Genomic DNA, 247,792 nt, shown 5'->3' with positions numbered 1-247,792 from the left:
CGATGTCTCACAGTTCCAGAGGCTAGTCACGGTCAAGGTGCTGGCAGATTTGGTGCCTAGTGTGGACCAACTTCTTGTTTCCCAGAAGGCCATATCCTTGCTCTGTCCTCACATGTTGAAGAGAAAGCCCTGGGCTCCATCCCCGTATAAAGGCACCATACTGACCGTCGGGGTGCCCCCTCATGATGTCACCCAAACCTAATTACCTCTCAAAGGCCCTGTCTCCAGATACTTGCACATAGAGAACTGAATGTCAGCATATGAATCTGAGGGAGGACAGTGAGATGGATGGCATCACCAACTCGATGGACATGAGTTTGAGCAAACTCCATAGGGAAGGAGTGCTGCAGTCCTGGGGGTCACAAAGAGTCAGACATGACTCAGCGGCCGAACACCACCACCAAGCATTCAGTCCACGCAGCGTACCTAATGACCCCCTGTTCTGCTACGCCTGGTCATGGCCCTGTGCTTGTCACATTGAGGACTGTTAGGATATCTTGAATCTTCTCAAGTCCTTGTTACTCAGGCCTCTGCCACTGACAGAGCCAGCCTTTTGTCCCCACCACCTCCAGCTCCATGGAGCCAGCCCAGGGAAGCCCTCTAGGGCCCCAGCTTCACCAGAGAAGAAAGCAAGAGAGTTAGGCTGAAACCAGGGTGCTGGCTAAATCCTGTCTTGTGGACCAGTATTTTGTAGGGGATGTCAGTGTGGTCTGTGGGTTTCCAGATGGGATGCAGCAGTGATTGGTGACCTAAGATAAAGATCAGGAGAGATTGATAGCCAGGAGACAGCCTCTTAGGGATGGGCAAGACCCTGGGAGGAGGATGTTGGCTGCTAGCAAACATCCTGGCCGTCAGCTTCCCAAGTCTCCTCCCTGCTACCAGAAGGGTGTCCATCTCACTGTGGTCATTGTGAGCCTGGTGCCACAGGCTAACAAACAGCTGACCTCGAGATTAAGTTGATGCCGGCCAGGGAGCACTGGGGATCCTACATCTGCGGTGCTGGCAGCAGTTAGCAGATGGACAGGCCTCCTTTAAGAAACAGTTCATGGAAGTGATTACTGTTTCCGAAAAGATTCTTTCCTATTTCAGTACATTCATGTGGTCCAAAAAATAAGGAAAGGCTTTGAGCCAAACTCCCACTCAGTTCCCCCAAACCACTGAGCACCTCCCACCCCAATCCCTGGTAGCGACAAGTGTTTCCAATTTAAAAGATGAGGAAACAAAAGCCCCTGCAGTTTTATTACCAAAACAGAGTGTACTTTCCTGAGTTCTGTTCCCTTTGACCTTGGTGGTTGACCCCAGCCCTCTACCCCCAGCCGTCCTCTGTAGTGAGGCAGGGCCTCCCAGCCCACCCCGTTTTCCACGGGACTCTGATGTCCTGTGTGTTAGAGCTGTTCGTTTGCACCTCCCCTACTAGAATGTACGCCCCTCAAAGGTGGGCTCTTGTCTCTCCTGCTGAGTTCTGTGTCCCAGCTGCTATGAACAGTGTGCATGGTATGTATCAGTAAATAACTATGGAATGAGTGAGCGGTTGAGACCAATGGTCATCATTCTACCAGTCGTTCATAGCTTCTGCTCCCGAGGGCCCCATGCTCAGTCAGTGTTTTGGGTAATGGCATTGGGAACTGCCGGTAGAGAGGGACCAGGTAATGGAGAGGAGAGTTGAGATAGGAGCTGCTTCAAGTCAAGGGAGGACTCTCGGTGGGAAGGACCCTTGCGAGACGCCAAGGAGTGGAGACTAAGAGATGGCCTCTCTTGGTCCTGCCGTTGCCTCCACCAGGTTCCCTCAGGGAAGTGAATGAGGGAACTGGGAAGGGGTGGTTAGCCTGGTGGGGCGGGTCTAGACCACAAGGTGGTCCTGACAGCGTGGGTCACAATCCATCTCTGTGATGTATAGAGCCTTCTTTGGAAGGTCAGCATCTGCATCCATAAAAGGATGCCAATAACTCCTGCCTCCGGAGGTGTTTGAGGGTTAACTGAGGATTGATGAAGACCACGGAAGAGTCGGTAAACACAGGCTGCTGTCACCACTGGGGCTTTTGCAGAGGCAATGGGAACTGAAGTAGATGCAGTTAGCTAGGAGAGGTTTGGTGGTGCTGGGATGCAGAGACCAAAGTCCATGGTGCTCGAGTCCTGGCAGAAGCTCTCAAAGGTGGGGCCACAGATGGCTGCTGGGGACAGAACCTGATGGCCTGTCCCCCCCGCCCTCGCAGTGCACCCCATGGACTGTAGCACGCCAGGCTCCTCTGTCCATGGGATTCTCCAGGCAGGAATACAGGTGTAGGTTGCCTTTCCCTTCATCAGGGGATCGTCCCAACCCAGGGATTGAACCCAGGTCTCCTGCACTGCAAATTCTTTACCGTCTGTGCCACCAGGAAAACCCACATCTAGAGGCCACCACTGGATAAAGTAGGGGTAGGGGAAGCAGTGGAATCTGGAAAGTGAAGCTTCCCTTACAATGAGGGGTTTGAAGGCACCAGAGAACAAATGTGTGATTGGTGGGACCAGAAGTGCGGGGGACACAGCCTGGAACTCACGCCCCCCCCAGAGTCAGGGCCATGGAGAGACCCCGAAGGCACAGTGGCAGGAGTTGGCACTTGGCCAGGACTGGGATGAGGACCTCTGACCGTTCGGGCCTGGCCAAGAGTTGGGGTCCTAGAGGAACTTCATGCTTCCCATGAGACATGGGAGCTTTGGCCTTTCTCAGGAGCTAACCTGAGAAGGCAATGGCAACCCACTCCAGTATTCTTGCTTGGCAAATCCCATGGACAGAGGAGCCTGGTAGGCTGCAGTCCATGGGGTTGCTAAGAGTCGGACACGACTGAGTGTCTTTACTTTCATTTTTCACTTTCACGTATTGGAGAAGGCAATGGCAACCCACTCCAGTGTTCTTGCCTGGAGAATCCCAGGGACGGGGGAGCCTGATGGGCTGTCATCTCTGGGGTTGCACAGAGTCGGACACTACTGAAGTCACTTAGCAGCAGCAGCAACCTGACTTTTTTTTTCAACACTGATATCAGCCTGGCCTCCTGAGAGCACCTAGGATGGGGCCACACCTCTAAGAGGGCAGATTGAAGGTTATCTCCTGTATTGGTGATAACAAATGCCTTTGACAGACCCAGGGAGTAAAGGCACAGCTGACATAATCTGGAGAAGGAAATGGCAACCCACTCCAGTATTCTTGCCTGGAAAATCCATGGATGGAGGAGCCTGGTAGGCTACAGTCCATGGGGTCACAAACAGTCGGACACGACTGAGTGACTTCACTGGCATAAGAAGAGGAGGTACTGGTCAATTTGTACTTTATTCATTTTTTTGGTAAGAGTTCGGCTTTTTATATCAAACATGTTACAAAAGAGGTTTAGTCAAAAGCCCAAAGCCCATGTCATGATCAGACTCCTCAGGCCCCTCTTTCTCAGCTGTCTTCTCAGATGTTGGGGGCAGCAGGAACTCCTGCAGCTGCAGCCCCAGGCACTGGGCAAGCTCACCAACCCCTGCCCTGCACATGAGGTTCAGAGTGTCGACACTGGCCAGAGCCTTGGCAAACCATCCTGGCCAGAAAGGGTCAATGTTTACACCAGCCGCTTAATGAGGGCATTGCTCCTCCATGACCGTCACCTCATTGTGCAGGGTGAGGGCCAAGTTAGATGCAGGCGAGCTTCAAGATGGAGGCCACGATACAAGCAAACGTGAGGCAGGCACTGCTGGGCAGGTGCTGGGTACTGGGTGAAGTGAGGGCCTCACTGCAGCACGACCCAAGCTTCCTCCGAGGGACTCCGCACCTTAGTGGCAGCTGAGAAAGGGAGCCAGGTAAGTTTCTCAAGGACGGGATCCACGGACTCTTCAGGCTCAGATGATATTCAAAATATCTACCAACTATTTAGAAATATGGTAACAATAACCCTGTGTACGAGACAGCAAAAGAGACACTGATGTATAGAACAGTCTTATGGACTCTGTGGGAGAGGGAGAGGGTGGGAAGATTTGGGAGAATGGCATTGAAACATGTAAAACATCATGTATGAAACGAGTTGCCAGTCCAGGTTCGATGCACAATACTGGATGCTTGGGGCTGGTGCACTGGGACGACCCAGAGGGATGGTATGGGGAGGGAGGAGGGAGGAGGGTTCAGGATGGGGAACACATGTATACCTGTGGTGGATTCATTTTGATATTTGGCAAAACTAATACAATTATGTAAAGTTTAAAAATAAAAATTAAAAAAAAAAGTTAAAACTAGAGGAAAAAAGGAGAAATAATTCATGACATATATTAATGGCACACTACAGAAAAGTTTAATGAATGTATTCCATTATTATATATATAATTATACACAATTCATAAATACGAGTCACATATATACTCATAATTATATGTAATTATGGATAAATTTCCAAAACATAATATGAGTGTTGAATGAAATGAAAATTGCAAAAGACATGTATGTTATTATATCATGTATATAAATAAAACATCTAACAAAAAAAAAAAAAAATATCTACCAACTAGGCCTGGCTCAGGCACTGACAAGTGGAGCTACCAGACCAGGGCTTGGCGATGCTACTGGTGGTCCATGATGCTTCTGCCTCTCCTGTGGCAACAGAGAGGAGCAGCTCCATCCTCTGCTGGCCTGCGTGGGGCCTGGTTGTTGCAGTTGTGGCTTGGACACTCAGCGTGCCTCTTCCTGCTTGGGTCCTGAGGTGGGAGGGACAAAGAACCTTCTCATACCCCATCCCTCAACCCTTATGAACTGGCAGTGAAACTGGAGGTCAGGAGATAGCTGCAAGCCAGAGCACCCATTGCAGAAGGTCACTGCCTTGGCCCTGGGCAACCTGGGAGTGAAGTTTTCCTCTAGCCACCCAGACCCGAGCACTTGACATTGGGCCCCCTTTCCAAGCCTCCAAGTGGCTCCTCAGCTGGCCATAGACCTCACTAATCTCACTCTGGCTGGCAGGCAGAGGGTAGCTGCACACCATAGATGGCAACATGCGTGGCCTGGGAGGTAAGCCTTTCTTGCTAGGAAAGAGCTTATTCAAACTGAGGCAAGGTAGGATTTGATCCGCTGAGTGCTGAGCCAGCTTTTCTGGAACTTCTTTTGTGTGTCCAGCAGGTACAGCTGCTCCACCGGGAAGTGGCTCCCACTCAGATGCTGGCCTGGGCACTTCTGGGTGTTTTCTGTTGAAATTCCCTCTTTTTTTCTTTTTTTTTTTTTTTGCTGAGTTCCCCCAGCCTCTACCTGCCTCTTTTCCACCAACTGGCCCCCTGCCTGGACTCTAGGAAGTGTCAACCAACCCATCCATTGTTTAAAGTAGACGATGACATTACAAGATTAGAAGGAATCCCTGGGGCCAAGGTCTGTGCCAAACTAGCAAGTGATACGGTAATACCACCTGGCATTGCAAGTTACTTGGCACAGGTTGGCAGCCCATGGCAGCAGACTCTCCCTGTCAGGCCCCTCCCTGAGCCACAGTGCTCAGGGTGACAATCGTTTCCTTTCAAGTCACCCATTCCATCCCAGCCCCACCCCATTGAGCTGCTCTGGGTTCCTGTGGTCCCAGAGGCCTCAGAGTCCAGGCCAGGGCAGGCTTTGGTCCTGGCCATCCCCTCTGCCTGTCTTCAGGCCTTCCTCACTCCCTCACTTCAGGAGAGTCTTTGCACAAATGTTGCTCTCAGACCTTCCCTGCTCTCCTTCCCTGTTTCTCACAGCGCTTGTCAAACTGACATCATCATGTTTGTAACGTCAAACTCTTTTTTTTTTGAACTGTTTTTTGCTGCTATTTTTGCTGTGCCTACCACAGCACCTGACCCACTTTTGCTGCCAGTTAAATGATTGTTCGTGAGTGAATGAATGAACACCTCTGTTTCTCTCTCAACGTGCATGAAGAGAGAGAGCTCCACACTCACTCCAGGCTTGGGGGCTCTGTGGGAGGGAGTCTTGGGGCCTGGTTTCTTGATTCCCCATGTGAGCCTGAATGTGTCATTTAGTGCCTGCTTCTTCCCTGATAGTTGGTAAAGAATCTACCTGCAATGCAGGAGACCCCGGTTCGATTCCTAGGTCGGGAAGATCCACTGGAGAAGGAATAGGCTACCCACTCCAGTGTTCTTGGACTTCCCTTGTGGCTCAACTGGTAAAGAATCCGCTTGCAATGCGGGAGACCTGGGTTCAGTCCCTGGGTTGGAAAGACCCCCTGGAGAAGGGAAAGACTACCCACTCCAGTATTCTAGCCTGGAGAATTCAGGGTCACAAAGAGTCGGACACAACTTGAGCAACTTTCACTTTCTTCCTAGTTGTAAGAATAGTGTATGAGAACACCCTTATCATGGAGATGTAAAGAAAGCCCCAAATGGAAGGTAAACTGGGTTTGAATCCTGGATTCACCACTTGCCAGCTGTGGCCTTGGGCAACATACCTAACCTCTCTCTGCTTCAGTTTCCTCATCTGTGAAACAGGATTAAAACAGCTTCCTTGAATCAGTCAAAGTTCTTGATTGCAAACAATAGAACTGACCCAGAAGCTTACTAAAGGGTTATTGAGGAGGCTCAGCAGGAGGATGGAAAGCCTAAAACAGCTGACCAGGTCACAAGGAAGACTATGCTCGGGAGTATGCCACCAGCATCGCCAGCACTGGCCCTGGGGCTGCAGACCCTGCTGGCCTTCCTTGAAGAGACAGACTCCTAGCAGTACCTTTGATTGGTGGATCAGAGGCACTGCTCTGCTCCACCGCTCTGCTCCACCTGGTCAGCAAGTAGAGGGGCTGGCCCAGCATCACACAGTGGGGAGCTCGCTGAGCTATCGGGGAAGAGATGCCACTGCCCACCACATTACATGCAGAGGGTTGTCCTAGGGATTAGCAGTTAATCCAGAACCCTGTACGCAGCTGGTGGGAAACTGGTGGAGTCCACTGGAGTTAGTGCATGCTTATCCTATGACTCACTGATGCCAAGCGAGTGTGCATGTCCTCTGGAAGACAGGGACAAAAAACATTAATAGCAGTGCTATGCATAATCACCAAAAACTGGGTATAGCCAGATGCCCATCAAAAAGGGAATACATGGGCCCTTCCTGGCAGTCCAGTGGTTAAGACTCCACACTTCCAACGCAGGGAGCACAAGTTCCATCCCTTGTCAAGGAATTAAGATCACACATGCATCATGGCCAAAAAACCAAAACATAAAAAAACGGAAGCAGTATTGCAACAAATTCAATAGAGATTTAAAAATTGGTCCACATTAAAAAAAAAATTTAAAAAGGGACTACATGAATAAATAAGTACCCTGGAATACTACAAAACCACAAGAAAGAACTACAACTACGTATAACAATGTGGAGATATCTAAGAAACACAACGCCAGGCATAAAAAGCCAGGCCGAAAACCATGTAGGTTGTATGGGTTCATTTATTGCCACTTCAAACACAGGCAAAATGGTTTTAGAAGCTAGGACAGTGGGTGTCGGTCTAGAAAGACAGAGAAGAAGGGGCTGGGGTGGGGTTCCTGATGCTGAGAATGCTCATTTTCTTCAACTGGGTGCTGGTTTCACAGTGTATTCTTTGTGAAGCTTCACTGAAGTTCCTCATTTATGATTTTTTTTTTTTTCTCTAGGCTTGATATATTTCTATTTAAAAAATAACATACAGGGCTTCCCTGGTGGCTCAGTGGTAGAGTCCACATGCCAATGCAGGAGATATGGGTTAGATCCCCAATGCAGGAGGATTCCACATGCTGAAGAGCAACTAAACCCATGTGCAACTACTGAGGCTGTGCTCTAGAGCCTGGGATCTGTAACTACTGAACTCACACACCCTAGAGCCCATGGTATGAAGAGAAGCCATGGCAATGAGAAATCAGTGCACTGCAATTAGAGTAGACCCTGATCCCTGAAATGAGAGGGGAAAAAAGTCCACACTGCAACAAAGACCCAACACAACCAAAAAATAATATTATTAAAAATGGTGTTAGAAAGTGTTCTGGTTTCATTCTTTTACAAGTGGTTGACCAGTTTTCCCAGCACCACTTGTTAAAGAGATTGTCTTTTTTCCATTGTAAATTCTTGCCTCCTTTGTCAAAGATAAGGTGTCCATAGGTGTGTGGATTTGTGGATTTATCTCTGGATTTATCCATTGATCTATATTTCTTTCTTTGTGCCAGTACCATACTGTCTTGATGACTGCAGCTTTGTAGTATAGCCTGAAGTCAGGCAGGTTGATTCCTCCAGGTCCATTCTTCTTTCTCAAGATTGCTTATCTATTCGAGGTTTTTTTTGTATTTTCATACAAATTGTGAAATTGTTTGTTCTAGTTCTGTGAAAAATACTGTTGGTAGCTTGATAGGGATTGCATTAAATCTATAGATTGCTTTAAGTAGTATACTCATTTTCACTATATTGATTCTTCAAATCCATGAACATGGTATATTTCTCCATCTATTTGTGTCCTCTTTGATTTCTTTCATCAGTGTTTTATAGTTTTCTACATATAGGTCTTTTGTTTCTTTAGGCAGATTTATTCCTAAGTATTTTATTCTTTTCGTTGCAGTGGTGAATGGGATTGTTACCTTAATTTCTCTTTCTATTTTCTCATTGTTAGTGTATAGGAATGCAAGGGATTTCTGTGTGTTAATTTTGTATCCTGCAACTTTACTATATTCATTGATTAGCTCTAGTAATTTTCTGGTGGAGTCTTTAGGGTTTTCTATGTAGAGGATCATGTCATCTGCAAACAGTGAGAGTTTTACTTCTTCTTTTCCAATCTCTAACACCATACACAAAAATAAACTCAAAATGGATTAAAGATCTAAATGTAAGACCAGAAACTATAAAACTCCTAGAGGAAAACATAGGTAAAACACTCTCTGACATAAATCACAGCAGGATCCTCCATGACCCACCTCCCAGAGTAATGGAAATAAAAGCAAAAATAAACAAATGGGACCTAATTAAACTTAAAAGCTTTTGCACAATGAAGGAAACTATAAGCAAGGTGAAAAGACAGCCTTCAGAATGGGAGAAAATAATAGCAAATGAAGCAACTGACAAAGAATTAATTTCAAAAATATACAAGCAACTCCTGCAGCTCAATTCCAGAAAAATAAATGACCCAATAATAAAATGGGCCAAAGAACTAAACAGACATTTATCCAAAGAAGACATACAGATGGCTAACAAACACATGAAAAGATGCTCAACATCACTCATTATCAGAGAAATGCAAATCAAAACCACTATGAGGTACCATTTCACGCCACTCAGCTCAGAATGGCTGCTATCCAAAAGTCTACAAACAGTAAATGCTGGAGAGGGTGTGGAGAAAAGTGAACCCTCTTACACTGTTGGTGGGAATGCAAACTAGTACAGCCACTATGGAGAACAGTGTGGAGATTCCTTAAAAAACTGGAAATAGAACTGCCATATGACCCAGCAATCCCACTGCTGGGCATACACCCTGAGGAAACCAGAATTGAAAGAGACACGTGTACCCCAATGTTCATCGCAGCACTGTTTATAATAGCCAGGACATGGAAGCAACCTAGATGTCCATCAGCAGACAAATGGATAAGAAAGCTGTGATACATATACACAATGGAGTATCACTCAACCATTAAAAAGAATGCATTTGAATTAGTTCTAGTGAGGTGGATCAAACTGGAGCCTATTATACAGAGTGAAGTAAGCCAGAAAGAAAAACACCAATGCAGTATACTAATGCATATATATGGAATTTAGAAAGATGGTGTAACGATGACCCTATATGCGAGATAACGAAAGAGACACAAATGTAAAGAACAGTGTTTTGGACTCTGTGGGAGAAGGCAAGGGTGGGATGATTTGAGAGAATAGCATTGAAACATGTATATTATCATATGTGAAACAGATCACCAGTCCAGGTTTGATGCATGAGACAAGGTGCTCAGGCCTGGTGCGCTGGGATGACCCTGAGGAATGGGATGGGGAAGGAGGTGGGAGGGGTGTTCAGGATGGGGAACACATGTACACCCATGGCTGATTCATGTGAATGTTTGGAAAAACCCACTACAATATTGTAATTAGCCTCCAATTAAAATAAATAAAATTTTTAAAATGGTAACATACAGGTTTAAAAAAAAAAGAATTTGTCCCCAGGAAGCACTGAGGATAGTGCCCATGGTATGAGCTGAATAAATGTTAGGTCATTGTTGTTAGCATCGTCCTAGTCACCAGTTGGTCTTTCTCCCACCTACCACACCGTCCTCTAGACTAGAAGAGACCCCTGTGTTTTCAACTCTCAAATCCATCTGTAGACAGAGCTGGTGCCACAAGTTTAGGGGTTTTGAGCTCGTTTGTAGGTGGTGGGTAAAGACCTCCTGGATCAGTGCCACCCAGTCACTCATCAGGGAATCAGCCACTTCGTGCAGAGGCCGGGAGGCCAGAGAGAGTGAGAACTGGGCACACCAAGGGCCTGCAGGTAGCTGAGGACAGGAGTGGAGCTGAGATCTGGGTGGTGATGGAGAGCTGGGGCCTCAGAGACGGGGAATAGGTTGGAGGTCATCCTGAGGACAGCAGGAAACCTGGGAGGGAGTGGGTGCGTGTGTGCGCATGTGTGTGTGTGCGTGTGTGCACGTGTGTGCGTGTGTGCGTGTGTGTGCGTGTGTTGGGCACGGGGGAGGTTTATGTGTCCCGTTTTGCTCTGGCTTCAGTGAGGAGAATGAATAAATGAAAAAGGAGACCTGATCACAAAGAGCAGAGGGCAAGAGGGAGGGATTATGAAAGGGCATGAGAAAACTCTTGAAGTGACAGATATGTTTATTATATTAATTGTGGAGATGGTTACATGAACGTACATGTGTTGCAACTTATGGACTTCTGTTATTATTATTATTGACTGGGCCATGTGGCATGTGGGATCTTAGTTCCCTGTTCAGTTCAGTTCAGTCTCTCAGTCGTGTCCTACTCTTTGCGACCCATGAATTTCAGCACACCAGGCCTCCCTGTCCATCACCAACTCCCGGAGTCCACTCAGACTCACGTCCATCGAGTCAGTGATGCCATCCAGCCATCTCATCCTCTGTCGTCCCCTTCTCCTCCTGCCCCCAGTCCCTCCCAGCATCAGAGTCTTTTCCAATGAGTCAACTCTTCGCATGAGGTGGCCAAAGTACTGGAGTTTCAGCTTTAGCATCATTCCTTCCAAAGAAATCCCAGGGCTGATCTCCTTCAGAATGGACTGGTTGGATCTCCTTGCAGTCCAAAGGACTCTCAAGAGTCTTCTCCAACACCACAGTTCAAAAGCATCAATTCTTCGGCGCTCAGCCTCCTTCACAGTCCAACCCTCACATCCATACATGACCACTGGAAAAACCATAGCCTTGACTACACGGACCTTTGTTGACAGTAATGTCTCTGCTTTTTAATATGCTATCTAGGTTGGTCATAACTTTCCTTCCAAGGAGTAAGCGTCTTTTAATTTCATGGCTGCAGTCACCATCTGCAGTGATTTTGGAACCCCCCAAAATAAAGTCTGACACTGTTTCCACTGTTTCCCCATCTAATTCCCATGAAGTGATGGGACCGGATGCCATGATCTTAGTTTTCTGAATGTTAAACTTTCAGCCAGCTTTTTCACTCTCCTCTTTCACTTTCATCAAGAGACTTTTTAGTTCCTCTTCACTTTTTGCCATAAGAGTGGTGTCATCTGCATATCTGAAGTTATTGATATTTCTCCTGGCAATCTTGATTCCAGCTTGTGCTTCCTCTGGCCCAGCGTTTCTCATGATGTACTCTGCGTATAAGTTAAATAAGCAGGCTGACAATATCCTGCCTTGATGTACTCCTTTTCCTATTTGGAACCAGTTCTGTTATTCCATGTCCAGTTCTAACTATTGTTTCCTGACCTGTATACAGGTTTCTCAAGAGGCAGGTCAGGTGGTCTGGGATTCCCATCTCTTTCAGAATTTTCCACAGTTTATTGTGATCCACACAGTCAAAGGCTTTGGTGTAGTCAATAAAGCAGAAATAGATGTTTTTCTGGAACTCTCTTGCTTTTTCAATGATCCAGCAGATCTTGGCAATTTGATCTCTGGTTCCTCTGCCTTTTCTAAAACCAGCTTGAACATCTGGTAGTTCACGGTTCGCATATTGCTGAAGCCTGGCTTGGAGAATTTTGAGCATAACTTTACTAGTGTGTGAGATGAGTGCAATTGTGCGGTAGTTTGAGCATTGTTTGGCATTGCCTTTCTTTGGGATTGGAATGAAAACTGACCTTTTCCAGTCCTGTGGTCACTACTGAGTTTTCCAAATGTGCTGGCATGTTGAGTGCAGCACTTTCACAGCACCATCTTTCAGGATTTGAAATAGCTCAACTGGAATTCCATCACCTCCACTAGCTTTGTTCGTAGCGATGCTTTCTAAGGCCCACTTGACTTCACATTCCAAGATGTCTGGCTCTAGGTGAGTGATCACACTATTGTGATTATCTGGGTCGTGAAGATCTTTTTTTGTACAGTTCTTCTGTGTATTCTTGCCACCTCTTCTTAATACCTTCTGCTTCTGGTAGGTCCATACCATTTCTGTCCTTTATTGAGCCCATCTTTGCATGAAATGTCAGAGATCTCTAGTCTTTCCCATTCTGTTGCTTTCCTCTATTTCTTTGCACTGATCACTGAGGAAGGCTTTCTTATCTCTCCTTGCTATTCTTTCGGCCTCTGCATTCAGATGCTTATATCTTTCCTTTTCTCCTTTGCTTTTTGCTTCTCTTCTTTTCACAGCTATTTGTAAGGCCTCCTCAGACAGCCATTTTGCTTTTTTGCATTTCTTTTTCTTGGGGATGGTCTTGATCCCTGTCTCCTGTACAATGTCATGAACCTCCGTCCATAGTTCATCAGGCACTCTATCTATCAGATCTAGTCCCTTAAATCTATTTGTCACTTCCACTGTATAATTGTAAGGGATTTGATTTAGGTCATACCTGAATGGTCTAGTGGTTTTCCCTACTTTCTTCAACTTGTCTGAATTTGGCAATAAGGAGTTCATGATCTAAGCCACAGTCGGCTCCCAGTCTTGTTTTTGCTGACTGTATAGAGCTTCTCCATCTTTGGCTGCAAAGAATATAATCAGTCTGATTTTGGTGTTGACCACCTGGTGATATCATGTGTAGAGTCTTCTCTTGCTTTGTTGGAAGAGGGTGTTTGCTATAACCAGTGCATTTTCTTGGCAAAACTCTATTAGCCTTTGCCCTGCTTCATTCCATATTCCAAGGCCAAATTTGCCTGTTACCCCTGTTTCTTGACTTTCTACTTTTGCATTTCAGTCCCCTATAATGAAAAGGACATCTTTTTTGGGTGTTAGTTCTAAAAGGTCTTGTAGGTCTTCATAGAACCGTTCAGCTTCTTCAGCATTACTGGTTGGGGCATAGATTTGGATTACTGTGGTATTGAATGGTTTTAGTTCCCTGACTAGGGATCAAATCCACACTCTCCACTGGAAGAGTGGACTCTTAAGCACTGGACCATCAGGGAAGTCCAGAACTTGCAGACTTTATACATAGTTTGTTGTATGGCAGGTATACCTCAATAAACTGTTTTTAAGGAAAATCCAACTCTGCTAGACTAGAATTCTAATAAAATTCTTATCCTTATTTTACAGATGAGGAAAATGAGCCTCTTTGGGATTAAATTACTTGCTGAGGGTCGCTCAGCTCTTAAAGGCTGGATCCAGAGTGTGAATAGACCAGGTGTGCCCGAATTCAAAACCTGTGCCTTTTAATCCCAAAGGAGTCTGAGTGGCAGGCCAAGGGGCCAGGAGTGAGAGCCCCCAGGTCTGAATACAGCCCACCTATGGAACCCCAGAGCCAGCCCCTGCTTAAATAGAGTTCCCCAAGAGCCCCCTCAGTGGGGAGGTAGGCAGACGCCCAGCCCCACAGTTTTCAGAGCAGCCCCACGTCTCCTGGGAGAGTGGGCACAACATGGCAATGGCGGGTTCTGGAGCTGACTGGTACCCCTTGGGAGGGCTGACTTAAAATTTCAGGAATTTCACAAATCAGTTGCTAAGCATAGCCATTATTTTTTCCCCATAAATCAGAATGTAAACCAGACATACAGAACAATCCACATAACCCCAAACAAGTTTTAATTTTCCTCTGCTAAAAGTTATTACCCAGGAGGTATTTAATAAGCATTTGTTGAATTGAAAAATAGAGAAATTTTAAAACTCTGAATTTTAGTAATTTTTGACTTACTCACTTACTGGACCAAAAAAAAAAGGAGAAGGAAAAAAGGCTAGTAGAGAAGAGTATCTTCAGATAGGCCTCTATCATTTCCACTTTGATGCTCTCTGGTTATCATCAGGACAACCAGAGTAACCTAGAGCTGCTTCAGCAGAAATGTCAGCTCCCAGTGACTACTTGATACTTTGGTGACCTAATGGTCCTCAATCCATTCAACACGGGAATTCTGCCATAGAATTCCCACAGTCTGAAGAGAGAAAGAATATTAGAAGTTTGCTACAGAGTTAAAGTAAATTAAAGGAAAGCAAAGAAGTGTTTGTGCAACCAAACAGCCAAAGGAATTCTTTAGAGTCAGTATTTCCAGATAGCAGGAAAACATAGCCATGATCAAAAATTAAATTATATATGTTTACGATTAACTCAAATATGTAAAATACAAAGGTCATAATACTCAAAACTCGTGACCTCCTAATTATGTTCCCAGTTCTTTTTTTTTTTTTTTCCCCAGAGTTTGGAAATCTGTAGTAAAGATGGAAGGGTCTGGGTTGTAACAGATGATAAATATGGCTGTAGAGGGAGTGACTGGATGAAATACTTGCCCAGGTTGGAGTCCCTAGACATGACAGCAGCAGTGATGGGAAGCCAGTATTAGCTGCCAGTATTAGCTGCCTGTGTTCCCACTTCTGTGTGTGATTGGCTACATGGTGGCTCACCCTGCCTGTGCCCCCTGGTTCACATCCCCCAGCATGCCCAGCGTCTTGGATCAGCTGAACATCGTGAATGGCATCCTTTTCATTCTTTTCCAGTGAGGCCCCACTTGGACATCAGCCTGTACTTTCTTGGACTTTTTAAACTTTACTAGTTGGCATGGCTCGGATTGAGAAGTATATCCTGTGGGAAGGAGTTTCTCGTGAATCCTTCCATAAATACTCTGCATAATTGGGCAAACACAGATCTGTAATCTTTTTCCCCTTAAGGCACAAAATTGTAGCAAACCATGCATGTAGATATTATTCTCCTGCACTGAATCTGCCTTGGCGATCATTTCATGTCAGTATGTAAAGAGCTAGTGTAAAGAACTCGCCTGCCAATGCAGGAGATGTAAGAGACATGGGTTCGATCCCTGAGTGAGGAAGATCCCCGGAAGAAGGGAATGGCAACCCACTCCAACATTCTTGCCTGGAGAATTCCATGGACAGAGGAGGCTGGCGAGCTACAGTCCATGGGGTTGCAAAGAGTTAGACACAACTGAAGTGACTTAGCACACACGTGTGTGATTAGCTACATTTTATTTAGCACTTCTCTGTTATGTTCCCACTTCTGACCAGTATTCATGCTCTTTCAGTTCTGTGCACCATCATGTCTATTAGGTAGAGACCATCTCTTCCCAACTCCTCTTCCTGTGGTAGCTTGAATTTGGACAGGAGGGATTATTTACACCCTAGAGATGGGAAGGGGCTTCCCTTGTGGCTCAGCTGGTAAAGAATCTGCCTGCAATGCAAGAGACCTGGGTTCAGTCCCTGGGTTGGCAAGATCCCCTGGAGAAGGAAAAGGCTACACACTCCAGTATTCTGGCCTGGAGAATTCCATGGACTGTGTAGAGATGGGAAGAAGCTGCTGCTGCTGCTGCTGCTGCTAAGTCACTTCAGTCGTGTCTGACTCTGTGCAACCCCGTAGACAGCAGCCCACCAGGCTCCCCTGTCCCTGGGATTCTCCAGGCAAGAACACTGGAGTGGGTTGCCATTTCCTTCTCCAATGCATGAAAGTGAAAAGTGAAAGTGAAGTCGCTCAGTTGTATCCGACTCTTAGCGACCCCATGGACTGCAGCCTACCAGGCTCCTCCATCCATGGGATTTTCCAGGCAAGAGTACTGGGGAAGAAGCTAAATCAACACAAACCCTTCAAGCTCCCCACATCCCCCTCACCTGTGGAATGTTAAACATTTAATCATCACATCACTAAGCCCTAGGGTCTTGGGCAGGAGGCTCAGGTCTGGGGTTGAAGGGAGAGGCAAGCCCAGACAGAGGCTGGAAGCCCCGGGCTGCCTGTAAAGAGAGCCCAGCCGCCTGACCTTTCGTGTATTTCCTCACTTAATCTCACCACAACCCCAAGAGGTAAAGTGCTATTACTGCCTGCAGAGAAGTTTCTTGCCCAACTAATAAGTGTCATGTCTAGTCAAAACTACGGTTTTTCCAGTAGTCATGTACGGATGTGAGAGTTGGACCATAATGAGAGTTGAATGCTGAAGAATTGATGCTTTCGAACTATGGTGCTGGAGAAGACTCTTAAGAGTCCCTTGGACTGCAAGGAGATCAAACCAGTCAATCCTAAAGGAAAGTAGTCCTGACTATTCATTGGAAGGACTGATGCTGAAGCTGAAGCTCCAATACTTTGGCCACCTGATATGAAGAGCTGATTCATTGGTGCTGGAAAAGATTGAGAGCAGGAGGAGAAGGGGGCAACAGAGGATGAGATGGTTGGGTGGCATCATAAACTCAATGGACATGAGTTTAAGCAAACTCTGGGAGACAGAAAAGGACAGGGAAGCCTGGCATGCTGCATCCGTGGGGTTGCAAAGATTCAGAAATGATTGAGTGACTGAACAACAATAAGTGTCACAGCCCAGTTACAAAGCCTAATCCTCAGCTGTCGCTGTCCACACAGCCCACCCCCTGCAAGCATCAGTGTTGGACGCAGGGTCTGGGCTGACCCTTTCCTGAAACCTCCAGCTAGGTGCAGGCAGGAGCCTGGTGGAGGCTCCTGTGACCTCTAAGCCCATGGCCCACTTCTCCTGTGGATAGCCTGTCTTGGGGGCCGTGTTTTGTGCAGATCTAAGTACCAGGGAGAGGACAGACCCGTTTCCCATGACTAAGGCCAAGGTCAGGTTGACTTCTTTCAGAAACAGCTTGGGCCTCGATGTGGGGGTGGGTGGGGCAGGGCCTTGTGGTGGAGGCCCCACAGCCTCCTGAGGGCGCTGAAGAGGAGAAATTCCAGAATGCTGAAGCCTGAGGGGCCTCTCAGATCCTCCTCTTCACGTGTGAGGAAAGTGAAGACTTGGGACTGGAAAGGTCCCTGGGGCTGAGAAGGGGCTGACTGTCCAGTGTCTGGGGCTTCAGAGAAGGAAGTTCAAGAGAAGGTCTCAGGCTGCCAGAGCAAGAGGAGGAAGCCCTGGGTGGCTAGACAGGTTGGAGCAGGTCTCCCAGGGGCCGTGAAGGTTATGGGTGGGAAGGATGCCTGCGACTTTCCCTCTCGTGCTGGGTGTGTGTGGGAGTGGGGAGGGAGGCTGTGGTGCAGGGCTGGGGGTGAGCAGTGGGTGAGCCTCAGGTGAACTGCGTGGGGAGTGGACGGGGGCTGGACTGGAAGAGGCTGGGGGCAGGGCTGAGGGAGGCCTCAGGACACTGCTGAGTGTACTGGGTTCAAAGATGTCCCCGCAAGAGATATGTCCAAGCTCCAATGTCTGGAACCTGTTCAGATCAGATCAGATCAGTTGCTCATTCGTGTCCGACTCTTTGCGAACCCATGAATCGCAGAACACCAGGCCTCCCTGTCCATCACCAACCCCTGGAGTTCACTCAGACTCATGTCCACCGAGTCAGTGATGCCATCCAGCCATCTCATCCTCTGGCGTCCCCTTCTCCTCCCACCCCCAATCCCTCCCAGCATCAGAGTCTTTTCCAATGAGTCAACTCTTCGCGTGAGGTGGCCAAAGTACTGGGAATCTGTTAATGTGACCTTATTTGGAAAAAAGGGGATGTGATGTAATTATATGGGCTTCCCTCATGGTTCAGATGGTAAGGAATCTGTCTGCAGTACAGGAGATGCCGGTTCGATCCCTGGGTCAGGAAGATCCCTTGGAGTAGGAAATGGCAACCCACTCCAGTATTCCTGCCTGGAGAATTCCGTGGACAGAGGAGCCTGGCGGGCTGTGTCCCATAGGGTCGAGAAGAGGCAGACTTGACTGAAGCAACTTAGTACACATGACGTAATTAAGTTAGTTATTTACATGAGATTATTTTGGATTATTCAGATGAGCCCTAAACCCAATGACAAGTGTCCTTATAGGAGATACGCAGAGTTGAGGGCCTTGTGAGCCCAGGCAGAGACCGGAGTGAGGCAGCCACAGGCCATAGTCCGCCTGGAAGCACCAGAGGCTGGACAAGCCACTGAAGCACCCTCCCGAGCCTTCGGAGGGGGCACTGCTGCCGCTGCGATTTCAGGCTGGTCGCTCTCCAGATCTGTGAGTAATACATGACTGTTGTTTCCAGCCACCCAGTTTGTGGAGATTTGTTACAGAAGCCCTAGGAAACCATCAGTGCGGGGTGAAAACGGGCAGTTCCAGAGGTTCACCCACTGCACAGGGAAAGGAGACTCACACATCGGCAGGTGGAAGGCGGTGGGTTCAGGCTGGGGGCGAGGAAGGGAGGCCTGCAGAAGGGGACGGATGGAAAAGACTGTGGGTGGGAAGCGGGCAGAAGCTTGGTGCTCTCAGAGTGGACGGGAGAGGAGGGAACTCAGGAAAAAGGCACTTTCAGGAGATGGAAGGGCCTGAAAAGAGATGCGAGCGGGCTGGCCAAGAGGGCAGAAGGGGAAACCCCCCTGGAGCTGAGCGTCTCTAGAGGAGGAGGCTGACGTGCCCAAAGGAGAGGCATGGCCAGAGGAGGCATGGGCCACGCCAAGTGGGCCAAAGACGAGCCCTGCACAGACATCACCACGGGGTGAGTCGTTACTGAGGCCTCCTGTGGGCCGGACGTCAGTAAACACCACGCACAGCTTTCCTTGAGTAACTCTCACAACAGCTCTACAAGAGGCTTTTCCCATTTTACAGACAAGGAAGTTAAAGGTCAGGGTTAAGTAAGCACCCAAGATAGTTGCCCAGCTTATGTCAGACCCTGACTGGAAGCCATGTATCTGCCCGTAAAGCTGACCTCCTTGGGAGCACTCTGCCCTGCCCTGGGGTGGCTTCTGGGGGCAGCCTGTGGCCAGCATGTGGAGGATGGGGATGCAGAGGGAGCCCTAAGCTGGGAGCCTGCCTCCCTGCCCTCCTGGGCCTCCCTGCCTCTCATCCCTGCCTCAGGGACCTCTGTGCCTCCCCCTAGGTTCCCAGTCCATCCTGTCCCTTCCACGCCTGGGACCCCGCTGGGCTCCACAACAACAACAGGCTCTTTCCCACTTCCGGTCTTGCCCAGACAGTCTGCTCCAAAAGCTGCTCTTTGTCCCCCCGCCTTTTTTTTTCCAAAAAATGTGTTTTTAATCAATTTTATAATAAAACCCAAACTGAATTCTTGCAAACAACAGAAACAAGAAATAATAAAAGAAAAAAAATTCTCAGCTCCAAGAAGTGCTGACTCCAGCACCATTCTCCCCAGCCCAAGCTACACTCTGGTTCCCTCCCCTCTCACCCCCAAAACCCAACCTCCTCCAACCCCAGCCTCCAACCTATCCATAGTTGGAAAAACCCAAAGGAACTTTTTGGCCAACCCAATACTTTGTTTAAATGGCACTCTATGGACACTCTGGCCTTTTTTTCTTTTTGTAACAATGAATTCTGCAATAAACTTCCTCCTCCACATCTTTTAAGTTCTGGTTGTTTTTCCCCTGGGTTTGAGATAAATTCTGCCAAAGCAGAGTCACTGGGTCAAAGGGGATATGCATGTGAATTGTTAGTTTGATTCTTTGCCACCTCCATGTACTGAAGCACACCAGGCTCCTCTGTCCTTCTCTATCTCCCAGAGGTTGCACAAATTCATGTCTGTTAAGTTGGTGATGCTATCTAACCATCTCATCTTCTGCTACCCATTTCTCCTTTTGCTATCAATCTTCCCCGGCATCAGGGTCTTTTCCAATGAGTTTTTTCTTTGCGTTTGGTGGCCAAATTGTGAATAGGTCTTGGCCATTTTGCTCTCTCAGATGGTCAGAGCATTTCCGAAGAGCTCCAGAAGGGTATGAAAATGTGAGTTCCCCACACCCTGGCCAACTCTAGATGCTATCGATAATCTAAACCTTCGCCAGTATCATGGGCGAAAAATGACATCTCACTGTTTTGAAATTGTATTTCCTGGATACAACTAAGGTAGATGAGCTTTTCGTATGACAGCTGGCCTTTTTTATTTCCTCTTCAGTGAGTTTTGCCAGTTTTCAACTGTGGTGTCTTTGTTTTTAAAGATCAACTTGTAGGAACTTTTTTGAACATTATTGACATGAATTCTTTGTTGTATTTGTTGCAAATATTATAGTCCAGTGTAACAATTGTCTTTTACCATACAAGTTTGTATATACTTGAATTATTTTTAACTCTATTACAAGATATAATGATGATATAATGAACTCTCAGTGTAGCTACTTTTAAGCTCCAGTAGTGATTAAGATAAAGGTAATAGATTTTCCCCCAGTATGAAGTTTTCCTGTTGACATTGCTTGTGGTGGTTTTTGCATTGCAGAGATTTTTTTTGCTTCTGTGGAGTCAAATTCCTGTCTTTCCTTTTGTGGCTTCTAAGCTTTATATAATATATACTTAGAAAAGTCTTCTACTCCACAATTATTAATAAAACAGCTTCTTCTAGTCCTTCTAAAACATGATTTATTATTTTGTAAAAGGTGGCATAGTATTTTTTTTCACATGGAGAACCATAATTTATTTAATCAATCCTCAACTACTGAACATTATTTCTGTTTTCCCCCTCTTCTTTTTTCCTGGCTGCACCTCTCCTGGGTCGGTGGGGTGGGAATCTTTCCCAAACCGGAATTAAACCTGCGCCCCCTGTGGTGGAAGTGTGGAGTTTTAACCACTGGACAGCCAGGGAAGTCCTCGCCTATTTTATATTTTTACTTATTTTTGCCTGCCTCAGGTCTTAAGTTGCTGTGCACAGGCTCTCAAGTTGTGGCACGAAAGCTTAGTTGCCCCAAGGCATGTGGGATCTAGTTCCCAGACCAGGGATGGAACTGTAGTTGTCCCCTGCATTGGAAGGTGGATTCTTAATCACTAGACCACTAGGGAAGTGAGTGAGTGAGTGGTCGCTCAGTCGTGTCTGACTCTTTGCAACCCCGTGGACTGTGGCCCACCAGACTCCTCCGTCCGTGGGATTCTCCAGGTAAGAATACTGGAGTGGGTTGCCATTCCCTTCTCCAGGGGATCTTCCCAACCCAGGGATTGAACCCAGGTCTCCCTCATTGCAGTCAGACGCTTTAACCTCTGAGCCACCAGGGAAGACCACTGCGGAAGTCCCACCCCTATTTTAAATCATGTTGTATTGAGCCACCAGCCCTGACTTTCCTCACCTCACCTGGATTATTTCAAAGCAAACCCCAAACATCAAATCATTTCATTCATAAACATAAAAGTTGAAACATTTCTATATCATAAAATCTATTAATCCTCTGCTCTTCCTGTCTTATACTTCTAATTTTCTTTATATTTTGAATAGCCAGCTTATTCATGTGGTTCAACATTGAAAAGGACCCAAGGACATATTGAAACCTTTGTTCCCACCCTGTCCTTTAGGGGCTCAGGGCCCACCTGCAAGACAATCTAAAGAGCCATCGTATACATTATGTGAAAATGAATCATGTGCTGTTCCCCTTTTAGGATACAACTGATAAACTACTTGAACAATAGTCTGCACCCAGCTTTCATTAGTTAACAACACGTCTTTTTGTTTTCTTTTTAAAGATGGCATGCCATATTTAATTGGTAGCATTGTTACTTTCATCAGAGAAGGCAATGGCACCCCACTCCAGTACTTTTGCCTGGAGAATCCCATGGACGGAGGAGCCTGGTAGGCTGCAGTCCATGGGGTCGAGAAGAGTCGGACACGACTGAGCGACTTCACTTTCACTTTTCACTTTCATGCATTGGAGAAGGAAATGGCAACCCACTCCAGTGTTCTTGCCTGGAGAATCCCAGGGACGGGGAAGCCTGGTGGGCTGCCGTCTCTGGGGTCCCACAGAGTCGGACACGACTGAAGTGACTTAGCAGCAGCAGCAGCACTGTTACTTTCATAAGGGAGAGACATAATGTTACATAAAATAACTGTGTGTCTTACAATCTAGACTATCTTAGAATCAATTGAATAGCATATATTTCTTCCCTCCTTCCCTTTTATTTTTCTTCATATATATATATACACACACTCAAGCAGTAGCCACAGGACTGGAAAAGGTCAGTTTTCATTCCAATCCCAAAGAAAGGCAATACCAAAGAATGCTCAAACTACTGCACAATTGCACTCATCTCACATGCTAGTAAAGTAATGCTCAAAATTCTCCAAGCCAGGCTTCAGCAATATGCGAACCGTGAACTTCCTGATGTTCAAGCTGTTTTTAGAAAAGGAAGAGAAACCAGAGATCAAATTGCCAACATCCGCTGGATCATTGAAAAAGCAAGAGAGTTCCAGAAAAACATCTATTTCTGCTTTATTGACTATGCCAAAGCCTTTGACTGTGTGGATCACAATAAACTGTGGAAAATTCTGAAAGAGATGGGAATACCAGACCACCTGACCTGCCTCTTGAGAAACCTATATGCAGGTCAGGAAGCAACAGTTAGAACTGGACATGGAACAACAGACTGGTTCCAAATAGGAAAAGGAGTACGTCAAGGCTGTATATTGTCACCCTGTTTATTTAACTTATATGAAGAGTACATCATGAGAAATGCTGGACTGGAAGAAACACAAGCTGGAATCAAGATTGCCGGGAGAAATACCAATAACCTCAGATATGCAAATGACACCACCCTTATGGCAGAAAGTGAAGAGGAATTCAAAAGCCTCTTGATGAAAGTGAAAGTGGAGAGTGAAAAAGTTGGCTTAAAGCTCAACATTCAGAAAACGAAGTTCATGGCATCCGGTCCCACCACTTCATGGGAAATAGATGGGGAAACAGTGGAAACAGTGTCAGACTTTATTTTTCTGGGCTCCAAAATCACTACAGATGGTGACTGCAGCCATGAAATTAAAAGACGCTTACTCCCTGGAAGGAAAGTTATGACCAACCTGGACAGCATATTCAAAAGCAGAGACATTACTTTGCCAACAAAGGTTTGTCTAGTCAAGGCTATGGTTTTTCCTGTGGTCACGTATGGATGTGAGAGTTGGACTGTGAAGGAGGCTGAGCACCGAAGAATTGATGCTTTTGAACTGTGGTATTGGAGAAGACTCTTGAGAGTCCCTTGGACTGCAAGGAGATCCAACCAGTCCATTCTGAAGGAGATCAGCCCTGGGATTTCTTTGGAAGGAATGATGCTAAAGCTGAAACTCCAGTACTTTGGCCACCTCATGCGAAGAGTTGACTCATTGGAAAAGACTCTGATGTTGGGAGGGATTGGGGGCAGGAGGAGAAGGGGACGAGAGAGGATGAGATGGCTGGATGGCATCACTGACTCAATAGACATGAGTTTGGTGAACTCGGGGAGTTGGTGATGGACAGGGAGGCCTGGCGTGCTGCGATTCATAGGGTCGCAAAGAGTCGGACATGACTGAGCGACTGATCTGATCTAATCTGATATATATGTATATGTATATTTTATTGAGTTGCTTCCCTGATGGCTCAGACAGTACAAGCTGCCTGCCTTGCAGGAGACCCAGGTTCAATCCCTGGGTCAGGAAGATCCCCTGGAGAAAGGAATGGCAAAACTCTAATATTCTTGCCTAGAGAATTCCATGGACAGAGGAGCCTAGCAGGCTACAGTTAATGGGGTCACAAAGAGTCAGACGTGACTGAGCAATTAATACTCACACACTCACAGTTGACTTACAACGTTTCAGGTGCACAGCAAGGTAATTCAGTTATACATACACACATATACTATTTGTGAGATTATTTTCCATTATAGGTGATTACAGGATGTTGACTACAGTTCCCTGTGCTATACAGTAAACCTCTGTTGCTCTTAACAACATGCCTTGAATTTGGTTCTGTAGATAGCATCCTAGTTCTTTCTTATATGTAGGTATTACTTTCTGTTACATATAGCTACATATTACATTTCGTTACATATAGCTATATAGTACATTTCAATGCAAGGACTTACAAGAAGAATTCAATTAGCCCATCTCTACTGGTGGAGTTGAGGTCCTTCCCAGCTACAGTCACTGCTGCAGTGAAAAGCCTTATACAGTCCCCATGTTGCTTGTGTGTGAGCATATCTGTAGGATTCGTTTCCAGGAGTGGAAGTGCTGAGTCAAAGGGGACCTGTGTTTAGATGTTGAATAAATATTACCAAATTGCCTCTATCGAGTTGAGTCAGTTTATACATCAGCCAGCAGTGCCGAGGTGTGGCTGTGTCTGTGTGTGGGTGCTTGTTCTCTTCCCACCCTTGCCAATATATGGTGTTTCCAAGCTTTATGCTTGCTGTTCTGATAAGTGTAGAATAGTATCTTTGGAAGTAATCTTTACTTTTTATTTAGTTATTTATTTTTTTAACCATGCCACAAGATATGTGGGATCGTAGTTCCCTAACCAGGGATCGAACCCTTGCTCCCTGCAGTGGAAGCCCTGGAGGCCTAACCACTGGACCACCACTGAATTCCCCTGGAGATACTCTTTTTAATGAGTTATTGAGCATCTCTTTACATCTTTAAGGGCCCATTGAAATTTTCCCCTTTCCATTACCATTAACTGTTTCTTTATATTCTTTGCCTATTTTCCTCCATTTGAATCATTGATGGTTCATTTAAAAAGGATTTGTGGGAGACTTCTCTGGTGTTCCAGTGGCTAAGACTCCTTGTTCCAAATGCAGGGGGCTGGGGCTCCATCCCTGGTCAGGGAATTAGATCTTGTATGCAACAACTAAGAGATCCCAGGTGTCACATAAGATCCAGCACAGCCAGATAAATTCATTAAATAATTTTTTTTAACCACTAAAAAAATTATTTGTGGGGGCTCTTCACATATTAGAGAAATCTACCCTTTGCCTATGTTATGAGTTGCAGTTTTCCCCTCAGGTTTCAAGTTTTCCTTGGACTTTGCTTGTGGTGGTTTTTTGCAGAAAAAAAATTTTTTTGGTAGTCAAATTTATCAATCTTTTCTTTTGAGGCTTCAGGTTTTGTATAATATTATAAAGGACTTCCCTACTCCAGGATTAAAAAAAAAATTCTCCCATGGTTTCATTCAGTAGTTATAAAATATGATTTGTTTTTCATGATGGGATAATAGTTCATCATATGGGAAGACCATAATTTACTCAACCGATCACCAATAGCTGAATATTTGGGCTATTTCTGATTTTTTCTGAACTATAAATAAAGCTGCAGTAAAATACTTTTCCATAAATATTCTATTACACTAGGCTAAATTCCTGAAAGTGACCTTCATTTCCATCCCCAAACTGCCCTCCAGAAAGTCAGGCTGCCCTTCTGCCATAGTGGCTTCTGTACTGCTCTCAAAATGCTCACAGAGCCTTCGGTCAGAGAGGCAAGGACCCAGGATGGAAGATGCTCTCCATATGGCCTCATTGAGTCTTTCTTTGGCTTGTCAGCCACAGAGAAGATTATGTCAAATATGCTAGAGGAGGAGCTCAGGCATCATTAGACTGGAAGGAGAGGAGGAAACCCCAGAGTAGCGGCAAGAAGGACTTCCCTTGTGATCCAGGCGCTAAGACTCCACGCTTCCAATGTAGTGGGCCCACGGTTCAATCCCTGGTCAGGTAACTAGATCCCACATGCTGCAACTATAAAGATCTGATCTCTTTGACTTCCCTGGTGGCTCAGTGGTAAAGATTCTGCCCGCCAGTGCAGGAGACATGGGTTCAATCCCTGATCCCAGAGGATCCCACAAGCCTTGGAGCAACTAAGTCCGTGTAACCACAATTACTGAGCCTGTGCTCTAGAGCCTGGGAGCCACAGCTACTGAGCCCATCCATTGCAACTACTGAAGCATGCACGCCTAGAGCTTTTGCTCTGCAATGAAGAGAAGCCACAGCAATGAGAAGCCCGAGCACCACAACTATAGAGTAGCCCCCGCTTGCTGCAACAGGAGAAAAGCCCATGCAGCAACAAAGACCCAGCACAACCAAAACTAAAGATAAATAAATAAAATTAAATATATAAAAAATATATTTATATATAAATATGTATATAATTATATACACACACACACACACACACACACAAGATCTGATCCCACATGCTGCAACTAAGATGTGGTACAGCCAAAAAAAAAAAAAAAAGCTGCTAGAGTCTTACTCAGAGCAGACTTATTATTTTACATACAATTCTATTCTCCAATAAACCTGTGATTCTGTTTTAAGACCACAGAAACAAATTAGAAAGGGGAAGCGAGGCTGCTACTTACAGCATCCTAGCCCACTGTGCCGTTTCTAAAGGAAGAGCAAGTGCAAGTGAGTCAAAAAGCAACCACTTTGGGCCATGCGGTGCAGGGCTAAACTCCCACAGATTCAGGTAATGGATGAGGAAGTCGATTAGATTGGGCGGTCTCTAAATTTGCTTGTAAATCTGAGATTCTGGAAGGTGTCTTGAACCTTGTGGTTGCCCCCTCCGCAAAAACGCCCTGGTCCTAATTCCTGTATTTTCTGAATATGCTTTGCTATGTGGCAAAGAGGAATTAAAACCGCAGATGAAATTAAAATGGGGTAATCAGCTAACCTTAAAATAGGGAGAAACCTTGGATTATTGGAGTGGACAAAATGTAATCACAAGGAGCCTCTAGAGTAGATGCAGGAGGGGAAAAAAAGGATTGATGTCAGAGTGATACAACGACAGAAAGACTGGATGGGCCACTGCTGACTTTGAAAATGGTAGGGGGCCACAAGCCAAGGAATGCGGATACCCAGAAGAGGTTCTGTAGAACATCCAGAAGGAAACCCTGTGGACACCCTTGAATATACATAGCCTGATGAGATCCATTTTGGACTTCACTTACAAAACTAAAATAAGAAGCGCGTTGTTTTAAATTTGTGTTAATTTGTTACAACACCCATAAAGAAAAAGTGCAAATAGCATCTGATACTGCCCAGTAAAAAGATGCCCAGGGAAGAGGAGTGCCTTGGCCCTGGACGCTCAGCCTCTAAGGAAGCAGCATACCCTGACTCTGGTCTGGCTTTTTTCTTTTTTGCTAGGTCCTGCAGCTTCTCTTCCTTCCTAATGATGAGCCCCCGGTATCACGAATGTTAAATTGTGTGCTGCAGAGATTCAGTTATCTGGAACGGCCATCTCCATGGGGATGCCCGGTTTGTTTTTTCAATGAGTGGGGCTCCCCCTCCCCTCGCCCCAATTCGAAGGGTGGGCCTCTGTGCCCTTCCCCCAGGGGCAGATGCTGTCCAGATGTGGGCGGGGGCGGGGCCCTGGGGCTGCGGCCACGGCGGGACTGTTTGGGGAGCAGGGGAGGGGCAGTGGTTGTGGAAGCTGGAGACCTGGGGAACCAAAGAGCAATTCCAGGGCCGGCGGGCGGGCCGTCGCTGGAGCAGCTCCCCTCGGGGTGCTTCGAGGAGGCTGCGGGCAGGCAGGGGAGGAGTCCCGGCGGAGCTGCGGGCCGGCAGGGGTTAACCCGGGAGTAGTGGTCGGGTCAGGTTACTTCCCTTTAAAAAGAAGGGGAAAGGAGGAGTCAGGCACTGGTGGGCAGTGTCTGTGGCTGGTCCGGGTCGTCCATCGGGGGAGGAGGCTCGCAGCCGGCCAGGGTCGGGCGCCTGGCAGCCGCAGGCAAGTCGAGCGGGGTGCAGAGGGGACCGGGTGCGCGGAGGGGCCGCGGGGCGCAGCCGGGCTGAGGCAGGGACCCCGATGCAAGCGCGCTCAAGACTCCGACGTCCCTGCCGACGCCCCCTTCCCAGACCGGCACACTGAGGTCCAAGGCGAGCGAAGGAGAGAGACCCCTCTAGGATCGCGCCGCCAGGATGGTCCCGCAGCGGGCCTGTCAACCGGTCGGGGAGCGGGAGGTCCCGCCCTGGAGAGGTGGCTCCCAGGGTGGCGAGCGCGGCTGCTGGCGCCTCTGGGGGTGGACCGACGGAGAGACACCACTGGTGCAGCGGACTCAGCCCTGCTGGGGTCCCGGGCCAGGTGGGGTGGGGACAAAGCGTGGTGGCGAGCGTGGTGACTGGTGGTGACTGTGAGACTCAACCGCTCAGACTCGCAGTGGCTGGGGCGGAGCCAAAGATGCGCGAGGTCCTGGCTAAGGCTTGGGGGTCTGTCTACAGAGCCCCCAGAGCGGGAGCGGGGCCGGGGTCAAGACTCCAGCAGGAGATCCCCTTAGCTAGCCTTGGACGTCTTGCTTCCCTCCAGAGCCCTCCACCCGACTACTATTTTAAAGGGAATTCCTATTTTTAGTGAAAGTTGCTCAGTCGATGTCCGACTCTTTGCGACCTCATGGACTATACAGTCTGTGGAATTCTCCAGGCCAGAATATACTGGAGCAGGTAGACTTTCCCTTGTCCAGGGGGTCTTCCAAACCCTGGGATCGAACCCAGGTCTCCTGCATTGCAGGCAGATTCTTTATCAGCTAACCCACTCCCCTGCTCCTTACAACACCACCACTGGGATGAGGGTTTTCCTGATGTGGGAACAGAGTGCTTGCTCCAGCCCTACCCCGAAGCCGAGATGATCAGTGTTCCTACTGCTATAGGCATTTGCTCTGGTGAGGGGCTTCCAAGTAGAGCCAGTAGGGTCCTAACCCTGCACCTCCCCACCCCTCCAGCAGTGCGGTGAGTGGGGGTGCCCAGGTGGGTCATGCCTTGGGTTTTGTGACTTGAATCCTCCTCCTCCTCCCTTCATCCCAGCTCAGGGCAAAGTGCTAGTTACTGGAATCAGTGGGACAGTCAGGCAGTGTGGCTGGCTGGTCAGAGCGCAGTTCTCAGTCAGACCTGAGGTCTGAAGCTGGCTTAGTCCCTGAGTCTCTCAATGACCTGGACATCTCTGGGCCCTGCTTTGCTGCTGCTGCTGCTGCTGCTAAATCATTTTAGTTGTGTCCGACTCTGTGCGACCCCATAGACGGCAGCCCACCAGGCTCCCCCATCCCTGGGATTCTCTAGGCAAGAATACTGGAGTGGGTTGCCATTTCCTTCTCCAATGCATGAAAGTGAAAAGTCAAAGTGAAGCCACTCAGTCGTTTCAGTCGTGTCCGACTCTGTGCGACCCCATGGCCTGCAGCCTACCAGGCTCCTCCATCCATGGGATTTCCCAGGCAAGAGTACTGGAGTGGGGTGCCATTGCCTTCTCCAGAGCCCTGCTTTATTCACCTGTAAAAGAGGAGTGTGGGCCTTCCCAGGTGGAGCTAGTGATAAAGAATCTGTCTGCCAATGCAGGAGACAGCAAGAGACAAGAGTTTGATCCCTGGGTCAGGAAGATCCCCTGGAGTAGGTAATGGTAACCCACTCCAGTATTCTTGCCTGGAGAATTCCACAAAGGAGCCTGGAGGGCTACAGAACATGGAGTCGCAAAGACTCGGACACTACTGAATGACGCAGCACACACAGGCACACACACATACAAACACACACAGTGTGTCTGAAAGAGGAGTCTTGGAGCAGATGGGCCTTCCAGTTGACTGTGATTGAAGAGTTGGCTGCAGACATGTGAGGTGGGGGAGGGGAACAATGGGGGCGCAGCCAAGAGGAAGTGGGAATGGGCCTCGGATCTGCCAAAGATCCCCTCCCCACACACTGGGGGCAGGGGAGGTGGGGAAAGCAGGGTGACTTGCCCAACTCTGGCAGTAGGCTGGCATCCTCCCCTAGCCCACCTCCCTAAAGAGCCCTAGAGTCTAAGCCTAGACTATGAGTGAAAGGAAGCTTAACCCAGAGAGCTGCTGCCACTTCACAGATGGAGAAACAGGCTCAGCTGTGTGAGGCAGCCCAGCGCCTGCCCCGTGATTCCCCGCCTCCCGAGTCTGCTAGAGAGTGGGGCATCAGCTCCCCACTTCCACCACCCTTAGGCCAAGTTTTCCAGCCCCTTTGCTTCAGGAGTTTTATTGCTAAGCTTTCTTTCTGAAAAGAAAGGTTGGGGTCCCCAAGTGGGAAGGCAGCAGTCTCCCCAGTATTGGAGTTGGGCCTAGTTCCTGGGCCTCTGCCTTTGATGGAAGACCAGGACCCCACGCTGGGGACTCTTTCAGAATCTGGGAAGGACGGTATGGATGGCGCGCCAGCCGCTCACATGGAGCCCCCTGAGAGCCTTCCTTCACACAGGCCACCAGCCATCACCTCCAGCCTGGGCCCAGGCCTAGGTGTCTGTCATCAGAGGCGCGGCCGTGTTTCTCAGCTGCACCTGGAGGCTTACCAGGGTCCCCCACAGCGGCCTGAGTCTGGGAGCACTGCCCTCCCCTTCTGATAAGAAGTTCCACTTCCTAGAGCCCCCGCAGCTCCCGGTCCTGGTCTAGGGCCAGGGAGTTGCTGGCCCCCTTGTAGAGCCCCCAAGCTGACTTCACCAGATTCCCAGTCTCCTTGCAGCAGCCACTCCCGCCATGTCCCTTAGAGTGCCTATAAAATTCAGAAGAAGGGACACACAGTTCCCCTAAAAGATGATCAGATCTTTCTTCCTGCCTGGCCTTCTTTAAATTGCTGTCCTGTGCTGTCACCTCCTGAGGTCTCTTGAAAGATGTATGTCTCCTCCTGAGGTCTTTTAACCCTCTGGGGCACTGCACAGTAGGAAATGTAGGGGCTGTATGAGAGGATGCTTTCGGGAGGCGTGTATAATCCAGCAATAGAATCTGCCACAACTGTCTGTGTGACCTTGGGCAAGTCACTTAACTTTGTGCTGTGGTTTCCTCAAGAGCCAGTGGTGGTGATTATCCTGATGGTGATTGTCTGAGTTCGGTCACACAGAAGGCAATTTTCCAGGCAGGATCTGCAGCCCAGAAAGGCCCTTCCAAGGCTGGTGTCCTTCCACCCACTCCCCACGGTCCCCATCTCTCCTTTGCTCCTGAGTGCCTTGGATTGGCTTCCAGAGGTCAAAACAGGAGCTGACTTCCTATGGGGGCTTTCTGCGGTTCTCACAGGATGGACAAGGTCCAAAGCTCCCAGAGGAAGCACCCTGGGGGGCTGGCCTGGGCCCAGGCTCCTGCAGCTGTGGGTGGAGACCTCAGAAGCCTGGGAGAAAGCCAGGAGCCTCAGGGGCCAGAAAGTGCCGGCGCTGGGGCCCCAGCCTCATTCCTGCTCTTCACTGTCTGCTCCTTCAGAGCAGACAGATGCCTTCGGTTTTTCCATCGCTCCCAGCCTGCCCAGCCCTGCAGCTAAAGGCGGGGGAGGTGCTGAGTAAGCCTGAGCAACAGCTTACCCCCAGGGCCCGGTAGTCTGGGAGGGAGCCTGGGCTGCATAGTTGCCAGACTTCTGGTCCTGGGTTTCCCCACCACAGTCCCTCCCAGGCTCCTGGTGTTTTCATGTTTGAATAGAAAGTAACTTGCACTCCCAAACCTGAGATAAAGCTTTGTCTCCTATATGAGTGGCTATGCCTCAAATATTCTCTAACATGAGCATTGTTAGCCTTTTTTTTTTTAATTTATAAGTTTTGTTCTCTGGACCAAAGCATAATCAGGTTAGAAATATATAAACCCACAGGTAGAAAGGCAGCTTTGGTTGAGACGGGGGCTGGGGACTCAGCTTCTTCCCCATCCAGAGATAAATAGTAAAAGGAATGCACACATCTGCTCATTGGCAGAAAGCTTCCATTCCAAAGACCCTTTGCACATGTCGCCTCCCCAGAATCCTACGGGGTGGAGCAGTGATTCCCAAAGTGAGCGCAGCCGAACAAGATGATTTTGTTGGCTATCTAGATGAAAAATTTTCATTTATTTATTCATTTTTAATAATTCTATTTATCTTTGGCTGTGCTGGGTCTTCGTTGCTGTGTGGACTTTTCTCTAGTTGCAGCAAGTGGGGGCTACTCTCTAGTCGCAGTTTGTGAGCTTCTCATTGCGGTGGCTCCTCTTGTTGTGGAGAACCGGCTCTAGGACACAAGGGCTTCAGGAGCTGCAGAGCCTGGGCCCTAGAGCACAGCTCAGTAGTTGTGGCATGGGGGCTTAGATGCTCTGTGGCATGTGGGAGTCTTCCCAGATCAGGGATCAAACCTGTGTCTCCTGCATTTGGCAAGTGGATTCTTTACCACTGACCCACCGGGAAAGCCCCTTTATTTATTTTTTAATTTTTATTTTATAAGTCATTTTCCTTTTACAAAGCAACCTTATCCGTGGTACTTTGTTACGATGGCCTGAGCTGACTAGTACATCAACTTTATTTTTATTTATTTCTTTTAGTATTTATTTGGCTTTGCCGGGTCCCAGCTGTGGCACACGGGATCTTCAGTCTTTGTTGCGCCATGTGAGGTCTTCAGTTATGGCCTGCGAACTCTTAGTTGCAGCATACGGGCTCTAGTTCCCCGACCAGGAATGCAATCCAGGCCCCCTACACTGGGAGCATGGAGTCTTAGCCACTAGACCAGCAGGAAAGTCCCGAATTGTCTTATTGTTGCATCTGTTCCATGAGCATGTGTTACCTGTCTGCTGTGTACCAGGTGCTTGCCTGGTGTAGAGGATTCTACCCTCATGGCACTGAGTCTTGGGGGTGCTGCGAGGGCTTCCCTGGAGTAGCATCACTGAAGTGAGCTTCCTGGATGAGTGGGTGGCAGGTGAGGGAAAGACACAAGCTTTCCAGGCCCAAAGAGCAGCTTGGGGTGGGAGTGAAGGGTGGAGGAGGGAAGAGATGATGGGCTCGAGAAACCAAAAGAGGCCAGTGGGGCAGAACAACAGGGGGCAAAGGCTTGAGATGAGACCAGAGACTCACTGGAGGCTATATCATACTGGACCTATAGGCCGTTGCAAGGAGTGTGGACCTTGTCGTTCATTCAGCCAACACTGGGCTTCTCCCCTGTGCTAGGCATGGCGCAGTCTACAAGTCATGGCTCCCTTGAGGTGCCTCGGTCTAGTGAGAAGCTTTTGAACAACATAGATGGCCTTTTCTTAAGTTCTGTGACAGAAGTGTGAGCCAGAGGCCAGGGAAACATCAGGGGAAAGGAGCTGCCTCTGCTTGAGAAGGCAGTGACATTTGACCTGGGTTTTGAAGGATGAATAGGAGTTTGACAGGAAAGAGAGGAAAGGCATTCTCAGCAGTGAAAGCAGGTACAGAGATATGAAAAAGTCCAGGGAGTTTGGGAGAAATGCCAACAACTGCAGTCACGCTGGGCACCGGAAAGAGGAGAGGCCAGAAGGTCAAGTCCACAGATTTTCAGGCTTGAGCCAGAGGTGAGCTTTCGTCCTCTAAGCAGTGAGGGGAGGGACACCAGGTGCCAGCAGGAGAGGAAGGTCTCTCTGCCAGGTTGTGTGGGCAGGTTGGGTGACAGGAGAGGAGAGCGAGGTTATTGCTACCCAGTGGGCTGTGGCCGTGGCCATGCGTGGGCTGTGGTGGGGGCTGGGAGAGAGATCTCTTTTTATTATCAAAGAAGGTGGGGGCTGTGGAGCTTGCCCCTCTCTGTGTCCCCAGACTGGGCCGGCACAATGCCCAGAAAAGGGACCTCTCATTCCAGGGCAATAGGCTGCCTGCTGCGCCAACTTTGAAGACCAGAGGCCCTTTCCAAAAGAGTAAGGATTCCAGCCAGCTGGGCCCATGGGCTGTGTCCAAAGCAAACAGGAAAAGGCCATGGTGGGCCAGGCAGGGCCTCTTTCTTTGTTTGGAGTCGGGAACAGGCCAAGCAGGCTTGTGTGTCTCTCTGCTGCAAAGGTGGGAGCAAGCTGCAGGCCCTACAGAGTAAAACTTGTTGTGGGGGGAATACATGGCCCCTGGGTGCCAGCCTTCAAGGGCACAAGAAAGATGGTTTTTCTTGGCAAATTCTAGCCCTGATGGAGTGAGACGGGGAGCACACACTTCTCTCTCTCGATCATCCTCAGGGGCCTCTGTTCCCTTGGTCACAGTGACCAAGCTGGAGCCCTCCCCCGGGGACTTGGTTTCCCCACTCTTGCTCCTTGGTCATTAGCCCAGGCCTAATAGAGGTGGCTGCAGGTCACTGCAATGGAAAGTCCACACTGCCCAGACCAGGGCCCCGGGGGCATGTCTCCAGAGAGAAGGAGGGAAGTGCTGACTGCTCAGAGCACCTCGAGCCCAAACATGGGCACCCGGGATTCCCCTGAAGACTCTATCCTGTACTCAGACCCAGGCCAGATGACAGGTGGCAGTCATTCAGTCTCCCAGGGATGCCTGGATGAATTAACCTATGAATATATTCAATCCACTCACACATTTGTTTACCAAGTCTCCAGGCAAGCTCAGGGATGGCCAGCCCAAGCCAGGGCAGGGAGTGGCAGAGGAGCAAGGTCCTCAAGGAGCTGATGAAGAAGGCAGACTCAAGCCCTGAGATGCATCTGGCCCGAGCAAGAGTCTTGCCTGTATGCCATGGTTGGAGAAGGGCTCAGAGAAGGAGCAGACCATTCTCCCAGGGCAAGGTGGGAGTGGAGGCAGGGGTGGAGATGGGCTACAGAGACTCCAATAAGGAGTGACTCCTGAGTCGAATCACTCATTCATCCATGCACCAGTCCCTGCCTGTGTGCATTCACTTCAGTTCAGTTTAGTTGAGTCGGTGATGCCATCCAGCCGTCTCATCCTCTATAGTCCCCTTCTCCTCCCGCCTAAAATCTTTCCCAGCATCAGGGTCTTTTCCAATGAGTCAGTTCTTTACATCAGGTGGCCAACGTATTGGAGTTTCAGTTTCAGCATCAGTCCTTCCAGTGAACACCCAGGACTGATCTACTTTAGGATGGACTGGTTGGATCTCCTTGCAGTCCAAGGGACTCTCAGGAGTCTTCTCCAACACCACAGTTCAAAAGCAACAATTCTTTGGTGCTCAGCTTTCTTTATAGTCCAACTCTCACATCCATACATGACTACTGGAAAAACCATAGCCTTGACTAGACGGACCTTTGTTGGCAAAGTAATGTCTCTGCTTTTTAATATACTGTCTAGGTTGGTCATAACTTTTCTTTCAAGGAATAAGCGTCTTTTAAGTTCACGGCTGCAGTCACGATCTACAGTGATTTTGGAGGCCCCCCAAAAATAAAGTCTGTCACGGTTTCCACTGTTTCCCCATCTATTTGCCATGAAGTGATGGGACCAGATGCCATGATCTTAGTTTTCTGAATGCTGAGCTTTAAGCCAACTTTTTCACTCTCTTCTTTCACTTTCATTAAGAGGCTCTTAAGTTATTCTTTGCTTTCTGCCATAAGGGTGGTGTCATCTGCATATCTGAGGTTATTGATATTTCTCCTGGCAATCTTGATTCCAGCTTGTGCTTCATCCCACCCAGAGTTTCTCATGATGTACTCTGCATAACAGTTAAATAAGCAGGGTGACAATATGTAGCCTTGACATACTCCTTTCCCGATTTGGAACCAGTCTGTTCCATGTTCAGTTCTAACTGTTGCTTACTGACCTGCACACAAATTTCTCAAGAGTCAGGTCAGGTGGTCTGGTATTCCCATCTCTTTCAGAATTTTCCATAGTTTGTGGTGATCCACCCAGTCAAAGGCTTTGGCATAGTCAATAAAGCAGAAATAGATGTTTTTCTGGAACTCTCTTGCTTTTTCCATGATCCAACAGATGTTGGCAATTTGATCTCTGGTTGCTCTGCCTTTTCTAAAACCAGCTTGAACATCTGGAAGTTCACAGTTCACATACTGTTGAAGCCTGGCTTGGATAATTTTGAGTATTACTTTGCTAGTGTGTGAGATGAGTGCAATTGTGTGGTAGTTTGAACATTCTTTTGCATTGCCTTTCTTTGGGATTGGAATGAAACTGACCTTTTCCAGTCCTGTGGCCACTGCTGAGTTTTCCAAATTTGCTGGCATGTTGAGTGCAGCACTTTCACAGCATCATCTTTCAGGATTTGAAATAGCTCAACTGGAATTCCATCACCTCCACTAGTGATGCTTCCTAAGGCCCACTCTACTTCACATTCCAGGATGTCTGGCTCTAGGTGAGTGATCATACCATCGTGATTATCTTTGTCATGAAGATCTTTTTTATACAGTTCTTCTGTGTATTCTTGCTACCTCTTCTTAATATCTTTTGCTTCTGTTAGGTCCATACCATTTCTGTCCTTTATTGAGCCCATCTTTGCATGAAATGTCCCCTTGGTATCTCTAATTTTCTTGAAGAAATATCTAGTCTTTCCTATTTTATTGTTTTCCTCTATTTCTTTGCACTGATCACTGAGGAAGGCTTTCTTATCTCTCCTTGCTATTCTTTGGAACTCTGAATTCAAATGGGTTTATCTTCCCTTTTCTCCTTTGCTTTTCTCTTTTCTTTTCACAGCTATTTGTAAGGCCTTCTCAGACAGCCATTTTGCTTTTTTGCATTTCTTTTTCTTGTGGATGGTCTTGATCCCTGTCTCCTGTACAATGTCACGAACCTCTGTCCATAGTTCTTTAGGCACTCTATCATATCTAATCCCTTGAATCTATTTCTCACTTCTACTGTATAATCGTAAGGGATTTGATTTAGGTTATACCTGAATGGTCTAGTGGTTTTCCCTACTTTCTTCAGTTTAAGTCTGAATTTGGCAATAAGGAGTTCATGATCTGGGCCACAGTCAGCTCTCAGTCTTGTTTTTGCTGACTGAATAAACCTTCTCCATCTTTGGATGCAAAGAATGTAATCAATCTGACTTTGGTATTGACCATCTGGTGATGTCCATGTGTAGAGTCTTCTCTTGTGTTGTTGGAAGAGGGTGTTTGCTATGACCAGTACGTTCCCTTGGCAAAACTCCGTTAGCCTGTGATCTGCTTTGTTTTGTACTCCAGGGCCAAATTTGCCTGTTACCCCAGGTGTTTCTTGACTTCCCACTTTTGCATTCTCTAGTCCCCTATAATGAAAAGGATATCTTTTGGGGGTGTTAATTCTAGAAGGTCTTGTAGGTCTTCATAGAACCATTCAACTTCAGCTTCTTCAGCATTACTGGTCAGGGCATAGACTTGGATTACCGTGATATTGAATGGTTTACCTTGGAAACAAAGAGAGATCATTCTGTCATTTTTGAGATTGCATCCAAGTATTGCATTTTGGACTTTTTTGTTGACTGTGATGGCTACTCTATTTCTTCTAAGGGATTCTTGCCCACAGTAGTAGATATCATCTGAGTTAAATGGTCATCTAGTAGTAGATGGTCATCTGAGTTAAATTTGCCCATTTCAGTCTATTTTAGTTTGCTGATTCCTAAAATGTCGACATTCACCCTTGCCATCTCGTTTGACCACTTCCAATTTGCTTTGATTCATGGCCCTAACATTCCAGATTCCTATGCAATATTGCTCTTTGCAGCATAGGACTTTGCTTCTATCACCAGTCACATCCACAACTGGGTGTTGTCTTTGCTTTGGCTTTGTCTCTTCATTCTTTCTGGAGTTATTTCTCCACTGATTTCCAGTAGCATATTGGGCACCTACCGACCTGGGGAGTTCATCTTTAAGTGTTCTATCTTTTTGCCTTTTCATACCATTCAGGGGGTTCTTAAGGCATTCACTTAACAAATATTTATTGAAGACATCCCTGGTGGTCCAGTGGTGAAGAATCCACCTGCCAATGCAGGGTACATGGGTTTGGCCCCTGGTCTGGGAAGATCCCACATGCCATGGAGCAACTAAGCCCATGTGCTGTGACTACTTAGCCCACGGTCTAGAGCCCGTGCTCCACAATGAGAGAAGCCAACTAGAGAGCAGCTCCTTCTCCCTGCAGCTAGAGAAAGCCTGCCTGCAGCAATGAAGACCCAGGGCAGCCAAAAATAAATAAATAAAAAATTAAAACTATACATTAAAAAAAAACCCAAATATGTGTTGAGTGACTACTACATGCCCGATACCATCAGTGAGCAGAAGCAGCCATGGACGGCTCTCATGGGGGTCTGTTGGTGGTGGGGGTAGGGGAAGCACTCAGGTCATCACCACACAGATCAAATGGAAAACTATGCCAAATTATAGGGCTTTGAAGAGAGGTTTGTGGTTCTCAGGAGCTTGACCTGGTCAGGGAAGCCAGGACATCTTCTCTGAGAAAGACTTGAAGAATAAATAAGGAGTAACCAGAGCAAGAGTAGGAGGAAGATGATCCAAGCAGAGAGAGTTGCACGTGCAAAGGTCCTGTGGTAGATGGCCTGGATGAAGGCCAGACTGGCTAGAGTTCCACAGCAGAGAGGAGTGTGGTAAGAATGAGGTCAGGCAGTCAGCCAGCTGACAGCACTTGACTTGCCGGTATCAGAAGATTTGGTCTGAATTCCGAGAGCAAAAGGATACTTTTAAGCAATGGTGCAAAATGATTCAACTTATGTAGCAAACTGGTTTTATTGTTGTTGTTGTTGAGTCAACAAGTCGTGTCTGACTCTTGGCAACCCCATGGACTGCAGCACACGAGGCTTCCCTGTCCTTCACTATCTCCCGGAGCTTACTCAAACTCATGTGCATTGAGTCAGGGATGCCATCCAATCATCTTATCCTTTGTCATTCCCTTCTCCTTCTGCTTTCAATCTTTCCTGGCATTAGGGTCTTTTCCAGTGAGTTGGCTCTTTGCATCAGGTGGCCAAAGTACTGGAGCTTCAGCTTCAGCATCAGTCCTTCCAATGAATATTCAGGGTTTGAGGAGCCCAAATGTTAGCAAGGAGTCCATGAGGGTCTAGAAGTGCCCACATAAACAGTGAGAATGGCTTTGACTCAGGACATGGTGAGACTGGGGGGCAGGGTGAGTTGAATGTTGGGGTGAGGATCAGGCAGTGTTGAAGTCTGAGAAACTGGGCTGGTGGATGGGAGGGGTGACAATGAACTTCGTATTCCTGTAAGAACATATTATATTGAGTATGATAAGTAATATCTTCATTTTTCCCAGGGATAGAATGGTTGACTTCTGGGGAAAAAGAACAAAGGACTTTCAGGTTCTACTATAATGCGTGTGCTCAGTCACTCAGTTATGTCCGAGTGACTCCTCGGACTTTGTGACTCCTCAGACTGCAGCCCGCCAGGCTCCTCTGTCCATGGGATTTCCCAGGCAGGAATACTGGAGTGGGTTGCCATTTCCTCCTCCAAGGGGTCTTCCTGACCCAGGGTTTGAACTCATGTCCCTTGCATCTCCTGCATTGGCAGGAGGATTCTTTACCACTGAGCCACCTGGGAAGCCCTCTACTATAGTAGATGGTGTTTAATATGTTTTCTCATTAAATCTGTTCAACAAACCTGAGAAATAAATTCTAACATGTGTGTATGAAGAAAGGGGTCTCAGAAAGGTAAAATTACCTGCCCAAGGTCATGGCTGGGAAAAGGTTAAGCCTCCACCAGCCTCCTCTCTTTAAAAAAAAAAAAAAAAAGGCAAAACAACTTCATTTCATTCCACTCAGTGTGCTGATAATTGAGGGGAAAGTTTTTGGCAAGAAGGGAAAGGGAGGGGACCTGGAAGAACTCCTTGCTCTGGAAGAATGCAAGGGAGGCTGGGGCCATGGCTCTGGGGTGCCCTGGGCCCCCGTCCAACCACAGGGGTGACTAACTTGCTCTTGACCCGAGCCGGAAGCCGATTCTCCCTTTCTCTCTACCTCCCACCTCCTGCCCCGGGGAAGTCCTCCTAATCTCCTGGATCTAACCTCCATCCTCTTGTTTCTGTGCTACTGTCTCAGCTCACAGGTGCATCCAAGCCACCTGGCTGCTACCTCTCCCCGCTGGCTGCCTGCCTGCCCTTCAGCCCTTGGTGGGGCTCCCAGGCGGCCTGTAACTGGATACCAGACACTGCTTCGTCCCTTCAGGCACCCCCCCAGCCTCTGAGCCGCACTCCACGCATCCTGTTTCTGGATCTGCTCTTGGAAACCTGGATAGAGCGTGTTTCCACTCAGCCCAGTGACCTTCGCCTGTCTGAGCCCTGGTTAATTTTTGCCCAATCTTTGCAGGCTCTGGGGCCCCTCCCCTTTGGGGATATAAGCCTGGTCTGAGGCTGCCCTGTTCCCTGCCCGTTCCTGAGCCTCCCCGAGCTCCCTCCCCATTCTCACCATGGCCAAAGGATTCTACATTTCCAAGGCCCTGGGCATCCTGGCCATTCTCCTGGGCGTGGCGGCCGTGGCCACCATCATCGCTCTGTCTGTGGTGTACGCCCAGGAGAAGAACAAGAATGCCGAGCGTGGCACTGCGGCCCCCACGAGCCCCACAGGCCCGACAACCACCTCGGCCACCACCTTGGACCAGAGCAAGCCGTGGAACCGATACCGCCTCCCCACGACCCTCTTGCCCGACTCCTATAGGGTGACGCTGAGGCCCTACCTCACTCCCAACAATAACGGCCTGTATATCTTCACGGGCTCAAGCACTGTCCGCTTCACCTGCAAGGAGCCCACGGACGTCATCATCATCCACAGCAAGAAGCTCAACTACACCCAGCACAGTGGGCACTTGGCGGCCCTGAAGGGTGTGGGGGACACCCAGGCCCCCGAAATCGACAGGACCGAGCTGGTGTTGCTCACAGAGTACCTGGTGGTCCACCTCAAGAGCTCCCTGGAAGCAGGCAAGACATACGAGATGGAGACCACCTTTCAGGGGGAGCTGGCCGATGACCTGGCGGGCTTCTACCGCAGCGAGTACATGGACGGCAACGTCAAAAAGTGAGTCAGGTGGGCCTGCCGGGTGGGGGCAGGTCCTAGACGCCGAGGCAGAGCGGGATCCTGGGGGCCAAGGAAGGGCTTGGATTCGGGGCCTTTGAATGTTCCAAAGCCCTTGGCTGGCCCATTGCTCCATCCAAAGTTCCCAAGACAATCCGCCGTTTCCCCGAGCCCCACCCCACTCAATCGGCAGTCAGGGATAAACAATGAAAGCCACCTTGGACAGATAAGAGAATAGGCTCTGAGGAGAGAAATGTGCCAGTGTCTCCCGGCTAATACAGGATGGGGGCAGCCAGGACTTTGACCCTGAGTCCAGAAGGAGCTCTGATCGCCCATGTCAGCTGGCCTGTCGGCCTCGAGGTGGCCTGGGAGAGGAAAGGGGGGGTGGGGGTAAGGGGACAGGGATGAGGCCGGGCAGCATCTGTGAGCCCGCCCCCCTGCACATCCAGCCACAGTCTGCAGCCCCCACCCTGCACACCCCGCGGGCACAGAAACTCTGTGGGCACACCCTCTAACCCCCTGCTCTGGGCAGGGTCCTGGCCACCACACAGATGCAGTCAACAGATGCCCGGAAGTCCTTCCCCTGCTTTGACGAGCCTGCCATGAAGGCCACATTTAACATCACCCTCATCCACCCCAAGGATCTCACAGCCCTGTCCAACATGCCACCCAAAGGTGAGCAGGTCTGGCTGAGGCCTCACAGCCTGGGCCTGGGAAAGCAGACCCTCCCCGCCAGGGCTGGGGCGCAGGGGAAGGGGAGGAGGCACACCTCCACAAGCCTGCATGCTCCCTGCCCAGGTCCCAGTGTCCCGTTTGACGGAGATTCCAACTGGAGCGTCACTGAGTTTGAAACCACGCCGGTAATGTCCACGTACCTCCTGGCCTACATCGTGAGCGAGTTCACGAGTGTGGAGTCAGTGGCTCCCAATGATGTCCAGGTATGAGGCCCAAGCTCACCTCACCTTCCCCAGGGTTGGTCCTGGCCTGGGAGACATTCCTGTTTATCCTCATCCTGGTCCCAGCCCCTAGGCAGTGTGTGAACCCCAGCTCTGAGTCATCTTGGGCAGCTGTCTTTAGTTCTCTGAGCCTCAGTCTCTGCATCTGAAAAGTGGGATCCTCCTCATTAACAGGGGCTTCCCCAGTGGCTCAGCGGTAAAGAATCTGCCTGCACTGCAGGAGCCACAGGAGGCACAGGTTCAGTCCCTAGGTAAGGAAGATCCCCTGGAGAAGGAAATGGCAACCCGCTCCAGTACTCTTGCCTGGAGAATCCCCATGGACAGAGGAGCCTGGCGGGCTACAGTCCATGGGGTTGCAGAGAGTCAGACATGACGGAAGCAAATTAGCATGCACGCACCCCTCATGAAGGGAGTTCCCGATTCCTGGGTGCCAGACAGAGAGTGGCCATGGCTCATTCCCCGCAGGCCCCTCCCTATGACTCCAAGAGAGACACCTCCCAGTCCACACACTCCCGGCTGACCAAGCTTCCCAGTTTAACCTGGTTGGTCACCAGCCTGCCAGACTCTGGGACTGGCCCACCTGCACCGGACCCAGGAAGAACCCCTGACCTCTCCTATCCTCTTTGCAGATCCGGATCTGGGCTCGGCCAAAAGCAACTGCAGACAACCATGGCCTTTACGCCCTGAATGTGACAGGTCCCATCCTGAACTTCTTTGCCAATCATTACAATACAGCCTACCCACTCCCCAAATCTGGTGAGTGAGGGGCCTCGTGTTGGGGGAAAGTGAATGGGTCTCCCTTCTCATTCCCGGAGGCCATCCTGCCAACTGCCTGGCCTCCCCAGACCAGATTGCCCTGCCCGACTTCAACGCCGGTGCCATGGAGAACTGGGGGCTGGTGACCTACCGGGAGAACGCGCTGCTCTATGACCCTCAGTCTTCCTCCAGCAGCAACAAAGAGCGAGTAGTCACTGTGATTGCTCATGAGCTGGCCCACCAGGTATCCTCCCATCATGGGGAGTGCAGACCAAGAACATGGGGGGCTCCGGGAGGAGATGGCACAAGTCATGGCTCTGTCCTCAGAAGCTGAGAAGGGAGGGGGGATTCCACCTGGCCAGGGGGTTTGGGGAGGAGTCAGGATGAAGTCGGTAAAGCCTCCAGCTCAAGCTGGCATGTGGGGAGCACTCGGCGAAGGGTAGCCCTGAACATCGTTAGTGACCGCGAGGTCCGAGTGATTTGCTGGGCTGACCCCTCTCCCCTACAGTGGTTTGGGAACCTGGTGACCCTGGCCTGGTGGAATGACCTGTGGCTGAACGAGGGCTTTGCCTCCTATGTGGAGTACCTGGGAGCTGACTATGCAGAGCCCACCTGGAATCTGGTGAGCCCCCTGCCTGGGGACCACTGGGGTCTGGGATGGGGGATGACCTGGGTCACCCCCTCTGAGGCCAGTCCCCTGATTGGCTGTTGGGGGTTTGCAGAAAGACCTCATGGTGCCGAATGACGTGTACCGTGTGATGGCCGTGGACGCGCTGGTCACCTCTCACCCACTGACCACCCCTGCCAACGAGGTCAACACCCCTGCCCAGATCAGCGAGATGTTCGATACCATCTCCTACAGCAAGGTGCTGCCCAGTCCCCATGCTGGTCCTTAGACAGTCGGGGGGTGGGTGGGGAGGGCAGTGGGAGTTCAGCCCCCCAGGGCTCGGTGAGCACCCACCCAGCCCGATGGGAACACAGGGTCCCTCAGCTGGGTCAACACAGCCTCCTGAGCTCCCTCCCCTCCACAGGGAGCCTCGGTCATCCGGATGCTCTCGAATTTCCTGACTGAGGACCTGTTCAAGAAGGGCCTGGCGGTGAGGATCCTTGGCCAGTCACGGGTGGGGGGTGTCTCCTCTGAGCCCTGGCCTCACGGAGGCTGTGGCCGAGCCTGGGGCCACAGCTCAGCCCTCACCGAGCTCTGTCTTTCTGCAGTCCTACTTGCAGACCTTTGCCTATCAGAACACCACCTACCTGAACCTGTGGGAGCACCTGCAGATGGTCAGTAGCAACCAGCCCTCCTGAAGATGTTCTGTGGGGGTCCTGAGATGCTGAAAGCCCCAGGGCCGGCAGCACCCCCGTGGGAGCGAAGGTGCCCAGCTCCCCTGCTTACCCCACACCCCAGGCAGGACATCTGGAGCCTGGCCTGCTTACTGGCTGCTCCTCTCTAAAGTGGGTGCAGCGATGACTCCTTGAAGGAGGTGTAGCCAGAGCTTGGGTCATGAGCCTGGCAGGTGGCCCCCCACTGGCACCTTGCACTATAGTGAAGTCTATGAGGGGAGCCGGGGAGCACCCTCCTCTGAGTGTTGAGGAAACGGGCTCTCACGTTTCCCAAGACCAAGCCATCATCTCCCTGGAATTTTGGAGCCAGTCATTCACCAGCTCAGCGCTCCTGGCTGCCCTGTGCCCCACCCAGCCCCTCTCAGGCACCACTTTGCACACACTAGCACCCTCAGCACGCTCTCTGACCCTCCCGTCCAGCCCCACCTCACATTCCTGTCCACTTAGACCCCGAGGGGCCCTGTCTGGGGCAGACCCTCTGACCACTCCCACCCTCCCGCCTGGCCCTCCCCGCCTCTCCTGAGGCTGGCGTCTGCACCCTCTCCATCACCCTCCATCATCTCCCACCCCTTCTCTGTGGCCCTGGTCAGCCTGGCTGACCCCTCCATGTGCCCACACGCCATGACCAGCCTGACCTGGGAGGGAAGACACCAGGCCTTGTCACAGCATCACAGGTGGGCTCCTGGGTCCTCCTGGCTGATCTCCAGCCCAACATCCCTCTGTTGTGAGCCTGGTCCCCACCCCCACCGCCCCCAGCCTCAGTCCCTCTCCTCTGCTTCCACTGTCTGCCTTGCCCGACCTCAGCTTCCCATTCCTTTCCTCCTCCACACCGACACCCCTTCAAGCTGCATCTCCCCCTCCCTCTCCCCCAAACCCCCTCTCTCTGCATCCCCCCAGAGATCCTCTCTCTCTCAGCTTGCACCTTCTGATAGCATCTTCTGCCCTCTACCTATGCTCTTCTTAGTTTTTTATTTTCTCCGTTATTAACAAATGTGGTTGTTTTTTTTGTTATTATGAAAGCAATAGGCACATGTGAGAAAAGATTTAAGACAATAACAACCATCCTAAGCCCATCCCCAGACCCCCATCCGCATGTGTTTCCTTCACATCGCCCACAGCCCTCTGCTTCTCTCTGCCTGTGACTTGGGGACACTGGTTTTCCTTTATCTCTGTCTCCTCCTCTTGCCTGTCTTCCCAGATTTGTTCAGGCTGAGCCATGGGGCATCCTGGGTGCCCCGCCCTGACACACACCCACCTCAGGCTTGATCACAGAATGTGGGGTTTGGGGGGAGCATGCAGATTTCCTTAACACAGAATGAACCAGAGGCTGGAAAGCTCTTGGCTCGTCCAGCGCTGGGCAGCTGAGAGGAGGGCGAGGCAGTCTGGGAGCCCAGCCACAACCTCACGGCCCAGTGCTCCTCCACTACCTCCCAGCAAAGTGGCACCCTAAGAAGAGGGCAGGGGTGCAGGGGAGAATGGTGGGGGGGGGAGGGTGGCCATCCACTCATGGCTGCACCATCGCCCTCTGCCCAAGGCTGTGGAAAATCAGTTGTCCATCAGGCTGCCAGACACCGTGAGTGCCATCATGGACCGCTGGACCCTACAGATGGGCTTCCCTGTCATCACCGTGGATACTAACACAGGGACCATCTCCCAGAAGCACTTCCTCCTTGATCCCAACTCCACCGTCACCCGCCCCTCACAGTTCAAGTGAGCAGATGGGGTCACAGAGACAGGCGTCCCAGGGAGGTTCTTAGGGGTGGTTGCCATGAGGTCCTCTGACCATAGCAGGGCCTGGCCCACTGTGGCCCCTGCCAGAGTGGTGGGTGTCAGTCCAGCTCCTGGGCCAGGAGGAGGGAGGCGTTTAGTGCCAGAGTCAGGCAGAAACTGGGAGCCTGGGCAGGACTGTTTTTCACTGGCAGTGGCCAAGAGCTGCCATTTCTCAGCCCTGGCCTCTGGGATTTCTTGTTGCAGCTATCTGTGGATTGTTCCCATCTCATCCATCAGAAATGGCCAGCCGCAAGAACACTACTGGCTTCGGGGCGAAGAGAGAAGTAATCCGGCCCTCCCCTAGGGGACAGTAACCCCCAGGCCATCCTGCCAGCTCCTGGCCCTGTTCTGGGGTTTTGGCAGCCCTCATCCTTGGGGGTGTCTGTCATCCTTTCATTCAACAAATGGAGCCACTTCTTTGGTTCTAATTTCTACTCGGTTGCTGCCCAGCTGTGTGACCCCAGTCAAGTTACCATCTGTCATTGTTCTCCATTTCCCCATCTGTAAAATGGGGACAACATCTACCCCCATTGAGTTGTATGACAATTAAGGGAGAGGATTCCCATGAAATGTTCACGACAGTGCCTGGCGCGCAGAATGTGCGGTCCTGCTCAGCCAGGCACCGAGGGAACCAAGGTCAGGGCAGGCCATCCCCTGCCTAAGCCAAGGCTGCAGATGAGGGAAGGGAGACAAGCCATTCGCACTTTCTGGAGCTGTGCTGAGTGCTCTATCAGAGGCGTTTATGGCCTCTGGGGCAGGTGGGCAGAGGTCAGAGAATAAGGAGGCTTTCACTTCATGGAGAGGTGAAGAAAGGCTTCCTGGAGGAGGTGAATTGAGTCAGAGGACTAGCAGGTGTTCACCGGGCTGATGGCAGCAGAGAGACGCCGTCCAGGCAGAGTCAATAGCAAGTGCGAGGCTTGAGGTAGGAGAGAACATGGGGACTGAGCTTGGCTGAGACAGAGGAGCAGTCCCTGCCAGCTGCAGGAGACAATGTCCTCGGGCCAGGAGGAGCCAAAGTGATTGAGTCTGATCTGCAGGTATGGAAGGAGCCCCTCCGGCTGCCTGCTGGGAGGAAGGCTGGAGGTAGACCTGAGAGGAGGGGGCGTGGAGCCCCCAGGAAGAGATAAGCAGCGCTGGGAGGCTAACTGTATGGGAGGCGCTTCCTGGGTGTGATGGAAAGATGGGAGGAGGAGGGTCTGGAGACTGAGCAGCGGCCTGGGAAGCTGAGTCTGAGCTGGAGGGGGTGTTGCTGATGGAGTTGTCCCATTGGGTGTCACTGGCCTGGCCACTGAGGTTCACAGATGGCAATTGGTCTGTCTAAGGTCACCCGCCTGAGTTTGTCCGGGCAGTCCCACCCTTCTTCTCCGCCCCTCACCTTGGTGTGGGCCCAGTGGCCTGAGGGCCAGCTGCTGCCAGGCTGCTCAGGAGGCGGTTCTGCCAAGGCCTGGGGACGGGAGGACCCAGGTCAGGTCAGCCCAGGGCCTTCTGAGCAGCCTCTCCCAGCTCTGGTCTCTCCCCACAGACCAGAATGAACTCTTCAAAGCCGCAGCAGACGACTGGGTCCTGCTGAACATCAACGTGACGGGCTATTACCAGGTGAACTACGACGAGAACAACTGGAAGAAGATTCAGAATCAGCTGATGTCAAGGCGGGAGGTGGGTGCCTGCCGGCCCATGCTGTCCCCTGCCCAAGGCCCAGTCCCAGGATGGCAGCCCAGACTGCAGGGCCTGCCCCATGGCCCGCCCAAGGTCACATGCTCTGTTGCCCCTTCTAGAACATCCCTGTCATCAACCGGGCACAGGTCATCTACGACAGCTTCAACCTGGCCAGGTGAGTGCCCGCCCTTCTCCCTCAGGCCCCTCAGCTCAGCCACCGAGGCCCGGTGACTTGGCAAGTGTGACTCCATAGTGAGAGCCCTGCTCCCTCATGTGGTCCTCATCGTGTGCCAGGAATGGGGTGCGGGCTTCCTGTGCTTCGGGACGCCCCTCCCTTGGCCCCAGACAGTATCACCATTCAGCCCAGAGTTTCCAGAGAAGAATCAGAGTCTCAGAGTTTAAGCATCTTACCTGAGGTCATACAGTAACTCATGACAGCCAGATACAGATCTGTCCAACTCTGGAACTCCAGTGTGCTCCACCACACCCAGATTTTTCAGAGGGCTACCTGTGGGTCAGGCTTCTGAGGTGGTGCTAGTAGTAAAGAACCCACCTGCCATGCAGGAAACTTAAGAGACTTGGGTTCGATACCTGGCTCAGGAATATCCCCGGGAGGAGGGCATCGCCTAGGGAATCCCATGGACAGAGGAGCCTGGCAGGCTACAGTCCATTGGCTCGCACAGAGTTGAACACAACTGAAGCGACTAAGCACGCGTGCGTGCCCCTGTCTCTCTCTTTAGTCACTCAGTCGTGTCCGACTCTTGTAACCCCATGGGCTATAGCCCGCCAGACTCCTCTGTCCATGGGATTCTCCAGGCAAGAATACTGGAGTGGATTGCTGTTTACTTCTCTAGGGGATCTTCCCAACCCAGGGATCGAACCAATGTCTCCTGCACTGCAGGCAGATTCTTTACCCTTTACCAACTGAGCTAGGGGAGTCAGGCTAAAAAACCTGGGAAGGACATGACAGGAGAGAGGCAGGCATAGATAAACAGAGATTTATTGAGCAGCTGCTGTGTGTGTAAGCACCGGCAGATGCTAAGTTCTGTGATGTCACCCATAGACATGGACATTTATGAACAGATGGCCTGAGAAGGTGGAGGGAGGAAATCTCAGAGGGCCAAGCAAATGAGAAAAGAGGTGGGCAGAGCAGAGAGCAAAGGCCTCTTGTCTTTTTGAATCTCAGATCTGTCTCTTAAGGTCTGTGTGGTCTTCGGCAAGGCATGTCACCTCTCTGAGCCTCAGTTTCCTCATCTGTAAGATGGGGATAATGAGCAAGGGAATGTGACTGGCAGTGGGTGCGCGTCTCCTCCCTCTCCCCCTAGTTCCACTCCACCCGAGGTGAAGGCTACAGCTGGTCCATTTGGGCCTCTGGGACCTCAGGCTCTAGGAGGGGGCTGGGACTCCCACAGAGAGCCCGGGTTGTGTGGGGGTGCTTACTTGAGCCCCTCTATCTGTCCCCAGTGCCCACATGGTCCCTGTCACCCTGGCGCTGAACAACACCCTCTTCCTGAAAAATGAGATGGAGTACATGCCCTGGCAGGCCGCCGTGAGCAGCCTGAACTACTTCAAGCTCATGTTCGACCGCACAGAGGTCTATGGCCCCATGCAGGTACGTCTCGAGGGGCATGCCAGCGTCCAGTTCCCCAGTGCCTGAAATGACGCCACGAGGCAGTGAGTAGAAATATTGCCTGGAGTGGTGAAGTGCCGCACCTGGTCCTTGGTGGTGGTGAGAGAGCAGGAGGGATGGAAGGGTGAAGGGAGCAGGGACTGAGAAGGTGAGCAAGTTGGGCATGGCAAGAAACGGAAAGACTTCTAGCAAAGTTTGCTAAATCTGGAAGTTAGCACTATCAGAAGGCAACAGAAAAAGCCACAGTACAGGAAGGGGATGGGATTGGGGGCAAAGACTTCAACCTGTTGCGTGGCCTCCGGCAATCCTCTTCAGCCCAAAAGAATCCTCTGTGAAAAGAGCGGGCCTCTGCTTGCCTAGCAGATGTCAACAGTTTGGAAGCTTGAGGGGAAGGTAGAGGGAGGGGATGGGGGGTTGGGGGTGGGATCAGAGGCAGAGGCGAACTGCTTGCTCTGTATCCATAACTGAATGCAGAGGGATGTTCACTGCAGTGTGGTTTATAAAAGACAAGAAAACCAAAAACACTTAAATGTCCAACAGTTGGGGATTGGTTAAGTAAGCTAGAATATCCATTTGATGGAATATTATGTAGTCATTGGGCTTCCCTGGTGGCTCAGTGATAAAGAATGCTCCTATAATGCGAGAGACGCAGGTTCCATCCCTGGGTCAGGAAGATCCCCCGGGAAAGGGAATGGCAATCCACTCCTGTATTCTTTTTTTTCCATTTATTTATTTATTTATTTTAATTGGAGGATAATTTCTTTACAATATTGTGATGTTTTTTGCCATACATCAATATGAGTCGGCCTTAGGCATACACCAAAGGATTCTCCAGTATTCTTGCTTGGAGAATTCCATGGACAGAGGAGCCTGGCGGGCTACAGTCCGTGGGGTCTCAAAGAATAGGACAAGACTGAGCAACTAACACTTTCTTAACACTTTGGGGTGGTTAGTATTTTCTGCTTATGCTTTACGGAGTTTTCTAAGTTCCCCACAGTAAAGGCAGAATACTTACAATCGGGCGGTGGGGGATGGTGGCCCTAAAACAATATTAGGAAATAGTGACTCTTGGACATGGACCGTCAGAACTGGTGGAGGCTTTGAGGAGAAAGAACCTCAGATCAGTCAGCTGAGACCTGGGTTAGTGCCACCCCTTGGAGTGCTATCTGGCCTTGGGTTACTCCCTTAGCCTCTGGCCTCTTGCTTCTGTAACCATTAACCCTTGCTACGCTTGCTCACTCACGTCAGAGGCTCCGTGGGGCTCCAGGTGGGTCAGTCTTGAGTCTCCTCTTTGATTTTTTTTTTAATATTTATTTACTTACTTACTTACTTGGTTGTGCTAGGTCTTAGTTTTTAGTATATATTTACTTACTTACTCACTTATTTGGCTGTGTTGGGTCTTGGCTGCAGCACACGGGATCTTCGTTGCACCATGGTGGATTTTCCCTTGTGGCACTGGGCTTAATTGCCCCAAGGCATGCAGGATCTTAATTCCCTGGCCAGGGATCCAACCCGAGCCCCCTGCATTGTGAGGCAAATTCTTAATCACTGGATCAGGGAAGCCCCATGAGTCTCCTCTTTGAAGCTGTTCATGTTCTCTTTCCCTAGAATTACCTCAAGAACCAGGTTGAACCCATCTTCCTATATTTTGAAAATCTCACCAAAAACTGGACTGAGATCCCGGAAAACCTGATGGACCAGTGAGTATGACCTGTCTTGGGTCTTGGCCCAGACACCCTGACCTGGGAAGTCTAGAGCAAGTTCCCACAGCAGCCTCCTCCGAACTTCCCAATTCCTGGCTAGACCAGGGCCACCAGTCAGGGAGGAAACCGCCCCCTCCCTGACCCCACCCAGGAGTGGGGGGCCCTGCCCCAAGGCTCCATGTGGCCTGTGAACCCGTCTGGCCTCTTTGTGTGAAGGACCAAACTGAACCTCCCTAGTCCCTTCACTGGCATGGTCATGCAGATTCTAGGTGTTAAAGGTGGGGCTGGGGTCTGTGCCAGCCCTCCCTGGGCTGCACAAGGCAAGAAGCAAAGCACCCAAAGGGTAGGTGGGCTGTGGCCTTAGAGCCCCACACCTGCTGCCCTACCTGGAGTTATATGCCAGCAGGTGGGCTACAGTCCACAGGGTAGCAAAGAATCAGACACAAAGAGTCAGACACGACTGAAGTGACTGAGCGTAAGTACGAGCACAGGGAGAGTCTTTGCTGGAGCCAGGGCCAGGCATGCTGACAGAGTGTCATTACCCCTGGTGCAGATACAGCGAGATTAACGCCATCAGCACTGCCTGCTCCAATGGGTTGCCTAAGTGTGAGGAGCTGGCCAAAACACTTTTCAACCAGTGGATGAATAACCCTAACGTTAACCCGTGAGTGTGTCCCCTGCTTGTTCCCTGATCTTTATCTGTCCCTCAAGCTCACAGCCCTATCCTCATCGGACCCTCGTCCCCCACCCTCTTGCTGCTTCTCCACCTCTGACACCCCCAACTCCATGCCAGGATCGACCCCAACCTGCGGTCCACCATCTACTGCAACGCCATCGCCCAGGGTGGCCAGGAAGAGTGGGACTTTGCTTGGAATCAGTTACAACAAGCAGAGCTGGTTAATGAAGCTGACAAACTCCGCTCAGCGCTGGCCTGCACCAACCACGTCTGGCTCCTGAACAGGTGAGGACCAGAGCTGGATGGGGCTGGATGAGTTCCCCTCCCACCGGAGACCAGGGTCCCAACGTGGGGGATAAAGAACCAGCCAGCCATCCACACTATCCTTCGTGGGATCCTTCCTAGCCCGTGCAGTAGGCCAGTGTGTTTCCCATTTTACAGATGAGGACACAGAGGCTCAGAGAAGCAAAACAACTCACTCGAAGTCCAGAAGCTTTACTAAGTAAAAAAAAAAAGCAACAACCAAGATTTGAGTCTGGATCTGGGTCCACATCCTGTGCTTTTAACTGCTGCATTTCTCCTGGCCTTTACCTCTCTCTCAAGGGTCTTGGCACTGGCTTCCCTGGTGGCTCAGTGGTAAAGAATCCACCTGTGATGCAGGACACCTGGATTCAATCCCTGGATCAGGAAGATCCCCTGGAGGAGGAAATGGCAAACCACTCCAGTATTCTTGCCTGGGAAATCCCATGGACAGAGGAGCCTGGTGGGCTACAGTCCATGGGGTCGCAAAAGAGTCAGACACGACTTAGCGACTAAACAACAACAAGAGTCCTGCTGCAGATGGACTTGAGTCCTGGACATCCAGCTGGGCACCCCCAAACCCTTGGATGAGGGCTCCTGGCTCCCACTGTGTGCCTCATTGCCATCTCCTGGACTTCAGTAAAGAAGAGCCACCCTCAATGTCAAAGACAGGAGTGGCCACTCTACCTGATATAGGAATCACCCCTTCCTTCCTTCATTCATCACTAGATATTTATCAGACACCTGGTCTATGCCAAGTATGACACCTGGCATAGCCAGTGACCCTGCTTAGGGGACTCAGGGTCCCATCTATAAGAGGGAGGTAGGACCAAGGAGGCTTCAGCCCACAGCATTCTGAAGGGATGTTGAGAAGATGCAGGAGAGGAATGCAGGAAAGGACGAAGGATGAGTGTGTGGGGGGTGGGGGCAAGCAGGGTCCTTTTACTCACTGCACAGCATGCTGAAGGGATATTGAGAGGATGCAGGGGAGGATGCAGGATGAGTGTGTGTGGGGGTGGGGGGTGGATAGGCTCCTTTCACTCACCGCACATCATGCTGACCTCACAGGTACCTGAGTTACACCCTGAACCCCGACCTCATCCGGAAGCAGGACGCCACCTCCACCATTACCAGCATTGCCAGCAATGTCATCGGGCAGTCTCTGGCCTGGGACTTCATCCGGAGCAACTGGAAGAAACTCTTTGAGGAGTGAGTCTGCCAAGAGTGTGTTAGGGGAAGCGCCCACCAAGGCTGGGTCCCCTAGGGGTAGGAGTGGGTCCCCTGTGTGCACCAGACCCCGCAGGCTCAGGAGTAGAGAGCAGACACTGCATTGGAGTGGTCCAAAGAGAACCCAGGGGCTTCCCCGGTGGTCCAGGGTTCAGACTCTGTGCTTCCAATGAAGGGGGCTCAGGTTCAATCCCTGGTCAGGGAACTAAGGTTCCACATGCCTCGCAGTGCACCCCCCCCAAAAAAAAATGCCACGAAAAACAGACAAAACAGAAAACCAGATGAATCCAGCTTGAGGTCTGTAGGGGCAGGAATTGAAAGACAAGGCGGTGGGGTACGGCTGTGCCTTTTCCCACTTGGGGGAAGAAAGTCTACCTGGAGGGAGTGTTCTCTGAAGAGATGGGAACAAGGACATGTGGCCAAGCCTGGGTTTAGGTCCCTGGTGGTGTCTCCTTGGGCGTGTCACTGCCTTGCATCTATGAGACGGGGATGGTCACAGCGTGTCGCCTGCCAGTCACTGGACATTGCTTCCCCGCCCTGCTCATGGCTCCTCTCTCTCCTCCCGTCCTGCAGTTATGGTGGTGGTTCCTTTTCCTTCTCCAACCTCATCCAGGGTGTGACCCGAAGATTCTCCACTGAGTTTGAGCTCCAGCAGGTAAGAAGCCTGGGACCCTGGGGCTCATGCCCCAGAGGCCCACCCCCAGTCTCAGGGGGCAGCCGCCACTCAGCTCCCACCGAAAGGCAGGGGGTGTTCATAAGGCAGTGGGGCTCCATGTGGTCAGGCCTTCTTCATGTACAGAGGAAGCTGGGTATCCAGACTTCTTAAATGTCACAGTTCAATCGCAGTTATTCATCTTGGAATTTTTTATTAGCAAAAGGTAAAGAGAGTAATATAATGAACCTCCAGGTACCCATTATTCAGATTGAATAATTATCAACTTTTGCCGACACTTTTTTTTTAGGGGAAGACAGTTTTCAAGCAAATCACTGATATTATATAATTTCACTTATAAACACTTTAGTCATATCTAAAATAAAGAAAAATTTTAAAACATAATCCATCATTAGCAAACCCAAGAAAACGAACAATTCCTTACTATCATCCTATACCCAGGCCATTTTCAAATTCTCTCTCTTTTTTTTTTGGCCATGCCTTGGCAGCTGGCAGGATCTTAGTTCCCCAACCAGGGATTGAACCCATGGCCCCTGCTTTAATTAAGAGCGCAGAGTCTTAACCATTGGACTGTCAGGGAAGTCCCTTTTACACATTTTTGAGTCAATCTCTGTTTTCACTTCTCTTGAATGTATTCCTAGGAGTGGAATTGCTAGGTCATTTGATAACTATGTTTTTTGAGAAAACACCAAAATGTTTTCTAAAGCAACTGCATCAATTTACATTCCCATCAGCAATGTATGAAGGTTCCAATTTCTTTATGTTTTGGGGAAAATTGTTATTTTCCTTTTTTGTTTTAAAAAAAGTTTTACATCCCGTAAAGTGTATCTCATGGTTATGAGTTTCATTTCTCTGATGACTCATGATGTTGAGCATCTTTTCATGTGCTTTTTGGCCATTTGTATATCTTCTTTGGAGAAATATATTCAAATCCTTCATTCAGTTTTTCATTAGTGTATTTGCCTTTTTATTGTGAGTTATAAAAGCTCTTTATATATTCTAGATACCAGGCCCTTATTAGACACATGATTTGCAAGTATTTTCTCCGATTTTGTGAAATTGTCCTTTCGCTCTCTTTACAATGTCTTTGACACACAGGAGCTTTTTTATTTTGATGAAGTCTAACTTACTACTTTTCTTCTGTCGCTTGTGCTTTATGCGTCATATATAAGAAACAATTACCAACCTGAAGTTCCATCTATGCTTCTTACTAAGATTCTTCTCATCTTAGCTCTTACATTTAGGAGTGATCAGTTTGACTTGATTTTTGTGTATGGTGTAAGGCAGAGGTCCAACTTCACTCTTTTGCATGTGGCTATCCAGTTGTCCCAGTCCCATTTATTTAAAGGACTATTCTTTTTTGTAATATTAGTCATTAAAAAAAATTGTCATTGGAGTACAGTTGATTTACAATGTTGTCTTAGTTTCAGGTGTACAGCAGAGTGAATCAGTTATACATTTACATATATTCATTCTTTTTCAGATTCTTTTCTCATACAGGTTATCACAGAATATTGAGTGGTGTTCTCTGTGTTATATAGTACTGGTTATCTAGCTTATATATAGTGGTAAATTCTAAGTTTCTGATTTATCTCTCTCCACCCCCCATGTTTCCCCTTTGGTAACCATAAATTTGTTTTCCATATCTATAAGTCTTTTTCTGTTTTGTAAATAAGTTCCTTTATATCATTTTAAAAATTAGATTCCACGTATAAGTGATAATATATATTTGTCTTTGTTTGTCTGATTTACTTCACTTATTATGATAATCCCTAGGTCCATCCATATTGCTGCAAATGGCATTATTTTGTTATTTTTTATGGCTGAGTAATATTCCATTATATACATGGACCATGTCTTCTTTAACCATTCCTCTGTTGATAAAATGACTGTTCTTTCACCTATTGAATGATCTTGACACCAGAAAATCAATTGACTATAAACGTTAGGGTCTATTTCTGGACTCTCAATTTTATTTCACTAATCTGTTTATATTTAGGTTAACACAGTGGTGTCTTAATTATCATAGATTTGTAGTGAGTTTTGAAATTTGGGTTGTAAGCCCTCCAACTTTGTTCTTTTTCAAAGTCATTTCACTATTCTGAGTCTTTGCATTTCTTTATGAATTTCTTTACGAATCAGCTTGCCAATTTCTGCAAAAAAGGACAGTTGAAATTTAGATAGGGATTGCACTGAATCTGTGGATCAATTTGGGGAGCATTTCCATGGTAGTAATATTAAATCTACCAATTCATTAACACAGATTTATTTAAGTCTTTTTTCCCCTTTTATTTAGGTCTCAATTTTTCTCAACAATATTTTGTAGTTTTCCACATACCAGTCTTGCACTTCTTTTGTCAAATTTATTCCTAAGTATTTTATTCTTTTTGATGCTATGGTTAATGGAACTGTTTTCTTAATTTCATTTTCAGATTTTTCACAGCTAGTGTATAGAAATACAATTAATTTTTGTATATTGATCTTGTATCCTGCAAACTTGTTGAACTCAAGTTTTAATAGTTTTAAAAAAAAAATAGTTTTTTTCCCTTTCAATTCCTTGGGGTTTTCTGCGTATAAAATTGGGTCATCTGTAAATAGAGATAGTTTACTTCTTCCTTTCTGGATGCTTTTAATTTCATTTTTCTTGCCTAATTGCCATTGCTACAACCTCCAGTACTAATACATATTTTAATCTTTTAAAAAAAAAAACAACACTTATTTGCTCAAGCAGTCAGGTCATGTGTGCTATAGAAATGGCCACATTTTGAATTTTTTTGGCTGCTTGCTCCCTTTTGGTGCCTGTTTAATTTGTCCTTCTCTCCTCCCTTGATTGGATTAAGATTGTATTTCAATTAAAAAGAAAGGATCAGCTCAATGAAGAACCTCACAATGAAGTCCACATACACATAGGAGCCTGGTTGGCCCTTGGGGCTGTCATTTTTGGCCTCTGCCAGTGAGAGGGAAGGACTCCCTACGCCCGGGGGCTCTAACATGGCCGGGAGGGGTAGAGGACCTGGTAGCCCTCTCGGGGATGTTAGAGACTCAGCCTGAGGCTCAAAAGCATCCTTTTCCTGGCAGCTGGAGGAGTTCAAGGAGAACAACATGGACGTCGGCTTCGGCTCAGGAACACGGGCTCTGGAGCAAGCCCTGGAGAAGACTAAAGCCAACATCAACTGGGTGAAGGAGAACAAGGAGGTGGTGCTAAACTGGTTCAAAGAGCACAGCTAAACAGTCTCTGGTCCTTACATTCACCTGGTCCCTATGTGAGACGCCCACGTGCCTCTGTCCCAGGGACCCATGGCAGGGCCCTTGTTTCTGAAGCCTGAGGCACCAGCGTCCTCCCCTTGGGGACAGAGTCTCTGGCCCATGTTCACTCCACTCTTCCCAGGGGACCACTCCAGTTTCTGATGCCCAGATTGTCCAAGTGCCTCCCAGCTCCTGCCCCTCATGCCAATGGCACCCCAGGCTTGGCATGGCTCCTGTCACCCAAGGCTCTGGGTCTGATCTCAGGGAGTCCAGCTCCAGGGTCAGATGAGAAGCCCTCAGTGGATGATGGATGGCCTTGGGGGGCTGCCCTGTGCCGTCTCCTATCCTCCCCTAAAGACCCTGGAACTGAAAAGTCTACAGAGCACCAGATCTGTATATTTTTTTCTAAGATAAAATATAAATAAAAGATTTCTAGATGAGCTTCCAGACTCATTACTGAACTTGAGCAGAATGGGTCTGCACACAGGCCAAGGGCATGTCCGGCCACCTTGCCAGGATCCCAGGGTGACATATCAGTTTTTTAAAATTAATTTTTACAATTTTGGCTGCACTGGGTCTTTGTTGTGGCACACGGGCTTTCTCTAGTGGTAGCATGCAGGCTCTCTAGTTGCTCTGTATGTAGGATCTTAGTTCCCCAAGCAGAGATCAACCCTGTGTTCCCTGCATTGGAAAGTGGATTTTTAACCACTGGACTATCAGGGAAATCCTTCAATTTTTAAACTGGTTGTTTTCAAGAGTAGCCTACAGAATAAGACAGGTGCCCACCAGATCACCTAGGGCAGCCAATGATCAGGGCCAACTCCGAGGAGAAGGTCTGGGATCAAGAGGGCTCCTCGGACCACACTGGCCTTGGTGGAAATGTCTTGCCAAAGGAGGTCCAGCTGAGTGCCCAAGGCTGCTGGGGGCGGGGGGGGGGGGGGCCGGGGGAGGCATAGAGGGTAGGAACATACAGCCCAGGCACCTCAGGGGTCACCTTCAGTTGCCATCACCTGTGAGCTGCTCCAGGCAGTGTTTCTCCACCCCTAGGCTTTGGTTTCCTCATCTGCGTATAAAGACATTTTATATCATAGGGTTGGCTTCCCAGGTGGCGCAGTGGTAAAGAATCCGCCTGTCAATGCAGGAGATACGGATTCAATCTCTGGGTCGGGCAGATGCCCTGGAGAAGGAAATGGCAACCCACTCCAGTATTCTTGCCTGGAGAATTTCATGGATAGAGGATCCTGGTGGGCTACAGTCCATGGGGTCACAAAGAATCAGAATGATTGAGAGACTGAGCGTGCATTCATGCATGTCATACGGTTGGTGTGTGGATCTAAGGAAAGTCACGTACTTAGGGCACAGTCTGACACTTAAGGAGAGCTGTCTCCTGCTCAAGGCCCCGTTGGTCCTTTTCCCTCCTAGCCTCTTATGAGAAGCTCGCGCCAGCAGGCCCGGGTCCACGAAGGCTCCCCTGAGCTCCGTTGCCTTCCGCATATCAAAGGGTGGGGTGGGGCCAGGGGGCGGGGCCAGCCTTGGTTGTGGGTCCCTCCACCAACCAGGAGGCTCCCCTCAGCCCAGCCCCTCTGGACCAGCCCTTCCTGTCGCCAGGGCTCAGTGGCTGCGGCTGGCACTTGACCTTCTGGGGTCCCCGCTGGAGAAGGGACCAGACCTGCCATCTAGGGTCGCTGGGGGAGAGCTGGCCCCCGGGTAGAATAGTCAGCAGGGACTGTAGTCTCCGAGCCTGGCACTCGGCTAAGCGTTTATGCGCATTATCTCATTTGGTTCTCAACAGGGAGATAAGGACCATCTTTATCTCGGTTTTGAGATAAGGAAACTGTGGAGCAGGAATATTAAAGACTCAGGCTCTAATGCGGAGGCTGTTTGCTATGATCAGTGCGTTCTCTTGATAAAACTCTATTAGCCTTTGCCCTGCTTCATTCCGTACTCCAAGGCCTAATTTGCCTGTTACCCCAGGTGTTTCTTGACTTCCTACTTTTGCATTCCAGTCCCCTATAATGAAAAGGACATCTTTTTTGGGTGTTAGTTCTAAAAGGTCTTGTAGGTCTTCATAGAACCTTTCAACTTCAGCTTCTTCAGCATTACTGGTTGGGGCATAGACTTGGATTACTGTGATATTGAATGGCTTGCCTTGGAAACGAACAGAGATCATTCTGTTGTTTTTGAGATTGCATCCAAGTACTGCATTTCAGACTCTTTTGTTGACCATGATGGCTACTCTAGTTCTTCTAAGAGATTCCTGCCCACAGTAGTAGATATAATGGTCATCTGAGTTAAATTCACCCATTCCAGTCCATTTTAGTTCGCTGATTCCTAGAATGTCGACGTGCACTGTTGCCATCTCCTGTTTGACCACTTCCATTTGCCTTGATTCATGGACCTGACATTCCAGGTTCCTATCCAATACTGCTCATTACAGCATCGGACCTTGCTTCTATCACCAGTCACATCCACAACTGGGTATTGTTTTTGCTTTGGCTCCATCCCTTCATTCTTTCTGGAGTTATTTCTCCACTGATCTCCAGTAGCATATTGGGCACCTACTGACCTGGGGAGTTCCTCTTTCACTATCCTATCATTTTGCCTTTTCATACTGTTCATGGGGTTCTCAAGGCAAGAGTACTGAAGTGGTTTGCCATTTCCTTCTCCAGTGACCACATTCTGTCAGACCGCTCCACCATGACCCGCCCGTCTTGGGTGGCCCCACATGGCATGGCTTAGTTTCATTGAGTTAGACAAGGCTGTGGTCCTTGTGATTAGATTGACGAGTTTTCTGTGATTATGGTTTCAGTGTGTCTGCCCTCTGATACCCTCTTGCAACACCTACCATCTTGCTTGGGTTTCTTACCTTGGACATGGGGTATCTCTTCACAGCTGCTCCAGCAAAACACAGCTGCTGCTCCTTAACTTGGACGAGGGGTATCTAATGTGGAAGCGATCCTCCATTTGGGGATGTGGTAGTTACCTGCTCGTCACCTGACCGCTCACAGCACTGGCGTTCACAACACCTGTGTGGCTGGAGGAACTATGTCCGGAGGGACAGGCAGAGCCAGAGACCTGTTTGCAGGTGGTAGGCAGAACAGGAGGTGACTAGAAGTCCAGTTGCTGTCTCAGTCCAGAGCTTTGTCTACAGGTGGATCCACCTCTCCTAGCCAGCGGGTGATGGCAAGTCCTTAAGATGAGCCAGAAGCAGCAGGGGGTGGTGCCCTCTCTCAACTCCCCACCCTCCAGGAGACTCCTCAGGAGGCATGTCCTCTGCACTGCAGGGTCACTGAAAGGCCTAGGAGAGGTACTCAGCAAATGTTCTGTCTCCTGTGGATGGTGCCTGGGTCCCCAGGAAGGTATGGGTAGGCCAGTCATCCCAGAGAGGGGACCAGCCTCCCCTGCAAGGCACTTCGTAGAGGTGCAGCCAAGAGCAGCCCTGCCTGGGATGGAGCCATAAATGGAGGCAAGGGGCTGATGATCCTAAGAGGCAGGGCTGAGCCTGCACTCCCAAAGGGTAAGGACAGGGGTGGAGGGTTGACCTAACCCCCCTGGACCCTGCTTCCCCAACTCCAGCAGCAACTAGGAAGTGTTCCAGGCAATTCCAGCTGGGGTGACAGCAGCCTTTTGCCTCTGTATCTCCCACAGGAACATCTCTTGAAGGGAGTTGGGAGAACAGGGTTACCAACTTCTAGAAGACACTCAGCTCTGGCTGCTGCTGGTGGGAGCGCCACTCCAGCCCCTGACAATGTCATTAGTGACTGGGCCAGGAAGTACTTCTCTCTGTCCCTATAAAGACTATGCCCAGATAGGTGGGAGCCAAAGGAAGGAGACGGGCGGTTATTCAGCTCCACCTTCTGTGCAGGTGCTGTGAGACTGTGTAGCCAAGACCTTGGGTCTTCTCAAGAAGGAAAGAGCACTGGACAGGGAGTCAGGGGCTTGAAGTTCCAACCCAGCTGAAGGGCTGGATAGAGTTCTCCTCTCTCTGGACCTGTTTTCATAAAAATGAAAGAGCAAAAAATATCCATTGCTCCTGGACCTGCGTGGGCCTCAGCCCCAGGTTCCGGCTTGATGCACTGAATCACACTCTCAGGGTGGGACCCTGGAACCAGATGACTCAACCTGTTATCAGGTGAGGGGACCACTGGACTGGAGCATCTCTGGGGTCACGTAACCCTATTCAGGTATTCCATATTGAGCTTTTGTTGTTGTTCAGTTGCTAAGTTGTGTCCAACTCATTGTGACCCCATGGACTGTAGCTCGCCAGGCTCCTCTGTCCACGGGATTCTCTAGGTAAGAATACTAGAGTGCGTTGCCATTTACTTTTCTAAGGGATATTCCCAACCCAGGGACCACAGCTTCTGCATTGATAAGCAGATTCTTTCCCACTGAGCCACCTGGGAAGCACTGAGCAATTACCATGCGCCAAGCCTAAGAACCCTGAGGGGTAGGGTTTATAACTGTCTCCACAGCTGAGGAGGCAGAGGCTCAGGGAGGTTTTGAAGCTTGCCCACGGTTAAACAGTTAAGAGTTGAATGAATGTGCACCCAGGGCAGTGGCATCCTGTGTCCATCTCCTTGCTGTATGCAACCTCGGCTGAGGTTTCCTCCTCCTCTGAGGGGGCTGGCAGCTCCTACAGAGGGCCCTGGGGTAAGAAACAGAACCCACTTCTGAAAGGTTGGGGGACTGGTCACCTAAACCAGTTCCTCTTTTGAGATGGGAAAGCTGAGGCACAGAGGAGTGACTTGCCTGGGGTCAAAGGGCGTATCAGCAGACAGCGGGTCAGATGGGAGGCCCTGCGTGTGGGAACCCACGCTCTGGTCTTCCTCCTGCCCCCTCTCTCGCACTGCACCATTAGAACGGCCCCCAGCCTGGCTCCATTACCATGAGGCTGCCATAAAGACCAAGGGAGGCTCTGATTAGGCTGTCTCATGGCAGCCCTAGTGAAATAATACATGATGCTGAGGAAGATTTAAGGCAAAAGGAGAAGGGGGTGGCAGAGCATGGGATGGTTGGATGGCAACATTCAGTGGACATGAATCTGAGCAAATTCCGGGAGACGGTGAAGGACAGGGAACCTGGCATGCTGTAGCCCATGGAGCTGCAAAGAGCTGGACACAACTGAGCGACTGAACAACAGCACATGGAGCCACGCACAAGCACCTTTTGGGAAACAATGTCACTAACTGTGAAAGAGCCCTGTGGGTCAGCAGGAATGCACCCAGGAGAATGGGAAAGGGCCGCGGTAGTGGGGTTGAGGCAAAGGGACAGGCCCAAGCGTTAACCCAGCTTGCCCTGCGGGCCAGGTGGAGCCCCTGCAGGATAATAACTGTCAAATTGGCAATTGAGGGCCTACATCAACCTCAGTAGGCCTGGATTCCCGGTGGGGAAAAGCAGCATGACTTACTTGTTCCTTGCCCTACGGAAACATTTCTCCTTTTCCAGAAGCAATAAAAACCCAGTGGACAGAGGAAAAACAGACCAAACCAATTTTTTTTTTTTAATGAAGTACAAAATCTAAGCATATAGATTTCTTCTCACTCCCACCCCACCCACCCCCCACCCCCAGTCCACTCCCCTACCAGTCCCAGCCTGGCCAGCCACTGTGGTCAAGTAACCACCATCTTACTGCCACTCAGGCTGTGCCCTGCAGAGCACTGGACATTCTAGGGGATGTCGAGGAGTGGAGGGACTGCCCCAGCCCCGACTTCAGCCAGGGAGGTGACCTGGCTTTAAACACTGCTTCTATGAAAGACATCACTTGGAAAAGGGATCCTTGATAAAAGAAAGCCTGAATACTACTGAAGTAGCCGATGAGGTGGGCAGCCTACACTACAGACCTGATTCCTGGCTGAAAAGGGGGGTGGCCTTTACTACTGGCAGCCAAGGCCATTAGTAGAACATGCCCAGGTGCGTCTCCACCAAATCTTCTTGCCAAAATTCAGGGCAGCCGCTGAGCGGAAGGCCTGAGTTCTGGGGAGGGCTTTCATCACTGAGCTGGAGGGCAGGGCCTGGTCCCTGGTCCTCCGAGTTGGGCAGCACCTCTGCAGTGTGGCTCCAGCATCCCCACTGGGTCTGAGGCTGGAGTCGCTGGCAGGCTGGGCGGGGCAAGAGAGGAGGGGTTTCTGGCAACAGACAGGACTCCGGAGACACAGAGATACCCTGAGGGAGAGAAGAGCAGCAGGTTAGTGGGCCACTGCCTCAGGCCCTGAAATCCCGAACCTGAAGGTTGCCCATAGTGTGGCTGGCAGCTGCTGAACGGCCCCCAGGCCATAGATGCACTGAAGCAGTGGTTAAGGGTACAGGCTCTGGAGATACACTGCTGCTGCTACTGCTGCTAAGTCACTTCAGTCGGCTCCGACTCTGTGCGACCCCACAGACGGCAGCCCACCAGGCTCCCCCGTCCCTGGGATTCTCCAGGCAAGAACACTAGAGTGGGTTGCCATTTCCTTCTCCAATGCATGAAAGTGAAAAGTGAAAGTGAAGTCGCTCAGTCGTGTCCAACTCTAGCAAACACATGGACTGCAGCCTACCAGGCTCCTCCGTCCATGGGATTTTCCAGGGAAGAGTACTGGAGTGGGGTGCCATTGCATTCTCCAGGAGATACACTGTCAGGGTTCAAATCCCAGCTCAGCTTCTCACTAGCTGTGAGAACTCGTGCATAACCTCTTTTAGTCTCAGTTTTTTCCTCTAAAAAAAGGTGATGATGACAACAAAACCCACTTCATAGGGTTGCTGGAGGGCTGATGAGTTAATACACATTAAGTACTAAGAATGGGGTTGGGCACACAGTAGCATTCAGTAAATCTCCTTTATCAATATGCTCTTTTATGGAAGCTTGAGGAAAACATGAAGGTCATCAGTTTCAAGCCCATCTACTTAGGAAGCCCCTCCCCCTAGGGCAGCCAGGCCTCCCCTCCATTCTCACTGTCCCCCACCTCCCGGCAATACGGAGCACCAGGAGGGAATTTCCTGAAGGCCCCTGCTACCTTCCACCCTGTAGTCTGAAAGCAAGTCTTAAGATCCCGCCTCGTCCACATGGCTGTGAAGGCGTTTAGGTAGAGGTGGGGGTGGACTTAACTTTCCAGGGCCCCACCCGTCTCCCCAAGGAGGTTAGGGTCCTCTTCATCCCTCCGCTTCAGCTTCTCTCCATCCCTAGTCAGGATTAGGTAATCCGGGATCTAAAAGGCATGAGATTCTCGGGAGACCAGAGCTTACTCACCCCCTCCGTTTCCAATCGAAGCCTGGGGACCACTCCGAGGGAAGTGGCAAGAGCCTGAGCGCGCACCTGGTACACTGCAGCCAGCTCCAGAGACGCGGGGGGCGATGTCCAGGGCGTGGGCTGGTTCCGGGGCTCTGGGGGTGTCTGCATTCCACAACAGGCTTGAGGAGACGTCCAAAGGGCCGCATCAGGGGCTCTTCCTTGAGAGAGCTGCGGGGGAGACTGCATCCCGGGGCAGTAAGGGGGTGTCAGCCAGGGTCCCATGTCGGGGACCCTGCTCCCCAGGCGCTCGGGGGCCGCTAGGGCCTCGGGGCAAACGGGCGGGGACCTGCAGGACACCGCGGCACCGGCAGCCGAGCCGGAGCAGCAGCATCCTTGCCTCTGCGCCTCCGCGGGGCCGCCGTCGGGGCACAGCGCGCAGCCCCGAGGGGGCGCCGCGTCACTGCGCTGCAGGCGCCGGCGCTGCAGGCTGTCCTCGCTGAGGCCCAGCACGGCCGACAGGTGTCCGATATAGCGGATGGCCAAGCGCAGCGTCTCGATCTTGGTCAGGCTCTGGCCGGCGGGCGCCACGGATGGAGGCAGAAAGCGGCGCAGCTCGTGGAGGGCGCGGGCGAGCGTGCGCATGCGCAGCTTCTCGCGCTCGCTGGCGCTCTGCCGCTGCCCGCCTGCAGGCCGGGTGCGCGCTCGGCTGGGCGCCGTCGAGGCGGCTTCTGCGGCGCCGCGGGCTGCGGGCGCGGGCTGCGAGGGCCTGCGGGCGCGGTCGCAGGGGCATGAGCCCGACGAGTCCGAGGAGGAGGAGGCCGGGGACGTAGAATCCGAGTGGCCAACCCAGCCCCAGCCCTGAGGGAAGATCCAGTGGTCTTGGCCGAGGAGGCTCTGCAGAGGAGGGGACTGGGCCATGGCCGGGGCTGACTGCGGGCTCCTCGAGGCAGGCCGGGCCGGCCACCTCCAGGACTGAGCTTTTATTCAGACCGAAGGTGCGAGGTGGACCCCCGCCAGGTTGCGGAGAGGTGTCAAAACCCACAGAGCCCAGGGAAGGTCTGGGCAGGGGGGCCCTGGGAAAGCGGGCCCATTTGCGGAGGTGTGGATTCTGACTCCTCTGGGGGGTTCTAATGGAGGTCCCTGCTGCCGGGGGAAGTGTGGGAGGAACAATTCGCATCTGGATGGAGCCGCGAAGCTTCTCACCGTGTTCCCACCCACCCCGCCTCGTCCACTGCTCCGGTGTGTGCCCGGACCCTGACAGTGGTGTGCAGTGGCACCGTCTGGGGGCGGCCAGGCAGTCCCTCAATGACTCATGGACCCCTGCAAAGAGTGGCCGCCTCCCTCATCACCACCCTCTGGGAGGCTGTGCCCAGTAACTCCTACCCAAGTGCCTAAAATTGTGCGGGGTAAGGCGTCAAGACAAACGCTGCGGGACTTGCTCACAGTGATGGCGGGAGAGGGGGTTAAGGAGAGGAGCGGAGGTACAGGCGGACCCTAGGGTTCCCATAACCTGCACTTGCTACTTCGCCTAGTGATACCGAGGTCATCTCACTGTCCACAGTTTCTTTCCCTGAAAAATAGGACAGAGCCAGCAGCCCGGAGAAGAGACATGGAGTGTAGTGGGTGATGAAAATGAGGGAGGGTGGGCCCCCAGGCAGGCCTGAATCAGATCCTCCTTATTTGCTGTGTGACCTTGGGGAGTTCATTTAACTCCTCTGAGGCTCATCCTCATGACAATAATAACATAAAATACCTACCACCTAGGATGATTGCTGGTGCTAAATGGAACCGTCTATGGGACCACTTAGTAGAAGCCTGGCAAGTGGGCTAAATGTTTGCTACTATCATTTTCTAAAGAAAGTATCAATATTTATGTCTCAAGATGCTTGTGGGTATTAATCATTTAATTCATATTTGTTTAGCAACTAGTGAATGTCAGGCATGCCAGAGTGAACAAGATAGTTGTCTCTGCTCTCGTGGAATTTCAGTCTTACGGGGAGATATGTCAACATATAATTAGCAGCCCCACTGCTAGCTCGCTGTCTGTCCTTGGGCAGCTCTGAGCCTGAGCTCTTAAAACGGGAGTAATAATTATAGTATCTGCTCACAGGACTATTTTTACAGTCTTATAGTATAACCTTTGACCCAGTAAAGTTTAAAAGTGCCCACTCCTCAGCAATAATTGCAGTTTAAAGGAGGCGTCAGTGTTCTTCATATCTTCAGAAAAAAGGCTGAAATCCAAAGCTAAAGGCCAAGTGAGGAGCAGGAATGGTTGAGGTCTGGCCACAGAGGCAGAGAGGTCACAGCTGGGCCTTGAACCATGATTAGAACCTGCGTAGGGAGAGAGGCAGACAGGTAGAGAGCATTCTGAATATGGAAGCTGCATAAGCAGAGGCCTGGCAGGGGGACTTCCCAACGTGCTTCCGTGTGCCAAGATGATGTGAAGAGCACAAGCCTACCTTGACTGGGGCTAGGCTAAGAAGGTGGATTTTACTCCTAAGGCAAGGGGGAGCCAAGTGACTTTTGAGCAGAAGTGTGACAAAAAAAAAAACAAAACTCAGCATTCAATAACTAAAAGTTAACTATGTTTCAAGAGTGGGTTAACCCGCACCAGCCTAAAGTTATAAATGGCCTTGTGGTATTTTTGAGACTGTTTAAAAATTAACTTTTAGTTACATTAATTATATAACAGTACGTTCTCTTTATAAGAAATGGAAACATAGAGCTGGAGTTCCTGTAATGGCTCCCCAGGGGTCATGTGTCCTTCCAGGCTTGGTCCCTGTGCTCTCCCAGAAACATTTGTATCCTTAGAAAGCACGTGGTATAAATGAGATAACATTATGGCAAGTTGTCTGTAATTTGCTTTTTCTCATTCAGCAGTGTATCTGAGAGCCTTCCATGTCAGGACCTGTTTAGCTGATGCATAGTCATCTGTTTAAATCTTACTGTGTAATTTTAACTGGAGAAAAAAAATAATGGTAGGAGGTGCAGATGAACCTTCAATGATGAAATTATATCACTTTCTCCTCAGAACTTAATTCTTTAAATATTGGAGAAAATATGTCCAAGTTACTACTCTATGATGAAATAATAACTGACATCGAATAAGACTGGTCAGGGCACCTGTTTTTAGTTTACTATAAATAATAAGGGCACACATATTTAATTTGTCCATCACACAAAAAGAAGGTGGAATCAATCAACAATGGCCTTGATTTCAAACAGGAAAGAAGCAATTATGTAATATTTAATGATTTAAAAGGGTTTAAACCAAGGTTAAAAAAAATAATAATCCTGGGTACCTCCCTGGTGGTCCAGTGGTTATGACCCCTTGTTTCCAAGGCAGGGGGCATGAGTTCAATCCCTGGTTGAGGAGCTAAGATCTCACATGCTGCATGGCACAGCCAAATAATTTTAAAAATAATAATCCTTTTTTCTAAGGGGAGGGAGACTTAGAAAATAGTCAATCCTACCTACACTTTTAAGGATTGTGGATGTCCTGGAATGTGAAGTCAAGTGGGCCTTAGAAAGCATCACTAGGAACAAAGCTAGTGGAGGTGATAGAATTCCAGTTGAGCTTTTCCAAATCCTGAAAGATGATGCTGTGAAAGTGCTGCACTCAATATGCCAGCAAATTTGGAAAACTCAGCAGTGGCCACAGGACCAGAAAAGGTCAGTTCTCATTCCAATCCCAAAGAAAGGCAATGCCAAAGAATGCTCAAACTACCGCACAGTTGTACTCATTTCACACATTAGTAAAGTAATGCTTAAAATTCTCCAAGCCAGGCTTCAGCAATACGTAAACCATGAACTTCCAGATGTTCAAGCTGGTTTTAGAAAAGGCAGAGGGGCCAGAGATCAAATTGCCAACATCCCCTGGATCATGGAAAAAGCAAGAGAGTTCCAGAAAAACATCTATGTCTGCTTTATTGACTATGCCAAAGCCTTTGACTGTGTGGATCACAATAAACTGTGGAAAATTCTGAAAGAGATGGGAATACCAGACCACCTGACCTGCCTCTTGAGAAACCTATATGCAGGTCAGGAAGCAACAGTTAGAACTGGACACGGAACAACAGACTGGTTCCAAATAGGAAAAGGAGTCTGTCAAGGTTGTATATTGTCAGCCTGCTTATTTAACTTATATGCAGAGTACATCATGAGAAACGCTGGACTGGAAGAAACACAAGCTGGAATCAAGACTGCCGGGAGAAATATTAATAACCTCAGATATGCAGATGACACCACCCTTATGGCAGAAAGTGAAGAGGAACTCAAAAGCTTCTTGATGAAAGTGAAAGTGGAGAGTGAAAAAGTTGGCTTAAAGCTCAACATTCAGAAAACAAAGATCATGGCATCTGGTCCCATCACTTCATGGGAAATAGATGGGGAAACAGGGGAAACAGTGTCACACTTTATTTTTGGGGGCTCCAAAATCACTGCAGATGGTGACTGCAGCCATGAAATTAAAAGACGCTTACTCCTTGGAAGGAAAGTTATGTCCAACCTAGATAGCATATTGAAAAGCAGAGATATTACTTTGCCAACAAAGGTCCGTCTAGTCAAGGCTATGGTTTTTCCTGTGGTCATGTATGGATGTGAGAATTGGACTGTGAAGAAGGCTGAGCACCTAAGAATTGATGCTTTTGAACTGTGGTGTTGGAGAAGACTCTTGAGAGTCCCTTGGACTGCAAGGAGATCCAACCAGTCCATTCTGAAGGAGATCAGCCCTGGGATTTCTTTGGAAGGAATGATGCTAAAGCTGAAACTCCAGTACTTTGGCCACCTCATGCAAAGAGTTGACTCGTTGGAAAAGACTCTGATGCTGGGAGGGATTGGGGGCAGGAGGAGAAGGGGACGAGAGAGAATGAGATAGCTGGATGGCATCACTGACTCGATGGATGTGAGTCTGAGTGAACTCCAGGAGTTAGTGATGGACAGGGAAGCCTGGCGTTGCTGCAATTCATGTGGTCACAGAGTCGGACGCGACTGAACGACTGAATTGAACTGACACTTTTAAGGATTAAAATAATGGCAAATCATTATTTATCCAAGGCTGCACAATACTTTAAAGATCTTGACATATACTATAGGAAATTTATGTAGATGTAACTCACAGTTATAAACAGGATTCATCAGGTTTCATGTATATTGATCTGGATTCTGGAGTGTCAAATTGAGGTGCTGTTGATATTGAGTGCTCCAACTCACCTCTTTTCACTGCAATATAGTATTCATAGCATGCTCACACCATAGTCAGTCTCTCTTTAATGCACCTTTGGCGTGTTTTTAGTTTTTGCCAAAGAGTGCTGCTTTGTGCACAGGCAACTAGGTATGGAGTAGTGGAGTGGCCTTGTGATTCCCAGGAGGGAACAAGCCGGAGAGATCTCCTGTGAAAGCACTTGGTGAATTAGGGGAATTCACCATTGGCGGAGCCCTGCGTACTGTCCTTTCCTCTCTAGGATAGCCTGGCTTCCTTCTGTCTTAGTTTGGGTTAGTCCTAGAGCCCAGGCCTCAGGCTGACTGTGGGATGGCAGAGCACAAGTTCTGGGAGGTGAGGCCCTGGAGCTGGTCTGTTGTGGCCCCTGGCTCTTCACTGGGCCCCTCAGCCAGGCTCCGGGAGCCCAGGGGCACACTGCTGGCCCCACTCAGCATTGGGAGGCAGTGTGGTTTAATGATTAGGAGCCTGGACTATAGAATCAGATAGACCTGGGTTTAGAGTCCAGGCTTCATCCTTTCTCAGCAGTCAGAACTTGAGCAACTTAACCTCAGTTTTCTTGTCTATTAAGTGGGGATTCTCATTTCCAGGGCAATTGTTAGTGCAAAAGCAAGATACCGCATGTCTGGGGACTTTCCTAGAGATCCAGTGGTTAGGACACTGTGCTTCAAACATCACAGGCATGGGTTCAGTCCCTGGTCGGGGAAGTAGGATCCAGCATGCCACCTGGTGTGGCCAAAAAATAAATAAAAAATAATAAATTTGTTTAAAAAATAAATCTATTCAGTCACTCAGTCGTGTCTGACTCTTTGTGATCCCCTGGACTGCAGGGTACCAGGCTTTCCTGTCCTTCACCATCTCCCAGAGTTTGCTCAAATTCAAATCCTTTGAGTCAGCAATGCCGTCCAACCATCTCATCCTCTGCCGTCCCCTTCTCCTCTTGCCCTCAATCTTTCCCAGCATCAGGGTCTTTTCCAATGAGTCAGCTCTTCGCATGGGGTAGCCAGAGTATTGAAGCTTCAGCTTAAGCATCAGTCCTTCCAATGAATATTCAGGACTGTTTTCCTTTAGGATTGACTGGTTTGATCTCCTTGCAGTCCAAGAGACTCTCAAGAGTCTTCTCCAACACTACACTTCAAAAGCATCAATTCTTCGACACTCAGCCTTCTTTATGGTCCAACTCACGTCTGTAAATGACTACTGGGAAAACCATAGCTTCGGTTATACGGACCTTTGTGGGCAAAGCGATGCCTCTGCTTTTTAATATGCTGTCCAGTACTCTTGCCTGGAAAATCCCATGGACGGAGGAGCCTGCTAGGCTACAGTCCATGGGGTTGCAAAGAGTCAGACACAACCTAGCAACTTCACTTCCCTTCACTAGGTTTGTCATAGCTTTTCTTCCAAGGAATCACTGTCTTTTAATTCCATGGCTGCAATCACTGTCTGCAGTGATTTTGGAGCCCAAGAAAATAGTCTCTCACTGTTTTCATTTTTTCCCCATCTATTTGCCGTGAAGTGACAGGACTCCTTAAAAGGAAAAGATAATGTATGTCATCACCACCATGTCATAGAGCCTTTGTTTATAAGTCTTTCTTATAGCAAGTTCGGGGCAGCAGAATGAAGTGGGTTAAGGACAAGATTGCATTGTGGTAAGATGGCTGACAGCTTCATCCGTGACCCCAGAAGATGGTTCCTTCCTCCCTCACTCTAGCACCAGGCCTTGGGCATCCTGCCCTAACCCCCTCCTCCAACTTCAGCCTGTCTTCTCCATGGACCCAGCATGGGGTTTGTTCTCAGCAGGGCACTCCAGCTCCTGGCCCGTGGCAGGGCTCACCAGTGCTCCAGGGCGGAGGCAATGGAAGAGTTCTAGCTGTTGGAACTGGAGTTGGAGCTTGGTTGGAGCCAACCAAGGCCAGAAAGCGGAGAATCTGAATCAGCTTCTCCTGGTGGACTGGGTCCTGGCCCAGGTGCTTTTCCCACTTGCTCTCTGGCCCTGAGACTCAAGCATTCCTCCTCGTGTGCTTGAAGCAGCCCCAGGTGCTGCATGAACAAGTGAGGTCTGGCCCCCATCCCCCAGGGGCTTCCAGCTGGGCAGTCTCCATTTCTCATTCATTTGACTTGCCTGGTGAAAGGAGGGACATCTATGGCTGTGTGCTGTTAGATAAGGTGATTAACTTTTGAGCCTCAGCATGATAGTGACACCAGTTTCACCCCCTTCCTTCCTATGATAGGAGGAGGTGGTCTCTAGATCAGGGAACCATGGTCAGTAGAATGTTCACTAGTGTGGCAGACTCTTCTGGTTGTCCACACAGTGTCTGTTATTGCCTCTATTCTTCTTTCTTCTTTAATAACAGGGCTCTGTATTACGGAACGTGATGTGCCCAACTGAAAACTACATTTCCTAGCCTCACTCGCAGATGGAATCATCAATGAAATGTTAGGAGAAATATTGTATGGGGTTTCTAGGAAAGCTTTTTAAAGCAGAGAGGTACACTCCTCTGACTCTTACTCTCTTATATTGTCATCCTGGAAAACTTAAGTGATGGCTGGAGCTTCAGCAGCTTTTTTGTGACCCTCAAGCAATCTCAAGGACAAAAGTCACATCTAAGGAAAGCCTTCCTCAGTGATCAGTGCAAAGAAATAGAGGAAAACAATAGAATGGGGAAAGCTAGAGATGTTTTCAAGAAAATTAGAGCTACCAAGGGAACATTTCATGCAAAGATGGACACAATAAAGGACAGAAATGGTATGGACCTAACAGAAGCAGAAGATATTAAGAGGAGGTGGCAAGAATACACAGAAGAATTATATAAAAAAGATTGTCATGACCCAGATAACCACGATAGTGTGATCACTCACCTAGAGTCAGACATCCTGGAATTCGAAATCAAGTGGGCCTTAGGAAACATCACCATGAGCAAAGCTAGTGGAGGTGATGGAATTCCAGTTGAGCTATTTCAAATCCTAAAAGATGATGCTGTGGAAGTGCTGCACCCAATATGCCAGCAAATTTGGAAAACTCAGCAGTGGCAAAGGTCAGTGGAAAAGGTCAGTTTTCATTCCAATCCCAAAGAAAGGCAATGCCAAAGAATGCTCAAACTACTGCACAATTGCACTCATCTTACACGCTAAAGTAATGCTCAAAATTCTCCAAGCCAGGCTTCAGCAATATGTGAACTGTGAACTTCCAGATATTCAAGCTGGTTTAAGAAAAGGCAGAGGAACCAGAGATCAAATTGCCAACATCTGTTGGATCATCAAAAAAGCAAGAGAGTTCCAGAAAAACATCTACTTCTGCTTTACTGACTACACCAAAGCCTTTAACTGTGTGGATCACAACAATCTGTGGGAAATTCTTCATGAGATGGGAATACCAGACCACCTGACTTGCCTCCTAAGAAATCTGTATGCAGGTCAAGAAGCAACAATTAGAACTGGACATGGAACAACAGACTGGTTCCAAATCAAGAAAGGAGTAAGTCAAGGCTACATATTGTCACCCTGCTTATTTAACATATGCAGAGTGCATCATGCAAAATGCTGGGCTGGATGAAGCACAAGCTGGAATCAAGATTGCCAGGAAAAATATCAGTAACCTTAGATATGCAGATGACACCATCATGTCTAGAAGAAGAACTAAAGAACCTCTTGATGAAAGTGAAAGAGGAGAGTGAAAAAGTTAGCTCAAAACTCAACATTCAGAAAACTAAGATCATGGTATCCAGTCCCATCACTTCATGGCAAATACATAGGGAAACAATGGAAACAGTGACAGACTTTTTTTTTTTTTTGGCTCCAAAATCACTGCAGATGGTGACTGCAGCTATGAAATTAAAAGACATTTGCTCCTTGGAAGGAAAGTTATGACCAACCTAGATAGCATATTCAAAAGCAGAGACATTACTTTGCCAACAAAGGTCCATCTAGTCCAGGCTATGGTTTTTCCAGTAGTCATGTATGGATGTGAGAGTTGGACTATAAAGAAAGCTGAGAGTCAAAGAATTGATGCTTTTGGAGTGTGGTGTTGAAGACCCTTGAGAGTCCCTTGGACTGCAAGGAGATCCAACCAGTCCATCGTAAAGGAAATCTGTCCCGAATATTCATTGGAAGGACTGATGCTGAAGCTGAAACTCTAATACTCGGGCCACCTGATGCGAAGAACTGAGTCATTTGAAGAGACCTTGATGCTGGGAAAGATAAAGGCAGGAGGGGATGACAATTCAAAGATTGAAGAAGGGGATGACAGAGGATGAGATGGTTGGATGGCATCACCGACTCAATGGACGTGAGTTTGAGTAAGCTCTGGGAGTTGGTGATGGACAGGGAAGCCTGGCGTGCTGCAGTCCATGGGGGTCACAAAGAGTCGGACACGCCTGAGCGACTGAAACTGAACTGGAAGAGATTCTGTTAGGCTGGAATGACTCATGAGATCTAATTACTAAGAAGGTAGAATCAACAGAGCCCTGTGTACCCTCCTTCTAAGTTCAGGGTCAGGAGGCATCGTGTAACCAGCAGCAACTGTGGGACAGGCATGGTGGTCATTGCCTTCCAGGCACCAACGGTACGAAAAATGTGATTCCGTTCCCGTTTTCAAGAAAAAGGGGATCTTTAATCAAGGAGACTGAGATGGTTAGATAGCATCGCGAACTCAATGGACATGAATCTGAGCAAACTCTGGGAGATAGTGAAGGAAAGGGAAGGGAAGGGAAGCCTGGCATGCGGCTGTCCATAGGGTCACAAAGAGTCAGATATGACTTAGTGACTGAACAACGACAACAGATCAAGGAGGCAGTGGGCTCTTATTGCCTGTGTGGGGTAAGTGGCCAAACCTGGGGGCCACAGTTTATGAGGGCATGGGACAAACCTGGCTTAGGGGAGGGGGTTAGTGAGGGGACGTGACGCTGGCTCACCAGAGAAATAGCTGAAGGACTCAGGAATGTTTCATGCAAAAAGGAAAAGACACAGGAATGTGAGCGTCATCTCCAGGTGCTGGGGAAATACTCCAGGGAGAGTCTGAAGGAGATCACAGGGGCTGTCTTGTGGGGGAGTGAGTGGCCTATTCCTGGAGGTAATCAAGAAGAGGCCAGATGAAGGCACTTCCCTGGTGGTCCAGTGGCTAAAACTCTATGCTCCCAAAGCAGGGGGCGCAGGTTCAATCTCTGGTCGGGGAAGTAGATCCCATATGATGCAACTAAGAGTTCACATACCACAGCTGAAGACCCTGTGTGCCGCAACTAAGACCTGGTGCAGCCAAATAAGTAAATTATATATGTGTGTGCGTGTGCATGTGTGTATTCTTAAAGAGGCTGGAAGAGTACACATAGGAGCTGGAGGGGATGGCTGCTGCTGCTTCTGCCAACACTGACCTAAAGTACCATAAAACGAGGTGCTTGGACCTGATGATCCCTGAGGACCTTTGAGAGCTGAGGGCAAGAATCAGCAGCTGTCCCCTCAGGGCCCTGGGCAGTCTCGGCCTGGGAGCCACGGGAGACCTGGCTTCAGGACACCTTGGGCAGGGGGAGGGCAGAACGAGGCCCCACAAGCGTTTCAGCACTTGTGACACTCCTACCCCTGCTCTTCTCTGTGCCTGCGGCTTGGGCTCAGCTGGGCCTGCTCTCGGGCCGGAACCACAAGGCCCTGAGTCAGCTTTGCTCACTTGTGTAGCACCAGTCAGCTGGGCACAGAGGGGCGGGCCACGTTCCCGTCAATACTCAGATTATGAGTGTTAGTCGTTCAGTCGTGTCTGACTCTTTGTGACCCCACTGACTGCAGCCTGCCAGGCTCCTCTGTGCAGGCGATTCTCCAGGCAAGAATACTGGAGTGGGTTCCCATGCCCTCCTCCAGGTGATCTTCCTGACCCAGGGATCGAACCTGCGTCTCTTATGTCTGCTGCATTGGCAGGCGGGTTCCTTACCACTAGCGGCACCTGAGGCCCCTGTCCATCATCCCCTGATTGATGCCCCAGACCCCGGTCAGAGGAGAAGCGCAGAGAGGCCCAGGTTGGAGTCAGAGTGTGCTTTTAGCTCCGGCCCTGCGAGGGAGGGCAGGCCGTTCCTCTGGTCAGCCTGTGCTCACTCAGTGGCTCAGAACAGACCTCAACGTTTCTTTAACCCCAGCCCTGCTCCCAGAAGTTCTCCACCTGCTCCTTCCTCCTGGGCAGGCGGTGCAGGGCCCTGGGGAACAGGCCTGGGTCCTGGAGCTGGTTGCAGGGCTAGCCTCTGCCCCACAGGTCTTCTTTCCTCCTGCGTCCCTTCCCGGCCCCGGGGTGGTTGGGTGGTGGGAACGTGGGTGTGTGGGGCAGGGAGACGGGCCACTGGGGGCTGCAGGGCCGCCGTGTGGTATTCTCATTACCAGCCAGCGCGAGGGCCAGCCCGGCCTCCCCCTTGGCCACGGTGGCTGCCTTCACACCTCCTGTTGCCTGTTGACACAAGGCCGCCTCCTCCAGGGCAGAAGGTGTCGACTTGGGAACCAGGGTGTGCAGGGGCCTCCAAAACAGCCCGGCAGCAGGTCCCCTTAGAAACCCCAGAAAGCACTTCGGGGTAGGGGCGGGAGGCTGCAGGCCCCCCTTGTGGGAGGCTCAGGGTAAAGGCAGAGCCTGTGTCCCTGTGTTGGTGGGGGTGGTGCGGTGATACCCAGGGGCCTGCATGTGCCCCTTGCTCACTCCAGGAGCCCTGAGTATCCAGCCCAGAACCCTGGACACTCTCCTCCCGTGGCTCCAGGGATGGGCGTGTGACTCTGGGCATAGCCAGGGAAGCCCAATGACCAGGCCCTGCCAGGCAGAGCACCATCAGTGTCACTGGGGGTGCCCAGAGGCTGACAGCCATCTGGGAAGGGCATGGAGCAGCCCTGGGCACTGTACTCACCCTGACTGGGCCTCAGACGGGCCCGGCTCTGAGCACTTCCACACCCCACGGTGCCCAGCATTGCCCACATAAGTCTGTTCAGCGCTCAAACCCCAGGCCTGACAGCCTGCTATTCCCTGTCTTGCTGAGTGGGGAAATTGGGCCCAGAGAGGCCCCTTCCTTTGCTTTAGGGCCCCCCAGAACCAGAATTCAAACCCATAAAGGCCATGCACACCCCCATGAGGAAACATCATTCCTGACCAGGGGGCTGAGACTCGGGGTGGCGGGGGTTGGGGGAGGTGGTGGAGTCTCTGCTGCTCTCTGGGAGCTGAGAGTTTGAGGAGGAGAAAGACAAGTTGGCTCCAAGATTCTGTGGGGGCCTGATGTGCTGGGAGGCCATGGGCGACAGAGAGGTGCTACCTGGCCAGGTGATCAGGGCGGGTCCTGGGAGGAAGGGAGGGCCCTGAAATTGTGGATTTTCTCCAAGTTGGGGTGGGGTCTTCCTGGCTGAGGGGAAAGGTGTGAGCCTGTCTGGAAGCAGGGACTCAGGGGTAATTGGGGCGATGCCAAGCCGTCTGGAGCCCTGGGACAGAGGTGGGGAGGGTGGGAGGGGTGTGGACAAGAAAGTGGGAGCTGGGTGGGGTTGGAAAGTCCTGCTGAGTGAGGAGTTTGGACTCTTGAGGAGGCAGTGAGATCCCACAGAAATTCTGAGGAGGGGGAAGTGTCGGAAGGTAAAGAGATGGAGGTAGGAAACAGGAGACTGCGGTCACATCAGGGCAAAGGCTGTCTAAATAGGGTACAGGCAGGGGCCCTGGGAGTGGGCCAAGGATACCATAGGAGGTAATGTGGGAAAAGATGGATGGGGGTGCATGCGAGAGGCTGGGGCCACAGGCATCCAGGGAGTGCCCAGCAGGCTGAGGGCAGGGAGGTGCACGCCATGTTCTTCCTCCAACAAGAAGGGTAGGCCAAGGAGGCTGGTGTGGAAGGGCCTGCAGAGGCCCCAGGGTGGCCTGGTCCAGCTCCTGGGGCAACAAGTCTCAGCAGAGACAGCTCAAGCCTAGGGCCAGCCACGCCTGGGCTCAGTGCCCACCTTTTAGCCTCAGTCTCCTCATCTATGAAGTGGGTGTCCTTGCTGGGAGGATTAGATATAGCATCATATGTTCATCATGGGGGACTCCAAGAGTATTGCCTGCCTGTCCTGCTGGAGAGGAGAGGCCATCTGTGGTCTTGCAGCTCTTGGGAGGGACAAAGTGGGAGAAGGAGAGGCACTAACTTGTTCAGGCTCTGCAAGGGGAGAGCCAGCCGCCCCAGCCTGATTACCGAAAGCCTTAGGGGGGCCTGGGTCCACCATCTCTGCTACCGGAGTGCAAACAACAGAGGCAAGCGGGTTGCGAAGTCTTTTCTTCCTTCCCTCCCTTCCTTTTCTTTCTTTTCTAATTTATCAAACCAATAATAATCATTACACAGAAGTAAGACTTGGGCTTCCCTGGTGGCTCAGTGGTAAAGAACTTGCCTGCCAATTTAGGAGGCAAGGGTTCAATCCCTGGGTCAGGAAGGTCCCCTGGAGAAGGAAATGGCAACCCAGTCCAGTATTCTTGCCTGGAGAATCCCATGGAAAGAGGAGCCTGGTGGGCTACAGTCCATGGGGTCTCAAAGAGTCAGACATGACTTAGCTACTAAACATCAAAAAAGTATAGACAATCAAAATGAAGGGAATTTTAAAGCCCCCACTTCCATCCACCCAGAGAGGACCAGGGTCACACTTAGTCTATATCTCTGCATCCTAACCTTTTCTAAGCATCCCTACAAACACAGAACATGGAGATGGAAGCATTAAGGGAGCATACTGAGTTCTTTGGGCTTCCCAAGTAGCACAGTGGTAAAGAACCCACCTGCCAATGCAGGAGACCCAAGAGATGTGGGTTCAATCCCTGGGTGGGAAGATCCCCTGGAGTAGGAAATGGCAACTCACTCCAGGATTCTTGCCTGGAGAATTCCATGGACAGAGGAGCCTGGTGGCCTATAGTCCATGGGGTCACATAGAGTTGGACACAACCGAGCACATACACGCACTGAGTTCTTTTGCCCATTGTTTTTGAAGCTTCTGGTAATAGATATTCTCTCTTTTAAAACAGCTTTATTGAGATGTAATTCACATGCCATACATTCACCTGTTTAAACTGTAGAATTCAGTAGTTTCTGTATATTACATTTAAAATTCCTTTAAATTGCAGTAAATATATTTGGTATAACATAAGATTTGCCATCTTAACCATTGTTAAGTATGCAGTTTGGTGGCATTAATTGCGCTCAGTGGCATTAATTGCATTTGCAATGTTGTTCAACCATCACCATTTCTATTTCCAAAACTTTTTCATCATCTCAAGCAGAAACTGAACCCATTAAGCAAAAACTCCCCTTTCCCACCAGCCCCTCAGCCCCTGGTCACCTCTCATCTGCTTCCTGTCTCTATAAATTTATCTGTTTTAGGTATCTCGTGTAAGTATAACCATACAGTATTGTCCTTTGGTGTGTCTGGCTTATTTCACAATGTCATCAAGGTTCATCCACAGGGTAGCACGTGCCCAAGCTTCATTCCTTCTTACGGTCAAATAACAGCCCATTTACGTTCATACCACATTTTGTTCACTCATCACTTGATAGACATTTGGGCTATTTCCACCTTTCAGGTGTCATGAACAATGCTGTTATGAACGTTGGCAGACATCTATTTTAGCCTCTGCTTTCAGTTCCTTTGGCTGTATAAAGTGTATGTTGTTTTGTGACCAACTTCTCTCGCTAATGTATTCATAACTCTCAAAAAAATTGGAGTATAATTGCTTTACTATGTTGTGTTAGTTTCTGCGGTACAACGAAGTGAGTAGGCACATATATACAGATACCCCTCCCTCGTGGGCCGCCCTCCGGCCCCCTCATCCCACCCATCCAGGTCATCACAGAGCGCTGAGCTGGGCTTCCTGTGCTACACAGTGTATGAATAACCTTTTCCAGATCACTAGATTTATTTCTGCAATGAGATTTTAAAGTACTCCCTGGTGTGACAGTAACTGTTTAGGTGACACATTTTCTAGTATATACGGAGATGCCTCGAAATTTTGCACATAGGTATATATCCGTATACCTATGCTTTTAAACTATGGAGAAGGCGATGGCACCCCACTCCAGTACTCTTGCCTGGAAAATCCCATGAATGAAGGAGCCTAGGGGGCTGCAGTCCATGGGGTCTTGAAGAGTCAGACACGACTGAGCGACTTCACTTTCACTTTTCACTTGCATGCATTGGAGAAGGAAATGGCAACCCACTCCAGTGTTCTTGCCTGGAGAATCCCAGGGACGGGGAGCCTGGTGGGCTGCCGTCTATGGGGTCGCACAGAGTCGGACACAACTGAAGTGACTTAGCAGCAGCATACTTTTAAACTGCACGTGTCACCTGTGAATGCAAACTCCTTGTAAAAATTTTAAACCTTGTAGATATGATTAACATCTCTTTATATCAGCCCTCAGAACCCAGCCCTGCCCCACCCGCACACCAGATAAGTCCTAGATCTTAGCTTTGGTGAGTATGCATTTATGCACACACATGCTGTGGATCCTTACAAAATGCACAGCAGGGGTTTGGTTTTTAGATTTTTGTTCTTTTTTGCTTTTGCTTATATCAATCAAGTCACACGGAAGGGGTTTTTCTGAGGTTTGTATCTGTCAGGAGCAAGGCTTCACTTGCACCTTTAATCTTTTCTTATCAGGATGAATTCCCCATCAGGGAAATCGCTGGGCAAAGGGCATGCTGAGGCTGTTCTGAAGCCTGAGGCCAGCCTGGGGGAGGGCCAGCGGGGTGGGGGCAGAGGCGGGGGTTGTCAAGGCCAACCTGGTTGTGGGAGGCAAGCAGCAGGTGTCAGCACTCCTGGGGGCCTCCGCCAGACGGGCCGCCCATGCTGGGTGCTGACTGTGCACTCCCAGGGCCTGGGGTGAGGCATGATCTCCAAGGGTGAAGAAACTTCCTGGGCTCTGCCGAGGGCTAGACTTGGCTTTCTCTTGGTGGGTTTATCCTACCCTCAGTAGGCCCATAATCAGTACTGACCATGTAAGACCCTTCTTCTGTTTATAATCTGGTCAATTTAAGCCCTGGATTCCCACGTGGTGCTAGCAGTAGAGATGCAAGGGCTATCCCTGGGTTGGGAAGATCCCCTGGAGGAGGGCCTGGCAACCCACTCCAGTATTCTTGCCTTAAAAATCCCATGGATTGAGGAGTTTGGAGGGCTACAGTCCATAGGGTTGCAAAGAGACCTGACTGAAGCGACTTGGCATGCATGCATGCAACTTAAGCTTTATCCTTGCCCCCTACATGTTTTCCACTCTGTTCAGGGCTGTTTCCCAGTCTCTGACAAAGGATCCTATGCTCAGAAGCTCTTCACTTCCCCAGACCCTACCCAGACATTCCAGCCCACTCCCAGGAGCCCCCATTCTGCTCTATATTAGGTCTGAAGTTAGATACCCCAGGAGAAGGGAGGTGATGTGCTCCTTCCCCAGCCCTTGGGAAGGACAGCCTGGAGCTGACTGAGGCCCGGAGCCACCCAGTGACTTGGCTGGAGCCTCGCCATTGTCCTGGCTCCTCACTGTTCTGTTCAGTCAGCCAGGGCAGGCATGGGGTTAGAAGAAGCCAGAAACCTGTGTATCCTGCCCGGAGGAAGCACCATCCTGTGCTTTCTGCAGGTACTGGTGCTGGATGTGCCCAAAGTTGGCCGCTGAGTTCGGCCTGTAAATCCTTAGGGGGAGCTGGCGAGCCTAGAGTTTTGGTCAGCTCATGGTCTGATTGCTTTCAACCTCTGCTTCCAGGGGTATGTAGGGAAGGGAGGGAGACCTGAGCCCGTCTGCCTTCTTTTCATTCCTCTGGGTTCCATCTTGCTTTACCTTTCTGCACACAGGTGTATGTTTTTCCCAGTGGACAGATAAGCTAATTGGGGTCCAGAGAGAACAAATGGACTGTCTGGGGTCACATAGCCCATCACACTGGCACGAAGTCAGCCTCACCCATTTCTTAAGCCAGCCTCAGCGTCTCTGACATATCTACTTAGCTTCCAGTGCCCACCACCTCCACCCAGCACTGGCCCTGGCCCCAGAAAAATAAAGTCCTCTGACAATGGCAGGAGGTCCGCCCAGCCCAGATCCCAAGATCCCAGGTAGCTAGGCAGCGCCCTCTGCTGTCTGTGGCTGGGAATGCAAGGACACTGGACACCCAGGGGCAGCTCTCTGGCCTGAGACCATGTTTTGCAACCAAGGCATGCAGTCTCCCAGGACATCTCAGCAGGTAGTTGGGAGTCCTTGCTCCATTTTACAGCTATACTGACTGAGGGGCCATGTGACAAGTTTCCCTGTATTCACATGTCTGCATCTTTGCTTTGGGCTGGTTCAGCTACTTACGTCACCCTTTTCATGCCTGATTTCCCCATGTTTCACTATAAGGCTCAGACCCTTCTCCACTTACCCAGATGAAGTGAAGAAGCATAGATGTGACACCTCTAAGGGGAGAGACATGATCTACTTTCCCTGCCTTCTCAGCCTGGCCCGGTTCCCAGAACTGGCACTTCCTCCCCAGCCTTACCAGGAATCTGACAGATCTCTCTCCTTTCTTCCCACCCCCTCCCTCCTCATCACCCCTCTGCCTCCTTCCTGTGACTTTCACTGGCTGTGCATTCCAGCTGATCCACGACCAAGATAATCAGATTATCATGGGTCCAGAATAATCTATTCCATATGGCTTGCCAAGCCAGTGGCTCCGGGAGCTAAAGGTGTGAGGGGAGGGTGGTGATCTCAGTTGGAAGGGGCTTCCTGGGAGCCTTGGGGGCCTTCACTGGGAGCTGATGGGGAAGGAGGGAGGTGGAGGGGAAGCTGGGAGCCTTCCTGCTGGGCCCTCTGATGGCTCTGGGCTCCAGGAGGCTGCAGCCCCACCTCCAACACAGGCACGGCCTCATCTGTCCATGACACAGTGGAGTGTAGGCTCCATGGTGGAGGCTGGGCACTCCCCATGCCTCTTCCACTCTCCGGATTGGAAGGGGCTCACTGTAGCGCACGGCTTCTCAAAAGTGGCTGAGCTTCATCGTTCTCAGGACATTTCACTTTACATACCCGGAATCTCCTCCAGGGATTCTGGCTCAAACAGGTCCAGGGTGGATCTGGAAATGCTTTACATTTTTAACATGTCAACAGATCCAGGTGACTTGTAGTGAGGTTTCAGGGGGCCTTGAGGACTAGGGGGCATCGCCCCCTCTTCCTGCACCCTCACTCTTGAGGCAGCCCTGCAGGAGGAAAGGAGCCACTGGAGGTTTCCAGAGGAGACGGGGGAGCTGGTGGGAGGACAGGACACTCGCTTTGGTCCCAAACAGCACCAGACGGACCCCGCTCTGCGCCTCCTGGCCATGTGACATAGGACCACCCCCTGCGCCTCCATTTCCTTAACTACCAGGTGAAGCAGTGACATCCACATCACAGCACGCTTGTGAGCTGGGATCCGGCGGAGGCCAGGCCCCAAGTGACAGCAGGGACACGCATGAGGCGCTGCTGGAAGTATGGTCTGTGCAGGATGATTTGATACCCTTGCAACATCAGCACAGCAGGTATGATTCATGGGAGAGGTGGAGACTGAGTTATCCAAGTGACACAGGTGGTACGTGGCAGAAGAGGGATTCGATTCTAAGCGAGGGGTGTCCTAAGCTGCCTGAAGATGGGGCTTCATGAACAACAATCACTCTCCTTGAAAGGGCCTTTCTCTCAGACCGGTGCAGAGGTGTGGCGGGAAGATCCCCGGCAGCAGGGAACACCCAAATTAGGAGCCTCCCAGGAGGTGTCCCTGCTGATGCTAAACAGGCTGGCGGTAGGAGAGCCGCTTCCTTCTCCTGGGGCCTCTGGCTCCGGCGGGGTCGGGATTAGGGGCTGCGAGGGGAAGACTGACATTGCACCTTTGATTAGCACTCTCCTGTCAGTGGGGCTGGCTGGGGAAATGAGGGCACTGAGGCTGGGAGGTGGGAGGGGGCAGCGCCCAGGATCCAGGGTCGACCTGAGGCAGCCGGCTGGCTCCTAAAAGGAAGGCTGAGACCCAGGCCCCAGCCCAAGGGGGTGCTGCCCTCTCCTGCCTGCCCCCACCCTGGCCGAGGACCCCCTGAACTCTCACCTCCGCTCAGTGGGGCTGCCCCAAGGCCTCATTTCCCAGCCTTACACGTTGGCAGGCGAAGGCAGGCTCGGGCCGGGGGAGCAGGAGCCACTGGTTCTGGCACTTGTCAAAACACAGGCCCCAGAGGTGTGAAGGCCTTAGCCCAGCGGGAGGGCGTGTGGGCCCTGCTGCCCGGAGAACTCATTAACTGGGGCAGCTCCCTAATGAACCCACCGGAGGGGCTGGCGATAAGAAGATCAAAGGTGCGAGAGGCATGGGGGCCCCAGGGAAGAGGGAGGCTAGCTGATGGGAGCCCGGAGAGCCCAGGCTCCAGCTTGGGGGTCCCTCCTTCGTCCCTGCTTGGCTTCATCAGGCCCATAGCCTTGCACACACTGGGCCTTGAGGGGTCACAGGAGAGGGAGGGATTCCAGCTGGCACCTCCAATTTGTCAGCCTTGGAGCTAAAGATGCAAAGACTGGAGTTGGGGGCAGAACCCTCCCAACCACCCCGCCTCTCTCATGCCATTTTATTGTGAGTTCTTGGCCTCCATGGACACCCATGAATCCTTTTAACCCTCTCTCAACCCTGACACCAGAGATCTTCCCATCACATGCCATGCATGGTGTCCGTCTCTTGCTCCATAGCTTTCAGTGGTTCCCACGTAAGTGAGCAATTAATGTTAACTGTTGGCTCTCAGATTTGAGCATCCTCAGGGGCCAGAGCTGTGTTTTTAGGATCAACAGCCTACCTCCCATGCACATATGGCCCTTTGTTTAAAGAATGTCTAGTTGATTTTGTACTTAACAAAAATTTACTTTAAGAGCATTGTTGCCCACAAACCAGTCATGGTGGTTTCCCCTGAACTAGGAATTGGAGACCTCAGAGGCATAAGAGTAAAGAAATTTGATATGCCCTCTGTACTCATTCAACTTTTAATCACGTGCATATATTAGATTTTCAAATAAATAATAATATAACAATACAAGAAAAGGGTGGCTGATTTTCTAGGAGCTTTTGGTCATTCTGAAAGTGAAAGTATTAGGCACTCAATCGTGTCTGATTCTGTGTGACCCCATGGACTATAGCCCACTTGGCTCCTATATCCATGGGATCTCCAGGCAAGAATACTGGATCGGGTAGCCATTCCCTTTTCTAGGATATCTTCCCAACCCAGGGATCAAACCCTGGGTCTCCTGCATTGCAAGTGGATTCTTTACCGTCTGAGCCACCAGGGAAGCCTGGTCATTCTGAGTTTTCTCAGTTATCAGCTACAAAGTGGAAATCAGAATTGTATGGGAATTGGAGGAATTTGTTGACATTCAAAGGTTGGCAACAGCATGCCCAGAGCCCCGTGGAATCCCATCCCTCCTGCCTGACCAGCTTTGACTCTGCACCTCCTCGTACTTGAATGTACAACCTGTTTCCACTGTTTGTTAGCTCCAGTCAAGTGTGATTAAAGGGGGGTCTAATGCCAGATTCTTGGCTTGGATCTAGAACTCCATCCATTGTCCAGGATCCAGACAGGGCAGACCATATTGACAGCTGCGTGCCTGGGAGGGTCCTCGTAGGCCAGGCTGTCCTAGGGAGCCAATGGGCCCTGAGGCATGTGTCCATGGGATGGACTCTAGCCCTTCTCTCCAGGGGTGGGTTGGCACTGTCTCTCCTATATGTGATCATGGGCATAAGCATCTGGGGCTGCTGAGACAGACTGCAGAGTAGGGGGTAAAGAGAGGCCAAGGGCAGTAGAAGAGAAAGGAGACAAGGGGAGAGGGGTGGTAGTGAGCAAAGATGCTCAGGAAGAAGGTACCAAGTCACTTGGCTTTCTTTGCTACAAACCAGCTCACCCATGAGTCTCACAGAACTGGAAGCCTGGGGGACGCAAGATAGCAGACCTCTGAAAGAAACCCTAGACACCACTTCTTTGGAAGACATGAGACCAAACTCCAAACACTTCACAGTTCAGCTGGAGAGCAGACCTCCATGCATGAAGGAGCTATTGTGATAACATGTAAACTCAGACCCAAAGGGTCAGGCAGGCGATTGCAGACACTCTGAGCTTTGCCATGTGGACAATCATGTTGTCCATAAATGTAGACAGTTTTATTTCTTCCTTTCCAATCCATATGCCTTTTATTTCTCTTTCCTTATTCCAAAGGTGAGACCCCCACCTCCCAACATTGACAAGGTGTGGGTAGAAGCCAACATCCTCGCCTTGCTCTGAGTATTGAAGGAAATCTTTCAGTCTTTCCCTATTTAGTATGCTGTGAGCTGTAGGTTCCCTGAGGATGCGTTCATCAGACTGAGAAAGTTCTCCTTTAGCCTAAATTTGCTGAGAATTTTTATCATGATGGGGTGTTTGTTTGTTGTTGTTGTTGTTTTTTGCCATGCTGTGGCTTGTGGGATCTTATTTCCTGACCAGGGATAGAACCTGGGGCCCCTGCAGTAAGAGCGCTGAGTCCTAACCACTGGACCACCAGGGAATTACTCTGAATTTTCTGAAGTGCTTTTTCTGTGTCATTGTCACTCACATTTCATTAGCAAAGCCCGTTATTCCTGCCCCAAAGTGGTGGGATACCAGCTAAAGGCCAGAGGTGGCAGCTGTGGCAACAGGCCAAGCCCTTGACCCTGCCAGGCTGAGGGTGTCCTGGAGGGCAGCAGGGCTCCTCTCCTCCAGCTCAGATGGTTCACCAGCCTGCCCAGATTCTGCCAGCTTTCTGGATTTACCCCGGATAGCTTCGTCTCTCCCACTCACCACCACCAGGGAAGGGTACCCCCAGGACCAGTCTGCCCTGGAGGAGGAACATGGAGTCAGGGCCCCATGCCCTCCTGGCCTCTACAGGAGTCCAGGGACCTGCTGCCACAGCATGCCTGTGTTAGTCACTCAGTCGTGTCCGACTCTTTGCGACCCCGTGGACTGTATGAACCTGCCAGGCTCCTCTGTCCATGGACTTCTCCAGGAAAGAATACTGGAGTGGGTTGCCGTTTCCTTCTCCCCCATTATACAAACTGGAAACGAAGGTTCAAGAAAACTTTTTTTTTAAGCATTTATTTAATTCTGGCTTGCTGCATCTTGGTTGCTGCGTGGGCTCTTCTCTAGTTGCGGGTAAGCGAGGGCTACTCTTTGGTTGTGGTGCATGGGCTTCTCATTGCGGTGGCTTCTCTTGTTGCAGAGCTCCGGCTCTAGGGTGCGCGGGGGCTTCAGAAGTTGCCGCTCCTGGGCTCTATCTAGGGCACAGGCTCAATAAATGTGGTGCACTGAACTTAGTTACTCCGAGGTGTGTGGGATCTTCCTGGACCAGGGATCGAATCCATGTCTCCTGCATTGGCAGGAAGATTCTTTACCACTGAGCCACCAGGAAAACCCTCAATAAAACAAGAATTTGCATAAGGTTTCCGACAGGTGAAGGCAGCCCCAAAACTAAGTACCAGAATTTGCAGTTCCCTGACCTGGCTTCCCTTAGCCTGCTGAGCTGGTCCAACACCCTGGACAGCGCCTGCCACTGGCACAAGCAGAAGGCCGGAGTGTCCGGGTCAGGTGTCCATGCGAGGGCCCAGGTGGGGCCAACCTGGCGCAGCCAACAGGCCGACACCTTCGCCCCCCGCAACCCCCACCCCGACGTTGGTTCAAAGGGTCAAGCCCCGCCCCCGATAGGCCCCCGAGCCCCCTTTGAAGTGCTGATGCGGCCTGGAAGAGGCCACTTCACACTTCGGGGCTCGGGGATAAAGCGGTCGCCGGCCGCCAGCCCCCAGACACGCCGCCGCTGCCATGGCCCAGCCCCTGTGCCCTCCGCTCTCTGAGTCCTGGATGCTCACGGCAGGCTGGGGCCCAGCTCAGCCGCCGCCGGCCGCCGACGCGGACTGCGGTTGCTCCCCCGCTTCGTCCCCGGACTCCTGGGGCAGCGTCCCGGCCTGCAGCCCCGTGCCGAGCCCCGGGAGCCCGGCCACCCGCGTCGCCCTCCGCGCCCGGGCAGCTGGGAGGCGAGGCGCGCGGGTAGGCCGCCTGGGCGCCGGGCAGCGGCAGAGCGCCAGCGAGCGCGAGAAGCTGCGCATGCGCACGCTCGCCCGCGCCCTCCACGAGCTGCGCCGCTTCCTGCCTCCGTCTGTGGCGCCCGCCGGCCAGAGCCTGACCAAGATCGAGACGCTGCGCCTGGCCATCCGCTACATCGGACACCTGTCGGCCGTGCTGGGCCTCAGCGAGGATAGCCTGCAGCACCGGCGCCGGCAACGCGGCGACGCGGCGCCCCCTCGGGGCTGCGCGCTGTGCCCCGACGGCGGCCCCGCGGAGGCGCAGACGCGAGGCTGCTGCTCCGGCTCGGCCGCCGGCGCCGCGGTGTCCTGGGGGTCCCCGCCCGCCTGCTCCGGAGCCCTGGCAGCGCCCGAGCTGCGCGACCCTCCGGTGCTATACGACCGCGGGGCGGCGTGCCCGCAAGGACCGGCGATGGAGCCGAGCCCCTCATCCCCGGTTAGTATCGCCCTCCTTCGCGCGGAACTCCCTCCCGGCTCAGCGCCGTCGTGGGGTGGCACTACCTGCCGTCTCATATCCCCACCTCACACTCCGGGGATGAGCCCCCCGTGGGGCTCCCCCACCGGCGGCCCGGCCTCGCCTGCTCGCTCTCTGGAGCGACACGGTTGGCGTGCGCAGGGCGCCTGAGCGGCGAGGGAAGGGAGGGGGACACTGGGGACCCCCCTGAGAGCGGAGCTCGCGAGCGCGGACACCCACGCTCGGCGGCCTCACGCTGAGGACCACGCTGTCCCCTGTCTCCTCCAGCTCTTTCCCGGCGACGTACTGGCCCTGCTGGAGACCTCGATGCCCCTCTTGCCCCTGGAGTGGCCGCCGGCCTGAGAAGTTGAAGTGACGGCGGACATCTGGCGCCCAGTTCTGTGAGCACCGACGCCTTTTTGGCCTCCGCGCCTTCGAAGCGGTCCCTCTCCAGACTCCCTTTCCTGAAAGAGGGCACCGAAGATACCGGCATGGGCATCGCTGGAAGTGAGAGCCGGTCCCCACCTAGGACGGACTTCCGCAACCCCTCCCGCGATGGAGGGGCTCAGAGGGTAGACACTTGGGAGACAGGCAGGAGCTCTGCCTACTATGTATTTATTTATTTGTGAATAAACTCTGTGCTGGTGTCAGTTGGCAAGTTCTTCCTCCACAGGGTCACAAAGCTTCCCTCCCCTCCTCCAAAGGACGTCAGGGATTTGGGAGTCCCCGAAGTACACAGCCTCAGACCCCTTCCTCCTTGCCCCCAGCCCCGTCTTAGCACCCCCTTATTCCCGATGGGCCCACCTGAAGGGGGCGGGGCTTCATTTGAGGAAAGCGGCCGCAAGCTGAGTCTGTCCACCTTTTCTTTGAACCTGGATAAAACCAAGTATCTCTGTAGAAAATGCGTTTCCATTAGTGCATACTTACTGTGCACCGGGTCTTTACACATTTTATTCCTAAGTAGTTATTTTGCAGAAGGATAAACCAAGGATCAGCACTCAAACCCAGGTATGACTTCCAGAATCTGAGCTCTCGGCCCTGGTTGGGTTTTGCCTGCTCCGCTCTTTCTAGGGTCTGACAGGAAGCCAGCTCCGAGGGCTCACTGCATGTGTCTACTGCCCTTGTGCTGGAGCATCAAGGCCTGGACCCTGGCATTCTCCCATCTCCCTTCACTCTGGTTTCTCTCCCATGTTTAGGGACATAACACAGGTGGATCAGTCCCAGTTTTAAATAGCTGTGACCTCCCAGAGGCCTGGCTCAGGCAAGATGAGAGGTCCATCGATTGTATCCAGATCCACAGAACTGACCTGGATCTAGGCTTGGATTCAGATTAGGGAAATGCTGTATGCGGGAAGGGGAAACCTGGGTTCAGTCAGGGGGTCTGGTGAGCAGTCAAGCCTGGGGGTTGGTGAGGTGGGGTAAGGGGTCTCTCAGCCATCTATGAATGCTTCCCCCCTGCCCCCCTCAAGCATCTTTGAAATACTAACCTTGGCATTTAAAAAAAATACCTTTATTGAGATATAATTTATACCATGAAATGCATTCTTTTCAAGTACATAATTCAATGGTTTTAGTATATTCATAGTTAGGTAACCATCACCACTGTCTTATTTTGGGTCATTTTTACTACCCCTCAAAAGAGACCCTGTAACCATTTAGCAGTGATTCCCTGTTACTCCATCCCCCTTTTCTCCACCCCAGCCCACTCATCTGTTTTCTTCTAGCTCTACAGATTTGCCTATTCTGGACTTTCATATGAATGAAAGCATATTTTCTCGTGTATCAGTACTTCATTTATATTTATTGCTCAGTAATATTCCATTGCATGGGTGTAGCACAGTTTATGTATTTATAGGTTGATATTGATTTGTTTTGAAACTACTTCAGAGATCATTCCCAATGCTCTGGCCCAGGCCAGGAGGGGCAGTAACTCGGAGTGGGCTGGGGGTCACAGTGTGTAATTCAGGAGTCCTGGCGCACCCTGGCCAGCATTTGGTTGTAGAGAGTGGGATCCAAAAGCGGAGGCCCCGCAGGGGGCGGGACCTCACACCTTCACTGATCCGCCCCTTGCCCGCGCCTCCGCCCCCAACTCTCTCTTCCCTCCCAGGGCCCTAAGGAGCTGAGCGGGAAGTCTTCTCCAGGACCCTGCCCAGTTTAGAAAAATCTATTTGCATGGTAAAGGCCCCGTGGTTTAGGACGGGGAATTAAAGTTATTAGCAAGTCTTTTCATAGATAAGTGGGGCTCATCGGCCAGCCCCCTCCCCTGGGGTGCGCCTCCCCTCGCTCTCCGAGCCTAGGAGCGGCCCACTGTTTATTAGCACCTGGGTGTGAATTTCCATTAACACGTCCCCGCTAATAAGAGGGCTGGAGATGGGAAGGGGCGCCTCCCACCCCTCCCGCGCCCCACCCCCTTCCTGGGGGGCACCCACCGGGAGGAGGGCCGAGAGCGGCTCCCAGGTAGGTGAGCCCTGGGCGAGGGCGCGCTGTCAGTTCTCTGCTAACCTGTTGAGCTAAGCCGTTAGCGGGGCCGTGTGGAGGATGGAAGTTGAGGACGATCAGGGGCCGCGTTGAGACTGGGCCCCGGGTGTGACTCTGGGGCCGGTGTGCTTCACCGCGGGCGCATCGCCTTTGCGACAGCTGAGCAGGGACAGAGGGTGCTGGGTGGCACGTCCCCTCACCGTGGGGGGCTGGTCCGGAGCGGGCTGCGCGCAGGCCTGCTGGAAGTGGGGTGGGGGTGGGCGTGGGCGTGGTGGGGAGGGCGGAGGATGGCATCAGCGGCTGATCCTGCCCGGCTCTGGTCGCTGCTGGCCGCCTTCGCAGCCCCCAGGGGTCAGAACCGTCATGGTGGAGAAGCACATATATACGGAGCAACCGGACGAGTCGGGGCTGTGTTTAAGGCTTTAACTTCACCAACTGGGGGCGCTTCCCTGGCTGGCCAGTAGTTAAGACTCCAGGCTTCCAATGCGGGTCCCATCCGGGGTCAGGAACCAAGATAGAATTCCACATGCCCTGAGGAAAGGTCAAAAGGTTAAAGGAGAATGCTATTTATATATATATTGCTAAAAAATAAAATGTTAAAGAAAATAAATTCAACAACTAATTTCAAGTCATTTAAACCTCAGATGCACAGGTGAGGTGGGCAGGTGGTGGGGCACCTGTAGCTCTTTTACAGATGAGGACACTGGAGCTCAGAAAAAGAACAAGGAGATTTTCACAAAGCTAGTATACCTGGTTCGGAGAAGGTGATGGCACCCCACTCCAGTACTCTTGCCTGGAAAATCCCATGGATGGAGGAGCCTGGTAGGCTGCAGTCCATGTGTTTGCTAGAGTTGGACACGACTGAGCGACTTCACTTTCACTTTTCACTTTCATGCATTGGAGAAGGAAAGGGCAACCCACTCCAGTGTTCTTGCCTGGAGAATCCCAGGGACGGGGCAGCCTGGTGGGCTGCCGTCTGTGGGGTCGCACAGAGTCGGACACGACTGAAGCGGCTTAGCAGCAGCAGCAGCAAATCCACCGGCCAAGGCAGGAGATGCAAGAGACACGGGCTGGGAAAAATCCCCTGGAGAAGGACATGGCAACCCACTCCAGTATCTTTGCCTGGAGAATCCCATGGACAGAGGAGCCTGGCAGGGTATAGTCCATGGGGTCTCAAAAGTCGGACACGACTGAACGACTAAACAACGACAAAGTATACCTGTTTATTGGGTGGCGACATTGGTGAGCGGTACTCAACAGTTCTGGTCTTTGCTGTAGCCCGTCAAGCAAGTAGTATGTGTGTGTGTTGAGGGGTCTGAAATACAGCTCCTAAAGCACATGGGCCACCGGTGCCATCACCGGCAGGGACCTGCCGCTGCCTGCTGACCACATGTATTGCTCCTGTGAGAGAGCCGTATTTTGTAGATGCTGATGCTGGACGGGTCAGTGTTTTCAGGAGGGGCAGCTAAGCGATCAGTTGACACTGAAGACATTGCTTCAAGGACACACCACATGGGTCACCAGATGAACCCAGGGCTGGAGGGGAGGGCTGGTGGTCTGTATCAGCAGAGGGCAGACTGTCCCAGGAGCCGGGCTGGAAAGCTGGGCTCAAACTTGGTCAAGTGGGTGGTGTGCCTGGTTGGAGGGCCATGCTGTGCTAAATGAACCAGCCCATCTGAGGGGCGGGGCACATGGATGCCCCAGGATTCTGAAACACCCCCGCTTGGAAAACCAGGCTGGCCCAGGGCTCAGGAGGGAAGCCAATCCTAACTGCAAGGCCCGGATTGTCCCAGGGTGAGGCCAGGCCCACTTTGTCCACTCTCCTCCTCTGCCCCCTCCCCATCCAGGTACAAACCCTGCCTTTGCACAACCCTGAGGGTGAGTGCCTCCTAAACTCTGTGCCCTGGACACTCACCTGCGTCCTAATGCTCCCCAAGAAAACCCAGTGTTCTTGGTGCTTCTCAGGGGCCCTCTCTCCCAGAGGGCAGGGACCTCTTTGGGGGCCACTGGCACAGCCCCAGTAGTGCCCCAGCTCCATGGGAGTGGGGCTAGAGCCCTGGATTCCCCAGCCTTGTGCCACCTGAGCCTCTTCTGCCCACCTTCTGGTACTTTGCCAGCCCTGGTTCCCTCTCCCTTATCCCTCTGTGGGTCCAGTATGTAAGGTTCCCTGTGAATGCCCCAACCCCCATTGCTCTCCCCACCCACACTAGGAAGTGAGGAGGTGCCTGGTGTTGGCAGCATGTGACTTTAGAAAGGGTGGACAGGGCACCTCCATTGTCTTGGCCTGCTCAGCACCCCTCCTACTCTTGTCCCTTGCAGCCTGTCATTTTCTTTTCTCCAGACAGCTCTCCCTTCCTTAGTTTGGGTGGCCTCCATGCCCCTCTAGGGATGGGCACGTGTGCAAGTTTAAATGGTCATCACAGTGAGTGGTTCAGGGACGTGACCACATACAGGCCAGTGAGGAGCAGGCTCAGGACTTTGCTGGAACCACTGAAAAAGGGACAGTCACCGTGGGTGCTGTTAGTGGTCTTTTTGCCACCCAAGCAGAAGGGCCTACCTAAAAAAGGGAATCAAAACTGGGGGGTGGGGACTTCCCTGGAGGTCCAGTAGCTAAGACTCTATGCTCCCAATGCAGAGGACCCAGGTTCAATCCCTGGTCAGGGAACTAGATCCTGCATGCTGAAACTAAGACCTGGTGTAGCCAAATAAGTAAATAAAGAAAAATAGATACTAAAACAAAACAAAAATAAACAACTTGACCTGGGGCCAACCACATGGAAAGCATTATGTCTAGACTTTTACACTCCATGAGCCAACAAATTCTCCTTGTGGCTGAAGTTAGTTTGAGTTGGGTTTCTGACTTTTGCTACTGAAAAAGTCCACCAGCATTTGATAAGGTTGTTCCAAGTCTTGACTGCAGTCTCAATTTCCCTCTTTGTTAGATGAGGATAATCATACTTATATTTCACAAAGTGACTTAAGGCTTTTATCTAAAATACAGAGACCCTGGTAGATGCCCTGTAAATGTCAGTTCCCCGTCACATTTAGGTGGCATGTAAAGCCGAGACGATCATCCTAAATTTTCCTTCCTCATCCCAGAGAGACCTGCCAGCCACCATGCCTACTGTGTAGAGGAAAAGGATACTGTAGAGCATTCTGTTTTTGTTTTTCCTGCTGTGTTTTCATTCTCATGGTGAGGACGGCGAGGGGCAGAGTGTCTCGGGTGGGGATCTCTTCATCCAGGGGGCATTCAACTAGTCAGGTGTCATGTAACCTGCCATGAGGCAGGTGTCATGCCAACAAAGACTGTGAATGACTCGGGGGAGAAAGTGGATAAGGACACAGAAACAGTTCAGTTCAGTCACTTAGTTGTGTCCAACTCTGCGACTACAGCACGCCAGGCCTCCCTGTCCATCACCAACTCCCCGAGTTTGCTCAAACTCATGTCCATTGAGTCAGTGATGCCATCCAACCATGTCATCCTCTGTTGTCCCCTTCCCCTCCCATCTTCAAACTTTTCCAGCATCAGGGGCTTTTCAAATGAGTTCTTCACATCAGGTGGCCAAAGTATTGGAGTTTCAGCTTCAACACCAGTCCTTCCAATGAATATTCAGGACTGATTTCCTTTAGGATTGACTGGTTGGATCTCCTTGCAGTCCAAGGGACTCTCAAGAGTCTTCTCCAACCCCACAGTTTAAAAGCATCAATTCTTTGGCGCTCAACTTTTTTTATACTCCAACTCTCACATCCATACATGAATACTGGAAAAACCATAGCCTTGACTAGACAGACCTTTGTTGACAAAGTAATGTCTCTGCTTTTTAATATGCTGTCTAGGTATGGTCACAAACCATGCAAGCATTCAGTCTTGGGAAAGGCTGGGCACACTAACCACCTGCAGTTCTCAAAGGCACCACACGGTGTCCTCAGAGAGGCAGGCGTAAGCTTTGAGCGGCAGGGGACTGACTCCACCCAATTTTCCTGGGAAGGGCAGTTTCTAGAAAAGAAAAAAGTACCTCTGCGCCTCCCTCCTGGGCCCCCAGCCCCCAGTCTCCTCTAGGGTTCCCAGGCAGCAGTGGCAAAATTCCTGCGTGCCCCCACTTTGCCTCTCACACCTGTGTGACCTCAGGCAGTCAGTCAACCTACTCTGAGCCTCAGCCTCTCCAGAGTGATTCCACAACAAGTGGGCCAAGAGAAAAGGGGGCCACACACAGCCCGGTGGACTGGGTGTCTTGCTTATTTGAGCAGAGTGGCTCCTGCTCTGTTTGTGGGCCTATGAGGCAAACGGTCCTCACCAGGCCTGGGACTCTGGCTGACCTCATTGCCTGGGCCCTGCTGGGGGTCTGGACTGAGTGGGAATGAAGGACACACACCACAGCAGCTTTGGAGCCTGGAAACAATATCTCTGTTTATTCAGGTGACATCTGCTCTCCTGAGCATTCTGACAAGTGGCTTACAGGTTGAAGGCCCCCCCCACCCCCAAATCATGTGTCTCCCCTTGCTGGCTTGCAGAGGTCCCAGACATCAAGCCAGGCCCCTGAAGCCTACTGAGCTTCAGCCCTTTGTCTTGTCTCTTGATCTCAGAGCGTTCCGGGGCAAAGCCTGCCTGCTGCCAAGCTCTTCAGAGCCTAGGGCCGCAGCCCGGTCACTTCTTAAGGTCCTCTTTTTGGAGAAGCAAGGAATACCTCCGAAGCCGGGTCCAGTGCTCTTCCTCTTTCACCTTGTACTTTGCCAGGTTCTGAATACTGTGGGACAGGCCATTGATGAGGGGAACTTGCTTTGTACCACATCCCCCCCATTCTCTATTCCCCCCACCCAACCCCCCACCCAGGGCTCCTAGGTCCCCAGGGCAGACCCTGACCACCCTGGGCTGATATGAGAAACTCCCCAAATGACACATCTGCTTCCTGTCTGTGTTCTCAGGACTCAGCCTGGTGCACAGAAGGTACCTGAATCAGCTTTGCAGAAGGAATAATAGGAGTGACGGAAGGTGAATTTATGAACCAAAAGTCTATTTGCAGGACCAACATTAAATACATCCGAATGCCACCAGTTACGTGTAACATCTCGTGAGCACGTACTAGTGACCAGCACTGGGGGAAGCGTTGGCAAGATCAAAGTGACTAAAACAGCTGCCCTCTCCCCCACCACAGTTTAGTGAGGTGATCAGTCACTAAGTCATATCCGACTCTTTGCGACCCCATGGACTGTAGCCCGCCAGACTCCTCTGTCCATGGAATTTCCCAGGCAAGAATACTGGAATGGATTGCCATTTCCTATTCCAGGGGATCTTCCTGATCCAGGGATCAAACTCTTGGCTCTTGCTGTCTCCTGCATTGGCAGGCAGATTCTTTACCACTAGCACCACCTGGGAAGCCCAGTTTAGTGAGGTGACAAGAGGAAAAGAACTTTTGTAACAGGAGGCATTTAAAAGCAATAGAATAAAACTAGAGAAGAGCACTTCCTGCCTGGGGAATGCCCCCAGAGAATAGGATTTCTGAGTTGAGTCTTTAAAAAAAAAATAAATGCACAGTCAGTGTGGCAGAATCAGAGAAGCCCAGGGTCACCCTTCAGGCTGCATGCAGACCTGGCCATGGGGAGCAGGCAGAAGAGAGGTGGCCTTCCTTCTGGGGAGGGGTGCGGGCTGCTGCCAGCTTTCTACCTCGGGCGCCTGAGTAAGCGGACAACGTTTAAAAGCTTAGAGCAAGTGGGAAGAGGGACACTTCTGGGGGAAAGACAAGGACCACAGGTTTGGGTATGTTCTGCGGCTCTGCCAGTCGGACAGCCACATCGAGATGTCTGGTACTCAGTGCATTAAAGCATTTTTTTTTTTAATGTAAGTAACCTATGCTTTGCTTAAAAAAAAAATCAAAGGATTCAAAAGTGGGTATACAATTAAAAGTAAACCTCCTTCTCACCTCAGACCCTTATTTTCTGTTCCCGAAGAAACTGTAATGAATGGCTCCTTGTAAATCCTTGAAAACCGTTCAGACACACAAGTGCAGGCATGCATATCATCTCTCCTTTTAAACTTAAAAGGAAGACTGCAACACACTGCCTGCCTTTCTCACTGAAAATGTATCCTGGCGGTTGCTTCCTGGCAACACTCAGATCTGCCTCTTTCTCTTTCCCTATTGACGACCCTTGGAGTTTCCAGTCCCCGTGTGTGGGGTGTGTGTGGGAGTCAGTGGGCAGGGGACAGGCAGAGGGTGTGCAGGCCTTGGCCCCTCGCAGCTCGTGTGCAGACCCAGCTCCTTCACTTAGAAGCTGGTGACCCTGGACCGGCGAGTTGACCTCTGCCAGCCTTAGCTTCCTGGCTGTAGGGGATAAAGTTAACCCTAGTAAGAAACAAGATGTGCCTCAAAGTACTGAGCATAGTACCTGGTACACTGCAGGTGCTCAGGAAAGGTTAATTCTTTTCATTTTTTAAAATTGAAGACTACTTGATTTACAATGTTGTGTGAATTACTGCTGAGCAGCAAAGTGATTCAGTTACATACCACCTGTCAGCAAAGCCTGGGGGAGGGAGGGGGAAACATCCCACTCCACAACTTCTGTTTGGCTAAACAGGCAACCAAAATTACTCCTAACCAAAGACAAATCAGGCAAAATGATTCACAACGTATTAACAAAGAACTCTTTAAAATCAAAAGAAAATGAGGACTTCCTTGGTGGCCCAGGGGCTAAGACTTCCCGCACCAAGTGCAGGGGGCCCGTGTTCGATCCCTGGTCAGAGAACCAGATCCCACGTGCCGCAATTAAGACCTGGCAGAGCCATATACATAAATAAATTAAAAAGAACTCAGCCATGAGAAAGAAAGCCAGATCAATTTACAGAAGGAGACAGAGAAACATAGAATAGATATAACATAAAGATGCTCAACCTCCTTAATTTCCAAATTGAAAGAGTTATGAACTATGAGTTTTGTACCTCATTTCTTGGCCAGTCTGGGGAGGGGCTAAGGACGCAGGGTGAATCTGCCCTTTCAGACGTACCTCCCCTGTAACTCTGAAAGCCCACCTCCAATTCATCCCACAGAAATACTAGGAAAAACTCACAAAAATGACTGTGGGAGGATGTTGGCTGGGAAATGGGGCCAGAGTGACCCCCGTGGTGGAGTCTGCTGTGGGCTGGGGCGCAGATGGGGGAAGAGGCTCAGGAGTCGGGTGTAGTCACTGGGAGCGTGGCTCTGGGCGGAGGAGGAATAGGCGGCTCAGAACTGGGAAGGCGCTGGCTTGTTTCCTAACTTGGGAATGCAGTGGGGACACATGCCTGTGATTAAGACCCTGGAGGGAAGAGGTCACCGACCCGATGGACAGGAAGGTCTGGGTGCCTGGGGGAGGAGATAGCCGTGGGTATAAGCAGGAGGCCACTTTCTCTGAATCAGGAGGGAGACAGGGAGTGAGGGTGGGGGTGACCTGGGTGAGAGGGCAGCCAAGGTCCTGGGTGCTCTGGGAAGTGGGAGGCAAGTTTATCCACCAAGGGCACCGCAGAGGTGTGGGGAGCACGTGGAAGCTGGGCGGGTGGCTCTCATGGCACCAGTGCCCTTCCCTTTGGCTGAGCACCGGCGCTCAGCAGTGAGGAGGGACCCGGGAGGATGCCTGCCCCTCTGAGGCTAGGTACTGACTGTCCCTGGGGACAGCCCTCCCTGGAGCTCCAGACACCCTCCCTCCACCATCAGGCAAAGAAAGGGTTTTCCTTCCCCATGATGGCATAACAAATATGACTGCATTCTATTGTTTTGAAGCAATGTGTGTGCATCCAACTTCCAAAAAGATGGGCTGTCCATCTGCAAAGTGGGAGAGCAGATGGAACATCTGTAAGGCCTCAGGCAAGACCTCTGAATTCCAGTAGCCTTACAGCCTGCACACGTGGGATCTATGGGTCTATAAATAATTTTCCAGAAGTTTGTCCCTCTGTTTCTCGAGAAAAGCAGAACTTCCCTGGTGGTGCAGTAGTTAAGAGTTTGCCTGCCAATGCAGGGGACACGGATTCAATCCCTGGTCTGGGGAGATTCCACATGCCGCGGGCAGCTAAAGCCCATGTGCCACAGCTACTGAAGCCTGTGTGCCCTGGAGGCTAGCACTGCAGCTGGAGAGAAGCCCCTACTCGCTACAACTAAAGAAAGCCTGAGTACAGCAACAAAGACCCAGCACAGCCAAAGTAAAACAAATATATTAATTAATCAATTAATAATAATAAAAGAAAGGCAAAGGAAGGTTAGGACAGGCCCACAATTTCCCTCCTAGGGACAGTGAAGACGGGGCAGTGGGAGTATTCTTCCTCCACCCTAAAGGGAAATCTCATCTGGGGTCCACATGGGATCTGCCCAACCCTTCGCCAAGCCGGTGTGTGCCCTGTGGACGTGAGACTGTTGGGTCAGCCCAGAAGCCCACCTTCTGCTTGGCTACAGGGAATAAAGGGGGCATGGAAGGAAGAAAGAGGGGTGAGGAGTTGTTTCTAGCAGCTTCCTGTGTCCTAAAATTTCTGTCTTGTGATCAAAAGTCTGACCCAGCCGAGACGGCAGACCTGCCATCAGGGAGTGGAACCAGATGGGAATGGTGCCCTGGAGGCCCAGGAGGGATGGGGAACAGAAGCCAGGCCTGTGGAGGGGGCTGGGGTGGCGTACTGGGTGCTAACTGGCCTTCTTCCCAAGTCCAAAAGGCATGCTTCAGTTTCACACTGGCTATTTATAAAAGTCCCAAGTGCACATTTTGCAAAAACACTTTGGACAGACTGTCTTAAGTTTGAACTCTGAGTCTATTGCCGCATAGATCCATTGCCTTAAAGTTTCACCTAGTTTTAGGGCCAAGGGAAACTGTTTCAGTCACAAGGAGTAAACAGAGACCAAAAAAATGATTAAAATCCTTGGACATATTTATGTCCAAGAAAATGAGAATAAAATGTTAATGACAGAATCTAGGTTATGGGAATATAAATGCTTACCGACTTTTTTTCGGAACTGAGGTCTATTTAACATAATAAAGTATTGGAGGCAGGATACTCTTTGGAAAAGCCCCAGACGTCAGACCTCAGAGCAAGCAGAATGGGGAAAGTGGAGGCGTTAGTCGCTCAGTCATGTCTGACTCTTTGCGACCCTATGGATGTAGCCGGTCAGGCTCCTCTGTCCACGGGATTTTTCAGGCAAGGGTACTGGAGTGGGTTTGCCATTCCCTTCTTCAGGGGACCTTCCCAACCCAGGGATCGAACCTGGGTCTCCTGCACTGCAGGCAGATTCTTTACTGTCTGAGCCACCAGGGAGCAGGAAATGCCTTGACTAAATCAGTGTTTCCTAATTTATCTCTGGGACCTCGAGGGAAATGATTGAATCCTGTGATCAGGCCCAAGTAAATGTCCCTTCAAGCTGAGCTGCCCCAACCACACCATGCAACCCCTCCTGGCTCCTGCTGGGTCCTTGGACTGAGGGAGCACCTCCCTGAGCTTTTCCCTTCCCCAAGCTCCCACTGCTCTTTCAGCCCTGAGCCCTGCACCTGGCCCCTCAGCCCCCCACCTGGTCAGCCATGCTGACTCCAGCCCACTTCCCAGCAGAAGGTTCCCTGGGAGACGGGCCCTTCCACCCCACCCGGCTTCTGCAGTTGCTCCTGGGGAGGGGCTGGGGTGTGGGACCTAGGAGCTAAGATGTGTTGATAAAGGAAGAGACACGGTTGGGAAGGGGAGATAGAGGAACGCCTTCTATACCCGATGGGGGCCAGGATGGGTCTCTGGAGACTGGAGGGGGTCAGGGCAGAAGGGACTGCCTTCTTAAGAGAGCAGACCCAGCCATGGAGGAGTGGGGAAGGATATTATAGACACACTTCCCATGGAAATTTATGTACATAGACATTAAAAACCAGAGCAACAAGGAAGTTTTTCTTAAAAAGTCATTAAGTTGTATTCTGGAGTGACATAAAGCCAGATGAAAAAAGTGAACATGATCTCAACATAGTAAAAATGCTAATGATAAAATCTTAAGGAAATTTACTGATGCATTAATGGCAGCACTGGGATCTGGGGGTGATATTAATTTAAATAATAATTAAATTATTATTTAATTTAATAAATAAATTAAATTTTCTTTATTGTCCTGTTTCCCAAATTTCTATAAGTGCATATATATATATATATAAAGCTTAGAAGACTGAGCACTGAAGAATTGATGCTTTCAAACTGTGGTGCTGGAGAAGACTCTGGAGAGTTCCTTGGACTACAAGGAGATCCAACCAGTCAATCCTAAAGGAAATCAGCCCTGAATATTCATTGGAAGGACTGATGCTGAAGCTGAAGCGTCAATACTTTGGCCACCTGATGCAAAGAACTGACTCACTGGAAAAGAATCTGATGCTGGGAAAGATTGAGGCCAGAAGGCGAAGGGAGCAACAGAGGATGAGATGGCATCACCAACTCAATGGACATGAGTTTGAACAAACTCTGGGAGATGGTGAAGGCAGGGAAGCCTGTGTGCTGCAGTCCAAGGGGTTGCAAAGAGTCAGACACGACTGAGCATCTGAACAACATAAAACTGAGAAATAACGAGTAACATTTTTTCAGTGGGTAATTACTCTGTTATGGTAGTAGAGCTACATGAGAAGCAAACTTATCAGGCTAAGCAGGGTTAGTTAAGCGATGTCTGAGTGGTAATGTCCACCTGCGCCCTGACTGAGGGAGGAAATGGTCAGGGACTAAGGCATCCTGAGTTGCTCAGGTCCTCGGCTGTCAGGCAGGAGGTGAGCTGCCCGGAGCTGGAGCCACTGGCCTCTGGTCCCTTCCCACTGGGAGGGCAGTCAGTTGGCTTTTGGGTGAAGTAGGAAGGCACACCCTTCCTAGGCTAGTGAAAGAAGGGAGTTAGAGAGGACAGAAAGGGAAACATGCTCATTAAACAACTTCTCTGAGCCTTATCAAGCAAGAGCACCAGGAAGCTCCACAGCATGACTCTCAACCCAGGAGAATGGCCCCACTACAGCCATGACCTGACCTCATTCTCTTGACTTTTTTTAAGCCATTGTTTGAAATTTTCCAAAAATATCCGTATGTTGGGTAGAAAAGTTGCAAATAGGAAAAATACAAAGAAAAAACATCACACATGCTTCATTATCCAATATAATGTTGTGGATGGATTAGAAGAGACCCCAGCTGGACTTCTCCAGAGATCCAGTGGTTAAGAATCTGCCTGCCAATGCAGGGGACACAGATTTGATCCCTGGTCAGGGGAGATTCCACATGCCTCAGAGCAACTAAGCCCGCGGGCTTCAACTACTGAGCACTCACTCTAGAGCCCGGGATTGCAGCTACTGAAGCCCATGCGCTTGGAGCCCGGGCTCCACCTCGAGAGAAGCCGCGGCAATGAAACACCCTCACACTGCAACTAGAGAAAGTCCTGTGTGTAGCAATGAAGACCCAGTGCAGCCAAACATAAATAAGTAAATAAATGAAATTTAAAAAAAAAGAGAGACCCCTGCTTTCTCAGAATGGACTGAGTACCATTAATGATGCTTTTATAGCAGGAAGGAACACAAGCAGAGTCCCCTTGGGGCTGGGGGTTACAGACAGGGAAAGAGGAGAGGTGTATCACGTAATTGTTTATATGGATGATGGAGAAAGGAAAGGGGGCTCAGACAAGGGGCTGGCAAACATTTTCTCTACAAGGCCAGCTAGGAAATGATTTAGGCTTTGTGGGTCAGAGCGTCTCTGCTGCAGCTGCTCAGCGCCTCTGTAACTCTTACATACGCAGATGAGACATAAAGCGGTGGGTGTGGTGTCTTCCGGTGAAACTCTATTCACAAAAACAGGCAGTAGGCCAAATTTGGCTGTAGTTTGCCAACCCCTGTCTTAGATGACTGTGTCTGATAATCCAAATATACTTAAAAAAAAAAAGAATTGAAAAAGCAACAAGAAAAAGACAGCCTTGACAGGAAGAAAACACCAACTTGAAGCCTTTCTTTTCTACCGGCCTGAATTCTTTCCTCCTTTTCTTCCAACCTGAGTGGGATTTAAATGCCGAAAAGGATCTTATGATCAAGCAAACCACTTATTCCATGGTCCAGAGACTACCCCCGGTACAGAGACCCAGAACTTCACCTCTTTTGGAAGAATTTCTCGCATCTCTCCTCCAGGGGCAGCGCCTGGGCAAATGTTGGGTGGGCCAATATGCTAGCTTGAGGAATGGTGCAGTTTCTTGAGAAGTTTTTTAGGAGTGGGTAGTCCTCAAAATTAAAATAGAAAATAGAATTTGGGATGTCTTCTGCTTTGCTGGCAGATCCAATTTCATCTGGATGGTCTCCTGGGATGAAACAGGAATGTGGTGTTCTGTTCTAGTGATTACCTTTTCTGTGCGCCTTGCGGTCAGGGTGGGTGCGAAGGGGCTGCTCTCTGCTTACAAAGCCTGGATCACTGGGTTTGGGCTAAGAGGGGATCACTTGATCTGGAGGAGCAGGAGTCCAGACGGGAGACTTGCCCAGCATTTTATCTAAGCGCCAGTGAGGACTGAGCGGCAGTGTCCTGGTCTGCGGGGGCTGGGATAAGGAGTGGGGAGGAGACTGGACAGGGTCACCCTGTGCTCTATGCAAGGACTGAGAGAGTTGGAGGTGGTCAGCAGGCCACAGGTCTGGGCGGCAGCCCTCACGGGCCCCCTCCGTACCTCGGAGCAGGAAACACGGGTGGTGTAAAGACACGACAAACACTGGGTTCCAGGGGGCTGCCAGGGAGTAGGATCTGGGGAGAGCAAAGGAGCAGATGATCTGCGACTTGGCCACGTCCATGAGGAACACAGAGCCATCTCTGGAAAAGGTCAGCACCTGGGGAGCAAAGAGATGGTGAGTGGGGACTTCTCCAGTCTGTCACTCATCCCAGTGTGAAATAAGAAAAGCAGCTAGAAATAAAAAACAAAGGGGGAATTTATTCACCCTTGGGCACCCAGCCTCTGGATCCAGCTGGAGCTGTTCGGCGGGCAGCAGGAAAGCGGCGTCTGCTCCTGTGGAGCTGCCGGCAGCAGCGGTAAAGAAGCCGCCTGCCGGGGCTCACCTGTCTTCCCCACTGAACTGGGAGCTCCACGAGGGCAAGGGCTTTCTCCTCCCAATCTGTGCCCAGCACACAACAGGCCTTCAGCAGAGATTTTTGGGAAGGAATAATGAACACATTCACTAAAGAAGAATGAGGGGCCTGAGGAACCTACCATGCCAGGTAAGGCTTGGACCGGGGCCACGGCACAGATGGCTTCATCCAGGTACTTCACTGGCCTGTATTAAACAGACACACAGACATCTAGACTGTGGGAGTTTTCAAGTTTTGCCGTCCTCTCCTAGGCATATACCTATATCCAATACAGACAAGTTCTTCTCTAGAAGCATCAGGATGTATGTCAGAGATGTTCATAGGAGCAAAAACTGGGAACCGTCTAAATATCCATTGCTAGGAGAGTGCTTAGGTAATTGTGTTACATTATATGATGGGATACTATATAGCAATGAAAATAAAAGAGCTGGAGCTGCACACGACATGTACCATTCTCCTGAACAATACTGCAAAGCAAGTCACAGAATAAATGGCAGTAGAAAACAAATTGGAGAATACACAGAATATGATCCCATTAGCAAGTTCCCTAAAATATGCACAGCTGGAGTGTATATGGCTTGGAGATACAGTCGTATGAATGTGGTTAATTCTTGAAGGAAAACAAAGAGATGATGAATTTAGGAAAACAGTGGGGTATATTTTTTTTTGAAAAAAAATTAGACATAATATTTAGCAGTAACTCCCATTTTAAAAAAGGTGGAGTCTATTATACAGAGTGAAGTAAGTCAGAAAGAGAAAAACAAATATTGTATATTAATGCATATATATGGAATTAAAAAGATGGTCTGGTGAACCTATTTACAGGGCAGCAATGGAGACACAAAGAGAACAGACTTGTGACACAGGCTGGGGCAGGAGAGGGCGGGAGAATGGAGAGGTTTGCATGGACACATATACACTAGCGTATGTAAAATAGATAGCCACTGGGAGTTTGCTGTATGACTCAGGGAACTCAAACCGAGGCTCTCTGACAACCTAGAGGGGTGGGATGGAATGGGAGGTGGGAGGGAGGCTCAAGAGGGAGGGGACATATGTATACCTATGGCTGATCCACGTTGACGTATGGCAGAAACCAACACAATACTGTAATTATCCTTCAATTAAAAATAAATAAATCAAGGGGAAAAATGTGGAGTCTGCTTTTCCACTGCTTAAATGTGGGCATGGCCAGATGACATGCTGTGTCCAGTGTAACACAAGCAGTGCACAGGGCTTGGAAAACATCAGTGAGCCTCGATGGCGGCTGGGAGCCCTGAGGTTTACTGAGGAGCCTGGGACAGCCTGCAGGAGAGGCTGCAAGGAGGAGTGCCTTGGCCACCAGCTGCCAGCTGCCTGTATGTGAGTAAGGCCCGCTAGTCGGCCCCTCACCCATGGGCATCTGTGAGAGTCAAGGCAAGCCCAGAGCAGGGATTGTCCAACTGAGCCCAGCCCAAGTGCTGACCTACAGCATCAGAGGTTAAGTGGTGACTGTTTCCTTAAGTCGCTAAATTGTGGAGTAGTTTGTTATATGCAGCAATAGATAATTAAAATCAACCCTGAATATTCATTGGAAGGACTGATGCTGAGGCCGAAGCTCCAATACTTTGGCCACCTAATGTGAAAAGCTGACTCACTGGAAAAGACCCTGATGCTGGAAAAGATTGAGGGCAGGAGGAGAAGGGGACAACAGAGGATGAGACGGTTGGATGGCATCATGGACTCAATGGACATGACTTTGAGCAAACTCTGAGAGATGGTGAAGGACAGAGAAGCCTGGTACGCTGCAGTCCGTGGGGTTGTAGAGAGTTAGACACAATTTAGTGACTGAACAACAACCACTTTTGAAGTGGAGGAGAGAAGGATGTGATCCAGGAGAGGCATACAGAGAGCCTTAACTGAATTGGAAATGATCTATTTCTTAAGCTTGGTGATGGGGACAGTGGAGTTCCCACCCCCGCCCCATATGTACGCTAAATACACACCCTCACACATACTATACAGGTTATTTGCATGCATAAAATATTTCACAATTTAAAAGAGGCCTTTGAAGAAACTGACTACAAACAATATTTTGGCAAAAACAACCCTCTTCTTGGTCACATGGGATAGGAAAGATGTCATTTGTGCCAACACACAATTTATATACATAGAACTCATATATATATCTCCACACGTATGCTGCTTCTGCTGCTAAGTTGCTTCAGTCATGTCCAACTGTGTGCGACCCAATAGATGGCAGCCCACCAGGCCCCCCCATCCCTGAGATTCTCCAGGCAAGAACACTGGAGTGGGCTGCCATTTCCTTCTCTAATGCATGAAAGTGAAAAGTGAAAGTGAAGTTGCTCAGTCGTGTCCGACTCTTAGCGACTCCATGGACTGCATCCCACCAGGCTCCTCCGCCCATGGGATTTTCCAGGCAAGAATACTGGAGTGGGTTGCTATTGTCTTATCTGAATGTATGCTGCTGCTGCTAAGTCACTTCAGTCGTGTCCGACTCCGTGCAACCCCATAGGCAGCAGCCCACTAGGCTCCTCTGTCCCTGGGATTCTCCAGACAAGAATACTGGAGTGGGTTGCCATTTCCTTCTCCACTCTGAATGTATAGGGTTGGCCAAAAAGTTCATTTGGGTTTTTCCATAAAATACAGAAAATAAACCCAAACGAACTTTTCAGCCAACCCAATAAAAGACTTTAGTAATTCTGAGAAGCTCACTGAGACAGTGATGACCAGAGGGAAAGTGAACTCTAGTCTGAGAGGTTGTTTCAGTTTCTTACTGTTAAACAGGGCGGTATGTCTGGCAGATCATGTACCCCGCCCTCCCCCCAACCACCCACCTCTCCACCAGCAGACTGATGGTGGAGTTCTGGATCCCCGAGGCCGTCACCAGATGGAGAGACGCGTCTGTACACAGCACCACGCATTTCATGTGGCATTTCACTGAGCCCTCCGGATACACACTCTGTCCTTTGTGGACTAGGAAGTATTTCAGGAAGTGGATGCTTTGGCAGAAGCACTTTTCAGGAAGAGCAACAACTCCAAGAGTGAGTCCTGGAGGAAGGGAGGGCACGAGTAGGTCAGGCAAGGGGCAGAGGGAGGCAGCCATGGGCGCGAGGTCTGTGACCAGCGAGTGTGTGAGGGACAGGAGGCAAAACCAAGCACTGAGGGGCTTCCCTGGTGGTCCAGTGGCTAAGAACCCACCTTCCAGGGCAGGGGATGCGGGGTTTGATCCCTGGTTGGGGAACTAAGATCCCACAGCCCGCGGGGAAACTAAGCGCGCGCGCCACAACTAGAGAAGCCTGTGTGCTGCAGTAAAGACCCAGAAGAACCAGAAGAAAAACCAAACAAAACCCAGGCAGCGAGCATCCTTCGAAGTGAAGGCAGCCTGTCCTCTAGGCTGTCAGTGTTTTAACTAACATTTCCTACAGAAAGGAATTCATAGCCAACGCCCACGGGGAGAAGGGAGCCCCCTTCAGGAGGAACCCTTCTAAGTATGTGGAAGAACCAAACCCAAGGAAGGGGACAAGTCAGCACTGGAGCGGAAGGAAGTGTTAACCCGGGCAGGTCAGGGTGTGTAACTCAGCGGTGGAGGGCGGGGCGGGGCGGGGCTTACCTTGCGCCAGGTCCCAGAGCGAGAGCACGCCGTCCTCGCAGGCCAGCACCAGGTAGGAAGAGCAGGGACTGAGCTGAGATACCACGATGGGCGCGGCGCACGGCCACACGCCCTCGGGGTCTAGAGGGGAGATGCCACTCACCAGGCCGCCCCCGGACCCCCGCTCCCACCCATCACCGCCACCCGGACGACCTGAGACCCAGACTGGTCTGCCTGTCTGGACTCACCATCTCTCTCCTCTCTGTGCCATGCTGTCTCCTTCCTCAGGATAATATAACAAGTTATATGATTATTATACTACAGTTAACAGGGATTGGGGCTTCCCTGGTGGGTCAGTGGTAAGGAATCCGCCTGCCAAGCAGGAGACATGGGTTTGACCCCTGCATTGGAAAGATTCCCTGGAGAAGGAAATGGCAATCCACCTCCGTATTCTCCTGCAGAATCCCATGGACAGAGGAGCCTGGAGGGCTACAGTCCATGGGATTGCAAAAGAGTACCACAGGACTGAGCGACTGAGCATGAGTAGGAACACTGAGTGAGGACTTACTAGGTGCTAAGCACCAGAGCTGGCACTTTATGGGCTTCATTTCATTTAATTCTCACAGGGATCCTATGAGGTGGGTCCTATTAGAACCCGCATTTTACAGATGAGCAGAATGAGGCAGAGAAACAAGTGACTTGCCCAAAGTCACAAGAGCCAGTCAGTACAGAAGTGGAGATTAGAAGCCAGGTTTCCTGGGAGAGGGATGGAAGGAAAGAAATTCTTCCTTTGTGAGTTTTAAACATTACTTCTGAGTATAACTCTGGACAGCATAGTGTTAGCTCAAGGAATTCACACAGAGTGAATTTGTTCGTGGAACTGCCTCCCTGAGTTTGTCAAAAACAAACCACCACCACTCATATTTCTTAAGTGCCTTTCAACTTCAAAAGAGCCTTCATGTAGAGAAACTGGATTTTGCTATTCACGACTAATGCGTAGAGTACATAAGGATGGTGTAACTGAGGGGTTTTCTGCTTTGGAGGAGAAAACAGGGGATTAGGGCATCAAGTGACTGGCCTGAAACCACACTGATTGCAGACACGTGCTGGAACCAAGCCCCTCCTTTTTTACCTTCATTGCCTAAGGAGCCCTGTAAACCAGACGGGCTCTGTCCCCATGGACATCATCTTTAAGAAACACGACAGTTCAGAGACACAGCCTTGGGGTCACACCACAGCTAGCAAGCCACCCACTCTGTCTGCACAGCTCTGGTCCCCTAAAAGCCACGCAACTGTCAGTCACGTGCTCTTGGCTAAGCTGAAGAAGGACACGAGAGCCCTGAGCTTAGGTGACTCCCATCCCGGCAGTAAAGTACCAACTTTATCCTTCAGCGTCCGGTTAAGTGAATAGAAGAAGAAGTTGTGATGATCGGTCCAGTGTACACCAAGGACACAGGCTAGCCCTGGGAAAGAAGAGAGGAAAGGGGTGTCACGGAAGGAGTCTGGGTGGACTTTGATTTGGGTGGAGGGGTTTGCCCAGGAGGAGGTCAGTTTGAAATGGTTTGTGCCAATGGGCAGCACCCAACTGAGGGGTGAGCTACCAGCTGAGGGGCTGGGCACCCCCAGGAGGGCTGCTGCTGGGGCCAACTCATCTTCCTGTGCAGGAATGATGGTCACTACTACCCATCGGCTGCTTTCACATCTTCTAGATAAATTCCTGCCCACTGGGCTGTCAGTGTTCTAACTAACATTTTCTACAGAAAGGAATTCATATCCAGAGAGGTGGACCATAAAAAAGGCTGAGTGCCAAAGAATTGATGCTGGAGAAGACTCATGAGAGTTCCTTGGACTGCAAGGAGATCAAACCAGTCAATCCTAAAGGAAATCAACCCTGAATATTCATTGGAAGGACTGATGCGAAAGCTGAAGCTCCAAACTTTGGCCACCTGATGTGAAGAACCGATCATTGGAAAAGATCCTGATGCTGGGAAAGGTTGAGGGCAGGAGAAGGGGGTGACAGAGGATGAGATGGTTGGATGGCATCATTGACTTAATGGACGTGAGTTTGAGCAAACTCTGGGAGACGGTGAAGGACAGGGAAGCCTGGCATGCTGCAGTTCCTAGGGTTGCAAATAGGCGGACATGACTTAAAAGTCTGAACAACAACAAAAATCCGGAAGCAGCCTGGCGGGATGTGTGCACACCATCCTCTGTGGCAGCTCACACCCTGAAGACGGTGCCAGCGTCCATCATCAAGGAATCTGGTCTCAGGGGTCACAGGTGCAACTAGAAACCGTTAAGCTGCAGCTGGCAACCCACTTTCCACCTCATTCCCTCCCAGCAGGCAGGGTGTGCTGAGCAGAGCTTCTCTAGGAGGGCTTGCTGGGCATTCCCCCGGATGACCACCTACTTCCCCTTCCTTTACCTGGGGATCTCTTGACTCCCGCGGGCATTGGGATTACGCGACTGGGAAGGAGGAAGTAGAACGTAGCCATACTGGGAAAGAAAGAGACACTAGTCAGAGCCGTGGTGGACTCCTTGGCAAAGAGAAGTGCTGTCAGCATCTTGGTATTAAGACCAGAAGTGAGTAGTTCAGAAGGATCTTCCAGGGCGTTCAGGGCCACGGAGCAAATTATATTCTATGTGCTGGTCCTGGTGTGTGTGGGCCCTTGGAGTTTGGTGAGGGTTAACAGGCAGAGTGATGTGAGTTACGCCCGTGCCAGGAAGAGCACCCAGTATGGGCAGAGCCATTCCTGTCCTGGAGGAGGACCCCTTCACGATCAGACTTCGGTGAAGTACGTAAATGTTCCTATCCCGTGTGTACTAAGTTGGTACTTTTTTTTTTTTTTTAGTTTCTGTTAGGGCCTAGCTAGCCCTGGGACATTGTGTAAAGTGACAAAATTCAGGTCCACATGATGGCAAGATGAGAGGTTTCACTCCCCATGTGAAGCAAGAACATTTCTGAGACCTGCAATAGTTGTGAGGAGAGCTAGCTGCTGAACCTGCTCCACCAGATACTTCAAGGACTCAGGCTCAGGTTTTACAATCACTGAGGCCTACCTGCTCACTGAAATTAGAAAGTAGCGTGTTTTAAGAATTACACATTAATATATTACATTTAGGAAGACTGGATGGAAGTGGAGGAAAGTGTTATTAGTGGTCAGTTTTCCTCTCTAGGATCATCTGTGTTGTCTAGATAATCAGGAAAACAATTTTTTTTAAGGAGATGCTATCATGCAAAAAAATTATAAAATAGGGAGTCCCTGGTGGTCTAGTGGTTAGGATTTGGCGCTTTCACTGCCATGATCTGGGTTCAAGCCCTGGTCAGGGAACTGAGATCCTGTAAGTAGTACTGCATGCCCCACCCCCCCCCAGTTCTAAAACTCTACTTTTCATCTCCATAGACACCTATTCCTTCTTTTAAATCTATGTTATCATCCTTTGTTCTAATTATAAACAACCCATCCAACTTTTCAAAAGATTTTGCTGAAGTTCTCAGAGAAGTCACCCAAACCATCAAGAGCTTTGAGACTCTGAATTAATTCAGGACTTTGGGTTGATTTCTGCCTGTACTCACAGAGGAGAAGCTCCGAGGGAGGGGTTGTTCTGGCCTCACCCCCGCATCCCTGACCTCCAGGCTCACCTGATTGGCTCAGGCTCCCATTCCCCATCCAGGAACTTCTTGTAGGTGGCTCTTAAGATTGCCTCCCGCTTCTCCCACTGGCTCGCCTTGATGTAGTGATTCTGCCCAGAGCCCAGCCCGCGGCAGCCCGCTATCTTTGCAAAGGCTTCCAGGGGGCTCTTAAATGTGGTACCTAGGTTGAAAATATCCCAGCATGGGTTAAACCATCTGATGTCCTCCTTCCTGTTTCTCCCTCCTCCTCTATGCTTCCCGGTTTCCTGCAGAATCCCTCTTCCTCAGAAGTCTGTTCTTGCTCTGCCCAGGTGATCAGCCTTCTCCCTGGCCTCCCTCCTACTCCACTGGCTCACGGAGCACAGGTGAAGGGCAGCTGCCCTCCCTCCTCCCACTCCTCCATCTCCATCCTGCTGTCGTTTCCTGTTTCCAGACTACAGAATCTCCAGAGGCCAGGGAAATGTTCACAATGTCACTAGAGACCTTAGATCACCATTGCTGTCTCTCCAGCCCAGCAAGGCCCCAAACCTTCCAGTCACTCGCACTATGCAGCTATGGCTGAGGACCCTCAATACACAATCCCAGCCTCCTCCGGGAGGCTTACACTGATCCAACTGCCTTCCTTTAGAAATTCTCCTTTCTCTGCCAATCATTTTTATCATTCTCCTTCCCAATAACCTTTCATTTCCTTCTTTCTCATCTGCTCCTAAGTCCACAGTGGGGACTTCCCAGGTGGCTCAAGTGGTAAAGAATCCACCTGCCAATGCAGGAGCCATGGGTTCGATCCCTGGGTTGGGAAAATTCCCTGGAGGAGGAAATGACAACCCACTCCAGTATTCTTTCCTGGGAAATCTTCTGGACAGAGGAGCCTGGTGGGCTACAGTCCATGGGGTTGCAAAGAGTCAAACATGACTGAGCAACTGAGCATGCACACCCACAGTAAACCTAGGCAATCTATTTTCTGGGCATGAACCTAATTTTCAGAACTCTTACTCTTTGGAAGGTGCCCAGGAGGTCCCACAGGGCCCCAAGTCCCTTTCTCCAGAGGCAACCATTGTTATCAGTTTCTTGTACAACTTTCTAGAAACAGACCCCTTCTAGATGGCAGCAAGTGTGTGTTACTTGCTCAGTTGTGTCCAACTCTTTTGCGACCTCCTGGACTGTAGCCCACCAAACTCTTCTGTCCATGGGATTCTCCAGGCAAGAATACTGGAGTGGGTTGCCATTTCCTTCTCCAAGGAATCTTCCTGACCCAGGGAATCAAATCCAGGTCTCCTGCACTGCAGTTAGACTCTTTACTGTCTGAGCCTTCAGAGAAGCCCCAGATGGCAGCATATTACTACATTATATAATGTATATAGTATAGTATATATTATTATATGTATTATATGTACATTTGTATATATTTTCTAAAACAAATGTTCAGTTCAGTTCAGTTGCTCAGTCGTGTCCGACTCTTTGCAACCCCATGAATCCCAGCACGCCAGGCCTCCCTGTCCATCACCAACTCCTGGAGTTCACTCAGACTCACGTCCATCGAGTCAGTGATGCCATCCAGCCATCTCATCCTCTGTCGTCCCCTTCTCCTCCTGCCCCCAGTCCCTCCCAGCATCAGAGTCTTTTCCAATGAGTCAACTCTTCGCACGAGGTGGCCAAAGTACTGGAGTTTCAGCTTTAGCATCATTCCTTCCAAAGAAATCCCAGGGCTGATCTCCTTCAGAATGGACTGGTTGGATCTCCTTGCAGTCCAAGGGACTCTCAAGAGTCTTCTCCAACACCACAGTTCAAAAGCATCAATTCTTCGGCGCTCAGCCTTCTTCACAGTCCAACTCTCACATCCATACATGACCACCGGAAAAACCATAGCCTTGACTAGACGGACCTTTGTGGGCAAAGTATGTCTCTGTTTTTGAATATGCTATCTAGGTTGGTCATAACTTTCCTTCCAAGGAGTAAGCGTCTTTTAATTTCATGGCTGCAGTCACCATCTGCAGTGATTTTGGAGCCCCCCAAAATAAAGTCTGACACTGTTTCCACTGTTTCCCTGTCTATTTCCCATGAAGTGATGGGACCAGATGCCATAATCTTAGTTTTCTGAATGTTGAGCTTTAAGCCAACTTTTTCACTCTCCACTTTCACTTTCATCAAGAGGCTTTTTAGTTCCTCTTCACTTTCTGCCATAAGGGTAGTGCCCTCTGCATATCTGAGCTTATTGATATTTCTGCCGGCAGTCTTGATTCCAGCTTGTGCTTCTTCCAGTCCAGCGTTTCTCATGATGTACTCTGCATAGAAGTTAAATAAGCAGGCTGACAATATACAGCCTTGACGTACTCCTTTTCCTATTTGGAACCAGTCTGTTGTTCCATGTCCAGCTCTAACTGTTGCTTCCTGACCTGCATATAGGTTTCTCAAGAGGCAGGTCAGGTGGTCTGGTATTCCCATCTCTTTCAGAATTTTCCACAGTCTATTGTGATCCACACAGTCAAAGGCTTTGGCATAGTCAATAAAGCAGAAATAGATGTTTCTATGGAACTCTCTTGCTTTTTCCATGATCCAGCAGATGTTGGCCATTTGATCTCTGGTTCCTCTGCCTTTTCTAAAACCAGCTTGAACATCAGGAAGTTCGCAGTTCACGTACTGCTGAAGCCTGGCTTGGAGAATTTTGAGCATTACTTTGCTAGTGTGTGAGATGAGTGCAACTGTGCAGTAGTTTGAGCATTCTTTGGCATTGCCTTTCTTTGGGATTGGAATGAACACTGACCTTTTCCAGTCCTGTTACCATATATTAACTAGCAGTTCTTGAAATGTGGTCCCAGATCATCAGAGTTAGAAATGAAACAGAAATGCTGTGGGTCAGTTCAGTTCAGCCACTCAGTCGTGTCTGACTCTTTGCGACCTCACGAATCGCAGCACGCCAGGCCTCTCTGTCCATCACCAACTCCCAGAGTCTACCCAAACCCATGTCCATTGAGTTGGTGATGCCATCCAACCATCTCATCCTCTGTCATCCCCCTCTCCTCCTGCCCTCAAACTTTCCCAGCATCAGGGTCTTTTCAAATGAGTCAGCTCTTTGCATAAGGTGGCCAAAGTATTGGAGTTTCAGCTTCAACATCAGTCCTTCCAGTGATCTGCTTTAGGATGGACTGGTTGGATCTCCTTACAGTCCAAGGGACTCTCAAGAGTCTTCTCCAACACTAACGTTCAAAAGCATCAATTCTTTGGGGCTCAGCTTTCTTTATAGTCCAACTCTGACATCTGTACATTACTACTGGAAAAACCATAGCCTTGACTAGATGGACCTTTGTGGACAAAGTAATGTCTCTGCTTTTAATATGCTGTCTAGGTTGGTCATAACTTTCCTTCCAAGGAGTAAGTGTCTTTTAATTTCATGGCTGCAATCACCATCTGCAGGGCCCAGCAATTTGGGTTTTTATAAATCCTCCAAATGAGTCTGATCCAGCTAAAGTTTGAGAATTGCTGTCATACCCTGCACGTCTGGCATTTTGTTTTTTGGTTTGTTTTGCATTTTGATTTGATGACATATCTTGGGAGATCTCTTTATTTCAGTACTATAGATCTTCTTGTTTGTTGCTTATTTGCATTTATTAAACCCTTTCCTTGTTGTGAACTATAACACATTCAGAAAGGAGCATAAAAATGTATCTTTTCCTTTAAATGCATCTTAATAAATTATGCTAAAGAAAACATCTGTCTCTTCTGAGGTCAAGAAACAGATTATCACATCTCCCTGCTAAAAGCTTCCCAAGGGCCCTGCTCCGGTCATATGCTATGCTATGCTATGCTAAGTCACTTCAGTCGTGTCCAACTCTGTGTGACCCCATAGACGGAAGCCTACCAGGCTCCCCTGTCCCTGGGATTCTCCAGGCAAGAACACTGGAGTGGGTTGCCATTTCCTTCTCCAATGCATGAAAGTGAAAAGTGAAAGTGAAGTCGCTCAGTCGTGTCTGACTCTTATCGACCCCATGGACTGCAGCCTACCAGGCTCCTCCATCCATGGGATTTTCCAGGCAAGAATACTGGAGTGGGGTGCCATTGCCTTCTCCGGCTCCGGTCATAACCCCCTGAGAAAAGCAGCAGCCATTCTCTTGGCTTTTAGGTAATCACTTCATGACATTTATGTTACTTTTATGCTACCTAAATATGCATCTAAACACCACAGCTTTGTTTTGCCTGGTTTTTGAGCTGTACACAGTGGAATTGTACAGTGTCAATTCTATATGTGCCCTCTTTTGCTTAATATTGTGAGATTTATCCATTTTGTTGTGTATATTTGTGGTTTTTCCTTTTCACTGCTGTATAGTATTCCATTGGGTGGAAAATATATACATATATTAAGGTTTATTTACATGTTCTTTTGTTGATGGATTTTCAGTTGTTTCATGGTTTGCGGTTATTGGAAATCATGCCATTATTATTATTCCTGTACATTCTTCCTGAAATACCTTTACTTTCAAGCCAATCAGGTATACATCTAGAAGCAGGGTGACTAACCCATTCTGGTTTGTCTAGCAGTTTCCTAGTTTTAGCACCAAAAGCCCCATGTCCAGGGAAATCCCTTAGTCCCAGACAAACTGATATGGTTGGTTACCCAGTGTAAATGCTGGGTCAGAGAATGTAACTTTTCTTTAACACTAACACTAAATTGTTTTCCAGGGTGGTTGTACTGATTTTCATTGCTATCTATGTATGGGAGGTTTGATTGTTTCACATCCTCACCAACTTGGTATGATCAATATCTTTTATTTATTTATTTTAAAACAATATCATCATTGTTTTATATTAGCAGCATTATTCCTTACTCCTTTTGTTAGAAAAACACCCTGCAGTGTGTGTGCAGATCTGTGTATAATCAATATCTTTTAATTTTAGCCATTCTGGTAGGTGTTAAGTGGTATCTCATTATGGTTTGTTTTTTTTTCTCATTATGGTTTTAATTTGCCTTTCCCTGATAACTAACTATGCTGAACATCTTTTCATATGTTTATTGGCCATTTGAATAATCTCTTACCTATTTTATACCAAATTACCTGTCGTTTTCCTAACAATCTGTGGGAATTCTTAATAGAGTCTAGATATGGACCATTCATAAGTCTTGTGTGTTTTGAAAATGCCTTCTCCCAATACATAATTTGCCCATTCATGCTGTTAATGATGTACTTGGATGATTAGAAGTCTTTAATTTTAATATAGTCAGACTTACCAACTTTTCTTATAAATAAGTACTTTTTGTCTTTGGTCTAAAAAGTCTTTCCCTACCCAAAGGTCATAAAGATATTGCCTTATATTATTTTCTAAAAGTTTTATTGCTTTGTCTTTCATATTAACTTTTATGATTCATCTGGAATTGAATTTCGTATATCATGTGAGGCAGGGGCCATATGGACAACCAGCACCACTTACTGAAGTGACCATTCACTGCTCCGTAGCACCACCTTCATCAGATATCAAGGGTCCATTTCGGCCTAACTCTGTCCTGTCTTCTCAGTCCTGTGTTTTTCATCTAATCTTTAAATCTACTATATTCTATCAACTATTTCTATATTTTATATATATCTTTCCATCTATTATTCACTCATCTCTTTTTCTACCTTGTTTTAATTATTGTGACTTTGTAATAAATCTTGATGGAGAAATCATATCACCATGTTCTTCTATGAGAGTGAATTGTCTATTCTTGGTCTTTTGCATTTGTCTCTTTGTTTTTAATGGCTGCAAAGTACTCGGAGTGTACCAGATTTACCTCACTAGTCTTATGCCTCTATAAATAGCACTGCAGTAAACACCCTTGTAGGTATATCTCTAAGGTCATGTGTGAATATTGAGAGGACAGACTGTATGTCCTCTGTCTAAAGTGTGGACTTACCCTCTGGTCCTCTTAGCCAACTCCCACTTAATTCTTAAAACCTTCTCAAATGTTCCTTCTTCTGAAAGAGCCTCTGCCTATTCCCTAGGCAGAGTTAGTTACTCCTTCCTCTATGTTTGTCTGGTCCTGGATGGCCCCCACTGCTGCACCTAATCGAATCCTACTGTGATGGTTTCCTTTTTCACCTGCAGCTTCTGGAGCACGGGACATGTGTCTGACTCATCTTTGTGCCTGGTGCATTATCGGCCCTCAGCAAATACTGGTGAATGAAGTAACACAGGAATGTAGGAATGCGTGAACCCCACCAGCACTAGGGGAAAGGTGTCTCCTGATGTCCCAATTCTTTTAGTTAATTATATCCTTGTAACATTTATATTTTTAATCTTTAGTCCCAGAGCCTATGACTTGTAAATCAGATATTGCTGCTAATAAATGAAAAATGTGGAGAAAGAGAAAGGAAAAACTAAGAAATCAATGGCAAAAGGAAAGACAGTATTCATGGACTTATACGTACCTGTAATTGGTTTGGGTGGTTTGATTTTCATTATTTGAACTGGAAGACTCAACTTAACATCTCCTCTAAAAGAAATGTTCATATCCTACAATAAGGAAAAAGCACAGATAATAAGCCAACAAAGGAGATAAAACAGGATCGTTAGAAACACTCATTTCAAAAGAAGGTGAAAAAAGAAAAAAAAAAAAAGAAAAACAGGCAGGAAAAATAGAAACTAAACAGCAAAGTGGTAGATTTAGACATAAATACAGCAAAAATCACTTTAAATATAATGGCATAAATGGCCTAAACACCCCAGTTAAAAGGTAGAGTTTGACAGATTAGATTAAAAAGGCAAGACCTAATGATATGCTATCAAAAAGAAACTTATCTTAAATATAAGGATTTTTAAAAGTATATAAAAAGTATATCTTATAAACTAATCAAAAGAAAGCTGAGGTGGCTATATTAATATCTGACAATATAGATTTCTGAGCAAAAAATGTTACCAGAGATCAAAGGGCCATTGAATAAAGATAAAATGGTCAATTCTCAAGGGGATATAAAATTCTAAATATTTCTTGCACCTAATAACAGGGCTTCAAAATACATGAAGCAAAAATTCTTAGTGTGAAAGCAGAAATAAATCTATAATCTCATAGATTTCAACAGTCTTCCCTCAGTAACTGATAGGATAAGCAGACAGAAAATCAGTAAGAATATAGAGGGGAAAGCAGTAAGGATATAGAAGACTCGAATAACTTGGACCAATGACAACCGACTGCATGTTCTTTTCAAGTGCACATAGGATACTTAACAGAATTAACCATATTTGGGGCATAAAACAAGTCTTAATAAATTTGAAAGGTTTCAAATTATATGAAGTATGTTCTCTGATCACAACAGAATTCAGTTAGAAACCAGAAAAAAAAAAGAAAGATATCTAGAACATCTCAAGTATTTGGACACTAAATAACATGCTTCAAAAAATAATCCACTGGTTTCAAAAAAGAAGTTAAAAAACGCAAATTAGGAAGTATTTTCAAAAATTAAAATATCAAAATTCGAAGGAAGCAACTAAAGCATTAGTTAGATGCAAGTTTATAGCACTAAATCGGAGAAGGCAATGGCACCCCACTCCAGTACTCTTGCCTGGAAAATCCCGTGGACGGAGGAGCCTGGTAGGCTGCAGTCCATTGGGTCGCTAAGAGTCGTACACGACTGAGCGACTTCACTTTCACTTTTCACTTTCATGCATTGGAGAAGGAAAGGGCAACCCACTCCAGTGTTCTTGCCTGGAGAATCCCAGGGATGGGGGAGCCTGTTGGGCTGCCGTCTATGGGGTCGCACAGAGTCAGACACGACTGAAGCGACTTAGCAGCAGCAGCAGCACTAAATGCCTATATTATGCGGTGAAATTCCTAAGGTCTTGGTGCTTGGTTCAGTTCAGTTCAGTTCCTCAATTGTGTCTGACTCTTTGCAACCCCATGAATCGCAGCACGCCAGGCCTCCCTGTCTATCACCAACTCCCGGAATTCACCCAAACTCATGTGCATCGAGTTGGTGATGCCATCCAGCCATCTCATCCTCTGTCATCCCCTTCTCCTCCTGCCCCCAATCCCTCACAGCATCAGGGTCTTTTCCAATGAGTCAACTCTTCGCATGAGGTGGCCAAAGTACTGGAGTTTCAGCCTCAGCTTCAGTCCTTCCAGTGAACACCCAGGACTGGTCTCCTTTAGGATGGACTGGTTGGATGTCCTTGCAGTCCAAGGGACTCTCAAGAGTCTTCTCCAGTACCACAGTTCAAAAGGATCAATCCTTTGGCGCTCAGCTTTCTTCACAGTCCAACTCTCACATCCATACATGACCACTGGAAAAACCATAGCCTTGACTAAACAGACCTTTGTTGGCAAAGTAATATCTCTGCTTTTGAATATGCTATCTAGGTTGGTCATAACTTTCCTTCCAAGGAGTAAGCATCTTTTAATTTCATGGCTGCAGTCACCATCTGCAGTGATTTTGGAGTCCCAAAAATAAAGTCTGACACTGTTTCCACCGTTTCCCCATCTATTTCCCATGAAGTGATGGGACCAGATGCTATGATCTTCGTTTTCTGAATGTTGAGCTTTAAGCCAACTTTTTCACTCTCCTCTTTCACTTTCATCAAGAGGCTTTTTAGTTGCTTTTCACTTTCTGCCATAAGGGTGGTATCATCTGCATGTCTGAGATTATTGATATTTCTCCCAGCAATCTTGATTCCAGCTGTGCTTCTTCCAGTCCAGCGTTTCTCATGATGTACTCTGCATAGAAGTTAAATAAGCAGGGTGACAATATACAGCCTTGACGTACTCCTTTTCCTATTTGGAACCAGTCTGTTGTTCCATGTCCAGTTCTAACTGTTGCTTCCTGACCTGCATATAGGTTTCTCAAGAGGCTGATGCTTGGTACAGGCACACAAATATTTTAATGGAACAGGATCAAAAGTGTAGAAATATACATAGGAATGGCACTTGTGTTGCAATTGCTATTTTTAAAAGACAGATCAATGTGGATCTCTTCCTTGTTCCATTCACAGAAAAAACTACCACATGTATAAAAGAGTGAAATGTGCAAAAAAACACACAAAAAAACAAAAAACAAATACACTACGAAGTATTAGAAGAAAGCACAGGAGAATTTATTTATAATCTTGAGATAGAGAAAACCTTCTTAAGTGCAATGGCTGTAAAGAAAAGGTTAAAAATTCTGACTATAACAGAATCTAAAATGTCTTTACAACAGAAAAGCACATAAAGTAAAAAAGGGAAACAACAGATTGGAAGAAAATATGTAATTGGCAAAAAATTCACAGGCAATTCACAGAAGACAAAACCTCAATAGCCAGTAAAAATATGAGGAGATTAATGAAAATTAACATGAGACAATATTTTGTTTCATCAATTTGCACAAAAATTAATAATATCAAGGTTAACCAGGCTGTGGAGAAATTGATTGAATGTAAATTGTCATGTCATTTTTGGAGGACAATTTAATAGGATCTATATTAAAACTAAAATTGCACACATCCTTCAGGAGCACTCAGGTACACAAAGAAGAGTTTAGAAAGATTTTCACTGCGTTATATAAAAGCCACAAATTAGGAAAACCTTCAATAACACCAATGGATGAACAACCAAATAAACTACGGTACATCTTTAGTAGGAATAGAACAGAGGAAAAGAACAAGGTAGGTTTGTCTGACATTGCAAAACTTTGCCAATAAGTTGATTAGTATAAAAATGCAAGATCATAAGAAAATCTGTATAGTATGATGCCACTTATATAGAAGAAAATTCCCATAAAATGAAAGTATATTTTTCAAAATAAACTGATATCTGAATCAAACTGTATACTAAAGGCCTATAGAAAACACACACCAAGCTAATAATGGTGATGATCTCTGGAGAGGGCTGCTGAGTCTGCATTACTTGGTTCTTCCCAAAGTGATGTGTTCACATAGCATTTGTATAATTTGAGACAAAACGTAATTTTAAAAGGGATAAAGGAAAGGCCTCTGGAGAGAGACTTCCATTTGGAAGTTCACCATTTCTCTTCTGATAGGCTTGAATCCCAAGAGCTAAGCCTCTGGAAAGCATGGTGTGCTCTTTGCCTCAGAGGCAGAGTCAGGAAGCTCCAGGGAACCCAGTCTGTGCTCTGCCGTATCCCAATACAAACGTGACCTCCAACACCAAAGTAGAACAAAAAACCCCAAACGTGAGTTTGGTGGATTGGGCTGCTTACATTGGCAGAGGCAAGCTGGATTCTATGGGGCCTGAAGTATATATGGTTTAGGGGTCTCTGTAAGAAAGAGAATACAGAGTGCCAATGACCACCTAATACAACTCAGTTCGGGGGCTATTGTGACAGAGGGGAAGTTTGAGTGAGAAGAGATGGTGGTGGTCTTAAGTGATTATGGTTAAAACATGTTACTTTTTCCAATTTTACAAAAGTCTGTGGCCATGTGAAAACACTGGCAGGGCCCCTGTCTCAGGGAAACCCACCCCTGAACAAATGACTTGGGTCAGTTCTCCTCAAGAATGAGGCACAAGATCAAATCACAGAGAATCTGAAAACAGTGCCCTGGTAAGAATATTTTATTAATATATTTGACATTTAAGGTACCTTTAAAATCAAAATAAAAATTTCTAACATTCAAGTTAAATCTCTTTGGAGATATTCTTTAAAGTTTCTTACCGTATCTAAACTATCTGCAGTCACAGAATCAGGAGTGTTCTGGGGAGAAAAATGAGAAATTAATTCATGATGGGTTTGGTATATGCTCCCCTTCTTCCTTTAATTTTTCGCATTGCTCCTTCTTCCCCTCAATCACTCTTGTGAGATGTGAACTCATCCCCATAGACATGGAGGGCCAGTATTTGTGCAGTCCTCTGGCCTGTAGGATTTTAATACATGATACCCATTCTCTAGGATCTTAAAACCTATTTGGGGAAACAAGAAATCATCAATGACGTTAAGAGAGAATATGAGTGAAAGGGAGGGGGTCAGCTAGGAGACTATTACAAAAATCTAAGTTAAAGTGAATATTTCTGATTGACAAAATTTATCAGTGATGTTGACAATTATTATTTATAAGTAACTCTAAATATAATTCATAGTACAAGAGCTACCCCTGTAACTGGCATAAGTTGATTGCTTCTCAGTGTATAGAAACAGTGAATTATGGTGACAAATCACCCCCATTCCAAGGTGCTTTTCCCACTTGGATAATAAATTAATCCCTCAAAAAATGTATCTGTTGGGCACTGAGTAGGATGCCATGGGGATGGTGACAAAAAGAAGCAGAAGGTACAACAACCTAGAAATTTACCATCTAGTTAGGAGAAAAGAACCGCTACTGCTGCTGCTAAGTCGATTCAGTCGTGTCCGACCCTGTGCGACCCCATAGACGGCAGCCCACTAGGCTCCTCTGTCCCTGGGATTCTCCAGGCAAAAACACTGGAGTGGGTTGCCATTTCCTTCTCCAATGCATGAAAGTGAAAGTGAAAGTGAAGTCGCTCAGTCGTGTCCGACTCTTAGCGACCCCATGGACTGCAGCCTACCAGGCTCCTCCATCCATGGGATTTTCCAGGCAAGAGTACTGGAGTGGGGTGCCATTGCACAATAGGATAGTATATGAGAAGTGTCAAAGAGAGGTACAAAGAATAGATTCTGTAAGAGTTTAGAGGAGGAATGTCTCTGGGCCAGTAACTCTCCCAGAGATACAAAAAATCACACCTTGCTACAAAGACATTCACTGGAGAAAAAGGGCATTTATTCAAAGCCACTCAATGTACTTGGCATTGAATGTGAGTCTCAATCTTGGTCTCGTAGATTAATTTCACTAACACTTTATAGCACATAGCACAATATGTTTTAAAGGCATCCTCAACTGATATTTGTTGTCATTGATTAAAAAAAATAATAAGTACACTTTGGGAATTCCCTGGTGGTCCAGTGGTTAGGACTGTGCACTTCCACTGGGGAGGGCATGGATTCAATCCCTGGTCGGGGAGCTCAGGTCCTACATGCCACACACAATACAGCCAATATATATAATAACTGCACATCAGATAGATGAGAAAATTGTCTTAAAATCTTTTTTGTTTAAATATTGTATTTTGAAGAGATGGCATGAGTCCCAGGGATCACATATAATTAAACTGAAATAGATTTCTACCTACCTTCTAAGAATAATATGAAGAATACATATATTCCCATATATTTAGAACAACTCCTTTATACCATAATCTGGAGAGTGTAGTGGAGAGTGTAGTGGAGAGACATGGAAGGATTATTTCAGCCCAGGAGGGGAAAAAAATATATCTATTAGTCAGAGTCAAAAAAAAAAAAACACTCTCCCAGAGAAATGCCTGGGAGTGGTCTTGGTAGAGAGGCAACTCCCAGAGGAGAGAGATACCACCGTTTAAGACCCCTCGGCTTTTTAACCATCTTATTTTAACCAAAGCAAACTGACTTAAGAGACACAGGCCAGGGTACCTCTTGTCCTGTCTTACAGCCTCCAGACAGGCTCCTTCATCTTGAAATTGCAAGAAGGAGGTGCGCTAGATGTGGGCAGGGAGGAACATATCAGTTGAAGACAGGTGTTACCTACCAATTGCAGCTGCTGTCTGATTTTCTTCTTTGTATTTACGGCAAGTTGGGGGTACTGCACTTCCTTGATCCAAGACTCCTTGGGCAGCTTATACACATCCAGCCAAATGTCCCCAGCTCCTGCATTGGGAAACCGAGGAACCGTTGAGCAACCGCAAACAGGCAATGAGTTTCCTCAGAGAAACGGCCCATCTCAGAACCACTGGCACAGAGGCAACTTTGACAAACGGAAGGAGATGTGGTTCTGTAGCGGTTGTTGCCAGTCCTCACTCACAGAGAGCCCTGAACTCCTCTCCCCAGGCCGCTGCCTCTAACTGGAGATGGGCTTCTCACCCTCACAGCACCAATGTAACAGTTTTAACCTGACTGTCCACGCTGCCTGGTCCCCACGCTTTCTAGGTTCCAAATGATAAATTCCACTGACGTTTTGTGTTACAGCTGTTCCCACCTGGGGAGGAAAGTGGCATATACAGAAGCAGTAACCGAGAGGGGTATGGCTGACAACGGGCTAGAATCGAACTCTGAGAGATGCCTCAGGAGAATTCTTCTGACCAATATTTGAGGAGATGACAACCCATGGGGTGGCTGTGAGCACTTTATCTTGTCAAAGAAACATGCTCAGCTTCTGTACTGAATACCTGCCAACCCAGGAAAAGTTACTTTCCTAGAATGGGATTCTGGCTAAATGTTTCCTTAAAAAAGTAATCATATAGACATCTTGTTTTCAGACTTTTGGACTCCAGAGCTGTTGGGGAGTACATGTCTGTAATTTTAAGCCAGCTAGTTTGTGGTACTTTGCTATAACAGCCCTAACAAACTACTACAGATAGTATAAAAGTTTCCTTTGGTGCATAAAGCATTACAAAATAGGTATCTTTCTCCAGCACCTAACATCTGAGGGACCTGGGGCAAGAATCTAAATAGAGGCCGAGACGCCAAATGTCTAATTATTTAAAAGTTAAAAGTCAAGCTAATAATCATTTGGATAAAATATATTCTATTACCACAGGAATAATTGCAACAAGCAAGATCCAATGTTGAATGCTAAAACTGGTGGGCAAAACTTTAATGACAAACAGGATATTTGCATAATCTCCAAGTATCTCCCCCTAAATGTTTATCAGTCACTGTGGAGGTTTCAACATAGGTCTCAAAATTCTCTGATCATCCTACATCCAGAAAATGGTGTTTACATTCTCTCCCCTTCCAGTGTGGTCTGGACCTAGAGCATGGAAGGGGGAAAACAGTCGCTCAACCGTGGAGAAAGCTGGCAGATCACTTTAAGTGATCAGGGTTAACATCAGCAGTGGTGCTATCACATACCCCCCAATATAATTCAATGAAAAGAGCATTTCACCTCTGTGAGATCTTCCTCCAAATCCTTAACCCCAGTTTGAATCATGAGGAAAAATTCAAACTGAAAATCAGGGCCATTGCACAAAATACCTGACTGGTACTCCTCAAACATGTCGAGGTCATGAAAGACAAGGTAAGACCAAGACATCACACATATAGGTACAGTGTGAAAAGATGATGACCGAATGCAATATGATATCCTGGATTGTACCTTGGAGCCAAAAAAAAAAAGTATCTAGGAAAAACTGGCAAAATCTGAAAAAAAAAATCTGTAGTTTATTGTATTATACCAACATTATTTGCTTAATTTTGACAAATGTACCATGGTTATATTAAATGTTGGTATTAGGGACACTGGGTGAAGGATATAAGGGAACTCAGTCATATCTTTGCAACTCTTCTGTAAATTATTTCTAAATAAAAGGGTTGGAGGGCTTCCCTTGGCTCAGTGATAAAGAATCTGCCTGCCAATGCAAGGGACACGAGTTTGATCCCTGGTCTGGGAAGATCCCACGTGGTAAGGAGCAACTAAGCCCCTGTGGTAAGGAGCACCACACCACTGAGCCTGCACTCCAGAGCCTGGGAGCTGCAGCTACCGAGCCCACATCCTGCAACTGCCGAGGCCAGCACATCCTAGAGTCCGTGCTCAGCAACAAGAGAACCCACCACAGTAAGAAGACCACGCACTGCAACTAGAGGGTAGGCCCTGCTCTTCAAAACTATGGAAAAGCACATGCAGTAGCAAAACCCCAGCACACCCAAAAATAAATAAATAAAATTATTTTTAAAAGTAAAATGTTTTTTGGGGAAAGTGATTATCTGGAAGATACTGGAACTCTAAAGAGCCTTTGGTCAGTCTTACCTTGTAGGAGCAAGGCTGCAAAGTTCCCTCCTTTAGAAATTTCCATCTTTATACAGGTGGTTTGCTTGCTGGCATCCTCCTAAAAAGAAGAGAGAAGCTGATAGAATAAGTTCAGCCTGATGATAGAGGAGAGTGTATTTCAGGGCCTTTCGTAGTTCACATCAGGAAAAAAAAATCCTTCTAAAGATTGAGGCATAAAAAGATGCCTCAAATTGCTTCAGACTTTCCATTTTTGTATAGGAATTGGACAAGATTGCATGTAAAGCAGTAGAACTCAATTTTCCATCTAAAGAATTTTGGACTTATTTCCTGGTTTCATAAATACTCCTGATCATTTGCAGTGATTTCATACTATCTGATCTCCTGCTCAGGTTGCAAACCCTCAGACCTATGATTAGCTCTTTTCAAAATGTGTTGAAAAGAGTTCTACATGACAATGAAAACTCTGGTCAGTTGCTTGAAAAAAAGGCTCTGTCTAGGCTATAGTACTGCCATAGTCTGATTTGGCTCATAAACAACATCTATTTCTCACGATCCAAGGTTTCCAAGGATTTCTGGCAGATTCAGTGTCTGCTAAGACCTAGCTTCCTGGCTCATGGACTGCCTGCCACCTCTGTGTCATGTGGTGGAAGGGTTGAGGGAGCTCTCTTGGGCGGTAATTCCACTCATGAGAACTCTGCCCTCATGACCTAATCGCCTCCCACACTGGGGATCAGAATTTCAACATGAATTTTAGAGGCACAAAAATATTCAGTCCATATCGAGTGGAGACTGAATGGAACCCTAGTATGAAACCTGCTTGAATTTTCAGCAAGGTGAAAAAGACTCAATGTATACAGATGTGCTGTACCTTTCAGGAGCTCTAAGACTAGCAAAATTAGGTGCCTAGAAGAATTAGGCTAGTAAGCCCCCTAAGTTATTTAAGGAGAGGGAGTTTTAAACATTTAGTTTTTCTTTCACTTTCTTGTTTAAAAATGGAAGTATATTTGATGTACAATATGAAAGTGAAATCTGAAACTGAAGTCGCTTAGTCGTGTCCGACTCTGTGTGACCCCATAGACGGAAGCCCACCAAGCTCCCCCGTCCCCGGGATTCTCCAGGTAAGAATACTGGAGTGGGTTGCCATTTCCTTCTCCAATGCATGAAAGTGAAAAGTGAAAGGGAAGTCACTCACTCGTGTCCGACTCTTTGCGACCCCATGGACAGTAGCCTACCAGGCTCTGCAACCCATGGGATTTTCCAGGCAAGAATACTGGAGTGGGCTGCCATTTCCTTCTCCAGGGGATCTTCCCAACCCAGGGATCGAACCCAGGTCTCCTGTGTTGCAGACAGATGCTTTACCATCTGAACTACTAGGGAAGCCCGATGTACAGTATAGTGATTCACAATTTTTAAAGTGTACATTCCATTTATAGTTATTATAAAATATTGGCTATATTCCCCATATTGTTCAAAATATCCTTGTAGCTCATTTTACACATAATAGTTTGTATCTCTTAATTCCGTAATCCTATATTACTCCTCTCTACTTCTCCATACCCCTTGTAAGTACTAGTTTCTTCTCTATATCTGTCTGTTTCTTGGTTTTTTCTTTTTTGTCATATTAGCTAGTTTGCTATATTTTTTAGATTCCACATAAAAGTGATATCATACAATATTTGTCTTTTTTCACTTAGCCTCAGTTCAGTCGCTCAGTCCTGTCTGACTCTTTGCGACCCCACGAATCGCAGCACACCAGGCCTCCCTGTCCATCACCAACTCCTGGAGTTCACTCAAACTCATGTCCATCGAGTCAGTGATGCCTTCCAGCCATCTCATCCTCTGTCGTCCCCTTCTCCTCCTGCCCCCAGTCCCTCCCAGCATCAGAGTCTTTTCCAATGAGTCAACTCTTCGCATGAGGTGGCCAAAGTACTGGAGTTTCAGCTTTAGCATCATTCCTTCCAGAGAAACCCCAGGACTGATCTCCTTCAGAATGGACTGGTTGGATCTCCTTGCAGTCCAAGGGACTCTCAAGAGTCTTCTCCAACACCACAGTTCAAAAGCATCAACTCTTCGGCGCTCAGCCTTCTTCACAGTCCAACTCTCACATCCATACATGACCACTGGAAAAACCATGGCCTTGACTAGACGGACCTTTGTGGGCAAAGTAATGTCTCTGCCTTTGAATATGCTATCTAGGTTGGTCATAACTTTCCTTCCAAGGAGTAAGCGTCTTTTAATTTCATGGCTGCAATCACCATCTGCAATGATTTTGGAGCCCCAAAACATAAAGTCTGACACTGTTTCCACTGTTTCCCCATCTATTTCCCATGAAGGGATGGGACCAGATGCCATGATCTTAGTTTTCTGAATGTTGAGCTTTAAGCCAACGTTTTCACTATCCTCTTTCACTTTCATCAAGAGGCTTTTTAGTTGCTCTTCACTTTCTGCCATAAGGGTGGTGTCATCTGCATATCTGAGGTTATTGATATTTCTCCCAGCAATCTTGATTCCAGTTTGTGCTTCTTCCAGCCCAACGTTTCTCATGATGTACTCCACATGTAAGTTAAATAAGCAGGGTGACAATATACAGCCTTGACGTACTCCTTTTCCTATTTGGAACCAGTCTGTTGTTCCATGTCCAGCTCTAACTGTTGCTTCCTGACCTGCATATAGGTTTCTCAAGAGGCAGGTCAGGTGGTCTGGTATTCCCATCTCTTTCAGAATTTTCCACAGTCTATTGTGATCCACACAGTCAAAGGCTTTGGCATAGTCAATAAAGCAGAAATAGATGTTTCTCTGGAACTCTCTTGCTTTTTCCACGATCCAGCGGATGTTGGCCATTTGATCTCTGGTTCCTCTGCCTTTTCTAAATCCAGCTGGAACATCAGGAAGTTCACGGTTCACATATTGCTGAAGCCTGGCCTGGAGAATTTTGAGCATTACTTTGCTAGCGTGTGAGATGAGTGCAATTGTGCAGTAGTTTGAGCATTCTTTGGCATTGCCTTTCTTTGGGATTGCAATGAAAACTGACCTTTTCCAGTCCTGTGGCCACTGCTGAGTTTTCCAAATTTGCTGGCATATTGAGTGCAGCACTTTCACAGCATCGTCTTTCAGGATTTGAAATAGCTCAACTGGAATTCCATCACCTCCACTAGCTTTGTTCATAGTGATGCTTTCTAAGGCCCACTTGACTTCACATTCCAAGATGTCTGGCTCTAGGTGAGTGATCACAGCATCGTGATTATCTGGGTTGTGAAGATCTTTTTTGTACAGTTCTTCTGTGTATTCTTGCCACCTCTTCTTAATATCTTCTGCTTCTGTTAAGTCCATACCATTTCTGTCCTTTATTGAGCCCATCTTTGCATGAAATGTTCCCTTGGTATCTCTAATTTTCTTGGAGAGATCTCTAGTCTTTCCCTTTCTGTTGTTTTCCTCTATTTCTTTGCATTGATCGCTGAGGAAGGCTTTCTTATCTCTCCTTGCTATTCTTTGGAACTCTGCATTCAGACGCTTATATCTTTCCTTTTCTCCTTTGCTTTTTGCTTCTCTTCTTTTCACAGCTATTTGTAAGGCTTCCCCAGACAGCCATTTTGCTTTTTTGCATTTCTTTTCCATGGGGATGGTCTTGATCCCTGTCTCCTGTACAATGTTTAGGAGACAATCCCTGTCTCCTAAACGCTATTGGTGTGTTGTAATTCACTAACATTATTTTGTGTATAATGTCCCTGTCAAGTTTAGATATCACAGTTCTGCTGGTCACAGTTCTGAAATGAGTTGATGAGTATTCCTTGTATCTTTTTTTAAAGAGATTTCTTTTTACATAAATTTAAAAACAGTTTTCCCTGGTGGTTCAGATGGTAAAGTGTCTGCCTGCAATGTGAGAGACCTGGGTTCGATCCCTAGGTCAGGAATATCCCCTGGAGAAGGAAATGGCAACCCACTCCAGTACTCTTGTCTGGAAAATTCCATGGATGGAGGAGCCTGGTAGGCTACAGTCCATGGGATCACAAAGAGTCGGACATGACTCAGCAACTTCACAAAGGCACAGATATTAAAGGTACAACTTGATGAGCTTGGACATATTTAAATGATGAGTTTGGACATTTTATATTAAAGGGTCACCAGTCAGGGGGGCAGTGGGGTTTCTCGGAGCTCTCTGGGGTCCACTCTGCCCCTAATACTGATTAAACTCTTATGCTATGCTATGCTAAGTGGCTTCAGTAGTGTCCGACTCTGTGCGACCCCATAGACAGTAGCCTACCAGGCTCCCCCATCCCTGGGATTCTCCAGGCAAGAACAGTGGAGTGGGTTGCCATTTCCTTCTCCAATGCATGAAAGTGAAAAGTGAAAATGAAGTCGCTCAGTCGTGTCCAACTCTTAGCGACCCCATGGACTGTAGCCTACCAGGCTCCTCCGTCCATGGGATTCTCCAGGCAAGAGTACTGGAGTGGGGTGCCATTGCCTTCTCCGATTAAACTCTTATAACATCTTTTAATTATCTATTTTGACTGTGCTGGGTCTGCATTGCTATGCACGGGCTTTATCCAGCTGGGCAAGCGGGGGTTACCCTGTCGCAGAGCGTGGGCTTCTCATTGTGGTGGCTTCCTTTGTTGCGGAACATGGGCTCTAGTGCCTCAGTCATTGCGGTAGTTGCTCGTGGGCTCCCGAGCTCCAGCTCAGTGGTTGTGGTGCACGGGCTTAGCTGCTCCGCGGCATATGGGATCTTCCTGGACGAAGGAGCTAACCTGTGTCCCCTGGCAGGCAGATTCCAATCTACTGTACTACCAAGGAAGTCCCCAACAGCATCTTTTGATGAGCATAAGTTTTAAATTCGTTTTATTAGGGATATGATAATAACATAATAAACTGTGCATATTTAAACTGTACAGTTTGATTAGTTTAGACATATATAGATCCCTTGAAACCAGCACCACAATCAAGAGAAGGAACATATCCATTCTTCCCGCCCCTTTGTAAGCCTTCCTTCCACCCCTCTCCCAACCTACCCAGGCAAAAACTGGCATTCTCTGTCCCTAGATTAGTTTTGTATCTTCTTGAATTTTATAGAAATGGAATCATACAGTATATATGTATTCTTTTTTGTCAGACTTCTTTCACTCAGCCTAATTATTCTGAGATGTAGCCATGTTGTTATATGTATCCCTTTTTACTGCTGAGCAGTATGTGCCAAGATCGATTTAGCCATTTACCTGTTGATGGGTGCGGAGTGGTTTCTGGTTTCTGGCTAAGACCAAGAAAGCTGCTAGGAATGTCCATGTACAAATCTTCATATGGAAATATACTTTCATTTCTCCCAGGCAAATATCTGGGAGTGGAATGGCCGCATCATATGGCGGGTGTACGTTTAACGTCTTTTTTAAAAATAATTGCCAAAGTGGTTGTGGTACTAGTCCTCACCGCCAGCAGTGTATGAGAGTCCCGGCTGTTTCATAGTCTGCTAACACTTGGTATGGTCTGTCTTTTCAATTTTAGGCATTCTAGTACACATGCAGGGACAGATCATGATTTTAATTTGTATTTTCTCTAATGACTAATGGTAGTGAACATCTTATTTATCTTCTATATATTCTTTGGTGAACTGTCTTTTTTTTTTTTTTAATCAAGATATTTGCTCATTTTAAAAACCTGTGTTGTTTTTCTTATTTTTGAGTTTGAGAGTTCTTTATATCTTCTAGATACAAGTCTTTTATCAGATATGTGATTTGCAATTATTTGCTCCTAGTCTATAACTTGCCTTTGTATTCTTTTAACAGTGTCTTTTGTAGAACAGAAGGTTTTAGTTTTGATGAAGTCTGACTTATCAGTTTTTTTTTCTTGTATGAAATACAATTTCGGTATTGTAGTTTAAAAACATAAATACAGTATACTAACGCATATATATGGAATTTAGAAAGATGGTAACAATAACCCTGTGTACGAGACAGCAAAAGAGACACTGATGTATAGAACAGTCTTATGGACTCTGTTGCAGAGGGAGAGGGTGGGAAGATTTGGGAGAATGACATTGAAACATGTAAAATATCATGTAAGAAACGAGTTGCCAGTCCAGGTTCGATGCACGATACTGGACGCTTGGGGCTAGTGCACTGGGACGACCCAGAGGGATGGTATGGGGAGGGAGGAGGGAGGAGGGTTCAGGATGGGGAACACATGTATACCTGTGGCGGATTCATTTTGATATTTGGAAAAACTAATACAATTATGTAAAGTTTAAAAATAAAATTAAAAAAAAAAACTTTGCCTAACAAAGATCACAAAGACTTGCTCCTGTTTTCTTCTAGAGGTTTTATAGTTTTTGAGTTTTCATATAGCTCAAATGATCCATTTTGAGTTAATTTTTGCATATCACATGAGGCCTGAGAGATTCCTAATAGCTCGGTTGGTAAAAAATCTGCCTGCAATGCAAGAGACCCCAGTTCAATTCCTGGGTTGGGAAGATCAAATGGAGAAAGGATAGGCTACCCACTCCAGTATTCTTGGGCTTCCCTGGTAGCTCAGCTGGTAAAGAATCTGCCCACAATTCGGGAGACCTGGGTTTGATTCCTGGGTTGGGAAGATCCCCTGGATAAGGGAACAGCTACCCACTCTAGTATTCTGGCCTGGAGAATTCCATGGACTGTGTAGTCCATGGGGTCACAAAGAGTCGGATGCAACTGAGAGACTTTCATTCACTCACATGAGGCATGAGAAGTTTCTTTGATGAAGTCCCATTTCAGTTTTTTTCTCTTACAATTAGTGCCTTTTGTGTCCTAAGAAATCTTTGCTTGCCCCAAGGTTGCAAAAACCATTTCCTGTATTTTTTTTAAAAAGGATAATGTCTTTGCCCTTTAAAGTTAAGTCTATAATTCATCTCTAATTTTTATATATGATGTGATGTAGGGTTGAGCTTCATTCCTTCCCCCAATATGTTTATCCAGCATTCCAGCATCATTCCAGCATCCCCCACACAAACTGAATTGCTTTGGGCTCATCAGTAATATTTTTTATAAAATAAACTGCAATTAAAAATATAATCTTAGCAATACCTCCTCCTTTTTAGGTTTGTTAATTTAAAAAACACTTTCAGAAACCTACAGCATGCAGGCAAGGTACTAGGAATAAGAAATATATGGGTCCATGTCCTGTGCTCTCGAGGAACTTACCTCCAGGAGAAGAAACAGTCATAAACAAATAAGTATGGAGGGTGGAGAAACACTGTGATAGAAATCCTGTCCTATATGGTTGTGACACAGGAGGGAAAGGTCAACTTCTCTTGGGAAAGTAGCTCAGAGAGGAGGATGTCTGAGCTGGTCTTGAGGAATGAGAGCAATTTACGAGGCACACATAGTAGGCAGGAAAACAAGGAGAGCTTTCTAGGCGGAGGGGAAGAGTATGGATAAGAGAACAGGATGTGAAGCAGCCTGGAAAATTTAGGGACTTGTTAGTAGTTATTAGGGCTTCCCTGGTGGCTCAATGGTAAAGAATCCACCTGCCAATGCAGGAGACATTGGTTTGATGCCTGGGTTGGGAAGATCCTCTGAAGAAGGAAATGGCTATCCACTGCAGTATTCTTGCCTGGACAATTCCATGGACAGAGGAGCCTGGTGGGTTATAGTCCATGGGGTTGCAAAAGAGTCAGACACAACATAGCAACTCAACAACAACAAAGTCGTTAAGAGATACATTGATCTGGTGCTCAATTTGGACTGGAATTCCTTAGCAATTTTCTTCTCTTGACAAGAGGGTAAATAAATTCAAGGCATTCAGTATGTACTCTGATGGTGAGGGAGCTTTCAGTTGGATATTCTGGAGGAAGCTCCCTGGCCAGGGAGGTCTCTACTTCTCTCTACTCTAGGATAGCTGTCATTGCCTCCATGTTAAAAGTAAACTTGATTTGCTACAGCTTTTGGCCCAGCTATCAATGAAAGAACAGGAGCTTACCAATTCATTGATGGCTTTGATGAGGTAAAGACCATCCTTATAAAAATAAAACAGTCGAACAATACCTGAAACAGAAAAATAAGGAAGATTGAGAGACAGACAAGTGAGCTGAAGACAAATTGGAATTTTATATATTTGACTTTCTGAAATATCATAAGCTCGTGCATTATTAGGATTCCTCCCTAGCCCCTCCACTGCCTGTGATCATCTTGGTTTCCTGGCCTTCTTCCACCCCTCACTTGAAATGTTCAAGCTATTTTCGCTCTTAGGTCATCTCTAGCTACACTGGCCCTACCTTCTTATTTTAGAATCTGTTTGTAAGCACTTCAGCTACACTGATCCACTCCTTGATTTCTGCCCACCTGTTTTAGCACATCACCCCAGCGTTTCACACTGTCACCCAATCACTTCCTATGGCAGCGGTGGTTTAGTTGCTAAGTCCTGTCTGGCTCTTGCGACCCCATGGACTGTAGCCCACCAGGCTCCTTTGTCGATGGGATTTTCCAGGCAAGACTACTGGAGTGAGTTGCATTTCCTTCTCCAGGGGATCTTCCAGACCCAGGAATCAAACCCGGGTCTCCTGCATTGCAGGCAGATTCTTTACTGACTGAGCTACGAGAGAAGCCCTCACTTCCTGTGAGTGTTCATTATTCCACTTGCGAGTGTATGGATTCTCTGAGGGAAAGGATAGTTTCTTCCTCTTCTATGTGCCTCATCTCTCAAACCCCAGCAAGCTCCCCATGAAGTTAATTTTGTCAATTCAGTAAGTAATTCAGTCATTCTAATTCCCGTTTAACCTAAGGGTTCTAGTATATGATCATCACCCACAAACTTCAAAAAAACACCACTTTCTTGAGGTGCCTCCCAGACACTCATAACCTACCTCTATTGCCATAATACAGACTTTGAAGAGGCACCTGGCCCGCTGTGGGTAAAAGTCTAACTCAACCCAATAAATATTCATGGATATCTGCTCCAAGACCGCAAAGGCTCGAAGGACAACCAAGGCAGTCTCCGCCTTCCCGTTTATCACATTCAGAATCACAGAGACATGAAACCAACTGGATATAATGCAGTGTGATAAATGCAATCCTATCGTCAGACCAAACTCCTCCTGAATATCAACATTCCTACTCCAGGTGCCTCAAACATGTACATGTGCAAATGGAAGCTTTCAACTCACAGTCCCCTGGAACCTTACTCTCCTATAACTGCTTTTCAAGGAATGGTATCATCTTCTACCCCATTATCTAAAGGCAGAAAGGAGTCATTTTTCTTCACACCCACCACTCCCCAACTCCACACATATGTTCCGTCTCTCACCAAGTTTTTCCACCATATTTTCCTTTTCATTTTTTAAGCTTTTTGTTTTGAACTAATTTTAGACATATAGAAAAACTGCAAAAATACTACAAAGCATTCCCTTATACCCCTCACCTCACTTCCCCTAGTGTTAACATCTTACAGAACCATAGTGCACTTTTCATTTAAACCGCTCCTGCCTTAGTTCAGACCTTCATAATTTCTCTCTTCAATGGATGCACTAGCTCTTCCTGGTCTCCCTACCTTTCCATTTGGGTTTTTCAAACTCCTATCTGGGTGCTCTTCCTAAAACATCAATGGCATCAGGTCATTCTCCTACAGAAAGAGTATCCTCCAGGACACTGTCCATAGTTCTCTGCACAAAGGTTCCTCTGCCTGGTTCATCCTCAGGCTGAGTGGGGAAAGCAAGCCTCGTGTATGTGAGCAGCAGGACTGCTGAGTGCTGGAAAGGGTGTGGACTCTGGGGCTACACTGCCTGGTTCAAATCCTGCCTGTGCCACTTTCTCTGTTGTTATTTAGTGGCTAAGTCATGTCTGACTCTTTGCAAACCCATGGACTGTAGCCTGCCAGGCTCCTCTGTCCATGGAATTCTCCAGGCAAGAATACTGGAGTGGGTTGCCATTTCCTCCTCCAGGGGATCTTCCCAACTCAGGGATCAAACCCGCATCTCCTATATTGGCAGGCAGATTCTCTACCACTGAGTCACCCAGGAAGCCCGCTTTCTGCATTACCTCTTCTGAAAAACAAGAATAATAAACTATACCTATCTCCTAGGCTATTGTGAGGGTGAAATGGACCAACCTATGTGAAAAGTTAGAACAGTGCCTGGCACACCACACTGTCCTGCAGATGTTGGCTGCTACTACATGACCAGGGAGAACTCTCCATGTCTGGTCCCTCCCATGCCTGGAAAGAAGATTAAACTGAACAACAGTCTACAGGTACCTGTAAATTAGGCTAAAAAGGAAAGAGAGGAACATGTACCCATTTCATCCACAGGAGCAATAAGTATTTCACTCCCCAAATCTGTGGCCCAGATGGAAATGACATCAACCTTAAGTTTCTCCCAAACATATAATTGTTTAGCGTTATGCAGATTATAGATAGAGAATCCTTTGCTTCCTCCAATAAACACATAGTCTTGGGAAACATCCATGCAGTTTGGCATTGTGTTGAGCTGGAAAAAGCAAAACAAAGAGAAAGGGAACAGTTTTCAGTTACTGCCATCTGAAAGTAATATGAGCTAACTTTTCTTTTTTTGGCAGCAGTGTGCAGCTTGTAGGATTCTCAGTTCTCCAGCCAGGATGGAACTTCTGCCCCCTGCAAGGGGAGTGTGGAGCCTTAACCACTGGACCACTAGGGAAGTCCTGAGTTAACTCTTCAAAAAGGGATGCAGGTCCTTCCTAGTTATGGTATCCCACCCAAATGCAGTGCCCATCTAAATATCTTGCCCAGATATCAAGAAAGTCATAGTATTCTACATTTAGGGGAAAGGGGCAAGAGAAAGCAAGGAAGTTGAGAAGAAATGCTCGTTCACAACACCAAGCGTGGCCACAGCCCTGCGATAAGTGGACCAGTGGCCCCATTCCCTGTACTTTGTTCTTCTAGAACACTGTGGAAAGAGTTGTAGCTGACACCTGGGCAGATTCTCAACCACCAAGCAAGACAGCAATTGATACACTCCAAAAGATTTTCAAATAACAATAGGATGTAAAAGGTAGATGTGCATAATCTTCAGTTAACCAGAACACCCATTTACCCAGGCAATGACTGCTGCTGCTGCTAAGTCACTTCAGTCGTGTCCAACTCTGTATGACCCCATAGATGGCAGCCCACCAGGCTCCCCCATCCCTGGGATTCTCCAGGCAAGAACATTGGAGTGGGTTGCCATTTCCTTCTCCAATGCATGAAAGTGAAAAGTGAAAGTGAAGTCGCTCAGTCGTGTCTGACTCTTCGCGACCCCATGGACTGCAGCCCACCAGGCTCCTCCATCCATGGGATCTTCCAGGCAAGAGTACTGGAGTGGGGTGCCATCGCCTTCTCCGCAGGCAATGACTAGATCCGTTTTAATCAGCATCAGCATGCCTGTAATCTTTCCAACATGCACCTGTCCTACAGGTAAATGAAGATTCCTGGCAGGAATTCCTTCCCAGGAGCAGGTGTTTTCATTTATTACCTTAACACTCAGTTGAGGAGACTTCCCTGGTGGTTCAGTGGTTAAGACTCTGCCTTGAAATTCAGGGGACACGGGTTCGATCCCTGGTCAGAGAGAGAGCCCACATGCCCCAGTTAGTGAGCCCATGTGCTCTTGAGCCCCTGTGCTATAACAAAAGAACCCACATGACAAAATGAAGATCCCACGTGGTGCAACTGAGACCCAACACAGCCAAATAAATAAATAATTAATAAAATAAATGTTAAAACCACCACTCAGTTGAGAAACAAGGCCACCTTGGCAGCTGCTCCATACCTTACTTTCTCTAAGTGGATGGTAGATGGTGGGCGGGGTCCGGCGGAGCTCAGCTTTCTTTGAGGTGTCCCTCGCCTCAATCATTTCCCATGAACGGTCAAACAGTGAGTTCACCATCTTGTTGATCATTCGATATGGCTGGGGTAGGGAATCTTGCTCTTGATCTGGATCCTTGAAGACCCAATCATCTTCATCGTCCTTAGACCAGTCCTTCTCTGTCGGGGACGGCACCTCCAGTGTCCCCTTTCGGGTAAAGATGGGGAGCTTCATCTTCTGACTTCGACTTCCTTTGGGACTTGCCATCACAGAAGATAGCATTGGAAATGTCTATGAAATTCTGAAAAGCTGGTCAAAGAAGTAAGCCAAGGTACTTAGAGATAAAAGGGGGAAGTTATCAGAAGACAGCACATCATCCTCCTTAGAGTATTAGGTTATGGGCACTATTTATTCTAGAGCCTGGCACCTCCCTCATTACCACATCATTAATATATGCTCTTCATTTTAATAAGGATATCAGCAGAGACAGGTTTTGACTATTCATATCTTTCAGGCCACCCCAAGATGACATGTGCTATGATGAAAGGAAAGGAGTTTGACTTCTTGCTGCCTTTCTTCACCTCCTGATAAGAGAGTGGCTTTCTGTCCCAAATTGAATACACCCTTTCTCTGCAACTTAGGCCTTCTCCTGGCTCTTCCATCTCTGCAAATGGCTGTGCTGAAGCCAGCTGGGTAGGGGGCCATGATTCTCTGCTTGTTTTCCTTTCACCTCCAGTCAGGTACAGTGCAAACACTTCCATTCCTTGCTGTCAAGTTTACTCCTTCCTCTCTATTCCCCCTGCTGCCATCCAGCTCTGTAGGCACAGTGCCCAGAGCCTATGAGATTTCTCAAGGGCTTACAGAAATATCTGAGACCTGAAAAGAAATGGACTAAAAAAGAAAATCCCACAAAATCAAAATAAATACTTATGAAAACACTGACAGCTTATCAACTCCACTGTGTGTACATAATATCTAAGTCTATAAGAAAAGAACAAGTAATCTGTATTTTATAAAACTCAAAACTGTACACTTATAAGAAGGTTTTCAAATGTTACAGTTAATAAAAGGCATTTAATGTGGCACACGGGGTACATTTTAAGATGTTTAATAGGTAGTGGAGTAGGGTCTTGCACTGTTGGAGTGCCTTGGGGCCCTGGAAGCCTTATAAAGGCCCTGGTACCATCATCTTTTCTCTCGTGTGAGAGTACATCTGTGATATTTCCGTACAAAGTGAGAAGAGACTATCTGGGTCTGAGTCTGAAAGGAAAGAACCATCTGAAATCATCAGTAGGAACACTAAACTGAGCTCACACAGGGCTAGGAATAATGCCTGTTTCCACCAGCAAGAACAGAAAACCTCATTATTTACAAACATCAGGTAGAGTACTCAGGAGAATCTAGCCAAGTAGTGGGAAAAATTAATCCTATTCAAATACTGTTCTGGTATTGCCCAACAAAACTTGGAAGTCAGAAGATCAAACTTAATGAAGTAACTTGACTACAAATATTTATAGAACAAATATTTATAGGAATACAAATATGAAACCAAGCCCAGATAAAACTAAGTTCCCTTACTGAGTTTGTGATTAATCTCTCTATCTAAAACTTTACTCCCTTGCCTCTCTCCTTTGACTTCACTCCATTTCTTCTGCCCTCTGACCTCAATCCTGAACACCAGTCAACCAGAATCAGATGACTAAGATTGCAGTTGCCGATAACATCGTAAATGTACTAAGATTGCTGTTATAGACATCATCATTAACGTACAAACTCAGGTTGTTTATCTAGGGCAAGATTAAGCTCTTAGATCCCCAAGTCACGGACTACCTGGCCAGAGAATCACGAACTGGGTCATCCATAGCTCCCAAAACTATGACTAAGACATGTCACAGAAATGTCACAAGACAACAATAATCCCAATTTCTTTTCCACTTTGAAATATCCCTAACCCAAAAACCAAGAAGGAGTGGATCCAAGACTCATTTCCCACTCCCTTGCTTTGTGCCCTGCAATAAACCCTTCAGTTCAGTTCAGTTCAGTCGCTCCGTCGTGTCCGACTCTTTGAGACCCCATAAATCGCAGCACACCAGGCCTCCCTGTCCATCACCAACTCCTGGAGTTCATTCAGACTCATGTCCATTGAGTCAGTGATGCCATCCAGCCATCACATCCTCTATTGTCCCCTTCTCCTCCTGCCCCCAGTCCCTCCCAGCATCAGAGTCTTTTCCAATGAGTCAACTCTTCGCATGAGGTGGCCAAAGTACTGGAGTTTCAGCTTTAGCATCATTCCTTCCAAAGAAATCCCAGGGCTGATCTCCTTCAGAATGGACTGGTTGGATCTCCTTGCAGTCCAAGGAACTCTCAAGAGTCTTCTCCAACACCACAGTTCAAAAGCATCAATTCTTCAGCGCTCAGCCTTCTTCACAGTCCAACTCTCACATCCATACATGACCACCGGAAAAACCATAGCCTTGACTAGACGGACCTTTGTTGGCAAAGTTGTCTCTGCTTTTCTTTGCTGTAAACACTTGCTGTCAAAATTTGGCTTTCTGTGTCATGGACACATGAGCCCTCGCTCAGTTACAAAAATAATCAGCATCCAATGGAGTAAAATTCACAATGTCTAAGATCCAATTAAAAAATGACTGTGGTATATCTACATTATGGGATACTACTGCTGCTGCTGCTGCTAAGTCGCTTCAGTCGTGTCCAACTCTGTGTGAACCCATAGATGGCAGCCCACCAGGCTCCCCCGTCCCTGGGATTCTCCAGGCAAGAACACTGGTTGCCATTTCCTTCTCCAATGTATGAAAGTGAAAAGTGAAACTGAAGTCACTCAGTCGTGTCCGACTCTTCACAACCCCATGGACTGCAGCCTACAGGCTCCTCCGCCCATGAGATTTTCCAAGCAAGAGTACTGGAGTGGGGTGCCATCGCCTTCTCTGTTACGGGATACTGCTGCTGCTGCTGCTAAGTCACTTCAGTCGTGTCCGACTCTGTGCGACCCCATAGACGGCAGCCCACCAGGTTCCCCCGTCCCTGGGATTCTCCAGGCAAGAACACTGGAGTGGGTTGCCATTTCCTTCTCCAATGCATTACTACTCAGTAATAAAAATCAAAAAACTACTGATAAACACAAAAACATGGATGAACCTCAAAGGCAATATGCTGAATGAAAGAAACCAGTCTAAAAACCTATGTGCAGTGACTCCATCTATAAGGCATTCTTGAAAATCAAAACGAAAATGGGGATCAGAACAGTAGTTGTCAGGAGTTATAGGTGGGGGGTGATGTTATTTTAAAAAGAAGAGCATGAAGGAATTTTGGGGGTAGTGAGACTCTTTCATTCAGATTGTAAAGAGCTCTGCAGAGACAATATGATTATCTATAGAGAAAACCTGATTATCTATGGAGAAAAGCTGATGGAATCTTTTAAAAAAAATTTTACAAGAGCTAATAAAGTTAGCAAGGTTGCAGAATAAAAGTTCAATATACAAAAATATACTCTATTTCTATATAATGACAACAAACAATCAAAAATTAAAATTAAAAATGCTATTGTTAATAGTATAAAAATATGAAATACTTAGGGTTAAATCTGACAAAAGATGTACAAGACCTGTGCCCTGACAGCTATAAAATACCACTGAGTGTGTATGTGTTAGTCGCTCAGTCATGTCTGACTCTTTGTGACCCCATGGACTGTAGCCAGCCCAGCTCCTCTATTCATGGAGTTCTGCAGGTAAGAATACTGGAGTGGGTAACCATTCTCTTCTCTAGGGGACTTTCCTGACCCAGGGATCAAACCCAGGTCTCCTGCATTGCAGGCAGATTCTTAACTGTCTGAGCCGCCAGGGAAGCCCATAAAATATCACTGAAAGAAGACCTAAATAAATGGAGAGAGACAGATCTTATTCATGGGCTGGAAGACAATGTTTTTAGGGTGTCAATTCTCTCCAAATTGATTTATAAAAAATTAAAATAATCCCTATGATAATCCCTGTTGGCATTATTTTTTAGAAATTAAGAAGTTGATGTTACATTTCATATGGAAATGCAAAGTACCTAGAATAGCCAAAATTACTTAGAAAAAGAAAGAATTAGAAAATTAACATTACCTACTTCAAGACTTAAAAAGCCACAGTAATCAAGGCAGTATGATATTGGCACTTAAAAAAAAAAGACAAAAAGACAACAAATAACAAGTGTTGGTGAGGATGTGCAGAAAAGGGAACCCTCATACACTGCTGGTGGGAATATAAATTAGTGAAGTCATTACAGAAAATAGTATGGAAGTTCCTCAAAAAAATAAAAGTAGAATTACCACTGTTGTTGTTTTTCGGTTGCTAAGTCGAGTCTGACTCTGCAACACCACAGACTGCAGAACTACACAGAAAAGGTCTTAATGACCTGGATAAACAGGATGGTGAGGTCACTCACGCAGAGCCAGACATCCTGGAAGTCAAGTGGGTCTTAGGAAGCATTACTAGGAACAAAGCTAGTAGAGGTGATGCAATTCTAGCTGAGCTACTTAAAATCCTGAAAGACGATGCTGTTAAAGTGCTGCACTCAATATGTCTGCAGATTTTGAAAACTCAACAGTGGCCACAGGACTGGAAAAGGTCAGTTTTCGGTCCAGTCCCAAAGAACTAACATATGATCCAGCAATTCCACTTTGGGGCATTTTTCCAAAGAAAACAAACAAACAAACAAAACTATTTTGAAAAGATATGTGTATCCCTAGGTTCATTGCAGCATAATTCACAATAGCCAAAATATGGAAGCAACCTAAGCATCCTATCGATAGATGAATGGAAAAAGAAGATGTGATATAGATAATGGAATATTATTCAGCTGTAAAAAAGAATAAAACCTTGCATTTGCAACAACATGGATAGACCTAGGGGCTTCTCCGGTAGCTCAGTCAGTAAAGAATCTGCCTGCAGTGCAGGAGACTCGGGTTCAATCCCTGGGTCAGGAAAATACCCTGGAGAAGGAAATGGCAACCCACTCTAGGATCCTTGCCTGGAAAATCCCATGGACAGAGGAGCCTGGTGGGTTGTAGTCCATGGGGTCGCAAAGAGTTGGGCACGACTGAGTGACTAACACCAGACCTAAAGTGAACTATGCTAAGTGAAATAAGTCAGACAAGAAAGACAAGTACCATATGATTTCACTTATATATGGAATCTAAAAAAATAATACAGGGACTTCCCTGGTGATTCAGGGGCTAAAACTCCATGCTCCCAATGCAGGGGGCCTAGGTTTGATCCCTGGTCAGGGAACTAGAGCCCAGATGCCACAACTAAGAGTTCACACTCTGCAGCTAAGACCCGGTGCAGCCAAACAAATTAAATTAAAAATACTTAAAAAAATACAAGTGAACAAACAAAACAAAATAGTCATAGATACAGAAAACAAAGAGGTGGCTGCCAGAAGCAGTAGGGGATGGAGAGATATGTAAAATAGGTCAGGGAGATGGAGAGGTACAAAAAAAAAAAGACAAATATATCAATGAAACTAGAGAAGACAGAATTAGATTCACACATATATGGACAGTTTGTTTTTGACAAAGATAATTCAGTGAAGAAAGTACAATCCTTTCAATAAATAATGTTGCATCGGTTAAATATCCATATGGGGAAAAAAGAACTCTGATCCATACCTTGCACTATATACAAAAATTAATTCAAAGTAGTTGTTGTTTAGTCACTAAGTCGTGTCCGACTCTTTTGCAACTCCAAGGACTATAGCCTGCCAGGTTCCTCTGTCCATTGGATTTCCCAGGCAAGAATTCAAAGTAGACCATAGGCCTAAATGTAAAATGATAAAACTTCTAGAAGAAAACATAGGGAAAAATCTATGCAATCTTCAGTTAAACAAAGATTTCTTAGCTATGACATTAAAGCACACACTCCATAAGAACAAACTGATAATTTATACCTTTCAAAAACAAACTTATGCTCCTCAAAAGACATTTAAGAAAATAAAAGGTAGCCCAAAGACTAGGAGAAAATACTTGTAGGCAAAATGTTTGTATTCAAAATATTTTGAAAATTCTTAAAACTCAATAATAAGAAAATGATACATTTTTTTCAAATGGGCAAAAGATTTGCATCAACACTTAACAAAAGAAGATATACAGATGGAAAACAGGCATATTAAAGATGTTCTTCATGGTTAATCATTAGGGAAATGCAAATTATAATTACAGTGAGACAGTACTACCCATGTATTAGAATGCCTGAAGTTAGAAAGATAGACATAACAAATGTTGTTGAAGATGAGGAAAACTGGAACTCTTCTAGTTGTTGCTGGGAAAGTAAAACACTACAGTTTAGAAAACAGTTTAGCATTTTCTTAAAAAGTTAAATTTACATCTACCACAATATCCATTCATTCTACTCCTAGGTGTGAAATAAGGGAACTGAAATCATATGTCCATACACAGACTTGTAAATGAACATTCATTACAGTTTCACTTCCGGGAGTCTCAAACTGAAAGCAACCTAAATGTTTATCAACAGGTGAACAGACAAACTCCTACACATTCACATCCCATTCACATCAGTGGGAACACGGAATAGTAGAGCCTCTTTGGAAAACAGCTTGGCAGTTTCTTACAAAGTTGAAAACACACTAACAGGATTTAGCAATGCCATCTCTACATCTGTATGCAAGAAAAATTAAAGTGTTTCATATGAAAATCTGTACTTAAATATTTATAGCAGCTCTATTTATAACTGCCTCCAACTGGAAACAATGCAAATGTACTTCAGTGGATAAAGAGACAATAAACTATAGCACATCCATACAATGGAATACTACTCAGTGATTAAAAATTTACAAACTACTGATATAGACAACATGGGTGAAACTCAAATGCATTATGCTAAGTGAAAGAAATCAAATAGAAAAGCTACATACTGGACTTTTTTGGTCCAGAGATTAACACTCTGCACTTCCAATGCAGGGGCATGGGTTTGATCCTTGATTTTGGATGTACCACATGCTTCACAGAGTGGCCTAAAAAAAAAAAATAAAGGCTACATACTGAATGATTCAATTTATGATACTGTGGAAAAGGCAGAATTGTAGGTATAGCAAAACAAACTATACAAATCTGTGTTTAGCAGCACTCTATGCTCATCTCTATCATCTGACATATCACTGCACTGTACTTTCCTCTTTTCTTGTATGCCTCATTAACTCTATTGCCATAGGCCTAGAGCTTAGCACAGTGGGTGGTACAGTTCAGTTGCTTCGGGGCCAGGTTCTCACATCCTGCCCAGCTGTCATCCCCGAGGAAGCCAGGCATCCAAGGCAACTAGCTCTCAGGCTCCTCAGGCCGCCCAAATGGGGAAGCCAGGTCTCATAGACTGTGAGCCAGACAGATGGCCACTGCTAGAGGGTCACAGAGACAGGGAAGGGGGAGAGGTTCACTGCTCCTCCTTGGGCCAGTGCTAGTGGAGGGCCTTAGTGAGGGCTCTGGAGCCCTCAGGACACAGTCCCCAATCTGTTCCCTGGGCCTTCCAGCTCACCCACTAGCACAAGGTGGTAAGCTGGAGGGCCTCCAAGAGAAAGCCTGAATCTGCCTCTTACCTCACTCTCCACCTGATGACCACCACACCACCAACCCCTGACTCAATCTCTTCTCCAATGGTCCCTCTTGACAGTTACCAGTGGGCAGGGCCCACTGCAGTGCTGACCAATAGCTGGGCAGGAACACTAATTGTGGCTCATTGACAGTTGGTTGCTTGTGGGCAAGGCCCACTGAGGCACCGACCAATGGCTGAGCAAGACCTGTTGCCTAATAACAGGGTACAGAGTAAATGAGGCACAGCAATTGGGAAATAAGTGCCTCAAGGCTGTATATTGTTACCCTGCTTATTTAACTTATATGCAGAGTACATCATGCGAAATGCCTGGCTGGATGAAGCACAAGTTGGAATCAAGATTGCGGGAGAAATATCAATAACCTCAGATATGCAGATGACACCACCCTTATGGCAGAAAGTGAAGAATTAAAGAGCCTCTTGATGAAAGTGAAAGAGGAGCATGAAAAAGCTGGCTTAAAACTCAACATTCACGACATCTGGTCCCATCACTTCATGGGAAATAGATTGGAGAAACAATGGAAACAGTGAGAAACTTTATTTTCTTAGGCTCCAAAATCACTGAGGATGGTGACTGTAGCCATGAAATTAAGGACTGCAGGTCCTTGGAAGAAAAGCTATGACCAACCTAGACAGCATATTAAAAAGCAGGGACATTATTTTGCCAACAAAATCCGTCTAGTCAAAGCTATGGTTTTTCCAGTAGTCATGTATGGATGTGAGAGCTGGACCATAAAGAAAGCTGAGCACCAAAGAATTGATGCTTTTGAACTGTGGTGTTGGAGAAGACTCTTGGAGTCCCTTGGACTGCAAGGAGATCCAACCAGTCCATTCTGAAGGAGATCAGTCCTGAATATTCATTGGAAGGACTGATGCTGAAGCTGAAACTCTAATAGTTTGGCCACCAGATGTGAAGAACTGACTCATTGGAAAAGACCCTGATGCTGGGAAAGATTGAAGGCCAGAGGAGAAAGGGATGACAGAGAATGAGATGGTTGGATGGGATCACTGACTTGATGGACATGAGGTTGAACAAGCTCCAGGAGTTGGTGATGGACAGGGAAGCCTGGTGTGCTGCAGTCCATGGTGTCACAAAGCTTTGGACATGACTGTGCGACTGAACTGAGCTGAACTGAAGGGCTGTGCTCATCCTGCTCTGTTACAGCTGGTAAAGAACTAGAGATCAGCTTTCTCCACAGTGCCATATTCTAGCTGGGTTTCCAGGTACTCCAAGGAGTCCAAGAATCCTGAATGTGAAACTGGTCTTCTAGATCATTATGATGGTATGTTGTCAAGGTAGGAGAAAAGAACATGTCTTATACAACAATTGTTACCTTGATTTAAAATTTAAATATTTAAACATGGTTTGTGGGGCTCTATTTGTACTTTTACCCAGGGCCTACAAATGTGAGGGGCAGACCTGATCATGGGAATAAAGTTTAAAAAAATTGACGCCCTTACTTTGTGACAATAAGTGAGTAGTAAGTCGCTCAGTCGTGTCCAGCTCTTTGTGACCCCATGGACTATACAGTCCACGGAATTCTCCAGGCCAGAATACTGGAGTGGGTAGCTGTTCCCTTCTCCAAGGGATCTTCCCAACCCAGGGATTGAACCCAGGTCTCCTGCATTGCAGGCAGATTCTTTACCAGTTGAACCACAAGGGAAGTCCAAGAATACTGGAGAATTCTATAAAATTATTGTTTATGGAAGAGTGGGGCTTCATGTCTTCAAGCCTCAAAAAGGAAAGTTCAGTGGTGTAGTTTTATTGTAATCTCTTTTAGCCCCCACTTCCTTCATATTAACCCTTTTTCAGAATTCCCTCAAGGAGCAATCTTCTTTCAGTGTTCATTCAATAATCCTAACAGAAAATTCTCTCACTCTACCTAGCTCTCATGCTAAAATACACCCCATGAATTGGCTTATCTCTGCTCTAACCATTTTCTTCCCCAGATCTGGAACTGGTGTTGCTCAAGGGAAAACAGAGATACAGAGCTGGGAAATGATTAGGCACCTCAGTCCCCAAGCAAAAAGTTCAGGGAAACCTCCATTCGGGACTCCGCTGTGGAGGTCCCTGGGTACCTGGGATCTGCGGGGAGGCGCAGGGCGTCCTAGGGACGCCTGAGGTTGAGGAGACAGGTCCCCTCAGATCCCCCGCTCGGAGATCCTAGAGATAGAGGGGAGTCCTGGCACATGTGAGGAGCCGCGGCACCCGGATCAGAAGCCGATATTTCTCTCACCTGGACCAGCAGCGTGGCGTCGCCGTAGTAACCACAACTTCCGGTCCCAACCGGACGTCTACTAAGTCCTCTTTGGAAGGGGTACACGCCCCCGTGGGGGCGGGGAGACTTGGTCCCTCGGGTGTGGAGAGACTGACGCTCCCGCGGGGAATAGTTGGCCGCCCCTGAGGACTAGTGACAGAGCCTGGTGTGACGCGTGTCCTTGGGCTGGGTGCCATGGACGCCTTCATCCGCTTCACCAACCAGACCCAGGGCCGGGACCGACTCTTCAGGTGAGTTAGGTGCCCACGGCCTCTACCCCTTCCCGGGTGTCCTCACTCGGGTCGACGGTTCCCAGTTCTCCACACCCGGAGAGGGCGGTAGTAGCCCAGTGGACGAAATCGGGAAAGCCGCTTCCGGCTCCCGGCGGTAGCGTGGCCCGGGAGCCCCTCCTCACCCCAACTTCAATGAGGTTGGGCCGAACACATTTCCCTTCCCGTCCGGTCCCGCGCCTCCAGGCCGCCGGCTGCGGTAAACCAGCCAACGAACCCTCCTCTCCTGACCCCAGGAAGAGTGGGTTTTCTCCGCTCAATATTCCTCCAAGGAATTATTTCAGACAAACTCGGGGTTGACATCTGAGCACTTGTCAGTATCTTGAAAAGCTCCATGAAATACTTATGGGGAGGAACTGTGTTTGTCATCCGTATCTCAGCGAGATACCGCCTGTGAAATAGTTTTGTGAACCGTAAAATGCAGTGTGGAGAGCCTCAGAACTGACCACCCTTCCGAGGTACACGCCGTGCTGCTGAAAATATTAGAGCTTGTGGCTTTAATATTAGCTCCTAACGTTTCTTTTAGGGATTTGGTTGAGTCGTGCTTAATAAAAAGAAATTAGTCACAATTGCAGTTTTATTTAACAGGTTTTTCTTCTTCTGAGTGTACAATGCTGATACATACAGATGAATAGTAACCCCAACAATTATGAGACTTTTGGAACCGGGCTTTATGCCAGATGTTTTCTCAGTGTTACAACTAACACTCAGTGTTACAACCCACTTTCTCAGTGTTACAACCCACTTAACTGTCAACACAACCCTATTAGGTTAAATTCTTGAAATCATTCCCATTTCACAGAAATGGGGAAACTGAAGCAGAAGGAGTTTAATAGGGACTAAGTGACTGAACTGAGAAAACCACACAGTTGACTTCAGAACCCAGTTCTTTAACCATCAAGCCATACTATCTTTCTAACTAATTTGGTAGATTTTCAAAATGGTCACATTATGTACAAACTTCATTAAAACAGAAGCCTCCAGTTCCAGTGTGCTTAGAAAATACTCTGCAAATTTTATCAGTGAGGTTGGTTAATAAATAATTGCTTGGTATATACTTATTATATGTACTTAGTATATACTTATCTCAAGATCTGAGATTTCTCGTATTCATTTCCTAATCCTCTTGGTGGTCTGCAGCTTTTGTGAATACACTGGCATTCAGAAAATAATGTCTTGTTTTTGGACGTATTCCTATTATTAGGCCAGATCTGAGAAAAAGGGATTCATTGACCTGACCAACTTGAGCCCTTTAGCCAGGAAACATACAAGAGAAAGAGAGATTGTTTCTTATTACTTCAGGCATAGTAACACATTCAACATTTTTATTGAGAATAATATTTATAGCACAAGGGGATTCAGATGCAGTTACAGGAGAGTAGGAAACAGGCATCTACCTACTTTATTTACTAGAAGCCAAATGCATTTAGATGTTTGGTTATATGATATAAAATATTTCATTTGTTATGTTTCTGTCAGTAAGGCATTGCTCTTTGTACTCACAACAGTAATCATTTTATTGAATATTTAGTAGTATTAAACAGGAGTCTGTATTTTATATAAGATGCTAATTAGTTTGAAAGACAAATCTATACTTATTTACGTGTTGGTCTGTATTTGGTTCTTTTATAAAAAGTTAAACAGTATGCCAGCGGTGGACTTTTCATTGGTTCTGGTTTGAGTGTGTGACCTGTCACATTAAGTATTTGGTAAAAATTTCCTTTTAGAAACCTGAAAATCTTTTAGAAATTTACACTGGAGAAAATAAAGAATATGGATCTTTGCAGACTTAACGTGAGGTAGACTTTTCTGCAGTTTACTCTTTTGATTATATCCATTTGTCTGTGCCAGCAATGGGCGTTCTGAGAAACTGTTACTCTATTTTTGCAGATTTCTCTTTCATTACCTTTGTGTTTCATTTTCATCACATGTTCTACCCTTTGGCCCTGTGAAATGAGTGTTGCAGAATTTTGCTCTTGTGAGAGCTGCTGCATGAGAAATTGTTTTGGAAACTTTGTTTTCGGCAAGACATGTTTCTCTTTCCCTTACTTCACGAATCACATTTTATTTGGCTTGTAAATCATTCTCCTCATTTTTCTTTTCCATTTCAGAGCCACTCAGTACACATGCATGTTGCTTAGATATTTGTTAGAGCCTAAAGCTGACAATGAGAAGGTTGTAATGAAGCTCAAGAAACTGGAATCCAGTGTGAGCACTGGCCGTAAATGTAAGTACCCTGTCCCTTGAGGGACAGTGGCTCCTGGTTTAGAATCCTCAGACCTTGTAATTCACAAAAATACTTCCTAGGTCATGAATTTCTAGTCAGTCAAGCTTACTGATGAAGATCACTAGTAGGGCTGCCCTCGTGGAATGATAGGCCTTAAAGACGGAATATTTTGCTGCAGACGGTTCACAAACACTCTCCTCTGTTCACATTTGGTGCAGCGTCTTGTCTTTCTGCTTCATCGTAACCAGTGGGACATACAGTGTGTTAGTTCACCTTTAGTTCTTAGAATCACAAAATGTTCTGGCAATCTCCAACATGAACTTCTGGCTCCTGGGAGCCCTGAGAGAATACAGTAGCTATATCCTTGACCCCCTTCCCTTTTCCTTTTTCTTGAGGGATTGCTAGAGGAAATGGATGGATACTTTTTCTTAAGTCATTTGTGGGGTTGTTTTCATGTAAAAGGCAAAAAAGCAGTCAGTGTTTTGTACTCATTTAATTCATTTTGAGTATCTGCTTCATGTAAGTATAGTTCTGAGCTTTATGGAAGAACTAAAATCACATGGTCTAATGATATAAGATTTAGTACCAAATATGTTGGTTGAGAAAAAGAAAGGTGTTTTGAGGAGGTGGAACTTGAGGTGTGGCGAGAGGGAGAAGGATTAGGAGAGCGTTCTTGAAGGGTAGTTTCGTCTAGTGGAGGCTCAGGACTGCTCTGATTAAACCATTGTGTTGGAAGATCAATGAGGAAACTAGTTTGATGAGCAGAAGACTTACTTTGTCACGCAGAGGGATGGGAAGGAGCTCTTCTGGGTGGACTGGAAAGCCAAGATTAGAAGTTCTCCCTCTTCAGAATGTTGGGGCTCAAAGGCCCTTTAAAAATCACTGGTCTTTGAAGTTTAGAAAGGACTTACCCAAGGTCACTAAGCTACTTAGTGCAACAGCTAGAACTGGAAACCTGGATTATTCATTACATATTTTGTGTTATTTTTGATAAAACAATACCAAACATTTTTCTGAGCTCTGGATAGCTACTTATGAGAATTTACTGAGTCTAAGATATATTCATGTATGGAAAATACTTCTTTTGTATCCTCCATAATGTTTCAGATTGTAATATATACAAATATTTATTGATTGGTGCATCACTGATCGAGTTATGTGCTCTGATAAAGGAAATGCCCTGGCAATGGTTGATTTAATTGAAGTAGGCGTCACATATGACAGTATTATTAGTTGTGCTACCCACTAAATCCTGTTATCTCTACTTTGGCTTTTTGACAGTAGGGAGCCATAGGGGCTTTGGACCAGAGAAATTGCAGGATGATATTTTGTTAAGTCACTAAGTTGTGTCCAACTGTTTGTAACCTCATGGACTATAGCCCTCAAGGCTCCTCTGTCCATGGGGTTTCCCAGGCAAGAATACTGGCATAAGTTGCCATTTCCTTCTCCAGGGGATCTTCCCAATCCAGGGATTAAACCCATGTCTCCTGAACTGGCAGGTGGATTCTTTACTGCTGAGCCACCAAGGAAAGTGTTTTTTTAAAAAGCAGTCTTTTAACTGCAAGTCTTTTAACTGGAAAGTAAAGTGTAAGGCTGGAGAAGGCAATGGCACCCCACTCCAGTTATCTTGCCTGGAGAATCCCATGGATGGAGGAGCCTGGTAGGCTACAGTCCACGGGGTCGATAAGAGTTGGACACAACTGAGCGACTTCACTTTCACTTTTCACTTTCATGCACTGGAGAAGGAAATGGTAACCCACTCCAGTGTTCTTGCCTGGAGGATCCCGGGGACGGGGGAGCCTGGTGGGCTGCCGTCTCTGGGGTCGCACAGAGTCAGACACGACTGACGCGACTTAGCAGCAGCAGCAGCAGCAAAATGTAAGGCATCAGACTCTCCAAAAGAATGTTGTATTCTGGAGTTCATGTTACCACAGTACCTTCCTTCTAAAGAAGTATAGCTGGTAATATGCAAATTGTTACAACCCACACTTACGATTGACCTGGCCTAAAGTATGTTGTCATTTGTTAATGTGGTCATTCAAATGGAGGCAATAAGTTTAAAGGGTCACTTTTTTTTGCCTTCCAGGATCATCTTAGGTGTCCTTAACCTACTGTAAAGTGCTTTTCCTTTCCTGAGCAAGGACTGAGCCACAGATGCCAGTCACTTGTTAAAGAAAGCAGTGCTGACCTCTCACCCTGATACAGGGCTTCTGCCTGTAAAATCCTGTTACATCTGATTAAATAACTGTTAATTCTTGTGGGTTCTTCTTGCAGGGTTCAGACTAGGCAATGTGGTGCATGCTCTCCAGGCGACACAGCAGAGCGTTCGTGCCACTGACCTGGTGCCCCGCATATGCCTAACATTAGCCAGCTTGAACCGTGTGATTTATTTCATCTGTGACACCGTCCTCTTCGTGAGGAGTACAGGGCTCGCCTCTGGTGTTAACAAAGAGAAATGGCGAAGGTGGGCTGCCCGCTATTACTACTATTCTCTTCTGCTGAGCCTGGTCAGAGATCTGTACGAAGTCTCCCTGCAGATGAAACAGGTTGCACACGACAGGGCAAAGAGGGAGAAGTCACCATCCCAGGATACCCTCGGGTACAGTGTGGCTGACGAGGAGACAGAGTGGCTCCAGTCCTTTCTTCTTCTCTTATTCCACTCTCTGAAGAGGCATCCTCCCTTGTTTCTGGACACAGTGAAGAACTTCTGTGACATCCTGAACCCCTTGGACCAGTTGGGGATCTATAAGTCCAATCCTGGCATCATAGGCCTCGGAGGCCTCGTGTCCTCTGTAGCAGGCATCATCACTGTGGCGTATCCGCAGATGAAACTGAAGACCCAGTGACATGGTTTCAGGCTGAAGACAAGTATCTGCTTTGAAGACAAGCTGTAAGTGAGATGGACATCTGCACTAGGCACAGCCGTGTCATACTGTGCTTGAGGACTTATTCACATGAACATTTAGTGACTGTGACATGAACAGAGGTGGGGCCAAGGATGGTGAAGGGGAGAGCTTGAAGGTTTATGTTTTCTAGAATGCAGGAGTGACTTCTAAATTTCTGTGTATTTTTCCTTCATCTCACATTTATTGAGCATCTCTTATGTGCATATTAGGAGCTCAGTGTTTGCTAAGTGAATAAAAATTGAAAGAGAAAAATTGAAAAGATCTAAACTAACAAGTGGACACTAATATATAGTGACTGCAATTCGGGAGACCTGGGTTTGACCCCTGGGTAGGGACGATCCCTGGAGAAGGGCATGGTAACACACTCCAGTATTCTTGCCTAGAGAATCCCATGGACAGAGGAGCCTGGTGGGCTACAGTCCATGGGGTCGCACAGAGTTGGACATGACTGAGTCCGTGTGCCTGGCTACTTTTGCAGAACTCCAGTAGGTCTGATGCACAGCCCCCTCTCAGATCTAGCAGAGGCCCCTGATCCGGTCACTTATCCCACTTCCTCCATAGCTGTCAGTGCCAGGATGGAGCAGAGCTGGCCTTCTAGCCTCTTAACTTACCTTTCACGTCGCTGCACTACTGTCCTTCCTCTGTCCAGGAGTAAAATCAGAAATGCATCAGGTGTCTTTATGGTTTAAATTGTGTCTTTAGGTAATGCACTGAGGAAAAATAAATAAAAAGCAGATAGAAAGGACATGAAGTAAAAATAATGTGGAAAGTCACAGTTGGTGCCTGTGGGTCAGCTTGTGACGGATGAGGAGATTGAGGTTAAAACTGAGGACAGGGACTTCCCTAGTGGTCCATGGCTGGGACTCTGTGCTCCCAATGCAGGGAGCCCAGGGTTCAATTCCGGGTCGGGGAACTAGATCCCACATGCTGCAATTTAAGATCCTCCATGCCACAACTAAGACCTAGCACAGGCAAAAAACAAAACTGAGGCCAGACCTCGTTTCTCTGACTCCCAATCCAGTGCTCTTTTCATGTGTCACTGTCTTCCTGATTGGGTAGAAGTGTGAGACTCTCCAGAATCCCGTACAAAAAGCATTTTTTTTAAGAACATTTGTTGGCCAGTGGTTTATATTCTGTTCTACGGATATCTAGATCCACCAACTGGATTGTTTTATTTAAAGCCATATAACAGTATGGGCATTTATATATTAATTTTCATTGAAATTTATGAAGTTAAGAAACTTCATGAATACTATAAAGTAGAAGGATCATAACATTCTGTAAGTCAGAGTTCATATTTGTGGAGTGGTTGGGAAAAGTGGAAAAGGGCAGTGAGCTATGAGTGAGGAAGACACCAGAATACTGAGTGGATGCCACTTGCTCATGCAGGGTGCTGGGTTCTTATGATTGTGGATCCTCTTAATTTGAGGCAAGTGAGGTAGAGAAATAGGGTAGCATCAGATAAGAGGCCAGGGTCAGCCTTACCAGTAAAGCCATCACATTTATCTGAAGAGCAATGAGAAACGTACACTCAGTAAATTTTCCATAAATGTGATTGAGATTCTTAAAAAATAGATTCAGGTACTTGGCTGTCTGAGTAACCAATCAAGATACAGGATTTGACAAAGAACATTTTGGGAATTTGAGAAATGAAAACTGCTAGATCGGGGCAAATAAAAAATATTAACTATACTTTGTCCATATCTTCTACTGTAATAAATTATGTCTAATAAATCTGTAGACAGAATTTACGCATGTATCTGTGAATGTGTTCTGGGAATGGACAAGAGTTAAAGGTGGTCCTAAGATAAGCAGTCTACACAGTCGATAGAGTGAGTTCTGGTAAAATAAGCTCTTGGCTGGAAGGTCCAAGTGCAGGAGAAGGATGAAGAAAGATTTAAATATAGAACATCCTGGTTGAAAGAGACCTCTAAGACAATCTTGTCCAGACTGCTGAGGGTCCCATATATTATCCCCGTCAGTGGTGTTTTCTTCTGCCTGGAAAAGCTTGACTCTAATGGCATTTTAACAGTGTGTCCATCTTGGTAGTTTTGTCCTCTGCAAGTTAGAGTGGGTGATGGGGAGCTTGGGAAAAGCCACCTCTTCTAGAATTTGTGAAAACCTTAATGGTACCTCCATCCCTGTGCACTTTTCTCCTTTCTAACTAACCATCCCCACCTTCAATCCACCATATTCATTCAGGAGGGATTCTGAAAACCAAAGATATTTTTTTTCTCCTCAAGTTTTACTGAGATATAATTGACACAGTACTGTATAAGGTGTACAGCATAATGATTTGACTTACATACATCAGGAAATGATTACTACAGTAATCTTAGTAAATATCCATCATCTCATATAGATACAGAATTAAAGAAATAAAAAAATTTTTTCCTTACATTTAGAACCCTTAGGGTTTACTCACTAAAGAACTTCCATAAATAACATACAACAGTATTAATTATATTTATCATGTTGTGCATACATCCCTAGTACTTATTTGTTTTATAACTGGAAGTTTGTACTTTTTGACTGCCTTCTTCCAGTTACCCCTCTCCCCATCTCCTGCCTCTGATAACCACAAATCTGATTTCTTTTTTCTATGAGTTTGGTTTTGAAGTAAAAGTGACCTACAGCACAGTCTTATTTCCTGGTACAGAACATAGTAATTTGATATTTCTACACATTTCAAAATGATCACCACAATAAATCTAGTTATCTGTCACCAGACAAAGGTATTATATATTTATTGATTAAATTTTCCACGTTGTACATTCCATACCTGTGACACATTTATTTTATAACTGTAAGAAGTTTGTTAATCTCCCTCACCTATTTGCTCTTTTACCCCATACCCTTACATCAAATGGTAAGTATTCTTAATAACTGTATTTCTGTTTTTTCTTTTAAAAAAAATTGAAGTATAGCTGGTTTACAATAATGTTAGTTTCAGGCGTACAACAAAGTGAATCAGTGATACATATGTATTTTTTAGATTATTTTCCATTATAGGTTATTATAAGATATTGAATATAGTTCCCTGTGCTATACAAAAAATCCTTATTTATGTGTTTTATGTATAGTAGTTTGTTAATCCCATACTCCTAATTTATCCCTACCCCTGTTCCCCTTTGCTAACAATTAGTTTGATTTCTATGTCTGTGAGTCTGTTTCTCTTTTGTATATAAATTCATTTGTATTATTTTTTAGATTCCATATGTGCGTGCGTGCTAAGTCACTTCAATCATGTCCGACTTTGGACTCTATGGACTGTAGCCTGCCAGGCTCCTCTGTCCAAGGAATTCTTCAGGCAAGAATACGGAGTGGGTTGCTGTGCCCTCCAGGGGATCCTCTCAACCCAGGGATTGAACCCACATCATTTATGTCTCCTGCATTAGCAGGCAGGTTCTTTACCACTAAGTGATACCGTATAATATTTGTCCAAAGACATTTCTTAGATGTATAGACCAGCACATTCACAGCTGAACATTGTTGCCTAGAATTTGTTGAATTTCAACAACAAATGTTTGAGTGCCATGCTTAGATCTGGGATCCATTTGTATACCGGATGACCAGGGTCCCTGTGCTCATGGGGTAGTTGGACAGGGTTGGGGGCAGGGCATATAGGGATGGGGAATAAAAGGAAATAACTACATCCTTCAAGCTGCTGCTGGAAAGTGGACTCTTCCCATGGGACTCTGTTAGACCCTTTTCACCACTTCTCACTTCTCACCCACATCCTGGATGCCCAGCTGACACGGCCAAAGAGCCAGCTTTGTCAACAGAGCTTTCAGCCACAGAGCCCTGTACTCCCTCTGGCCCAAAGCCATGACTTCAAAGTCTTAACACTGCCCTTTGGCCCAGGTTGCTCTCTTGACACATAGATAATTTGACCTGAACATTGAAGTGAGGTGAAGGCAGAGGCCACTTCTTTAGGTACTTCCCTTTCTCTCTATTGCTGCCTTATATTTTCAAAGCCCAGGTTGGATCAATAAGTATTAAATGTATCACATATTTTAAACTTTTTAGTAATTTTTATTGGAATGTAGTTGCTTTGCAATGCTGTATTTGTTTCTTGCTGTACAGCAAAGTGAATCAGTTATACATATACATATATCCACTCATTTTTAGATTTTCTTTCTATTTAGATCACCACAGAGCACTGAGTTCCCTGTGCTAAACTGTAGGCTCTCATTATTTACTTATTTTATACATTGTATCAATTATAAATATATGTCAGTCCCAATCTCCCAACTCATTTTACCCCCTCCCTCTTTGATAACCATAAGTTTCTTCTCTACATTTGTGACTCTATACATATTTTTGCTTTGCAGGCAAGTTCATCTCTACTATTTTTCTAGATTCCACATATAAATGATATTATACAATGTTTTTCTCTTTCTGACATAACTCTACTTTGTATGATAGCCTCTAGGTCTATCTACATCTCTGCAAATGTCATTTCTTTTTATGGCTGTGTAATATTCCATTATATATATATGTACCACATCTTTTTTATCCTTTCCTCTCTCTATGTACTTTTACCTTGCTTTTGTGTCCTGGCTACTGTAAATAGTCCTTCAGTGAACAGGGTGTGTGAATTCTTTAGAATTATGGTTTTCTCTAGATATATGCTTAGAAGTGGGGCTTCTGGGTCATATGGTAGTTCTATTTTTAGTTTTTTAAGGAACCTCCATACTGTTCTCCATAATTATTATACAGTTTACATTCCCACTGACAGTACAAGAGGGTTCCCTTTTCTCCACACTCTCTCCAGCGTTTCTTGTTTATAGCCTGTTTGATGATGGCCATTCTAACTGATGTGAGGTGATATCTCATTGTAGTTTTGATTTGCATTTCTCTAATAATTAGCAATGTTGAGAATATTTTCAGATGTTTGTTGGCCATTTCTATATCTTCTTTAGAGAAATGTCTATTTAGGTCTTCCACCTGTTTTTTGATTGGGTTATTTGTTTGTTTTTGATATTGAGCTGCATGAGCTATTTGTGTGTTTTGGAGATTAATCCCTTGTTAGTTGCTTCATTTACAAATATTTTCTCCCATTCTGAGAGTTGTCATTTCGTTTTGTTTAGGGTTTGCTTTGCTGTGCAAAAGCTTTTAAGCTTAGGTCCCATTTTTTAATTTTTGTTTTTATTTTCATTATTCTAAGCAGTGGATTGAAAGAGATCTTGCTGTGATTTATATCAGAGAATGTTCTGCATATATTTTCCTCTAAGAGTTTTATAGTACCTAGCCTTACATTTAGGTCTTTAATCTATTTTGTTTTTGTGTATGGTGTTAGGGAATGTTCTGATTTCATTTTTGTACATGTAACTGTCCAGTTTTTGCAGTACCACTTATTGAAGAGACTATCTTTTCTTCACTGTATATTCTTGCCTCCCTTGTCATAGAAAATGCTCAAAATTCTCCAAGCCAGGCTTCAACAGTATGTGAACCATGAACTTCCAGATGTTCAAGCTGGATTTAGAAAAGGCAGAGGAACCAGAGATCAAATTGCCAACATCCATTGGAACATTGAAAAAGCAAGAGAGTTCCAGAAAAACATCTGCCTCATTGACTATACCTTTGACTGTGTGGATCACAACAAACTGTGGAAAATTCTTCAAGAGATGGGAATACCAGACCACCTGATCTGCCTCCTGAGAAATCTGTATGCAGGTCAAGAAGCAACAGTTAGAACTAGATATGGAACAATAGACTGGTTCCAAATAGGGAAAGGAGTATCTCAAGGCTGTATATTGTCACCCTGCTTATTTAACTTATATGCAGAGTACATCATGAGAAACGCTGGACTGGAAGAAGCACAAACTGGAATCAAGATTGCCGGGAGAAATATCAATAACCTCAGATATGCAGATGACACCACCCTTATGGCAGAAAGTGAAGAGCAACTAAAGAGCCTCTTGATGAAAGAGGAGACTGAAAAAGTTGGCTTAAAACTCAACATTCAGAAAAAGATCATGGCATCTGGTCCCATCACTTCATGGCAAATAGATGTGTAAACAGTAAGAGACTATATTTTTTTTATTTTTTTGATCCAAAATCACTGCAGATGGTGACTGCAGCCATAAAATTAAGACACTTGCTCCTTGGAAGAAAAGTTATGACCAACCTAGACAGCATATTAAAAAGCAGAGGCATTACTTTGCCAACAAAGGTCCATCTAGTCAAAGGTATGGTTTTCCCAGTAGTCATGTATGGATGTGAGAGTTGGACTTTAAAAAGAAAGCTGAGTGCCAAAGAATTGATGCTTTTGAACTGTGGTGTTGGAGAAGACTCTTGAGAGTCCCTTGAACTGCAAGGAGATCCAACCAGTCCATCCTAAAGGAAATCAGTCCTGAATATTTGTTGGAAGACTGATGCTGAAGCTGAAACTCCAATATTTTGGCCACCTGATGCAAAGAATGGAGTCATTTGAAAACAGCCTGATGCTGGGAAAAATTGAAGGCAGGAGGAGAGGGGATGACAGAGGATGAGATGGTTGGATGACATCACTGACTCAATGGACATGAGTTTGAGTAAACTCCAGGACTTGGTGATGTACAGGGAGGCCTGACATGCTTCAGTCCATGGGGCTGCAAAGAGTTGGACATGACTGAGCAACTGAACTGAACTGAGGTGGTCATAGGTGCAGGTACGTGGGTTTATCGCTGGACTTCTATCTTGTTTCCTGATCTGATCTATATTTCTGGTTTTGTGCCTGTACCATACTGTTCTGATTACTGTAACTTTTCAGTATAGTCTGAAGTCAGGGTGCCTCATTCCTGCAGCTCTGTTCTTCTTTCTCAACATTGCTTTTACTATTCAGGGTCTTCTGTGTTTCCATACAAGGTGTAAAATGTTTTGTTCTAATTCTGTGAAAAATGCCCTTGGTAATCTGATCGGGATTGCACTGAATTTGTAGATTGCTTTGGGTAGTATAGTAATTTTCACAATATTGATTCTGTCAATCCAAGAACATGGTATAGCTTTCCATTTGTGTCATCTTTTATTTTTTTCATCAGTATCCTATAGTTTTGCCTCCTTGGGTATTTTATTTTTTTTGATGTGATGGTAAATGAGATTGTTTCTGTAATCTATAATTCTGGTCTTTCATTGTTAGTATATAGAATTGCAAGAAATGTTTATGTATTAATTTTGTATCTTTCAACTTTACCAGATTCACTGATGAGCTCTAGTAGTTTTCTGGCAGCATCTTTAGGATTTCTTAGGTATCGTATCAGTTTTACTTCTTTTCCAATTTGGATTCCTTTTGTTTGGAATCTTTTGGATTCCTTTTGTTTCTTTTTCTTCTCTGATAGCCATAGCTAGAACTTCCAAAACTGTGTTGAATAAAAGTGTCTAGAGTGGACATCCTTATCTTGTTCCTTACCTTAGAGGAAATACTTTCACCTTTTCACCATTGAGTTTGACGTTAGCTGTAGGTGTGTCATATGTTTATTATGTGTCGTATCCTTTATTATGTTGAGGTAGGTTCCTTCTAGGCCCACTTTCTGAAGAGTTTTTATCATAAATAGGTGGTATCACATATTTATTATTCTTTTTGGAGACTCCATTTGACTCTTTCCTCCCCTTCCTGACTTCTAGTTTCCTGCCTTATCATATCCTAGACATACAATTGATTACAGAGGATCTATTACACATCTCCATTCCTCTCCACTTGCTGCCTCTTTCTCTGATTGCCCACAGTATACAGCTTAGCAGAGAGCCAACAGTAGGTACGATTTTGCAAAATATAAGGGAAATAAGTTTTGTCCTATTACCTATGTTAATTAAAAAGCCCTTCTTAGATAATCTGAAAACTATGGCTTATATCACAACCCTCCATCATCTCTGAAGCCAGAAACTAGCACTTGGGGTCCTGTCTGATTCATTACTAAGGACGGGAGGAGAGGTGATCAGTGGCTGTCTGGATGCTGTTGATCAGTAACTGAATCTTGGTCAACATTGTCTTTTCCAGACTTGACAAAATCCAGTTGGCTTTCTCACTGCATATTCTGGTGGCATCTTAAATCAGGCAGAGTTCAATAAACTTTCTGGAAATCTGGGATTTACAGAGATTGAAATAACTCCATTAAAGCCTAGATTGTCAAGGAATCTACCCCAGCTCTGGTTCTCTTCTTCACTGAGAGTAATTTATCTTCATAATCAAAAGACTAACACGTTCAGGTAAACTGTATTCCTGTGTGGGTTTAAATCTTACTGTTCAAAAGTCATTCTTGATAGTAAAAAATAAGGATGAGGGAAATGGATTGAAAACCATTCCACAGGACCCTCTATGGAAAAGGAGTCAAAGATTATAAAACTTTAGAGGTTATGAGTTTAATGACATATAACCCAACATCTTCTTTCTGGAAAACAGCTTTTTTGAGAAGTGAGGGTCAGAAATGGGTCACAGAGCAGATATTTCATTGCTCAGGAATAATAACTCCTCTGAGTCTGGTTTTCCCTCAGCCCTGCTCTCTACCCCCTAGTTGGCTAAATCTCCTTACAGAAGTCAGGATATGCCCAGGGGACCCTGGGTCAAATAACCATGACAACAGGCTGACCAGACGTTCTCTTCCTCTCTGCCCTCCTCTAGCTGGAAAGTGTTAATAGCTTTGCTCAAGAGCAATTGGATTTGTTTCCTCCGGACGAGACATTCGGCAGCCTGGGCTCTGTGGCACTGAGACAACATCAGCTGGAGTGAGTGTGGGGCTTCCGAGACGACCTTACCTGGTTGGTTTCTGAGAAGTAAAAAAGTTGAGGGTGAGGGTCTTCTGGGAATTTTACTGAGGATGAAGAGGCCTGCAGGGAAACCCCTGAGGGAGAGGTTATTGAGGGTGAATGACCAAGAATGTAAATACTCTGCAGCCACTGGCTTTTCCAGACCACAACTGAAATGGCTGGTTTTACAAATGGCTACTTTCTTATCTGGCTGAGCAGAGGAAAGACTGGCTGCTATGCTTGATTAAAAAGAGAGAAATTAATGCAGAACTTTTTTATTAAAAAAAAAAAAAAGACTAAACCTGAAACTCATTCTTTTAGTCTCTTGGACCCTCATCTAAGAGCTCCTAAACTTCATCTAAAACCTCTTATCTCTTAGAAGCTACTTTCATTTTTTGTTTCTTACCCTGAATACTTATAAGAAACTTTGGTCTCGACAAGTAGACTGCCAGGTCTCATCCTTGTAGGACTCTAAGGACTAGCCACTTGTCTGTGACATTCATCCTCCAAATGCCTTCTCTTCAGGGAACTTGAAGTCTGGGTCCCCTTGATGTCCTTGACGGATAGGGACTGACCCTGTGGATCTCAGGCTGAGGACTTTCTCATGGACCTAAAACCTTCTGCTTTGCAGCTTGAAGAGCTCCAATGGCAGTCAACAAGGGCCCCACCTTGCTGGATGGAGACCTCCCTGTAAGTAACTTGGGCTTATATGAAGCAGTAGACAACTCTGGGGGAGGGAGGAGCTGGGAGGAAGGGCTCAGGGGGCTTAGAGCAAAATATGTCTAGGTTATATTCATAATTCATTGAGCATTACATCTTCATTATTCTTGCTTTTGCAGAAGGCTGTTAGAGAATCTGAAGGGTGGCGGGGAGGGGGGAATGATGCCTATTAAAAACTGAGCACCTTGGAGAAAAAATTGGCTGGTGGGGGACAAGGAGAGGAAGGGAACTACTGTTTTCTAAAGCCTGGCACAGAAGTCCATGCTTTGTCCATCCAGGCAAAACTAAATTCTCAGGACTGAGACTGCATTCTGTAACTCCAGAGCCATCTTGGATATGTTAGTCTATGTAAATGGCACCTCTTGGAGCTACACAGCACACGTTATGTATGTGAGAAGGGATTACAGGGGCAGTGTGTCCAGTACTGTTTGTGTAGCCTGGTCTTCAGTATGACTCAGAGAGGTTTAACATGTTTAGGTGTATTGATGCCTCCTGGCAAGGCCTCTACAACTTAGGCACAGTTCAAATAATGAAACTGAAAAATTGTGAGCCTAAATAATATCCATCTTGTCCCGAGTTAGGCTTTAACTAACCTTTGCACTAGGAATCGCCATGTGTTGTATTTGATCATAGAACACAGAGAGGCATAAAATGGTCACGTGCATAATTAAGCCATCCTAACACATGGTAGTGTATTTCCATCCCAGGACCTCTCTTCCTCTTTGGCTTTGCCTAAATCAGTTCCCGAAAGCTTTGTCCAAAATGTTAAAGAAAAATTTTCTTGTTTACAGTCATAACCTTTTTCTAGTTCAAATTGTCAAACTCATCTGCAAGACCAAAACCTGAAATATTGTAGCCTACGGTCTGGTGTACATGCAAGTCTCCTACAAACAGAAGAAGCTAGGTCCTCCCCTCTGGAGAAAAACTATGTAGCAGTGCAAATTCAAAACTACAAAAAGAACCTGAACATCTGAGCCAGACTTGGGATGTTTATGTGGAGAATTCCTGATATTCCTAAGAATAGACAGAAAATACAATACCCTTCACTAGCCCCAGCAACCGAATCCCATGGACATACTGCCTTCTCCTCGCCCATCCTTTCACCAATCTTATGTTATTTTGAAGCAAATCACAAACTTGCCACTTCAGGCCTGAGTTGGAAGCCTGGCTCTGCCACTTACTAGCTGTGTGTTGTTGGGTAAGTCACTTCATATCGCTGCGTCTTTGTCTCCTCATTGGCAAAGTGCCGGTGACAATGCTGACCTCAGAGGGTTGCTGTTAGAGTTACTTGAGGTTATGTTACCGAAGCACCTCAATCAGTGCCTGGAGCATAATGTCACTGAGTAAATATTGTCTGTCTCTGCAAAATTAAAATCTGCATTTTTTTCACTCAAAGACCACTTTTTAAATTTTAACCAAAATTCCTAGGTGATCCAAAGTTTAATTATGTGCCTGCTGCCAAAGTTAGAATGCATTAATAAGAGCCCAGCATCCCAGTAATGAGAGATGATGGTCTCACTGGACCCCACACATTCAGATCACACCTGGAATGCTGTCTTTAAGCTTGAGTGCTATAAAGGCTCTGTCAAAATGTAGTGTGTGCAGAGGATGGAATTAGTAGATCAGGGCACTGAGTCGTTTATAAGCTAAGTTAGGAACTAGAGCTGTTTAGAATACAGAAGGAACTGCTAAAGGCAGAGATGCTTATCTTCAAGTGCGTGAAAGGCCAGCCAATGAATGATGAAATAGATGTGCTCCACAGGGCATCGGGTGGAGCAGTGGGTGGAGGTGGATTCCAGTTCAGCCACGCTGTCCAACGAGGGGCATAGGCCACTCTACGAGGAGTGAGATCCATTCGAGGAGAATTCCAAATGCAAGACTCCCAGAGGGATATGGGAAGCACTCTTGCTTCAGAGGCCCCTGGAGGCCTAGGATTCTATCATTCTGTCCAGTTGGCCAGGTCTAAACACCTTAGGTGCAGCCCTGTCACCTATTAGCTAACATGACTGTGCAGGCTTTAGGTGAGGCCCTGGAAATACATTGGTGAGAGTCTCCTGGGATGGAGCCAAGTACACAGGTGACCAGCACAAGCGCAGCACCATGTGTGAGTCCGGACACATCCCTGGGAGGGAGATGGTGACTTCTGATATGAGGGAGAGTCAGGAAGTTTCTCAGAAGAAACGATGCTCAAGCTGTGTCTTCTGCCAGACAGAAAGGGCTGTGGGAGGGAAGGGGAGCACCCAGGGCAGTGGGACCAGCACTGGAGGCAGGGAGGTGTGTCCCAGAAAGACCCAAAAGATGTTCAGGTGAAGCTCCCAATCCACGGTGGACTAAAGCTCTAGACAGGTGCACCGGCACACTCACTCCTGGCCATGAAGTTCAAGTTGAGTGGCTAAAGGGTGGGGTGGCCCCTGGAGGATGGAGGCTGCCTCAGGAGCTTTCCAGAGCCAGGACTGTGACCAGGAGAGCGCGGCCACCCGGCTCTTATGTTTCCTGTGAGGCCTGTTGAGGCCTCTCTATTCTGGATTCCTCCTGAGTCATCTGGACCCAGGCCAGCCCTAGTGAGCACCGAGGCTCTGAGACCGCCTCCCCAGGAGGTAGGAGAAGGAGTTGGGCTGATTTCTTTCGCTGCTTTCCTTCCATGCCAGGAGCAGGAGAATGTGCTGCAGCGGGTCCTGCAGCTGCCGGTGGTGAGCGGCACCTGTGAGTGCTTCCAGAAGACCTATGCCAGCACCAAGGAAGCCCACCCCTTGGTGGCCTCTGTATGCAATGCCTACGAGAAGGGCGTGCAGGGCGCCAGCAGCCTGGCGGCCTGGAGCATGGAGCCCGTGGTCCGCAGGCTGTCCACCCAGTGTGAGTCCTCGTGGCACTCGGAGGCTGACTGCCTGCCAGTCTTTTACCTGTCTGCCAGTCTGTCTGATACCAGCTTGTCTGTTTGCCTTTTTGTTTGTATCTGACTACCTTCCTAACTCTCTACATCCCATTACATAGTTGTTTTATTTATAGATACAGATGCTTTAGATGTAGATATATGACACTAATGGTAAAGAGACTGCCTGCCAATACAGGAGACGCAGGTTCAGTCCCTCGGTCTGGAAGATCCCCTGGAGGAGGGCATGGCAACCCACTCCAGTATTCTTGCCTGGAGAATCCCATGGCCAGAGGAGCCATGGGGTCCATGGGGTCGCAAAGAGTCGGACACGACTGAACAGACCTAGTGTGCAAGTACGTTACTAAGTGAGAGATGAGAGATAGATATAGACATAGGTCTCATCTCATCTATAATGCCTCATCTCTGATCCAGTTGGCATTTTCCTAGGATGATAATTGGCAGGAGAAGGGTGGACAGAGTTATGGGGTGGGCAGTGGGGGATGTGGGGCATACGGCAGACCAGACACACAGTTTAGCTCCAGATCCAGCAGCAGCAGAAACTGGCAGAGTCTGGCACAGAGACAGTGGGCAGGAGGGCTGGCCTGGCAGGACTGGGGGGAGTAGAGGGAGAGGGGAAGCCCTCTGGGTCCTGCAGCTGATGCTACTGGCCCCATAACAGGCAGCAGCAGAAGAGAGCTGCCAGCCGGGGCCCTGAAGGTGGAGGACAGCTTACCAGGCCTGCCCCTGTTCAATTTGTTCTGCCTCATTTGAAAATATGGTCTCCCTGGCACAGCTCTTGACAGGACTGAGGGAAATTCCAGAAGTCTAGGACCTTCCACCATCCTGAAGAGAGTTATGGGTACCTGTGGATTTGGCATAGCAAATAGGAGAGGACAGATACAAAGAAGACCTGGGCCTGGGCCCACCTCCCTGCCTGAAAGCTCCTTAAGTAATCTCCCTGGGTCTCATTTGGCCCAATATCAGAAGTCAGCTGAGTCATCTGGGCTCTCTCTGCTGCTTGAGAATTTTGTGAAAACCTAAGATATCTGGAGAAAGAATATGTGAAAGAGAAGACGTAGGTATCCTTTGAAACTGTGATCTCCATGATCATGGGCGCAGAGCTGACGTCCTCAGTAGCCCCTGGGCCATGTCTTCCAAGAGCATTGGCATCCTCTGTCACTTGCCCCTTTCTCTTCCCTGTGACCCTCTTCCCACTGTTGACCATCTCACTCCTCAAGGTTAAAACAAAGGGTCACGGACCATCTGGCACTCTAGACCAGCCTGTCATCTCTGGACCTAAGCGGTGCCAGGCCAGCTCCCAGCAAGGTCTTCCCTTAAGGCCTGACTGCCTTTCCTGCCCCGCTGCCACTTCTGCTTTCCCCTGTTGTGTTCACCCAGCGCTCACCCAGACGGGGGTCATAGGAGGTCAAGAGACCAAGATCCGTTGGCGATTCCCATAGGTTCTGTCACTTCCTCCTGACAACCCTGCACTTGACAAACAAGGAACTTGAGGCTCAGCCAGGTTGTGACCTGCCTGAAGTCACACCGCAGATGCAGGCGCCGAGCTCTGAGAGCAGGTCTGCATGACTGCAGAGCTACCCAGAAGGAAGACATCCCGGTCTCAAGGAGTCACAGTGGATGTGGGCCAATGGTGGCAGAGGGCCTTGGGCTGCCCGGCGCTTTGGAGGTGGCAGGGCTGGGGATTTTGAGGGCTCCAAGGTGCCTTCCTCGGCACAGAGGCCCCTGCTAGGTCCTCACAGTGAAGGCAGGGCTCACCCCACCACGGCCTTTTGCTTCCAGTCGTAGCTGCCAATGAGCTGGCCTGCCGAGGCCTGGACCACCTGGAGGAAAAGATCCCCGCCCTCCAGTATCCTCCTGAAAAGGTGAGCCCTTCCCCTCTTCTCCGCACGTCCACCTTCTGTTGTCACTGCCTCTCAGTGGAAGAACAGGCATGAGCCCATGATGCAGGATGGCATGGCATATGCCTTCCCAGGCTGGTGGCCACTGCCTGCCCCTAAAACTGCATAACCGGCTTCTTCCTCTCCCTGTGGGACCAGATGAAGGCAGGCTTTCTGAAACCAGCAGGCACAGCCCAGAGGCAGACTCTGGACAGGAGCTTGGGGTGGGGGCCACTGCTTCTGATCCCCCCTCTATGAGATACCCCATGGGCCTACATCATACCATTTGGTGACTGCTGCTGCTGCTATGTCGCTTCAGTCATGTCTGACTCTGTGCAACCCCATAGACAGCAACCCAACAGGCTCCCCCATCCCTGGGATTCTCCAGGCAAGAGGACTGGAGTGGGGTGCCATCGCCTTCTCCCATTTGGTGACTACAGATGCCTAAGATCATGGGTCACACTCAACCAGATCTCAGGATTGCAGTCCCATGTCTTCACAATCCAACACCTTATGAACCATGAGACTGAAAAAGTCGTTTCACCTGGATACCTATTCATTGGGTATTTGCTGTGGTAAGGGCCAGGTCTGGTGCTTTAGGGGAATACATTTCACTCTCAGACCTCATCCATCTCACTGATAAAGTACCACTCATCTCACATTTACTGAGTGAGCCCTATCCTATGCCAGGAGTCATGACACGTGATTTATAGAGTCCTCTCCTTTAATCCTCTTTCCCCCTGGTGGCTCAGACGGTAAAGAATCTGCCTGTAATACAGGAGACCCAGGTTTGATCCCTGGGTCGGCAAGACACCCTGGAGGAGGGAATGGCACCCCACCCCAGTGTTCCTGCCTGGCGGATCCCACGGACAGAGGAGCCTGGCAGGCTACAGTCCATGGGGTCACAAAGAATCGGACACAACCGAGCAACTAACACTTTCAACCTTCTGGGATGGGGTGGTATCCCCATTTGACAGAGAAAACTAGTGACTTCCTCCTGACCACACAGCCTGAAGTGGAGGACACAGGAGAGCAGGGCTGTTCAGCTCTGAGGCCTTGCTCTTCACTTATTTTTCTAGATAAAGGGCAATGCCTTTGTCATAAAGAAGCTCCCAAGTCAAAGGAGTTGTTGTTCAGTAGCTCAGTTGTGTCTGACTCTTTGAGACCCATGGACTGTAGCACACCAGGCTTCCCTGTCTTCACTTTCTCCTGGAGTTTTCTCAAACTCATGTCCATGAGTTTGGCATGAGTCATTGATGCCATCCAACCATCTCATCCTCTGTCGTCCCCTTCTCCTCCTGCCTTCAATCTTTCCCAGCATCAGGGTCTTTTCCAATGAGTTGGTTCTTTGCATCAGGTGGCCAAAGTAGTGGAGCTTTAGCGTCAGCACCTGTCCTTCCAAGGAATATTCAGGAACCCAAGGAACAGTATTAAAAAGCAAAAAGTCAAAGGAGAGAAAGACATTACTTTAGTGCAGAACCTGTGTGAAGGCCAGCCACATCCGTACGATCACCTAAGCACAGATGGGAATGTAAGAAGTGCTCTGAGGACAGAAGAGACTGTGGAGGAGGTGCGTGGAGGAGATGAGGACAAGTGTTATCAAGAAGGTGGTCACTGGGGGTGATTCTTGAAGGATGATTAGCATCTCAACAGGCAGAAATGGGGTGCAGAGAAGCCAGGAGATCTAAGTGGTTGGCGCAGAAAGGACTGGAGCCCTTTCCCTTTAAAGTTCAGCTTAATCAAGGTGCCCCAATACTGGCGCCAGTCCCCTGGGCCTTTAAATGAGACTTTCCTGAAGCGGGATGTAGGCCCTGCCAGAGCCTCATGCCTGACTCCCCATCCTTGCTTTCACCAGATCGCCTCTGAGCTGAAGGACACCATCTCCACCCGCCTTCGCAGCGCCAGGAACAGCATCAGTGTGCCCATTGCCAGCACTTCAGACAAAATCCTAGGGGCCGCTCTGGCCGGCTGTGAGCTCGCCTGGGGGATGGCGAGAGACACTGCCGAGTATGCTGCCAACACCCGAGCTGGCCGGCTGGCCTCTGGAGGGGCCGACTTGGCCTTGGGTGGTGTCGAGAAGATGGTAGAGTTCCTCCTCCCTCCAGCCAACGAAGAGTCAGGTATCTGCCATTGTGGGGGTTGCTGGAAAGGGAGATCCCCGCCCCCACCCTTGTTCTGCTGCTTGTGGATTAGGAAGAGGCAGCCAGGGCTCATCTAGCCAGTGCTCTCCCTGGTGGCTCAGAGGTTAAAGAATCTGCCTGCAATGCAGGAGACACAGGTTCTATTCCTGGGTTGGGAAGATCCCCTGGAGGAGGGCATGGCAACCCACGACAGTATTCTTGCTTGGAGAATCCCATGTACAGAGGAGCCTGGCTGGGTATACTCCTTAGGGTCACAAAGAGTCGGACACGACCGAAGCGACTGAGCACACAGCCACTGCTGTGGAGCAAGGAAGGCCCAGCAAGATTTCCAGAGGGCTCCATTTTCATTTGGCCCCTCTCCCCATTTTTAAGTGGAGAAAGTGACTTCCCCAAATCTCCAGTGAGCTTGTGTTGGAGTAGGGTGATCCCTTTCCAACTCTAGACACAACCCAGCTTTGTCCAGCCCCTCTCTGATCTGCTTTCCTCTCCTTCCCGCCCCCACCTGCAACTCCCACCTAGCCGCTGCCCCAGGACTCCAGGATGCCCAGAAACCTCCCAAGGCCAAGCCGAGCCTCGTGAGCAGGGTTGGGGCCCTGGCCAACACTCTCTCTAGACACACCTTCCAGACCACAGCCCGGGCACTGAAACAGGGCCATGCCTTGGCCATGTGGATCCCAGGTGTGGCACCTCTGGTGAGTATCTGCCCTGAGTTGCCATGGCCTGGGAACCCTGTGGACCTCCTGGTCCCTCCCATCCCCTATCCAACTTCACCTCCTGTCCTGAGAACCTCCTGTCTTCCAGCCAGGAGTCGGGGGTAGAACATTAGGTCTAAGGATAAGAGACCTTAGAAGGGGTGGAGGGCTAACCCTCTAGGATGCAAGGGGAGAAGAGGGCAGGCCTGCTTGTTAGGGTCATCCTGCCCCGCCCTTCTGTCTCTCCCACTCTCCCTCTAGGTTCTACTCTATCCCCAACCTTCTTGGGAGAAAGCAGAGACCTCCCCCCACCCATCTTCTCTGTAGGCACTTGGGAGTGTCACCCCTGAATAAGCAAGGTGCAAGGCACCAAACCCCTCCTCTGGGGCAGAGAGCCCTAGCTGGGCCATATCCCTGACTGCCCCCAGGCTTCTGGTTTCCCTTCTAGAGGCTTCTAATTGGCATCCCACTGCACCTCTGATAGAGTTGTCTTTTCTAGCCCCAGATAGGGCTTATTCCCCCCAACACCACACACTCTGTGTATTTTAGCAGGGATAGCCTGGATTTTTCTCATAGGAACTTTAATAAGAAACTAAGCCCCCTGCCCCAACTAAAAAAGGAAATAAAAATGTTACAGCATAAAGGTCAGTATACTAGATAACCACTTTTCAGCCATCATGAGGGTGGCACTTTTAAAAGCACTGTCAAACCTGGCTCATTCATTCAAGCAAATGTTTGCTGAGAGCCCACCACATGCCTGGTCCTGTAGGGAACTACAGTCCCCTGCACTGGGGGTCACTTCCCCACGGGGGCTAGGCTAACTCCTGCGCCCTAGCCTAGCCCATAGCGGATGGAGGCCACTCTATGGCGCAACCTCAGATACCACCATTTACATAGAAAATAATGGTGTCCCCTAAGGTTGTATAACAAGGAGACTCTGTTTGTGGGGCCCCCTAGGGGTCTGAAATGAGCTGGGCTGTGCCTCAGCGGACACCTGCCCACCTGCCCAGGTCAGTTTCCTCCCATGGGACCCTCTGGCCCACTTGATTTTTTTCACTTTTTAAAGAACGACAAGGAGTACCTCTGAAAGCTAAACATACACATTATCTATGACTCAGCAACTCTACCCAACAGAGAGGAGAGCTTATATCCCCCAAAGACATGTTGGAAATGTTACTATCAGCTTTATCCTTAGCTAAGAAATGGGAACAACACAAATGTCCATCAGCGGTAGAATAGGTAAATTTTGGTATATTTATTCAGTGGAGTGTGACACAGAAATGAAGAAGGAGAAACTACTCAGTAATGTGGGTGAATCTTACAACATAACCATTGAACAAAAGCTATGCATGAAAGAAAACACGTGTGAGCCCATTCACAAATGGGCAGAATTAATGCTTGGTGATAGAGGCCAGTATGTGGTCCCCTTAGCCAGTACTGACTGGGTGAGGGGCACAGAGTTTTCTGGGGTATTGAAAATGGTCTCTGTCTTGATCTGTGCTGGTCACACTTGCATGTGTTTCTAAAAATTCCCAGAGCTGTACACTAAAGCCGTGAGCACCTCAGTGGGTGTAAGTTATCAGTCCATAAAAAGTTGGAACAGTCCGCTGGGGCCAGGACCTGCTTGCCTCTCCCTACCCTGACCCTGGGGATGCCGGGCTTTGCCTGCTGGGGCTGCCTGGCCTCTGGCAGGGGCGGTTAAGCCAGCGGACCGCCGCCTTCCCGCCCTCAGAGCAGCCTGGCCCAGTGGGGCACGTCGGCGGCCATGCAGGTGGTGTCGCGGCGGCGGAGCGAGGTGCGGGTGCCCTGGCTGCACAGCCTCACGGCCACCCAGGAGGAGGACCACGAGGAGCACACGGACACTGACGGGGAGGAGACCGGGGAGGAGGAGGACTCAGAGACCGAGGAGAGCAAGCTCAGCGAGGTGAGGGGAGAGTGCCAGCCGAGGGGGCCCCCTGAGGGGGTGAGGAGCAGAGGCACAGGGTGACACAAGGGTCTCTGCCCCCAGGCCCAGGGACGTGCACGTGGGTGCAGCACTCTTCCTGCCACCCCTGAGCACCCAGAGAATAGTTCTCTCAGCATATCCTCACAACAACCCCATAAAATAGGACAGAGACTGTCATCCCCATTTTGCAGATGAAGAAACTGAGGTTCAGAGCACAGAAGTGACCTGCCCAAGAGCCAGGCCTATAGTTTCTTTTTTTTTTTTCCGATTTAGTGTCCAGATTCTTTTGCCTCTAGCTCCGGGGCTGGTGAGGAGGGGACGGGTCAGGGGAGTTGCTGTGGAGCCACTGACCCTGCTCTGGTCACCAGGGGGCAGCCTTGCCAGGCTCACAGGGCCTCCTGGGCAGCGTGGCACACACCCTGCAGAAGGCCCTCCAGAGCACCGTCTCAGTCGTGATGTGGGCACCGGCGGCTGTGCTGGGCACGGCGGGGAGGATGCTGCACCTCACGCCAGCCCAGGCCACCTCCTCAACCAAGGGCAGGGCCATGTCCCTGTCCGACGCCCTGAAGGGTGTTACTGACAACGTGGTGGACACAGTGGTGAACTACGTGCCGGTGAGCGCCCCCCACCCTTCTGGCTAATGCCCACCCCACCAAAAAAGCAGATTAGACTGAAGGGGCGACAGCGGCTCTCCCTTACACAGTCTCTGATCCTCGGTGCCCCAAAAACATTCTGACATACTGTGGCTTTGACTGGGGGCCTTTGCAGCCCCTAGAATATAGAGACTGGTGTCCTTGGCCTGATACCTTCCCCCACATCCATCCTTCCTACCTGCTGCTGGAGAGGTCACCAGTCATCCATCTGGGGCCCCCACTGGATCAGCCCTCACCCCTCAGCTCCCAACCGAGGGGCCTGGCAGGTTTGCATGCTGCTCCCTGGGGAAGTGTTGGAGGGAGGCTTCCAGGACCCCTTGGGGGGTGGGCTGTGTTCCAGGGGACAGAAGCTGCCCGCATCCCAATTCCAATACCTGTTCCCAGCAGGAAAACCCCAGGGGGTGTCTACTATCACTTTGGGGGTCCCTGGGTCCCTTCCCAGAGCAAGTTAACAGGTCATGCAGGCACTAGAGAGCAGGTCAGAGCAGGAGGCCCCTTCAAGCTAAGGGTGAGAGGGCTGGGAGGGTAGGGGTGGGGAATGGGTTACTAGTCACTCATTCTCACCAAGAGACTTAAACAGGGGTCTTGGCAGAGAGCTCCCTTCACTTTGGACCCAAAATGGAGCCAGATGTGGGTGCTCTGACCCAGGCAGGGACTGTCTTAGCTGTCCTTAGCTCACGGAATTGGGCCAAGGAAGAGTCAGGAAAGCCCCTGACCTTCCACTGAGGGACCTCTGAGGGGGACCCCAGGGTCCGGAAACTAGAGGGTGGCTGCGTGCCTTGCCTTGTGGGTCCGCACTTGCAGGCCCGGCAGGGGTGGCCGTCCTCAGCAGGTTCCCCTGCATCTTCCATCCCCGTCCCACCCCAGCCTGTGCTCTCCGGATCGCGCGTGACCGCCGGGCCGCAGACAAGGCGGCGGTGGGAGGTGCAGGGACAAGGGCCAAGCCGAGGGCCCTAACGTGGCTGCCGGGCCCTCAGCTCCCCAGGCTGTCGCTGATGGAACCCGAGAGCGAATTCCGGGACATCGACAACCCTCCAGCCGAGGCCGAGCGCCGGGAGGCGGAACGCAGAGGGTCCGGGGCACCGCCCGCTTGCCCAGAGCCCGCCCCGCGCCCTGCGCCTCCCCGCGGCAGCCTGCGGAGCGCTCGGGGCCTGGGCGCGGAGGAACGCGTGGACGCAACCGCCTTGCCGCGCGCCGCCTTCCCGGCCGTGCCCCGCGAGAAGCCCACGCGCCGGGTCAGCGACAGCTTCTTCCGGCCCAGCGTCATGGAGCCCATCCTGGGCCGAGCGCAGTACAGCCAGCTGCGCAAGAAGAGCTGAGCCGCCTACCTACCGCCCTCCCGGCCCGGCGCTTTTCCCCCACCCCGGGCCGGGCCGCTGTCGCGAGCAGACAGACAGAACCTACGAAGAAGTGAGCGTTGGCTTCCTCAAAGTAGTCCCGTTGGGTCCCGAGCCTCCTTACAAGGATGCTGCCAAGGCACACATCTTTTGAGCATCCTCTTTGGGCTTAGCTATCAGAACCCATTTTTGAGAAACATCAGAGTAGCAGTCTGCTTTGATTCTAGGCCTTGGTTTTTTTTTATTATTATTTTTTTTACCACAAGATTAATTGCATAACTTATCTCTCACTTCTTTCACCAAATTTGTGGCCCGCTGACATTGAACTGTTTCCAATATTTATATCCATCCTCTGTAGACAAATATTTGCTACCAGCGAGTAACGTGTCACCACGCCAAGGGTTCAAGCAGGCGATCCTGACACATGTTCAAGCCCCGAATGCAGAGATTCCTGTGAGTACACAGGCTCTCAGCTGACTCCTTTGAAGGGAACAGCGTGCGTAAGTCGCTTCAGTCGTGTCTGACTCTTCGGGACCCCATAGTCTGTAGCCCGCTAGGCTCCTCTGTCCATGTGATTCTCCAGGCAAGAATACTGGAGTGGGTTGCCATGCCCTCTCCTCCAGGGGAATCTTCCGGACCCAGGATTGAACCAGTGTCCCTTATGTCTCCTGCATTGGCAAGCGGGTTCTTTACCACTAGTGCCACCTGGGATACATATTAGCATCATTTTCTGAGAACCCTGCCCTCTTCACAGGCTGAGTCCTCGCCTGCGCTCTGTAGCGCCACCTTTCTGTTCCCGGCTACATTGCCATTTGCACCGTTCCAGTTTTACACCTAAGTTCACTCTTTCTTCCACGTTTTGAGTGCTGGCGCCCCCAGTCCTAGGAGACAATAGAGAACGTTAGTTATATAAACAATATATATATAGAATCCATGGGGCGTCCCTTGGTGGCTCAGCGATAAGGAATCCACCTGCAATGCAGGAGATACAGGTTTGGTCCTTGGTTGGGAAATCCCTTAGAGTAGGAAATGGCAACCCACTCCAGTATTCTTGCTTGGGAATCCCTTAAACAGAGGAGCCTGGTGGGCTACAGTCCATGGGGTCGCAAACAGTCAGACATGACTGAGGGACTGAACAACAACAGCATAGACCCTATAGCCACAGTTCATTCCAAACCCATTTTTGAAAACGTTAACATTTGGTACCTTTAGAAATGCATACATATAATTTAAAATTCAAACATTGCAAAAGGGTGTGTGCTTTCCTCCCTGCATTCCCTGGTTCCCCTTTCCCAGAGCAGTCTTGGCAGCAGTCTTGTGTACCCTTTCCACTACAGACTGAGGGCGCACAAGCACACATGTGCACCCTCCCCACTCTTCATACAAGCTGTGGGGTGTTATACTCACTGCTTTTTCACTCAGCAGTACATCTTAGAAGTATTTTGTAAGCAGTATCATAAATCCTCCTTGCTGTTTTTAACAGCCACATAGTAAGTGCTTCATAATATAGACATGCTATATTTGATTAAACCAGTTCCTTAATCATGAACTTTTCTGTTATTTCCAGTTGTTGTTTTTTTTTTTTGCTCCCAGGAACAGGGCTGCAATAAATATATTTATACAACAATGTTTCATGTAGATGTGTGCCTATATCTATAGGGTACATTTATAACTCAAAACCATGACATGTTGAGTGAAAGCACATTCACTTAAAGATATTGCTAGGTGGTACAGTGGATAAGAATCTGCCTGCCAACGCAGGGGACATGGGTTCGATTTCCGGTGCGGGAAGATCCCACATGCCGTGGGATGTGGGCCATGTGTGTGGCACATGGACTTAGTCCAACAAGTTCATGTGCCACAATTACTGAGCTCGTGCCCTAAACCCCTGCCGCCCAAGTGCTGCGACTACTGAAGCCTGTGCCCCTAGAGCCCCTGCTTCACAACAAGAGAAGCCACCACAGTGAGGACCCCAAGCACTCAAGAAAGAGTAGCCCCCTCACCGCAACTAGAGAAAGCCTGTGCGGCAAAAGACCCAAAACAACCAAAAATAAATAAATTCTCAATAAGAGAAAATACTGATAGGTAATGCCAAATAGCTTTCCAAACTTAACTCGGTTTTCCTTGTTATTGTCATCTGCACCTGCACAGGTAATTCTGATATTTCTGTCCATCCTTTTTGACATCTGTATACACGCGCTCATCCCCTCACCCATGAGTGCCCTCTTGGCCTCCACTCTGTCACACACCTAGAGTCCAGCTCCCTGACTCTCCCTGACACTGACTCTAGACCCTAGCAGATCTTTGGTGTAATGAGTCATTGGCCTTGATCCATGGTTTTGGAACCTGGGGATGTCCAGAATGAGAAAAGGGGAGTGTTGATGGACATACACAGGTGGACATGGTCAGAACCTTGAATTAGCTTTGGGATCAAGCTCACCCACCTCAACCCCCACCTCACCCTCTCCCCCTACCTCACGCTCACAATCCACACCACACTCAGCAGTTTCCTGGGTCCAGCCTAGCTCTGGCAGGGCCCCCATGGGCAGCTTTTGGAGACCTGGCCTCAGGCCTGGTGGTATAAATAGAAACACCCAGTTATCCTGGGCATCACCTGCCTGCGCCGCCTTCTTCCTGGAGTTCCGGAATCCACACTCCTAACTGTCTGTTCCTCCATAGCCCTGGGGCCCCTCCTGCCAGGACAGCCATAGAAGTCAACACACCCACTGGCCAGACCCAGACCCCTCACCCTGTCCTGGATCCCAACCAGGGTGCTGGGAACCAGCATATGGCACAGGCCCGGGAGGTAAACAACTTGTCCCCAAAATTCTGGTTTTATCATTAAACTGATAGCAAAGTGCTCTGAGCCTGGCCCTCAGTCTTTCTGATTACTTTCTGGTGAGAAATAAGAAATGAAGCATCTCCTCTAAATGACAGAAATTTGCTTCGTTGGCTCCAGGCTGGATTGTGGGGCTTTTCTCCTTAGAGACATCAGTTTGGCTGGCCTTCCTGCTCATGTGGGTGTGACGGCTCACCCACATTCTGGACCTCAGGAGGACCTCCCCCTCACGCTGGGATGCCAAGGTCCCTCTCCAGAGAAATACATTGTTCCCTCTCTTCTGTTGCAGCTCACAAAATGCACCTCCAACTGAATCACAGTTTTGGAGATGGAAAAACAGCCGTTACACTTAATAACATACCTTTATCATGCTTTTTTTTTGTCTGTGTTGGGTCTTCCTTGTGGCTCTCGGGCTTCTCATTGCAGTGGTGTCTCTTGCTGCAGAGCACAGGCTCTAGGGCGCACGTGCTTAGTTGCTTCCCAGCATGTGGGATCTTCCCAGACCAGAGATCGAATGCATGTGCATCGAACGCAGGCAGAGGATTCTTAACCACTGGACTACCAGGGAAGTCCTACAACTTGGGTTTTAATGTTCATTGTATTAAGCATGCTGCTGCTGCTGCTAAGTCGCTTCAGTCGTGTCCGACTCTGTGAGACCCCATAGACGGCAGCCCACCAGGCTCCCCCGTCCCTGGGATTCTCCAGGCAAGAACACTGGAGTGGGTTGCCATTACCTTCTCCAATGCATGAAAGTGAAAAGTCAAAGTGAAGTCGCTCAGTCGTGTCTCACTCCTAGCGACACCATGGACTGCAGCCCACTAGGCCCCTCCGTACATGGGATTTTCCAGGCAAGAGTACTGGAGTGGGTTGCCATTGCCTTTTCCTAAACATTGAAACTTGGTGGTATATTGGAGAAGACAAGAGTCAAATATGGCTTGAGTGATGGGGTGGATGGTGTGGGGCATGCTGGAAGAGATGTCTGAGGGCAGTGTCCTGGACAGCTCCTGCTCAGGAATGTGCAGGATGAGCCCCCTCTGCAGGAATTCCACTGACTTTTCACCCACAGAATTGCCTCCCCAACTGCAGAGGCTGGCTAAGAACTCTGTGGCAACCCCACCTCCCACTAGCCTCTTCTAGGGCCAGTTGTCAAGCCAGGAACCCAAGGCTGGGTGGCAGTGTGGTCCACCAGTGGATCCCATGCCCATTCCAAACTGGGCACTTATGAGCCAGAACTGTGGGGCCAGGATTTCTCAGGCCGTCCTGCTCTCTGCCCAGCTTGCTAGAAGGCCTGAACAGGAGCTCCCCAGTGCTTTCATCCATCCACCCTAGGTCACCCTAGCTCTGGGGCAGAGAAGGGGCCCAGCGATGACTTCCTGGTGTGAGTGCCCAAGGAGCAGCCAGGGCCTCTGCCACACCATCCCACTCCCGAATATCTCAGAGGGGATAAGTCCTTCTCGGCTTTAGAAGAGGTAGTGAAATCAGACGAAAACAAGGCTGGAGGCTTCCTGGGCTCTAGGAAGGGAGAGCTTTGCTGAGCTTTGACGGGGCGTGGGGAGGGCTGCGATAGAAAGGAAGGGGGAATGTCTCTGCGCCTGAATGAACAATCGAACTACAGTAGTTGATTTTTAGTTAGTGTTAGTCGCTTAGTCGTGTCCGATTCTTTGCGACCCCATTATCTGTAACCCTCCAGGCTCCTCTGTCCACGGGATTTCCTAGGCAAGAATACTGGAGTGGGTTGCCATTTCCTTCTGCAGGAATTGATTTTTAGGCTACTGTTAACCGGAGTCTCAGGGTTAGCAAATGCTCGTGGAACGAAACTGTCTCCTAGTTAGTATTCATTTACCACTTGTTACAACTTGCATCATAAACCTGGATGCTCCGCTCCACCAGCTGGTGGGTTTTTCCAGCTCGGAAAATTCGGGCGGCCTTGTTGGTTGCTGTGTCCCCAGCTTTCAGCGAGTAGATACTATCAGCGCGCAGCGCTCGCGATTCGGGGCGGTGCTGGGGGTCGCGGGGCCGGTGGTCCAGCCGTTCAGCCCAGGCCACGCCCAATTCCCCGCTCCTCCGCCCCCGCTCCGCCCAGTCTGCGGACAGACTCCCCGGCGCCGCGCAGCCCGCGCCTCCGCCCCGGAGCTCCCAGGCGGGAGGAGTTGCGGATGAGGGGCGGGATGTTTTGGTGGGCGGGGGTCCCAGTGACGGCATCCGACCGCGCCGCGCTGGGGCTCAGAGCCTCAGTGCCCCGCAGGGGGACGACGCGCGCACCCTAGCAGGTGGGTGTGGGCCGGGGAGGGGTGGAGGTGGGTGGGAGGGAGGGGGCGTGGGCTCGTCCCTTCCCTGTGCAGGCCTGGGTTGGGTGGCACTGGGCGTCGGCACCCTGGGGACCCTTGACCGAGCACGAGGACCACTCCCTCCCTCCCCATCTTTGCTAACGTCCTTCAGGCCCCTCCGAGTGGACCGGAGACTCCCCTTCCTTAAGTCGGGGCCTGAGGCCGGCATTCCGGGCCTGGCCAGGAGGAGCGAGCACCCACGCTGCGAGAGTCGGGTTCGCCTTTGTAATCACTTTTCCCACTTTCCCGGAGCTCCTGTCCTGTGCCCGGCGCCTCCGACTCCGGAACCCCCGATGTGGGCCGGGCGCCTTCGGTGCGCAGAGCACTGGGCCCCGAGTCCGGGCGCGGAGAAGCCGGGACCGCGGGGCTGGAAAAGCTGTGACTGAGGGATGCTCGAAGGCGCCTGTAGTATTGCGTGGCAGTTACCGCTGCGGCCCCAGGGCCGGACACCCAGCTGGGACTGATGATTGAACGACCGAGCGAACGATTACAGGTGCTGAGAGAAGTAGTGAAAAATAAAGAGCTGTGACCCTCGGGGTGGGGGCGACGAGTGGGGATGGGGAAAGTTCCCTGGATGTAAACTACTCATCAGCTACTCAGCGTCGGACCTTGTGCTGGGTGCTGGAGATACACCATGAAGGGGACAGGCGGGCCTCTGCCTCCCAGCCCCCAGTTTGGGAGGTGAGGGGAGACCAGTGGATAATCCGGCTTTTGCAAGGTAAGGGAGTGGTCAGTGGCTGATGGGAGAACTAAAGCGGTGGGTGTGGGTGGATGAGTGGTGGGGGCCACAGAGCAGACGCCCCTCTTTGGAGGGGAGGGCGCTCCCTGGAGGTGGCCCTGGTAACAGCTGAGTGTGCTGCAGGCACAGAAAGGTGAGGAAATGTGGGGTCTTAGGGGGTAAGTCATCAAGGTAGGCAGGGTCCATTAAAAGTTTTTCCTGTTAAGGTTTTGAATCTAGAGCATTAGGGAGCCCCTTTCGCCTCTTTTGGGGGCAGTTTAAGCAGGAGAGTGGTGTGGTCACATTTGCATTTTTGAAAGATGCCCCTGGTTGTCACATAGGAAGGTGCAGGGAGGCTGAAGCCAGTGAAGAGGTTGGTAAATACTCTGCCCAGTGGGCGGGATCCGGGCTTGGGTAATAGGATGGAGAGAAGCGGATATACTTGATATTTAGGAGATGGAATTGGCAGTATCTGGTGGTGGGGGCTTGGCCTCAAAGGATGTGCTGACTCTCTTTAAGATGGGGGAGCGGGGAATGTGAGGTGACAAAGGCAGTCAGTTCAGTCACTCACTCGTGTCTGACTCTTTGCAACCCCATGGACTGCAGCACACCAGCCTTCCCTGTCCTTCACTAACTCCCAAAACTTACTCAAACTCACATCCATTGAGTCAGTGATGCCATCCAACCATCTCATCCTCTGTCGTCCCCTTCTCCTCCTGCCTTCAATCTTTCCCAGCATCAGGGTCTTTTCAAATGAGTCAGTTCTTTGCATCAGATGGCCAAAGTATTGGAGTTTCAGCTTCAGCATCAGTGCTTCCAATGAATATTCAGGACTGATTTCCTTTAGGATTGACTGGTTGGGTCTCCCTGCAGTCCAAGGGACTCTCAAGTCTTCTCCAACACTACAGTTCAAAAGCATCAATTCTTTGGCACTCAGTTTTTTTTATAGTCCAACTCTCACATCCATACATGACCACTGGAAAAACCATAGCTTTGACTAGGCAGAGCTTTGTTGGCAAAGTAATATCTCTGCTTTTTAATATGCTGTCTAGGTTGGTCATAGCTTTTCTTCCAAGGAGCAAGTGTCTTTTAATTTCATGGCTACAGTCACCATCTGCAGTGATTTTGGATCCCAAGAAAATAACTTCTCTCACTGTTTCCACTGTTTCCCCATCTATTTGCCATGAGGTGATGGGACCGGATGCCATGATCTTAGTTTTCTGAATGCTGAGTTTTACGAAGGCAGAGACTATGGGTGGGTGTTGGGAAAAGAGATCCTTGTACAGTGCTGCTTGTGTGTGTGTCTTCCAGGAGATGGGGTCCCAGCAAGAACACAGATGCCTTTGGGTGTCGAGTGGAGGAGTTAGGGCCTCATTTTGTCAGTGCTGGGAGCCGTGAAATGCTACCGTGTAGGATTCTGTTGTGGCTCTTGCAGCATCTGGGCATCAGGTTGGGGCACAGAGGATGTTTTGAATTTTGACCACTTCCCTTTTAATCCCTCCAAGGTCAGGAGCTGCAGGAACTGGCTCCAGGTCACCTGCAAGGTGAGTCCAGGTGCTGATGGCCGGGGCCTCTTCCTCTCTCTGCAGGGCCGGGAGCAGCAGTCTCTCAACATGGGGCTGGAGGCCCAGAGGTTGCCAGGGGCCGAGGAGGCCCCCGTGAGGGTGGCCCTTCGAGTGCGCCCACTCCTGCGCAAGGAGCTGCTGCACGGGCACCAGAGCTGCCTGACGGTGGAGCCGGGGCGCAGCCGGGTCACCCTGGGCCGAGACCGCCACTTTGGCTTCCACGTGGTGCTGGATGAGGACGCCGGGCAGGAGGCTGTGTACCAGGCTTGTGTACAGCCCCTTCTCGAGGCTTTCTTTGAAGGCTTCAATGTCACCGTCTTTGCCTACGGTCAGACGGGCTCCGGGAAGACGTACACCATGGGGGAGGCCAGTGTGGGTGAGTGACCTGGCTTGAGACCTCCTGCCTTCATTGAGGGGCCTCAGACATCTCCTGAATTTCTGCCTCTGCCATTTCCTGTTGAAGATGAGGAGGCTGGAGGAGGGTGGGCGGGTTTCCTAACTCCATCTGCAGGCCAGGGTAGGATCAGCTGTGTCACTGGGCTGGGTCGGGCAGGAAGAAGAGTCCTCCGAGGTGAGCGGCCCTCTCAAGTCCATAGAGATGGGATCATACTGTCTGGTTCTGGAGACCTCACTGGGAGGAAGGGCATGGGAAGTTGTCTTGTCTCTAGAGGTTGTCAGGATCGTTGTCAAGGGTCAGGATGGCTGGAAGGGAGACTGTCCTGGAAGAGACATGCTCCAGGGGCTGCATAGCAGGGAAGCGGGCTGGTTCCATGAGGCTCTGGAACAGAGTTTTGCAAGAGATGCTTTGGGCCAATTGAAGGCGTTGCCCACTTCTAAGGACCATGATTTGAAAAGTGTACATGTTTGTTGTAGAAAATTAGGGAAATACAGAAAAGCACATCCACAAAAGAAAACTTATTTGATAACTGCCTTTCCCTGGTAGCTTAGATGGTAAAGAATCTGCCTGTAATGCAGGAGACCCAGGTTTGATCCCTGGGTTGAGAAGATCCCCTGGAGAAGGGGATAGCTACCCACTCCAGTATTCTTGCCTGGAGAATTCCATGGACAGTGGAGCCTGGTGGGCTGCAGTCTGCAGGGTCGCAAAGAGCGACACAACTGAGGGACTAACACTTCCACACTTTCTGATAATTGCCTTTCACTCACCCTGTTAGCATTCAGTTTTTCCTGGTGAAAATTTTTATACTTAAAAAAATATGGTACCAATGTACCATTCTTTTGTATCCTGTTTTATTTTCTTAACAGTATATTAATATCATGAACATTTCTCTATATCACTAATTATTATTCAAGCAAAAACTTTAATGGCTGCTTAGCGTGCCATTGTGAATATAAGGTAATTTATTTAATCAGACCCCTTCTTGGATGTTGCAATGGACACTGAGGGTGTTTTGTTTTTTTTTAAGTTATGAGGAAGAGTATGTTCTGAACATCCTTTTATTACTTCCTTGGCATAAATTTAGGGGCTTCTTTAGATAACTGAGCATAGACTATGATAATGAGTCCCCAGGAGTCATCAAACAAAGGTTATCTGACTGTCTGGCAGGGATGTAGTGGAGATGCTTACACCATGAAAGTGGTTGGTTGAACCTTGAGAGGTTGCTTCCAACTCTGAAATTCTGCCTGAGCACCCTGGAGCCTGGCCTGGCTGCCCAGCCTGTAAGGCTTCTGCCTCTACCTTCTCCACACTGGAGCCCCATCCGCCAGCTTCTGGCAGGAGCCTCTGGGCCTCGTGGGCGCTATGCCCAGCTGAAAGCACCATGGCAGGTGGCCCTGCGGTGTCTCCCCAGCCTCCCTTCACGAGGACGAGCAGGGCATCATCCCACGGGCCATGGCCGAGGCCTTCAAGCTGATTGATGAGAATGACCTGTTGGACTGTCTGGTGCACGTGTCCTACCTGGAAGTGTACAAGGAGGAGTTCCGAGACCTGCTGGAGGTGGGCACCGCCAGCCGGGACATCCAGCTCCGGGAGGACGATCGTGGGAATGTTGGTAAGAGGCTCCTGGGTCCTCTGGTTGGGAGTGGGGAACCTGGCTTGGGGAGGCTTCACCTGCTTAGGGTGGATACCCTGTCTGGAGGAGGGGTAACTCCTAACTAGGAAACTCAAGCTCTGGGAAGTTTTGCTTTCATTTCCCTGTCTCTGCTGAGTTCAGTACACACTGGTGTACCCAGAGTGAGTTCAGTACACACTGGTGTACCCAGAGTGAGAGTCACTGAGGTGGGCATGGGAGAAGCTGAAAAAAGTGAAAGTGTTAGTTGCTAAGTCATGTCCGACACTTTGCAACCCCATGGACTGTAGCCCGCCAGGCTCCTCTGTCCATGGGATTCTCCAGGCAAGAATACTGGGGTGGGTTTGCTGTGTCTTCCTCCAGGGGATCTTCCCAACCCAGGGATTGAACCCTGGTCTCCTGCATTGAAGGCAGATTCTTTACCAGCTGAGCTACCAGGGAAGCTGGAGCCCCTTAAATCCCCAAGCAGGATGGGCAGGACCCCCTGGGCATGCCGAAGGGGCCCCTGAATCAGGAAGAGCTTAGAGGACCAGTCCTGCTCAGCCTGCCCTCCTGGCTGATCAGCCTCAGGCTGCCCTGCCTTGGGCTCACAGCCTTTTGTGCCCACAGTGCTGTGTGGGGTGAAGGAAGTGGACGTGGAGGGCCTGGACGAGGTGCTGAGCCTCCTGGAGATGGGCAATGCAGCGCGGCACACGGGAGCCACACACCTCAACCGCCTCTCCAGCCGCTCCCACACCATCTTCACCGTGACCCTGGAGCAGCGGGGTCGCGCCCCCAGCCGCCTGCCCCGACCTGCGGCCGGCCAGCTGCTTGTCTCCAAGTTCCACTTTGTGGACTTGGCGGGCTCGGAGAGGGTGCTCAAGACAGGCAGCACAGGCGAGCGACTCAAGGAGAGCATCCAGATCAACAGCAGCCTCTTGGCGCTAGGCAACGTCATCAGTGCCCTGGGTGATCCCCAGCGCCGGGGCAGCCACATCCCTTACCGGGACTCCAAGATCACCCGGTGAGCTGCCGCTGCTGCTGGCCCAGGGGAAAGAGGCCCCGTGAGCCCCTTAGTCTGTCCTGGCTCCTGTCTGGCCTCTCTGGCTGGGGTGAGGAGATAAGAGATGGGTCCCCCTCTGGTTTCTGGGGCACAATCTACACGTGGTTGAAGTCTTGGGCCCACAGGGAGCCACACAGAGATTCAAACCCTCTTTGGGGTCTGAACCTCTGGCTCTGGCACTTTGGGGCCCTTGACGCATCTCCCTGGCGCCCTCAGGATCCTCAAAGACTCCCTGGGCGGGAACGCCAAGACGATGATGATCGCCTGCATCAGCCCTTCCTCCTCCGACTTTGACGAGACCCTCAACACCCTCAACTACGCCAGCCGCGCCCAGAATATTCGAAACCGCGCCACTGTCAACTGGCGGCCCGAGGCTGAGCGGGGGCCGGAGGAGGCCGTGGCCAGCGCCCGGGGGCCGCCTAGGCATCGGTCGGAAACACGCATCATCCACCGGGGCCGTCGCGCCCCGGGCCCTGCCGCCGCCTCCGCCGCGGCCACTGCCCGCCTGGGCGCCGAGTGCGCGCGTTACCGAGCCCGCACCGACGCCGCCTACAGCCTCCTGCGCGAGCTGCAGGCCGAGCCCGGGCTGCCCGGCGCCGCCGCCCGCAAGGTGCGCGACTGGCTGTGCGCCGTCGAGGGCGAGCGCAGCGCCCTGAGCTCCGCCTCCGGGCCCGACAGCGGCATCGAGAGCGCCTCTGCCGAGGAGCAGGCCACCCAGGGACCCGGCGGGCGAAAGGTGACCAGGGGCCGGGGGTGGCCTGGGGTGGGCGGGGTGGGGGAGGTGAGGAAGAAGGTTTTCCATACAGGGATTCAGAGGCATTTCTGCTGATGACCTTGATGTATCCTCAGGGTTTCCATCTGTTAAATAAAGATAACAGGAGTATCTACCTCCTCGGGATGTAAGGACTGAGGGTGTCATAAGTGCTGGTGGAAGCTAGTTCTTAATAATTGTGGTGGTGATATTACTGGTAATGAAAATATGATTAATGACAAGAGATAGCCCAATGGCTTGTGGAGGGGACTGCAGGCCATGTGGGGTCTGGACCCCTTTCCCATTGCAGGCAGGCTTTGGAGCAGAGTAGCAAGCAGGGCCGGCGGGGTGACTCAGGGATAGGCAGGCTCGTCCTTACTGTTCCCCTGAAGCTGCTCTCCTTGCCCCCCTAGGAAGATGAGGGGCCGCTGCAGCTGCTGGCCCTGCAGAGCCAGGTGGCCCGGCTGGAAGAGGAGAACCGAGACTTTCTGGCTGCGCTGGAGGACGCCATGGAGCAGTACAAACTTCAGGTGGGGCGCCCCCTGCCACAGTGGTGGTGGGGAGGGGAGACTAATGACGGGAGGCGAAGCAGCTGTGTCGGAGTGGGTTCTGGCAGGATGGGTAGAGGTGTGAGCAGAAGTGCGGAGGAAAGGAACGGATTGGCGCAAGTGGGTGTGCGAAGGCGGGTTGGAATTGGGACTGAAGGGGCAGCCCCATGAGACTCCTGAGCCCTGCTTTTCCTTTTGTGCAAAGATAACCAGGTCAGCGCAGCTCCTGGCGCCCCCTGGTGGCAGTGAGTGGCATGAATATGGAGGGAATGATAGATGGGGCAGGGTCGGTTCAGGCAGGCAGTCTGTCCGATTCTTTGCGACCCCATGGACTGCAGCACACCAGGCCTCCCTGTCTATCACCAACTCTCGGAGCCTGCTCAAACTCACGTCCATCGAGTCGGTGATGTGGCGGGTGGGAGAGTTTAAACCTGAGCTAATGCACTGTGTATTCCAGAGGGACACCAAGAGGTGGTCAGAGGCATTTGGCCCTCCATTTTAACACAGAGAGGGCAGGGTGGTCTCAGACGTGTTCTTCATTTTCCTGCACTTCTGCCTGTCAGCACCCTGGCTCCCTACCTCTCTCTCATCCACGTCTCCCATCAGCACCTGGACCATGTCTTGCAGAGTGACCGTCTTCGTGAGCAGCAGGAGGAGATGGCAGAGCTGCGACTGCGGCTGGAGCTGGTGCGGCCAGGCTGGGGGGCCCCAGGGATCTTGCAGGGCTTGCCTCCAGGGTCTTTTGTGCCCCGGCCTCACACAGCCCCCCTGGGAGGTGCCCACACCCATGTGCTGGGCATGGTTCCCCCCGCCTGCATTCCTGGAGATGAAGTTGGCCCTGAGAGCCGGGGAGAGGTGAGACGGTGGCAAGGCTCGGTGTCTGCTGGTTGACCTGGGCAGGCTCAGGCAGGGGAGGGGCAATCCTGGGGAATGTGTCACTCATCTCGTGCTTTCACGGGACCAGCTATGAAATGCCCCTTTCTGGTGTTCCTGGAGGAATGGCCCAAATTTGGGTAGGGCCTCTCAGAAGGATCTGGTGCCATGGAGCATCCTTGGAGTAGTTGGAGATTGCTTGGAGTGAGGATTACGGAGAGGGTTCTGGCTTCCAGTATGGAATGGAATGCTTGCCTACCTCCAGGGATGGGGAGCTCATCACCTCTGGAGTCACCTCCCCACACACACACCATCTTTGGATGCCTTCCTCTGCAAGTTCAGTTTTCCATGAGCTCTGATCTCCTTGCACTTGGTCTCTTGTTTCTAGTTCTGTCACTTGGGGCCTTTTGGACAAGGGCTGCTCCTGTATCTGCCTGAAACTTCTGGGTCATCTGAGCTCTAAAGGGCAGAGGGACTGAGGGGTGGGAGGACGTGGGTTTGGAAGAAGCCTGTTACGGACCCTCCACCCCCTACTCTGGTGGGGCGTTGTTGGTGAGATAAGACTTGCTGCAGATGACTTATATACACGGTGGAAAGGGGAGGTTGTCCCCTGAGGAGTGCTAGTTCAGCTGTGGGGGCTGGAGCAGGGTGGGGGTGGTGGGGGTCAAGAGAACAGGAGGAGTAGAGGAAGGAACAAGGGAGGAGGGGAGAAGTTTATGTTCCAATTTGAGATTGGAAAGGCCTCTCGGATATCATTGGAGCTAGATCTTGAAGGTAAGGTCTGGCTTGAAGAGCACGCAAAGCGGGCTGAAGACTGGGTGGGGGGAAATGGCTGATGGAGAAGGCCCTGGGAGCCTGTCCTGAAACCTGGGCATTCCCCAGCAGATGAAAAATGGCAGGGAGGCTGGAGCCAAGTTTCTGACAGAGGGAGACAGGCCGGGAAGTGGCTCTTCAGATGCATCAGAGGCAGAGGAAGAGGAAGAGGAGGAGGAGAAGGAGGGGCTGCCCCGACAGAGCCTGTACCCACGAAGGTGAGTGGGACCCATGGCCCACCTGACAAGGACCAGCTCAGGGCCTCAGCTGGGCAAGAGGGGGATCCCACTGTAGTCTCAGGGTGTCCTTGCCTCCATTGGCCTGGCCAGCCTTTGGGGAAAGCAGGCAGGGGCTGTGGGCTCTGAATCAAGCATTCTCACTGGGGTGGGTGTGCTGAGGGACGGACCCGGCCTCCTGGTTCTCGGCCTCCAAGGTGGCCCTCGGCACCCTGCACCCTCTCAGCTCAGCCGCTGGCCTCTGAGTTGTACCAGATGGACATCCTGGGGTCAAGGTGACCCTGGGGTGATGGAAGGCCTGGGGTTCTCTCTTCCCCTTTGGGCCTGGGAGGAGGCTGGGCTGGGGCAGGGCTGGGGAGGGGTACAGACTCCCCTTCTGCCCTCCAGGAATGGGATCAGCAAGTGGAACCAGAGGATGGGGGCCTGCCCAGAGAGTCCACTCAACAGGAAGGGCCCAGAGCTTCGCCTGGAGGAGCTGGGTGCAGCTATCCCGGGACCCAGAGGTGAGCTGGGTGGGGCGCAGAGAGGGTCCCAACCCCTTTACCCACTCATGGTCCTGGACTGGCCACCCTGGAGAGTCCACATACCATCTCTGGCTGCCCCTGGCCAGGGCAGTCCTCCTCTTCCCTCTGTTCCTGCCACCCCTGCTTCCCCCACTATCTGTCGCGGCAGCCGCCCTGACCGTCAGCCTGTTACAGTGGTTGGTGGGAGCAAGGCCCTGGCTCAGCCCCGCCAGGCCCCCGCGGCCATGGCCTCTGAGTGGCGACTGGCCCAAGCCCAGCAGAAGATCCGTGAGCTGGCCATCAACATCCGCATGAAGGAGGAGCTCATTGGCGAGCTGGTGCGCACAGGTGAGGGAGGAGCTTTGATCCGGGCCTCCCACCTGAGGGTGGGTGGTTAGGAGCAGGGTCCAGATGTTTGCCCACTCAGCTTCTTCCAGATGGGTGACCTTGAGCAGGTAGGATAACCGCTGTGTGCTCTGAAATGGAGAGAGTAACTGCACCTGTTTCTTAGGTGGTTGGAATGAGTTAATTCAGGTAAAATGCTTAGACTGGTTTTCAGGAAGCTTCGTACTGTTACTAATCAGTTGCCTGCTGTGTGTCAGACGCTGCACGGGGCAAAAGCGGTCCTGGGGAGCAAACAGCGTCCCCCAGTCATAGTAGTACGGCTGCTGCTGGTGACACAGGCAAGTGAGCAGGGGATGGTTCTAGGTGGTGACTGGTCAAGCTTTTTAATTTTAATAGCTATGACTTTATTATAAAATGTATTGGGAACAATTGCAGACAGACATATGAGAGTCCCTACATACCCATCATTCAGATTTAGCATTTCCAAGCTTGGCCCGCATTTGCATCAACTCTCCCTTTTTTCTTTGCTGAAATTTTTTGTTTCTAACTTCTTGGCTATGCCAGATCTTTGCTTGCAACTTGCAGACTCATTAATAGCTGTGGCATGCTGGATCTGGTTCCCTGACCAGGGACTGAACCTGGGCCCCCTGAATTGGGAGCATGGAGTCTTAGCCATTGGACCACCAGGGAAGTCCTTTTTTGCTGAAATATTCTGAGGCAAATCCAAGACTTCATGTCATTTCATTCCTGCACCTTTCAGTATGCCTCTTTTTGGATATTTTAACCAAAATGCCATTAGCATATCTAACTAAACTGATGCCCTCACAGTGCTCCGAACAGAAGCAGTTCTTCAACAGTGTCTGTGTGCAGCTCTGGGCTTGTCCACACATTCGCTCATTGCTAAGTCATGTCAGTCGTGTCCGACTCTGTGCAACCCCATAGACGGCAGCCCACCAGGCTCCCCCATCCCTGGGATTCTCCAGGCAAGAACACTGGAGTGGGTTGCCATTTCCTTCTCCAGTGCATGATAGTGAAAAGGGAAAGTGAAGTCACTCAGTCGTGTCCGACACTTCTCGACCCCATGGACTGTAGCCCACCAGGCTCCTCCGTCCATGGGATTTTCCAGGCAAGAGTACTGGAGTGGGGGTCTCTGAAATCTCCCTTCGCTCACCTTTTCAGTCATCCTGTAGAATGTTCCAGATCCCAGATATTCTGGGTTTGTCTGTTAGCTTCCTTGTGGCGTCATTTAGCTTGTTCCTTTGACCTGTCTCCTACAAATGGAAGTTAGTTCTAGAGGCTTAGTTGTATGGTGGCTCAAGTTACATATTGATTTTAGCATGTGTTAGATAACAGGAAAACTAGTTAACCTGTATTTTTTCTGGGTCACTGCTATGGAAAAGGCTATTATAAAAAATAAGTCAAATTAAAGAAAAGTAGTAAATGGTCACAGTACTGGAGGGTAGTCATTGTGAAATCCTTGTAAGTGCTGGGGGCTGACAGAGGTCTGGGAAAGCCACGGGGGAGGAGCTGCGATGCTTCAGGGAGGGGTCTCCGGTGCTGAGTACACCCCGGTTCTTCCAGGGAAGGCTGCCCAGGCCTTGAACCGTCAGCACAGCCAGCGCATCCAGGAGCTGGAGCGGGAGGCGGAGCGGGTGCGGGCAGAGCTGAGCGAGGGCCAGAGGCAGCTGCGGGAGCTCGAGGGCAGGGAGCCCCAGGACGCTGGTGAGCGCTCGCAGCTCCAGGAGTTCCGCAAGAGGGTTGCTGCCGCTCAGAACCAAGTGCAGGTCAGTGTCAGAACCCCAGGCGTGGTGGCTGCAGCCTCCCAGGCTGGGGTCCTGGGATCAAGACCTGTGTGAGCCCCAGAGCCCACGCCCACTGTGGAACCAGGGGGTGCTCCAGCCCCAGCTGTTGGTGCGAACGCCCTCCTGGCCTTCCAGAGTGAGGCTGGTATTAGGTAGGAGCTGGCAGTGCTGGAGATCTTTGAACACAGCAGAGGCAGAGGCGGGGAGGTGGGCCGTGCCTGAAGACCACCTTAGGAGACCATCGAGGATGAGGGAAGGGTACGGGAAGGAAGCAACCCTCCCTCCTGTGGCCCTCCCCTCCCTCCATGAGTCTGCCCTTGCAGCTGTCTGTCCATCCATCCCTGCAGCCCATCATCCCTCTGTCCATCCACCCACCAGTCCAGGTGTCTGATCCATGCAGTTATCCTTTTACCAGTTGAGTGACTATTTATGTGCCTGTTCATTTGTCTTCTATTTCTGTTTATCGATCCTTGCATTGTTTGTTCGTCCTGTTTTTTACTTAAAAAAAATTTTTTTTTTTAAATTTATTTGGCTGCACTGGGTCTTAGTTGCAGCATGCGGGATCTTTAGGTGTCGCACAGAATCCTTTTAGTTGTAGGCATGTGGGATCTAGTTCCCTTGATCAGGGATCAAACCCAGGCCCCCTGCTTTGGGAGCTCAGAGTCTTAGCCATGGACCACCAGGGAAGTCCCCTGTTTTTTACCTTGATATGATCGCATCATCTGTCTGTCCACCCACCCTTCCATCCACTCATCTTTGCACCTGTCCCTCCACTGCAGTAGAGTGATTAAGAGCGAAGGTTCAGGAGCCTTGACTGCTTGCGTTTGAATCCCAGCTCTGCCATTTACTAGCTGTGGGTCCTGGGTCAAGTTTCCTAACCTCTCTGCACCTCAGTTTCCTAATCTGTTAAGTAGGAAACCTCTGAAGTCGTTTCGTAGGGTTCTAAGGATCACTTAATATGAGAGCACTTGGTGTGCTGTGTAGTATGCAGTAAATGTCACAGTATTTTGACATTTTTATAATTTGCTATTTTTATCAGTCTGTTGTCCATTGGCCTGTCTTCCCTTTTGTCTGTCCCTCTTCATCGTCCTTCCGTCCTGCCCGTCCTTGTTGAGTGCCAGGCGCCATGCCCGGCTTTTGGCAGCTGCCATGAGCAGCCCAGCGGAAGCTGTGTTGGTCCAGGTACTGAAGGAGAAGAAGCAGGCGACAGAGCGGCTGGCATCACTGTCGGCGCAGAGTGAGAAGCGGCTGCAGGAGCTGGAGAGGAACGTGCAGCTCATGCGGCAGCAGCAGGGGCAGCTGCAGCGGCGGCTTCGCGAGGAGACAGAGCAGAAGCGCCGCCTGGAGGCGGAGATGAACAAGCGGCAGCACCGTGTCAAGGTTGGGTGCTTGGCTGGCGGGGTGGCTGCGTCCCAGCCAGGAGGCGAGGGGAGCGCGTACCGCCACGCGACCGTAAAAGGCTGGTCACGTGGCCTCCCTGAGTCTGTTTCTTCACTTGAAAGTGAGAGTTACAGGAAACTCAGGGCTAGGGTGAGAATTCAGTGAGATGAACCAGATAAGGGGTCCAGCAATCTTGTGTTTGTGAGGCTGGGGGGTGCTGGGCAGGGTTGTCTTGGGAGCGGGAAGGCACTCCTGTGGGCTTTGGGGATTACGGGCTGTGGGAGGACACTGGTACCCCACAGCGCCCTGCCAACCGGACTCACCCTGAACTTTGTGCCCAGGAGCTGGAGCTGAAGCACGAGCAGCAGCAGAAGATCCTGAAGATCAAGACAGAAGAGATCGCGGCATTTCAGAGGAAGCGGCGCAGCGGAAGCAACGGCTCTGTGGTCAGCCTGGAGCAGCAGCAGGTGGGGTCTGGGCTGAACCACACCCCTGGGGCACCCGTAGCCAGTTGCTAGAGTGCCCTGCGGGGTCAGCCAGTGGGCACACCATTCTCCCCCCCTGAGCTGGGTGGCCATCCACACCACCTACGTGGCCAGAGGGGAGAGCTGAGTTCCTGCCCACCTCCCCCGCTGTCCCTCAGAAGATTGAGGAGCAGAAGAAGTGGCTGGACCAGGAAATGGAGAAGGTCCTGCAGCAGCGGCGGGCACTGGAGGAGCTAGGGGAGGAGCTCCACAAGCGGGAGGCCATCCTGGCCAAGAAGGAGGCCCTGATGCAGGAGAAGACGGGGCTGGAGAGCAAGCGGCTTCGGTCCAGCCAGGTGAGATCCTGCCGGGTGAGGCCCAGCTGGGTGAGGCCCAGCCAGGTGAGATCCTACCAGGTGAGGCCCAGCCGGGTGAGATGCCATCAGATAAGGTCCTTCCAAGTGAGATGTCTCCAGCTGGCAATGCTGCCGGGTGAGCTCTGGACGGATGAGGCTCTTCTCGGTGGTGCCCCTGCCGTGTGAGTTCCAGCCACGCCACTGTCCTTGTGGGCTCTACCCTGAGCATCTTCAGAGTGTCTGTGATCCGGGCTCTGATGTGTGGGTAGAAGAGCCTCTCCAGGTATCTGCCCCCAGAGCATTGTACCTCATTAGCCACCTGCTCTGCAGGCAGAACGAGGAGCCACAGGTGTAGAGGTGGTTTGGCCAGAGAGAAAGAGCCTTCACTCGGGTTGGAGGCAGTTGCACCAGGCCCCACCCACCCAGCTCCACTTGGCTTCGTTGCTCCCTCTTGAGTAGGGAGTTTCGCAGCCAAATTTCCTCCTCTTAGATGGAACCACAGCGTTGCCCTGAGGATTAGAGAAGGGGTACGTCACTTCACACAGAGCCCAGAGCTGTCCCAGGAGCCGGTGCTTGGGCTAGATGCCCACAGGGTTCCAGACCATCTTCTGCTGTCATGGAGTCCTAGAGGGTTTCAGCTGGATTTTCTGGAAGTCCCTTGGCCATTAGAACCCTCACTTCCTTCCACATTAGGTTCCCGAAGGGCCTCTGGGGTTTGGCCACTAACCCCACCTCCTTCCCATCACCAGCTGGAGTCAGGTCATCTCAGTGACAAGCCACCACCATCCTCTCTGCCTTTGCCCATGTTGCCCCTCTTGTCCTTAGTGTCTCTGTATCCTCCTTCCGGGCCGTCTCTGGGGGCCCCTCTTCAGAGGCTCGGGTCCCCTAGGCCCCCACTCCCCAGCTTGTACAGAATTGAGAGTCAGGCCTCCTGCTGGACAGCACGCCTCCTTAGCCTCCATGGCAGGGCTGGCCTGTTCCTGTGGCCCCTGGGAGGGTGGGGCCTGCCCCTTTCCTCATCACCGGCGGTGCCGCCCCCAGGCCCTCAACGAGGACATTGTGCGAGTATCCAGCCGGCTGGAGCACCTGGAGAAGGAGCTGTCCGAGAAGAGCGGGCAGCTGCGGCAGGGCAGCGCCCAGAGCCAGCAGCAGATCCGTGGGGAGATTGACGCGCTGCGCCAGGAGAAGGACTCGCTGCTGAAACAGCGGCTGGAGATCGACAGCAAGCTGAGGCAGGGCAGCCTGCTGTCGCCTGAGGTGCGCCCTGCGAGCCGGCCCGGCTGTCTGCTCCCCTCTGCCCCTAGCCCCGGCTCTCCGCTGGGTGCAGGCCTCCCTGCTTCAGGACACACATCCCTCCCAGGTGTCAGCCCCACAGAAGGCGCAGGACTAGCCCTCCCACCGCTGGTCCAGCCCCTGGGCCTGGGACACACAGCTGGGCCTCGCTGCCCTCGGTTGCCCCAGCTGGAGTCGGGACTCGTCCTGTGTCCTGTATCACGTTGACCTCAGGCATATAGCGTGCTCACACCTCTCAACTCCCAACATGGGACGCGAGTCAGGACCATGTCAGCATACCTCACAGCCACATAGGTTTGCCCTCCTGCCAGCAGAGAGAGCTTTTGTTAGAGAAACGGACCCCCAGGGACCTACCTGGCAGTCTAGTGGTTAAGACTGTGCTTCCACTGCAGGGGGCATAGATTTGATCCCTGGTTGGGGAACTAAGATCCCACATGTTGCATGGTGCAGCCAAAAAGTTAAAATTTAAAAGAAGGGGAAATGGACCCCAGCAGACCCTGGGTGCCTCTGCAGCCCTGCCACGCCTTCCCTTCAGAGCAGGGTCTCCCAAGCACAGGTAACTCCAGAGGCTGTGAGCTTCAGAGAGCAGCCTCCTAGCGGAGCCCTGGCCTCCCTGACCCCCGAACCGAGGCTCAGATGGATGTGCCTCTGCTCCTGCTGCAGCGGGCGGGGGTGCCTCTGGCTCTGAGGACAAGCGGGCACATAAAGGCTGGGTTGTGGCTGCGTGTGGCCATTACGACTCTGCCCAGGACCTCGGTGTTCAGGGGGCAGGTGACCCATGGAGTGGGTAGCCCGTGTCCCCCTCCACCCATCCCCGTGTCCCTGCAGGAGGAGCGGACACTGTTCCAGCTGGATGAGGCCATTGAGGCCCTGGACGCCGCCATCGAGTACAAGAACGAGGCCATCACGTGCCGCCAGCGAGTGCTGCGGGCCTCAGCCTCCTTGCTGTCCCAGTGCGAGATGAACCTCATGGCCAAGCTCAGCTACCTCTCGTCCTCGGAGACCCGAGCCCTTCTCTGCAAGTACTTCGACAAAGTGGGTCCTGGAGCTTGCAGACCCCCGCCTTCACGGGGGTGGGGGGAGGTGGACGGCGCGGGCGGTGAGCTGGCCACACGCCTGCTGCCCCTGCGTGAACAGTCCCGGGTGAAGGGAGCCGGCGCTGGGGGCTGAGCCTGGCTGTTGGGGACAGGTGGTGACACTCCGCGAGGAGCAGCACCAGCAGCAGGTGGCCTTCTCGGAGCTCGAGTTGCAGCTGGAGGAGCAGCAGAGGCTGGTGTACTGGCTGGAGGCGGCCCTGGAGCGGCAGCGCCTGGAGATGGACCGCCAGCTGACCCTGCAGCAGAGGGGACATGAGCAGCACGTGCAGCTGCTGCTGCAGCAGAGCCGAGGTGGGGCCCGGGCCCGCCACGGGGGCTGCCGCCTGCCCTGTAGCCCCTCACCACCTCCTCCTGCCTTTTTTTCTCCAGACCATCTTGGCGAAGGGCTGGCGGACAGCAGGAGGCAGTACGAGACCAGAATCCAAGCTCTGGAGAAGGAGCTGGGCCGCCACGTGCGGCTGAACCAGGAGCTGAAGCAGAAGCTCAGTAGCCTGAGTGCTGCCAGCCAGAGCAGGGGTAATTGCTGCGTGCTGTCACCAGGCCGGCCGGGGCTCAGCCCTGACGTCAGGTCTTCTTTGTTCTGGGCAGAGTTTAGAAACCACTCTGCCTTCAGCTCTTGGGTCATCCCATATGTTGTTGATTGCATGGGGGTGTTGGAAGAAGGCTAGGGCTTCAGGAAGGGGTAGCTGGCTACCTCCATTTCTGACAAGGATGTTGTTATTGCCAGTGATGGGTGGGGAGAAGAGGACCCCGTGCCTGGAGAACAGACAAGCCCCTGGAAGTGAGGATGAGCTCTACCCAGCGCCTGAGCCTCTCTGGCAGCCCACCGGCATGGAGGGTGCCCCCCGCCCACGGGAGGAGATGCGGGACTTGGTCCACGCCCCGTTACCGTTGACGTGGAAACGCTCGAGCCTGTGCAGTGAGGAGCAGGGCTCTCCTGAGGAGCTGCGGCAGCGGGACGCCGCTGAGCTCCCAGTGGGGCGGGTGCTGCCTGTGGGTGAGGCGGGTCTGCCCTGGAACCTCGGGCCCTTGGCCAAGCCCCGGCGGGAACTGCGGAGGGTCAGCCCAGGGATGATCGACGTCAGGAAAAACCCCCTGTAGGCACACCTGGGAGATTTGGGGCCTGCCCAAAGGTGTGGTGTTGACGCTCCCTTCTGTGAAGGAGTCCTTACCTCAAGCTCTAAATCAGGTCCTGATCTTTCTTGTTAGAGTCAACAAATTCGGGCTACAGACCAGAACTGGACTTGAATCACTTGTTTAAAAAAGGTGCAGATTTCTACCTGTCACTTCCTTTAGGATGTGGTACCCAGTTGCCATGTTTTGGCTTTTTTTTTAATATAATTTTTAAAATTTTATAGTTGATTTATAGCATTGTTAGTTTCAGATGTGAAGCAGAATGTTTATGCACATGGATATGTCCACTCTTTTTTTGATTCTTTTCTCAGACAGCTTACTACAGATTTTTGAGTAGAGTTCTTTGAGCTATACAGTAGGTCCTTGTTGGTTATCTATTTTATATATAGTAGTGTGTACATGTTAATCCCAAACTCCTAATTTATCCCTTCTGTTCCCTTCCCCCTTTGGTAACCATAAGTTTGTTTTCAGAGTCTATGAGTTTGTTTCTGTTCTGTAAATAAGTTCATCTGTATTTTTTTTAGAGTCCACATATAAGTGATAGCATATATTTGTCTGTCTGATTTACTTCACTTAGTATGATAATCTCTAGGTCTGTGTTGCTGCAAATGGCATTCATTTCTTATAGCTGAGTAATATTCCAGTGTGTATATGTACCATGTCTTGTACGTTTCTCTGCTGATGGAAATTTAGATGGCTTCCATGTCTTAGCTAGTGTAAATAGTGCTGCAGTGAACACTGGAATGCATGTATTTATCTTTTCAAATTATAGTTTTCTCCAGATAATATGCCTAGGGGTAGGACTGCTGGATCATATGGTAGTTCTATTTTTAGTTTAAGGGACCTCCATACTGTTCTCCATAATGGTTGTACCAGCTTACATTCCCACTGACAGTGCAAGAGGCTTCCCTTTTCTCCACACCCTCGCCAACATTCACTGTTTGCAGACTTTCTGATGATGGCCATTCTGACTGGTGTGGGGCGATGCCTTCTAATTTTGATTTGCATTTCTGTAATACTTAGCGATGTTGAACATCTTTTCGTGTTTTCTGGCCACCTGTATGTCTTCTTTGGAGAAATGTCTATTTAGTTTTTCTGCCCATTTTTTGATTGGGTTGTCTTTTTTTTTAATGCGGAGCTACATGAGCTATTTGTGTATTTTGAAAATTAAGCCCTTGTCAGTTGCTTCATTTACAAATATTTTCTCCCATTCTGTGGGTTGTCTTTGTTTATGGTCTCCTTTGCTGTGCAAAAGTTTTTAAGCTTAATTAGGTTAGGTACCATTTATTTTTATCATCCTGGGCGGTGCATCTAAAAAGATACTGCTGTGATCTATGTCGAAGAACGTGCTGCCTGTGCTTTCCTCTAAGAGTTTTATAAAACGTAGGCGATCACCTTGACTGTTCTGCCTATCTCCACCTCACTTGGTTGTTCTTCTGCGGTTTTATCTTCTTGTTCCTTCATCTGGAACTATTTCTGTGCCATATCCTCTTGTCTAATTTTGTGTGTGTGTGGTCTCCATTCAGGCTGCAGGATTGCATTTGGTATCTGCCCCCTGGTGGATGAGGCTGGTCTAAGAGGCTTGTGCAGGCTTCCCATGGGAGGGACTGGTGCCTGCCCACTGGTGGGTGGAGAGGGGTTGTCCCTCTGGCTCAGGACTGTCGAGGGGTGTTTGTAGGCAGCTGCTGGCTCCTATTTTGGCAGCCTGTGTGCTGATGGGAGGCACTGTTTCTACCCTGTTGGTTTGGCCTGAGGCATGCCAGCACTGGAGCCGGCAGGCTGTCGGGTGGGGCCAGGTCTTGGTGCAAAAGCAGTGACCTCCAGAACTCACACCAATGAGTATTTTCTGAGGTGTCTGCCACCTGCGTCCTTGTCCCCATGGTGAGCCACAGCCAATTCCTGCCTCCCCAGGAGACCCTCCAAGACCTGCACGTAGGTCTGGTTCTGGCTCTAATGGAGTCACTGCTCTGCCCCGGGCACCAGTGCTCATGAAACCTTGTGTGTGCCCTCAAGAGTGGAGTCTGTCTCCCCCAGTCCTGTGGAGCTCCTGCACTCAAGCCAAATGCTCTCGGGCTCCTCCCCCTGATGCCAGACCCCCAGGCTGGGAGCCTAACGTGGGCTCAGAACTCAGTCCTGTGGGAGAACCTGAGCAGGTGTGGCATTTGATTACATCGTGAAAGCGGCCCTCCTTCTGTCTTGTGGTTCTTCTTGGTCTTTGGGTGTAGAGCATCTTTGTTGATGGCTGTTCAGCAGTTGTGATTTTTTTTTTTTTTTTAAACTTTACAATCTTGTATTAGTTTTGCCAAATATCGAAATGAATCCGCCACAGGTATACCTGTGTTCCCCATCCTGATCCCTCCTCCCTCCCCATACCCTCCCTCTGGGTCGTCCCAGTGCACCAGCCCCAAGCATCCAGTATCGTGCATCGAACCTGGACTGGCGACTTGTTTCATACATGATATTATACATGTTTCAATGCCATTCTCCCAAATCTCCCCACCCTCTCCCTCTCCCACAGAGTCCATAAGACTGATCTATACATCAGTGTCTCTTTTGCTGTCTCGTACACCAGGTTATTGTTACCATCTTTCTAAATTCCATATATATGCGTTAGTATACTGTATTGGTGTTTTTCTTTCTGGCTTACTTCACTCTGTATAATAGGTTCCAGTTTCATCCATCTCATTAGAACTGATTCAAATGTATTCTTTTTAATGGCTGAGTAATACTCCATTGTGTATATGTACCACAGCTTTCTTATCCATTCATCTGCTGATGGGCATCTAGGTTGCTTCCATGTCCTGGCTATGTGAGAAGAGATGAGCTCAAGTCCTTCTACTCCACCGTCCTGTCTCTCTCTGCCACCTTTTGGCTTGAGTTTCAGAAAACCATTTTATAATAAATGAAAATAATCTCTGGAGGGAAAAAACAGTGGGTTTTATTGATAAGATCATAGTAGGACTCAGATCTGGAAACACAACAGGCTTGAAAACTTTTCAGAGACCGTGAGATGGTTCTGAATCAGCTGTTAGCCAAGGCCCTGGCCTAGACTTGACAGCCAGCTGGGCTGCAGGGTAAGGTGAGTTTCCCTGTGAAGGACAGGAACCGTGCTGGGGACTGGCCAGCTCCCAGGGCCGACCTTGAGATATGGCTGCTCTGGAAACCACTAGAGCTGGACCATGGTCATATGTCATATTTAACCTCAGGCTGGAATGTTACACAGAAATGCACCAAATGCTAAGGATGATTTTATTGTTACACAGGGAATGCAAACCTTTATTCTACCCCTGTAACACAGCCTTGTTTTGTGTACGCTGCTTCCAAGTGCTGCCTCTGTCTTAGGGTCCTAGCCTTATAGCAACTGGAGGGACCAACGTAGGGGTCCTTCTCCCATTTCACAAGTGACACAGAGTGTTCTGAACTTGCCATGGTCACTGTTGATGTGGGGCTGGAATGGGATCCTGCCTTACAGTTCCTTGTCTGATTCTGGACACCCAGGCTGCCACTGAGTTATACTACCAGCTATACCACCTCACTTGGAGAAGGCAATGGCACCCCACTCCAGTACTCTTGCCTGGAAAATCCCATGGATGGAGGAGCCTGGTAGGCTACAGTCCATGGGGTCACTAAGAGTCAGACACGACTAAGTGACTTCACTTTGACTTTTCACTTTCATGCATTGGAGAAGGAAATGGCAACCCACTCCAGTATTCTTGCCTAGAGAATCCCAGGGACGGGGAGCCTGATGGGCTGCCGTCTACGGGGTCGGACACGATTGAAGCAACTTAGCAGCAGCATACCACCTCACTAAGGCCAGGCAGGCGTGGTGGATTAGGGCTGGGCTTGGGGGTGGATGGATTCCAGAGAAGGGATTTGAAAACTTGAAGGCATTCTACTGGGACTCTGAGAGCTGATCCTGGTAAAAGAGGCTTGGGACCAGGCCCCAGTTTCCTTCTGCCCGTGGGGACCTGACTGGCCTCACCTTCATGTTTTAAATTTCCTCAGTTTCATTAAGCCCTGGTTATTCCTATTTCTGTGCAGCAAGCTGAGGGTTACATATGAGAAGTGGACTGGCAGGGCCCTGGCTCAGATGGACCGGGTTTCTGGGCATATGACTAAGAATGCATTTATTCTACACATCTGGAATTCCGTGTGTTTCCAGAGAAAACTGCTCTCAGAGCACTTTTGTGAGGAAGTGTAGTGGCTCCGGGCAAAGTCGGTAGTGTTTAGTTATATGTCCCCCAGATGGTTCTAACTAGCTGAGTAGCTTCTTCCGTGAATAAGATCTGCCGATAGGGCGTCTCCTGGAGAATGCTCGGCTGAAAGGAGAGTCTTCTGCCGTGGGGGAAAATACATCCACATCCTCATCTAGAAAAAGGTGGAAAGACTTAGCATGCAGGACATAACGGAGAACACAACAGAGGAAAGTGGGCTTCACCTGCAGAGGATTACGCATGGAGATGGACTTAAGAAAGCCAGCACTGCTTGTAGGCGCGCTCATCCCGTGGAAGCATTCATTACCCACACTGTTTATCAGGCCCTCTACTCTTACTGTAAGCACTGAGCAAACGGCAACTAGTAACTGAAAATGCAGAAAACCTGTGGCGCTTCAGTTTTCTGCACCTTCTTTTTTGTCTCAGATTGTGGGGGTTTTGCTATTTCGCATGATTTATATCATGGTCTTGAGGGAGGAGAACCATTGAAGGCCCCCGCCTCCTGCACCCGCCTCAACAATTCTAGCTACGTGGTGCAGTTAACAGGTTCAATCCCATTCTTCCCAGGTGGGGTCAAGGGGAATCCTAGAGTCTGAAGGGTGATTATAATAGCCAGGCCTTTTTCAGACCAAATGGACAGAAACCCAGGGGTGTAACCTCTGAGGAGAAACGGCTGGCTGGCTCCACACACACCACCTGCCACTTGGGCCGCTCGCCCCTCCAACCTCAGGGACCCAGACGAGCAGTGAGTGGTTGTGCGCCCACTTCTGTCACTGTCTTCAAGAAGCTCAAGCAATCTGGTAGGATTTTGAGGGTTTTTCTTTTTTGGTGGTGGTGGTTCCAAAGCACATAAGTTCTAAAGTGGTACTTCTCTGGGAGCCCATGACAAGGCGGGGGATAAAACCACCCTAACTCTACGACCCCTCCGAGATTCAACTGCCTGAAAACCCCGGAGGTAACTTGAGATCAAGCTAACCAAAGGACAGAAATTAGATCCTGGTGATGTCTCTAGGACCTCCAACAAATTACCTCTGGCGTCTTTACGCTGAGAGGAGGGTGTCTTCCCCTGGAACAGCAGTGGAGAGTGGGTCAGCGCCTGCAGCCCACTGGCAGAGAGGCAGCTCCGCACAGCACAGCCGGGAGGCGGGGTGGCACCTGGAGCAATGGCACGGTCAGCGCAGCCCACGGCCCTGACAAGGAAGCCCAAGCCTTCCCCCGGTGTCCCCTCGGTCACACCGCGCCCACACAGCCCAACATGGCAAACTCACCTGGGACGAACACCTCGTCGTCCGCCGCGGAGGGCAACTGGCGAATGCTTGTGCTTGGAGACCGCTCTTCTGAGTCTCCCTGCTGATCGCAGGCCCTCTTCACTTGTCGTTCAGCCGCCTCCTCAGCAGAGAGGCATCTCTTCCTAGATCCCAACCCAAACTGTCCCCAGGAGAAGGCCTCCTCAGCCTTGGGCACGCTGTCCCTGGGAGGCGACTGGTCTGGCAGCTGACACACACCCTCTAGCTCAAAATCCCCCAGGATGGGGGGCCTGCCAATGCCAAGTTCCAGGCCTCGCTCCTTGCCCTCCAGCTCCAGTGGCAACACTCCCCCGGGAAGGTCGGAACTGACCTCGCTCCTCCCAGCAGAGGGGCCGAGGCTGCAGTCCACCGCCCTCTTTCTGCGGGGCCAGTCTTTAATTGTGTCAGGAGTCGTCTTCCCACTGTGCTTGGGAGATGGGGTCCAAGGAACCCCAACTTCTGTCTGGAAAGGAGAGGGGGTACCGCAGGGGCAGTGGGTGGGGGTGCATGACTGGCAGATATAGGTCTGTCCCCCACTCTTGCCAGGGGTGCTGTGCGAGGGGCGAAGGCAGGGGGCCGACAGGCAGGTGGCTTCGGGTTTGCCTGAGGACTTGCTGGCCCTGGGCACACTGGGACCCGGGAGGGAGCTCTCCTCCCTTGGCGGGGGCTCAACTTCTGGCAAAGAGCTGGAGTCTATCTTTTTAATTCGGAGCTTGGGGAGGCCAGAAGCTTGCATCTCCAGCTCAACCTCATAGGTCTGCGGGCTGGCAGGGGCTCCGCAGGGCCAGGGGGCTGCCTGCTGATCCTCTAGTTGCGTGGCCACCTGGCACTGCTTCATGTCTGCCGTGCAGTGTGGGTCGTAGCGGGGCATCAGGGGAGAGTGGGGTCCAGAGGAAGGAGAGGTGGGAAGAATCCTGGGGTCACACGGAGACGGCTTCTCACACGTACCCATCCTTAACCCCTCACCTCCGTCCAGGGGTGAAATGCTGCTTTTTAAGTTATCATGGCCATGGTGCTCAGCTTCATCCAGGAGAGTGAGACAGTCCGAGTCTGTTGCAATAAGCAAAGGAGAGGACGTATGCCAGTCACCCCCAAAGCCAGTTCCAGGGTAAGCTGGAAGTTCAGGCGAAGCTGGAGAAGAGAGGGTCGCTGCCTTCTGGTTCTTTCCAGTGTCTGTGATGGCAGCTGGGTTGTCAGTTATGGCAACCCTCAGAGCAGCCAAGCTGTCAGGCTGGCCCTCCAGGAAGTCTTGTTCTGTTTCTGAGGTCTTGTTATGCCGTTTCCCATGTTTGGAAGGGGGCGGAGGGGGCCAGAGGTCAGACGGAGCTACCTGTGAGGCACTGGGGGGCGTCAAGGGAGCAGAACAGGAGGGAGGTGTGGTGACACTGGGTGATCTCTGGACTTCTTGCCAGCCGCCTTGTCCAGAGGACAGAGATGCTATGGGAAATTCCCCAAGTGAACTCTCCTTGGAAATACCACATGAAAGAGAGGTAACGGCTCTTTTTGGAAAAGTCAGAGCTGCGTTCCCTGGTCTCTCTGGGGTTTTGACAGCTTTGTTACTCCACAGCTGCGGCAGCTTCTCTGCCCGGGGTGCTCCAGAGCCCTGGGGGAGCTGGTGTTTCTGACTTGGAGATGTGCCCTTGGAAGCGGCTTGTCTCTGGAGCCCCGAGGCTGCTGTCCTGGGAGGTGCTCGAGCAGAGGATCTGTTAGGGGTCAGACACTCAGTCCTGGTCGGGGCAGTTGATGAAACCAGGGCTGCTGGACAGGAGGTGCTTTCCGGACTGGAGTCCACCAAGTGTGGCCAAGAAGAATTCTGCAAAAATCTGGGGGGCTGACCACTTTGTCTCTGGGGAGTTCTCCGGACCTTTTCAAGAGAAGAGGCACCTTCTGCCAGGGAGTGTCCTTTCCGAGGGGTGACTTTTGGTTGCGATGGTGAATCCCAGCCATGTGGAGATAAGTCTTTCAAGAATTCCTTAAAAATGACCTGTTTGGCAGGGGTCATTTCCGCAGGGGATTTCTGCAGCCTTTCCGGGGTGCGCAGTGGAGTCTGTGGTGTCCGAGGGACCTTTCTTGGTGTGGCTTTACAAGAGCTTGGGGACTTCCAGTAACTCTTCTCAGGCGTCTGTAAAGAAAGATGCTTATTTCAGTGCTTTGAACATCATAACCTATAGTCTCGGAAATGTTTTAATGATCTCTAAGAAGATTAAAAAGTCCAGTGGGAGGTTTCTTATCATCAGCCAAAGGAATGATAAATTGGATTTCATACAGGACACGTTTCCACTTCCAAAACATGACCCAGATTTTACTTGTCAGCTTTCTAGCACTAAGCACTGTATCCAAGCTTCATTTCTTCTAAGACAAATTGTTTTAACAATTTGCACACTACAGTGAAAATATGCTTTGCCTCTGTATCACTCCACTCACTACTCACAGCTGTCTTTTCCTGATCTTTGCCTGAAGTAACCTTTAGGAGCCACGTCAGCTGCTATTCACCTGTCACTTGTCACCACATGTCGATCCTGTCACCCATGTTAGAAACCTGGTAGTCATCCTGGACTCCCTCCCTCTCCACATGCCTTCAACAGGTGGTTTTAAGTACCTGATATGCGTCAGGCAAAATGTGTGCAGAAGGCCGGGGTGGGGGAGGAGGAGGAGATGAAACATGGACCCTATGGATACACAGCAATAAAGATAACACCTCAGAGAGGAACCTTCCCAACAAAAAAACTTCCCTTCTTGCAAAAATTGCAGTTAATTCCAACAGGTAAGGAAGTCTGACAACTATTGTTCAATCTTATTATCTCAAGAGTCCTGGTCCAGTTGGCATTTCATGTAGGGTATAGACAGATGAGGGGAAGATCCCCGGGAGGAGGAAATGGCAACCCACTCCAGTATTCTTGCCTGGAGAATCCCATGGACAGAGGAGCCTGGTGGGCTACAGTCAATAGGGTCGCAAAGAGACATGACTGAAGCAACTCAGCACACAGATGGATGATAATACACGGGCTGATGTACTGACGGGGCGTGCATGGGACAATACGGGAGCACAGAAGGGCAGGCAACGGACAGTGAGCCAGGTCTTAAAAGAATGGGTGTCGGCAGGTGAAGACAAGGTGGACAGTGCGGGAGAGGAACCTTGAGGCACACACAGCCGTATGAGCAAAGGCACGAAAGTGAAAAACAGCAGCTCTGTGCATCCTGAGGCGGCTGGGAAGGTGGAGTGTGAAGCAGAGATGGGTGAGCAGGCGTCAGAGTGCCTGTCCAGGGAGGAGACGGAACACGGTCCTATGGACCCTTCCCCACAGCTTCCTGTGTCCCCCCAATCCCCTAAGCGGTTTTGGGGCAGAGTCTGTCGAGCTTCCAGCACAGTGAGGTAGTCAGAGGAGCACCCAATGGGGTCACAGAGGTCCCACCAACCTCTGGGGGTGGGATGGATTTGAGAGGCAAGAGGCTATGGAAGTGTTGCAGGCAGAAGTGAACTCGGGTAGGAACTGAAGGGATGGAGAGGAGGGAATGGGTATCAGATAGGCTGTCAATAAAATGGGCAGAATGGATGGATTAGCCAGGCCTGAGGAGAGGAGTCCAGGATGACTACCAGGTTTCTAACATGGGTGACAGGATCGAGTGGGCAATCAAACAGGTGAGAATGCTACTGCTCATTTCAGACAGATATAGACCTGGTGTCCAGTATAAATGGAGATGAACCCAAGAGGTAGGTGAGATCTACCCGCTCAGTCCAGCTGCTACCTTAAGTGCCCATGTACCCAATAGTCGTTCATCAAGTCAGCCTCAACCACCTCAGATCTCTATTACTATCTTCTCTTCCTTACTGGCCTCAGTGGCTTTCCTTGCCCATGTCTACATGTTCCCCAAACTATACTATTTTAAACATCATAGTAATTTTATACCTGATAGGCTGTAGGTGTTGCAGAACCCACAGTGTTTCCTGAAGGCCTTTTAATCCGTGCTGAGCCCTTCTCTGAGGGACTGATCATCTCAGACATTGCTCCGAATAGAAGTCTCTTGGGAGACCGAATACTTTGGACTGGAGAGTTTTCTCTTTGGTCTGCAAGTCAAAAACAGTGACAATATTTAATTCTTTCTCAATTCCTGCCCTCTCACCCCCTACCCAATACTCATAAAACAGCCAGTCTATATAAGAAAGATGACGATTTGGGAGCAAATGGGGGGAAATCCCACCTAATTATGACAGCAGTCGTAACAAGTGCTGCTTTATTGCATTGTGAGACTGCATTATCAAGCCCAGTCTCTACGTTAGGAGGTGTGGGCAACGGAAATAATTTGAAAAGACAAGTATAAAAGATACATCTGATAAGCCAAGTTCACAATGGATAAAAGAATGAAGGTCATACAGTACCTTCAACCTGGGGATACCTTCCCATAGTATCTGAATGTATGTATGGAGGAAATTACAGGTCATTTCTTCTTGAATGAATGGAAGTACCTACAAGGATAGTGTGGACAGCCAGCCATAGGAAGCCAAAGGGGTGATTCTGCTAATGGTGGCCGTGGTCACCTGTTCATCTGGTCATCACTTTGAACCTCAAATATTTATACTGTAAGTCCCCTGCATACAAAAGAGTTCCGTTCTGAGAGCGCATTCGTTAAGTCCAACTTGTTCATAAGTCCAAAGTCAGCCGAGGTACCCAGCTAACACAATTGGCTATGTAGTACTGTATTATAATTAGTTTGTGGTATTTTTCACACAGAAATTAAAATATTCTTAGCCTTGGAGTACAGTACCTTGCAAAGTACAGTACAACAGCTGGCAGCAAGCAACAACTGCCAGCTACATCACCACTGTTTTTATGCTTGCTTCCAGACATCCTGGGCTTGAAATAAAGACACTGTACTATTACACCCTGTACAGTGCTGTAAAGTACATACACATACAGCCACTTGTAGAGGATGCACGCACGTGACGACGTATACCAGACACGTGAACTTACATGACTAGACATTCTAACGCGTGTTAGCATCTTTGAAAGCTCACAATCTGAAGGTTCATACATAGGCAACTTACTGTACCTGACCTGTTTCTCCAATATCAAATTTCATTCTTTTCCCACCAAGCTTGTGTGGACCTCTGAAGACAGGCAGGGAAAGTGTGTTACCTGACTTCATTTGCTGGAATGAGTGAACCCTTTGTATACTTCGAGACTTTGGCTGAGACACAGAGTAGAAGGAAGCAGAGTTTGTCCTGCTGAACGCCAACTGCTTGATTCGAGGACTTCGTCTCAAACTCACCACTGTAAGACCAGAATCAGTTAGTACCAAGAAGAAATGCAAGCTCGGTGTTTCCCCTATGAGATGGGTAAGAACTATGTGACACCATGCACAAGAGGGGCTTCCCTGGCGCCTCAGTCGGTAAAGAGTCCGCCTGCAATGCAGGAGACCTGGGTTCCGTCCCTGGGTTGGGAAGATCCTGGAGAAAGGAATAGCTACCCACTCCAGTATTCTTGCCTGAAGAATTCCATGGACAGAGACGCCTGGTGGGCCACAGTCTGTGGGACTGCAGAGAGTCGGACGTGACTGAGTGACTAACACTTTCATGTACAAGATGGAAAACTTGGTTTCCAACAAGTTCTTGGTTTTGAGATCTTTGAAGTGTGACAAAGCTAAGAGGGCTATGATATGTGGCCCCAGCAAACTTCCCCCCAAAAAAACAAACAAAAAACCCGACCCCTGCAGACTGTAACCTGCATAAGTATTATGAACTGCCACCCTGAAGCATTATGTAGAGTGATAAAAAAGGTTTGTAGAGTGTGACTTTCATTAAAAGTTTTAAATCACGGTTTTCATACTTATGTTACATATATTTGTATAGAAACAACACCTGTAAGAGTATTATTAAAGCTAAACATTAGAGTATTTCTGATTTGTGGGATTACCAAATGTTAATTTTTTGGCTTCTCTATGTTTTCTAATTTTTCTACAATAAACTACTTGATTTAAAAAACAATGTTTTTGGAAACCCCTCCTTCATGTATACTTTAAAAATAAGCCAAGGTTTGTTTGTTTTTAAATTTTTGGCTGAGCTGGGTCTTTGCTGCTTCATGAGCTTTTCTCCAGTTGCAGCACGCGGGGGCCACTCTAGTTGCGCTGCACAGGCTTCTCTTGTGGTTCCCGGGCTCTAGAGCACAGGCTCGTAGCTGTGGCACATGGCTTAGCTGCTCCGCAGCATGTGGGATCTTCCCCATCAGGGACAGAAGCCATGTCTCCTGCGGTAAACATCCTTTACCACTGAGCCACCAGGGAAGCCCCACAGTACCATATATTAACATAGTAGTTTAGCGTTCACTCTGAATCCCATTTCTATTATATAAACATATTTCTTCTCCAGAAACTCTCAGTACACTCTGTGTAACAGATCATTCACCAATTAACATGTACTGATACACACTGTGGGCCCAGAGCTGTCATAATGGATATGCTGAGCAAGGATACACGTCCAGAAAAGTTGTCATAGAAAGTAGAGAAAACACAAAAGCCCAGAACCCCCAAACAAAACAAAAGTAGGTAATACCATCTTCTCCTTTCTCTGGGGACTCTTCAACAACGTCAATATCAGGACCAGGATCAGAGGACCTTGAGGAACAGCGGGTACAAGGACTAGTCAGCATCACTCATAAATAATGCACATCACAGACCTACAGGTTCTCACCTCACAAGATAACAAAGACCACAAATGGTCTTGATGACATCACTGTAGGCAGGCACTCTCAGACATTACTGTCAAGAGTGAAAGGCTGAAACTTTTTTTTTGAAAGCAGTTTGACAAAGTTAAATTTGTATACCGTTTGATCCACAAATTTCACTTCTTACAATTTACCCTGTAGATAAATGAGCACAAGTGTGTAAAATCCACACACAAATAATGTCCAGATGTAGCCTTGACAAGGAGGAGTAGATGTACTTCTCCCTATTCTTGCTCTCATGTACAGTTAAGAACCCTGGGTGTTACATACAGAGCAAGCAGAAGGCTCTCAAAAGTGGAGAGAAGACTCAGGACCTCAGGACCTGAAGAGACATAGGGCAGTGAGCTCTGGGAGTTTCTGTTTTGCTTCATAGATCTTGGATCAGGTGCTCAACAAGCTGACAACCCCAATACACCAAGAGGTGCAGACAGAAACTGCCCTGAGCAAAGTTAGTTCTCTTTAGACAAAGAACCAGGAAAGGGGCAGCCAAGTAAGACAGAAACATTCAGCAAAAGCTGCCCTACTCAAACCAATTGCCATGGAAAACTGTGGCCTCACCATACCCCTGAACAGGCCTAGCTGGGATCATCCCAGGCCTGGCAGCGAGACTCCCTCCTTCCCCAGGTCAACACATGAATAGATTTTAAAATTAGGCAATATCCATTCAATAGAATACTACTCAGCAATAATATGGAACGAACTATTGATATATACAACAACACAGATAAATCTCAAAATAATTATGCCAAATGAAAGAGGCTGGACACCAGAGTGCATTCTGTATGGTTCTCCAGCCCTCACAGAATTTTCAGAATGCTCTTTGGTAATAGGCAATGTGGTTGAGACTGGGTCACAAATGTCATGAGAAGGTAAGCATGGCCCATAAGATGAGGAGGGCTGTGTGGGAGCATGAAGAAGCTAGACAAGGAAGTCGCTCACCTGCCCTTGATCTGTCTATGAAGCAGCCTTCCGGAGATTTGCTTGTGTACTGGTGTCTCGGCCACACTCTTGGTCAGCAGCTTGCGATAACCTAAAATGTAAATAGGATAAATTTCACATAATCTTACCAAGCAGAAACAGCAAGGCAATGGAAGCAATTTGAACTTAAATACGGTTTAACACTTAGCCAGAGTGGCTCTTAATGGACTCGTGGACCAAGGTCTAACCATAAGATTTGACTTAACAAGACATTACAGTTTATCAGCACTATTAGAGTTTAACAATAAATAATCCAATATAAAATATAATGAAAATAATGATCCTGAAAAAAAAGTTCTTATTAGGGCTAATACTTCTGTCCACCTAGTTAGTTGGTGGTTCTTTTATTTATGATTAAATTATTGCATTTATGATTAAGGCATGTGAAAATGCTGATATGTCATGCAATGTTAAGATATTTAATACAAAGATAAATCTAATTTATGCTCTGGTATAAATTTTCTCAATAGCATAAGACAGACAAGTTACTCATGGGAGGACTGGTTTTAAGAGAGATAAAAATGACTAGGAAGAGGACTGATGCCAGCAGGAATGTGGGGTAAAAAACTCCCCCATAAAAGGAATGAGAACACTGACCAAAAGTGAACTCAATTGCTCCAGAACTCTGGAAATTAACCAGTTTGGAGTAATCCAAGGAGTAGTTATTCAACAAAAACAGCTGTATCTCCTTAAGAATAGCAAGCCCTGCACAACTTTAACTTCCCTGGCCCCGACCTCCTCTCCCTGGCCCCGCAGCAGCCTTGAGAACCAACAGCCCAGCGGCCCCTGGATGAACAAATGGTGTCTAAGCTCCTCCACAGCCCCATTCCCAGATAACAGTCTATTTGGCCTATCTGGTAGTTCCCTGGAGAATCGCACTCACTTGGCCTGTCTCTATTTGACCTGACTCAGAACTCGTCCAATGCAAACAACTTTTTCCCAGGGAGCCATTTACTAAAAACAATCAGCAGCAACTGTAAACATCAGCTGCCTGAGGTGGTGATCTTGGGGCAGACAAGATAACCAAGAGTCTGGATGTGAAAACTGGGGAATGAGACATCCACAAGGGACTCTGCTAACTTCTGACACACTCGGGGAACCTGCAAGTCCGTGTGCGGTAGGGCTGTGTGCACGCCCAGGATGGACCCAAGAAGGGCCCTGCATGTGTGCTCAGGCGTGTCCAACTCCCTGTGACCCCATGGACTGCAGCCCTCAGGCCCCCCTGTCCATGGAATTCTCCAGGCAACAATACTGAAGTGGGTTCCCATTTCCTCTTGGCTGTCACCTTTGGCTGACCCCAAGGCTCTAGAAAACAGCAAGAGTTGTAAACTGTCTGGCTGAGTATTGAAGACGTGAGCCAATGCACACATAGGGCCCCTCAGCAAAAGCTGGGAAACTTACTAGTTCCAAGCGTGGAGGGAAATCTCTGTCCAACCCTTAGCTGACCACTAAGCTAACCAAGCAGAGATTTTAGTGGCTACACATGACAGAATACAGACTTGAAAGAACTAGTTCAGTAAACAAACAAGAGTAAAAACAAACTCTGCCCTGGAGCTGTGGCAATCTGATTGTCAGCGCTGACTCAATATTTAACATGTCCAGTTGTCAACAAAAAATATAAGACAAGAAATAAGAAAGTATGGCCCATAAACATGGCGGGGAGGCAGGGGGTGCGGGGGCGGGGGCGTGTGGGAAACCCATTCAATAGAAAGCATTCCTAAAGAAGTTCAGACATGGATTCATTAGCACAAGACTTTAAATCAGCTATCTGCAATATGTTCAAAGAACTAAAAAAGGAAAAATAATATCTAAAGAACTAAAGGAATGTACGAGCCTGATGACTTGCCAAGTACAGAATATCAATAGAGATGTCATTAAAAAGAACCAAGTAGAAATTCTAAAATCGAAAAGTACACTATCTAAAATAAAAGACTCATTTAGAGGGGCCTAGAAGTTGATATGAGGTGGCAAAAGAATCAAAGGTGAAGATAGGTAATTGAGATTATCCAGTCAGCGGGACAGAAAGAGAAACGAACAGTCTTAGACAGCCATCGGACACAATCCAGCATAATAACATAAGACATAGTGGGAGTCCAGAGAAAGAGGGGAGAAAGAGGTGGAAAACTTTGAAGAAATACTGGTTGAAAACTTCTGATGTCTGATCAAAGACATTCCATAGCCAACTAGCTCAATAAACCTAAGTAGGATAAAGACAGAGATCCGCACCAGACAAATCACAATCAAATCATCAGAAGTCAAAGGGGAAGACAGACTCTTGAAAGAATCAAGAAAGCAGCGATCCGTCATGTACAAGCAGTCCTTGCTAAGATTAACAGCTGACTTCTCCTCAGAAACACAGGATGACAAAAATGTGGGGTGATGAAAGGCACAGGGCTGAAAGAAAAAGACTTAATCAGGAATTCTATTCTATTCTAACATCTTATAGAAAAAAACGAATGAACTTTTTGGCCCACCCAACATACCCTGTAAGGGAATCCCTGATGGCTCAGCAGTAAAGAATCTGCCTGCAACACAGGAAACACGGATTTGATATCTGGATCAGGAAGATCCCCTGGAGAAGGAAATGGCAACCCACTCAAGTATTCTTACATGGAGAATACCACGGATAGAGGAGCCTGGAGGGCTACAGTCCATGGGTTGGTTGCAAGAGTCAGACACGACTTAGGGACTAAACCACCATCACCACCAATAAATCCTGTAAACTATTACTCAAACATGAAGGAGAACATCCTCCCCACCCTCAAAGATACACCCAAAAAACAACACTGAGAGAATCTGACACTGGCAGACCAGCCCTACAAGTACTATCCATACTAGAGGGAGTCCTCTAGGCTGAAAGGAAAGGGCACTAGAGAGTAACATGAGTCCACATGAAGAATTAAAGAGCACTGGTAAAGGCAATCATACAAGTAAATGCCAACAACAGAATAAAAGTATTGTTAATTCTGTATCTTTCTCCTTTGAGTTTAAAGACAAAGCAAGGATTATAAATGTGCTGATGGGCATACAGTGTATCAAGATGTAATTTGTATGACGAGCTAGCACACAGAAGGGGATAGAAAATAGTTATACAGAGGAGCAAAGTTTTTGTTGCACTCCTGAAATTAAGTTGATATCAACCTTGACTGGATAAATTAAGAAATTAATTGCAACATCCATGGAAAGGGACACCATACAAAACAGTGAAGTAGGAAGCTCTAGGGTTTGGTCCCTCCCCTAAAACAACCAGTAAACTAGGAAAAAAATGATCAGAGTAAACTATTTTGGAACTTCTGCAACCTGACTGGCACTAATGACAACCAGGAAAGAGCCCAATGAAGGGAGACCCTGATATTTAGTAAGGGAATGACGTGCCCAGAACAGCTACCAGCCCTTTTTCCTCAGCCCTGCCGCAGCTGTGGGGCAGTGGCCCACGTCCTGGGAGCAGCTGGCGAGTGGTAGAGCAGACAGTGGGGACCCTGTCTTCTAACTCTGGGTTATAAGGTTCAGTCAGCGTGCTTGGAGAGTGGAGCCCTGTGGGGCCTGAGCAGACATCTGCCCTGATTTCTGCCCTCGGGCGCCAGCAGCTTTCCCCCACTGCATCCAACAGGTGACTTATAGGGACAGGAACACCTTTTTGTCTGTCCCTTTTTGGAGCCAGACATTTAAGGAAATCTTTCTCAGGTTACCAGCTAATCACAGAGACAACAGAACAGAAACTTCAGTGACCACACAAGAGGGAGTACATGCTTTGTAAAAATAGCTGGGAAGGCACAAATGAACAGGTTCTCAATAAGCAAAGATCAGTGATGTCACAGGAGTGCGAGAGTCTTACCTCCAGAGTCAAAAGACCATAATATTCAGAATACCTAACTCTCAACAAAGAACTACAAAGCATACAAATAGACAGGAAAGTGTGTCAAGGAAGAAAAGAATTTGACAGAAAGTACCCTTGAGAAATCCCAGACACTGGAATCACTGGTTAAAAATGTTAAATGAGCTCAAGGAAAAAAAACGAACACAGAACTGAAAGAAATAAGGAAAACAACGGATAAACACAGTGAGAATATCAATAACGTAACAGAAATTATAAAAAGGAACCAAACAGAAACTTCAGAGCTGAAAAGCACAATAACTGGAAAAGTTCACTAGAGGGGTTCAACCTCAGATTTGAGCAGGCAGAAGAATCAATAAACTTGAAGCTAAAGACAACCAAAATTCTCCAATCTGAGCAGAACAAAAAAAAGGACTAGATGGCTTCATTGATGAATTCTATCTAACATTAAAACAAGAATTAACACCCTAACACCTAAGCAACTAAGACAACTCAAGGAGGAAAGAACAGTCTTTTCAACGCACGAGGCTGGTACAGCTGGATAACCAGAGGCAAAAGAATGACACTGTACTCACCTCACACAATACACAAAAACTAACTGGAAATGAGTCAAAGACCTAATTTAAGACTTTAAGCCATAAAACTTGGGTTGAATAATGGATTTTTAGACATGCCACCGAAAGCACAAATAACAACAAAAACGTGTTAAACTGGATAGGATCAAAACTAAAAACACTTTATATATCAAAGGACACTATCAAGAATACACAAAGCAAACCCAACAAATTGGGGTAAAAATATTTGCAAATCACACATCTGATAAGAGATTAGTATCTAGACTATCACATAAAGAACTTTTACAACTCATAGTAAAAAGACACAATCCAATTTCAGTTCCGTTCAGTAGCTCAGTCTCATCCGACTCTTTGTGATCTCACAGACTGCAGGATGCCAGGCTTCCCTACCCAACACCAACTCCCAGAGCTTGCTCAGACTCATGTCCATTGAGTCAGTGATGCCATCCAACCATCTCATCTTCTGTCGTCCCTTTCGCCTCCCGCCTTCAATCTTTCCCAACATCAGGGGCTTTTCCAATGAGTCCGTTCTTCGCATCAGGTGGCCAAAGTGTTGGAGTTTCAGCACCAGCATCAGTCCTTCCGATTGAATATTCAGGACTGATTTCCTTTAGAGTAGACTGGTTGGATCTCCTTGCAGTCCAAGGCACTCTCAAGAGTCTTCTCCAACACCACAGTTCAAAAGTATCAATTCTTCAGTGCTCAGCTTTCTTTATAGTCCAACTCTCACATCCATACATGACTACTGGAAAAACCATAGCTTTGACTAGACGGACCTTTGTTGGCAAAGTAATGTCTCTGCTTTTTAATATGCTGTCTAGGTTGGTCATAGCTTTTCCTTCAAGGAGCAAGTGCGTTTTTTAATTTCATGGCTGCAGTAACCATCTGCAGTCATTTTGGAACCCAAAAGATAGTCTCACTGTTTCCATTGTTTCCCCATCTATTTGCCATCAAGTGATGAGACCGGATGCCATGATCTTAGTTTTCTGAATGTTGAGTTTTAACTCCCCAGGTTGGTAGGTGCCTAGTATGCTACTGGAGATCAGTGGAGAAATAACTCCAAAAAAAATGAAGAGACAGAGCCAAAGCAAGAACACCACCCATTTGTGGATGTGACTGGTGATGGAAGTAAAGTCTGATGCTATAAAAAGCAATATTGCATAGGAACCTGGAATGTTAGGTCCATGAATCAAGACAAATTGGAAGTGGTCAAACAGGAGACGGCAAGAGTGAATATCGACATTTTAGGAATCAGTGAATTAAAATGGACTAGAATGGGTTAATTTAACTCAGATGACCATTTTACCTACTACTGTGGGCAAGAATCCCTTAGAAGAAATGGAGTAGCCATCACAGTCAACAAGAGTCTGAAATGCAGTACTTGGATGCAATCTCAAAAACGACAGAATGATCTCTGTTCGTTTCCAAGGCAAACCATTCAATATCACAATAGTCCAAGTCTATGCCCCAACCAGTAATGCTGAAGAAGCTGAAGTTGAACGGTTCTATGAAGACCTTCAAGACCTCCTAGAACTAACACTCAGAAAAGATGTCCTTTTCATTATAGAGGACTGGAAAGCAACCCAATTTAAAAACGGGCAAAGATTTCTCCAAAGAAGCTATACAGGACTTCCCTGGCTGCCCATTGGTTAAGAATCTGTGTTGTCACTGCACTAGACGCAGGTCTGATCCCTGGTCAGGAAACGAAGATCCTGCATGCCATGCAGTGGTGAGACCAAAAGAAAAAAAAGAGGCTATACAAGTAGCCAGTGAGCACAAGAAAAGAAGGTTAATAACATTAGTCATCAAGGGAATGCAATTCATAATCACAATTACACACCACTTTACACCCACTGGATGAGTAGAATCAAAGAGGGACAATGGACGGCAGTGGTAAGGATGTGGAGAAATCAAAACCCTCACACATGGTTAGTGGGAATATAGCCACTTTGGAAAACAGTTTGGTAATTACTCAAAAGTTAAACAGAGTTGTTATGTGGCCCAGCGAATTTCATTTCTAGGCATATGCCTGAGAATAAACAACATGTCTACACACAATCTTGTACATGAATGTTTACAGTAGCATCACTCACAATAGCCAAAGGTAGAAACAACTTAAATGACCACCAAACGATGAATGGATTAGTAAAATGGAGCTTATCCATACAATGGTATATTATTGCCAATAGAAAGAAATGAAATACTGAGACACACTACACCATGTATAAACCTTGAAAACATTATGCTAAAGTAAAAGAAGCCAGTTACAAAGACCATATGATTCTTCTTATAATACTCGTAAGAAATCTATAAAAATATAAAGCAGACTGGTAGTTGCCTATAGCTGGAAGGATTGGGAGAAACGGAGAGTGACTAGTTAGTAATGGGTTCAGGGTTTCTTTCAGGAATGATGAAAATGTTCTGGAATGTGTCATGATGTGGACAACTTTGTGAACATACCGAAACCACTAAATGTTGATTTTATGATACATGAATTACCTCAATTACAACAAAGAAGCAACAACAAAAATAAACACATCGAAAGATTAGAAAACAGCTAGTCACCATCTTTCATTCCTGTTTAAGTGGTTTTATAAAATAGGTATTTGTTGTCTTTCAGAAGAGAGGAATGAGAAAAATAACAGGAATGATTCTTCATCTAAGCTTGGAGGGAGAGACATCCCAAGTGGAAAATTAACTGACGGTAACCACAGAGGAGAGGAAAACATGGGGTTAATGAGCTCCTGCAACACACAGCCTGGAGACTGGCCTGAGAACCCCTTCTCTTGGTTGCCCTGCATGCGGTACCTTTGGTCCTCTTAAAGCTGTCACGTTTATACTCCAGACCTTCCACAGCTGACACTGAATGGCTTCTGGGCAACCCCTTCTTCACAGATCTCTTTGAAGGAGAAATCATCTCCTGGTTGAAGAGATTTCTTCGAACTTTGGTTACTTCTGAAAGCATTAAAAAAAGAAAAAGTCAAACATCATCATTAATAAATGCCACACATGAGAAAAGGAAGATATCTAAAACAGAGAATCTGCTTGAGGAAACTATTTTACAGACTGACTGCTATTATATATTTACATTTAGTAATAGGATTTCCTTAAATAGTACACTCACATGGTATATCAAAACTATTTACTCTTATAAATTTAATTTAAACCCAACGTTCTGGGAATACACGGAAGGCCCACATCACTTAAATTAGAAAAGATTTCTTTTTTCTTCTTTTGAGTATTTTACTAGTTTACTGGGTAACAGTAGCCCCACCCTATCCAGGGTTTCACTTTCCAAGGTTTCAGTTATCCACAGCCAATTACGGACTGAAAATAGCAAATGAAAAATCCTAGAAATTAACAATTCATAAGGATTAAAGTTGTGTGCCTTTCTGAATAGCATGATAAAATCTCATGCCATTCTGCTCTGTCCCACTCAAAACATAAATCATTCCATTAGTCACCGAGTAGCCATCTGGGTTATCAGATCAACTATGGCAATATATAGCAGTGCTGTGTTCAGGTAACCCTTATTTCACCCAAATATCTCTTGAGCCCCAAAGCACAAAGTAGTGATGCTGGCAATTGGCATATGCCAAAATGAAGTTGCAAAATGCTTTCTTTAAATGAAAAGTTTCTCCACTTAAGGAAAGAAAAAAAAATTATATGCTGAGGTTGCTATGATTTATGATTAAGAATGAATCATCTGTGAAATGGTGAAGGAAAAATTCACACTAGTTTTACTGTCACATCTCAAACTGCAAAAATTATGCATGAAAGTGTTTAGTTAGGATTGAAGAGGCATTAAACCTGTACAAGATATTTTGAGAGCAAGAGACCAAATGCATGTTAACTTTTGTTATGACTATTCTATTTTATAAGGTATTAATTCCTACCGTGCCTAATTTATAAGTTAAATTTTATCCTAGGCATGTACGTATGTGCATGCTAAGTTGCTTCAGTTATGTCCAGTTCTTTGTGACCCCATGGACTGTAGCCCACTAGGCTCCTCTGTCTATGGGATTCTCCAGGCAAGAATACTAGAGTGGGTGGCCATGCCCTCCTCCAGGGGATCTTCCTGACCCAGGGATCAAACCCACATCTCTCATGTCTCCTACATTGGCAGGCAAGTTCTTTACCACTAGTGCCACCTGGAAAGCTCCATGTATGTATAGGAAAAAACATATATAGGGTTTGGTACTATCTGAAGTTTCAGGTATCCACTGTGGATACTGGAATGTATCCCCTGTGGTTAAGGGGGAACTCTGTGTGTGTGTGTGTGTGTTAGTTGCTCAGTTTTGTCTGACTCTTTGCGACCCCATGGACTGTAGACCACCAGGCTTCACTATCTGGAATTCTCCAGGCATGATACTAGAGTGGGTTGCAATGCCCTTCTCCAGAGGATCTTCCTGACCCAGGGATCGAACCTGGGTCTCCTGCATTGCAGGCAGATTCTTTACTGTCTGAGCCATCAGGGTGGACAAGGGGGAACTACTATATCTGAAATCCTCTTCCTAACTCCAGAGCATAAGAGTTGCAACCACCTAAACTCAAAGTTAGTAAAAAAAGCTTAAGAGTCAGGAAATACTTGACAAGGCAAGTGGGATGGCATCTTAAACTAGAGCAAGACGTCCTAGTGGATTATACCCAAAAATTCACTCAGGGTAAAAAAAAGTCTAAGACCAGGTTTCCCTGGTGGCTCAGCAGTAAAAAAATCCACCTGCCAATGTAGGAGACACAGGTTTGATACCTCATCTGGGAAGATCCCACATGAGGCAGAGCAAATAAAACACTGTGCCTCAACTATTGAGTCTGTGCTCTAGAGCCTGCGAGCTGCAACGACTGAAGCTCAAGTGCCTTCTAGAGCCCGTGCTCCACAAGAGAAGCCACCGGAATGAGAAGCCTGCACACCGCAGCTAGACAGTAGACGCTGCTTGCCACAACTAGAGGAAGCCGTGCACAGCGACGAAGATGCGGCACAGCCAAAAATGAAAATAAATTAAATTATCTTAAAAAAATTTTCTAAAGGCAAGTCATTTAAATAAAAATCAAATAAACCGGGATTCACAAACTGGGAGAAGCCTCTTTGTTTACCCATCACCAAAATATACATTAAGATTATCAATAATACACAAAGTTTCCAAAAGTGTTTCTCTCTCTCCATTATGAAAGCCTCTGTGACCTGCCTTAGGCTGTTCTATGAAATTAATCTGTGATCTGACAGCCAAATTTGATCTGTTACTCTCTGTTTTCCCCAAGTTTTGGAAAAGTTTAATATCAATAGAAAATTTCAAAAGGAATACAATAAACAGAATCATCACTAAAATTTATCAACTGTGGACATTCGTTTTCCTCCTCGTCCTCTCTACGTTTATACAATTGCCCATCCCAAAACGCTGCAGGGTGACCTGCAGACATCACAACTCTGGAGTTTCCTGTGCTTCAGCAGGTATCTCCAAAGAACAAGGGCACACTATCTATCCCACCCTCTCTCATCACTCAGCAACATCCTTCACAGCTTTTCTGCCCTAAATTTAAGCAGGGGTTGTGTGGTGCATGAATGTCACACCTAAACTCCTTTTATCTAAACTAGTTCTGCTGCCTCTTTTCTTTTTGGGCTTTCATGTGAATGGCATTTAAAAATATATGTATATTTCAGCCAGTTATTTTACAAAATGCAGTATTTTGAGACCATGTGAACATCTTAGTCTCCTAGCACACAGACATGTTTCATTAGCTGATAATTATACCAAACTATGTATTATATATACTGCAACATGTAGTTGCAACATGCAACTACAAAGCTATATACTTATATATACTATAAAACTATATATACTACATGCAGCTGCTTAAATATATGTAATCAAAATAAACTTGTCATTGGCTGTAACAAGGAAACAAAAGCATACCTTGTACTGTGTCTTTCACTGGGAGAGGAGGCTGCTGCTGAAGGGTAGGGTGAGAATTCTCCTGAAAGATGAGAAAATCCAATAAGAAAACTTCAATAGGTACTCATTTAAAAGAATAGGAATTCCACACAAAAAAACCCTCCTTTGATCCTTGCAATTTCACTTGTAGGAATCTGTAACAGAAACAGTTGTAAAATGGACAAAAACAGGGTCTGGGAATATACACAACAAACTGCCATCGGTGACTACTTCCGAAGAATGGATGGTGAAGAAGTACTAACATTTAACTTCATATAATTTCTATTTTTTAAAAAATTGCATTTATTTTATATTTTGGCTGCATGGCAGATGGGATCTTACCCATCTGACCAGGGGTTGAATTTGCAACCCCTGTGGTGGAACTTTGGGGTCTGAACAACTGGACCACCAGGGAAGTCCCTAATTTCAATTTTTAAACAATGTTTCTGTAGACCTTTTATAACTAAAATATAAGGGAAACTCCATTAGAAGATGGGTATACTCTGAGGAACGTCTCCATATAAAACTGCTATTTGGGGACTTCTCTGGTGGTCCAGTGGTTAAGACAACTCCTTGCCTCCACTGCAGGGGGCTTGGGCTCCATCCCTGGTCAGGGAATTAACTAAGATCCCACATGCCATGTGGTGTTGCCAAAAAACAAAACAAAATTCTTGCTATTTATTTGCTATTACAGTAGAGGATTCAAGTACCCAAGATCAAATGGCATCTAAATGAGAGAACTGTTTTTAAAGATTTTCTTGTTTTTTTTCAAGTATGCCACTGTAATCGCCGAAGAAGGAAAGTCATAGTAGAGCAAAAACTTAACAAATGATACTCTTTAACCAAAATCAAATCCTGATCATATAAACCTGGTCTTAAAGAAATACACTTTCTAGGCCAATATGAAACACACGTTTTCAGAAAGGAGACCTATCTTATAGAATCTTCTGACAGAGATGTTATGACACTTTGGACTTCACACTCTCCAAACAAAATCTAAGATTTGAATCTTATTCACTTATATGTATTAAGGTATACTAAGAAAGTGAACAGACTTCCTTGGTGGTAAAAAACCCGCCTGCCAAATGCAGGAGATGCCGGTTTAATCCTTGGGTCGGGAAGATCCCTTGGAGGAAAAAATGGCAACGCAGTCCAGTATTCTTGCCTGGGAAAATCCCATGGACAGAGAAGCATGGAGGGCTATAGTTCATGGCATCGCAATAGAGTCAGACATGAATTTTTAGCGCCTAAACAACAAAAAAGTGAACACCATTAACTCTTCAAAAGAAACCCCACCTCCTATTCTGAAGCGCAGCTATAAATCTCAAACAAACCGCTATTGTAATGATTAATGCTTGAAAGCTAGTTCTAGAATTCTAACTTTTCTCATAGTTCATGCAGTTCAAAAGTTTCAATGCATTCTTTGTCTCTCTCCTCTTAGACATTAATTCTATTTAGTAAATAGACTCCAGCTGGATTATTTTTTTTTTTGGTAACCAACAAGTCCTAAATCTACTGACAGAGAAAAATAATTACCACCTGGCTTCATATGTTTTTCTTTTTAACTTGTTATTGAAGTAACACATATTCACTGAAAAGTACTTTCTGGTACACAAAGTCCTAATATGATTGCATATTACTTTTTCAATGGCCTCTTTGCTTATGTTAGTTATCATTTCATGAGTTTTCTTAACCACGTTAAAGATTTTTAGTTAACTTATCCCTAACTTTTACTAGTGTTTTTTTTTCTCCCTTTAATATTACCTCACTTTTGGGAAAAACAATTAATCTTAAACAAATTTATATGTCTTTACTCCTTAGACCACGGTTGTAGACCACACATTCATAAAAATACCTAACTTTAGTTCTGTATCCACTAACATTCATTTCTTAAAAGTGAAGATACTGCCTTTCATTCTTATTTATTGCATCAATTCATGCCCAAAGGAACAACTCTGGCATAGCACCACTTTCTATCTCCTGGAAATGACTTACATTTTTGGTAGCTTTCTTGGCAACTTTGGGAATTTCAATTTGTCGCAGATTTTGTGAAACCTCTGCAATGCTTTTATGTCTGATTGCATTTTTCCTTTTAAAAATAGAAAGAAACAGTCAATATACACTCAATACAGGTGACAACTAGTTAGATTAGAATGGAACTAGAGTTTAAAATAAAACATTTAAATAAAAGTCAATTATCTTAAGGGTGGTCTGAACTTACAGCAAAACAAGTCAACCCCAGATTTCTAAAAGTAACAACTACAAATTTAAGTAGTTAAGAACAGTGAATAGCTTCATGGAAAATAAAAAGCTAAAACCCTAAGCTTATCTCATGGAAGGCTCCTAGTTCTTAAAGACCTCACATGGACAGTCAAGAGAAGACTATGGCTACACATATATATTACACTGCATGTTCCCAAGATAATATAAAGCGCGTCAGATGCTCCTTGTTAAGAACTCTTAATAATTGGCTTCTGTGATTCAGACATAAAGGCAACTATTAATTCAATAAATTATAGACAAAGACAACTGGACTTTGGGCTTAAACGTGCCCTATGCCAAGATGGTAACAGTGCAAGAAAATTCCTTTAAATCCTTGCACTCCTACCTTCTCTTCTTAGCTGATCTAGTACGAAGCTCCTCCAGTTGGTCAGATTCAGTGCCGCCAGGCAATGATCTATGAGCGTTTGACGGAAGAGGCACAGAAAGGGGTGATTTGCTCTCCTGGGTCATGGAGTCATCGCTGAAAAAATCTGCAGGAAGGACACCAGCCAGCTTCTGAGGAATCACAAATCCTAGGCTGTCGTAAAGACTTCCCAGTATCTTTGGGATTGAGTCAATATACCTGTGGAAAAGGTTGGTTAAATGTGGAACAGTCAGTCACCATTCCACCGTCTCTAATGCCTTCCTCACCTAGGATGAGAAACAGTCCTTACAATCCTACAGCTCTGAGACAATACTTATATAGTACTTGGTAAAGTAATGTAAATTTTAAATTAGTCATCAAACTTACAATTCCAAAATTCCTTCCAGAAACTTTGCTAGGTATGCTGAATCTTCAGTTAAACACAGCATGCGCAGCAAATCTGTCACCTGAAGATTTTAGAAAATTACCACATGGCCTCTTCAGGGCAGCTGAAACAATCTGTATACAGCATGTCCCAGTGGCACTAAGCAGTATACTTGCCTCACCCACTACTTGCTCCAGATCCTCTACACGTTCATGTACTGAAGGGCACTGCAGACACAGCTCCAAACGAAGAAACACCTGAAGCTGGCACCTTGAGAGAAAAAAAACACTCGGTCATATCTACTTTGAGTGTCACCTAACTAAAATGAAAATTCCTTCATTATGTAGAGATCTGTTTATAGAAGAAACAACCAAAAAATAGAAGAGCCGTGGCTTTCTAAATGGCGATAGGGTTACTAGGTAAACAGGTGATGCAGACTGCACGTGGTGGTGGTGGTGGTTTGGTCGCTCAGTCGTGTCCGACTCTTTGCGACCCAATGGATCGTAGCCCTCCAGGCTCCTCTGTCCATGAGATTCTCCAGGCAAGAATACTAGAGTGGGTTGCCATTTCCTTCTCCAAGACTGCACATGAGAACATTACAAAGAATCAGCCACAAAAGCCTCTTCAAGCAACAGGCAATCTATTTTAAACTGATACTTTCTCAGCCATAGAAAAAAAATAATGCTATTTGCAGCAACATGAATGGACTGAGAGATTATCACACTAAGTGAAGTCAGGAAAAGAAAAACAAATATCCCATAATCACTCATATATGTAGAAACTGAAATATGACACAAAATGAACTTACCTATGAAAAAGACTCACAAATATAGAAAACTTATGGTTACCAAAGGAGAAAGGAGGTGGGGAAGGGATAATTTGAGAGTTTGGGATTAGCAGATACAAACTATTATGTATAGATAAACAATCATGTCCTAGTGTGTAGCACAGGGAACTATATTCAATATCCTATAATAAAAAGAATTTTTTAAAAATTTAAAAAATATTAAAATCAATACAAGCAAATCTTGAGAGCTGTTTTTGGAGTAATTGTTTAAAAGAAAAGGTAGTTAATTACTCTCTGACTTTGCCTTCTTTATCCAGTTTTCCTACGTTCTGTCGAAGACTTTTGCTAGTTTTCAAGAAGTTGTTTCTTACTTGATACAGGCAGTTCATCTGAAAATATAAAATTATTACATAGGAGAATATTAGAATTAATGCTTATCATTATTTCTAATTTTCACACAATTTTATAATGCCCTAAGAAGGGAAGAACATGTTCTTTCTTTCATTTGAGTGAAAAATAGTATACTATTCTTCTTTTATATATTTTAAAAGAACATTTTTTTTAAATGTTGAAAGCATTTGACAGCAAGTGGGCATGGATACAGCAAGTCTGCAGGTTTGAACTTCCATAAAAGAAAGATTTCATTAAGTAGTGACTGAGAAGTCTAAGCAAAATACATCAATATTTTAAAGAAATGTTCCAGGTGACTCTAAAGTACAGTCAGGGTTAACAGCTACTGGTTTAATTCATGCAGCTAACATGCAGCTCAGATGAGGACAAAGCTTCCATTTGAAGAGAAGTGCATATAATTATTCCTAGTTGGCCCCTTTCCTTGATTTTCGCCTTCCCAGTGGACCATGTCCACCTTCCAAGACCTAGAACTGACTGGACTCACCATTCTCCCTCATCATTTCTAAAATGTACACTGCAAAGAGACATTTTCCAAGACACATGAGCCAGACCCAACAACAAGTAACCAACAGAGTTATGACAAACGACAACCTCCAGACTGGCTTCCTCTAATTCCTTGGTTCCCTTGGACTTTAAGAACGCTTTAATGTTTGAGATGGTGCTCCGAGCACATGAATACAGCATGGTGTCTCCTGCAGCCACAGTCTTTTGGTAATTTTCGTGTATGTGAGATAGTAGCTCTTCCTCAGTTTTAAAATCTGTGGGGGGAAAAAAGTGAAACTGATCACCAGATCCAATGGAAGGCGTTGTCTTTTATTTAAGCCAGTGGTTGTCAACCGGGAGGTTGTGCTGCTTAGGGAACATCTGGTTCTGTCTGGGCTGCCGTGACTGGTGGGGAGAGTAAAGATACCACTGGCATCTCATGGGTGGAGGCCAGGGATGCTGTTAAACATCTTATGGTTCACAGAGGATTATCCGGTCCAAAATGTCAAAAATGCAGAGGCTGAAGTAGTACAGAGACAGTGATTCATTTTAAGGGTTTGCACATCAAGTGTACATGTTATAAATTCAAAGGTAACCAGTAACAAATAAGAAATAAACTATACTACTTCCAAACCCATTGAAGATTATCCTTGTCCCACTGAATTGTTGGGGCACTGTTGTGCTAGTCTATTTATGGAAAAAAGATCTAGTTCAGAAATTATGATAATGCCACATTGCCTTGCATTACAATTAATTTGCTTTCCCATCTGCATTCCAGTATACCATAATAGCTCACAACGGATGTTCTATCTCACTCAAACTGACCATCATCTATGATCCAGTATTTCACAGGGGAAAAAATTGTTTAGAGCAGCAGAAAACTTTTATTCCAGAATTTTCAAAAGAACTCAGAGGTGACATCATGCAATTATTGCCCAAAGTTCTTCTGCTCAACTTTGAAAAACCCCAATAGTCCAACCCTAGATTATTCACAAAACTTTTCCCTTTCTCTTCATTCACAAATATATAAAACTTATTTAACCACTTGTCCTATGGCCAGGCCACAGACCTCCTTTGTGACTCTGCTTATACTAATCCTTCATTGGGCACACACTTCTTTTTTGTCTTTGCCTTCTAATCTCTGCTTATTCCTCAAAGTCTAACTTGGGCTCCACTGGCTTTTTAAAAGCCTTCTCAACCTGTTCTTCCCTACAATGACCTTTCCTTTCTCAGCTCCTAGTATGTCTTTAATTCTAAAATGAACAAGTATTTTCAGTTGCAGACTCTTGGTTCTTATATTCATTTTACCAATTCATTGTGTAGAGATGTGTGTATGTACACACACACACACACATATATATATTCATTATTATTTGTAACTGGATCATAAATCTAAGGAGAGGAAATTATTTACTCCCCATAACACACTTGTGGACATGTAGCAGATATCTAATAAATGTTCATTAAGTGAAGGATATGATTACAGCTTAAAAATATGAGCGTATGGAAGAGTAAACATGAGTGTAGGCATCAAAATCCAATGGAATTAAGGAATACCTTTAGGTTTAGAACTTCTCAGTGTTCTTCCTCTGTTTTCCAGTCTATCTGCTGTTCTCCCATTGGCTGTCTTTTGGATCCCTTTCTCCCCAGCTGTGTCTGGACTGCCATCTGGATGTAATTTCTGAGCCTTTACATTCAGTCTTGCAACATTCAGCATCTTTAAGGAACGGCACATGGTATTCATCTTCTTCCTCACTGGAGTGCGAGGGACACCTCCTACCAAAACAACATCATGGGAAGAAAAGTAAAATAACTTTTACTTCCGTGGGATCAAGAACTACTTTAATTCAGATTAAATATTCTGCGAAAGAATACTGAGATGAAGTATATCCCTTCAGAATGATCTGAATTGGGTAATTCTTGCTACCAATAGGGTGGAAAGCGCTCTTTTAACTGAAGTTTAGGAGCTAAATATCTCAACATAATTGGATGATTTTTACCTCTAATGCCAAACAGACAAGAGACAAAATGCCAAACAGACTCATTTTGGTGTTACCCAATAGTCACAGAGTTGCAATGAAACTCTTGAAAGGCAATCCAGCAGTCTACACCCAGAGCTCCCTTTTCCTCACTTTTTGATACAGTAACTTGTTCATGGAAATGTATACCAAGGAAATCACTCAGAGGATAAATCACATACATGATATACACTATAGTATTTACCATGGTAAAACCTGAAAACAATCTACATGTTCAGCAACATAAGGAATTTGCCAATTTTTTAAGCAATGAGATAGAACAGTAACTAAAAAAAAGACAAAGGAACAGACAAGCAAGTATCTATACGCAGCACACAAAGTTGCCATTTAAATTTCTGTTACAACTAAAACCAAAAATGGTTTAGTCATTAAGAAGGTAGGAAGGATTGTGGGTGACTTTTAAAATCACTGTTGTACTAATGTAATTATTTTCAGATGTGAAATAGAAGAACTTGACCTTTATTCAGTTACCATTTCAACTTCATTTTAGGGAATATCAATCTTTTAAAACATACAGTGTTGGGACCTGCCTGGTGGTCCAGTGGCTAAGACTTGGCACTCCCAATGCAGGGGGCCCGTGTTCCATCCCTGGTCAGGGAATTAGATCCCACATGCCACAACTAAGAGCCGGCTTAGACAAATAAATAATATTTACAACATACAGTGTCAAAAAAGACTGTAAGAAATTGCCTATCTACATGCTTACGTTTCTTTCTGCTGTCTTCCTGACTGGATACACTGTATTCTTCACGAGACTTTCTCTGGTAGAGCTCAGAGAGGCCGCGTGTCAAGTCACTCTCAGTTTTGGAAGGCTCCTCCTTAGCAGATGAGGTAGCCTGTAGTAACCTGTGAGTAAGTCAAGATGTCAAGCATAAAGGTGACATTCTGATTTTCCAAAATGCTTTAAAGACAAAGCGACAACAATATTCGAAAGCTACTCAAAAGAGGTCCCCACAAGGAAAAATGTCCATCTTATCATTTATGATTTGAGTAAATTCAGGGACAGAAGTTACCTGCTCACAAAACCATTAATGTATTAGGGCATCCAGTATTGACTTTATACACACACACACACAATTTATTTATTTATTTTTGACTGTGCTGGGTCCTCCTTGTTGTGTGGTTCTTTTCTACTTGTGGTAGGCAGGCTTCTCACTGCGGTGGCTTCTCTTGCTGTGAAGCACAGGCTCTAGGCGCTTGGGCTTTCTGTGGCTGCGGCACACAGGCTCAGTGGTTGCAGCTCCCAGGCTCTAGAGCACAGGCTCAGTAGCTGTGGGCACACGGGCTTAGCTGCTCCATGGCATATGGGATCTTCCCCAACCAGGGATCAAACCCATGTTTCCTGCATTGGCAGGTGGATTCTTTACCACTGAGCCACCTGGGAAGCCCCAATATTGACTTTCATTAATAAGATTCTTCATATCCTAGGGTTCATGTCTAATTATGGCAACTATTTCACTCACTTCTGGGCTTCCATAGTCTTTACCCAGTGTCCATACATTAAAGTACACAATGATGTAATACCGTGTAGTGAGTATCAGAGTAACTTTTGAATAAGTCTTTCACACTCTAGTAAACTAATTTGGGACTGATGAGCAGGGAAGGAAGTAGAGCAGGGGAGATTAGCTATTAACTGCTTTACCACCAAGAGCTAAATTACAGTCACTAAGGAAATAATGAAAATAGCACAACTTTCAAAATGTATAATTTCTATTTCATTATCTTCTATTATCTGATATCATCTGATCTAAAAGTAGGAGAAAGTTATGATGACATTAGTTGAATTAGTTCATACAAGCAGTAGATCTGAAAAAGCCTAATTCTCCCTAAGTGTGTTGGTATTTCCTTAATAGTGAGAAAGGTTTGCTTTTTTCTCCCTGTTAATTTACCAGAGCTTCAGATTATTTTTTAAATGAAGATCAATCATGACAGACACAGAGAAAGCCTAACCCAATTTCTTCCCATTCCTTTCTCCCAGAGATACCCAAGTCTATGACTAGGTTTTTATTTATTTTCATTATTGCTTTTTAAATTTTTGGTGTGCTCTCGACTTCGTGATTCATCTAACTAGTTTTTACTTCTTCTTCAGAAGATGCTTTAAGTCTGTAAATTTTCCTTTACGTATAAATTTAGCTGCATCACACCAGTTTCTTTTTTATTGAGATTTAATACTAAATATTTTCTGACATCTATGAGAGTATTTTATTTTTGTAATTAACCTTTTCTAAATTTTTAATTCTGATAAAATACACGACATAAACTTATCATCTTCATCACTTTTAATCACCACCTAGATCACTGGTATTAAGGATATTCCTAATGTGCTACCATCAACTCCATCCAGCTCCAGAATTCACCTTGTAAAACTCAAACTCTGTACCTGGTAAACAACATTCTCCATTTGTAACTAGTTTTTAAAATTACTGGACTATACTCAGGCAATGTGGCTTGTTATAAACAACAACAAACTCACATGCAGACAACTGAGAGATGGTTTTGATTATCAAAACCCAGAGAAATAAATAAGTTTTACCAGAATGACTCCATCAAACTTGAACTGGCTCCACTGAGGTTAGAGCAAGGAAACCACTTCTCCACAATAGCCGAAGTCCAGGGAGCACTGCGGCCAAGCTCCTGCTGGGCCCATTCTGGGACAGGCAGGTCTATAGAAACGAGCAGAGATGGAACAGAAGAGGCATTAGAAGAAAGCAGAGACTCCCAAGCACTTGCTCCTCCTCTCAACTGACTGCGTTCTTCCAGAGGAATTCCAAAGCAGCAGTATTAATGACGTTCTTTCAACTGCACAACCAATTCCAACAGGCCTTTGTTGTCTATGATCAGTGTGCAAACACAGGCTTCCTCACTGTTCCTCAAACACTGGACACACAAGCCTCAGCACTGACTTTTGCCACTATTACCTCCTTCACAGCCTTTGCTCACATATCACTTTTTCAACAAGGCCTGTTTGAAACTGTAACTCTCCCATCCCTTACAACTCCCCATTCCTTTTTCTCTGCTCTATTACTACAGCACTTAACTCTTTAAAACACACTACATAATTTCCCTATTGAGTTTCCTGCCTTGTCTCCCCTGACTAGGTAAGCTTCACGACAACAGAGACCTTTATTTTGTTCTCTGATGTTCTCCTAGCAGCCGGAACAGAGCCTGACATGCAGGCACTCAACAAATATCTACTGAGTAAATATGAATGGAAGAAATATCAAATTGATTCTATTTATATCTATTTGGCATAAATAAGGTTTGTACCCTATTAGTAACAATGCAATAAAGTAGAAGGTAGACAGAACCCTAAGATTTACATGCACTTTATTAAACATATTAAAAACTAGGTTTCCTCTTATACTTTCAATTTCAAAAAGGTTTTACAGAGCCGTTGGCCTCCTCAAAAGCTTCAGGATTTCTATAAATGATTTAAAACTGCCAGAAATACTGTAGCTACTTTTACCTGTTCTATAACGGATACTAAGTTCTACTAAGAGCATACTGAAAAAAAGGTTATGATGCTAGAAACGATGGTAAACCACTGACCTGGAGTAGGCCAGTTACTGGTTCAGAAGCTTACCTGAGGTAGCAGGAACTTCAAGAGAACTGTCAATCTGTTTGAGTACACCATCCACAACCTCAGAAAAAAGGGCAGCTGAGTCCTGGGGGCTCTCTGCCACAACCGTCTGGAGAAGATGTCTTTGAGACTCAGTCTCCCTGGTGCAGAACAAGGTGAGAACTGTAGCACCGACGGAGAAGGGAGAAATAACTCCAGTGATGGGGGGCCAGCCTTCACCAGGGTCCACACTGGCAACCTACACGAGAAGTTCTAATTAGTTGAGAACACCGTTAACATGTGTCTAAAGAAGCATGTGGTTTAGTAAAAGGATGACTGTGTCATCCAATGATTAACATAAAGGAGAAAACTGAAAGGGACTTGGGGGATACTGGTGCTGGAGCTGAACTTACTGATCCTATAATCCCAATCCCTCAATTGACAGACAAAAACCTAAGTCACCAGAAGTATATACTAAGCACTTACTATGTACTTACTGCAACTCACAGAATCCTCATAACCACTGACGTAAAAATGATTACTGGGATTTCCCTGGTGGTCTAGTGGTTAAGGCTCCAAGCCTCTACTACAGGCGGCCTAGGTTCCATTCCCGGGCGGGGAATTAAGATCCCACATGCTGCACAGTGTGGTCAAAAAAAAAAACAAACAAAAAAAAACACTAATCCCCATTTTATAGAGGAGGAATTGAGGTTAAAGAATAAGCAACCTGCTTAAGGTCACCCAGTTAATAAAAGGCAGAAGCCAAGCGTGTTTGAATTCAAAATTCATGCTCTTAAACAGGAATCAGTTCTATCACTTGAGGGGATTTATTCAGATCATATGGTGGGCAACCGAGCTGAGACCTAATCCAGGTCACCTGACTCTGACCCCAGTGCTCTGTCGGAGTACACAACTCTTAGAACAACACCCATCCAAACGACTACCCAGTTTTCCTCTGGAATGTTTCACAATGGAATGCAGAAGATAGCAACCTTCTGAGCTTACAAAGGCAAAAGATGAAGTAAAGTAAGGAATTTGCTAGAGTTAAAAAATTCCATCACTTTTCTATCAAATCTGGGTATACATGAATTCTGCTTCAGAAGACATTAATAAGTTTGTATAACTACTGGACACTATTATATTTAATTTTACAATGTACAGTTTTTTAAAAAATGAATTTATTATGTAAAAGTACTAAATACATAATACAATGTATTAAAAACAATGAGAAACCACCTATCATTTCACTTCCCTAATGTAATTATTCCATCTGGCCCACCACCTTTTCCCTATGTGAATATAATTTAGTTTAATTAGATTCAAGGTTACATGCAGTTCTATATGCTATTTCTTTAATAATAAGCACTATCATGACTCTATATTACTTGCAAAAACAGCACCTGTTTCATTGAGACTGTATTATGTAGGGGGCTCCCTGGCATTTTACAAATGCACTTATTTCACTTTACCCGTGTTATTAGACCAGAATAACTTACCACCTGGAAGATACCTACCAGATGTAACTCTTCAGCAGTCAGCCTGTTTACCAGGTGCTGAAATAACATCCTCTGAGTTGATCTGTCTCCATCTGGACTTTGCAGCATCCAGCTATCGGTGCCCAAAGTTCCACTTGTTGGGAGGGACCACTGGGTCACTGTGCCTTTTAGAAAAATTCTGACTGGTTTCTGAAAATGTCTCTGATGCATGGCCAAGGGCTCTAGCGTGACTGTCCATGTTTCCTGAAGCTCTTTGCCTGTGAGGAATATAGGATATTGAAATTCTAATAAAAGAAGTAGCTCCTAAAAAGAGATGCAAGGTTAAGAAGAAAAAAATTACACTGCCAGCTGGGGTACCAGTATTATCACTTAGTTTACACTTCAACCCCCACTCTATCATCAACAGGCTATCATAGTAAATTCTATAAGGAAAAGCTGTATGTGACAGGAATTATAAGGGTGTAATTGATGTCAGAACTCAATAATTATGACTTAGAAATAAGTATTCAAGCAATACACACACAGGAAATCTGCTGCTTTTTAAATCCATAAAATACAGCACATCCTATCTTATGTGGTTAAATTCTAAAGACCATGTAAGACAAACCTGCTTAAATAATACTCTTGAAATTTCCTTAAATTGCCCATCATGTAAAATACAGTTTATTTATATCTCTATATAATATTGCTTGAATATACAATGATTCAGAAATTATGATTCACTATATGGCAAATCATATGATAAAGCAAATTTATGAAGATTCCTGTATGCTGGCTCTTTATGGTAATAAACACCATTTTCTACTTCAACTGACTAATTTGTTATGTCTTCTTAGTCAATCACTGATTTTCTAGGGTCTTCAATGTATCAATCTCATCTATAGGACAGTGAAACCTTACCACTCATTCGCTTCGGCACCTGACAACTCTGCAAAAAGTTGGAAAACCCTTTTAAATCACTCAGTTGTCCTTTCTGCATGGGCTTACAGTGTACCAGACTTCAGTCCTTTCCTGTGGTATCTCTGATTTGGCTTAGACATCTTTTAATTACAAGCATTAACGGAGGGCCTAGGCTGCTAGAAATTCTAAATTCTAAAGAATTCATCGGCCTGCCTTGAAGAAATGAATGACACCAGACCAACCACTCCATCCCCACACTACCCCTGCCCCAAACAGTATTTGCTTACCTTCGACAGGGAAAAATAATGTTCCTTCTATCCGTGGAAATGAGGCTTCATACTCAGGAGAATTATAGAGCAAACAGTTTAAAGTAGAATCAGTTGGCAGAGTTGAAATCCATGAAGAGAGGTGAGGTTTACTTGACAGCTTTCTTTCACCACTGAGCAGTGTTTCCCCAGCTTTGGTAAAATCCTGGCTGAAACTTTCAAATGGCAAGACGGTGCCTCCCACATGGTAGAGCAGTTCACATACTGTCCAGTAGCCAAGGTGGTCTGGGGATTCCCAGAGCTAAAATGAAAATTACAAAGAATGTTGGGTTATTGTAAATTAGGTATTCATTGTGGTGTTGGAGAAGACTCTTGAGAGTCCCTTGGACAGCAAGGAGATCAAACCAATTTCCTAAAGGAAATCAGCCCTGAATATTCATTGGAAGGACTGATGCTGCAGTGGAAACTCCAATACTTTGGTCATCTGATGGAAAGAGCCGACTCATTGGAAAAAAACCCTGATGCTGGGAAAGATTGGAGGCAGGAGGAGAAGGGGATGACAGAGGATGAGATGGTTGGATGGCATCACCAACTCAATGGATGTGAGTTTGAGCAAACTCTGGGAGATGGTAGAGGACAGGGAAGCCTGGCGTGCTGCAGTCTATGGGGTCACAAAGAGTCAGACACGAACTGAGCAACTGAACAACAAAAGGCATTCATAAAAGTAAGGGAAATCAGGAGAAAGTAGATATGTACATTAAAGGATCAAATTATATAATTCATGCATTGGTTGAACCAAACATAAATAATGGCCAGCATCCCATTACCATGGCTTCCTTCGTGGCTCAGACAGTAAAGAATCTGCCTGCAATGCAGGAGACACAAGTTTGCTCCCTGGGTCAGGAAGATCCCCTGGAGAAAGAAATGGAAACCCACTCCAGTATTCTTGGCTGGAGAATCCCATGGACAGAGGAGCCTGTCGGGCTATAGTCCATGGGAGTTGCAAAGAGTTAGACACATCTGAGCAACTAACACACACACATCCCATTAGTACACAGCCCAGGAATAAATGCAGTATATGCTATGCTATGCTAAGTCACTTCAGTTGTGTCCGACTCTGTGTGACCACATCGACGGCAGCCCACCAGGCTCCCCCGTCCCTGGGATTCTCCAGGCAAGAACACTGGAGTGGGTTGCCATTTCCTTCTCCAATGCGTGAAAGTGAAAAGTGAAAGTGAAGTCGCTCAGTCGTGTACGACTCTCAGCAACCCCATGGACTGCAGCCTACCAGGCTCCTCCGTCCATGGCATTTTCCAGGCAAGAGTACTAGAGTGGGGTGCCATTGCCAATAGGCCTTTAAGAAAGCACCTATTCAGTGAAAACAGCACTTCAAGTTCTATCTTCTGTCAAGGAACAGAAGTGATGCAAATCACTAGGGACAAATCATAAAATGTTAGAAGAAATACAAAACCATTACACATTAATAAAAGAGAACAATCATGTCCTCCACCACACAACCACAGCCAGGTGTCACCAGAGTGAGGCAGGAGCATCTCCCTTAGAGGGTTACCACCCACAGGTCTGCGTGGAGAACAAACAGGTCTTCTCAGTCCTATCTTTAGTGTTTTCACTTAAGACTGGGACTCTTACTGTAGCCTACAGAGTCTGTACTCTGCCTCCAATCTTTCCTCCTTTAAGTATTCTAAAAACTACATACTCAATCATGCTACTTCTGTGAAGACTCATACAGGCTTCCCATTGCCCTACTGTAATGGTGATAGAGCCCTTTAAACCCAGCTCTAAACAACTTTTGCAAAGACACTATCCTTCCCTCACTCGTTCCTACGTCCCGGGCACACTGAACCATTTGCTGTTTCCTGAACATGCCATATTTTATAACGTTTCCATGTTTTCGCTGGTTCTGTTTGCTGTGTCTTCCCCTTCCATTTTCACCAACTGGATACTCATTATACTTCACTATCTAGCTCAAACCCCGCTGTCCCCGTAAAAGCATTCCTTACTCCATCACACATAGCTGACTCTTCATCCAACTTTCTTTTAACAAACTTTTATTGAGCCACCATACGTGCCACTGAGCCCGGCTAGGACCTGGGACCCTTTATTGGAGTGAGTGCACCTGGACAGACGAATTCAGAGAAATTATGAGGGACTAAAAGGAGCTGTATGCAGCCAGGGCAACTCTGAACAATATGATACAAAAAGGCCACAGATCAACTGCCATCTCTGAGGTGTTGAGAGCAAAAGCAGGGTACTGAGCATGATCCTGTACACAGCACCACCTGGGGGGGTAGGGGGACAGTCCACCCAAGCTATACCTCCACCCAACCCACCCATCTGCTCCACGGCACCCCATGTAAGAAACCAGATCCCTGCCTGTCTCCTAAGGGCACCTGTTTCTTGTTCTTGTTCCCTCAAGCAGTACAAGTCCCAGCAAAACCTAGACTGAATCTTTCATCTAGCCTCTCACCAATTTCTGTTGATTACAGAGTCCAAGGACCCAAGTCGATAAAACCATGAATTAGCAAAACATAGTCCCTATCTTTGTTGATCTTAAAGCCAAGCGTGGGGTGAGTAAAACAGCAATAACATGTAAAATTTAACTCAGAACCACAATATACTGTACAATATTCAGGCACTACGGGGTTTCCCAGGTGGCAAGAATCCGCTGCCTGCCAATGCAGGACATGCAGGTTCAATCCCTGGGTCAGGAAGATCCCCGGGAGGAGGAAATGGCAACCCACTCCAGTATTCTTGCCTAGAGAATCCCATGGACAGAGGAGGCTGGCAGGCTACAGTTCATGGGATCACAAAGAGTCAGACACGACTTAGCACACATTGTTACATGAAGGAGCACCTCCCCTAGAATACATTGATCATGCTGGTTTGCCTACTTCACAGATGAGCTAACAACTGTAAACCATAAATTGCTATGTGAATGTGAAAAATTAAAACCAGAAGGGCATTCCAGGTCATCTCCACATTTTTGATTATATCAAAGTTCAAAGAGGGGCATAAGGGTGCCCAGGTTCACAGCAAGGCAACGACACTCCAGTCCAAGAACCCAGGACTCTCCTGACAGCGCTCTTAACGTAGGGGTCATGGCCCTGATGGACTTGGACGAATCGATTGAACAGTTTAGGAACAGTAGTTAAAGGAAAAAAGCCATGAAAGAAAATTATCAGAGCACAACAGAACACATCATGTATGGTGAAGATAAGCAATGTACTGCAAATGTTTTGCTCTGGTTGTGCCTGTCACTTTGGAAAACGCTGCCATAGACTAATCAATTGTTATTTAATGTTACCACCAAGGCAGCCACACCCTTGCTCATTGGCTAAGGGGGAGAGTGGCAAGCTAATTCAGGTATCATAGATTCTGATTAGGATTTTCTGCCCAAGGGAAACAAAAAATGTGCTGAAACTGTTTCAGCCAGAAGACCAGGAAAAAAATTTTTTCTTAGCAAATTAAAACTTTCTTAGTAAGTAAAACTTTAAAAAGGAGCTGAGAAGGACATTAGCTTTGGTTAAAAATACATGTACATGGGGCCTTCCCTATGGTACAGTGGGTAAGACTCCACACTTCCAGAGCAGGGAGCCTAGGTTTGATCCTTGGTCAGGGAACTAGATCCCACAGGCCACAGCTAAGAGTTTGCATGTCACAACCAAGACCACAAGCAGTCAAATAGAGAAATACTAAAAAGATACACATAAATGTACATGACTTTCATCAAGAGGCTTTTTAGTTCCTCCTCACTTTCTGCCATAAGGGTGGTGTCATCTGCATATCTGAGGTTATTGATATTTCTCCCGGTACTCTTGATTCCAGCTTGTGCTTCTTCCAGCCCAGCGTTTCTCATGATGTACTCTGCATAGAAGTTAAATAAGCAGGGTGACAATATACAGCCTTGACGTACTTCTTTTTCTATTTGGAACCAGTCGGTTGTTCCATGTCAGTTCTAACTGTTGCTTCCTGACCTGCATATAGGTTTCTCAAGAGGCAGGTCAGGTGGTCTGGTATGCCTATCTCTTTCAAAATTTCCCATAGTTTATTGTGATCCAGTCAAAGGCTTTGGCATAGTCAATAAAACAGAAATAGATGTTTTTCTGGAACTCTCTTGCTTTTTCTATGATCCAGCGGATGTTGGCAATTTGATCTCTGGTTCCTCTGCCTTTTCTAAAACCAGCTTGAACATCTGGAAGTTCACGGTTCACATATTGCTGAAGCCTGGCTTCGAGAAGTTTGAGCATTACTTTACTAGCGTGTGAGATGAGTGCAATTGTGGGATAGTTTGAGCATTCTTTGGCATTGCCTTTCTTTGGGAGTGGAATGAAAACTGACCTTTTCCAGTCCTGTGGCCACTGCTGAGTTTTCCAAATTTGCTGGCATATTGAGTGCAGCACTTTCACAGCATCATCTTTCAGGATTTGAAATAGCTCAACTGGAATTCCATCACCTCCATTAGCTTTGTTCGCAGTGATGCTTTCTAAGACCCACTTGACTTCACATTCCAGGATGTCTGGCTCTAGGTCAGTGATCACACCATTGTGATTATCTGAGTCGTGAAGATCTTTTTTGTACAGTTCTTCTGTGTATTCTTGCCACCTCTTAATATCTTCTGCTTCTGTTAGGTCCATACCATTTCTGTCCTTTATTGAGCCCATTTTTGCATGAAATGTTCCCTTGGTATCTCTAATTTTCTTGAGGAGACCTCTTGTCTCTCCCATTCTGTTGTTTTCCTCTATTTCTTTGCATTGATCACTAAGGAAGGTTTTCTTATCTCTTCTTGCTATTCTTTGGAACTCTGCATTCAAATGGGAATATCTTTTTCTTTTCTCCTTTGCTTTTCGCTTCTCTTCTTTTCATAGCTATTTGTAAGGTCTCCTTACACAGCCATTTTGCTTTTTTGCATTTCTCTTCCATAGGGATGGTCTTGATCCTTGTCTCCTGTACAATGTCACAAACCTCCGTCCATAGTTCATCAGGCACTCTATTAGATCTAGTCCCTTAAGTCTATTTTTCACTTCCACCATATAATCATAAGGGATTTGATTTAGGTCATACCTGAATGATGAAAGTGAAAGAGGAGAGTGAAAAAGTTGGCTTAAAGCTCAACATTCAGAAAACTAAGATCATGGCATCTGGTCCCATCACTTCATGGCATATAGATGGGGAAACAGGGTAAACAGTGGAAACAGTGTCAGCCTTTATTTTTGGGGGCTCCAAAATCAGATGGTGACTTCAGCCATGAAATTAAAAGACGTTTAGCCTTGGAAGGCAAGTTATGACCAACCTAGAGAGCATACTCAAAAGCATACTCAAAAGCAGAGACATTACTTTGCCAACAAAGGTCCATCTAGTCAAAGCTATGGTTTTTCTGGTGGTGATGTATAGATGTAAGAGTTAGACTGTGAAGAAAGCTGAGCACCGAAGAATTGATGCTTTTGAACTGTGGTGTTGGAGAAGACTCTTGAGAGTCCCTTGGACTGCAAGGAGATCCAACCAGTCCATGCTAAAGGAGATCAGTCCTGGGTGTTCATTGGAAGGACTGATGCTGGTGCTGAAACTCCAATACTTTGGCCACCTCATGCGAAGAGCTGACTCATTGGAAAAGACCCTGATGCTGGGAGGGATTGGGGGCAGGAGGAGACAGAGGATGAGATGGCTGGATGGCATCACCGACTCGATGGACGTTGAGTTTGAGTGAACTCTGGGAGTTGGTGATGAACAGGGAGGCCTGGCATACTGCAGTTCATGGGGTCACAAATAGTCGGACACAACTGAGTGACTGAACTGAACTGATGTACGTGACTTAAAAAAAACCACCAGTATACATATAGAATATAGCAATGTTTTTATTTTTATGCATATTATGGACTAAGTAATAGACAAGTCCTAGTGGCAGTTTCAAATTTAGGAATTTATAAATGTGCACAAGACTATAAGCTCCAAGACAGCAGGGACTACATCTGTCTGGTTCCCAAATGGTGCACTCAGTATTCAGCATATCAGCATATGGTGGTGATATGGTTTAGCCACTGAGTTGTATCCAACTCTTCTGACCCTGTGGACTGTAGCCCGCCAGGCTCCTGTGTCCAGCATGGTATGCACTGAGTAAATCAGAAGCATAGGTTGAAAATGTGAGAAGGGCCTCTCATGCTCCCTTCTAACTGATGTCTTTGCAAGAGTTCTATGTGCTTGGATTCCCTTCTCCCTGAGTCTGTTTCTCCCAGTTCTACTTCCCAGACTGTAAACTCCACAAGGCAGGCCCTGGAATTTCTCTTCTTTCTACTCTCATTGTGAGAGCTCCCCAAGGACAGAATGCAAGTCTCCCTTTCACCTTTGCAGTATGGCAAAGCAGAGGCTTCTGAATACGAAAAATTAGATCTACACTAGAAAAAAAATTCCAGAAAAGCTTAAGATTGTTTGATGGGCTTTTTCTCATAGGAAACAACATAACAAATGGAGGAAGGCTCAGAGAAGATCCACCTCTGCAGGTGATGGAATGTGAAACCTGGGAAAATATTTAAATAGACACTGTCAACCTACTTATTTTAATATCATTCTGAAAAAAAAAAAAAAAGAATCTTCAAGCCCTTTCTGCTAAGACTTCTTTCTAGCCAACATCTGATATAATACAATTTCAGAATACAGATTCTCTGATGTGATTGAGTATCAATTATCCCAAATCGAGCACTAATTCGTTGTGTACTGTGTCCAACACCTAATTCGCTGTCTTCACAAACACTTTTAGGATTCCATCTTCTCCATCAATGTTTACCACCCCCTTAAACATTTTTGCCTTTTTCTTTTCTTTGACAAGTCACTGCTGGCTTATTTGGCATTTGCTACATCTTTCTTGGGCTTTATATGTAAAAGTAATTCGGAAATTTTAACCCAGTGTATCATTATTTGTCTTAAGTATCTCATTTCCCATTTGCAGCCTTGCACTTCTACCTCAGAGACATGTTTCCAATAGATGCAATCACATCTTTCATCTGGTTAAGCCACTTTCCCAATCAGAACAAAATCTGAATTTATTACCTTGGCCCTACAGAGAGGCCTCTGCTACCTTCTAACTTCCTCTACTCTGGTGCTTGCCCCTTGCCTAGCAGGTTTCAGCATACCCAGTTTCTAAAACAAAAGAGGCTTGTTTTCCCCTCAGATCTTTACACTGGAATGTTCTCTTTGCCAGGAATGTTTGTTCCCAACATCACATTCCTCCTCCTTCACCATTCCATTCTCTGTTCAAAAAGGTCTTCCCTGACTACTAACCTATGTACCACTGCCTCCAGCTTCTACCTCCTCTGCCCTACCCTCAGCCTCTTACTCAGCTTTATTCTCGAGCATAATTTGAAATCCTATCACTCACTTGCTCATCTGTTAACCTTCCCTGTGTAATATTTCTTCCCCCAGAAGGTAAACTCCACCTGGCTGACCACCACCTGCCCAGCAGCTAAAACAATGTAGTGGGTACACAATGTAGTGACTCCTCAAATTAAATTATTAACAGACAATGTAAAGTGATCAGAAGAAAATAATGGACATATAAATATATACTTATCACAGCACTTAACTACAGCAGGGGATCCACTGCCTCACCAAAAATTCAAATTAGCCATTTAGGACTGTAAGTAGGTAAGAATTTGTTCATTTGGCCAACAAATATTTCCTCAACACCTCTAACACAGGAGACAAGAGAGAGATGTGTGGCTGCCTCTGAGGTTATTTTTAAACTTGATGGAAGGTGGGTGACTGCACACCTGGGACATATAATGGAGAAAGGGTAAGTGCCACAAAAGTGTTTGGCAATTCAGAAGTTGAGATTGAGTAAGCTGCCATGTGGCAAAGGCCCTAAAGAATGAAAAACTGAAACTGTTAGTCACTCAGTCATGTCCAACTTTTTGACACCCCATAGACAGTAGGCAATGGCACCCCACTCCAGTACTCTTGCCTGGAAAATCCCATGGACGGAGGAGCCTGGTCCAGGGCTGCAGTCCATAGGGTCGCTAAGAGTCAGACACGACTGAGAGACTTCACTTTCACTTTTCACTTTCATGCATTGGAGAAGGAAATGGCAACCCACTCCAGTGTTCTTGCCTGGAGAATCCCAGGGACGGGGGAGCCTAGTGGGCTTCCGTCTATGGGGTCGAACAGAGTCGGACACGACTGAAGCGACGCAGCAGCAGCAGACAGTAGCCCACCAGGCTCCTCTGTCCATCGGATTCTCCAGGCAAAAATACTGAAGTCGGTTACTATTTCCTTCACCAGGGGATCTTCCAGACCCGATGGAACCTGGGTCTTTAAACTGGCACAAAAGAGCAGTGGCATTTCAAGTGACTAAGACAGTACAAGCTGTGACGATCTGTTGGGCAACTAGATTATGTTTCAGACAGGCTGGAACATGAGTCATGTGTAGACAAAAATGAAGTCTGGAAAGACAGATAGGACCTAAATAGTGAAGGTCCTCAAATGAGTTGACTCAGTAGGTATTCAGGGCCTACCTATCCCGGTGTGATGACTGTAGGGATGTGCTGTGACTCCAGGACTTTCCTTCGGAAGGGACACCTGTTGGTCATGTTAGTCTCCTTCTGGGTCCAGGGGCTGCTCGGCAGACACTTGCCAAGTTCTGGTTCATTAGAACCAGAGCACCTTTTAATCTTACCTTTGGCCATTCGGTGGTATCCACCCAGTAGAGGGTGATTTTTCGAGTTCTCATGACTTCCTGGACTTTCCTGGGCAGCAACTTCTCCATCACCTGCTTAGGAGTAGGCGGCAGGCGCTGGGCCTGGGCCTCGGAACCGGACACGAACTGCAGCAGCTCCCTCTGCGAGTGCGGACAGGGGGCCAGGAGGAAGACGGCGTTGACAAAGCCCCCGAGCGCAGACTCGGCCTCCCTGGCCTCGCCCTCCACGTCCAGCAGTCTTCTCCCGCTATTACGCAGAATCGGCTTGGTGGGCGACGTGATCTCGGGCCGGTCCCACTGATAGTCTAGCAGCGTCTCCATGAGCGCGCTGTGAGTGTGGCTGGCCCTGGGCGCCGGGCCGGGCAGGTGGGCGCCCTGGGCGCCATCCCCGAGCCGGGCCTCCAGCTCCTCCTCAAAGTCCTCCCAGGAGCGGACCCCCAGCTCTCGGAAGTCAGAGACGCGGGAAGGCCGGCTCCGCGCCCCCTGAGAGTCAAAGAATCTGAAGGCCCAGCGGACCCTGGCCAGGCCGAACCGGCAACTCAGGTAAGTGAGAAGGCGCAGGGCAGCTCGCCGGACCAGACTCTCACCAGCGACGCCTCCCGCGGTGTCCAGCAGCAGCATTACGTTGTGGCAGCAGGCCATGTCTCCCGCCCCACTGCCTCAGGGTTCGAGACCGGACCTGCGCCGCTTTCTCCTAGGCCCTTGCTTCAGGGAACCAGCGCCATCCTCCGCTTCTCTCAGGGACTCTGGTCGAAAAGCTCCCGCGCTCTCCAAGGGCCGCTGGCATTGGTGGAGCTAACTCCCAAACTCAGCTCCAATTGGTCGCTTGCCTTACGTAAGTTACGTGAGTAACTTTCATCCTTGGCGTTGATTGGAAGAGCGATGGAGAAGACCTGGGCTTGCTTGGTGGAGGGCGGGACTGTGGGCGGGACGCTTTGTTCCGGGAAAAACTTAACGTTCATTGGCCTGAGCCTCCGTTTTAAAATTTAAAGAGGTGGTGCCTGCGGCCTGTGTCTTTAGGTTTCCGTTTTCTGGAGGACTGTGCTTGTGCGGGCGGAGAAGGCGATGGCACCCCACTCTAGTACTCTTGCCTGGAAAATCCCATGGATGGAGGAGCCTGGTAGGCTGAAGTCCATGGGGTCGCTAAGAGTCGGATACGACTGAGCGACTTCACTTTCACTTTTCACTTTCATGCATTGGAGAAGGAAATGGCAACCCACTCCAGTGTTCTTGCCTGGAGAATCCCAGGGACGGGGAGCCTGGTGGACTGCCGTCTATGGCGTCGCACCGAGTCGGACACGACTGAAGCGACTTAGCAGCAGCAGCAGTACTTGTGCGGGAGGTATTTACTAAGACCTTGAAAATAGTAGGGGAAGAGAATTTGGGGTAGTTTGAATTGAACTGATTTGTAAGCCACCCTAAACTTTCTATGGAGTGGGATCTGAAGACGAAGACAAGCTTTCTCTAATTTAAGAAAAAAATATTAGAAATTATAAGTTCAGTCTCTTTGCCCTAGTTTCTAGGCGTTTCTGTTGAAGAAGGTAATTGAAGATTGGGATAAAAGTTTAACTTGAGGAAAAAAAAGGAAACGGCTTGAGTGATTAAATAAGTTATGGTACACTTCCAAGGGGGAACATCGTGCAAATTTTAATGTTTTTATACGTAGTGTTAAATGAAAAAAAGACCGCAAAACCACACATGCAATGAGATCCCAAAATTTTCTGTCTACCTGCATATATATTTTTAAACTGTTAATACTGTGTAGGGAAAATTTAAGTGTATCTGGTAATAAGATGGTGATGGTTTTAAAGGTTTGTTTTGGCTTTTTTTGTTGCATTTTCCAAGTTTTCTACAGTTCTATATTTTTTTTATTTTGCCTTTACATTCGAGGAGAATATTTTTTTTAATATATTTATTTTAAATTGAAGGATAATTGCTTCACAATACTGTGTTGGTTTCTCCCATACATCAACATGAATTGGCCATAGGTATACATATGTCCCTTCTCAGGGAGAATATTCTTGATGAAAAGGATCCTTCTGTTGCAAATAGAAGAATCCTCAATTGTAGAAAAAGTTGTGGCTCTAGATCCTAGAGATTCCTATTATTGGTTCTAACAGCAGAGGAGAATCTAAACTTTCTATCTGGAACTGGGCTACCTTAAATATTCTTCCAATCCTGAGATTCTCTGAGCCAATTGTCTCAAGAAAGACCATTAAAGATGCTTAGTAGATTTATTCCCTGACATTTCCTAATCCATCGACTGTCAAAGCAACAAACATTTTTTTAGTGTTAATTTGTCAAGTGAAAGTCAGTCAGTCCTGTCTGACTCTTTGGGACCCGATGGACTGTAGACTGTCAGGCTCCTCTGTCCATGGAATCCTCCAGGCAAGAATACTGGAGTGGGTAGCCAAATGCTTCTCCAGAGGATCTTGCTTACTAAAAACACGCACACCTGTTCATCATTCATTCAATAAATAATCATTACAGGGAACAAAAGAGCTAACTGTCCTTGCCCTGAGAAGCTTACATTCCAGTAGGGAGAGCCAAAGAAGGAAGTATATGTTGCTGCTGCTGCTGCTGCTAAGTCGCTTCAGTCGTGTCCGATGTTAGGTGATGATAAAAGCTTTGGAGTAGAATTAGGTGGAAGAAGTAACATAGAGTAGGTAGGAGTATGCAGTTTCAAATAGGGCAGTCAGGGAAGCCACTTGGACACAAAGGGAGAGAGGCCCTGTGAACATCTGGGAGCAGAGGGTTTCAGGAAGAGGGAAGAGCAGGTGCAAAAATCCTAGGACAGGATTTTGCTCCCTATTCACCAAGCTAATTTCTAAAGAGTTATTATTAGACTCTTGCTTTGACAAATAGAGGAAACTGAAGCTCAGAGCAGTTGAAGAGTCTCCATGATTTTATACACAGCAGAATCACAAATGGGATCAAATTCAGATTCCAAAAAGCAGGTTCCCAGGGTACAATGCTTACAACCTAGATTGAAAAATCAGCTTCATAAGGAGGGGCTTATTATAGAATACTTTTAAGAGTAAAGTTGATTGGTTAGGTCTTCATTTAGAACAATGACAGGGATCTGGCTATTCTGCACTTCTTCTCCCTGCTGCATTCAGCAATCTCCCTTAAAGTTTCTTTATTTAATATTTGTTTCTCTTTCTCTCCCTGTTTTCTACTCTTTTATTGGGTTGGCCAATATACCCCAATTGTATTCAAGGTCAGAAGAAGAGAGCAGATCCCAAGGCAAGAAAGCAAAGCTTTCACAGAATCCATCCCACCATCAGATTGTGACTTCAGTCTCAGTGGGTCACACAGCACTACCTCTAGCTGCAAGGGAGCCTGGGGAACTTGGGAAGACCGACTGAGAGGTCTATGTTGGATGGATCATTTTCACAGATGCTGAAGTAGGGGCAGTGGTAGAGAGAGACAGAGCCTGTGGCCCAAATGCTCAGTGACCGAGGTAAGGATCTACAGATGACGGTGACAAGGAGATAGGGTACAGTTTAACATCAGAAAGCCTGGGGAAGGGAAAAGGACAGCTTCCCCCCACCTGCAGGCCAGGTGGAATGAGTGGTGGGAGAGGGAAAAGGGCCCATACTTGGGGAAACTACATTGGAAGTAGTATCAGCAGGCGTTAGCCGGGTTTCCAAAAGCAGGAAGGTGAAGATCTGAGGACATAGATAAGTTTGTTCACGGTGCACTGCCATTCCAGCAAACACTACAGGGGCTCAAGGAAGGGTGGGAGATGGGGTCTTAGGGGAAATACGGAGCGGTAAGGGGTTAAATCCAGGTGATGAAGGTTACCTGGGAAGCCTGGAAAAAGAAGGGCTGAGGGTTCAGTGCAGGACTCAGAAACCATGCTAGGTATTTAAAGCAGGAAGAATTTAATACATGCATTGAATATCTACCTAGACTGAAAGGAGACAACCTCTCTCTATAGTAAGACAATGTGGCAGCAAGAGAAGCCCACATATTTAGAGAGTGCACCACAGTGGGAAGCCTGAGCACCACAAATACAGAGTAGCCCCCACTTGCTGCAGCGAGAGAAAGCCTGCGTGCAGCAGCAGAGACCCAGCGCAGCCCTGAGTAAATAAAGAAACATCCTCTCATACCCTTAAAAAAAAAATTCCAGCTCCCCACTTGGCCTTCTCTGATGCCACTCTGACCAGGGAGGGGGCCACCTCATGATGTCCAAGTCTGGAATTGTAGACTCCCTACGGGGCTAAGCCATCGCATTGTGTTTTTTTTTTTTTAAATTCTGGCCAGACTGAAGTGATTTATTATTGCCTAAAAGTTTTCTCTCTTACTAGCCTGCCCCTTTCCTGTTCTTTTGACTAGAGAGAGCAGGTTTTGTTGGTTTTTTTGGCCTGCATCCTTTATTAGATTGCCACTTCTCCAGTACCTAGTTCGATATGAAAGGCATAAAGGAAACCCAGAGTACACACTGCTGTGTCATTTCTTGGGTCTCAAGAGGTCTGGCCAGTCTGCCTCTTCTTGCAAACTCTCAGGATATTCTTATGTTTGTTTATATAGAATGTCCAGGGGAACTTTAGCTTTTACTAGTCAGAAGACTAGAAATAAATATGTCTACTCCATTTTGTCTGGAACCAGAAGTCAGGAATCATTGTTTTTATTAAAACATCACATTGCACTGTATTTGAAAAGTGAAAGTGTTAGTCTATCAGTTGTGTCTGACTCCTTTTGACCCCATGGACTGTAGCCAGCTGGGGTCCTCTATCCGTGGAATTCTCCAGGCAAGAAAACTGGAGTGGCTTGCCGTTCCCTTCTTCAGGGGATCATCCCGACCCAGGGACTGACTCCAGGCCTCCCACATTGCAGGCAGATTCTTTACTGCTGAGCCACCAAGGAAGCCCTGTTGTACTGTATTTAAGCTATCTCTTTCAGAGTTTGTTTCACATCTACAGTGAGGGCAAGAACTGTGTTTTATTTGTCTTTGCATCCCTAGTGTCTAGAAGAGTAGCAATCAGTTATTTTTTTACTGTGCTATTCCCTTTTATTTTTTATTTATTTTTAATGGATTATTGCTTTATAGTATTGTGTTTGTTTCTACCAAACATCAACATCAAATTTTTTTTTTTTTAATGGAATCGTGGATGGAGGAGCCTGGTGGGCTGCAGTCCATGGGGTCGCTAAGAGTCAGGCACGACTGAGCAACTTCACTTTCACTTTTCATGCATTGGAGAAGGAAATGGCAACCCACTCCAATGTTCTTGCCTGGAGAATCCCAGGGACGGAGGAGCCTGGTGGGCTGCCGTCTATGGAGTCGCACAGAGTCGGACACTACTGAAGCGACTTAGCAGCAGCAGCAGTATGTTATCAAGCATCTTTGTATTTCCCCAAACCCACTCCAGTACTATTACCTGGAAAATCCCATAGACGGAGGAGCCTGGTAGGCTGCAGTCCATGAGGTCGCTAAGAGTCGGACACGAATGAGCGACTTCCCTTTCACTTTTCACTTTCATGCATTGGAGAAGGAAATGGCATCCCACTCCAGTATTCTTGCCTGGAGAATCCCAGGGATGGGGGAGCCTGGTGGGCTGCCGTCTATGGAGTCGCACAGAGTCGGACACTACTGAAGCGACTTAGCAGCATCAGCAGCCTCAGCAAAGGATGTTACGAATTTGTGCAGATACAGATATATTACCACCAGAGGGCAGTAGCAGCAACACTTCCTTAAGGACTCTGCCGCCTACACCCCTGCTCCAGAATGAAAACTTTCCCCACGATTGCTTCTGTCCTAGTTTGTGTGAGAAAAGCTGAAGTCTGGGACCTTAATGTGTTTGGGCCTCTCAGGGGGAAAGAAAAGGACCTGCCAAGGCTGCACTTGGAGCACATGGTGGGGAGTTATAGATTTCCAGCATCTAGAGTTGACAGAAAGTGAAGAGGAACTAAAGAGCCTCTTGATGAAAGTGAAAAAGGAGAGTGAAAAAGCTGGCTTAAAACTCAACATTCAAAAAGCTAAGATCATGGCATCTGGTCCCATCACTTCATGGCAAGTGGGGAAACAATGGAAACAGAGACAGACTTTATTTTCTCGGGCTCCAAAATCACTGCAGATGGTGACCGCAGCCATGAAATTAAAAGACACTTGCTCTTGGAATAAAAGCTATGCCCAACCTAGACAGCATATTAAAAAGCAGAGACCTTACTTTGCCGACAAAGGTCCGTCTAGTCAAGGCTATAGTTTTTCCAGTAGTCATGTATGGATGTGAGAGTTGGACTGTAAAGAAAGCTGAGCACTGAAGAATTGATGCTTTTAAACTGTGGTGTTAGAGAAGAGTCTTGAGAGTCCCTTGGACTACAAGGAGATCCAACTAGTCAATCCTAAAGGAAATCAGTCCTAAATATTCATTGGAAAGACTGATGTTGAAACTGAAACTCCAGTACTTTGGCCACCTGATTCAAAGAACTGACTCATTGGAAAAGCCCCCGATGCTGGGAATGATTGAAGGCAGGAGAAGGGGATGACAGGGGATGAGATGGTTGGATGGCATCACTGACTTGAAGAACATGAGTTTGAGTAAGCTCCGGGAATTGGTGATGGACAGGGAAGCCTGGCGTGCTGTAGTCCATGGGGTCACAAAGAGTTGTACACGACTGAGCAACTGAACTGAGAGGGACAGTCATGCATCTAGAGGGATACGCCTCACAATATTTCACAGGCATTATTCCCTCCCTTTTATAGATGAAGAAACTGAGGCTCAGAGGGCCTGTCACAGCTAGTAAGAGGAAGTTCTGAAACTCTTACCCTACTTCCTCCAAGAGAGGCAAGACCAGCGTCCTCCCTGTGATGGAATGAACAAGAGAAGGAACCTCCCTGGGGAGTGGACCCAGACCAGCCCCACACCAACAAGCCTCTTTGCTTCAAGTGTGTTCCTCCTCTTTCTTTAATGGGGTGATAATCCACTCTGCTTTTAAGAGCTGTATGATCTTGGGCCAGGGTCAGTGCAAAGTGCAAAAATGTGGGACCCCTTTATTTAAAAAAAACTTTAAAAAATTCGAAACAGCAACAACAGCATTAAACCAACACAGGCCCCTTCTAAGCATGAGGGCCTGTGTGATTTTGCAAGTCATTTGTCCCTGATGCCAGCTCCATCTAGAGCAATAATAGAAATAATGAAATAATAATTGGTTCCCTCTTTGGGGTGGGCTTCCCAAGTGGCGCTAGTGGTGGGAAAAAAAAAAAAAACAACCCGCTGCAAGAGACAAGGGTTCAGTCCCTGGGTAAGGAAGATTCCCTGGAGGAGAAAATGGCAACCCACTCCAGTATTCTTGCCTGGAAGATTCTGTGGACAGAGGAGCCTGATGTTCATGGGGTCGCAAAGAGTCAGACACGACTGAGCACAAATGCGCTGGATTTTTAGG

The 247,792-nt window shown here is 47.8% G+C and overlaps 8 protein-coding genes, 2 long non-coding RNA genes and 1 other non-coding gene across 24 annotated transcripts; 7 read left to right on the top strand and 4 right to left on the bottom strand.

Moving 5' to 3' along the window:
- The first annotated feature begins 36,041 nt into the window (after positions 1–36,041).
- Positions 36,042–57,097, top strand: ANPEP (alanyl aminopeptidase, membrane). The gene is made up of 20 exons (XM_061394444.1): positions 36,042–40,726; positions 41,256–41,398; positions 41,522–41,661; positions 42,309–42,435; positions 42,525–42,679; positions 42,944–43,057; positions 43,158–43,301; positions 43,467–43,532; positions 43,651–43,716; positions 45,311–45,486; positions 45,751–45,830; positions 47,069–47,202; positions 47,322–47,377; positions 48,667–48,814; positions 50,441–50,532; positions 51,089–51,199; positions 51,329–51,496; positions 52,580–52,720; positions 53,312–53,393; positions 56,490–57,097. The coding sequence occupies exons 1-20, from the start codon at positions 40,122–40,124 to the stop codon at positions 56,637–56,639; spliced, it is 2,898 nt and encodes a 965-aa protein (XP_061250428.1). The 5' UTR covers positions 36,042–40,121; the 3' UTR covers positions 56,640–57,097.
- Positions 57,098–62,226: 5,129 nt separating this feature from the next.
- MESP2 (mesoderm posterior bHLH transcription factor 2) lies at positions 62,227–64,794 on the bottom strand. Its single transcript, XM_061394443.1, has 2 exons — positions 63,946–64,794; positions 62,227–62,819 (listed from the first exon to the last, which is right to left on the bottom strand). The coding sequence occupies exons 1-2, from the start codon at positions 64,777–64,779 to the stop codon at positions 62,550–62,552; spliced, it is 1,104 nt and encodes a 367-aa protein (XP_061250427.1). The 5' UTR covers positions 64,780–64,794; the 3' UTR covers positions 62,227–62,549.
- Positions 64,795–85,197: 20,403 nt separating this feature from the next.
- On the bottom strand, positions 85,198–86,988 carry LOC133234191 (uncharacterized). The gene is made up of 2 exons (XR_009732056.1): positions 86,900–86,988; positions 85,198–86,307 (listed from the first exon to the last, which is right to left on the bottom strand). It is a non-coding gene; the product is annotated as an uncharacterized LOC133234191 (long non-coding RNA).
- Positions 86,756–88,216, top strand: MESP1 (mesoderm posterior bHLH transcription factor 1). Its single transcript, XM_061394442.1, has 2 exons — positions 86,756–87,548; positions 87,855–88,216. The coding sequence occupies exons 1-2, from the start codon at positions 86,853–86,855 to the stop codon at positions 87,927–87,929; spliced, it is 771 nt and encodes a 256-aa protein (XP_061250426.1). The 5' UTR covers positions 86,756–86,852; the 3' UTR covers positions 87,930–88,216.
- A 6,210-nt stretch (positions 88,217–94,426) lies between these two features.
- On the bottom strand, positions 94,427–146,754 carry WDR93 (WD repeat domain 93). Of its 5 annotated transcripts, none has more exons than XM_061394428.1 (17): positions 146,669–146,754; positions 136,777–137,121; positions 135,291–135,483; positions 132,984–133,048; positions 125,061–125,139; positions 122,844–122,962; positions 120,926–120,964; positions 116,714–116,798; positions 110,325–110,496; positions 109,107–109,177; positions 108,058–108,144; positions 106,703–106,822; positions 105,927–106,140; positions 103,214–103,277; positions 102,680–102,836; positions 102,121–102,322; positions 94,427–94,789 (listed from the first exon to the last, which is right to left on the bottom strand). In XM_061394428.1, exons 2-17 carry the CDS (start codon positions 137,092–137,094, stop codon positions 94,690–94,692), a joined length of 2,085 nt encoding a protein of 694 aa, XP_061250412.1. In that variant the 5' UTR covers positions 137,095–137,121; positions 146,669–146,754; the 3' UTR covers positions 94,427–94,689. The 5 variants fall into 5 exon arrangements, with proteins under 5 accessions (XP_061250412.1, XP_061250416.1, XP_061250415.1 ...); XM_061394432.1 differs by lacking the exon at positions 146,669–146,754 and adding an exon at positions 136,483–136,565 and having other exon boundaries at positions 136,777–136,864; XM_061394431.1 differs by lacking the exon at positions 102,121–102,322.
- On the top strand, positions 109,942–110,013 carry TRNAE-UUC (transfer RNA glutamic acid (anticodon UUC)). The gene has a single exon. It is a non-coding gene; the product is annotated as a tRNA-Glu (tRNA).
- Positions 146,755–146,856: 102 nt separating the features above from the next.
- On the top strand, positions 146,857–160,795 carry PEX11A (peroxisomal biogenesis factor 11 alpha). Of its 4 annotated transcripts, none has more exons than XM_061394439.1 (4): positions 146,857–146,940; positions 149,091–149,206; positions 151,481–152,096; positions 160,715–160,795. In XM_061394439.1, the coding sequence occupies exons 1-3, from the start codon at positions 146,885–146,887 to the stop codon at positions 152,050–152,052; spliced, it is 744 nt and encodes a 247-aa protein (XP_061250423.1). In that variant the 5' UTR covers positions 146,857–146,884; the 3' UTR covers positions 152,053–152,096; positions 160,715–160,795. The 4 variants fall into 4 exon arrangements, with proteins under 4 accessions (XP_061250423.1, XP_061250422.1, XP_061250425.1 ...); XM_061394438.1 differs by lacking the exon at positions 160,715–160,795 and adding an exon at positions 160,094–160,182; XM_061394441.1 differs by lacking the exon at positions 160,715–160,795 and adding an exon at positions 155,323–155,510.
- PLIN1 (perilipin 1) lies at positions 160,729–174,646 on the top strand. Of its 3 annotated transcripts, none has more exons than XM_061394435.1 (9): positions 160,729–160,818; positions 161,471–161,529; positions 164,208–164,412; positions 166,232–166,314; positions 168,185–168,449; positions 168,990–169,162; positions 170,895–171,086; positions 171,476–171,721; positions 172,738–174,646. In XM_061394435.1, exons 2-9 carry the CDS (start codon positions 161,485–161,487, stop codon positions 173,077–173,079), a joined length of 1,551 nt encoding a protein of 516 aa, XP_061250419.1. In that variant the 5' UTR covers positions 160,729–160,818; positions 161,471–161,484; the 3' UTR covers positions 173,080–174,646. The 3 variants fall into 3 exon arrangements, with proteins under 3 accessions (XP_061250419.1, XP_061250420.1, XP_061250418.1); XM_061394436.1 differs by having other exon boundaries at positions 160,764–160,851; XM_061394434.1 differs by having other exon boundaries at positions 160,792–160,881.
- Positions 174,647–178,117: 3,471 nt separating this feature from the next.
- Positions 178,118–195,760, top strand: KIF7 (kinesin family member 7). Of its 5 annotated transcripts, none has more exons than XM_061394425.1 (20): positions 178,118–178,206; positions 178,376–178,756; positions 180,571–180,922; positions 182,355–182,555; positions 183,183–183,576; positions 183,832–184,351; positions 184,780–184,896; positions 185,542–185,769; positions 186,673–186,818; positions 187,224–187,339; positions 187,535–187,687; positions 189,266–189,468; positions 190,669–190,866; positions 191,208–191,333; positions 191,510–191,686; positions 192,728–192,943; positions 193,808–194,014; positions 194,169–194,367; positions 194,446–194,592; positions 194,804–195,760. In XM_061394425.1, exons 2-20 carry the CDS (start codon positions 178,727–178,729, stop codon positions 195,175–195,177), a joined length of 4,104 nt encoding a protein of 1,367 aa, XP_061250409.1. In that variant the 5' UTR covers positions 178,118–178,206; positions 178,376–178,726; the 3' UTR covers positions 195,178–195,760. The 5 variants fall into 5 exon arrangements, with proteins under 5 accessions (XP_061250409.1, XP_061250408.1, XP_061250407.1 ...); XM_061394424.1 differs by having other exon boundaries at positions 186,670–186,818; positions 191,513–191,686; XM_061394423.1 differs by having other exon boundaries at positions 186,670–186,818.
- A 2,366-nt stretch (positions 195,761–198,126) lies between these two features.
- Positions 198,127–241,370, bottom strand: TICRR (TOPBP1 interacting checkpoint and replication regulator). Its single transcript, XM_061394422.1, has 22 exons — positions 240,383–241,370; positions 231,721–232,000; positions 230,552–230,790; positions 229,062–229,296; positions 228,012–228,141; positions 226,185–226,324; positions 224,997–225,215; positions 223,548–223,714; positions 222,837–222,934; positions 221,935–222,028; positions 221,761–221,840; positions 221,356–221,592; positions 220,743–220,836; positions 218,730–218,790; positions 215,626–215,772; positions 208,369–208,459; positions 207,258–207,319; positions 205,846–205,980; positions 204,619–204,776; positions 200,693–202,832; positions 200,454–200,579; positions 198,127–199,578 (listed from the first exon to the last, which is right to left on the bottom strand). The coding sequence occupies exons 1-22, from the start codon at positions 241,043–241,045 to the stop codon at positions 199,466–199,468; spliced, it is 5,709 nt and encodes a 1,902-aa protein (XP_061250406.1). The 5' UTR covers positions 241,046–241,370; the 3' UTR covers positions 198,127–199,465.
- LOC133234186 (uncharacterized) lies at positions 241,310–247,295 on the top strand. Its single transcript, XR_009732055.1, has 2 exons — positions 241,310–241,523; positions 243,624–247,295. It is a non-coding gene; the product is annotated as an uncharacterized LOC133234186 (long non-coding RNA).
- The last annotated feature ends 497 nt before the right edge of the window (positions 247,296–247,792 follow it).

Source organism: Bos javanicus, chromosome 21, assembly GCF_032452875.1.
Source record: "Bos javanicus breed banteng chromosome 21, ARS-OSU_banteng_1.0, whole genome shotgun sequence".
Lineage (NCBI taxonomy): Eukaryota > Metazoa > Chordata > Mammalia > Artiodactyla > Bovidae > Bos > Bos javanicus.
Note: the sequence above shows the minus strand (reverse complement) of the source record. Positions and strands in the feature narration are given on the sequence as shown.

Bases quoted from the DNA above. Each gene is read 5' to 3' on its own strand.
- ANPEP (XM_061394444.1), top strand. From the start codon at position 40,122: ATGGCCAAAGGATTCTACATTTCCAAGGCCCTGGGCATCCTGGCCATT. The intron at 43,302-43,466 runs GTGCTGCCCAGT...TCCCCTCCACAG, and splicing joins ATACCATCTCCTACAGCAAG to GGAGCCTCGGTCATCCGGAT. The intron at 43,533-43,650 runs GTGAGGATCCTT...GTCTTTCTGCAG, and splicing joins TGTTCAAGAAGGGCCTGGCG to TCCTACTTGCAGACCTTTGC.
- MESP2 (XM_061394443.1), bottom strand. From the start codon at position 64,779: ATGGCCCAGTCCCCTCCTCTGCAGAGCCTCCTCGGCCAAGACCACTGG. The intron at 62,820-63,945 runs GTGCGCGCTCAG...TCTCTCCCTCAG, and splicing joins AGCTGGCTGCAGTGTACCAG to GGTATCTCTGTGTCTCCGGA.
- MESP1 (XM_061394442.1), top strand. From the start codon at position 86,853: ATGGCCCAGCCCCTGTGCCCTCCGCTCTCTGAGTCCTGGATGCTCACG. The intron at 87,549-87,854 runs GTTAGTATCGCC...TGTCTCCTCCAG, and splicing joins AGCCGAGCCCCTCATCCCCG to CTCTTTCCCGGCGACGTACT.
- WDR93 (XM_061394428.1), bottom strand. From the start codon at position 137,094: ATGCTATCTTCTGTGATGGCAAGTCCCAAAGGAAGTCGAAGTCAGAAG. The intron at 110,497-116,713 runs GTACGTATAAGT...TTTTCAACCTAG, and splicing joins ACCACCCAAACCAATTACAG to GTACCACATTTAAGAGCCCC. The intron at 106,823-108,057 runs GTACTTTACTGC...TCTCCCCTCTAG, and splicing joins GACGCTGAAGGATAAAGTTG to ACCCCGAGGGCGTGTGGCCG.
- PEX11A (XM_061394439.1), top strand. From the start codon at position 146,885: ATGGACGCCTTCATCCGCTTCACCAACCAGACCCAGGGCCGGGACCGA. The intron at 146,941-149,090 runs GTGAGTTAGGTG...TTTCCATTTCAG, and splicing joins GGCCGGGACCGACTCTTCAG to AGCCACTCAGTACACATGCA. The intron at 149,207-151,480 runs GTAAGTACCCTG...TTCTTCTTGCAG, and splicing joins TGTGAGCACTGGCCGTAAAT to GGTTCAGACTAGGCAATGTG.
- PLIN1 (XM_061394435.1), top strand. From the start codon at position 161,485: ATGGCAGTCAACAAGGGCCCCACCTTGCTGGATGGAGACCTCCCT. The intron at 169,163-170,894 runs GTGAGTATCTGC...TCCCGCCCTCAG, and splicing joins TCCCAGGTGTGGCACCTCTG to AGCAGCCTGGCCCAGTGGGG. The intron at 171,722-172,737 runs GTGAGCGCCCCC...CCGGGCCCTCAG, and splicing joins CAGTGGTGAACTACGTGCCG to CTCCCCAGGCTGTCGCTGAT.
- KIF7 (XM_061394423.1), top strand. From the start codon at position 178,727: ATGATTGAACGACCGAGCGAACGATTACAG. The intron at 180,923-182,354 runs GTGAGTGACCTG...GTGTCTCCCCAG, and splicing joins CATGGGGGAGGCCAGTGTGG to CCTCCCTTCACGAGGACGAG. The intron at 194,368-194,445 runs GTGGGGCCCGGG...TTTTTTCTCCAG, and splicing joins GCTGCTGCAGCAGAGCCGAG to ACCATCTTGGCGAAGGGCTG.
- TICRR (XM_061394422.1), bottom strand. From the start codon at position 241,045: ATGGCCTGCTGCCACAACGTAATGCTGCTGCTGGACACCGCGGGAGGC. The intron at 205,981-207,257 runs GTATTACCTACT...CTGGTCTTACAG, and splicing joins CCCAGAGAAAGGAGAAGATG to TGGTGAGTTTGAGACGAAGT. The intron at 204,777-205,845 runs GTAACACACTTT...TTTGACTTGCAG, and splicing joins ATTCCAGCAAATGAAGTCAG to ACCAAAGAGAAAACTCTCCA.